This window comes from Miniopterus schreibersii, assembly GCF_964146895.1.
Source record: "Miniopterus schreibersii genome assembly, chromosome: 16".
Lineage (NCBI taxonomy): Eukaryota > Metazoa > Chordata > Mammalia > Chiroptera > Miniopteridae > Miniopterus > Miniopterus schreibersii.
Genome location: NC_138116.1, coordinates 8,986,535 through 9,222,898, shown reverse-complemented (window position 1 = coordinate 9,222,898; position 236,364 = coordinate 8,986,535). Strand labels below are relative to the sequence as shown.

The window sequence follows — 236,364 nt, the reverse complement described above, 5'->3', positions numbered from 1 at the left end:
CAGCTCAGCTCTGCCACCTACTATATGATTTGGGGCATATTGCTGAGTCTCAGGTTTGTCGTCTGTGTAATGAAGATAACAGACACATCCATTCTCTGCCACTACTTTTCTGTGTGGTCTTCTAGACTGTAAGCTCTATGAGCGCAAAGCCCCTTCTGACGGTCCTCTGCTAAATCCCTGGAGGCTCTGGTGCGTTAAAGATAGCCACTTCGTCTTGACCATTCCTCCCATCCAGAGGCATAATTTATTTCTCCACCCCTTAGAATTCGGGGCTGGCCTTGCATGGTAGCCAGCCTCCAAGAAGGTCCCCGCGGTCCTTGCTTTCTGGTCCTTCATGCCCTGTCATAGTCTCCTTCACTTTGAATGAAGGCTGGTCTGTGTAACAAAAAGATATGGTGGAGGTGACAAAGTCTGACTTCTGGGACCAGCTCATAAAGGGCACTGAGGCTTCTGCCTGGATCACTTGGATCACTCACTCTGGGGGAAGGCAGCCACTGTGCCATGAGGACACTCAAGCAGCCTGTGAAGAGGCCCATGTACAGAAAAACTGAGTCTTCCTGCCAACAGCAATCATCAATTTGCCTACTAGATAAGTGAGCCACCTTGGCAATGGATCCTCTAGTCCCAGTCAGGCCTTCAGATGAGTAGAGCTCTTGCTAACATTTTGACAGCACCTCATGAGATATCCCAGGACAGAACCACCCAGCAAAACTGCTCTATAATTTCTGACTAATCCACAGAAACCAAGAGATAAATATACATCATCGTTTTAAACTCCTAAGTTTGGGGATTATTTGTTATGAAGCAGTAGGTAACTAATACACTCAATGACTGGCTTTGACCAATACAATGCAACAGAAGTGGCATTCTGGGACTTTTGAGCCCAGACCTTTGGAGGATTGACAGCTTTCACTTGTTGGCTCTTGGAAATCAGTCACCACGCTTTGAGAAGCCCAAGCCACATGGAGAAGCCATATAGAAGAGAACCGAGGCATGCCAGGTGAAATGGCCAGGCAATCTCCCAGCCAACAGTCAACATCAACTGCCAGCTCATGAGTGAGCATTGGGAGGTTCTAGCTGAGTCTTGCCCCGGATGACCACAGCCCCAGTTATCACCATATGGAGTGGAAAGAACCATACAGCTGAGCTCAGTCAACCCACAGGAATGTGAACAATAATAAAATAACTACTGTTCTAAGCCTCTGAGTTTGGGGCCCATGTGGTGTGCAGCAATATTTAACCAAAACGCTGGCCCAGCACCTGGCACATAGTTGGCTCTTTAACAGTGTCTGGTGACTAAACAGATGACCTCTGCAAAACCAGAGGCTGGGCCATTCCATCTCACATCCTGCAAGCCTCCATCTCTATTGTTTTACGGCCGCTTGCCTGGCCGCCTGCCGCATGGCCTCACCTTACCCTGGTAGGAAGACTACGTCTGTGGTGTCTCTGTTCCTCACCCCAGGCCAGTTCCTTCTTCTTTCTTTCTGTGGCATGTACCCACTCTAGGCACCTGGGCCCCACGAAGCCCTGGTGATTTCGATCATGGGGCTGGGCCACTTGGCAAGAGATGAGCAGGGGCCCTCCATCTCATAGGCAGCACCTGCTCAGTTTAGCCAGAGGAAATTGGAAACACTCCCAACAGGTCCTTGGGACACACAGGCAAAGAGCAGAACAAATGCGAACTACATTTCCCGTCTACCTTCCTCGAGGCCATGCCCGAGAGTTGCCTCTTGGCTAGAAAATGACTGGCCTTTTTCACAGTATCCAGGGCCCTGGGCGAGTTTCCTAAAGTAGAGACAAAGTCTCTGGTTCACAGGCTCCCTTGTTTGCCACAGAGGTGCCATGATTTTATTAACGTGGCAGCTCAGGGTGGTAGATCTCTATCACTCCCATAAAATAAATTTTCAAAGGGCTGGAGAGGTCACGTAGCTAGCCTGAGGTCACAAAGCAAACCCTGCTTCCTGGTAGAATTAGAGTCGCCTTGTCCCTCCCATTTTCCAGTCACCCACCCCCATGCTCTTGCATCCACCCGTCACTCCTGTTACTCTGACAAGCCATGGTGTGACCCATTAAGCAATTATTCAGAAGAGCTATGGGCCCTTCTGACTATTAGTCATCCCCAAATAATTATCATCATTGTAGTTAGTAAGGCCTCTTTCATTAAGCTATGAAGGTCTGTCCCAGACTGTAGAAAAGCACCCAGTTTCTGGAGGCCGGGGTGGGGGCACCATGGATGATGTTCTCCATCTACGCAGCCAGGACATACTGATCAAACACCAACCGTATTCCAGATGCTCTGCGAGGTGACAGACGCATGTGAGCAAAAGCCAGGTCCTGCCTTCAAGGAGCAGGAGGTCTAGCGCCGAAGCCTTTCCTCCTCTCTGCGCAAGTTAGACTGGTGAACTTCACGTGCCCGGACTCGGCCCACGGTGTGGTTTTCACACATCTCAGGGCATCGGACGAAGCGCAGTGCCCTCCCCGGTGCTCCTGCCTTGCCCAGCCGCCTGTGCTCTCCCCTGGATGCCTGACAATCATCTCAGGTTCAGATCCTTCTGAGTTCATGGGCTCTGCCACCCCATCTTAGCGGCACCACTGCCCACCCATCTAACAATGAGCTATTGTCTTTTTAAAATATGTTTCTATGGATTTTTATAGAGAGAGGAAGGGAGAGGGAGAAGGAAGGAAGAGATAGAAACATCCATGAAACTGGTCACCTCCTGCATGCCCCCTACTGGAGGCCGAGCCCAAAAATCTGGGCATGTGCCCTGACCAGGAATCACACCAGTGACCTCTTGGTGCACAGGATGACACTCAACCAACTGAGCCACACCGGCTGGGCACAGTGAGTTCTTCTTGATTTCGTTCTTTCCTGGCCACATCTGATCCACGAGCAGGTCCTGGTTTGGGCACATCCCAACTCTATCTCAAGCCTGTCTGCTTCTCTCCGTCTCCACAGCCACCATCAGCTTTCATCTGGATTCTCTGCTTTTAATCTCACTCAGTGCTTCCACTTTAAGTTGATAATCACAGACCTCAAATGGGCATTCAACCCTGGCCAGCAAGCTTCTATTTCCTGAACAAATTCACTTTCCTACTCTCTGAGACAACCGATGGCTCTCTCTCTTCAGATACCCAACACCTCCCTCCCCACTCCGCTGCTGACCTCATCTCACCCTTCCCTGGAAAGGCAGGCCCAGCCAGCCTGAACTCCCCCAATTTCTGAGCACCGAGCACCGAGCACCGAGTCTACCTGTGGCATTCGCATCAGTTTCTACCGATGCCTTTCTAATGGTGTCTGGGCAACAGAGAAAACTTAGGTGCCAAAGTAAAATGCCTGAGAAGAAGATTTGCCCCTGCCCTGCAGGGATCTCGTCTGTGGGTGGAGGGCCAGGGAGGAGGTGCTCCCTGTGGGCAGCAAGCCGTGGGAGTGATGGGCTTGTGACAGCCCGGGGCCCAGCTGGCACGGCTCAGGCTCCCATGCAGCTACGATTGTATCTCAGTGACCTTTTCAAGAGCTTGGCTCTGAACTCATGCATCTGCTATAGTTCTGGTTAATGTTTACGCTGCCGGAGTGCCCAGGGAACAGCCTGACCCTCCTTGCCTATCCGCCCTGTCTGCAGGTCAATCAGTAGCGAACCCCAGCCCTTTCCCTCAAGCGCCATGTCCTTCCTCCCAGGCCTCTGCACCACCACCATACTCTTCCTCCAGGAAAGATGAAATTGAGCTTGTCACCCTCGTGAGCCATTCCCTTTGGCCCTGGGTTGTGACTCAGAGCGGCCTGGGTCCCTCTGGTCGTGTGCATCTTTTTGTGACACTTGTCAAAAGAGGGATTCAAGTAATTACTAGCATCTCTGTCCTTGAGCCATGAGCTCCAGGAGAACAGGGCTTGGATGGCGTCTCTCCCACTTCTGCAAGGCCAGGCCCATCAGAGACCCTCAACAGACGCTCGTTGCTGAAGGCGTGACGTCCACTAAGTGAGAGCAAAGGGCCCTCCTGGGCCTGTTGAACTTGGGGAAACACCCCTCAGCTCTTCCCTTCACCTGGGCCCTTAGGGACACGTGTTCTCTGCAGCTAGAGGCTGGAGAAGTCCTGTCTGCCTCCAGCTTTGTCCACCGTAAGGAAAGACAGAAAAAGTTCCTGCAAGCTGAGTTGAGACATTTTAGGCTAGAAACTGCTAGAATGAGCCAGAGTTCTTGTATGAAAAAGACATCATTTCTTTGTATGCCTCAGAAGCTTCAAACTGACAAGACCTATCAAGGAAACTGAGCAGCACCACGACAAAAATGAGGCGAAAACCCTCTCGTCTGAATCCTTAGGATGGAGTCTCCAAGGCCTGGGAAAAGTACAAAATCTGTCCCACATATGGTCAGAGGAGGGCGGTGGCTCCAATGTCTTTACATCCAACATTCACTGAACCTAATGGAACCCCACAGTAGTGTTATTTGTTTAAGAGAGTGAACTCTGTCTTAAAAGATTTTATTTCCTAAGTCACGTGGGATATATAAGGATAGGGAGAAATTCCTGTTTCTGTGGCCAAGCCAGGAAAGAAAGAGGGGCGGGGTGTGCTAAAGTTTGCTTTCCCTTCAGGACCCTGGGAGACTGAGAAACCAAGACCTACAGGGCGGGGTACCATGCTGTTTGCAGTCTTTTATCAGCCCCGTCTTTTGGATTTGTCCCGCAGGGGACCAGCTGCACTGATGCTGTGTGACAGGCCCAAGCCTGGCTGCTGACGCTGGCAGAGTTGGCCAGGCGAGGTGTGTGTGTTCTGCGGAAGGAATGCAGAAGGGTGGACAGAAAGTACCAGCCACAGGCAGGAGGGAGGGAGGGGGGGAGGGAAGGAGGGAGGGAGGGGGGAGGGGGGGAGGGAGGGAGGGAGGGAGGGAGGGAGGGAGGGAGGGAGGGAGGGAGGGAGGGAGGGAGGGAGGGAGAGGGGGGAGTAAAACCACAAAGAGGTGACCTCCCCCCAGGAGACAGTCTCCAGTGCTCAATGCTAACCTGCATCCATAAAACACAAAACATTTTGCTTTTAAAATTTAAAATGATAGACGAGTTTCCCTACTCCCCATTTCTAGAACTGGACAGTTCCAGAAACTTAACAAAGCGTGTACCAAAGGGCGGCTGGGAAGTGTGTGTGTGTGAAATTGTCGTAAGAGCATTGATTATAATTCAGAAGGGGATCCTAAAAAGTTTAAAAGAATGAGGACCAGATCTCTAAGACTCTTTCCAGTTCTATAATCCCTATTAAAAAATAAATAAAAGTTTTAGTAAAACAAAATTGACTCATATATTATGGTTTCAGGGAGACCTTAATTCTTGTTTGATGGCAAGAGTTGAGCAAAACTGTTCTAGAAAGCTACCCTTTTTCCCCCCTGCCTTTTGCACTAATTAGGCAGAATAGGAATTATAGGGCTGGCTTCTCTTGTAGATTTTAATATTCTCATAGCTATATTTTAAACTTTGTATCATAGAAAATTTTAAACATATTCAAAAGCAGAGAGAAATACATAACTGACACATGTGTACCCATAACCCAGCTTTATCAATGATCAATACAGGCTAATTTTTTTTACCTGCTTCTCCCCCAACAGGATTACTTTAAAGTAAATTCTAAATAATATTATTTCATTTGTAAATACTTTGCTCTGTATCTCTAGGAAAGATTCTTTAAAAAGACATAGCTACAATTAGCACGATTAGAAAATGAACAATAACTCCTAAATATCATAAAATATCCAGCCAGAGTTCAAGTTTTTCTGAAGTTTTTGTTTCATATCTGGTGCTGTGTATTTATCAAGAGCCTTAAAAATGTTTAGACTTGATAACTTAGCTTCCAGAAATATTTCCTGAATCCAGAAAAAGCTTTCTATATAAAGATGTTTTCTGCAGCTTTATTTATAACAATGCAATTAGGCAATAAATTAAATGGACTCATGAGGTGAGTGGTTAAGTAAGTTACAGTAAAACCCAACAAAATAGCGCTGTGATTAGAGAAGGCAGTGATGTTAGAAGACTCACTGCACCACTTCCTATGAAGACTTTTTGAAGCATCATTTTACCCACAGATAAAATATGAGTAATAATTGTATCCACCTAATGGGGTAGGCACTACCATTGTGAGGGCTGAGCAAAAATGCACATAAAACACTCAGCAAAGTGCTTGTCTGGCTCCAACTGAGCCCTTAATATATGGTCCCTGCACACAATGTGCCGCAATAAATGTGTTTATGAAGAACATGTAGTAAAACAGAAAATTATTATAATATCAAGTTTAAACACTACTAAACAATTATACTACATATAAGCACAACCATGCCAAGAAAAATTGTCCAGAGTTGATATATCAAAATAATAGTTTATCATTGAGTGATGATCTTCCCCAAAAATCTGCTTTTGAAAATGCAAAGCAATGCTAGCTCATTGCAGGAAAATTGGAAAGTGCAGAATAGGAAAAAAAATGTAAGCTTTGATCAATTAAAAAGAAGGAGATCTTATGATTTTCTTTTTAAAGTCCACACTACCTACCGCCCGCAACTATTGGCCGCCAAGCACTTTATTGCCACCTTGTGGTCAAACTAAGCAACTACTCTTAGACAAAAATCCAGGGAGGAATTAAACAGACGATGGGATCTCCCCATAAGTAGCATCAATGTCACCCTGGATCTTCTACCATGGGACCTCCAACCCAAGGCTCATCTCAGTCCGTGGACCCTGGGGGTACCCAGGGGACCTCATGTAATTGTCCGTAGGGGAGAAACATGGTTCAAGGATGTCATATGACTAGCCCGTTATGCATCCTGCCTGAACCTGGCTCTCCCATCTCCGAGCTAGTCTATGTTCAGCCCGAGACTTTCTGGAAACTTGTCTCCATCGTGCCCACCTTTCCTCGAGGAGCCCGCCTGCCTCAGTGTTTGCCACCAGTGCAGAGGAAACCCATTGACATGCCCACCAGAAACCCACTGGATAGAGGGGGGTGCCCTGGAGGAGCCTGCACCTGGGTTTTCAGTAACTGCACCCACATCGGGTCCTCCCGGGTCACCCCTGTCCTGCAGGGACTAACCCAGCTCTGCCAAGCCCCAGCTTCCTTTCAGGAGAGGGGAGGGAGCAGACCCACGGTTCCTGAAGACTGGCGCCTGGATCCGCTGCAGTGGAATCATTGGGGGAGTTTTGACGTTATGAGTTTCGTTGCTTCTGCCCAAAAATCCTGATGCAAGGGGTCAGGGTCCCTGCTGGAATTGCCAGTCTCTGTCTTCTAACTGGGGAGTCTGGGAAACTTCCTCCTGAGCGCAGCTTTGTTTCAAGGACATCCAAAAGTGACACATATGACATCGTGCGTAAGAGCAGGGCCCTGGAGGCAGACAGCAGATTTCCTCCTGGCTCTGCCCCTTAACCTGGCTCAGGCGGACTTTCTTCCTCTGCGAGATGAAGATGATAATGTTCGTGCAGGTTAAATTACTTATTATAATTATTTATTTTTACTTACATGTAATTATAGTTATTTTATATACGCAAAGCCCAACGTCCTTAAAACAGTGCCTGACACATAAGAGATGTTGTTGGTAGTGATTATTTTAACTGTTATTATTACCATTATATACAGATGGGTGACTTTAAATAACAATATTTTTTTAAAGATACGATTCTTAAATCTTTAAAAAGAACCTAGGGGGTATAGTTAAAATACAGGGTTCAAACCATCCCCTTACTTACCCTCCCAAGGTGAGCCCAGGCGGAACACTCAGGAAGGACAAGTTGCACCATCTACAGAAGTGACGGTCCCTGGGGAAGGATGCGTCGTGGGGGTTCCAGGGCATTTAGGAACAGGCAAGGACACTATGGTGACAAGGGTCATGTCTCAAAGCCCTGTGGCCAGCACCCGATGATACAGAACAGGGTTTCCTGAAGTGGGCACTGACACAGGCACTTGCAAAGCTCCTGGTAGTCCAGGGGCCAACATTGGTCACTAAGGTCGGTGGACCACACCACTGTTTTGACCCCACCCGTGATGAGTCAGCTGACATGGGTGCCCAGTGCTCTGGCTGTTCTGTTTCTTGAGCTTAAATCAATTAACTGTAAGTGAATTTCCTGGACTGCAGCCCTGTGCCGGTGGGGACTTCATCTCTCTCACCACTGTCTACTCAGCCCCCAGAATAACGGCTGCCAAACAGAATGTGCCAGCCATAAATATGTGTTGAATGAATGAATGAGAAATAAAACTGGCCTCCTGAATTATTTATCCAGGTCTTGAGGGCTTGGTTAGTGAGCCTGAAAGAAGTCAGCTGGCAAAGAAGTTTCCAGAAATGTAAGGCCTGAACTAAAGCACTGCCTGGAAGGATGTCCTGCTGATGAGTAAGACCCCCTCCCACCTTACATCTCTCTGCCTGGAGCACCAGGGCTCATGGGGGGGACAGACACAGTGCTGGGGGTGGTCAGAGATGGCCAGTTGCCGTCTGCCTCCATCCCCTCCAGGTCTGCTGGCTGAGTTTAAATACTTCTCTGGTACATCCAAGAAGGTTCACAGGTTGCCAGCAAGGATCAGGCCGAAGAGTGGCTTCCTCTGAAGCTCCATCACAGAGAAAGAAATGACATCTCAGAGACATGGATGAATGGCTGGTAGGAGGCGTGCAGGAGGCAGCTGATCGATGTTTTGCTTTCACATAGATGTTTCTCTCTCTCCCCCTCTCCCTTCCTCTCTCTCTAAAAATGAAGTTTTAAAAAATCTTAAAATCGACTGGGGTGGCGCTTGCAGGACTCTGAATATAAACCACTGAGTTGCATACTTTAAAAGGATGAACTCTATGGCATGTGAATTATATCTCAATCAAGCTGTTATTAAATATATATTATATCCATACATATATTTATGGCCATTACTCAGCCTGTGCCACTGGGGAGACGAAGATGGATGTTGCGTTGGCTATCTCCCCAATTTAAAATAGAATAATAGGAGATGAGCTTGGCTGGAAAGGGGAGTAAGCATGTAGCAGGGCTATAAATGAGACCTTGGCTTTGAGCTGTCAGATGCAAGGTGCTGATTAGGGCCGGTTATCTGTGTCCCTGCAAGGGGCCAGCCTGATCTCAATCTGTTTACTAAAGAGCAAGTGTGATGCTGTGGAGCTAGGAAGAAAGAAGATTCCTCCTCCGATGCTAGAAAGATACAATTAAAAGCACAAAGGACACATTCCTGGCGTTAGAGGCATTCACCAGTCTTTTCCCACAGGCATGCACAGAGGAGGTGGTTTGAGGAATTCTATGAATTATTTTAGAAACGCAAAGGAGGGGCCCCCTCTGGTGGCGTGGGCACTGCGGGTGGGGAGAGAACACAGCTGCAATTCAGTATGACTCTGGGGGGCGGGGAGCCCGGGGTGGATTCACGGCCTGGTGGCCCACAACCAGGACACGTTTTGGGGGCTCACACAGCCATAGAAATTCTCTTCATCAGTTGCCACAAGAATGTAAGCCCTACGAAGGAAGGGATTTTTTTGTTTTACTCATTTACTGCACCCCTAAGGCTGGTGTGCAATAATTTTTTCTGCATGCGTCAAATAAATGAATATTTAAATATTAAATTTGATTTCCACGTCTGACCAAGACAGAACAACAGGCACCGGCCCAAAACAACTTAAAACCCAGACAAAATATATGAAACGGTGGTTGTCGAGACATTGGACATCAGACAGCAATCCCTGAGAGCTGAGGAACCGATGAGGTGAGCCCTGCACTTGTCCCAGCTCGTGTCCCTGGACAGTTTGCAGGCTGTGGCCTGGGCAGGAGAAATCCAGACGGAGCCTGGCGAGGCTCCTGGAATTGAGGAGAAAGAGCTGGGCGGCCAGAGGGTCCCCGCTCAGGTCACCAGCTGAGTATAGATGAGCCCAGCATGTGAGGAAGCCGCCAGGAGCCAGGGGAAGAACCACCTGGAAGGAGCAGAAGGAACAGCCTTTGGAGCGCAGGCAGGACCGGGAATGGTCCGTGTTCCTGCAAGTCAGAGTAGAAAACGTAATCCAGGGGCGCTGGGGTTTCCCTCCGCAGCGGGGTCCTGCCTGACAGTTTAATAGGATGAAAACTATTCAATAGGACGAAACTGTTGCCAAGCAGCTTAACCCCGTCACAGAACAAAGTTCAAAAATATTTATAGAAATACGAAACTATCCAGCACCCAGCGAGGTGGAATTCACAACGTCTACATCACATCCAGGAGAGAAACCACATAGTAATTTGAACTGGAAAAGTTTAATAGACAGAATTATTAACTGAGGGGAAAACCCAAAGCTGGGACTCAAACTTCACTGAACATTCTCTCAACTCCCATGCCCAGGGCCTTGAAGAAAAGCTGGCAGACAAGGACATGCATTTGGCCACCGCGGTGTGCTGAAACGTGGCCCCCAAAGCCATCCACGTCCTAACCTCTGGAACCCGTGAATGTGATTCAATTATGGATCTTGAGATGGGGAGATGATCCTGGTTTATCTGGGGGGGCCCCACGTGCAATCGCAAGTGTCCTTATAAGAGAGAAGCAGAGGGAGATTTGACACACAGAGAAGGTGATATGATGACAGAGCAGAGAGAGGTTTGGAGATGCTGGCCCTGGAGTGAGGCGGCCACAAGCCAAGGGGTGGCGGTGGCCTCCAGAAGCTGCAAGACGTAAGGAGCAGGTTCTCCCCTAGTGCCTCTGGGGGGATCGTGGCCCCCACACCGCCTTGCCTTCAGCCTCATGATGTTGATTTTGGACTTCTGGTCTCCAGAACTGAGAGAGAGAAAAATGTGTGTTGCTTTAAGGCACACAGTTTGTGCTAATTCGTTCAGTAGCCCTAGGAAACTGAGGCAGCCACCTAGTCATAATTACTTGTGATCCTCAGTACAACCAAGCGGCCTGCCCCCACCCTGGGTAACAGGTTGACAGGTAGGTTCAAGGGGGCTTTCTGGAGCCTCTGCCTCAATCCAAAGCTGGCCCCTGGGAATGGGAAGGCAGCCCAGCCAAGAAAGTGGATGGAGCCTGGCTCTGGAGCCAGGGGGTCTGCGTTCAGATCCTGCTCTGCCCTCCTCACCCAGTGATCCCAGCCTTGGTTTTCCTGCCTGTAAAATGCCCAAACTGGGGTGAGGGAGAAGTTTCCCTCTCGCTTCCAGTGCTCTTAAGCTTAAAGGAATTGCCAGCCTTCTCACAAGGCTCTGCTGCCATTTATTACCTTTGGGCTGGGGCAGGGGCCTCTCCGTAGCTCTGGTTCTACACTGGCAGCCACCCTGCTCCGAGCTTAGTAACAGGAGCAGCTCACCTTCACCAAGCGCCTACTGTGTGCCGGGCACTGTGCTAAGCATTCCATTGGCACCCTTCCAGAGACAGGTGGAAATGGGATAGTGAAGTTTGTGCTCTGGAACCAGAAAAACCTGAGCTGGAATCTCAGATGGGCCACAATTAGCCGTGTGACCTCGAGGCAAATGGCTTCCTAAGCCCCCTACTCATCAGCAGGCTCACCTACTAAGGCCTGCTACCCTGAGCCACCTTCCTAGGAGGTTGAGAGGATCAGATTTATGCAAAATGCCTGGCACCTACGGTTTGTTTGTCATAATGGGTGGCGGACCCATGGTGACACACATTCCTGAGGGGCTGCTGAAGCCTCTCAGCATGAAAACATCTAAGAGCAACCGCATCTACTCAAAAGGCAGAGTGGCCGGGGCAGGGCGGGGGGACTGCAGACTCTTCCCTCAAAGACAGCAGGCTCGGGCACGCACACGCACGCACACACACACACACATGCACACACACACACACACACACACACACAGCAATTTTCAAGTGAGAGCTGAGCAACTAATTTTCCCACCTAAAGTGTATTCTTCCTTATTTTGTTATTATAGGCTGGGCCAAAGACATAATAGAAACTCTTCGAGTCTGGCAAAGAAAAACAACATGAAACTCGATTTGAAACTGGAAGTGATTATTGTGTCTACAATCCTAAAAAAATAAATCAATCAAGGAGTAGCTTTTAGAGCTGGTCTTAAATCATGTGGAAGGGGCTGTGTTAGATCCGTCATTGTTTTCCCCCTTCAAATGCTGCTCTGCCTGGATTTTGCCCTGGTTAAAAGTCCCGCCAACCCCCAGAGCCACTGGTTCTAGACCCACGGGCACCCTCACTGTCCCCCTCCTCACCTCATCGAGTCACCCAGTCCAGCAACATCTTTAAAACAACAACAGAAATAAAGTGGGTGGGTGGGGGGTGCTGGTGGTCCATCTGTGGTTAAAGAAATTTGGGACATGCTCCCTCTGCTGCCCCATCTTGGAGAATCCCTGGCATATTACTATAATAAAGGCTTTGATGCCATTTAAAAACATGGAACCCTTAGTTCTAGAGTTTTCCAAAGACATTCTGCCATGGAACCCCTTTGTTCCATCATAGTCTGAAGGAGAATTGGTGTTCCTTGGTACACAGTTTGGGAACCACTGACCTTCCGGCTCCAGTTCAGGTCCTCAGCCTAGTGCACAGGCCTCTGAGCTGGGCCGGCCGGCCTGCATCTCCAGTTTCGCCTCCTCTTGTGCCTTATGTCAACCTTCTGCTCCAGTCACACTCACTGCTCACGTTCCCTCATGCATGTGAGGGTGTTCACGCCTCCAAGCCTCTGCCTGAGCCGTTTCCTCAGCCTGAAGTGCTGCTCCCTCCTTCCCTGCTACAGATGCTGCAAGGACTGGCTGAAATGCCTCCTGCTCCAGAGCCGGTTCCCAAGGCTTCTAAGCAGAGCTAATTGCTCCCTCCATTGCACCAGCCCTGTACTTGCACTTACCTGTAGTACAGCACGTCTCTCTACGTATACTGGCAAATATTTATTTCACATGCCATCTCCAGCTGTAGGCTGTGAATTTCTCAAAGGACAGACTATGCTTCCTTTATTTCATAACAGGTGCTTGCCAGCTAAACTTTCTCTTGTCTTCTCGTCTATTTTCTTATTACATTTTTCTCATTATACAAGTAATTCATACCCATTTTGAGATACATATATATATAAAATACCCATAATCCTAGAGGGATCCGGTGAATGATTCTCAAACTGATGTTAGCATAAGAATAACCTGTGTGAGCTTGTTAAAAAGAGAGGTGCTCACCTAAGTGCCCATCGATAATCTATTGAATAAAGAAGATGTGATACATTTATACAATGGAATATTACTCAGCCATAAAAAAGAAATAGATGGACCTAAGTGTATTATGCTAAGTGAAATAAATCAGATGAGAAAGACAAATACCATACGATTTTACTTATATGTAGAATCTAAAAAGATGAAATAAACAAACAAACAAAACAGAAACAGACTCATAGACAAGAGAACAAACTGGTGGCTGTCAGATGGGAGGGGGGCTGGGGGGGCTCAGAGAAAAAGGTGAAGGGATTGAGAAGTAGAGATTGGTGGTTACAAAATAGTCACAGGGTTGTAAAGTACAGCAGAGGGAATATAGTCAATAACATTGTACTAACTATGTACAGGGCCAGGTTAATATTGTCTAACCACTACGCTATACACCTGAAACTAATATAATATTGTAATTAAAACATTTTTTTTAAATAGAGATGCTCAAACCACAGCTACGCCACCCAGCTTCTGCCCCAGTTTGTGTGTGCATGTGTTTAATAAACTCCCAGTTGATTCTAAAACACACCTGTCATTAAGAGTCACTGCTTGGGTGATTCCCATATTTTTGTACCATAAAGAAGCCTAAATCTCTATCTATGGGTCCATTCCTTGCCTTAGGCTAGATTCCTAGGGCTGAAATTACTGAGCCAAAGGGCAGGCCGGTTTTGAAGGCTTTGGGACCGTTCTCAGCAAGACTTTGCCCCTCCTCTCTCCCAGCAGCCCAGGAGGGTGCTTGTCTAATCGCACCCCACAATTACGGCCACTTTGGACAAGAACAGTTGCTATTAAATGTGAAAGAAAAATTGCCTCGCTGGGTGGTTTTCTAAGAGGGACATTTAGCAAGCTTTTGAAGTATAATTACTGTGTCAGCAAGCCGAGGAACGCACAGCTTCATTATTTTCTTTCGGCGCATGGTGGGTAATTTTGCCAAAGCTGTGAGCACCCATCACTTCATCTGTTCTCCTGGGCTCTGCTGCTTGTGTGTTTTCCTAGACGAGCCTGCCTCACCCCCCTCTCTCTCTCTTTCTCCCTCCTTTGAGTTTCTTGCTCCCCAGAAGCTCAGCTAATGGGCAGGTCCCTCACCTGAGATGCTCCCACCCGCTGTGCAGGCAGGGGGTCGACAGCCCACCACCCAGAATATTGCCCAAAGCTCAATATTCTCAGTTGTCATATTTCACATTTTCTCCCTTTCTGCCTCCATCTGACTCTGGCAAGCAAGAGCAGTGACACGGTTTCGATGAGGGTTTTCTGATATCACGCTCTAGGTTTCTATGTTGTTTGAGTTTTCCCCACAACAAATGTGCATTGGGTCTGTAATTTAAAATAATACAAAATGAGGAAATAAAGTACAGGGGAAATGCAGAAATGGAGCCCAGGATAGAGCCAGGGCCCAAGAGCTGGGGCACCATTGCTCTGGCTTCCCATCGGCTCATAGGTGTGATCTTCAGTCTCTCAAGGAAAACAAGCCAGAGGAACAAGACCTTTGTGGGGGAGGCTTCGAGGGGGCACAGCTCTCAGGGCTCCTTTGTAGTTTCTTGCCACTTAAAGATGATACCCTCCCTTTTTTTTATTGTGAACTTTTTCAAGCCTGCAGAAAAGTTACAAGAAATAATACAGTAAACACTTGTATATCCTTCACCTAGATTCCCTAGTTGTTAACATTTTGTCCATTTGCTTTCTCTCTCTAAGTTTTGCTGAATTATTTGAAATTTAGATACGAACATCGTCTCCTTTATTCGTAACACTGAGAACGAGGACCTCATCCGTAACCACACTCGGGAAATTTAACATTACTATTCTCCTTGTATCTAATATCATCCCATATTCAAACCTTCCCACTGGCCCAATAGTGTCCTTCATCAGCTTGTTGTTTTTTTTTAAGTCTTGAATCCAACTCAGGATCACATGTTGCATTTAGTTGTCCAGCCTCTTCGGTCTCTTTTAACCTAGAGCAGTTCCCTTAGCCCATTTGGATCTTTCCAGACGTGGAGATACTTGGAAAGTCCAAGCCAATTGCAGGCTTAAAACCGCAATAACTTTAGCCGAAGCCGGTTTGGTTTAGTGGCCAGTGCACCCAGCTGAGGACTGAAGGGTCCCGGGTTCAATTCTGGCGAAGGGCACGTACCCTGGTTGGGTCGCATGCCGGAGGCAACGAGTGGATGTGAGACACATCGATGTTTCTCTCTCTCCCCCCTCCACTCTCTCTGAAAGCAATGGAAAGAATATCCTCAAGTGAGGATCGAAAAAACAACAAAAAACTGCAGTTACGTTAAATATCATACTTGAATTCTACGCTGTATCCTGGCCGTGTGTGAATTTTCTTCAGGCCACTAGGTGGCGCTCTCGGCAGGCCTTGGGCCTCCAAAGCCCTTGTGAGGGGCCAAAGGCAGGCAGGCAAACCCGGGTGTCTCCCCCAGACAAGGCCAGTTGGCAACGCGCAGCATGTGGGACATGCCTGCATATTTATAAAGATGCTGTCCTTTTGAGCGTGACTTGTCACATATCACTCTTAACCATACTGCTCTATGGATTCCGGGTCAGAGGGTTCTGAATCAGTGGGCCTGGGGTGGGTCCTAAGATTCTGAATTTCTAATAAGCAGCCAGGCGATGGGTGATTGAGATGCTGCTGGTCTGCGGACCACACTCTGAGGAGCAGGGTATTAGATCAAGCCCATGAAGAACCACATATATTTACAATTAGGCAACTTTTATTTTTACATTATAATAATCAGCAATGACTCTTCTACTGCCTCCCCCCCCCTTCTTCCTTCCACCAGCCCTTTGGCCTCTTTGCTCTCTGTACCTTAGGGCTTTTTCTATAGCTGCTCCCTCTGCCTGGAAAGCTCTTTCCCCAGATAGCCTTCTGCTTGGCCGACTCCCTGGACTCCCTCAAGCCGCTGCTCAAATCTTTTTTGAGGCTCGCCCAGACCATCCTACTAGACACTGACACCTGCCCCAGCCCTGCTTCCTTTCAGTCTGCTTGTCTTTCCCACGGTCTCACCGCCTTCTCACATACCATATTATCTATTTATTATGTTTATTGTCACTTCCATCTCTCTCTGCTAGAATCTAAGTTTCACGAGAGTAGGGATTTTTGTCTGTTTTCTTCACCAATATATCCCAAACACCTATAACAGTGTCTGGCACACACTAGGTGCACCAGAAAATATTTGTGTAGTTCAATGGGACCTTCAAGATAACAGAGCCCGATCCCATCATTTGGTTGATGAAAAAATGAGCTCCAGGTCTTTGGGCAACAAATCCAAGGTCACACCGACCCTAGGGATATTCTTCTAAATGAATATAATCAAAAGTAGGACTTGTTTCTATCAGTTAACTCTTAAGCTACAATGATAATTTTTATTATTCGCACTAGGCCTTTTCCAAAAAAGATCTGAAGGAGCCGACAAGATTAAAGGTCATGTAACATGGAGCCGTTGGGAATCAAAATGGAAGAGATACCATCTAAAGGAAGCGGGAGTCCACGTAACGGGCACTCGACAGCAGTAATTACTCCGATGGGTGCAGAATTTGGCTCCGAAGTCTTTGGCAGCTGAGTTCGGCAGGAAGCACGTGGGACTGCAGAGCGCTCCGTCCGCCCCAGGAAAGCCCGAGCACCCGGCGCAGTCACGTCCAGGAGCCTTCGGTGCAGGACAGCTCTGCGGGACATCCGCCGCACCCCAAATGGGGCGATGTTTGCAAAAATCCCAGTCACGGCTGAAGAATGCGATCCTTCTAACCGCAAAGGCTGAGTACAACGTTAAAGCGCGCAGCTCCGTGGCTCGGTGAATCCTGCGCCGATGCTCTCACTGAAAATAGCGATGAAAACCAGGGAGTCTAGAAGAGCCCCTAGTTCAGCGCACCTAGGAGTGTCTTTCCCCAATGCCTGATGCCTCAAAGTGTCCCCTACCACTGAACAGGGACAAGGGCTCTGTTTTCTAGGGGTGAATTTTCAAAACCTACCTCGTTTTTCTTAACAAAGCCTCTGAATATCCTCTGAGTGAATACTAGTCAATATACTTGAATAAATGATAGTAACTTTTTTTCTTATAGACCCTTTGTCTTTTTTTAAAATATGTTTTTATGGATTTTAGAGAGAGTGAGGGAGGGGGGAGAGAGAGAGAGAAACATCAATGTGAGAGAAACATCGATCGGCTGCCTCCTGCACTCACCCCGACCAGGGATCGAACCTGCAACCTGGGCATGTGCCCTGACCGGGCACCAAACCGGCAACCTTTCGGTGCACAGGACGATGTCACACCGTCCAGGGCTCTTTTTCGTCTTCTTTTTTAATTTAAAGAGTTGCCAAGGCATATTTTTGCCTGATGCACTTAAATTTATTTTGTGGTAAAATATACATAATAAAAAATTTACCATCTTAACCATTTATTCATAATGTACAACCATCACAACCATCCATCTCCGCGACTCTCTTCATCCTGCGACACCGAAACATGAAAGAGTAATTCCAACCCTCCCCTTTCGGGCCCTGGCGGCCACCCTTCTGTGCCCGCCTCCGAGTCCCTCACATAACTGGCATCGTATACCAATTGTCTTTCTGTGACGGGCTTATTTCACTTAACCTAATGTCCTCGAGGCCCATCCCTGCTGTAGCACGTGTCAGCTTTTCCTCCCTTTTTAAGGCTGAGCAATATTTCACTGCACGTAGGTGGCACATTTTGTCTATTTACTCACCTGATGATGGACACTTGGGCGGCTTCCACCCTTTGGCTCTTGTGACTAATACTGCCAGGAGTGAGAGCGTCCAGGTACCTGATGGAGACTCAGCAGTCATTGCATTTGAGTATATACCCCCAAATGGAATTTCCTGACCACATGGTAATTCTATTTTTAATCTTTTTAAATAAATTTTTAAAAAATTGACTTAAGAGAGAGAGAGGAAGGGAGAAAGAGAGAAACACTGATTTGTTGTTGCACTTATCGATGCATTCACTGGTTGATTCTTGTATGTGCCCCGACCAGGGATCGAACCCCAAACCTTGGCGTATCAGGACAACACCCTAACCAACTGAGCTACCTGGCCAGGGCTATTTTTAATTTTTTGAAGAACCACCATGCTGCTTCCAGAGCGGCCCTACATTCTGCATTCCCACCAACAGTGCACAAGGGTCCCAATCTCTCCATGTCCTCGCCAACATTTGTAATTATTTTCTGGGCTTTTTTTGTTGTTGATGTTTTTGGTAGCAGCCTTCCTAATTGGTGCGATCTCACTGCGGTTCTGATTTGCATTTCCCTAATGATGAGTGGTGTTGAGTATCTTTTCGTGCGCTTACCGGCCATTTGTATAACTTCTTTGGAAATGTCTATTCGAGTCCCTGGCTTATTTCTGAATCAAGTTGTTTGTTTTGCTGTTGTTGAGCTTTAGGGGCTTTCTATATGTTCGGAATATGAATCCCTTATCGGATATAGGATTTATAAATATTTTCATATCTCGCTCAAGGCATTTTTTTTCTGTCTTGTGCACTTTTAAATAGAAATCGCTATGTCTGTGTCTGCAACTGAGGGCCCCTTGCACTCCACCTATCACAGATGCATCACATCCATGGAAGGTTCTTTTTCCAGGAGCCCAGAGAGAGCTCATAACAGATTGTATCTCAGTGAATGGTCTTGCCCCAGGAGCCCCGGGGAAGGACCTGCCTCACATCTAAATAATCAAAAGGCCCTTCCTAAATAATCAAAACCTCAAGTGGCAAATTTGCACATGCCAAAGGCTCTGCTGCAATGGTCGTGGCCCAAAGCTTCAGGCTTCAGGGTAGAAAGAAGGGCCTGGCCTTCGCCACCTTGCTCTTCTTACTAACCCTGCCGGAGGAGCAGCCTGGAAACTGAGCTCATCTGGGCTCAGGGACACACACTTTTAACTAGTGGCTGGTGGTGTGACAGAGCTTTTAGATTCTGCTTCAGGGTCATCCTTGCCTTGGAAGGCACTGAAATCCGCTCTATTTTCTTTTTCTAGGACCCAGTTCCAGGTTCCTTCAAAGTCCCAACAATGGGAGTTTTCCTCTGTGCTGCAAATTCTGGCCCTAACAACCCAAGCCCCGAGGAGGGGAGAGGTGGGTGTACCAGAAACTCATGCAATAGTTTCTGGCACTCACCGGACCCTCCTGTGCCAAGAGGTTCCAGGAAAACTAGCACATCCCAGGATCAGAGGAAGTAGGGCAGCAACGGGGGACTTTTTCCTAATGAGTTCAATAAACTCTTAGGACAATAACCCACCAAGGGTCAAATATAGATAGGAAACAACTTCGCAGGCTTTTAGAGGCTTTTTTTTTTCTAAGGAGAGAGAAAAACAGAAAATATTCCATTATTGGCTCTCAAAATGAATCGCTGGAAATATAAAACTCATCTATAAATATAGGAAGTATATAAATTTCAATTCTATATGATGGCCAGTTAACTGGGGGTGAGAGGGGTCAGGGGAAAGGTCAAGTGGAGCAGAAAAAAGAGAGGAGGGAGGAAGCAGGGACAGGATGAGCGATGAGAGGAGGGAGGACTTTGAAGGACATTAGAGAGAAACACAAGAATATTTTCAGAAGAAGAGACACAAAACACAAGGGAGCAAAGTACAGTGAGAGATGGAGAATTCTCGAAAGGTTGTTATTTGAAGGTGAATCACTGTTGCCACACCTCTCTACTCACCTGAGCATTTTAGAGATGTGGCAAGTCAGAGCTGCAGGGACATGAGCTCATCTTGTCCAATGCCTTCTGTGCTGGGTTGAATAGTCCTCCCCTCCCCCCCAAGTCTACCTGGAAATGCCGTCCACAGTTAGACACCAGCAGGGCAAGGACAATGGGCCAGGTACTGAAGGTCACCAGGGTGGAAAGCCCTGGGTGCCTAAGCAACAGACAGTTGTAGAGTGTGACCTCCTTATAATTGGAGTCTTATAATAGGAGTCTCTTATAATTGGAGTCTTGGCGCTGAATTCTTTCCTAGCCAGAATTCAAGTACTGAGGTTGCTACACCCAGGTCTGGCCCCGGGGTGGCCCTTCCTCCCCTAGCATATCTGATGTGGTTTGGATCCCCTGACTTTTTCTCCCTAGAGATAACATCTAGACCCCAGTTGTATTCAGCTCCAGGCTCAGAAAAGCAGCCAAACCAGACAAGTGACACCACGGCTGACCTCAGGACTGGCCGCATTGGATAATGACCCCCGGACGGCGCTGGCCAATCAATCAGTGGAGACCCTGATCTGAAAGGACATACCTGGAAAACTGCTGAATATTCTATTAAGATCGTCCCCTGGGACCTCCCCTAAAATCTCCACCTTTAAACCCTCAGGACCAAGACCCAGAGAGCTCTCCCTTCTGGGAGCACAGTGAGCCTTTCCTCCCCCTCCCCCCTCCCCCTCCCCCCCTCCTTCCACTTCCCCCCCTCGCCTTCCCTTTCCCCCAAGGTGCATCACCATTACCTCCCTCACTCCCAAGATCCAAGGGCCCTTCCTTTACCTCTATAACTTGTTTCCTAAGCCCATTTCTTCTAGGAATTACTTCTCCTACCTCTGTGATTTTACAAATAAATGTTCTCTTATAACTGGAGTCTTGGCTCTGAATTCTTTCCTAGCCAGAATTCAAGTACTGAGGTTGCTGCACCCAGGTCTGGTCTGACCCCACCAGCCTAACACCTGGGACTGTCCCCGCCGCCTGCAACAATTAGACCCCAACTTCTCCATCACTTTGCTTGGTTCCCCAAAGTCTGTGTTAGGAGCCCTTTCCCTCTCTCCCCATTTGCTTTGAATTTCTCCATCACAGCATTTGTCCCCCTGTTGCAATTGGCTCTCAGCTAACCTGTATCTACCGTATTGTTTGTCCCAGGAGAGGAGATGCCGCGTGACTTTATAATCTTATTACCAACAATGTCCAGAAAACAGCACGAGGGATACAAACTTGTTAGGCGAAATAATTCCCAGTACTTACCGGTACCCACACCACCTTACGTAGCAAGCTGACCCTGGTGGGGTGGGCCTGTATCACCTGAAGGGAATAGTCTTGCATAGGTAAGTGGGCCCCTTAAGTTGCTTCTGCTTTGGGTTTAATAGCTCTTAACAAGCTTGAGCCATGTGGCTCCAAGTCACCTGTGTTAACTCAGACCACTTGGCTGTAGACAACAAGCCCCATCCCTTCTTGGAGATTTATCATCTCGCTGCTGCCCAAGATGTTGCTTCTGTCTACAAATTCTCTTAATAAACTCAATGCAATGCTAGAGTTTCCAGCTTCTTTCTTCAATCTTTGGGCCCCAGGAAATTTTCCCAGCAAAGCTTGTTGAGTAAATAAATGAATAACTGCTGGTTTAATGCAGGGTTTCTCAACCTTGGCACTACTGGCGTTTTGGACTTGGTAATTTTTGTCACTGGGGACTGTCCTGTGCAGTGTAAGATATTTAGCAGCATTCCTGGCTTTTCTACCCACCAGATGCCAATAGCGACCCCATTCAGGTGCGACAACTAAAAATCTCTTTAGAAACTGAGAGGCAAAATCCCCATGGTAGAAAAATCAGGTTCAATGAATGGATGTTGACCTTGGAGTCAAACTGCCCATCTTGAGTCTAGGTCAGGGAGTGAGGGTTCAGTTAATCAGTCAATGCTCACGGAGCGCTCAATATAGGCTCATGAAATGGGTCGTTGACCTCTTGTGGCTCCTCAGGCGAGGGGGAAAATTCCACTGTGCCTTTGCTTTGGAGCGTTTCAAGCGCTTTAATGACTTGATACAACGTGGGTACACAAGAGGGAGCTCTAACTAACAAGTTCAACCACGGAGAAAAATGGCCTCGCGTGGAGTTGGCCAGGGGACACTTGTTCAGCGATGAGCTCAGACTTGGATGCTTGGTTATACCGTCCGGTTAGGACAGCTGAACCGGGATCCTGGATTTAGAGAAATCTTTAGTCATTACATCTACCATGAAAGATCCCTGCGTGTGTGGTTTCCTTAGAGATAGAGACAGGGAATAAATAATTAAAAATCCACTTATGCCCCGTAAATAAGTCATAAGCAGTAAGAAGAGAGTCTTCCCAGCTTCCACGTCAATGGCCCTGCTCTGATGAAGTGACCCAGGGGCTCTGGCGAGGTTGTTAGAAATCATCTAATCCTTTGCCTCCAGCCTGAGTCTTTAGCCCTGAAAACTGGGAAGTTGTATAACATTTTTGTGACACAACTTTGTGTGTGTATGTGTGCGTCTATAGCTTTCATCGTATTTTCAAAGGCATCTAAACCCTATAAATGTTAAGAGCCATTAGTTTAATCTCATTTTAGAGCTAAAGCAGCTGAAGTTCTAAAGTTCAAGCTTCTGCAGCTGGAAACTGGCAGAGCCAGGATGCACTGGATCTCCCCCTGACTTCAGGCCCAGTGGTGGGATGCTCTGATGGGGGACCCCGCCTGTGGGGCAGTCAGGTCTAGTCTGAGGCCACTGGGGAGCGTGGATCCCAAGGCCTAGAGGGGTGGGTGGGTGCTTTACCAGTAGGGTTGCCAGATAAAATATAGGATCCTAGTTAAATGCAAATTTCAGATAAATGAATACTTTTATAGTATAAGTATGTACCAAATATTACCCGGGACATACTTATACTCAATTATTCATCTATTTGACATTCAAATTTAACTGGGAAACCTGGGTTTTGGGAGGTTCTGTCGTTTCTTTTGTTCAATCTGACAACCCTATCTGCCCAGGACAGCCTAGGAGTCTTCATTTGGGCGGCAAACATGGAAGCGCCAATCAGTGGATATTAATGACTGGTGTTTGAGACTCGGGCCATCTCTGGCCCTGGTGTCAGTGGAGGGCACAGAGGCCCTCGGCCCGTGTTGACTCTGTCTGCTGATGAGACCTGCTTTGTTCTGTCTGTGACTTCAACGGGCCTGAGGAGTCCTTGAGCACTACCGATAACCTACATGCATGTGGCCTCTCAGAAGATGACATTTCACAGGTCTTTGAAGAGTAAAGATCAAATTTATTGAATACAACACCCCGCCAGGGTGCCTGCAGCTGTGTCTCTGAGGCGGATGAAGGGAGTGGTCTTGGTGAGGTGTGCCCACTAGTGAACTTCCACTGGGAAGGGCTGCAGCCCCTCACCCACCCACTCAAGACAACATCACAGACATCGTAAGACCTCAGGAGACCATTTCTTTAGCAAGGAATAAATAAAAAAAATTAGTAAGAAAAATACGCATTTCATTTTTCTATTAAAAATACTATTTGCTGTAGGCAACCATCTTCCTGTTGTTCAGCCTTCAGCATGGAGGAGATAAAAGAGTATAGAGAAACAGCTTAAGAACATCTGTGCCGTCCAAGTTCATTTTCTATTTTGTGCATTGCCCGAATGAACCCTGTCTTCAAGTTGACATATCAATGGGGTTGCTTCCAAGCAGCTTTGTTTTCCCATTTGTGTGGGGGGTAAGGTTGTGGAGGGGACAGGGTGCAGCTGTCTGGTGAGTGCTATGCACTCAAGGAACAAGGACTACCCAGAACTACAGGCCTTTGAAGGACCAAAGACAAAGAAAAAAACTAGCCCCTAAGCCAGGCCATTTGCTAGAAGTGATCGACTACAAAAAAAAAAAAAAAAAAAAATCAAACCAAAAAAAAAACAACAGGTTTCTGTGTATAAAGGTACTTGGAGAAGTTCTTTATCTCTGTACAAGACAAAAATATTCAAGTTTCAAAATATCCCAATGGCCTGCTGACTCTGAGCTTCCTTCTGCTCCTTTCCACGCCCACAGGCGCTCCGACTTGGGAGGGGGCTGGGAGGGAATGAACTGGCCCCTCTCTCTCTCTCTTTACACACAACACAGATGCAGCCAGACGGCTTTAAAAACTGGTGGCTTGGCCTGAGGGCTTGCTGTGTTCAGTGGGAGCAGGGCAGGTTCAGAAGTAAGTGCACAGAGCTCTCAGAATCGGGAATCGACTGCTCTTCTTGGAATGTGGATGTCCTCCCGGGGACGAGTGTCCGCTCTCACAGTCCTAAGTTCCATCAAGGGAGCTTTCCGTTTTCTGTAGTGACAAGAGACAAGACAAGGCAGGGTCACACCCTTCCAGCCTGAAGACTGGGCTGGGGGAAAGGCATGCGGACAGGAGACAGGGCTTCTCAAAGGAACTGCAAAGCAATGCTGTCATCCGCTGGCACGGGCCGCCCCGAGGGGCAGCTTCTGCCTTCACTCACTCCCCCCACTCCGCGCCCGCCCTGCGGGGCCTGCAGCCTCCACTCACCACATACATGCTGCACGTAGGACCACCAAGCACCTTCCTCAGGCACCCACTGTGTGCCCAGCACTACGTCCCGTGGGTGCTACACCTCCCCGCAGAGGAAGGTCCACAGAGACCTGGCTTCTTGCCCCAGCTCTGCCTCTGACATGAGACGGACCATCTCTGGGTCTGTTTTTGGATTTCACAAATGAAGGTCTGAACTCCAATGACCAAACTGAAAGGTTTTAAAATGATATGGTTCTGCCTTAAAAAGAAATGAAATTCTGATAGATTTCAACGTGGACCAACCTTGAAAATGTTACGCTAAGTGAAAGAAGCCAGACACAAAAGGAATAACTATTGTATGATTCCACCTATGTGAGGTATCTGGAGTATTCAAATTTAGAGAGACAGAGTAGAGCAGTGGTTGCCAGGGACTGGGGGGGAGGGGGTTAGTGTTGTTAAAGGGGCACAGAGTTTGAGTTTGGGGTGGTGAAAAAGTTCTGTGGGTGGATGGTGGTAATTGCACAACAATGCGAATGCACGTAATATCACTGAATTATACTTAAAAATGGTTCAAATAGGCCAGGTAGCCCAGTTGGTTACAGTGTTGTCCCAATATGCCAAGGTCGCGGGTTCCATCCCCTGTCAGGGCACATATGAGAATCAACCAACGATGCATAAATAAGTGGAACAATAGATCAATGTCTCTCTCTCTCTCTTTCTCCTCTCTCTCTCCCCCTCTTCTCACTCTAAAATCGATCAATAAACAAAATTTTTTAATGATTAAAATGGTAAATTTCATCTGTATGTTTTGTGACATTTAAAAAAAAAGGAATAAAGGTTTTATATGCCATCTTGTAGTGTTCTCTAACTGCTGCATATGGTATTTGTCACCTACCCCCCCCCCCCAGGGACTGGACCCACATCTTACCCAGGCAGTTCTCTATGCTGAGGGTGCAAGAACCTCCCCCCCCATTTTATATCCCAGAAATTATTGACAAACACCACCACCGTAAAATAGAAGTCCTAACAAACTGAGGGAGTTCAGAGGTGCAGCAGGATGCAGGTCTGAGGGGCTTTAGCTGGAAGCCCAAGGCTCTGCCTCCTCCCCTGCCAGGAGAGACCCTGGCGAGCGGGCCAAGAGAGCTGTGCTGGCCCCAGGCGGCTGGAGTCCCACCAGCCTTGGCAGCTGCCCTCGCCCCATTTCCTCCGCTGCACCGGAGGGGTGACCCTGGTGCCCAGCCTTCCTGCGGGGCCCAGACCGAGTCCCTCCCCACGCACCTCTGCTCTCCCCTCTCTGAAGGAAGCCAGTGCTTGGGGAGCTGCTGTCAGACCAGGCCCCGGACAGGAAGGGCTGGGCCACAGTCAACAGCGCCTTGGGATTTCTAAGTAAAGGTTAACACGCTCACACCCAAGGCCCAGGCTTGCTCACAGGCCAGCCGCCAGCCACTTGCGAAACCCCCCTGCTTTCTGGCCAAAGGTCATTTTGCTTCTAACGCCCCGGGCATCTCTACTCCAGCTTCTGGACCGTGTCCCTCGTGAGCACTTCCAATAAACCAAGTCTGTGCCAGGTGCTCGTTTAATTCTTGCCACAACTAGGTGTGGGGGTCTTAAAGTCTCAAATTTACAGATGAGGAAACCGAGGCCCTGAGAACCTAGGAAATCTGCCCAAAGTCACATGGCTGATAAATGACTAATAAGGGAAAGGTCAAGTTTAAGTGGGGTGTGTCTCTGATCCTAAGTACTATCTCCATTGTATAGATCAGGGAGCTTAGGCTTCAGGACGACAGGGCCACCCAACAGATGTCTGCAGAACTGGCACTGCCGCTGGTCTCTTGATCCCAGCTCCTGGGCAGTGCCCGCAGCCTGGCTGCCTGCTGGCTCCCAGGAGGGAAGGAGGTAGGCTGAAAATAGGAGCTGCCTTTTTTTTTTTCTTTTTTTTTTTCTTCAGTAAAAAGGCAAAGTTCTCTCCAAGATCCCGAGACCCATGCAGGTCCAGACCTGCGCCCCCCTTTCAGTTAAGGACGGGGTGTTCTCTTTCATGTTATCTGTCTGCCTCGGCCGCAAACACAATTTATAAACAAGGCAAAAATGGCAGAGGAAAATGAAGTCAGAATGCGCCATTGAAGCAAGTCAAACAATACTAAATTGGTATTTGGCTAAGTGGCTATCTCATTGTTAAGATATTTCCTCCAATATGTTTTCAGAAGCAACGGCCATTAAACAACTGGGAATGATCGCCAGGTTTGATTTCAGGAAGGAAACCCCCTCCCATTTCCCTGCTGGGCAATTCAATTAATTTTCTCCTGACCCTCACCCACCAGCTGATTATTAGGGAAACTATACCTGCGTCTTTTATAAACAAAATGCTTTCACTTAGAGATTCCAAATTCCTTCCCAACGCCTGGGAACCCCTGCTCTCCAGCCCGAAAGGCTTGAGTATTTTGGAGAGCAGGCCCAGCCATGGGTGGGCCCTCAGGGGATCCTGGGAGCAGGTTTCTGTACTCATGGGCCAGCTTCTGGGGAAAGAGAAAGTTCTATCTGTCCTGGGGCTCGGAGCCTTTGTCTAGAGAGACCATTTGGATGGAAGACAAAGTCAGTCAGTCGGTCCTGCAGGTCCAGCAGACTTGCCTTGGGTGGACACAGCTGTTTACTGCAGCGTCTCTTTATCTGGGTCCCACACTGCCCGTGGAACAACGGTCTCACTTTCCGTTCTTTCGAGGCCCTGACGGCTGGGACAGTGACATCCCTTCTTGGAGGGAGTCTCCTGTCATGGACTGGCCAGGGGGAGGGGGGCCTGGAGACCTAAATGCTAGTCCTGGCTCTGCTAGGGACTAGCTGGGTAACCCTGGTCAGGCTTTTCTGGCAACTCGGGCCTCAGTTTTCTCACCTATAAATTAGGCTCCCTGCCCTTCCCATGCAATAGTCTCTGATTTCCGAAGTCTGGGTGGGTTTAGGTTAGAAAAAGACATTCATTTCATTCCTTTTGTCCTTAAATTGATAGCTTTCCTCCACAATAGGGATGCCAGCGGTTTCCTGTCTGTCAAAGGCGTAATGAGTTCTCTGTTTTATAAGAATTCAGGCTCAGGCAAACAAAGGAAGCCGGGGGCCCACTGGAAGGGCGACCAGCAATCTTCCTGAAAGTTCTTCCCAGACCTTAAAGGAGCAGTTCAGTGGGGCAAATTCTTCATCTCTTAAGATGCAAGCTGCCTGGTAAGTTAACTCCTGCACTGCTGCGTGGCTCATAAAAGGGCTGGGAGTAGGAAGACAGGGAGAGATGGGTCTTTGCAAAATTTGAACTTGGATATCTGAACATTTCTTCTAAACTTTCTCACATGCCAAGTAGCAGTTTCTTAAATCCGGTTTCTTACAGAATGAAACCTAATGAGGCATTCAGTCCTTCACATGCAAGCCCTAACTTACCTTTCCCCATCCCTGGTCCCCAGCACTCTCTTCTCTAATTCTGAGCTGCTTAAAACTGCTCCATCCCTCACGCCTTTGCTCCTGCTGATCTTTCCACCCTGGACCCTGCTGTAAGCCAAGGCATTCTTCATGGCCCATCCGAGGGGCCCTTCCTTGGTAAAGAGGCCACTAACCAGGTGGGATGAAGCACCTCTCTTCTGTGTTTCCATAGTCCTTGGGGTAGCTATCAGCACCTTGCTTTCTCATCAGTGGTAACTGGTCTGAATCCCTCATTGGGCAAGGGCCTTGAGTGTCCCCTGCAGCAGAGGGCTGGTGTGTAGGGGTGACTGGCATAGGCCCCACTCCTCCAAGCATACCCCCTGGAACTGCCCTCTTCCCAAGCCTGAACCCTAGACTAGCAGGAAGTATGAACTTGGCTTGTTTGGAGCTAAGTGCCCTAGGTTCCCAGTTCCCTGGGAGGGGACTTCCAGGGTCTCCCTTCATATGTGGGCTGAGAGGTAATGATGGAAACAGTGGGAGAGAATATTTGACATCACAACTGGCCCAGTAAAGCTGGCTGGTCTAATGACCACATCTCATGGGCCCAGGGCTCCTGGTCTAAAACAGACGAGGCCAGTACAGGGTGTAATTAGTGGGAATGCAGAATCTGGGTAAGTCTGGAAATATTTCACTGTCCAGTGGACTATTTTTTTTAAAAAAGTATATAAAATGTGTACTTACAGAATATCTGTTTTCCATGAAATCTGTAAAACAAAGGGTAACAGGGAGGTGAGCAATGCCAAGAGAGCATGTTAGGGTCCTCCTATTTCAACATCTCAGGGGCTGAGCCCAGAAGGAAAAAGGGGGGATGGTGCAGAAGAGGGTGCCAGACCTGCAAGCTCACTGGGTGCCCAGGTTTATGGCTCCTTTGCCCAGACAGCTTCCCTGGGCCCTGTAGCTCCATGTGACAAGCATGTAATGTCCCTTGCAGCTCATTTGACATTTTTAAAAAATGTATGTTTTTACTGGTTTTTGAGAGAAAGGAAAGGAGAGAGAAAGAGAAACATTGGTCGGCTACCTCCTGCACACTCCCTACTGGGGACTGAGCCCAAAACTCAGGCATGTGCCCTGACTGGGAATTGAACTGGCGACCTCTCGGTGCATGCGAGGATGCTCAACCAACTGAGCCACACCAGCCAGGGCTCATTTGACATTTTAAACAGTTTTTTTTGTTTGTTTGTTTGTTTTTAATTAGTACCACCTGTTATTTTAGGGAGGAAAAACTTACAGAAAAGTAGAAAGTAAGTAGATAAAAAGTATCTCTGGTTCTACTCTTGAAACCCCACTGACACTTTCTATCTCTTCTGCTGTAAGTAGGCTTTCTTTCAGAGATATAATTATACAGTACCTGCCGTTTCATAGCCTATCTTTTTCGCATAATGTGATTTTATAAATGTTTCCTGGTACCTTCGGAAACATTACTGTTAGCAGCTGCATAATAACCATTCGATGGATGTGCAGTTATTTACTTAACCAGTTCCTGACTTTAACAGTTTAGGTTCTTTCCAAGTTTTTGCTGTTTTAAATAATGCTGCCAGTATCCTCTTCGGGAATAAAGCTGTTTCCATATTTCTTCCTAGTCTGTCTTTTCCCAGGAGTGGGATCAATGGAGCAGAAGCTATGAACACTGCTGACGCTCTTGGCATGCGTGGCCCAAGCGCTGTCTGAAGGGCAGGACCGCCACATGCCCTGAGCCTCCGGAGGCCACGCTGTCTTCTTGCCAGTGTATCTGGAATTAGCCGGCCTTGCCAGGCTTCAGTGACGAACGTAGCCCTAAGCAAATGCCAGGAAGATGACAGTGAGGGTGAGAAGGGCCAGTGGGAACAGGAGGGTGAGTGGTCCCTGCCTGCATTAGTTAGAGATGGTTTTCACTATTAGAGGCAAGAGAGGGGTCTGATTTGCCCCACTGGACAGGGCCAGGCCCCACTAATAGCAGAGTTTCTGAATGGGCAGTGGCCACACGTTGGGGCTGATTCCTATGGACATGGACATAGACATGAAGACGGAGAAGCCACGGGGACCTCTTGTTACCTGAGGAAGGCCCCGAGAGGAGATAGATTCAAATTGGGGGTGGTTGCCACTCTTTTTTTTTTCCCAGTTGATTTCAGAGAGAGGAAGGGAGAGGGAGAGAGAGAGAAACATCAATGATGAGAGAGAGTCATTGATCGGCTGCCTCCTGCATGCCCCCTACTGGGGATCGAGCCCACAACCCAGGCATGTGCCCTGACCGGGAATCGAACTTGACCTCCTGGTTCTTGTGCCGGTGCCTCAACCATTGAGCCACACCGGCTGGGCTGGTTGCCATTCTTTTTTTTAAATATATCTTTATTGATTTCAGAGAGAGGAAATGAGAGGGAGAGAGAGAGAGAAACATCAATGATGAGAGAGTCACTGATCGGCTGCAGCCCGCAACCTGGGCATGTGCCTGGACCGGGAATCGAACCCTGATCACCTGGATCCTAGGTCAATGCTCAACCGCTGAGCCACGGCCGGCTGGGCTGGTTGCCATTCTTGATGGTGGTGGAGTGATGGCAGGAAGGCCATAACCGCTCTCGAGTCCTCAGTCTTACTGGTGGAAGCTCTCCAAGGGGCCCAGGTTTTTACCAGCCGCCCAAGCTCAAACCTGGTCCCTTCTGAGTCTTGGGCAGTCTCAGGGCCCATCTGTCACAACCCTTCTATTTTTTTTCTAATTTAGAAATATCCTGTTTCCACAAGTTCACTTCCCCCTCGGACCCTGTCTTATCACAGCTCCATTGTGTGTCCCCTCTAGAAGGAACAGGGCCAGAAGTTCCTAAGGGGCCCCCTCTGTCCTGGCTGGGACAGGCGCAGGCGTCAACGGCCAAATGGATGAATCAGTCCAACGGTGGAGTTGAGTAAACTTCCACACATTGAGTGAGGACTGGGTAGCACCCCACCCCCACCCCCAATCTGCGAGGACCTGAAGAACCCCATGCTTCCTGCTCCCCCAAAGCCCCGAGGGCTCTGGAATGAGACAAAAGAGTGGGAATGCCTCAGTCTGTGTTTCTTAAAGCAACCTGAATATGAAATACTAAAACTGGAGACTGCTGATAAACACCAAGTTTACGTACACTTGTAGTTTTCTCTTTAGTAACAGAGGAACCACCCCAAAAATAGAATCTGGAGGGCAGTATGCTTTTTTTCTTTCATGGAGTATTTTTTTACCCTCTCAAGGTCCAAGCCTGGGTTGCTCTGGGTCCCACAGGGTGGGTGGGGACTGGGCCCCATGCTCCTCTCGCCCTCCCAGCAGGGACACCCGTTCTATTTTCTCGATAGCCAGCTGCTCCTGGTAAACTGGATTTCTCCCTCGTAAGAAACCTCTGGGAGTCTGAATTCAGGCAAAGCAAAAGCAAAAGGCAGAGGCTGAGCGAGCAGATACTCAGGTGGGAAGGTGGGCTCCGTCTGACCCAGGAGACTCAGGTTAGCATCTGGAGCGGGACTTGGCATCTTTTCCCAGGGCCTCAAGTTGTCAGGTGGGTTGTGCCCAGGACACCTCCCAAGGTGGGCATGAGCATCAAGAGGGGAAAAGCAGCTCTGCTGTTGAAAGATCACGGGAGGTGAATTCCTCTAAGCCGGGCTTTCTTCACATTGGCATTCTTGGCATCCTGGTCTGGATAAGTCTTAGTTTGCTTCAGCCTAATCAGAACCCATAATTAAAGCAGCTGTTGCTGACTGGGATTTGCAAATAATTGAAAAGGGAACAAGAACTTTGGGGGATTTCAAGTGCTAAGCTTGCAGATCTAAACCACAAGGAAATTATCAGCATTTTCCCCACTCCCCTGAGAAACGGACAGACGGACTGACGGACTGACGGGTGGACGGACAGACGGATGGTTACAGAGATGCAAAAGCTCTTAATCTGGTTTTTTTCTGGTGTAATTTTTCTAGTTCTGAGAACCCCCCTCTCCTTCCTTCCCTAACATGTAGCAACAAATGATCTAATAGTTGGAAAGGGGAGAAGCCCAAAGACCAAGAGGTTTCCTTGTCTTAGACTAAGAGTTCATTGTTAGGACAAGAAGATGTCATCTTCACTATATGTCAGCATAATGGCAGGCTCTGTCCAAAACAGCACATTTGCATGACCATGGCCACGGCTCAGCGGGAGACATGGAGTCAGAGATGTCTCTCTCCTCCCCAGTTGATTTGTTTAAATCCTCACTGAGGATATATTTATTGATTTTTAGAGAGAGAGAGAGTTAGAGAGAGTGAAAAATATTGAACAGTTGCCTCCCACGCGTGCCCTGACCGGGAATTGAACCTGCAACCTTTTTGGTGTACAAGTCGACCCTCTAAGCAACTGAGCCACCCAGCTGGGCCCCCCTCCTCTTCATTTGAAAGAACCCACCTGCCCACCACAGCCCTTCCTTATGCACCCAAGGGCCACACACACTCCCAAGGGACACTGAAGTGTTTATAGCAACTCTACATGGCTCAGGGGCATTATGTTGAGATTTAATGAGAAAACTAACATGGCAGGGACAAGTGAGTGGTGGGGGCCAAGTCGTATAACCTGATGGGGCAGAGCTGAGACCAAACCCCAGGTTTCCACCTCCTACAGAGGGTGTTCTCCATCAGGTTCACAGTACAAAGAACCTTCCAGGTGGAACTCCGGCTGATGTGAAAGCAGCAGAAACCCAATTAAGTTGGACCCTAGATCCCTAACTTAATTCAGATTTGAAGGGGAAACTCAGGCTTAAAAGCAAATACCTATGCGGTCTTGGAGTCAAGGGTGGTTAAAGGGTTAGGATTGGCTCCATGGGACCCAGGGAGTGACTCAGAGAAGTGACCGAGGACCTCCTCCTCACCAACATGTTCAGGGGGATGGGTGCTTCTGGACTGATTAAGGCAGAGACAAATGACTGTCACTTCCAAATACCGGGACATTGAGACTCCCTGAATGTTATTATTGGAAGGCAACTTAAGATCATTCTTTCAACCACCTCCTTTGACAGATAAAAAGGTTGAGCTTAGTCACCTTCACAGAGATGCAAAATAGCACGGTTGTTGTTGGGGCTAAGAAGAGCAGGGAGTTATTGTTTAGTGGGTACAGAGCTGCAGTTTGGGAAAATGAAAAGCTTCTGGACATGGATGGTGGCGATGGTTGTACAATATTGTGAATGAATTTAATGCCCTGAATGCACTTAAAAGTGGTTAAAATGGCAAGTGTGAGGTATACTAGATCACAGTTAAAAATAAACAAACAACAACAAAAGCTGAGCTTAGAGACTAAAGCCACGATTACAAAGACAGTGCCTCCCACAGCCTGCGAGACCCCCGCACTCCTCAGGCAGAGCCCACCCTCTCCACGCCCTCCCCGGAGGCCTGCCAGCCCTGGGTTGCTCCTTGGAGGCAGGCCTGCCCCAGGGCCCTTTTGCTTATCTGGAAGAGTTGTTTGCTTTTGTGTCACTAAGGGGAAAATGGGGCTTAAGAGCCAGAACTGTGCCCTGTGAGCCAGTTCCCAAAATAGCCAGCCCTGAAATGCTGCCCGTTGGAAGACTCCAGGGAACTGAGAAATTAAGGTGGGGAAGAATGAAAAATTAAGAAGGAAAGGTCAGACAAGACAGCTCTGCCCTCAGCCTGCTTGCTGGCCTGTCCAGAGATCCATCCTCCCAACAAGGCCTTTATTTTATTGTAGATCCTCCCATCCCCCCCCCCCCACACACACACAGGGTTATCTCTGCTGTCCACCCTGAGCCATCCCTCCAGGATTGCTGAGGAGTAGGAAAGACCCTACCCCTTCAAGCAGAGCAGAACTTAGAGTGACACAATCAGAAGGGAGCTCCCAGCATCGAGAAGATGGTTCTAAAAGTGTGGTCCCCAGGCCAGCAGCAGCAAGAAGCATGTGGGAATTGATTAGAAATGCAAATTCTCAGCCCCACTCTGGACCTACCGAATCAGAAATACAGGGGGTGGTGCAAAGCCACCTGTTTTAACAAACCTGGAGAACCCCTGACCTGCATCGGAGCCCGTGCCCCTCACTTCACAGGGAAGGCAACCGAGGTCCGGAGAGGTTCCGTGACTCACCCAGAGACACCCAGACCAGACCAGGCTGTTACCCTTAACTTCAGAGTCCTCTGTTTAAGCTGATGATAATGTGGAAACCACACAAACAAACAAAAGAGCTGGAAAATGTAGAAGCACGCAATCAGTTTGGCAACACAGAGAGGAAACGGGGAAGGCTCTGCAGCCAGGCTCCCTGAATTCGAGACCCTCTCCTCCACTTCTGGCCTTGGGACCAGGACCAGTTATTTATCCCCTGGGCCCATTTCCCCAACTGTAGAGCACGAGCAATAATAGAGCCTCCATCATTCCCAAGATGATTTTGAGAATTAGGTGAGCATCTGAGAGTAAGAGGTAAAGAGGGAAGAACCAAGGCCTCAGCCTCCTCTCCTTAGCAGCTGAGCAGGAAACGCCCAGAAACAGGAAGCCCCGCAGCTTCCAGTGCAGGAAGCTCCCAGGAGATGGGGGCACTCGCTGGCTTTCGCAGCAGCCCTGTGGTTTGGGCTACAAGACCCTCAACCCCTGGGCAGGAGCCAGCTGCTGGGCCAGAGACCAGATTACACGGGGACCCAGGCCCAGCTGACCCCTGATGGCTCAGATGGCACAGGGAGAGCATCCAGGCCTGGGAGTCGGGAGATGGCTTTAGTCTCGCCCTGGGCACTGAACTCTCAAGGACTCAGTTCCTCTTGTGTTTTTCTGGCTAAAACAGACTGAAGGCTCACGGTATGGTAGAGATAATACGTTGACTGCGCTTGGGGTAGGTAATTAGCAGCATCTCCCCTGGTCCTGTCTCATTCCTCTTTTCTCACTTAATCCCATCTCCATTTAACAGTGGAAGAAACTGAGTCTCAGAGAGGTTAGGCACCTCGGTCAAAGTCACGCAGCCGGTAAGTGGCAGTGCCAGGGCAGGGGCCTGGCGACTCCCAACAGCACAGGGCCCTCCACTGCCTTGAACCCCTCCCTGCACGCTGGGTTCCTACGGTGGCTGCGGTCCATTCCAGCCCGAGGCCAGAGGGAGCAGGTCCATTCCAACAGCCTGGCACTGAGGACTCCGGCATCTAGAGCCAGCCTGGGGACCCTGAGAGAACCCACTCGAACAGCTGCCTCAAAGAAGATTCAGGAAACGAGAATACACTTCCCCAAATACGCCACTTTGGCATACCGGCTATTTTGAGCTGGAGGCAGAGAATCAGCGGAAGCAGAAAGAAGCCGTCTGGGAGCTCCTCTTATCAGAGTAAAAGCAGAAACTTCAGAGATATAAGGACCACCGTAAATCCCCTGTCCCAGGGGAGCTTTATGGCCATGAAGACAAGGAAAAGCTGGTCCTGCGGTGGACGTCCACAAATAAACCTGACTCCCCATTAGTTCCCCCATATATATATACCTTCCCCCAGCTCTCCACCCTGGAACCCCTTTTTCTTTGTCTTGTCACTTCTCTATGAATTTATTATTCTTGCTTAACATGCTAAATGAGCCACAGATTCTAGCCACTCCACCGTGTCATTCATCACTGCTTGTTTTTCTCTTGTTAACCTGTCTCGTATCAGCAGGGCCCCTAACACCAACCCTTGGGAATCCACACTGGGGGTGGCCTTCGCCAGCTGGAAAGGGCCTCCAGGGGCAGCCTTAGGTGACTTCAGACCCCAAGGTCTTATCCCTGCAGCCTCTCCACCTACCAGCTTCCCTTCCCAGAAACCCAAGGCAGTGCCGCTCAGGGATCAGGAGCATAGAGTCTGGCTCTGGGGTGGGCCAGTTCTCAGGGACTTGCTTGCTGTGTGACCTTGGGCAAGTATTTTAACCTCTCTAGGCCTCAGTATCCTCATCTGTAAAATGGGATTTACTGTGAGGATTGAAAGAGATCATGTAACATAGACCACATAGCAACTGCAAAGGAACCATATCTGGCACCATGAGGGAAGCAGAAGAGACATTTCTGCACAGTTACCAACCAGGACTGACCTTGAGGCTCTTCAGGTAAGACAGTTACCTGACCTTTAGCTTTCATTACACTGGAAGAACAGAGAGAAGAACAGAGAGAAGGCCTATTTGTTTTCAAGTTTACATTTTGCTAGTTCTGAATATATTAAAAATGCAAAATCAGATACTTGAGCCAAAAAGTTCCCCAACAAATGTTTTGCAAAAATTATTCAGTAAGTGTTGAGTCCGACACGGGGCTGAGTTTCTGCTCTAGCCATGAAAATAGGATTTAGAAAAAAATTACTTAAGGAGTGATCCCGATTTCAGATGAAAAGTCGGCTCTTCAGGTAAGACAGTTACCCAATTCCTCAGAGGTTGACAGCATCAGAAACATCTGGGAACTTGTTAGAGTTCAGATTCTGGAGACTGATTCTGTGGGTAGGGCTGGGCCCAGGACCATGGCTTCTGGCACGTGGACCACATTTGCATTAGCCAGGTTTAATGGAATCTCCCAGCCCCTCTTAATGACTCCCTTTCAAAGAATCCACTTAAACAGAGGTCTGTTGTACAAAGCAAGCTATCTCTCTAATGACTGTTTCCCCCAGGATGTTTATGCCTTTTAGCTTGAGACTTATTTTCAGATCTTAAAAGTAATCTTTGCAGGCTTCATTTCTGCAGAATGGAACACAATAATTATACAAAAAATGAGGTTGTTGTATGTTCCATGTCTGCTAGACGCTGTGCTCATTCTGGGGGAAGCTCTTCTTGAGGAAGCAATGGGATGGGAGTGGAAGTGGGTCTAGGCAGAAATCAAAGGGGACGGGAGCAGATCGATGCTCCCCACCCCAAGGTCAGTGTGCTCCCAGGAAGGCTGAAGCTACTGACCGTCTAAGACTCTCGGGGGCCCCACTGCACCGGGGCCTGTGTGGGGAGCAGGTGAAGCTCACTGGTTGGCACCTGAGAACAGGCAGGGCTGCACTGCTTCTATCGGGGTCACAGGAGAGCACCCGGAGCTCTGCCCGGTCCTATGAGCACACAATGGTGCCAGGACACACTCCCGTCCAACTCGCCCCGCAGCTGGGTGCCCGTTTGCCTGGTGAGAGTCACTCTGTGTAAGAGGTGGCACCCCTTTTTGAACTCCTTTGCTCCCTCTTTTCCCGGCCCACTCCCAATACCTCGTGGAAAATTCTGGGGACAGTGTCCACCAGACTGGAGAGCCAGGGGCCCCGCACTCACCAGGCTTAGCTTTCCTGATTTCACTGTACACTGTGTCCGTGCCCTTCATTTTCAGAACTGGAAAAGTACCAGGCACAGGTTAATAGCTGCTTCTCGACACCAGGTTGGCCCACTGCTGAAGCAGGAAAATAGCTGAGGCTCCCCAGGCAAGGCTGCACCCCACTACCCCACCCCACGAGTGCCCTCCGCAGAAGCGCCTAGAGACCCCCTCACCACTAAGCCTGGGCCATTCCCCACCTTTAGAAGATCCTGGTCTAACCAGAGTCGCTCAGCCTGGAAGTATGAGGTCAACAGGTCACCATGGGGACCCTGGACCTGAGAGGCCTGCAGCCTCCAGTTTGGTGGCCTCATCCCTCTTTCCCTGTCACTGTGTCCCTGTGTCCAGCTGCTCCAACAGCCTGTCCCAAGAGGCTGGGCTATGGCTTCCCAATCGCCCAAGGTCTGGGCACCACCTGGGCATCATCTGTGAGTAAGGATTAGCTGGGACTGAGAACCCCTTACAGATCTAGACAGCTGGGCTGCGTGATTTCACACACTGCGCCCGGGACCCTGCAGCTGCTGTGGGAATTTGCCTGGGGTGGGCCCTGGCTTTGGTCTTTTTTAAGCGCTCCCCAGAGGATTCTTTTTTTTTTTTTTTTTTTTTAAATTTATGTTTATTGATTTCAGGGAGAGGAAGGGAGAAGGGGGGAGAGAGATAGAAACATCAATGATGAGAGAGTCATTAATCAGCTGCAGCCCGCAACCCGGGCATGTGCCCTGACCCGGAATCGAACCCCGATCTCCTGGGTCCTAGGTCGATGCTCAACCGCTGAGCCACGCCCAGCTGGGTCCCCAAAGGATTCTGATAGGCAGACTGGGTTGAGAGCCTCTGGTCTGGACTGTTTCGAAACAGCAGACAAGATGGGCCACCACGGGTGTGGATTCCACCCAGAGGAGACACAAGGGTTTGGGAGACAAAGAGCAGCCACTGGGTCATCTGTTTATGTATATGCACCAGTTGTGTACACACACATGTATACAAACTCCTAGTGCATCTACACTCATTGTACATACACATATAGTAACACACACAGTATGCACACAAAGACATGCACAGCTGTGTACACACTCACATACACACCCCCACAAACCCTCAGGAAACAGGATGCAACCCAGCTGCTTCCCTGGCTCCTCTCACCTGCTCAAAGGACCAGGCCTCATTGTAGAAAGGCTTCTGATCCATGTGGCCAGCATCCTCCCCCTGCGCACTGGGAAACAGCCCCCCACAGGGTAAGACACTTTCTGCTGCCAGTCAGTGCCATGTTTTCTTCCTCGGTGGCAGGTGGCCGGCACACACCCATGGACTCTAACTGCACCAAGATACCCTCAACTTACCATGCTCCAGAGACAGCTCCCTCTCTCACCCCTGATCCTGCACAAACTCCTCCACTGCCTGCATGGCCCTTTCTCTTTGCCCTATTCCTCCTAGTCCTCCAAGCCCCAGGACAAGCTTTGCTCCTGTATGTGGGTGCACCCTCACACACCAACACACTCCCTCACACATTCACCCCTTCCTGTGCCCTGGGCAGTCACATAGGCCTCTGGGCTCTCACAGCACTCTGGGGACACTTGCCCGTGACACACTGACAGTATTTGTCCCCACGACTATCTCCCCTGGTGGCCCTAGCACTCCTCCAGGGCAGCGCCTGAGGTCTTGTGCACCTCCCAATCCCAGGCCCTGTAAGGCTACTGGAGGCACCTGTAAAGGTTTGATGTGACAGTAAAGGCACCGGTCAATGTCCCTGTGCGTACCTCTATCTCAGACCCATGACCTTCAGGAAGGTCTGGGCACAATCAGCTGATTGCTGAGGTTTTTGGTTTTAGGATTAAAATCCCGGTCATCCATACACACTGAATGGTGGTGGTTCTGTGACAGGACCCAAATGCCAGAGACAGTGTGGGGATGGTTCAGATCCCCACAGCTGAACCTGGGGTTGCCAGGGCCTTGCAGAAGGCATCATGGCGGCTCCCCTGTGGCACTGAGCAGCAGCTAGAACTCAGTAGAGTGGCTGAGGTACCAGGCACCTCCCTGATGGGACACCTGCCTCTCCCTAAGAGACAGCAGAGATGCCCACACTAGTATCCCTCTGTGACACAGATTTGGGGAAGTAAAGGGAAGCTCCAGGGACCCTCATATCTGCAGGGATCCACCACATCCCCAGGGGACTCTCTGCTCAATGTCAGGCTTGGCAGGTCACTCGTTCAGTGTGATGCTAAAGCTATTATGTGTTGGGCACCACAGAAGAAGAAACAGTGAACTGCACCTGGCCCCAGCCTTCTATGGGGTGATGCATGGGTGTGCAAACAATGCTGCGGGATGCTGTGTGCCAGATGCACCGTGGGCAGAGTCCCTGCCAGCTCATCCTCTGACCCAGCCCCACGTGGAAGTGGAGGAGGGGCGGGGGAAGGAATGGAGCTGGGGGGTGGACGGCCAAGCTTGGGGCCCTGGACCCCCTTGTGAACTCCACTGCCCAGGCACATCAGGGGTGGCCAGGAGACCTCTCTGGTTACCTTGGGGACACTAACACCCTCTGGGCCTGAAGAGCTGCACAGCCGGGCAGCAGGGCGGCTGCTCTTCTTGGTGGCCCCGTGGCTTCCCTTGCCCTCCTGGTCCTGCCCAGGTCGGCGGTGGGTGGGAGCCTGCAGCCCATCACCACCCCTCCCCTCGCCGCTCCCCACAGCAGCTGCGGCTAATGACCAAACCAGCCAGCAGGCTGTTTGTCTCTGCTGTCGGAGAGATTTCCGGGTGGGGCTTTATTTTGGCTTGTTTTTCTCTGTTAACAGAGAAGATGGCTTCAACCTCATGGGGTTTTCCCAGCAATTAGCTTCAGAGCAAACATGCAGCACACCCGGGTCTACCAAGTTCCTTCCTGTCCCCCCTCCACCCGACTACAGACGGGGGAGGCCTTGAGGACTGGGTTGGCCGAGACCAAGTTCAGTTTACTTATCACTGGCCTCGCACCCACAAAGCCTCCCCCTAGCCTGGTAACACCCTCCTCCTGAGAACGCGAGGTGGGCTGCACCACAGGCCGGGCCCGCCCTCCCCCACTGCTCTCAGCGGCCACAGAGGCTGGGTCCAGAAACACAGCGTGAATCCTCGAGAAACTCCATTTCCACCCAAGTGACCCCCATTCTAGCTCTGCCGAGGCCCCCACAGCCCCCATAACACCTTTGTGCCAACTGGGAAAAGGTGACCACTTGGGTGGTGGCAACCCTGCAGGTGCAGAGCTGGGCAAGGCAGGCAAACCTGCCTCACCCTGTCCTAACGCTTCGTTTCCCTTCAACAACCCCCCCCCCCACCCCCCACCCCCGGCAATCAAGAAAAATGAAACCAGCCGCTACTAACATGAAACATCCCCGAAGGAACCTTTCTCCAAGGCCATAGCCCTGCTTCCTTCTTTCTCCTTCAGTGTCCTCACATCTAAAGCCTTCCAGGCATCAGGTAGAATCCTCTTAATTCCACTTCACCCTGTGCCCCCCTCAGCCCACCACCCCAGCAGCAGAGCAAGGGCAGGGCCTGGGCCTCTGGGGTAGCATCAGAGCCCGAGGGCACAGCCCAGGGCAATCACTGTCAGCCTGGGCACGCAGCGGGGTGCGGAGGGTCAAGAAGATGGGGGGGGGGTGTTTCTACCCACACTCGAAGTCCTTGGGCAGCCCTGCTCTCTTGTTAAAACCCCCTTTCTTCTACACCTGAGGTCCCCTGAAGAGGAAAAGCTGCTACCCACGGACCAAGCCCAGCATGTCCAGCGATGGAGGGGCTCCGGCTGGACCAGGGAAGGCAGCAGGGAGCCCCCTGTAGTCCCACCGGCCACAGCCCACCCAGACTCGGTTCTGGGCGCGAGACCCCTAGGCTGCCTCCTCTTGGGCATCTCGAATTTAACCCAATTGAACCGGTTGTCACCACGGGCACGTTCCTCCCAATCTCAGATGCCAAGACCACCCATGCAGTCATTTTCTCTCCCCTGTTCTGGGCGTGAAAGTTTCCATCCAGTGCTGTGTTCTGTCTCCAAAATATATCTGGAATCCATCCACTGCCAGCACTTTGGCTCGGCCCTCACCTCCTGTATCTACTGATAACATTCTTGCTCCCCCATCACGCCTGTCCTCTAACCAGCCACAAGGATTGCTTTTTAAAGAAGGAAGTTGGACCCTGCCACCTCCCTGCTTAAGTCCCCTGGGACTAGAATTTGAAAAGTGCCTTGGAGGCCCCCATGCCGTCCTCCCAGCTCCACCGGCCTCCTCTCCCTCTCGCTCTCTCTGCAGACACAGGAGTCTCCTTTCAGATCCTTAAGTGAGCCAAGCTCCGGGCCACCTCACACTGCCCTTCCCATTGCCTGGGTCCTTCCCTCTCTGGGTGGAGCCACCTTCCTTGTGCCCTTCAGGCTGCAGCTTAAATGCCACCCCTCAAGCAGGCCTCTGGGACCACCTAAGCCAGAATAGGCGTCACCTTTCACGCCTTCTCTCTGTACCCCGTTCTGCGCACTTGCTATAACCTGATGCGATTAATTCTTTGGTTCTTTGTTTGCTCGGCTCCCTCAGAGGCTCTACCTCTGGGGGAGATACCTTTGCAGCTGGCCCATCATGGGCCGTTAATTTATTAACTGAACAAGTGAATCATTTTACAATGAAATAAAGAAGAGAGCTTCAGGCCTGCCATGGCCCCCACCCTCCCGGGTGCAGATGGGCCACACCAACTCTAGGGGCGTTCTGATTGCAGGCTGTGGGCATGGTGCCCAGTTGTGCAGCTCACAGCCTAGGGGCTGTACGGGATGGTGCTACCTGGAAGGTTCTCCACCCACCCCTGCTGACATGGTACCGGGAACCTAAGCAAGGAAAGAAGGAAGGAACCCAAAACTCCTCCCAGATGGTGGAGCAAAAGGTGATAAGAGAAGGCCATCACCATGTGGCTTGGTCTGGAAACAGCCCCAAGCTTGCCTGGCTGAGTGGACACAGGCCAGCCTCAGCCTCGGCAGGAAGAGGGATGCATGGCAATAGCCCCTCGAGCTTCCCAGCAGCTGAGATGGATGTTCTAGCATTTGCTGTGGACCTGGCCCACTCCCAACCAACCTCCCCAGCACAGAACCAGAGCCAGGGCCCTCCAGGCCAGCCTGCCCCTGAGAGAACCATGCACATATAAACAAAACCTGAAACTAAAGCCAAAGCCACTATATACACAGGAAGGGGTTCTGTGCTTTCAAAAGCCTTTACCCAAGTGTCCCCTTAAATACCAAAGCCCTCACTACCTTCAAACATGTATTTCATTTACATGAACTCCGTCTGCAAGCAACTTTTTTTTTTTGTCTTTTGTGCTAATCCTCAGCAGAGGATATTTTTCCATTGCTTTTGATAGAGTGGAAGAGAGGGAGGAAGGGAGGGGAGGAGAGAGAGAAACATCCCTGTAAGACAGAACTATTAGTTGCCTCCCACACTCGACTAGAGCGGGAACCTGCAACCCAGGGATGTGCCCTTGACTGGGAATGGAACCCAAGACCCTTTGATCTGCAGGCCGATGCTCTAAGCACTGAGCCACACCAGCCAGGGCTGCAAGCAACTTTTTAAAGGAGGTTGCTGGGTTTGGGCAAGGGGGTGTACCTCTGGAAGAGAGCTCAAACACCCAGGAGTGAGGCTGGTCTCTAAAAGTCTCTCCAAAAAACATATTTCTTAGCACTTAGTAATTGCTCAATAAAACATACCCATCATTAGTAGTGTGGTAAATAATAACTAATAAAATTTTACACCTCAAAGCCAGGGCAGGGGTCATTGCTTCTGCCTTAGGCATGTTCAGCAGGTCTGTGTGCTGACCACCCCCCTTCCGAGCAACTGAGGGTGACTAGACACTTATCCCTGGGTCACCTTACCCCACCTTATTCTGCACATCTGCACCCAAAGAGAGAGAAAAGCATGAGGAATCGCTGAGCGGCAGGCGTTTACCTTTATGAGGTTCGAGTGAGTTCACTTCCACTTCTGTATACTCCACGTCCAAGGTCAGAGGGTCTGCTCAAAGGAAACACAGCACCCTGAGGTTAGACTGAATCCCCTTGGGGGGGGGGGCCTCAGACCACACTAGAGATTTCCAGTCAAATGATTAAAGGATTCTGTATTTTGAGGGGAAGACAGCACAGGTGTAACTCCATTCTAAGTGGGTGAGAAACCTCAGGCTGGGGAAGGCAGTTATATAACCCGGCACGCCTGGACTGTGGAGGGCCCCTCCTGCCTGGGTCCCTGGTGTTTCTGCAGTGGGCGGGTCAGGAAAGGACAGCAGCTACAGAAAACAGCCAGTATCAGGCACAGGGGTTCACTCTGGAAGCCCCCACAGCCACAGGCATAGAAAGCTGTCTCCCAGATGGAAAGGGTCTCCCGAAATGGGGAGCGAGAGGGCAACCTCAGCCTAGAGATGCTCCGAGAGGACGCAGAGAAATGTAAGTTAATGAAAGCGGTCAGGGGGGCACGGTGAAATCTAGCAAATTAGTCTGTCTTCAACTCAATATGACCTTGTTGTATTTTTGAAGCCCCAAAGAATTGGGGTTTCTCGCCGGCAACTAAACATGATTCTGTGTTCAAGGTGTTCACAGAACCCGCGTAGTTCCTGCGACTTTCCGTTGCAATACAGCAGCCCCCAGGGGAAAGGAATTTGGAAAACTGATTTAGCCCAACCCTCTGAGCTTTAGGCAGAAACAAGCAACCTACTGTTAACGGTCTTCAAAGCAAGCAGCAGTGCTATTTTACTTTATTTTTTTTATAGTGTGTTTTTCACTTCTATGAAATACTGAGTAGGTCCAAAATACTTGTAAGTTACGTATAAAACATAAACGATAACCCATCAATAGATAACTGCACGCCGTACCAGCACCCTTTTTAAGAAAAAGAACATTTCCGTCTCCTTTGAACTACCTGCGGTCCTTCTTCCCCACCCCAGCCCCCAACACCCATCTGCCAGCTTTACCGAGACAGAGCTGACAGATAACATACGAACGTTTAAGGTCCAATCTGATGATTTGCAGCGATGCCGTTTAAAAAACACACAGCACCTGCTCCTCTACTTTCCAAGAGAAAGGAGGTTCTCCTACCTTATCCAGGAGTCCTCTCTGACTCAGGAAGTTCCTTTCTGAGCCTAGCCCAGTTCTTTTCTACTGGAATTTGGGTCACTTTCCCATTAATGACACTGGGTAGTGTCTTTGGAGAAAGCAACCAGCCCTGTCCATTTTTCTTATCAGCTGCTCACAGGGTCGTTAGGAGAGGTGGGGAAACACCCACCCACTGGGGTATTAGTTTTTTTCCAAGGGGGCTTTTGTCATGTAAAGGTTTCTAATTTAAAAAAAAAACACAAAAAACTAAATTATATAATTACCTTTATTTTCTGTTACTGGTTTCATTGCATGGTTTCCAGTCTCTTCATTGTAACCTAGTATGAAAAATAACAATTAGGGTGGATGGTGATGGAAATTCTAGTTTTCGATCCATAACTTCTCTCTCCCCTCCCTCCTCGCCCCCACCATGGCAGGGTCTCCGGGCCCTGAATTCCCTCCTGGCCTCCCTGGGGCCCTCCCTGGCCCCACTGTGGTCTCTTCCTAACGTGGCGGGACGGCCACCATCCCTCAGGGGGCGCCCTTCTACCTGCGAGTGGTTCAAGATTCCGAATTGTTCATTTTGAGCAAGTTCATGAGAAATTAAACTGAACTGCGGAAGGGACAGACGGCTCTGTGACCCCGGCCGTGAAGGACACTAGGAAACTGACCTTCTCGGGCTGGACAACGGGACCCATGAGAACAGGTTTAAAAGGCGGTGGCTCTAGGCCTCAGTAGGCAAACAGGTGTGTACTCTTTTTTAATCGAGTTGTTCTCTGTTAAAAACGATTCTTCTGAATGTTGTAAATAATTACTGCTGCTGAAGGACACATGGCTGTCCATTATGATTCTGAACTGGCATTGTGATTCCTAACATGTATTTATAAACTGAAATACTCCATGGAGAGACAACGTAAGAACTGGACTATTTCTTGCATTTTGGAAATTTGGGGGGAAGTCCTACTTCAATGTGTCTATATCAGCATTTAATTTAAGGTGTCTCTGTATTTCTGTATAAATAATACTAATAGCTGACAGAATTCACCTTATGCCACAAAAAGGTATTTTCTCTACAGCACTGGGTTCCTTTTTGCTAAATATTCACCAGATTTTTCTGAATGTAGTTTCTTAAGTGATTTATTTGCTCTTTTCTCTTTATTAGAGCATTACTTTGGTTACTACAAATGTTTTATTTCCCTTTTTAAAGATTTATAATCCATTACTATAAGAATTGCTGAATTCTTAAAACATATCTCTCAAGTATGCCCTGTAAAAGGCATATCCTGAAAGTCTCTCATTTATATATTTATTTGTGTTCTTTTCTTGGCTTTTGTTTGTTTGTTTTTTGGTTTTTTTTTCTTTTTCTTTCTTTTTTTTTCTTTTTATTCTCTTTTTATGTTTTTTTTTTCTCTCTTTTTTACTTTTCTTCTGAAATTCTCTTCGTTTGTGGGGTACTGTGACTGAATTAGACAGGAGCACGGGCTTTCTGCTCCCAAAATTACTGATAAAGAAAGGAAGCTGCTCCGAACCTGGCCCAGGACAAAGCTTTCTGCGTGGTGTAGTCACAGTCCCCCCTGGAGCAATCTTCTCTTAGACCTCATGGGATTAAGAGCTCCTGGGACTGCCCGCCCCAGGACTGAGCTGACTCGAGCTTGCAATAGGCTCCTACCCAGGGAGTCCTATGTTGTTCCATTATATTTTAAAATGCCTCTACTAACAGAGAATTATTTCAGTTGTTTTCCTGTTGTGTCAAGTTCAAAAGGAAAATGTCTTGTGCTTGCAATAAATAATCTGAGAAGATGTTTTATCGATGCCTTAATCTGGTCTCTCCTACACAGGGAGGGTGATTGCACCTGGGCACTGCTCAAAGTCTTTGAAGGCGACCTGCGGTGGGTACCCACAGCACTATCATTAGTGCCCACCTTTCGTTCCTCCGGATGTCTAAGGTGGTGAAATGAGACTAAAACGTTCTGCCTTTCTCCTCATGTTTTTCTTTTGCTGACCAGCTCACCACCCAGTGGCTGATTAGATAATTCGCTCCGGCTCAAGGCGGGGCTACCCCAGGAACTTGAACCCCAGCACCTGCAGGGTCTGCTTCTAGGAGGGTAACCGAGTGGGTAGCGAGTTGGGAAAACCTCTTAGCAACTTCCCGAACCCAGGACTGTACCGTAAGGCCTGTTGGCTTCTGTGCTGGAGCCTGACATCTTCTCATTGTTGGAGGTCAGAAGTGGTGCTGCCGGCCTTAAAAATGAAATTTGAAAAGGGAAAAAATATACAACGTTTCTTGGGCTCTGATGTCAAACCAACAAAATAACCGAAGGAAGATCATGAGAAAACCAGAATGGGGTTTCCAAAGTGAGGCAAACTTGACTCTCTCATTTGGAAAACGAAAGTTTTCTTTCCGTGGTAAGATTACTTAACAAACACTTTTTGCTGTTAAAATAAGTGTCAGGGCCAAAGGGAGCGTGAACAACAGGAATCCTTTCCTAGGTGAACCCCAACCCCCTGAATTCCTCATTCCGGGCCGCAAAGCTATTGTTCTCATGCTTTTGTTCTCTTAAAAAAATTGCTTTTCTTTTGTCTGCATACTTTTTGATTTGGGGGTTCAAGAACAGTAAAAATAGTACAACCGCTTATTTTTTAGGCCAACTCTATTTTGCCAAGTAAGTTTTAAAAATTCTATCTACTACCATTGTAATTTCATAAGGAAAAAGGGATTTCACAAGTAACAGGGAAGGAAGGATATGACCTCAGAATAAAGCCATCTCTTCCCGTGAAAGGACAGCTGGCAATCTTCCACTGTGACAAGCACCCCCCCCAATATATTTACACCCTTATTATTCTGAGTTTCCCAAGAACCACCTCCCAAAAACATCCTCGTAGCCAGGCTCTCCCTACAGACAAGTCCGCCCAGGCCCACAGAGCAGCGCCTCTCTTCCGAGGACAGACACTCACCTGGACATCTCCACTGGCATCTGCTTGGCTTGAAAAGAGAAAGAGAAAAAACCAAAGTCAGGAAAAGGGGCCCATGTCCGTACCAGATAGGGACACTCATTTCAACCACATTTGGCTTTCTTAAAGATTGGCTACCCATAAAAAGTGAAAAGAACACCAATATATTTCTGCTTTAAAAAAAAGAAACGAAAAAAATTAACCAAGTAGGTCTTCTCTCGGTCTTATTCTGAGAGATTTCACATCATTTCACTCAGAAATACGACATTCTGTTCTGTTAGCCAGGAGCTGTTTTCTTGAGTGGGACGTGATAGAAGTGAAAACAATGATTAGCCAGATAAAAAGGCCACTTCTGATTCAAGAGCGTCCCAAGGAGTAAAGGCTAAATCAACCCCTGTGCTTTGAATCCCTCGCTGGCCTGAGAGCAAGTCTGACCTCTAACCTTGTCTGCTCTGCGATGACCCAGTTCCCTTAGGAAGGGGTTTGATCTGGAGCTTGTCTTCTCAGAGGGATTTCCTGTTCTAGAAAAAAACCAGGGCCCCTCCTTCTCTCTCTGCCCCTACCCATCCCGGGCAGCAGCACCAGGGCTCCCTCAGAACCTGCTTTATCCCACACAGATCTTGGTGGATTTACTGGTGCTGGGCCCTTTTCCTTGCGTCCAGGCTAACGGGCTGTGATTCAGGCATGTCAGCGTGGGGTCCCGGTTTCCCTTCCTTGTGTGGCCAACCTCAAGCCCAGGGTAGAAATCACAGCACAGCAGGCAAATTAACTGGGGGGGTGGGAGGGGCGGTATTCAGTGTATGTGGGGGTGTCTCCATAACACTCACACCCCTCTACCAACTGCAGGACTAAGGGTGGCCAAATTCACAGCAACGGCTTCTTCTGACCATACATAGATGGAATGTTCCCCCGAATTTATCTTTTCTGGGTTGCTCAACTCAGAAAGCAACCGTTTTCATTTTGGCCTAGCTAAATCCAGTGGCAGTAAAAGCTCCACACCCACCAAAGCCAAGATCTTTGGTTATCAAGGTGACACCCCAAGGAGAAAACAACTGTCGTCAGTTACATCTCCTGAGCTCCCACTGGGGCAGAGCAGAGCCTCCCCTAAAGCTGAAGCCCCTCACACCCATGGCCGCTTTCCTGGTGATGACCACCAGTCAGAATGCAATGAGGGAACTGTGCTCACCCTTGGCTTTCTTCCAAAAATAGCACTTGACCCCAAGTACCAAGATGGCAATTAACACTCCGACGACAGCCACTCCAATAAGTCCTTTCTTCCATGCGGCAAGAAAGACTGGAAATAAGAAAAATTAAAATAAAGAGCGTTTTTTTCTCTGCCAGCAAGAAAAAACCGTTAGCCTTAAGCAACAAATAAGACTGACTTTTATTTCCCGTAACCGCACCTTATACTGAGCATCTCCCTCTGAGGGATTCTGTGTTCGTAGCTGATGCAGAAACGGTTGTTCTTGCTACAGAATCAGCTCTGGTTTTAAAGAGGTAGAGGACTGATGTCGACTCCTCCTGGGTCTCTTCTCTAGGAGACCACCCTCTCTATTCACATAGGTGGGCTCCTCGAACCATCTCTGTTCTTCATGACTCAGTCCCCATGGCCATAGGTGGCTCATAGGTAGAAGTTTGACCCAAAATAGGCCATTTGCTATCTCTCCACCAAGAATTTGGAATTAAAACTGGGTGAAGTACTTCCAATTCTTTATAATAATTCCTCTTTTATGTATAATTTGAGTGGGTTTCTGTTGCTTTACAACCAAAGAGCCTGGAGGACACTGGTCTCTTAACCCTCAGAAATAAGCACTAACCCCCCATCCACTCCCTCTTACGAGCGGTGGGCCCTCTGGCCTCGCCCTTGGTGGCCACACCACACCTCGCTGTGGACACGGCGACTCACCTCTGACTGCCAATACGTTGCTTTGGGGGATGTTTTTGGCAGGGTTGGCTCTGTTGGCGGCCGTGCAGTAATACTGTCCCTCCTCTTCGACACTAGCCTGTGTCTTGTACCAAAAGGCCTGGGTGTCATTCGAGGTGATTTCGTGGAAGGGCTTCGCCTCCTTTTCTTTGTAAAACTTATAGGTGATTGGACCAGACGCTTCGTTCACGAAGCATCGAAGCACAAGTTCTTTCCCAGACTCCACTTTCTTCTTATTCAAGATAGAGAGCTTGACCTCAGCCACCGGAGCTGAAAAGCAGGAGAGGGATCAGCGCTGAGACAGGTGGGAGGTTGGGGCGGGGGCACGACACGCCACTGCCCACGGCGGCCTCCACCTACGCCGCGGCTCAGGCTTGGATTTGTCGGTCTTCGTATCCTGCATTCTTCGGTTCCTCCTGTAATTAGCCCAGGAGGGTAGCAACGGACACCTCCTGTCCCCATGTGCTGATTAAACACAAGATGCTAGAGACACCTGCCTTCATTTGCCACCTCAAGTATTGCTGACGGCCCAGCTTGACTATACCCATTAACTTATGTGCTCTGTGGAGGTCTATTCTGTGTGTGTGTGTGTGTGTGTGTGTGTGGTTTCTCTGCTTATAAAGATACATGGCATTTCCAGGTCTTATGAGCAAGTCACTTGACTCACGATCTTCCTGTTTTTCTGTTTTCCTTTCTGAGTGGTCTAAACCAATTGCTTTCACACCCTCATTTCCCACTTTCTTCTTACCCCTGAAATCTGACCTCCATCCCTCTGCTTCTGGAACTGGACCTTATCTCTGATTTTGAAGAAACTCCACCTGATCCCCTGACAGGCTTGTCCCTGAGTGCCCAGCAGATTAAGTCCAGTGCAGACCTTCCTCCCGTCGCCCCAGCCTTCCTTGGCCTCCCTACCGCTCTCAGCCATCACCCCGCCTTTCCTTATGAACTCAGCCCCCTGGGGCTCCTGTGATGTCTCCAGATCCAGGGGCTCTTCCCTCCTCATCTGCCACTCCCTCTATACTCACCGGGTTTTCTGCCCTGTGCCTCTTAAATAGGGACTTTCTGCAAAAGTCAGTCCTGTTTTCCCTCTCCACTCTCCTCTTCGGAGATTTCACCTACACCATCGCTTCTCTTCTTGCATTTGACACGTAAACACACAACACTGGGTGCCTAAATACCTAGCTCTGCTCCAGACTGTTCCCTGAATTCCGAGTCTTGATTTTCACTTGGGCATTTCTAGCTGGAGGCCTGCCAGCCTCTCCTTCCCAGCAGATCCAAGCAGAACTTATCTTCCCCCTGTGTCCCCTTTCCCTGGTTCCTGGTTGAAACCACCAAAATTTTGGCCCTAAATTGTCTTTCCCTGTAGACCTTCCCATTAGTGTGACACTGGCACCTGACTCATGAATCACCCTCGTGAGTGCGGTGGGTGGCCAGACCGTGGAGCTGCGGGTCCGAGTAAGGGAGCCCCAGGCCTGGGATGAGGTGTGGAGGTCAACCACAAGGGCAGACTCTTGACGGGTGCAGCCTGACAGGGCAGCCTCTTTCCTCGTGAAGCATGAAGGGACAGCGGCAGGCTGGGATCAGGAGCCACGCTGCCTTGCCTCGATTCCCAGGCCCGCTTGCCTACCAGTTGCCTGTCTTCAGTCTTATTTGCCTCATCACAAAGCAAGGATAAATATTATTATGGGTCTTCCATGGCTGTTGTAAGTACTAAAGGGAATAATTTACTGAAATACCTCACACAGGGGTGGACACGTGGGCAGGGCTCAGTAAATGTTATGGATCCAACTTAAACCAACAGTTTCACGTGGGCTCCCACATTGGCTCCTCAAGGTAGTGTGAGGTCTGAAGTCACCACTCCTCACTGACAGGCGCCGGGCTCATGTTCCCAGGCCCGTTCTCACCATGTCCGCCTCCCTTCTTCTGCCTCTTTACTCACACAGGGCAAATTCCCTGTCCCCAAGGCTGGCATTTGATGCCCTTCACAGTTGGGGTCAGTCGCTTTCCCAGTGTATAGTCAATCATTTTCCACTCCCAACCTTTGTTTCCAGCCACCCGATCTGACTAGTCCCTGGAGATTCTGCTCATGTATTTGACAAGGCTGTTAGGATGCCTCTAGCCCTCTCTGCCGATACACTGTCCAGCCCCAGCTCTTCACCCAGCTCTTCATGCCCTAAACTCCTATCACCATCAGTGCGGGGCTATTTCATGTGACAATTAATAATGTGCTGCCTAATAACGTTTTTCTAGGCTTATTTACACTGTTATTCAGATATTCATATATAACCAAATAGCTTCCCACTATTTTATCAGGCGATCTTGTGTTTCTTGTTATATTATTGAAAACATAAAGAATATGTCTTTTTTAATATGCCCTATAGCTTTAGGTGCTTAATATATATGGGTATTAATTCGAAAAGCATGGCTATTCTTAGACTGTATGTTAATAGCAGCAGGAATCTCTATCTAACTCAAGATATTCACACGGCACATGTAGATAAAAGTTATTAAGCCAGAAGAAAGGTGGGAAGAGAAGGGAGGCGTATGCATTTTATAGCAGGATGCAGGCTATCTCAGGGATGCAGGCAATGGCACTTTAAGGCCTCTGAGAGGCACAGATAGAGGCTCAAGGAAAAATATCCACCCAGGACAATGGGTATGAGAGTCCCAGGCGATTGTTAGCAAGTCCTCGTGAGACTACAGCCTGCAGCTCTAATTGCTGTGGGTTCTGCATGCGACAGTTTGCCTGATAAGAGTCAACAGTAGAGGAGAGCTTTGGTCAACGATTCTGAGATGGCTGGCAGTTCACCTAAAAAGGAACAAATGCTAAGAGAGCCCAAAAGCACAACTTCGAGCTTCCTGAAGTTGGGACACCTCTCTCTCATATTTTAACAGTTCACTTGAAAGGTTCTGAAAAGAGAGGGCACTGGTCACACTAGTAGCCCCCAGATATTTTCTGGCCCCATTGACCTGGGTCTTGGTCCTTCTTGGCTACATGCTATGTTTACAGATTTGGCATAAGTACCACCCATTTCCCTTGTCCACACCAACCCTGGGAAATCCCAAACCTTTGAAAATGTGAACTAAAGCCCCCACCCCACATGGTTAGTTTTTTTTAAATGCTCAACCAAGGATATGTTTAGAGAGAGGAAGGGAGAGAGAGAAGCATCGGTGTGAAAGAGAAACACCGATCAGTTGCCTCCCTGACCAGGAATCGAACCCAATACCTTTTGGTGTAAGGGACGACACTCCAACCAACTGAGCCACCCAGCCAGGGCCCCACCTAATTTCTTCCGATAGCACAGCAACTTACCTATCACCTTGACCGACAGAATCTCACTGGCCATTTCGAGATGGGAATGGCAATTATCCGCCAGGCACTGGTATTCTGTGTCTTCTGTGGGGTTATCTTTGAATACTGCGGGCTCATTTGAGTCTATGGTGTAACTCTCCAAAGTGTTACTTGCTTTTAAAAGGTGATAAGAAATAGGAAAGGTCCCATTTATGGATTGGCAGTGGATTTCGATGGTCTGTCCTTTTATCACCTCAGACGTGGAGTCATGGAAAATCCTGGGCTTGGAGAGCATTTCTAGAATGACAGAGAGAGAAACCATCTGAAGCAAAACACCCTGCCCAAGGGGTGCTTTCTCCAAACTCTGGGCTTTGCTTTCTCTGTCATCACTGTGATTTTAAATGCCTGCCTGTTCTATCTACCTTTACAAGTCTTTAAAATGGGCAGGTAGTGTGTGTGTGTTGAGGAGAAAGAGAGAGAATGCTATAAACAAAAGACATAAATTCAAGAAACACCTTACACCCCTCTAAATATATGTTTCTATTTTCATGTATCTCACATGTATATATACACACGTCCATATGGAATGAAATGACCTTCTCCCAAGAACCACCAGAAGAATCAGGGTGGGATGACCCACATTTGTCTTTTGCGTTATTTCCTTTTGAGTTAGGTGCCTAGAGGGTTGACAGTAGGCTAAAATCCTGGTTCATTTCAGACTAAGATCATGGCTGGAGAAACTTTGGCCACATGACTGAATAATGACAGTGACAGTGACAGCTTGACTGGAGTCCCACATTCATCTAGGATCCCTCTTCTCGAAGTGTGGTCCAGGGCCCGGCAGCACCAGCATCCTCAAAGCGCTAGTTAGGGATGGACCTGGGAACCCGGCCCCATCCTGACCTGCCTTCGAACCAGGCTTTGCACAATCATTCAAGTCTAAGAAGCGCAGCACTAGGCGACCCCAGTACCTACGCTCTGCCCACCAGAAGTCCTAGACCTTCTGGTCAGCCAGGATCTGAATGAAAAACTGGAGCTTCGCTCTGAAAGTTTAGTGTTGACGAAGCAGTGTCCCCTCCCTGAACTTGTGGGTAGGTGCCTGCTCCAGCCGCCCAGATCCTGCCAATCAGCGTGCAGCCACAATAAAGCCATGAATTTGATTTTTGCATTGCCTGTCTCCTGTACTCTAAGCAGAAATACCACTTGCTTCTGTTCCGCCTCTTGATTTCTCTCCCCTCTCTCTCCCTCGAGTTCTTACCCTGCCTGGGTCTGATCTGCCTTCAGACTGGAGGGGGTGGCAGCTGGTGAAACGTTCCCCGTCTCCCCTTCAACCTCAGACTCTGTGCCAGCAAGGACGTACTCACCACACACGGTTATCTGCACTGCGTTGCTAAATTTGAACACCTTGCCGATGCCTGCGACACAGGTGTATATCCCACTGTCCCATTTTGAGGCTTTCGTGGTGAAATTTTGAGCCTGAGACACATTCTCGTGTCCCTTCTTGATGGCGAAGTTGATTTCAGGTGCTCCTGGGACAGAGCACCACAGGCTCAGGCTGTCACCCTGGTCCAAATGTGTGGCGGAAGATTCCAGCTTCGGTTTGGAAAATAGCTCTGAGAAAACAGTGAGTGGGAATGGAGTGAGATGTTTCTGGGAACTGCTCTCAAACCCCCTTTACAGAGAGTCCCTTGGCCCAGCTGCTTTTGGCAGAACCAACTCCCAACTTCCTGCAGAAAGAGCGCTTTTCAAAGACCTGATAACCACGCAATTAAAGAATGGGCAGGTTTTCGGCCCTTGTTAATCCAATTTCTTTCACAGACGTGGATTAGGAAAGTTTTGCAACTTGTAAAAATTCACCTATTTATTCATTCGCTCACATGTTTTGTTCCACAAGTATTTATTTCAGGCTACTTCTGGGCTGGGCACCTCGCTTGGCATTGGGGAGACAACCGTGAACAAAGAAACAGTCCCTGACATCAAAGGGCTGATGTCTGGTGGGTGATTCAGACCCAGTGTTTGCAGCAGAGCCCATAGAGGGGCCACTGAACCTAGGCTTGGAGGGAGTCATCCAGGCAAAGAGGAAAAGGGTCATAGGCTGAGGGAACAGCATTTGGAAGGCCTGGCAGAAGGTTCAAGCTTCTGAAAGTTCAGTCGGCCTGGAACAAAGGGCGAGTAGAATAGGCCAAAGGAAGGCCTGCGGATCCTGACGGACCATGGGAACCACCTAAAGAAGTGTGGATTGTGTCCCTGTGGCCTTGGAGAGTGTGGGTGAGGGGAAGGGCATAGGTGTATGTTGTGGGGAGGTCTCTGGGAGAGAATGGATGGGCGATACCTCCTGAGGTCAAATCATAAGCTACAACGTTCTGTGCCACTTTAAGGAGTTATTAGTACCCTCATTTAGGTTGGATGGCAACAGTAGTAAAGACAGAAGTTGGCTTTTAAGAGGTTTTGTCATTGCTTTATTTAAATATTTCCTAAATACATCAGTATTTCATAGTTATAGTACATGTTTCTGTTTTCAGCTACAGGGAAAGTACTAATTAAGTCCTTAACCCCTGTGGAGACTCAGCTCCTTCATGTGAAGCAGTGCACCCTGACTTCGAGGTTATGTCCCCGATGCAGAGGGAAGGAGTCAGTGATTCTTGAGACCATCTGCATATTGAAAATGGGACTGAGCCCGGCCGGGCGTGGCTCAGCGGTTCAGAGTCGACCTAGGATCCAGGCGATCGGGGTTTGATTCCTGGTCAGAGCACACGCCTGGGTTGCGGGCTCGATCAATGACTCTCTCATCATTGATGTTTCTATCTCTCTCCCCCTCTCCTTTCCTCTCTCTGAAATCAATAAAACTATATTTAAAAAAAAATAAAAATAAAATAAAATAATAAAAAAAAGAAAAGAAAATGGGACTGAGTCCCAAAGTTCCTCTCAGGAAAGCTTCTTGGGCTAGAGGTTTGGGAATGCAGGCAGGAATCAGGAGATCCAGTTCTACCTTTGCCTCTAAATTTGCCTGCTGTACAGATTTGGGGGTACAAATCAACACTGTCATTGTCATCATCGATGTTACATTGTTATGGAAGTCATTTCCATCTTAATCAGTCCACAGTGTCCTCTATGGGGAATAAAATAAAACTTTGAGTAAAGTGGTGCCCAATAATTAATCTTTTTATTAAGGCAGGCGCCATCCTTCCTTCCATGTCGCAAGTGTGGACTCATCTGTTTTCAGAGCTCTAGATTAGGAGTGGGGAAGGCGAACCAAGGAAGCTGGCATCCTAACGTGCCCTACAGTCTCACTGGGCGGATACCCAAAAATGTGAAAAAATGACTTAGAAAAAAATCCGAAAGCAATGACTTTACCTTTAAAAATATTTAAACAAAAAAGTAAAAATAGAAGCCATGTCGCTGAGGCAGGTACAAGAAGGTTTACAATGAGGAAGGAAATGTTAGTCTGTTTGTAAAGGAGCTCATGTAAACAGACCGCCAAGACCATGACGTGGACTGACAGGAGCCAGTCTTTGATTCACTCATGAACTAATATTTATTGAGCTCCTACCACGTGCCAGGTGCTCTGCTAAGTATCGATGATTTAAGATTAATTGAGCCACAGACCTGGTCATTCAAGAGCTCATACCGAGTGGTGAGGACAGACGCTAAATCTTTGCAGTGACTGTTGATGCCAAGGTATGAGCAGAGTGCAATGGGACCTGAGGTGTGGCCGCGGGGCTCTGCCTGGGGAGCCTGGATTGAGATTTGGGACTCAGTCCTTAAGGACAGCAGAAGTTTTCAGTGGACAAGGGGAAAGGACAGGCTGAGTGGGGAGGGATATTTGGAAGACGGTGGGGTCAAGGTGAAGGATCATGACCGAGCAAGAGGAGTTTAAGGCCAGGAATAGTTACGCCAAACAGAGGCCATCTTAGGAGGGCTTCTCCTGCAGCTGAAGGATGAATTGGAAGAGAGATGCTCAGGGAGATCCCTGTGATAATCCTGGTGTGAGGGCCAGCGTTAGGGTGTGATTGTAGAGCCAAGAAGACAGGACAGAGGTGACAGACCTGGCGGCACTTGGTGATAGATTGGGCCTCAAAAGATATACAGTGGGGGTAGAAGAAACCCTTTTTCTATCCAAAGACAAATGACTAATTCAATGATTTTTATGTTCACAAAATTATTTTGAGCCTCCCGGCTTGATAGTAATAGGGGCGTGGAAAACCAGATGCATAAGTGGGCTTGGAAACATTTCCAAAGGCTTGGTTGAACTTGAACATGGGGGTGTTTGCCTGCCAGCCCTGATGTGGCTGGGTTAGCTCCACATGGAAAGCACGGAGCTCAGGCTCACAGGGCATGCAGGCCCAGGGCAGGCATGGAAGGGCAGACTGAGAACGACACTTTGCTTTCCTGGGCCAGGGAGACTGATCTACTGAATGACTTATATACCCCACATGACACAGGCATCTGGATGGGGGTGATCAGCTACAATAGCATCTTGTGGTCCAGTGATGCTGTATGCTTTCCTAAAGTAGCCTGGCCCGAGGCGTAAGGATGCTTGCCTAACTGGAGAAATGGTCCATACGTTCACCACTTGGTCCCTGAGGCTCTCACAGCAGTGTGCCCAACCCTTTGTTCATTCCTCATTGCTCTGCATTCTTAAGGCCCATTTATGTCTGTGAATTCTTCAAGGGCAAAGCTCGACCTTAGGCAACTCTCTATCCCCAATAGGTTGCCCAGCAAAACAGAAGGTGCTCAATATATGTTGAACCGAATACTTTTCTCTAATGAGATGAGACATGTCTTATCAGTGAAAAATATCACATGCCTCAAAATATTTGTCATGATCAACAATAAGCTCAATCGCTAGCACACACTATAGACCAGCAGGATCCAGCACATATGCCCATCAGCCAGTTGGGTAGCTGGCAGCCTGCCTATGGTACTGCGGGCTGCTGCTGTGACACTCAGTGCTGAACACACAGGAGGCTTTCAGTGAATGAGTGAATGAATGAACACCTTCACTTGGGAACCAAGAAGTGCTAACTCTCTTTGCCTTCTGAAACACTTTCATCCTATGTTCATTCGTTCATGCAACAAATAAGTACTGAATTCCTACTGTGTGCCAGGCACTGTTCTGGGTATTAACGATACATCACTGTATAAAATAGCTAATGTTCCTGCCCTAATCAGCTTACACTCTAGTGCCTGCAGACATACAGTAAACAGAAAGAAGTAGAAGACTTTTTTGTGTGTGGTAAGAGCTATAAAGAGAAGTAAAGCCAGGTAAGGGGGGGGAAGGAATCTAAGGGAACTTTTAAGTGCATGTGCTGAGAAGTCAAATAGGCCCAAGGGCAACTCTTGTTTTTCCACTTGGTAATCCTGTCATCGTTGGGTGCATTGCCCCCAACCTCTCAGCCTCAGTTTCCACATCCATAAAACTGGAATCATGATACGGATCTCATAGCATTGTTATGAGCATGAAATTAAAAAGTATGTAAACCGGTCACCGTGTTCAACAAAGGGGAATGGTTACCATTATTTTTGAGTCTGCTAATGCTTTCTCACTCCTGCCCTTGTCACAGGGCCCGCCTGGTGATCTAGCACAGGGCTTGGCACAGAGGAGAGGTAAATGTGCTATAATAATAGAAACACTAGCTAATGCTCACTGAGTGCTTGCTCTGTATGAGGCTCCTGAGGTCACTCATTCCCTGCAGCAGTCCTATCGCTGAGTTCTGTCATTACCCTCATCTCATAGAGTTGTGGCAAAGAGAAACTCTGGAAGTCCCCGGAGGTCACAGAAGTGGTGAGTGGCAAGGTTGGGACCTGATGCCAGAATCTGCAGCCTCAACCCCCACTGCTAACTGCTTAATGGTTCTGTATTGACTTTTCCCCCCTGAGGGCACCATCCCCCCCATCCGAGCGCATTCATTCAGACACTCATTCATTCATTCATTCATTCATTCATTCAGCAGGAGTGGAAGTATGGGTGTCACTGGCCATCCCGGGTTCCAGCACAGTCGCCTCTTGAGCCCGCCATAGGCCGACACCCTCCAGCAGCAGCCCTACCTGTTACGTTGACCACGATGCTGCTGACCTTGGATATCTGGCTGGTTTCCACTTTGCACGTGTAGTTGCCATTGTGCTCCGCCATGGCCATTACTGAGTAGGTGGCCTCGTTTCTCAGCTTGCTGTGCGCCACGATGGCCTTGTCCTTCTGGATTATGATTTCCGGAAAGGCCGGGGCGCTGTGCGTCACTTGAATGGTACACTTAATAGTCAGCTGATCTCCTTCAGTGATCACCCCGTCCGGGTCGATGTAGAACTTGGGATTGGAGAAGGATTCTACAAGAAGAGGACAAGCCGGTTGGGCTCAGGTTCAAACCTGGGTGAGGGAAAAAGGCGCTTCCTCCTTGCTCTGCTCTTTTTGTTACCAGCCACCTTTCCCCCTTATTAATTAAAAAAAAAAAAAAGTCAACCTGTCCTCTCAAAAAATTTCAACTAGGCGGCTCTGATGTGCCCTCCCTTCTCGCTCATTCTTGCATCTTCAACCTTCTTCTTAATTGCAATTCTCTAACTTTCTTGAGCTTCCCCAGGGCTAAACCATCTTCTCTAGATCTCATCGGCAGAGCCTTCTTCAAATGACCTCAGAATTAAGCACAGTCATTAGAAACAGACTGTTTTAATAAACTATGAGTCAGAGAGATACCAGGGTGTGGGGTCTGCAGGAGGTGGTGAGGGAAGCAGGGCTAGGCCTTCGCTCCTGCTAAAAAATAGTAGACCACAGACAGTACATACAGATAGTGACATTTAAAATGCCAAAAGTGAATGTAGAGTGATATATTTTCATATTCATTAGTTTTTTTAACTATAAAATCATTCAAATTCACAATAAAAAGCTATCACTTTGGCCCTGGCGGGGTAGCTCAGTTGGTTAGAGCGTCGCCCCCATACGCCAAGGTTGCGTATAGGAATCAACCAATGAACGCGTAAGTAAGCGGAACAACAAACTGATGTTTAGCCCTCTCTCTCTACAATCAATAAAGAAAAATTAACCAAAAAAGCTATCATTTAAATAAACAGTCTGAGCAAAGGTCAGAAAAGAGCGAACATCTTGTAGGACCCTCAGCAAGTGCCCTCTGGGGTAGCTTAATAATAACTGAAGGGTTTTTCTTACATCCAAACTAACTCCAGATGCACCAGAGACCTAAATGCAGGAAACACACACACATTTAAGCCACAGTAAGAGAAACAGTAAGAGGAAACATAGGTGCATTTTTTTCTTTGATCATCTTGGAGTGGGGAGGAACTTTGGGGGTGAATCACAAAACTGACTCTCAAAACCATAAGGAAGGAAGATGGATAAATCTGATTACCTAAGCATAAAAAGCTTCTGCATTGAAAAAAAATCATAAAATGAAAACAGTGACAAACCGGGGAAAATATCTGCACAGGACCTGACAAAGAGCTAATTCCTTTCACTTATAAAGGGCTCAAACAAATCAATAAGAAACAGTAAAAAATGGACAAAGTGCATATGAGCTGACAGTTTATGGGGGCAAATGTAATAGCCCAATCAACTGCAAACCTACTTTTGTCCCACCCTGATATATATATATGATTTATATAAATAAAACTGTGTCACCATCCAAAAGTTTGAAAACTATGGAGCTAAAGTGATTAAGACCAGTGCTGAGAACAGCAGTCCAGCCGGATGTGCCCAGCCCCTTTCTAATCCCTGGCTCTTCCTCCCCACACCAAACCAGCAAGCCAGAAAGGATGAAAAACAGAAGAGCAGGACTCTGACCCCTCACGGTGACCAGATCGCTCATGGTGGTTATAGAGGTCTCCACTTGTTTCCCAGAAAAGATGCTGGCTTGACATAGGAAATAGATCATACGGTCCTGCTCCTCGACTGTGAAGTCCAGCATCACAAAATTCTGGTGCTGAGAAGTTTTTTCTTTGTGTTGCTTGACAGCTCTTGTGTCCAGTTCAACTTTTTTGACTGTGAAATATACCGGGGCCTTTTCCTCTGGGACAGAGCAATTGACCATCACCACCCCGCCTTCTATCGCCTCCTTCTTGTCCAGTGTCACTCTGGGACGGGCCACTCCTTTGGGGAAAGAGAAAGTCCATGAGTATCAGTTCGACTGAACAGCGCAGGCTGAGTCTTTGTGGTTGACCCACCTAAGGGTCCTTTTCTTTTATTCCCAGGGCACCCGGCGCTACCTACTGGGTAAGTATTGAGCGTGCATGTGCCCAGCATTACGCCAGGGATTTTGAAGAAGACAAAATATATTGACGATGTGGTTGGTGCTTTCAACATTTATAATCCCATTGGGGAGACAAGTCTTCCCAAATGAAACAGTTCAAAACAGAACAGAACGAAGCAGCCAGTACTCATTAGTATTACTGTGATTGTTATATTTCATTGAGTGCTAGGTTGACTTTATACCCATGACCCCATGTAATTCTCACAATAAACCTCTTGGATGAGCATGAAAGATAAAATTATGCCCATTTTACAGATGAAGAAGGTGAAGCTCCGGGAGGTTCAAGGCTCATCCAAAAGCTCATAGTTGTCAAGCCCTAGAGTTAAGATTCGACCCCGGGTCTGTCTGACTCCAAAACCAAAAGTTGGGGTGGAGGGGTAGGAGAGAGGAGGGTGCATGGCCTCCCAGTTCAAAAAGCAAAACAGAATAACAGAGCATTTTCATGTCCTGCACTGGTTGTTTTTTTTCCTGACTTGCAGCCTTGGGAAATGTTTCTTGAGGGAATGAATGAATGAATGAATGAATGAATGAATGAAACCCTATATCTCTGAACCCAAATTTCCCACAATGATTTCTCTTCTGTTTCCCCATCCCTGTCCATTTCTATTTCCTCTTTTCATCTGTTTATTTCACATTTATTGATTGTGAAATGAGCCACATTATTTGTTTGAGATACAAAAAATAGGCCAAACACTACCTCTTTCCTCATGATCTCACAGTCCAGAGAAGCAGACACACATGTAAGAAATAGTTGCAACATCGAGGGAGAGTAAATGCCACTTACTGGGAACTCCTTGCGTGCTAGTACGAGGCTAAGTCCTTTATCTACAGATATCTTTTAACCCTCTCAAAATTCCCTGAACTGGGTATTATTATTATCTCCATTTCACTGATGAGAATTTTAAAGTTTAGAGACATTCAGGGACTTGCCCAGATTGGAATCCAGGCAGACTGACTACAGTATCCAATGTCAACACTTGGCCCGATGGCCTTTACACAAATACCACTGAATGTAGAGAGAGCGTGAGAGTTGCGAGCACCCTGGGGAGAACAGTTTTATTTGGGAAAGTGTCAGAGAAGAGGCCACTGAGTTGAGTCTTGGGGGAGAAATAGCAGTTCACGAGGAGATGAGATGAAGAAGGGAATTCCCGGGAGAGGGAACAGCATGTGCAAAGGCAAGATGGTGAGAAACAGCCTGTCATGTTGGGAGCATTTTCAGGTGAGGAAAATGCCAGACAGGTGAGTGAGAAAGGTGACGGGTGAGCAGGTGGACCCCCTGTCACTGCTCTCGCTGCTGCGTGTGGCAGCTCCGTCTGCTTGAGCTACGCTCGATCCCAGGGACTCACCTCTCACTGTCACGTAGTGCTCCGGTGTGGTTTTCACCTTGTTGTCCAGAATCACAGTGCATTTGTATATTCCCGCGTTGTAGACCCGGGCTTGAGGGATGAAATAACTCTCTGCGTTCTCCGTGGTGGAGACGTTGTGAAACAGCGTGTCGTCCTTATAGAAGAGCAGCTGGTACTGAGGCTTGACCTGGGAAGTGGTGCTGATGTCCACGACGCACTGAAGGGTCAGGTTCTCCCCGTTTTGCACCTCCAGCCCTGGCAGGACCACCATGTGGATGCGGTTGATGGTGAAAGCTAAATGACAAGGGAAGGAGGGAAGACACACCTGCTGTCTCAGGAACAGCATTGTCCTGGTGACCTTCACCACATTGGGTTGGGTTCATCCTAGGCAGCAGAGTGTCCAGGGGTCCCAAATGCCTACAGGGGCCAGGTGGGTAATGACTCTGGGGAGTGGGTCAAGCATGAGGCCGTTAGTACTAAGCTGCTCATTTTTCCCACCAAAACGACGTGGTGGTCTTCAGGGTGGGACAAACAAAGCATGTCCATAAGACCTAGGCAGCCCGTGAGCTGCCACACTGTGGCCCCTGGAGGGCGTGTAGGATTCAGGCAGACAAGTGTTCGAGTCCTGGCTCATCACTTACTGTGTGGCTTTGGGCGATTAACCTGTCTATGCTCTGCGCCTTCATCGGTACGAAGGGGTAATAATACTTACTTAGTGGGTTGTTGCAAGACTTACGGGCGAGGAACGGGAACACGCCCATACAGTGCCTGACATGCGGTAATTGCTTACTAAGGGACAGCTACCACTATGCTGAAGTCAGATGGTCACACCCTGGAAATTTCCTTCTCACCCTCAACTGACACAATAGCACAGCCCCAGCTGGCGTTTTCTATCGGATGAGCTTAGAGGCCTCGCCAGATGGCTAAGGACTTGAAACCATGTCCCAGGCAGCCACATGCAGTCCCCATCCCCATCTGCCATTGAGAAGCAAAGAGCGCAGGTTACCTTCCACTGATGAGGGAAATCTCCCTCAAGCACCCGGGGCAGCTACAATGCCCAGCTAGCTGCCCAATCTCTGCCAGAAACCAGGCACCGGATCGACTAGCCGAGTGCATCCTTTCTGGCCCTAATATCCAGCAACCATAGGCTAGCAACAGAATTCAGCTGACTAGAGAGCACATCTTGAGACTTATTTACAATGATGGGCTGATGGGAAGATGGACTGCTTGAAACTGGATGCTCTCTGGCTAGCAAATAAGCATTTTTGTCTGTTGGTTGGTTGGTCGTGGGCCACTGCTCTGAAAAATTTTTCAGGCTAGAAGCTTCTGGACCATGCTTATTGGTCAGGACTTTTGTCCGAGCTTCAGAGCAGACCAGGGCAGGTCTGTCTTTTGAGAATCCTCTTGATCCTGCTGTAGGTCCTTCTGCAGCCTACCTGGGTTCCTAGTTATGCTCCTTGATGCACCTCAAAGCACCTCAGCTCTACCTTGCCTGTGGTTTATTATCCAAGGCACATGGATTTGGGCTCAATCAGTGCTATAAAATAGTCACTGTCTAAACTCCTGTCCCCAAAACCAACCTCAAACACCTTGTGATCTGCATATGGCTAGAAAGAATGGACAATACTTGGAGAGCATGGGGGGAAATCTATCTAAAGTCCATGACCTTAAAATCAGGTAGCTCAGCCTCTTAAAACCTCCAAACTCCTACACGTCTTGGCCATAACTTCCACCTTTCCCATTCTAAGGAGGCTACCTGGGGTTGAGAGTTACTTTGTTAGCTTCCTGTGTCATCTACCTCCACAAATGTGAGTAAAACAATCATGAGATTTTAAAGTTTTATTTAAATTTTTGAGTGGCCCTGGCCGGGCATGGCTCAGCGGTTGAGCATTGACCTGGGATCCAGGCGATTGGGGTTCGATTCCCGGTCAGGGCACATGCCTGGGTTGCAGGCTCGATCAATGACTCTCTCTCATCATTGATGTTTCTATCTCTCTCTCTCCTTCTGCTTTCCTCTCTCTGAAATCAATATATATTTTAAATAAAAAAAATAAAAATAAATAAAATAAATTTTTGAGTGGATAGTGTAGTCAAATGTTTCAAAGCCCCCAAAGGTAGATACTATGATATTACCTAAGAAACCCCAAAGTGCCTACTGACAAATCATCTGAAACAACATAAATTTTAAAGGGTGGATGGGTATAAGATTAATACAAAAAAGTCAGGAGAACGGTGACTTCTGAAAGGAAGTAGGGATAAGATTGGGAGGAAGATACAGGTAGATATAGGTATGGGTAACATTCTAATGCTTGGGTTGAGACAAGCCTTCCGATCACTGTAACCCTGACCAACATTTTATCTGCAATTTCCTGGCAGACTTGGATTCAGAACCACCCAACTAAGCCACTCCTGGATTCCTGACCCCCCAAAATGATGTGAGATAAGGCACCCAGGGACCATAGTGACACATCTTCGAGCCTTAAAACCAAGGAGCCTGCTTTCCTGTACCTCCAGCTGCCAGTTAGCGGATGCTGATGTTCCCTGGGAAGATGAGACATTGTGACTCAGCCAGCTGCTTGGCCCCCAACCTGGAAATGACTCAGAAAGAAAGGTGGGGGGAGTAAGGAGAAGACACCCGCTATTGTCAGGAAAATCAGAGAGCCATGGAGCATGGAATCCCTGCTGAACTTCAGTGCTCAGCATAGAGCATGCTGGCCCATCCTCTCATAGGAGTCTCAAATATTTCCAAATTCATTTGGAGTCTCCTTCAAGGAGATATTTACCTGTGCCAGGTGGCGGGCCTACGAGGTGAATACAAAATTGTGCCTGCTGTCGTGGACCACTCAGGCTGGCGGGGACCCAGATAACTGGCTTCCAGTGATGCAAACACCAAGAGGAAGGGCTGCCCAGGAGAGGCCAAGGAAAGTCTGAAGGAAGTGACTCCTGAACTGAGCCTTGAACCAGGCCAAGAACAGGGGTGATCCAGGTAGGAGAACAGCATGTACCAGGGCACAGGGGCATGAGAAATCAATGTATCCGGGCACAAACAGTCACAGGAACCAGAGTATGGGGCCAGAGGGGCCAAGCGAGCCAGGTAGGAGGTGCCAGAACGAAGGGCCTTGCCCGCCATGCTGACAAGCTGGGCCCTGTCCTGGGAGTGTTTAGAAGGGTGACAGGGTGACACTGGAGCTTTAGAAAGTTCACTGTGGGCTGGAGGGAGAGGCCAGCTTGGACAGGGGTTCAGGTGAGAGCGGATGAGGCCTGAGCGAGGGCAGGTGCGGTGGGAATGAAGGGAAGGGATAGATTTTAGAAATATTTAGTGGACACAAAAAGACTTCTTTGGGAGGAGGGGAGGTAAGAGTTTCTGGAACTAGACAGTGGTGATGTTTGCACAACATCATGAATGTACTAAACGTCGTTGGTAATAAATTTTGTATTACATGCATTTTATTTAAAATTGTTTAAAGGATTACTTGATTGAATATGGGAGTTGAGGCAGACTCCAAGATGAGGTCCCTGGATTGGGTGCAGGTGTCGCCCACTGAAGTAGAGGATGGCAGGAAAAGATTAGGGTGAAGAAAAAAGTCAGGTGATGGCACAGTTCTGGGGGGAGCTGGGACGTGGCTGGGAGGCGATGTCACCCACTGGCCCCGTATATATGATGCTCAGGGGAGAGGCCAGGGCGCCGCTGGAACTGGGGGTATGTGGGGGTGGAGAGGGGGTCCAGCTCCAGAGAGGACAAGGCAGGGGGCCTGCAGAGACAAGGGGATGCAGGGGGCGGGCTGTGTGGGAGATGGAAGCGAGCACGCGGAGAGGGCCCGGAGGCCCAGGGCGGAGCTCGGAGCAGGGGCAGCCCAGGCCCGCAGCGCACCGCCCGCGGGGTCGGTGGCGGCACCGGCGCGGGCGCGGGGACCCCCGAGGGCGGGGAGCGCAGGCGGGGAGCGCAGCCGGCCTTCGGCGGGGGCTGTGCGTGATTTTCCTTTTTCCTAAAAAACTAAGAGCTGTCAGTCGTGTTTGCGGGGAGAGGCGAAGATACTAACGGGGACGGCAGCCGCCTAAAGGACAGGACGTGGGCCTGGGCGCGACTGGGGCGCGGGGATGGCGCGGGGGGATGGGGCGGGGCAGGCGGGCGGGGCGGCACCTCGGCTCGGCGGGAGGGGGCCGGGAGGACGGGTGCGGAGGCAGATAAGCCGCCGGGCGCGGGAGCCCAGGGAGTTCCCTCCAGACGGCGCTGTTTGGGGGGGGGGGCGGGGGGCGGGAGTTGACGGGACCGAGGCTGACCCAGCACCGCGCCCGGGGCGCAGGGAGCAGGGCGGTGTGGTCCGCAGAGGGACGGACGCCAGCAGAGCAAGGACATGCGCCAGGCACAGGAGGTCACCAGGGCGGAGAGCCCCGGGTGCCTAGCAAAAGGCAATTGTAGGATGGGACCTGGTCCCCAGGGAGGCCTTTCCTCCCCCAGCGGTTGGGACCCCTTGACCTCTCCTCCCTAGAGATAAACATTTAGACCTCAGGCCCAGAAAAGCAGCCAAACCAGACCAGCGGCCCCTGGCTGACCTCAGGACCAACTGTACTGGATAATGACCCCCTGCCCTGGCCCCCGGCCAATCAATCAGAGGAGACCACAACTCTGAAAGGACCTGGAAAACTCCAGAATATTCTAATGAGATCTTCCCCTGGGACCTCCCCTAAAATCTTCACCCTTAAAACCCTTAGGCCTGGGGACCCAGCATGCTCTCCCTTCCAGCTCTCCCTGCCCGGAGCATGCCCTCACCGTTCCCTTTCTCTTTCCCTTTCCCTTCCCCACCACCCACACAGATGCACTGACACCATTAGTGAGTTGGGGTGATTGGGATGATCATGGATATCTGCCCCCCCGGGTTGCCACGGGGATCAGAAGCCTGCTGGAGCACAGCAGTTGATCGGGAGGCCTGCAGACTGGCTTTGCTAGTAGCCACACTAGCCCTCCTTGTCCCGGAGCCCCTGCTCTGAACCCTGGCTCGACAGACCCGGATCATCCGAGTTCATCATCTCCAGAGAGCTGTACAACTGTCTACAGCCCCTCACCCCCATTCTTTGCAGACCAAAGTGATCACGGACGTAGGATCCTGCTCTGCGGGCTCTCCCTCCACTAAGACCCGGGACCCAGCCAAGCCCTCTCCTTCACGGGGCCCCAGCTGAAGCAAAACCACACCCGCTTATCTTAAAGATTCAAAATTAACTCCAAAGCGGATGATAAGCCAGACCTCAAGGATGAGCCCCCTCCCTGAACACAAGCACACAGTATCGCAGGTATAATAGCCTCATGAGTGGATGGGAAATGAAATCCAGTATGTTTTAGATCATTTAGGAGAAAAAAGTCATAACAACTTAAACTATTTTCTGTCTTCATGAATCTAACAAACCAATTACATTTCATGTGTGAATCAAAAAAAGGGAAGGGGGTAGAATATGAAAACGAGAAATTTATGGTAGAACAAGAAACAGATTATGCAGTCACTCAATTTGTTTGGTTTTTATCACCTCCCCAAACCTAACATACAGCAGTTCACTAGGATCCAGGAAATATCTGCTTCTTCTAGAACATGCTAATTAGAACTTGGCTTCGGAAAAGTGGATTCCCCCCCCCCCAAACCTTCTAAAAATGCCAGAAGGCAATTAACGTCTGCTCTCAATTGGAATATATTTTCTCAATAGTTATGGACATTAATTAACACAGGCAATTTGACACGAGTGTTAAGAACCTCGGAAAGACACTATGAACCTACGTAGAAACTTGACAACTTACAGTTTTCTTGACCCTCAAGGCTTGAACCTGGAAAAGACAGAAGAAATATGGTGACTTCCCTCGCTTCCACTCTCATGATGTGTAAGTGATGTAGAAAGAGAGTCAAACTCACAGAGCAGAAGTGCCAGCAGGGCTCCCAGCCACATCTTGCCCTCTTTAGTCAGCTCCAGCAGCATCTTGAAAGCAAGACTCAGGGCAGTTAGTGCTGCCTTTGGGCCATGCTCCTGGGGCAGAAGACGCTTCCCACGCACTGCAGATGAGAACCTGCCCTGTGAAAAGCAGAAAGACCACTCTGGTAATTTCTCCCAGAGCAGCAGAAAGACGGGCTGTGGTGCTGGTCAGGTAATGGTGGCCATTGCTGGAAACTGGGAACAATGCCTGGGCTGGCCTGATATCTCCTCAGGAAATGACTGGTCTTCCTGAGAGGCCACTGAACACAGCCGCTTTGTTTAGTATTTAGGGGGGAAAAAGGCATAAGGGGCGCTTTGCCTCAGCTTTCCTGACCCTCCTCTCTCGCCTGGCTATGGGGCCCCTTCTCACGGCAGGGTAAGAGGGTTCCTCCCTCTCCCCAACTTCCAGCCAAAGGGCCTCTCTCCTTGGACACTCAGCAAGGTCCCTCTGCTTTCCTTTGGCCTCCAAGGGGGTTCTTTCCACACAGCGTAAGTGCGGACCGCCTGCCTTTCCAGGCCAGGCCGCGGGACAGGGCTGACTTTTCTAGAAAATTTGCAGGTTCATCAGGGAAACCTCCGAATGGCTCCCCATTGCCCTCCAGAGAAAGTCAGTTTACAGTCCCCACCATCCAGCCCTGGCTTGCTTACCTCTCCAGCCCGGTCTCCCGTGGGCAAAAAGGAGTTCTACGGGAAGAAGCTTCGCAGGGTTATCTAATCATAAATTCCTATCTGAGCTGGACAGGTGAAGGTGGCTAGTCATGCTCAGGCACGTAACTTTTCGTTTTCACTCGATGTTAGAGAGTGAGTGGAAGGGGGGTGGGGGAGAGGGAAACAGCGATCTGTTGTTCCCCTTACTTATGCATCATTGACTGCTTCATCTCCGTGCCCAGGCCAGGGATCAAACCCACAGCCTTGGCGTATCCCGACGACCCTCTAACCAACTGAGCTACCTGGCCAGGGTCTGTAACTTTTTTAGTAAAAGGTCCATCTTTGCCTTAAGCAGGCCCTGTCCTTTTTTTTTTTTTTTTTTTTTGGTGCATCTAGGTTAACACGCCTTTGAGTATCTAGGTAACCACCCTCCAGAGAGCACATAATCTTGCTAACTCTCCTGTACCCAGCGCCACCTTGCTGTCCCCCACCTTCACAGAATCTTCCTCAGTTCCCCCCTTAGTTTCGAATGCATCACAGAAACTGCAAAGCTGTCATTTTCCAGAGCACTGGAGATCTCGCTTCCTGGCAGTTGTCCCCAGCTTTGGCTCAAATAAACACCTATAAAAATTCTCCACAGATTTGGACTTCTCTTTTTTTTAAGAGTTTATTTGCCCCAGATGCCGGGGAACAAGCTCCCACTCAAACGCTCCTGGACGCCTCTCACCACCGCCTTCCTTGACCCTGTAATCTTGCTGCTAGAATTTATAGTGCCCAGGACACACCCTGTGTCTGTGCCTTTGCCGGCGCTGTCCCCCTGCTTGGAGTACCCTTCCCCCCCTTTTTTTCTGGCTAATTCCTGCCCTTCATCATAAGTCGGCCTGCCCTGTTGTTTCTGAAATGCTACCCTCTCAGGCCGCCACACGCTGAAGCTAAGTCAGACTTGAACTGAGATGATAGGAACCAAAGGTTTCTCTGCTTCAGGCCAGTACCAAGAAGCGATGGCTTCCAGCTCAAGAACTGTGCTTTTAAGTTCTGATAAGAGCGGTTGAAGAGCAATGTGTGCATAAAGGATTTTTCCCATTGTTTCATTTTTGTTGTCTTGTTTTCTCCATTCCCCGCTGTAAACCATCTTCTTTGGCAACCTGCTGGAAATTATCCCCACCCATACACCAAATTTTCATTTGTCAGGAAAAAAAGGGTACACCATGAGTAATAAAATAAGTGTTGGCTTCAAAGGTAACTTGTACATACTGTAGAGTAAGCAGCTGCTGCTTCTCAAAGTGACATTCAAGCAATAGTGACAAGTGTCCTACCCCTTGACCCTAAGTTTAAAAGTAAACGTCTGAAAATTAGTCATTGTTTCATATCCAATGCTAATACTTTTAGAACACCGGGGAGGGGGGGGGGCTTTATTTCAAAAATAAGTGTTTAGTGTTTTAACAGAAACGCAGAAAAACTATATCCTACAATTTACATCACGCACCAGAATAAATTCCAGATGGACCAACCATCTGAAAGTGCAAATGAAACCATAAACACTCTAGAAGAAAGCGTGAGAGAATTCCTCCTAACCTTGGAACGGGAAAGGCTGGTTTCGCCGCAGGTGTATGTCTAACATTTTAAGAAACTGCCAATAATAAAATAACTATGACTTAAAATCCAGAAGTCATAAAACAAAAGATTGTTAAATTATACTCCATGAAAAGTCTGCTTTGCCAAAAAAAAAAAAAAAAATCAGTCAAGAGAAAAACTACAAGCTAGAAAACATATTTGCAGCTCGCATCATAAACAAAGAGCAAATCTCTCTAATATGTAAAAAGCGTTCAGAAATCAAGAAGAAAATGACCAAAAAAAAAGAGAGAAAGAGATAAAAGAAGAAAATCATCAACAATCCAATAGAAAAATGGGCAGAGGATATGAACAGACAGATAACAATAAAAAGTATCTGGAATTTGGAAAGGGGCAAAAAGGATCACAGTGTAAACCTTTCGTACCTTTTAAAGTATGTGACTACTGCCTTTTTTTGTATTATCTTTTAAAATTGTGACAAGAAATCGAAAGTCTTAACATCTTTATTGAGATATCATTGATATGCAGAAAACTGCACATATTTAAAAGGTACAATTAGAAAAGTGTTGACATGACAGCCATAATTAAGCAAGTGAACAGGGAGGGGGGTAATACGTGCCCCCTTCTTTAGTTCTTACAGCTGGACTAATAATAAAATAGCAAAATTGCCGCAAGACTAGGTTAACAGGGGGGATAGCAATTTAATACACGTGTGCAGGAGAGTCACAATATGACGCTCAGGTCATAAAATAAGGCTCAAAGAGATGATTGAATTAAGCAACTTTTTTATACTTTTCAGACAAACAACATTTCTGAGAAACTGACAGGGCAAAGAAAGTTAGCGCTCATTAGAAAGGAATCTAAGCAAGGTTTGGGCTTGGGTAATAAATTAGCAAAGGCCCTATAAGGCTTATTTACACAAGCTTTTCGCTCTGGATTTTATAACTATATCTTATGATAAGCTTGACTCAGCTCTCAGGAGCAGGGAGAGCACCTACGTTTATTTCCTTCGTTTAGCGAGCCAGAGTGCCTCGACTCCTGCTGCTTCTCATGTGATTTTAATTCAAAATAATCAATATGCCGTTGTGGGATATCTTGGGGCAGCCCTCCCAGGGCCCTGACTATATACATCACCCCCAAAGCTTCCCTGTGCCCCTCAGCACCCCCTCTCTCTCTGCACCCCTCTCCCTACACCCACCAGCCCCCGTGCAAACACTGACCTGCTTTCTGTCGCTGTGGGCTACTTTGCATTTCTAGAATTTTATATAAATGAAATAGAGTAGGTACCCTTTTTAAAAAAAGTCTTCATTCAATCAGCATGATCAGTGCTGTACTTTCTTTTTACTGCCGAGTGACTGCCGAGTAACACTCTGGTGCATGACGATGCCGCGGTTAGTTCATCCATTCGCCTACGAACAGCACTTCAGTTGTTTCGATTTCAAGCTAATACGACAGAGCAGCTGTGAGCAAGCCTCTGCGTGGACACGTGTTTTCACTTCTCCCGGGTAAGTACCTAGTGGAGTGCCTGGGTTATATGGCAGGTGTACGTTTAACATTTTAAGAAGCTGCCAAACTGTTTTCCAAACTGATTACACCATTTGACATTCCCACCAGCCATGGATGAGAGTTCCGGTTGCTTCATACGGTCACCAACACTTGGCAGGCCAATCTTTTTAATTTACACCAATCTAGTGGAGAGCGTAGCAATTTCTTATTGTGGTTTTAATTTGCATTTTCCTTATGACCAATAATATTGAGCACATTTTCATGTGCTTATTGGCCATCTAATGTGTCTTAAAATCTTTTGTCCAGCTCTGGCCGGTGTGGCTCAGTTGGTTGGGCGTCATCCCATGCACCAGGAGGTCACAAAGATTTCCCTCATGTTTTTACATTTAGTATATGATGCAAGGTATCAATCAGAGTTCTTTTTTTTTTTTTGCATATGGATGTCTAATTGTTTCATTTGTTGAATTGCACCGTCTGTTGAAAAGACTATCTTTTCTCCGGTAAATTGTCTTTGCACCTTTGTTGAGAACCAGTTGTCTGTATATACGTGGGTTTATTTTTGGAGTCTCGATTCTGTTCCATTGATCGATTTATCTTTACATAGTGCCACACTGTTTTGACTTCTGTAGCTTTATAATACATCTTGAAGTCAGATAGTTTTTGTCCTCAAACTATTTTCTTCCTTTTCAAAGTTATTTGGGGGCCTTTGCCCTTCTATATGAATTTTTAAATCAGCTTCTAAATTTCTACCCAAAAAAGCCTTCTGAGATTTTGATTGGAATTGCATTAAATCTATATAAATCAGTTTGAGGAGAACTGACATCTTAGCACACACCTGAGTATTCTGATCTATGAACATGACATATCTCTTCACTTGTTTAAGTCTACTTTCTCTCACTAATGTTTTATAGTTTTCAGTGTGCTTTTCATTATAAACCTTGGTGTCCTTGTTAGTTTTTAAACCATGGGAATGTATTATCTATTAAGAATCAAATTAAGAAATTGAATTTTAAAATACAACCTGTGCCCCAGAGGGTTGGAGATCATTTCAAATGGCTGTTGTACCTACCCCTCCCCAGCCCAGACAGTACCACAGGGTCACATGCTGAGGCCCCCAGAGCCAAGACAACAAGGATTTCTGGATCCTCACGGGAGCACCTCCCCTCCCCACTCTCCCTGGGTCTGTCTGTCTCCCTCTCACTGTCTCTCCTTGGGAACCACTCCTTCCCATTCTGATGGAAATCCCTTCCTCCTTTCATGCCTTGGCTGTGATATAAGAGCTAAGGCATGTGTTCTTCGTCGTTTATTTTATTCACTGAAAAGACAATCATGCTCCTTAGTCTTTATTTGTAAAGTATGACTGTCTTATTGAGAATTAAAAATGTACAAGTGGAATTTTTTCTATTTCACCTGTTTAAATATTGTAACTTGAGTGACTTTTTATATGTGTGTGACCTTTACCTATCTTCCCCCTTCCTTCCCCTTCCTTCCCCTTCCCTTAGTGGATTCCTAGATTGGGGGAGGGGGGGTCCCCACAACTCTTTTCGCTCCTTGGTAACTAATCCAGCCTCTGACTTACTCAGCGCCAGGGCGGTGGTGGCAGGTGGGTGTGCTCGCAGCAGGACGCGCTGGCCAGGCCACTTCCCCAGGAGCACGGCCCCTTCTCCCCGCCTCGGCCAAAGGGGACTGCGGGGGACCGAGTGGTGTGTACACGCGGGCTCCCGCCTTCAAATACCAGGAAGGTCGCAGAAACCCAACCCTCACCAGTCCCTGCTGTGTGAGAAAGAGGCCTGCTGGTGCAACCTCAGGAAGTGGGCTTTTCTGAGAAGCTGGGGTGGGGACAGGGGGGCACAGGCAGCCTTCTCGTAGAGCCACAGGCACCACCACCGCTGGCCTCCCATCTCCCGACTAAGGTGGTAGGAAATGAGCGGTCAGCCATCCCTCCCAGCCTGGGCCGCCCGCCCGTCTGTTTAATGGACGTGAAGATCAGAAGGGCGGGTTCCAGTCCCTTCTCCGCGCAGTTTAATAGCGTCAGTGTTTGGAGGTGCACTTTCCTCGCCTATAAAATGGGAATAATATACTAATTCTACCTATTTTAGTCTTGTTATGAAGACCAAAGCAGAGCTGCCGTCTGAAAGACATTTCGTCAGCAGAGTACAACAACAATATGAAAAGGGAAAAAACAAGAGTAATAGTAACAATAGTTGTAGGCTGGTGTGGGGCCCAGCCCTCCCCGTCTGAACTGCTGCTCTGGAAACTCTGGCTCAATGAGCTCCAGGGGAGGCCTGGAGCCCCGACTGCAGCGTCCACCTAGGTGCTGCTCTCTGGCTTCCTCCTCGGTCTAAGGTGGATAAGAGATCGGCCTCCAGGGAAGAGCCCTTATCCATCTTCTGGACAATTGATCTTATCCTCTGACTCGCCCTCCCAGCTTTGCATCATCTCAGATTTTATCAGAAGATCACCAGAGCCCCGCAGCCATGGCTCAGCGGTTGAGCATCAACCTATGATCAAGGAGATGGAGGTTTGATTTGGCTAAATTCCCAGCAGGGGACATGCAGGAGGCAGGCGATCAATGACTGTCATCATTGATGCTTTTCTCTCTCTCTCCCTCTCCCCCTCTCTCTCTGAAATCAATTAAAAACTTTTTTTTTTTAAAGAAGATCACCAGAGTCCTCATTCAAGTCATTAATAAAAAGATTCAACAGGAGAAAAAACGATAGGACCTATGGCGCTCTACCAGAGACTTGCCCCAAGTTGAACTCAATCAAAATTCTTTTAATATAAATGTCTAGCAAGTTACAAAGCCACTTGCTCTACTATCATTCACCCCACCCCTTCCATGAGAAAAGGATTCCTCATAAGGATAAAACCCAGAAGTACTGGCAAACCACACATCCACTAGATAGCGGCTACTCTTGATACTGTTGTAGGAGCAGTAATGATAGTAATCAAAACAATAATAATTAATAGAATTTTTTCCTAGCTCTCCCTTTTCTGTCCTTTCTATCCAAGATGAATAAACTTTACTAAAATAAAAGGAAACTCTAATTGGTTTATCATAAGTTCTTGGAGAGATTACCCTGCCAGGAACATCCCTTGGGGTAGTGGGGGGAGGGGTGTGGGGGAGGGAGGAGGGGGTACGGGAGAAGGGGGAGGAATGGTTGTGGTTTATCTAAAGATCAACAAAGTGAATTCTAGATACAAAAAGTGGCTCTGGCTTAAAGTACAGGCAGTTTCCAGCCTATCACCAGGTTCCGATTCAGAGTTTGTTTTTACACTGACTGTTGAGCCAAATGCTAAGTGTATTGAGCAACAATCTGGGAAACACTGCTGAGGTTCCCTAGTCGGCCCCCCTCAAACCATTTACCCGCAATGAGGTTGGCATTTACTGTGAGTGATGTGGAATCTAATGAACAAACTCAACTAATAAGCAAAACAGGGACAGACACAGATGGAGAGCAGGCTGGAGCTCTGGGGTGGGATGGGGGGTGGGGCGATTGAGCAAAAAAGAAAAAAAGGAAGAACTCATGGACGCGGCCAACGGTGCGGTGCTTGTTGGGGGTAGGGGTGGGTGGAGGTGAAGGAGGGCACAGAGGGGATATATGGTGATGGAAGAAGATTTGACTTTGGGTGGTGGGAACACAATGCAATATACAGATCATGTATCATAGAAATAAATGTACACTTGAAACTTATATGATACTATTAACCAATGTCACCCCAGTAAGTTTAATTTTTAAAAGTCCCTAAAAAAAAAAAGAAAGAAATTTACTGTGAGCAGCCTGAGCTCCAAGTCTCTTCAACGTCCAAGCTCCAAACCCCTTTACTCCCGGGGCAGGTCTGGGCAGTTTCCCTCCCCTGCAGCAGTGGGACTCGGTAGCTGCTTAGCTGCCTGTGTGCCGGGAGCACTTTAAGTTCAATGACTATAACTTAAAAGTATGTTTACTAGAGTCCAGTCCCCTTTTCCAGGGCACTTACCAACAGGAACAGTGTCCCCATCCCTCATGTCACCCCATCAGTGCCTGGAGAGTGACAGCCTCACCTGGTGGCCCAGGAAAACGTAAGCAGCCGTTTATCCAACTGGTTCCTTAAGCCTAAAGCTCTGGGCTTTAGGTACCTGTCCTTCCCCTAAGGTTTTAATATTAGGGATTGAGGAAAAGCAGCAGAAAACACGGAAGGTCAGAGACAGAGCGCTGGCCCATGGGATTTGCCCACTTCTGCTCATGGGCCCTGGGAAGTTACAAGAGAATAATACTTTAAAATACTTACAACATACCTCACCAGATTGGTTCTCAGTCTAGTGTGTGATTAGCTCCGTCCATGCCCAGCTGGCTTCCATGAGGCCAGGAGAAATGTGTGACCTTTCTTATCGCGATCAGCTCTCACTTTGGTTTGAAAAGGAAATCTGGCCGGAGGTGCTGGGAGGGAGCAGAGGCTGGGCCTGCGAGGGCACTTTCTTCTCTGCTCTCAGCCCTTCCCTGTTTCTGCTTTGGAAGGAAACGTAGGCTCCTGCCTAAGAGGCTTCTCCTTCCAGCTTTTTGGGCCAAACCGGTTGCTGCTATTCCTGGGCTGGGCCTCCAGGTGATAAAGGCACGAGGTGGGGGAGACCTTGTGCCCTGCTAGTATCTAGCCTGAACCCCAGAAAATGTCCTGAGCTGAAGAAAACAGGGGTGGGGATAGGGAATTCCACAGATCGCAGGGGCTTTTATACTCATCCTCTACAAAACTCCAACGGATTATTTATTAGGTATGTAAAAACTTTATGTGTGTCCAAGCATTCCCTACAATCTTCTGGTGAGTCATGGCTCACACTGTGTGCAGACCTTCAATAAAATCTTCTTCGAAAAACATTATGCAGAGAGAGGGCCCAGCCCCCTGTGGTTGGAGTATAGAGAAAGGTTGAGAATAGGGGGTCTCGGCCAGGCCTAACAAGGGCCGCCTGCCAGTGAAGGTCACGCCCAGGAGTGGTCAGGCCAGTAGTAAGGGCTAGGTGAGGCCTGGGGCATGAAGCAGGGGAGCCAGGAGGAGGGGTGCTCAGTGAGGGACTGAGATGGGGGCCTAGCAGCCAACAGACAGCGCTGATTACAGCAGAACTCTTACAGGCTTTGGTGGACGACATTGCAGCTACCTGGAGGACATCCAGGCAAAAAGCGGAGATGACCGAAAATCAGCAAGGATCTTCTAACAATAAGTCCAGACGAGTTAACCAGGTTTCAACTGTTGTGAGGGTTACTAAATTGTTAGAACAGTCAAATACCACAGATACAAGGTTTCTGGATTTCAGAAAGACATCTGGCCAAGTCTGTCCCGGGGCCTTCATGGAGAAGTGTTTGCTTGGGGTTCACTCAAAGGAGTCCTGTTGACACTTCTAGTTGAAAACACTCTGATTGAATCACTAATGACACAGCACTGAGAGGGGGTAGGGAGAGACCAAGTGACAGGAGGGGTAGTCAAAAAGATGTCTACATCTTTTTGAGGAAGCAGTGGGCCAAACGCTGATCTAGAACAGAGTCAGTTTCTGATTCTGGTTCCTCAAAGCTGACCTTTTAGATACAGGGTGAGGGACATGCTACTCAACAGTAGAATGTGTGGGAAAGACTGGTGAGTTTGAAAGGGATCTGTCTGGTTGCCATCAGAGTTGGCAGCATTAATGGAAATAAAGAGTTTGGAAGAGGGGAGAAGACAGTTCCACTGTTCTTTGTCATACATGCTTGGTTCTGGGGACCGAGAGGGTGTGGCACCCCAAAGCATGTGGACCAGTGATGAAAATGCTGAGGCAGGGGCCTTCGAACAACATCCTAAGAGGAGCACTGGAAGGAAGTGGGAATGTTAAGATCTGGGGGCATATCTGACAATTATCTTTAAGTAATTACACTGTTTTTATGTGAAAGAGGAATGGGGCAGTTTTTTCCTACTTTGGGGGAGAAATGAAAGGGAGGTGTATCTCAGTTAGAACTTGGCAACACAGCAGGTGATGGAAAGTTCTGAGAAGGTTTCTAAAGGCAGCCGAGGGACAGGAAGATGTTTCCAGAGGAAACATCTGTGGTGTCTCCTCTGAGCCAACGTTGGCAAGAGGCGAGTGGACATGCCAGTTCCTGGGGACACCAGCAGCCACGCGGGCCACTCCTCTCTCCAGGGGAAAACCGTGGCTCCCGAACGTCCCCTCTCCTTATTGATGAGGCTGCTATGGAAGCAAATCTTAGTCAAGACCAGCGCCATGAGTCAGAGAAGCATTCCTGCCGACGGCCAGGGTTGAAGACAAAAGGAAAGGAGAAGCGACAGCTGCCGGCAGTCATCACAGAAGTGGTTAGTGGCCCCAGCTGCTGGTGGGCCGGGATCACAGCTCTGCCTGATGCTGAGAAGGGCGGTGACCCTGTTCATGGAGCTCATGAACGGCCAGCCAGAGGGCATCTGTGTCCCCTTCGTGGAAACCTGAGCAGATCCACTGACCAACCAAACATCAAGCACCGCAGGGACCAAAACAGCCAAGAAGGAAAACACAACTCGGCCCAAGTGCTCACAGTCTTCATCCCTGGGGACTGGAGGGCAGGAGAATGCCACACGCCACAGACGGGACACAAAGAACCGAGGAAGAAAGGCGCCTGAGAGAGAGGGTGACAGAGCAGACAGGCTGGCTGCCTCCAGGAGGGACGGCGGGGACTTGATTTTGAGACCAGGAGCAACCAGGTAGAGGGTTGGCAGCGAGCTTTCCCCTGGGAAGTGTGATATAATTCGCCCCTCGCTGCCCCCTTCAAACAACCTTCCTCCAAGGACAGCGTTGTTCTCAGGGGGTTGCTGCCGAAATGTACGGGGCACTCAGCGTTCCCACGGAGGGTCTCGCTGCTGCCATGAGCCACATGTCTCCATGTTGGACAGGAGAGAAACAAGACCCTCAGAGAGGTTAGTACACTTGCCCAAGATCCCACAGCGAGTTTCCTTTTTTTATTTTTTTTTTATTTTAGAGAGAGGAAGGGAGATGGAGAGATAGAAACATCCATGATGAGAGAGTCATTGATCGGCTGCCTCCTGCACGCCCCCTGCTGGGCATCGAGCCCACAGCCCGGGCCTGTGCCCTGACCGGGAATCGAACCGCGATCTCCTGGTTCACGGGTCAGGGCTCAATAACTGAGCCACGCCGGCCGGGCCCACGGCAGGTTTCAGTGGTCAAGTCCATTGGAGCCCTGGCTGCCTGACTCTAGCGCCAAGTTTTTGCACAGTGCCTCTAGAAGAAAAATATTTTGAATGGCCCGCCATAGGAAAATCTTTGGCTCAGAATAAAGACTGAAGGGACCAATATCTGCAAAAGTTGAAGTACACAGAATATTAAGTATTTATTCACCAAGGTTACTCTAGGATGTAATCCTTCAATGTGTTCTATACAACTGTCTTAATGTTTCCTGTTTCTTTGTAGCTTCATTACCTGGTTAAACAAAATTAAAATAAATAGAAACATCCAGATAAAAAAGGCAGCCAAGCTGGGGCATGAGAATATGCGCAGGAAATGGTGCTTCTAGACAGATGTAAGATTCATGTGATTTAGGACCAAGCCAGGAACCTGCATAAACATTTCTAATATCGAGGATGTGAGAACACATGTAAGTCTCCAAATGGACTGCTCACAAACCTCCAGGATCTGCTTTAATTAGAGCTATTTTAAAAAATGGACCAGTTCCCCAGAGGAATAAAAAGTGTTATGTTCACACAAAAATCTGGACATGAGTGTTGAGAGCTGCTTTACTTGTAATTCCAGCTGTCCTGAAAAAGTGGAAGCAGCCCAGGCGTCCTTCAGTGGTGGAATGATTCGACACACTGTGGTGCATCCACACCATGGAATATTCTTCAGCAATAAAAGGAAACGAACAATAGATTTATCCCAACATCTTGGATGAATCTGCAGGGAAATATGCTGAGCAAAAAAAGCCAACCTCCGTCCTAAATATGATTCTATTTACAACACATTTTTGAAATAACAAAATTTTAGACATAGAGGACAGATTAGTGGTTTCCAGAGGTTGGGGATAGAAAAGGAAGTGGGTATGGCTATAAAATGACAAGGAGGGACCCCTGTGGTGCTGGAACTGTGTCTTGCCCAGTCGTGGGGACAATGAACCCATGCCGGTGACAAAGCTGTATAGAACTTTACACACAGACACAATGAAAACAAGCAAACTGGGGAGATTAAATAAGATCCATGGCTTGTATCAATGTCGATGTCCCAGTTGTGATATTATACTAGAGTTTCGCAAAATGTTACCATTGGGGCAAACTGGACAAGTGTACAAGGGGCCTCTCTGCATCATTTACTACAAATGCACGTGGGTCTGCTATTATCTCAGCCAAAATCTTCACTTTTAGAAAATGGACCAGACACCTGCCTGTCCCTGAAGGATTCAAGCTCTGGCCGGATGCTCCCTGATGCAGATGTTGTTGGGGGGTTACCGCATTAGGGGGCCCCTACAACTTTCAGCCCTCCAGTTCTCCTGAGGTCTTATGGGGAGTGAGACCCGTCAGGTGCTGAGGAGAAAGCCAAGCACCGCATGGAAGTCCTCCCTTTCTGCTGGTCCCATGAGCGCACAGGATCAGGGAGATCCGGAATGTCCTCCCCAAAGAGGCCCATTCTCTCCAACCAAGAGGGAGAGGGGAGCTGAGCTGCTCTGAAGGCACTTGGCCAGACCACCTCTGTCTCCAATGCCTTTTTCCTGAGGCCAGGGCTCCCTTGGGGTCCAGGGACCCAGGCTGCTCCTCTGACAAAAATACAACATAAACTTTCACACTGCAACCTCGAACCTGGGAGAACCCCAGGGTCACAAGGAGCAGACATGCTCCAAATAAAGGGACATCCTAGATGGAAAGTGAAGAGGAACATTTTGAGACCTAAGAAAGACAGGACACACCTTAGATGAAGGAGGTTAGGCGCGATTTTTTAACATTATTCTAGAGCCACAGGGAAATGCCAGGCTCCTATGTGGAATGCTTCCCTCCCAGATAATTTCATGATCGGTTGCACCCGGAAATTATTCTCAGATGGACCTCTGGAACAGTGAGCTGGGTGAGTGGGAAGTGTCCTTAGTCCCCTCTTCTTTCTGTAGCATGAGGCCAAGAGAAACATCCCTTAGGTCAATTTACAGAGAAGGTCCCTGAGGTTGGCGGTGACTTGCCCAGTCAGACAGTGAGGGGCCTGGGAACTTCTTTCATTGTCTCGGGGATCCCCACTCACCACTTGCCCTGTGTCCCTACATCTAGGACCTGGCGCAGCACATGTGATGTCATGCCCTATGCGCTCTGACGCAGGCGCTGGCCTCTAAGAAATGGCCTGAGTGCTGGGCCAAAGCCGGCAGCCTCAGCTTTCTCCTGGCCCCAGCTGATAACACCTGAAGCGCCTATGATGCGTAAGTGAGCGATGATGACCCGGCTGTGCCCTGTGCCCTGGATGCCAGTCTCCCCTCCCCTGGCATCTCCACTCCACCTGCAGCTCCCCTCCCCTGTAACCACACGCGCCCTCCATCTAAAAGCCTTACCCTCCAAGAAGAGATTTCTCTTGGGGTCTCCACAGGCGGGGAGACATACGCAGGGGAAGGGGGCCCTGCCCCGCCTGGGATCGCATCTGCCCTGCCCATATGGAAGGCTTTGGCCACAAAGCCAACACAGTATTACCTGCGACCAGCCTGTAAATCCATTTTAAAAATGTGGCCAGGGGAGCCGAGGGAAGGGGAAAGCGGGGCCCCAGTTCAGCCATTGTGCTCACACCGGCATTGTTCTAAGGCCCCCGGGCCCCCAGGGGATCAAATGAGATTGTTTTTCCCAAGCCCGGGCTCTTCAGGTGTGAGCCGCCGTCCTAGGACAACGGCGGTGACTGTGGCATTTCTGCAACAGGAAAGAGGAAGGAACTTCTCATCTGTGCAGCAGTGGCATCAACAATGTGCACCCCCAACCAGCCAGCCGTGGCGAGAGGAAGGGAGCCGGTTTCCATGGCGATCAATCGCCGGGAAGCCAGGAGGGAGCGTCAGCAGGAGGACTCTTCCCTCCGCTGCTTCCCCGCGAACACACTGCCCTCTCCAGAGCCCTGAGGCCCCTGGCGCCCCTCCAGCCTGAGCCTCCAGAACCACAGGTGGAGGCAGAGAGATCGCCCGGGTGGAGGTCAGCCCTGAAAATCCCCGACGGCCAGGGAAGGCGTTACACAGGGCACAGGGGCCTGGGCCACTCGGTGGGTGGGCGCAGCGCTGTCACACTGGGGTGGCCATGTGCTGACTTTAAAGCTCTTCCACGTCTGCCACCTACACTATTCCATTTCATTAACTTACACCATGCCTCACGCCATACTGCGTCCTACTATGAGCCCTACAGCATGGGTATTACCAGCCTTTTTATGGCAGAAGAACGGACCTGCTGAGAGAGAGTGATGGGCTAGAAACAACTCACCAAGTCGAGACAGTTGCCTCAAGCCACCCCTGAAGGTCTTTAGGGCTCTCATCTGAGACTCTCCCTTGCCAAGATCAGACTTTTTTCCCTAAGGAAAATGCCAGGATTTTTTATTTTTATTTTTTATGCTCTGAAATGTCATTTGTCCCAAGCCTTGTTGGTCGCTCTTCATTGTACCACGTTCTCATGCCTCTTACCTTTTTATATGCTGTTCCCTCTGCTTGGAACGCTGTTCCCTGACTCTTTGGTCAGTTAACTCCTCCTTCCCAGTGGCTCAGACATGGTGCTTTCTGGGCCTCCACAGAACTTACCATATCTGTGAGGCAGCACAGAGTAGTGGTAAGAAAAGGCTCCTCTAGGCCCAGACTAGCTGTGTGACCTCGGGGAGCTTACTTAACCTCCCTGAGCGTCCACTTTCTCATAGGCAAGATGGGGAGAATGATGGTATCTGCCTTCTAGCATTTGTGAGGATTAAGTGTTAATATACATAAAGCACTTAGAAAACTCTAGCACACAGTTAGTGCTCAATAAACATCAGCTGCTAAAGAATTAATTTTCTTTCATGCATAGCCTCAGATCGAGATGCTTTAGCCCTCAATGAGTGTTCAGCAATAAGTGTCAAATGAACTCTGAATTCATGTACAGCTGTTTTCAAGCTATTGTTAATGCAACAGACACAGTGTTAGGCACCTTGACACTTAGCTAAATGAAATATTTAGTTAAGTTACTCCAAGGCTGGGCCCAGGTAGCCAAAGACGAGCATTTTGCCAGTGTAGCACGCAGGGTTCTTGAATGCGCCCTTCTAATTTCCTGAGAGCCCCTACCAACTTCCTGCCCTGCCTGCCCTGGCTGCACCTTGAAAGGGTCCCCACTCTCATGGCCAGACAGACCAAAAGGCTCTCAGCCTTACCCATGCTTTCCCATGCAGCTTACAAACATTAAGGTATTAAAATATTCCACATACCTGCAGCTCAAAAGTTACTCGATGGCAGAAAATAAACTACACCACCTTGGGCAGCCAGTCTCCTCTGTGCTTTTGCTTGGGAAAGTGAAACCGAACTCTTCATGTAAATACTTTAATTTTAAACTAAGTTGTGTAACAGCTGAGTTGCTCCACTTAAAAATACAGCCTTCCTCAACTCTATAGACAGAATGCAGACCCATGATTGCCTAGGACTTGAGAAAGCAGCGGTTGACTGCAGATGGGCAAAAGGGAACTTTTGGGGTGATGGGAATGTTCTAAAGCCGGATTGTGGTGATCATATATATTTATAAAATATAGGGTTCTATATATTTATAAAATATAGAGTTCTCAAATTTAGCAAATAAAAACAGGACATCCAGTTAAATTTGAATTTCAGATAAGCAACAAATAATATTTTTAGTGTAAGTATGTCCTAGATATTGCATGGGACACACTTATACTTAAAAGGTATGTGTTGTTTATATGAAATTCAAATTTAAGTAGGCATCCTGTATTTCATCTAGCAATCCCAACTAAAAGTTGCTAAAGCGTACACTTAGAATGGGCAAATTTTATGGTATGTAAATTATACTTGGCATTAAATTTTAGCACAGTGCCTACAATCGCTTTGTTGATGAAGAGAAGCACAGCTTTCCCTCCTGCATACCCTCTTCACTCCCTCCCCACCCTCACCTCTGGTAAAATACAACTATAAAAACCACCTACCAGCCCAGGAACCCATAGAAGTCATCAGTGTAGGAAATGGAAACAGCCACCATAGCTTTGTTTCCCTGGGGCTTGGAGCCTGTAGAGGAAAGACCCCAAGGTCAGAAACACACAGTTTCTGATTGCTGGGTGCCCCAAACCCTAAAATCATCCCCACCCACACCCTCACTAACTGCTTCCCAGCGATTCAACTCTCATCAGCTGGGTGGCCACTGAATGCCCTGCACAGGCTGGGCAGGGGGCTGCAAAAATGAGTTTGTCATTTCCCTGCTCTTAAGTAAGTATTATCTTTTTTTCAATGGATTTTTTTTTCCCCCCCAGAGAGAGGAAGGGAGAGGAAGAGAGAGAGAGAGAAACATCAATGACGAGAGTCATTGATCGGCTGCCTCCTGCACGCCCCCTACTGGGCAGGAATCAAACCTCGACCTCCTGGATCATAGGCCGATGCTCAGCCGCTGGGCCACTCTGGCTGGATGACTAAGTACCATCTTAAGAATTGCAAGCCCAGTACACATGCACCGGCCAACATGCACACTAATAGCATTAAACACAGAAAAATTACTCTTCTCTCCCTGCTATGGAAAAGAAAACTTTTCACCTAGTCCAAAAAAATAAACTTTCCTATATCTGTAGGGTTTGCCCAGCATTGCATTTCCCAATCAAGAAGAGAATGGCAGTTACCTTTTTAGAATTAGCATATTTGCACACGTGCATAGCAAATGCAGTTGCCTCTTGAACAACACGGTTTGAACTGCAAGGGCCCACATATACGTGGAGTTTTTTCAATAAATACACTTGGCCCTACGTATCCCTGGGTTTCACAGCCGCAGATTCAACCACCTGCGGAACGGAAACTGTATTTTCACATTCCCAACCGCAGATTCCCAACTGTGGGTGGAAAATACTGTTTTCGATCCGTGGTTGGTTGAATCCCTGAATGCAAAATGCCTACTGTAGAGTCAAAAGTTATATATGGATTTCCTACTGTGCAGGGGTCAGTGGCCTTAATTCCCGAGTTGTTCACAGGTAAACTGTACACACAACGCCACATGCTGGTAGGTCTGGCTCTAAGCAATCCAGGTACCAAATTCAGACCAATTGTCAAAATTATGATAATCTGTTCTTTAAATTCACCACCTGAGGTCTGCAAACTGACTCTTTTCTTGAATGAAAGGGCCTCATAAACATTTCACTCTGTGCTCTTAACTTCGGTGGTACCATTTTGATACCAGAGGATTTCACAAAAACTGCCCGCAAACCATACACCTAAGAACCCGTTGCTCAGCTCACCAACTCCATGAACAGGGCAATTCGGGGACTTCAGGCAGGGAAGAGAAGCACTTCTGAGTGCTTGAGCATCCTCACGGCCAGCCCAAAGGTAAAGCCGGACCAACGGTGCCCACCTGGGACTTCTCAATGTGCGTGATGAACAGGTCAGTGGGATTCCAAGTGGCTGCCTATGGATTGGAAGGCCCATGTTGGATAAAATGCCAATAATAGTAACGTGCATTTATTGTAGAGTAATAAGTGATTTCTATGCACTATGACTCAGTCTCATGAGGTCCGTAAAGCTGCAGGAACTCGCCCACAGCACGACGGCTGGTCAGGGGCCGACCCCAGGGCCCTTGCTCTTACCACCCAGCTCAAGTTCCTCTCACTTTGGGCTGAAGTTATATCAACCTAGCCAGGTTGTCCCTTTGTCTATTAGGAACTTTAATTAACCAAATATATACATACAAAATAGAAGAACCGTTAACTACTTAGTAAATGCCATTTTGGATGAAAATCTTCCCAATAACGAGATTTATGATATAAAAATAATGGAGAAGACGGTGAAAATGTGGGAATCCCAGCCCACTGAGGATTATGAAAAATTCTGAAGTAGCAGACAGCACTTTGCGCTTCTGATAATCAGGATATGAGTGGTGATTTTTTACAGGACTGAGAAAGAGTAACTTGTTCCCAGGTGCCACTGTTTGCATGCATTTGACAGTATTTTTTATTTTATTTTATTTTATTTTTGACAGTATTTTTTAATCTAATGACTAAATTCCTTCAATAAGCACTTCAATGCATTTACCCCCATTGACTTGAAATAGGGTATTTCTGAAGGGAGCTTTAACTTTTTTTCTCAAGTGACTTAAAGGAAGAGCAAGCAAAAACACCAAGTTCTTACAGGCAGAAACAATGGGCTGGTCCCTTCCTTCCCAGGGCCCTTTGAAAGTACAGAAATTTGACAACAGCGCCATCTAATGGAATATGAGAAGGTTAAACCAAAAAAATCCTTTTTTTCTCTCAAATTTGTTTTAGCAGCAGCAGCTTCTCCTAAACACTTCTTTATCAGCTTTGGACATCCCCACTGTTTACTTCACTTTTAGGTTATTATTTATAGCATAAATATACAATTGATATTTAAAAAGTATATAAAATACATAATATAAAAATAGTATATGAAAATATTTAAAACTTCCCCATTTATTTTTCCAGACATATATACATATACAAATAAATTAATGAACAAATACATAAACACATATATGTGTGTGTGTGTGTGTGTATACTTTACAAATAAATGGGCTATATGTTATATTTTCTGCAATGTGCTCTTTGCCCATCATGAATATATTTCCATTTAAATACAAAGAGAGCTGCCTCATTTTTTTAAAAAATGGCTCCAAATATCTCATCATGTGTAGAATTTATTTTTAGGGTAATAAAAATATTCTAAAATTAGATTGTGTTGATGGTTACTAAAAACCATTGAACTGTATACTTTAAATTTTATGGTATGTGAATTATATCTCAATAAAGCTGTTTAACAAAAGCAGATATATCAAAAAATGTCCCAGTGTAAGGTCTCCCATAATTTAAATAACTGGATCCCAATTGATGGGCACTTTGCAGTTTTTCATGATTATAAGCCAAACCCCATGGCTACCCTATGCCTATCTTTGCACCCTTTAGAAATAGAGGGAAGGTTCTAGGTCTGCACAACCCAGCTCTGGATGTGAATGCAGGAATTCTGGTGTTAGCTGGTGTGGTAGAAGCCTCTTCAAATTTCTTCCAAGAATACAAAGGTTGTAACATGTGCTAAAGTAAATTTTCTGTTGCAGATAGGCCTGTGTTCCCATCAGTGACCATGGGTAGGGGAGGAGAGAGGTGGTTTAGTTTTCTGAAGACAATCTACCATAGCTGGGTGTGGCTAGGCACCCTGATTAGTATCCCAGGTCTGTCTCTACCAGCTGGAGATTAGGTCTGTTCCTGAATGGTTTTTCCATCTGTGAAACAGAACAACTCACAGCGTTATTATGCGGCTGGAGTGAGCTGATGGGCTGACCCCTAGCTAGAAGGTGCTCAATAAGTGCTAGATCCTTCCCTTTAATCCTTAAAAAACTCTAACTGAGGGTGCAGCAAACTCAGAGAGGCAGGAAAGACCCTGCTGAATCCATTCACATGGTGTAGTTCCTGAGTTGTGACCCCCAAAACTGGGAAGTCACCGGCCCAGTCCAGGCATGGACACCAAAGATCACTGGTCATAACTGCAGGAGAGCAAGTCCCCAGGAGAATTAGGAGCGGGATGAGGCCAGAGCTGGCCTGTGGACTGACCCCGTCTTCCCAGAATCCTCAGCAGCCCCCTCCCTGATTGAGGGCAGGGGGTCAGTTGACATCACTCTGGGGCCCAGCGGTGGAACCCCCTCCTGGGCAGCAGCCCAGGCCATCCTGGATACAGGAGAACCAGAGGTCAAGGGGAAATTACCGGAGCCCCTGTCAGCCCCAGCCCCTATGAGGAATCACAAAGCTACCATCTTATCTAGACATCAGGATGATTTATGTTAACTAATCACATTGGCAAAGACTTCAGTTCCAAATGAACTCACATTCTAAGGATCTGGCTGGATTTGAAGACTGGGGCAGGGGTGAGTGGGGGGCACTATTCAACCGAGCACAGAATCTGTGGGTACAAACAAGAAATGAGCTGAACGGTGAATTGCAGGAACATCTTCTGTGATAGTGCCCAGATCAGAACAGCCCAGGATGTCCCTTTACACTGCATAAGAAACAATACAGAATAAAGCCAAGGATTTCTGTTTCTGGAATGAAAAACAATTTGATTATTGTAACAAAAATCTGAACAGCACTCAGTGTTGTGAATTAATGAGGCTCAGAAGTTGTCATGTGAAAAGCTGAGAATCCTAAATATTTTTCATCAGGATGGTAATCACATTTTAGCAAAGCTCATTGCTCTAGTAAATTCTATAATCTTGGTGAACAAAATAATGAGAATAACTCCAATCTGTTTTACACGTGTATTTGCAATCATAAAAAACCTGGAAATTTTCAATTCAAAACTGTATCTGTGAAGCAAGTGAGAATATCCAGAAAATGTTATCAGGATTTTGTCCACAACCTAATGTATAGTTATGAATAATTAAGTATTTTTAGACATGAAATTAATAGAATTTCAAAAAAGAATTTAAAAGCATGGGAGTATCATTGCGACCTCAATTAATAACCCTGCTTGGTATAAAACATAACTACCCAAATAAGAAAACAAATTTTGGAAAATGTATAGATTAACGCAATAAAACTTTCATAGCTTTTCCCAAATCTTCAACTATTTCTATAACATGTATTTTGAAATTACTTAAAATGTAAAATTAAAGACTTTGAAAAGAGCTTGGGGTGGGTGGGAGGGTGGGTGGGGGGAGATTAACCAAAGAATTTACGTGGGTATATGCATAACCCATGGACACAGGCAATATGGGGTGGAGGCCTGGGGGGCGGGGTAGAAGAGGTCAATGGGGAAAAAGGGGACAGCTGGAATACTTTCAGCAATGAAGATAATTTTTAAAAAAAGAAAAGAGAAAAGAGCTTGTTGGTTTTTGTTCATCTCTTAAAGGTGAAGGAACATCTGAAAAACTACATCTAAACTTTACCGTCAGTGCTTGAGAGACGTGGGTTCAGCGGTGTTTCATGAACACCTTGCTGAATTTTGCGCGCAGCTGCACTGGAACAGGGGAGAGAGATCTAGAGGCCCAGCCAAGATTTCACAAACTGTTTCCAGACCCTTTGGTCTGGGGGTAGGAAAGTGCTGCGGGCCAGGCCCAGCTCCCCTCCTCCAGGAACAGAGCGGCTGCTCCTCCCTGGGACGTGGCCCCCAGGCCCATGACCAGTGACTGAATGACGAGGGGCGGGCGTGTGAAAACCCAGCCCCCTGGCCATGAGATGGAGCAAACCCCGTGGCACAGCTCACACCCAGCGGTCCCCATGAGCAGGCAATGGGCCAGCTTCAGCTGAACCCTTATCTCTGCTTAGTTCCTCCCCCTGTCCCGTCCTATGTGCCAGTCCCCTTCCCTTCACTTCAGTCACTCTCCCAACAAGTTGCATAGTTAAGAATCCTATCTCAGGCTCTGTCACTCAGGATCCTGTCCTCAGACCAGCGGTGCCCAGCACTCCATCTCTGCGGGGTGTCATTAAAGAGGTGAATCACGTCAATCATTTAAAGTATTTTCCTGATAAACTTTTTATTTAGCATCTTCCATCAAATAAACGTTAGAGAGAATGAAGCAGTAATATATGTCAAGGGTTGGGAACTGAGATTGTGAAACTGGGAGGCTCTTGGGCCTAAGGGAGAGCTTGTGGTGCTGCAGCTGCAGAGTTTGGAAACTTTGAAGTATTTTTTTAAAAATATATTTTTATGGTTTTGGTTTTCAGAAAGAGAGGAAGGGAGAGGGGGGGAGAGAGAGAAACATTGATTGGCTGCCTCCTGCAAGCCCCCTCCTGGGGATCGAGCCCCCAACTCAAGAATGCGCCCTGACTGGGAATTGAACCGGCAACCTTTCGGTGCACAAGCGGACGCTCAACCAACTGACCCACACTGGCCAGGGCAGAAACTCTGAAGTCTTGAATGTTTATTTTCATGGAAACAGTAAAATCTTTGGAAAATGAAACTTTTGGGGGAGCTTTTCCTTAAGGAGTGATATCCTAACAGAGATTTTAATACTTTTAGACTTACAAGATTAAGTTGGTGAATGAAAGAAGAGTGGAAAGCACTATATCAAAATGAAGAAATTATGGCATGCTGCCTGCAACAAAGCAAAATACAGTATCAATTCCATGAGAAAAGCTATAATATTTTTAATACAATAATTTTATATGAAAGTGCATTTGTTGCTTGAGGGTAAAAGTGAAAATAAATGAATTCTAAAGTCACTTAAATTTATTAAATCCTGATACTTTACCAGGTGGTATTTGTAAGGTTCTGTGGAAAGATAAATAAAACTAAACTAGTGGATTAAGTGATTTCTGTGATTTAGAAGTCTAAGGTAATAGAAATATTGGTTCAAGCAGCATTATAAGAGCTGAGACATGTCCAAGTTTTATCATTGTTATTGTCCATCAGGTGTTGAAGGTTTAACATGGTGAACAATATCATTGACATGAAGAGAAATTTTCTATTTATTGGAACTACACATTATCCAGAGGCCACCAATTTCAAGAAATTCACTGGAAAAGCTCAAGGCAGCTCCCATGACACATCATCCTAGACAGTGAGCCCTGTCTCAAAACAACCACACCAACCATTTCAAAACATCAACAGAATTTTGGAAAGCATGAAAATGATTCAATTAATGATTGGCAGGAGAATTTATATCGCTTATTAAGTAGTTTTGCAGTATACTTTAGGTTGTTTAGAGAGAAAGCAGGGGTGGTGATGGAATATATTTAAAATTTTTTGCCCTGGCCAGTGTGGTTTAGTTGGTTGAGCGTCACCCTGTGCACCAAAAAGTTGCCGGTTCAGTTCCTGGTCCACGCACATGCCCAGGTTGTCGGTTGGTGTTTCTCTCCCACATCAATGTTTCTCTCTCTCTCTCTCCCTTCCTCTCTCTAAAATCAATTTTTTAAAAAACACACATATTTAAAAACAATTTTTTTATCCATGCATTAAGTTACATATTATATAACTCTACTGGTTGTTAAATATTTTAAATAATGCCTCTGCATACCTCGTAGAGGTTTTGTAAGGATTAAATGGGATGGTCAGTGTAAAGCTCTTAGACAACAGGAAGGAATATAGTAACTTTACTGTCTGTATGTCTCTATTGTGACCAATCTTATCAATATGCTGAATGACTGTGGACCATGAGCACATGGATTTGGCAGGATTTGGGCCCCGAGGAATGTGCCAGGTCCATGGATGAGCTTTGTCTTTTTCCATTTCAGCTGTCACTTCTGACTTATTGTGTAACCTTTGACAAATTATGTTCCCTTTCCTGGGGCCTCATGGAAGGGCTCCTAGCAACGTTTACACACAACTGTAAGCGGCACTTCCTCTGGTTTCCTCTGCTATATTTCTGTCCTGGCCGAGGTCTGCGAGCTTCCTGCCCCAGCTGAAAAGTTCCACACACGCAAATGCCCCAGCCATGTCAGCTTTTCCGAAAGGCCCCCGTCTTCCCAGGCACCACGGCTCCAGGGGCCCAGCCCCGCCCTCTGGCCAGGCGAGGATGGATGAGATGCTGCTTGGTCACGTATCCAAAACAAAACCTCCAACTCCCTTAGCAGAAATTCTGGCACCCCCAAGGTCATCTTCCCAGAGATCAAACTTGTGGGGTTCTTTCCCTTCCTCTTCTTTAGTGAGAGAACTTGCCAACAAGATCACAGTATGAAAATCACTGTCAATCACTGAGTGCCGTCTGTTTTAGAAGAGTAGGCGCCTGAGAAGTAACTTTGACTTGTCAGAAGGGAATTGGGGCCTTTTACGAAGGAAGAGGATTTGCTTCCAGACAGCAGTGGGCAGCCAGGGAGGAAGTGGGGGGACAGCAGCAGGCCCTGGCTCTGCTAAGATCCCAGTGGTGGCTGGGTGTGGGACTGGGAGAGAATGTCCACCACAGTCTGGGACCTAGGGGGTCCGAGCAAGGAGCAACTGGGGTGAGTTGGATTCTCCTATAGGTTAGATACTGTCCTAGAAGAACCCGCACCTGGGCGGGGACCTGGCTTCCCCGCAGAGAGGGCGCCCGGCCACAGGAATGTGCGAGACCTGCAGGGCCAACCCTGGGCGGCAACAAGAATCAGTAACCCAAGTGGCCCAGTCACAGCTCCCTCCATTTGGGAAGCCCTTGAGCACTTCCCACACCCCACTTCCGAGTGGGGACACTCGAATATGTGGTTTTACCTGTGAACACTTCACAGAGCCAGGAGAATTCTGGATCAGGTAGAAGTGAACCACAGTACACTCCGGGATGTAATTTAGAGACTCGGAGACAGCTGGGGGCCTTGTTAAAATTCAGAGTCCCGGGTCTCATCCCCAGTAAGTCTCGAGTGGGGCCTAGGAATCTACATTTAACAAAATCAGGCATTTCTGATACCATGCTTGTGTGTGTCTGCTCTAGAGTCAATACTTGCTTCCCAAGACGGGAGCAAATTTCCATGAAGTTCCTTTTGATATAGACGGAACCCAGAGAGAGACGATCAGGTGGGTTTACACAAAAACAACACAATGGTCACATTTTTAACTCTCTCTTCCCTGCTGGTCAACCTCCCCTCCAGCCTGAGTTAGCACAACCCACCACCTCTCTCTCCTCAAGAAAAGTCATTGAGGAACACGGGTTGGTCAACCCCACCAGTCACATTACGCCAGTCACTTGGTCAGAAAGGAGGAAGCTCTCTAAAGCGACTCACCACCAGGATGCCACCAGCCCTCCTCTGGCCTCCTCTTCGATTTCCTTTGGGAGAATGTGGAGCCATATGAACAAACTGGGGCATCTAAGGCTTGCATCTCACAACCAAACTGTGATGTGGAAAAAGAGTGTTTTTGTGTTTCTTTTCTCTCTTTCGGCTCTAAAAGCAGAACTGGGCAGTGAGACAATGAAAAAAGCAAACAGTAAGTTTCATTTACTTCTCTCTTGTACTAAAACTGTCTTAGCAGAACCAGTGGATGCTCAGCTTTCAATGTCGTCATTCGTGAGTAAGTTTTTCTACGCTTTTAGATAAATACGCAGAGTAAAGTCTCTCCCGTTACCTGCTGCTTAAAATGAAATGATTTTTAGGGAGGGAATTGGAGCATCTTTCCTGAGACTCAGAGATAAAATATTGTTAACTTTTAGGTGTGATAATGGTAATTGTTATGTTTATAAGAGTCCTTATCTTTTTTTTTTTTTAATACTCACTCGAGGATATTTTTCCATTGCTTTTCAGAGATAGTGGAAGGGGGAGCGAGAGAGGGAAACTTCAATCCGAGAGGGACACATCAATTAGTTACCTCCCCCAAAAGCCCGACCAGCACCGGGAACCGAACCTGCCACCAAGGTACGTGCCCTTGACCAGAACTGAACCAGGGACCCTTCAGTCCGAGGGCCGATGCTCTAACTACTGAGCCAAACCAGCTAGGGAGAGTCTTTATCTTTTAGAGATACAAACTACCGATATCCTCCAGCCAGAGGTCACCAGGGATACGCACATAGTTGAACAAAGCTGGGTCTGGGGAGAAAATGTATAGCATGGAAATCATGGGTGTCTCAGGCAGAGGGTGTTAGAAAGGTCTTATGAGATCTGGGTCTGTGTTAGGCGATTTGGAGGAAGAGTCAAAGCAGCAGGCTCTGCTCTGGGTTGGATCCCATTAGAAAGTGGAAATAATATGATTGGGCATCTTAATAATTCTTACCTAAAAGGCCAAAACAGCAAAGCAAAAGCTGCGACTGATAAAGCAGCAGCAGTCACTCTTATTAGTCAGTTTAGGGGGATGTTTGGCCACTTGTGTGCTTTGGACAATGTTCGTGTCTTTATCTGTGTCCAGACATGATTAAGGAGTCGTCTTGTTTTTGTCTTGATCCAACGCAGTCAGAGTGGCCTTGTCTGGCATTGATATTCTAGCTGTGAACGACAGGTCAGTCCCTCGCCAGGCCAGCTCCCAGCTGCAGGGGCTGCTTTCCTCTGTCTCAATACTGAAACTTATGGACTAAATAACATGTGGTCTGAGGTTTGCTTTAAAGTAATGGAAAGGGGGGTGGGCAGATGACACAGGATGGACCAGGCGTTGATCATTGCTGGAGCTCCGTGAGTGGCCCATGGGGGATCACTATACTCTCTTCTCTACTATTACTTTGAAAGTTCTTATTTTCCAAAATAAGAAATTTAAAATAAATAATGGACTATCTAACAAGCTATCAGACATAACATTTGTTCACAGAACCTGGAACTTTAATATTTCTCAGTCAGCACAGCCAGTCTTTAGAGGGTCAACGTCAGGCTCTTACTGGCCGGAGAGAGAGCAGGCGCAAAAGAGCTCGCCATGGCCACCATCTGTCATTGGAGACGCTTCTGTAGGCCCTGAGGCTTCCTCACACACTGGTCAGCCAGGCGGTGTAGGCGAGAAACACCCTCTTAGGAAAGTTCAACAGTGTCTCTACCACCTTGATCCACAAAATGTGGCCAGACGTCAAGGGACATTAACAAGAACTTTCTCTTGTGTTATTTTGTTTTCCAGAATTCCCTTCTCCAACTTTGGACTCAAAAACAAATGTAGTCATGAAGGGTCAAAATGTATCTCTGATTTGTTCCAACCAGAACAAATCACTACAAATCAGCTATTCTTTGTTTCTGCATGACAAATTCATGAAAATGCAGCATAGCAAAGGGGAACCCGTGATTTTTAACCTAAGCATCTCAGAAGCCCATAATTTGGGGCCCTACCAATGCAAAGCCGAAGTTTCCAGATGTCCTAAATACAGTCATAAGTTCAACTTCACACTTGCAGGTAAGTAGAACACTCGTTCCTCGCGGTCCTGTGATTTGTAGGACCCTTTCCCATTCTACAGTGGTCTCTCTGTTCCCCTTGCAGGCACTCACTCTAGAGCCCTGGAAGTATGTCACTGAGATATTCTTAATAATTCCATTTCACTTTCTCTTCCAAAGATTTTTGGCTATTTCAGATAACAATAGGCTGATTGCCTAAGATAAAAAGTCTTCAAATTGTTGAAACCTTTTCTAGATGCTTTATTCTAGGATTCCCACCAGGTAGGCAAAAATGACTTTTTCTCTGAAGAATCAAGGCAGAAGTCTGAGAATTAGGGTTGGACCTTGTGGCAAGGGTCTCCAAAGCCCCAGGCTTGGCCCAACTCTTCCCTTTGCAGTGACCATGTACCAGGTGTCCCATCAGCCCATGTTCTTCCTGCCCAACCACATATTATTATTTCTATATTTTTCTCTGCCATCTTTCCACCCTAGGCCTCTCGCAATCTAGCAATAATGGGCTCCTCTATGCAGTGACCTTGATAATAAACTCCCGGGAGGGGGAGAGAGGGTTTCCAGGTAATACATGTACAGTGTACCTGGAGTCTTCTAAACATAGGTGCCCCGACCTACTGATCAAATCTTTGAGTGGTCCTTGGGCCTTTGCTCTCCTTTATGGTAGCCATTATTAGCCACATGTGGCTATTTAAATTCTAATTCAGGCCGGCCGGGTGTGACCCAGGCGATCGGGGTTCGATTCCCGGTCAGGGCACATGCCTGGGTTGCAGGCTCGATCCCCAGTCGGGGGCGTGCAGGAGGCAGCCGATCAATGACTCTCTCATCATTGATGTTTCTCTCTCTCTCTCCCTCTCCTTTCCTCTCTCTGAAATCAATAATTTTTTTTTTTTTTTAATTCTAATTCATTAAAATTAGACGGAACAAAAAATTCAGTTCCTCAGTCTCCGTCACATTTCAGGTGTTCAGTAGCCACCAGTGGCTGCCGTATTAGACAACATTTCCATCATTCCAGAAAGTTCTAGGGGGCGTCTCTGCTCGACGTCAGTGGTTCTTAGCTTTTCAGGTTATAACTGTTTTAACAATCTAATGATAGAGTGGTCATTGGCCTTTCCCACTGGCTGCAAGCTTCTTGACTTCTCAAGAAGGGTGTCCTTCAGCTTTGGGACCACATCGGGGAATAGAAGAGGGGTTCAATCCATGTTTGTGGACTGAGTGAGTGAACCCAGTCTGCCTGGCCCTGTAACATGCACTCTCATTTTTCTAGACCCAGTGATCACTCCCATGCTGAACGTTACTGTCATTAAAAACCAGACAAACAGTTATGTAACACTGCGTTGCATTTCATTCAACGGCTCTCTGCCCATCAATTACACTTTCTTTGAAAAAGACATCGCCCTGTCACCAGCTATTTCCAAGCATGTAAGGGAGCCTGCTGAGCTTAATGTAACGAAGAAGAATACTGGAGCAGGGGGAGAATATAGGTGTAAAGCTGAAAACAGACTGCCCAGCCTTGCAAAATATAGTCATCCCATCGCCATGCCGTCAACAGGTAAGGGCTACCTGAGCTCTTTCAACAGCGTCTGGATTTGCTTCCAGAAACTTCTGCCTGTTCACGTCCCACTTTGGCCCCCTGCTTTCAAGCGCCTTTCCTTTGGTAGGGTCCATACAAACTGTAATGGGATTGCTTTCTGCCATAAAAACAAAACAAGAAAACATAGAAAAGCCTAGACACTGTGGCAGGAAGGGACCGTGCAGTGGGACTTCCTGCCTTCACCCTGCTTCCTGCCTTGGCCTTCCACTGCCCAGGTTTTGAGCAATCCATTAGAATTTGCATCTCTCTTAGAGCTGCCAGGTCTCTTTTCTTTTGCTTTTCCGTTGACTTCTAACACCTACGTGGCTGTTTATTGCCCCACTGCTAACACTTGGTGAGCCTAGACTTTCAGTACCTCCCTTAGCTTGGGGCAAGAGGGGCCCTGTCCCTTCCCTGGGTTTTGGAGGGCACTGCATGGCCATGCACATTCCCTGTGCACAGAATATGCCCACCTGGACCCTACATCCCCACTTTCCTACCCAGCATCCTGGGTACCTGGGCCCAAATTCCCTGCCCAATCAGATGACCTGCACAAGCCTCTGTCTCAGTTTACCCTCCCAAGGGTGGCCACAGTGAGGATGCGAGTATTCCTGGACCCAACCAAAGGCAGCTGCTTGGGGGGGTGGGGGTGGCATTTGGACATGCAGGCTGGGTCCACATGCACGCAAGGCCCCTTAGGGTGCAGGTCAGAGCCTGGTGGGAAGGGGGTGAGGCCGGATCTGGGGTTGACTCTCCCCCATGCTGCCGTATTACAATGCAGAGCTCCAAGGGGTCTGAGAATTCTCCATTCAAACCTGGCCTTTCAGTTCCCTCTGAAGCTATATTGGTTGAGATAGGAGGATTGGACAAAAAGCTAGGTTAGCAAAGGCAAGAGGCACACCTGCGCATTGAACACTTCACCTGGCCTCATCCTCGAAAGAAGTCCTAACAAGTGAGACAGTCTGTGGGAGTCAGGCCCCAGAATCAGGCTTTTGCCCACAAATCACAGCCCTTCCATTTACTAGCTGTGTGGCCTTAAGAAAGTCACTTAACCTCTCTGAGCCTTACTCTACTCATTTGTAAAATGAAAGTGATACTAATAAGATAAATAAGGCAATGCATGTAAAGTGCTTAACGCAGCGCTTCGCATATAGTTAACACGCAATAAATGGTAGCTGTTTGGGTGACATAAATTATGCCAACATGACTAAGGGCTTTGTCCAATAACTGGCCAGGCCATTCTGAAGCTTCTGACCTAACACTGTGGCCACTGTTAAATGCTGTGCTCACCCCTTGTGTGACCCTGTGGGAGATGCACTTGGTCATGACTTTAAGAACTACAGTACAGGGACCAGGGTACAGAGGACATTGGTTGCCTCGGGAGACAGCCGTGATGGCCCTTTCCAGAACACTTCACAGTTCAGTGTCACTGGGCGAGAAAGCTGTGCGGTGACACTGAGTGCCATCTTCTTCCAGATGGAGACCGCTGTCCGTTATGCCTGCAGCTACTGCTCCCGGTGTTATTACTGGTGCTATTTGTAATAATACTTCTGGCGTCTTGGATACTGTGCAAGTACAAAGCAAGTAAGTTCTTCGGGAGTTTTTCCATTGTTTCCCATGGGTTTTGGATACAGACAGCAGGGAGAGGGTGAGGAGGACGGGAGAGGGCAATCAGAAATGATGTGAAGAAATAAAGAGAAGAAAAGCCTTTGAAAGGGGACAGTAAATGAAACGGACTTGCCGTTTCTTATTTAGATTGCTCGCGGGTGTGGGACCAGTGCAGTCCCACAGGGCCGGGCCTAAGAGCCCCGCACTCAGTTTAATGCTCTGCTGTGGTCGCTGCCTTGAAATTCTTAATACTATTTTTTTTTTTACTTTTTAAAATTACTTTTTTAAATTGTGGTAAAATATATATGACAATAAAATGTACCATCTTAGCCGCTATTAAGTATACAGCTCACTGGCAGCGAGTATTCTTGTTTTGTGCAGCCACCACCACCAGCCATCCACAGCACTGTACTAACTTGTAAAACCGAAACTGTCCCCCAACACCCACTTCCAGTCACTTCCCCCTCCTTTCAGCCCCGGGCCACCACCATGATTCTAGCCACTCTAGGGGTGACCTCATGTAAATGGAATCTGTCCTTTTGTAACTGGCTTATGTCACTTAGCTAATGTCCTCCAGGCTCATTTGTGTTGTGTTCTTGGCTTATTCCACCTTTGGGCCATAGCGAATAGTGTGCTATGAACACAGATATACTAATGTTAATAATTTTTTAACCAGAGGCCCCGCATTTTTACTTTGCCCTGAGCCCTGAGAATGATGGAGCAGGTCCTGACTGCCAGCTCCTTGAAGGCAAGAGCTTTGCCTGGTATTTTTCAGCGTCCCCACGGGGCATGCCCCTCGGAGGACGCTCAGTACGTGGTGACAAACAGGAGCAGCCTTCCTCTCTGCCCCACCCTACGTGCTTCCCGAGCCCCAGTGGCGGCTTTTCTTTATCTGTGTCTTATGGCCACCTCTAGTTAAGATTTCCAAGAGGCTTCTTCATTTGGCACACAGGTGTAGAGGATATCGAGATCTGCACAAAAGACACTTTGTGTCTCAGCACTGGCACCCGCCTGTGATCCTGCCTGAGCCTCAGCATTCTGGCCCATCGAACGGGGTCATGGGAGAAACGGTCACGGCTGGAGAGAGAACTATGTGATGAATGCTAGGTGCCTGTGACTCCTCCTGCCATCTCTGGAGAGTGAGAATTCAGAGACGTCAGGGATCCAGTTGACATGAAACTGGAAAACAGATGTCAAAATTTATATATCTCATACATTTTTTTAATCTTCACCCAAGAATATCATGTGTGTTTTTTTAAATTGATTTGAGAGAGGGAGACAGAGAAAGAAACATTGACCGGTTGCCTCCCATACTCTCCCGCACTGGGGATCGAACCCACAACCTTTTGGTGTATGGAACAACACTCCAACCAACCGAGACACCCGGCCAAGGCAGACATCTTATACACTTTTAAAACCTGACTTTCTTCCTATAAAAAGCCCAGGCTTTTGCAAAAGTGGAATTAATATTCCTGAGTACCGGCCACAGCTAAAGAGAACTCAGCTGGGAAACTTACTCCCTTTGCAGATATTACAAAGCTTTTGGCAAATTGTTCTCCTCAGCAAAGGAAAGAAAGTGTGTCTCTGGCCATCTCAAGCGGAATCTGATAGACAACGCATGTTACTTGCAGAGCTGGGAGAATAAATCAGGAGGGCTCCTGGCTTGGAGAAGCGGGTACTACAGACTCCCTGCTGAGTCCATGCTTTTCCTTCAATAGACAACAGGTTAGGCCACTGGAGCAGGTCATTCTTTGTTTCAGAACCTCGGGGAATTCTGCTCCTTGGCAGAGATGAGAGAAATATGACTGAATTGGCTTAATTTAATTAATTCTGCTCCATTTTATACAGGAAAAGCTGTAAGAGATAAGGCACGGAGAGACTATGGAAATACACCTATGGAAGCTGGAATATATGCAAATGTCTGTGAAAATCAAGCAGGTAAGAGAACTTTGTTGGGAATTTTGATTGGTTTGGTTGGTTGGTTTTAGGTTTTCATCTTATTTTTTTAAGGTCGTAGAGACACACGGGTACAATGTTTCCTTCCCACTCCTAATACCGTTCTACTTTCCAGGGACAACAACCAGTTTTTAAAACCTTCCACAGGTAGTCTGCGTATGCTGACATCTAAACTTGTGGCAGCAATGGCTGCATGTCTTACTCTACATCTTGATTTTTTTTCACTTAACAAAATATCTTGGAGATATTTTGTATTTGGAATGATCCTCACTGTGTCCCAAAGCCCTTTATGATCACCTCTTTTTTTAAAAAAAAATGTTTTTATTGATTTGAGAGAGGGAGAGAGAGAAGCATTGATGAGAGAGAAAAACATCAATCATATGCCTCCTGCACGCCCCTACTGGGGATCGAGCAGCAAGCCAGGCATGCACACTGACCGGGAATTGAACCAGTGACCTCTTGGTGCCTGGGGCGAGGTTCCACCAACAGAGCCACCCCAGCCGGCTATGATCATCTCTTAAAGTAGGCATCGTATGCATGGTAAATAGACCCACGACCTGGCGAACAAAAATAATCCCAGCCAAAGCTGACCAAGGGCCAGCCATGTTCCAGGCACAGCGCTAAGCAATTTAGCTGCCCTGTCCAACATAAGCAGCGCTAACTCCCAATTTATGTCGTTCCCATTTTACAGATAAGGAGTCTGTGCCAGGCTTGGAACCAAGACAGTGTGTTTCCACAGCCCAAGATGGTAAGCGCTCTCCGCGAAGTCCAGAAGCTGCACGCCATTGAGAGGCCAGCCAGCTAAGCCACTACCCTCAAGTGGTCAGAGTTTCCGTTTATAGGCCCAGTAACTCTGTTCCTTGTCTTTTGCCCAGAAACCACACAGTCTCAGGAGATACATTATGCCACCCCTGTGTTCCAGGGAGTGAAACCAAGAGATCACGGTGAGCTGCAGTTTGGGATAAGAGATGCTACTGAATGAGACAGTGGTCCCTGTGAGGCCACCTTACTCCAGGACTTTAGGAGCCCAAGAATCGGGTGCATGGGGCAACATGTACACCCAGGAGACCAAGAGTAACCAATACATGGCTCCTAACAAATCTATCAGGAGCTGGGTGGGTGGGGAGGAGGGGAGGATGGGACAGGGAGAGTATCATATAAAACATCCAGAGAGGAGAATGGAGGGGCACTTCCAAACCATTTTCAGGAATAAATTACTTGAAAAAAGATGAAGGGATTAAGTACATGAGGATGTCAAGTACAGCATAGGGAATATAGTCAATAATATTGTAATAGCTATGGATGGTGCCAGTTGGGTACTGGAACTGTCAGAGGAAACACTGTGTAAAGTATAGGATTGTCTAAGCACTGTGCTGTCCACCTGAAACTAATACAAAATAATATTGAATGTAAACTGTAATTGAAAAATTAAAAAGCAAACTTTTATTTTTAAGGAATAAATTACTTGATATAGTCCAGGAAAAAACAGTTAATACTTGGTTCTCTGTCAGTCCAACCAGCTACTAAAATAGAATTTTTTTTATTAGCTACTCTATGGATATATATTCTAAGTTTACTAAATTATTTCCTCTTTTATATTTCAGAAGCCTATAATGATGATAAAACTGTATATGTCTATTCTGAACTCAACATCTGACATTTAAAGATACAAACTACGCCTCAGGGTAAGATGACTTTTATAAAGCTGATTTACATGAAGAAAAGGCAAACCTGATAGACACTTTAATAGTCTCTCCTGGCTCCCTCAAGTGAATCACTGTTTTTCATGATGAAACACTGTTCCTTTGGCACATTCGGGTACTGCCAGTCCTGCCATCAAACAACAGCTTTGTCAGGTGGGAACCTGACTGGTGACAGTTTTTAAATGCTTCTGCTATTTTTAGGCATGGGCCTTTCTCCCCATTTCCACATCACTTGAAAAAGAGTAACTGTTAAACCACTGTGCTTTTCCTAAGTGCATCCTGAAAACACTATAATGGGCATCTTTCCAGTTTCCCTATCCCTGTGCCCACTGAAGGTTCAGAGGCAAAAACACAAAGCAAACACCACGCCTAAATTCTAAGAGAGAGAGCGGTGACCTTGAAAATGTGTCAGGGAAACAGCGCCTACAGTCACCACCAGAGGCAGGCAAGATTACTCAACAAGTGCACATTGATTATTCATTGCCATTTAAATTTGCTCAGATTCTGGGAGGCTGCAAAAATATTTCTGTTGATTTTCATGGACTTTCTCAGTCCTCGAGATGGAGCTAATGTCAAAGGCGTGCCTGCAGGTGCTGCATTCCTCTCTGTTTTGTGGAGACAACAGGCCCGAGCTGAGTTGGGGGAAAAGAGGGAAGGGGTTCATTTCCTAGGACTGTAGTAACAAATTATCATCAACTGGTGGATTAAAACAACAAAACTTATTTTCTCACAGTTCTGGAGGCCAGAAATCCAAAATCAAGGTGTCAGCAGGCCCACGCTCCCTATGGGAGAAGCCTTGCTTGCCTCTGCCTTTCTGGGGGTTCCCGGTGTTTCTTGGCTCGTGGCAGCATCACTCCAATATCTGCCTCTGTCTTCACGTGGCCCTCTCTTCCTCTGCTGTTCTCTTACAGGAAAACTGGTCACAGGATTTAGGAATCGCCCGGATAATCCAGGATGACCTCATCTCAAGATCCTGAACTTAATTTCATCTGCAAAGACCCTTTTTCCAAACAAGGTGACATTCACAGGTTCCAGGAGTTAGGACTTGTACATTTTTTGGGGGGGTCACTACAGGGAACAAATGAGAGAGAAATAACACCTATGCCATGGAGCTACTGTGAGAGTTAATTCAGGTGACAAATGTAAAGAGCTTCTCAGCATCTTCCCCTGGCTGAGATGCCCAGGCGGGGATGGCCCCCGCCTCCAGCTTCTGGGCTGCAGGTGGGCATTCCAAGCGGGCCCACTCAGAACACTCGAAAGCGCCAGGGCAGAAAATGAGTGATATGTGCTGTACACTTGAAGCACAAAACTTAACACAAAGTGAGTGAAGTCGCAGATGCAGCTGGAATCCAAGGTGAGGCCCAGAGGATGTGACACGGGACACAGAGGTGGCTGGTATGCATCTCTCAACATTTCCTTTATAACAACTACGACAACAGGAACTATCATGTGTTGGGCATGTACAGGCTCCAGGTACTGTGCAGTGCTTCGTGACACATCCGCACACGGTCCTTGCCACTGGCTCCTCACCCAGCTCCACCCCACCCCGCCACCTCCACGGCTTTTGGATTGCACCGTTTAGGCAGCGAGGAGGAAGATGAGGACCTACTGGGCTTTCACTTCAGTATCTACTTTTCCTCATGTCTAGAAGTTTCACTTTGGTTCTTTTTCAAATCCACTGATTCTTTAAACATTTTCTGTTGTGAAATAGAGCGCACATTATATGGAAATGCATAAAAGTATATATGTAGTTAAATAAATTATATCAAGTGAATACTCGTGATGAAATGTCACCAGCAGCCCAGAGACCCTCTGCAGGCCTCTTCCCAATCACAACCCCACCTCTCCAACTTAGGTACTCTTTTATGGAACATTCAGGCAGTTGTGAGTTTGGGGCTATTACAAATAATGGGGCTATGACTATTCTGATGCCAGGGCGAAGTCTCCTGGTTCCCAAGGGCACGCAATTATGTTGAACATGCGCAGGAATGGGTCGGGGTATGTTTATCTCCAATCTAAGTAGACAGGGCCACACAATTTTCCAAAGTGGTTCTACGCTGCCCGTTAAAGCATAATGTGCTCTGAGACCATGAATACAATCCTCCTGTGAAGGCTGAGGTCCCTAAGGCGAGGTAACTGAAAAATCACTTTTAAAAAATAAACTTTTTAGTTTCTTAGTTATATTAAAACTAAGTATTGAACCCCAAACTGCAAAAGTGAAATTGAAAATTTTAAGTAGACATGCGGTGGTAATGTTGGTCTGTCAATTCTGAGACGACTGTGATTACCATGAGATGAAGCACATGAGCTCGTGTGGCATGGCATTCTACCAGCCTCAGGATTCCTGAGAAGTGGGGTTCTTGCCATGAGAGAGACACAGGTGTATGTGAGAAGAGGTTAAGTAAAAGCCCTGTCTATAGTCCTAAAGGGGCACGAGGGGACTTTTTTTTCAGTGATGGAAACGTTCTATATTGTCATTGTGGTGATGGTTACACATTTGTTAAAACCTGCATTTGTACCTTTAAAATTGGTCAATTTATTGTATGTAAATTATATACTAATAAAGTTGATTAAAACACACACAGATCCTGCAATCCTGAATTCGAATAGAAAATATCAGTGTGAATTCATGATGAATTTTTTAATTTGTGGGGAAATACAAACACACACATGCGCGTACACACACTTCTTTATTTGCTAGCTCTAAACACTGAAAGGGCCTAGAAACAAAAACCACCTTCTAACAATGAGCATCCCTAGTACTGGAGTATGGTTTCCTTAGAGAAACTCTGAAATATATGATCTCTATATTAGATACTAGATACCAAACAAGCTATCAAAGACTACTAAAGTTGGGTCAAAAGGACTCGAAGCCAACTTGAAAAGTTTCCCATTGGCCAAAGGTAGGACTGTTTAGAATAAAAAAGATTAACTTTAAAGGGGATGAATCCAGCATTTATTCTAAACCTTTCCCATAGCTCTAAGCAAATAGTAAATGAGATGTTTTTCTTTATAGAAGTATCTTAGCCAACAAATGAAGACAGAATCAGAATATCACCACTTTGCCACCTCTAATGAACTGACCGATCTAGGTATTGATCAATGACTGCTAGTATCCCCCCAAAGAAACCACCAGACATTACTGGCTCCTGATGGGAGAACACAAAGACCTAAATAATATTGCCCCCAAACTTGAACTTAAAAGCTGATCAAACCTCTGAATTCAACTTCCAATCTAGAGGAACATGTTAAATAAACTACACCATGGGGATGTAATAAATAAAAACCAAACAGTGGAAAACCCCATAATTAACAACTCAATTTCTGAAAGAAAGAGAGAGAGAGAGAGAGAGAGAGAGGAGAATCTATAGGCGAAGAGAGCTAACAACCAATTTCAATAAATAAGTTAATATAAGACAACCAAATTAGAAAAGGCAAATATTTATTACACCAATATGAAAATCTATACATTCTTAGCTGATGATATATACTTGGTTAAAAAGTCTTTTACTTTGGATATATGCATCATTTCCTTCATTGTAGTGTCTCTACTTCTCAGATGTATTAATCCATTCTCCAAAGTAGCTTCAGTAATCAAAACTGTGAAGAGGATACTCATTTCATCATATCTAAGGAAAAAAGTAGTTAAACAAAACACATGCACACAAACATAAATTGTAAACTCACCGCATCATCAGCTTTCATTACTTAGAATCCAGGCCACTTTTAAGAGTCACAAAACTCAAAGGCAGGTCTTAAGAGCTAGACCAAAACCCACCGTTTTCAATTTTCTGAATTGCATTCAAAGTTAAATTTTCAGAAAGTTTCTCACTTATTGTAATAGCTGAAAAGTCATAAACAGAAAATAAAGTCTGAGAAATAAACACTGGTACCTCAACATACCACTTGGGGTGATATGGGTGAACCTCAGAATAACCTCAGCCTCTTGGGACTTAGATACAGTCCAAAAAAATTATTTTAGATGAAAATCTCTTATACTACTACTATACTATAGGTATACAAATCACATAAGTACAACATAACACAGAAAGTCATGCTTGATATGTAACTTTGTATGCTAACATAGCTTTTCAGCCAAACTCACCATGTCGTTCATGTTTCTTTGCTTTGTTGGGCTCTATCAGAATTATCTTATTTGTCTATTTACTTGTTTATTGTCTATTTTATCCCACTAGGCTATAAGCTGCATAAGGACAGGGAACTTTTCTGCCTTATTTATTGCCGTATCAAAGTACAGAAAACACACTAGGTGCTTGATAATTATTTGGATAAAATATCCTAAAACAATAAAGCCTTTACAACATCAAGAAGAACGGTAACTTGATAACGTCCACATGACTCAAAGGATATGATTTTAGAACCTGAGAGGACTGGGAAGTTTAAATACCATCCCTTCATTTTATATACGACTAAACAAGTAAGTTGCTTTATCCAGGGCAACATACGTTTCTTTAGACATCACCTGAACGGTGTATTTTAACAAGTTATTAGAGAACTAAGGAGCTTGACAACTTTTCACCCAAAAGATATGTATTCAACACAAAATGCTGAAGAAAATAACAAAATAAACCCAAGGAGGAACGAATAAATTCCTTTATTACAAAACAGAAGTTTTAAAACCAGAGACAGGGAGATCAATTAGGAGATTCCTTCAGTAATCCAGCCAGGAGAGACTGCTGACCTTAATTTGGGGAGTAGCAGTGCAGATGGAGCCACGAGAATGTGAAATATACTTAAGAGGCAGGCTGACAACATTTAGTGACAAACTAGATGTGGAGAGTAAGGAAAAGGAAGCAACGAAGGATGGCACCCAGGTTTCAGTCTTGGGCAACTTGGTGAACAGAGGGGCCGATCACTGAGGAGACTAGTTTTCTGTCCTCTGGGAGAGAATTATTTCCCACTCAGCCTCAGAATAAACCACAACACCAGCAAGGAGAAGGCACTCTACTCATGTTCCTTCAGTCCCAGCTCAACAAATGCATCCCATCTACATAATTCCAATCCTGATAAATCGGTCAACTCAGGTATACATACTTCATGACTTAAGTCTTGAAGTTGCACGTGGTATGTACTCAGGTATACCTGATGAAGACCGTTTCCTGCTGTAGCAGTTAACTGTGGGCACATGGTTCTGTAAAAGGGAAAGTTAGGCCTGGCCGGCGTGGCTCAATGGTTGAGCGTCTACCTAGGATCCAGGAGATCGGGGTTCAATTCCCGGTCAGGGGGCGTGCAGGAGGCAGCCGATCAATGACTCTCATCATTGATGTTTCTCTCTCTCTCCCTCTCCCTTCCCCTCTCTGAAATCAATAAAAATATATATTTTTTTTAAATGGGAAAGTTAGGAATACTTTCAAATTACATTATATAGACATACATTTAGAAGAGATTTCTGTTACTCATAAAATAAAGAAGCATCATCTAAAAAAAACCCAAAACTCCGGAAAACCACTGTTTTAGTGAAAAGGAAGACAATTCTTACTTTGAATAAAGTTGTTCCAATGAAGACTGTGCAGTTTCCAAATAACCAGGCCACACAGAAATCCCACTTTCTAGGAATTCATTAAACAGCCCTTGACAAATCTAGAAAAAAAATACAAAAACTTCAAACATGAAAGAAATAAAAGTAGCCAGAGTCATCACTCTATTTTTGTGAAACCACAAGTCACCCTTTTCAATCTTCAAAATGGGCTTAAGTTCCTTTAATTATGTGATAATATTGTTTATAATTTATATATTATATACTTAAAAACTGTATACTTTCTCTGAAAATGAAGAAAGCAAGCACTGCAAAGCTGAATACTAAATACAGATCTTCTCTGAGAGAAAATTTTATACCAAATATAAGAATTTTGACCATCACTATCATTCAAAACACAGACAAAACCAAAAGAGGCGGGGGGCGGGGGGCTGAGCCTGAGCTAGAGCCCTTTCTCAGACTTCAGCATCAAAATCACCTGGAAAGCTTGTCAAAAACACAATGCTCAGCCTCACTCCCACAGTTTCTGATCCAGCAGGTCTGCGGCAGGGACCAAGAATTTGAATTTCTACAAGTTCCCAGGGAAAAGCCACAGCAAAGTAAATAGGTGTTGAGGTATTTGATATTTGGGGATAGAAGAGAATATAGATATTAATAAACCTAAGAAATTAACAGGGAAAAATAAATTTAGGAATAGGTTTTAATAAGTTAGTGGTTGCCAGCAGAAAAGTTGTTCTTTGTAATGGAAGGTAGGAAAGGAGAAAAAACCCTCTAAGCACAATGAAGTGCTGACACGGGGAACCGAGAGCCCTCGCACCATGGCGGAGCACAAACAGGCGCAGCCAGTCTACAGAGCAATCCAGCTGACAGTGAAATTAAGGGTACACACTCTTTTTACCCAGAAACCCCACCCCAGTGCATACAACTAGCAAAAATTCTTGCACAGTCTAGAGAGTTACATGCATAAGGATTCTGTCATACTGCTGAGGCACCAAAGTTAAAAACAGAATAAGACAGACAATAAAGTACCCTTTTGGTAAATTAAAAACACCCAAGGCAGAAAATACTACTATATTCTTATAAACAAACAAAAGGCCAGCAACTGTAATGACAAAAATCTAGGGAATAGAATTATTTTTTGTCCTTCAAGCAAAAGAAACCTAGGAACTTGCTACCTATAAGTGTTGGGGAGCCTGCCACAACTCTTGAGAGGAAAAGTGGAAATTAAAATATTATCTTCCCTTTCCCTGAGCTTCCCAGACCCCACCTTCCCAGGCCCCTCCACAGGAACCCCAGCAGAAAGCTAGGTGCATCTTTCCAGGGTCCTCACTCAGGTCCCGGATGAGTCTGAGTCACCCGGACAGAAATGATGACTGTTGAAAGGGTCTCTGGAAAGAAACTGAAACCACCCTCCTGGCTTTTCTCAAGAGTATTTAGATCAGATAGATTAGAAAAAATCAAAATAAGATTCTTGATCTAGAATCTGTGCTTACAGCAGCAAGTATCAAAAGCATTAAGTTAAAAAGGGAAGGGGGCAAGAAATAATTCATTAGACATCTGTATAAATATTTTGATTACCAAAACTATGCATACTCATTTTAAAAAATGCAACTATGGGCATGATGTTAACAGCAAAATCCACTGAATTGTATTCATTTTCTTTAATATATATACTTCAAATTATAAACAATTAATTATAAGTATTTATCCACAGTTCATTATTTAGGTAAAAATTTTTTAAAAGCAAATAAAATAAAATTTTAAATGGAAAACTCATTCACTTGGAAAAATGGGTATAATTAAAATCATGACATTTAACCCACCTGTCTTAGTTCCACTGTTGGGCCTCTTCCCATATCCAAAGCAACCTTAATAGGGGCTAAACAAGGGTGAAGCTTAAGTACCTAAAGCAATCAAAAGGGGTGGGGTGGGGTGGGGTGGTGTGGGGAGAACAACATGTTATTTAAGTAAAACACAAGCACTAACAAACACGGAGCTTCTTAAACAGTAAAATATTCTGGGTGAAAATGGAAGCTGGCTGGGGTATTAAAAATCGTGTAATGATGTACTCAGCTGTCTAGATCCAGTTGCTCATGGATTTCTCCACTTAGATGTTCTGCAGAAATAAGTTCACTTGATACTCTCCCATTTTCTGACAATTCCATTTTCCATCGGTCAAAATGCTCCTTCCTGGCATCAATACCTTCCCCACCGAGCTGGGGCCATGTGGCTTACCATTTAGAAAGAGTGGCGGTGGGAAGAAATGGTCAGATTCAGGATATATTTTGAAGGGAGAGTCAAATAGGTTTTGTAGATGGTCTGGACATGGGTTTAAGCAAAAGGATCTGCCTTGTTTGTATGCTACAGACACCTTACAAACCCAACCCCCAGAGCAGTTCTATAATCTGACTTTCTCTGTGGCCGTATCAGGTTAGCTGAGCACTGCATAGTCAATCACCTAACCATGCAGAGCGGTGCTACAAACTCAGTTTCCAATTCCAGGTGGCACTCAGCATATTACAACCGGGAGAGCTCCCTTTCACAGTTGAGGGGAATATGACTATTCTAAACTCTAGCCACTTAAACTCCTCCTCCTCCATATGTTAAGCTAATACTTGCCTCCTAGTTCCCTAAGAAAATACAGCGTATGAGTAAGACTTCCGCAAAGGCTAACCAGTCCCGGTAGCCTGTTGATATCTATGCCATCTTTTCTTCCCTCCCCATTTCAAATCACTCCTTTCCAAACCCCTCCACCTGTACTCTTGATTCTGTACTGACTCCTCCTGTTTCTTCCAAAATCTTCTTTAGTCCTTTCTTTTCTTTCTTACAGCTTCAACCCTTTCTGTCTCTTGACTTTGAGCCCCCTCATCAAAAAACTATTCGTCCAAAAATAAGCCTTTCCCTTGACCTGGGCCCATACCTGGTTCCTGTGACCCAGTGACTGGCCCCTCGGGATCAAACCAGAGCAGAGGTCAATACCACAAGCTTTGCTACTCTGTCTTATTTACTCCTACGTAACATTCAGCTTCTGATGCAAATAGGAGCTCTCAGTGGGAGCACTCAGAGGCTAAAAATCAGAGATTGCTGTCTAGCTCCCCCGATGAAACAGAAACGCCTTGGGGATTAGTCAACAGGAATGTCTTGTTCTAGTCTGTGAGAACCTACCTATTATTACTGTGGCCACACTCTAAAAAACTGAAAAATACTTATATTACTTGCACTAAAAAATTTTATGTTTCAGCTTATGTTAGAAACCAAGCACACTAACATAAAAAAGGGGGGGGGGGCAATGTATTTTTAATTCTCCAAATCTGTCTCTGAAATATCAAAAGCACCTTTCTCTGAAGATTTTTCTTTCTTGTAAAGGAGCTCTCTGTTAGCTGGAAAGAATCGTAGAGGTAAGCCAGCATGCCGCGGTCTAGATCTCCACTTACAGACAAAACAGAAGGAACCACAGTTTTTCGTCCGTCTCGGCCCTTCACAGGAAAGTAGAACAAAAATAAAGTATCATTTAGCAGAACTACCTCTTAAGATTACATATTTTAGACTTATAAAATCAAGACTATAAACTGATCCATAAATCTAGAAGAAATGATCAAATTAATTTTTTGTAAATCACCATTTGGCAACCCTCATGGTAATAATTCATATGGGCAAGAATCATCAACGGATGCTGCAACTGGTAGGTCAAAATTTTGTGAGAGACAGTCTTCAAGTATCTGCCCACAAAAGACTTATTAATTACTCATTAATTAATAAGTACAAAATAGTTATCACTTTACATTGTAGAAATCCAGTAGCACCATCTTAACCAAGTGATAAAAGGTAACATCAACCAATAACAAATTTCTATCACATGTCTCCGGATACAATGAACTGGGAAGAGGGCAGCACCATTTCTGTGGCTGAGGAAACATGAAAGAAACTGAAACCAAGGGATATCCTACAAAGTAACTGGCCTGTACTCTTCAAAAACGTCAAGGTCATGAGAGACAAGGAAAGATGAAAGGAACTATTCATCTGAAGGAGACTAAGAATACCCGGCAACTACATGAAGTATGCGATCCTAGACTGGGTCCTGAACCTATACGGGCCCACTGGCATTTACGTCCGAAGGGTTCTGTGACTGGACGGTAACGGTGGATTACTGTTACTTTCCCCATTTGGATGGTTGCACTGCGCTTACGTAGGTGAGTGTCCTTCTACTCGGGAAATACATACTGAAGTATTAAGAGATCATGTGCACATGTCTGCAGCTTATTTTCAAATGGTCCAAAACTGATCACAGAGAATCTGGGTAAAGGATACATTAGGAGCTCAAGGGAAAACATACATGTAATTGAGCCACATTTCCAGGATACATGTGTAAAAGTTCCTGATCTCCTAGATTCCACAGGGTTTCTATTGGCTCCTTCCCCCAGGGGAAATTGTAGTAAAGTCTGTTTCCTTTTCGTCCCTCTTCATCTTGACAGTCACTGCTGCTGAAGTTAGATGGACTCACGGCAAACTGGAAAAGAAAGTTTATGTGTCTTATTAACATATTAAAATAAATGTTAAAAAGTAAGTTGCCTGAGGCTTTTTATGCAGCAACTGACTAAAAATGGTCAAGCCCAAATAAAAACTACAGAAAAAAATTGTTGATGACTATATATATATATATATATATATATATATCTCCTAATTAATAAGAGGAGAAGGTAACCAAGAACTAAATGAGATGAAGGAGAAAGTACCAGAGACTCACAATCTTACCCTTTTGTAAAGAACCTGATTATTTGTGATTATCCCACTTAATTTAGGTGGGTGTTCGGGGACTTTAAGAGTTGGAGAAAGATAAGACAATGGTGAACAAAGATGCTGACCTCAACTCTTTCCTCTTCGGCATGTACTAAAACTTGATTACAAATTATAGACCCATTTTACTAATACGGAGAGTTCACGGAGGTAGGGACCCAAAGTTAAAGCCGTAAGAGCGGACAAGGGTCAAACTCGCAGCAGCCAGGCATGCCAGGTGAGGGATTTGAACTTTACCTTGACTGTAAAAGCTTATCAACAAGGGCTTCTGAACAAGAGAGATATTAACAAACATCTTTACCAAAGTAGCCTTGTTACATGGAACAATGAAAATCATTCCAGTTTTCTATTTGTATTTGTTGATTTAGTATAGCTGTCTCTTATAAACATAACACAGGCTCCATAAAAAAAATGTTCCTTTATTATAGGGAAGTATTACCTCTGACACATTAAGACAATAGACTTATGAACTACTGAATTACTGTAGTACCTTTCTCCACCACTGGAGCCGATGACGTAACCAGAAATCAAGCCACTGGCTGGCAGTTCTTGGTGAAGTAAACCATACCAGTGACGCTTCTGTCTTCTCACCGATTCTTTGGATATCAGAAATATCAGTTAATTATTTGAAAATTATATAATCTATCTCAAAGTGAAAATGACTAGTTCGCGACTATTTAAATACAAGGCCATTTTTCTGTACCTTTTAACACCATCAGGTGTCTGCTTAGCATCAGAAGCAGGATGAAAACACACTCCAATCTGAGCAAGGCCATAAGGCAGCCTCTTGTTTACCAGATCCAGGCAATTAACATAGTGCTCCAAGGCACCTGTCAAAAGATCAATCATATAAATCTATTCTATAAACGCAAATCATTTTGGTCAATCCACAGACAAATTAATATAATAATGCTAACAGAACAGCACAAGTAGCATGGAGCTATTTATTATGGCAGATAGTAATTACCACTTAATTTTAGTTAGCTTCCCAACTTTTCAGTTTGAAGATTTGCAAATTTACAAGAAAGTTGAAGGATAGTACTATAAACACCTGTAAACCCTTCACTTAGATTTAACCAACTGTCAACGTTTTGCCCCATTTTTGTTCATCCCAAAAACATTTCAGCATTCATTGCCTAAAATTATTTTCTGTATACCATTATTATACCATAAAATTAATCATACCATAATTTCATCTAACATATGGTCAATATCCTTATTTTCTCCACGTATCACCCAAAATGTCATTTATTGCTGTTCTTTTTCTCGCTAAGGTTCAGACACTACATTTTAATCTCTTTTGATTCTAGACCATTTCTCCTGTCTCCTCCCTAACTTTGCTTTTGATGACATTGGCTTTTGAGTCCAAGCCATTCATAGATTATCTTACATTAGAGATTTGTCTGATTGCTTCCTTATGATTTAATTGGGGTTAATCATTTTTAGCAGAAATAAATACTACATAGTTGTATACTTGATGTGTATGTTTTATTGCATCCTACCAGGAGGAAATAATAGCAAATTATCCTGCTATTAATGAAACAAATTTGATTACCTGATTAAGGTAATCCATTCACTAACAATATCCTGCTCCCCAACAATCTTCAACCTATATTTTAGAATCTACTGATGATTTTTGCTTGAATCAATTTTTATACCCATGGGGATTGTACAATCATAACATGGTGGTTTTTCTAATCAATTTTTCCTTCTACATTTATTGCAGTTCATGTAAAAACATAAATTTTCTCTATCTCTTCTCTCCAACAGCCGCCTCAATTACTTACTTTTTGGTTAACACTATGGTTTAAATTTTTTTATTTTACTTAATGTGTTATGATCCATTACCATCAATATTTAATGTTCACTTTGTCCCAAATTTAGCCAGTGGGAGTCTCTTTCAAGCCAGTTTCTGTGTCCTCTTGACATGACCCCACCGTCTTCTTTGCTTTCTAGCACCATAAAATGTCCCAAACTCACCTTGTACTTTCCCTGCCCCAGACCTGGAATCAGCCATTTCTCCAAGTGCTGGTTTATTTTAGAAACCAAACGTTAGGTACTAGTGTACTCACTACTACTGTCATTGCTTCTAGGCCTTTTCAATGAAGTTAGGAAATACGTATTTTCAAAAATTACAAGTTCATACTGATATTGCCAATTCAACAGTACAAAGTTTATTCTTGTCTTCTTTTGTTTTTGCCTCTTTTCTATTAGAGAAAATCTGGCTTTTAAAAACAGTAATCTACCCATCTATTTGCTTTATTTTATAATAGAGATGAAACAGCCTCAGAATTATAATTCCAACATTCCTACTTAGAATAAACCTAAGTTCAAGATTTCTTTGTAGTTCTCTATGCTAGTCATATAAAAGATTATACCCCACTAAATGACAGCACTGGGTTCAGAAGTTCCTTGAGATTTCCACTTCTGATAACAGTAAACTAGCTTGTTGATAACAAAACAAAACAAAAACTGGTCAAGAAACAAAAAACCACCACCACCGCTTAGTGCTACTTTTCTAATTCTCAAGTAGTAGAGTTGAGCAGAGCTTCCTGTTATGCAACTGGGAAGTACACAAATTGTAGTTCCTGGCCCATCCAGGAGGAAGGGCCATGGTAAACACCCAGTCTTTCACTAGGGACTAGAAAGACTGAAGCCAAGTCTCCAATAAACTTAATCCTGGATGGTACTAAGAAGATATGCTCCCACTCTAGCTGCCTGCCAAGAGCAAAAGTAAATCCTTCCAGAAGGAAGAAAACACCACTCAAAGCCTCAATTTATCTCTACAATTTATTCACAAATTACCTAGAATATCAGGAGAACGTCCAAATGACCAAAAGCGCAAAGAAAAACAGGTACTAGAAACAGATACATCAGAGTTACTTGGATACAGACTTTAAAATGTGACTGTCAGAAAGTTATGACAAGATGAAGAAAATAACGTGTAATTATCACAGGACAGAAGAGGATGGGTAAAAATATGCGGAGACATAATGGCTGAGAATTTTTAAAAACTAATCATAAGTAGACACTACTACTGTAGTTAAGACATGGAATCAAGGAAGGAAGGGCACTGGGAACAGAAAGCAGTTGCAAACCGGGTAATTCTAATCTAAAAACACTAGATAACCAAAGGATTTGGCAAATAGATTTAAGTTTCCTACAGGCAAGAAAAAATCTGGCACAACATAGAGGCTTTGATGGACGGACATCTAAGACAGCTAGCTAAGTTTCATTTTCTAATAAGAAAGAAAAGATTGATTTGTTTTGGGACATGGTGGAATAAAGTAGTATAAATCAAAATTATCATATTCAAGTTTGCTTCAGTTTAACTTATATCCTGAAGGAAATCTTTAATTTACAGCGTAAGTACTAATTTTCAGAGAACCATGGACATTGGTCATTTTAAATTACTTTATAGTAGCACTTAATGAAAAATGGCAAGGACAGCGTTTTGCAGAGATGAGATGCTATGGCAGCAAGTTGGCCCTGTTAGGAACCGGAGTTGTGTCGTGTTGTTTTTCAGTCTCTGCAATCACGCTCTCGGACCTTAAAGGCAAGTGGCCCCTGTAAGTTCCTGTGTATTCACTCAAAAATCACTTATAAAGCTTAAGTAGTCCTATTTTGCGAACTCACAAGTCACCTACAGGGCTCTCGAAACAAGATTGTAGATCAGTTTTCAGTAAGAAGAATCGGGGAAGGTCATTTTCTTTCTGCTCTAGAAAAATAAGTTTTGATTTTGTGTAAAACTGAAGGGTGACTGTGGAAGTATTTACAAACACTTTAATAACGATAAAGAAATGATTTAAATACATGATTTAACTTAGGTCCTAATTCTAGGGCTGCTCAACTAACTCTAAAAAATAGGGGCGCCCCGTAAAACTGAGAGCGCTATCAGGTCCTCCGGTCAGATATTTTAAGGAACAGTAAGGATTGCAAGAACCAGTTTTCTCCAGCGTAGAAGCACTGTCAATATATCCGACTACTTCGAAAGGAGAACCATGTAACTTCCTTTCCACGTGAATAAAGGGCCGGCTGCAATTCGCGGAATCCAGCGAGCTTGCCTTTCCACCCCACCTCTTTTGAAGCATGAAATCATGAAGCATACCGTGAAGAAGGTTCTCCCGTAGCTTCCCAGAAGTTTTTAATAAGTTCTCAAGAAATGCTACTAGCTGTTCCTTACTCAGTTCTTTGTCTTGCAAGATTTCGCGTAGGGTTTCTGCAGAAACTAACCTGAAGGCACTGTCCCCGGGCAGCCAAGGGCCCGATTCGTGGTGCAGGGCGTCTACGGGAAAGACCTGCTCCCTGAACACCACCACGGACGACCACCATTCTGCCGCCAGGTTTTTCCGCAACTCTAAGCCCAAGGGGCCAAAGCCGGAGTGGCACCCGCTCAGGAGAGATTCTCGGCTAATCTGCCGCTTGGTGCCACTGAGGAAATGCCTCCTCTGACAGATCTCCACCAGCGCTTCGCTCCCCTCTGCAGACTCCGGGGCTTCTCCCGGCCCGTTCCCCCCGGGCAGCTCGGCGTGCGGCCTTAGGGGCCCTCCAAGGGGGCTACTCCCTGCCCGCCGCTCTGGCTGGCCCCCATCTACTCGGCCCCCAAAACCAGACAACAGGCGCCGGCAGACTTTCCGGCAGGCCCTGACGGCGGCACCCGAGGGCATCGCACGAGGGAGTTACAGAGCAGTTTCCTATTAGCTGGTGATCCCGATACACAGCCACAACCCTCCACAACCGCAGCAATCCGGAAACCAACTGCGCAACCGCGTCGGAAGTGAGCTTGCGTGCAGCTGGCCCCGCCCACGGAAGCACGTCACTGTTCCGGCTGCAGCCGCGAGGGCCCGCTCCTCCAGCCTGGGGCGCCGGCCATTGTTTTTAACTTGTCCACATCGGCACCGAAAAAGGTCGTTCCCATCTACTTTCACTGCCGTGCTGTAGCCACGGTTCCATCCCTATTTTCTTGGATATGACATACGAAAACACTTAGATGTTTTCCAAGTTACCTTCTCAATCTTAAGTGCTCGTGAAAATACACTTTGGTTCCCATTTTTAGTTTTAGTCCTTTGTGGTAGTTGAGACACCCAGGTCTCCGCTGCAACTCCACTAGGTAAATGCACCGCCAGGGTGCCTACCCCTCAAAGCAGTTCTCTCTCGGGTGAGTGGGGTTGTGTAACTGGGAAGAGGTAGGGTCCCTTTATTCTTAAGTGGCTCTCCAAGGGCAGTCCGCGACCAGTACCACCTGGGCCACCTGGGAAATATAACGTGCTGAGGGGCCCAGCAGTTTTAAACACGCCCTGCAGGTGAACGCGGAAATACAACCCCTAGGTGTGCACGAGTTCCTCTACCACAGGTTTAGGGTTTCATCAATACATGCAATAAAACTTAACCAGTTTAAAACAGATCTAGGACTGCCTAGCAGGCCTGCAAGCCCTTAAGAAAATTGCCCCTAGTGTAAAAGTGGTATAACCCAGATGAAATAGGTTGATTCCAAAACCCGATTTCCATTCTTCCAGCTTCCCCTAAAGTTTGGTTAGGGAAACCTTGAAAGATTAATTCGGGTGAAAGGAACAAGCTACTGGATTCCACAGGACTACCAGAAAGGGGCAGTTTACGGAGCTGGGTAATAGCTTAGCAATGGCGTTAACCGGTAATACAGGAACAGTTAAAAATGTCCATCATGTAGTGTTGTAGGTCAACCTTAACCATTCCATACAAGCAAGTGTTCAAGTTTATAAAAAGAGAAGCTAGAAAATTAAAATTATTGCTAGGAAGCAATTATATTAACTGCAAAGCTGGGCACTACTAATGTGCGTTTCCCACACTAAAGAAACGCACTAGAGAGGCCTATACGCAAATAAAAGAGAGAGAGAATGGGGAGGAAAAAAACATTTATTAGTTAAGACAACCACAGGCTGGACACAACACACATGCTAAAAAGTGGACTGTCTTTTAAAACTTACTTCAAAGGTAAATAGGTAAATGTTTGCCCACAGCCCCACAATCATTTCAATAAGTGTTTACAAATTTAAAGGCCCACGTTAGACATTAAACAGTAAAATATGTAATAAATACTCCAACCTACCCTGAAAGCTTTAGTCATAACGAATTTGACCTACCATGCTATTGAAAACTGTTCAGTTACTAGAGGTTGATCAGTTTTCAATGTATTAGTCCTAAAAATACCATTCCCCTCCCCCAAAGAAATTCTATTTTATATTTCAGAGATAAGGCATTAACACCAATTAAAGCCTGTTTAATAATCAGAATTTAAATCTCATGAAGACGTCTCTCCTTGCAAAAAGAACATATATACCAGAGACACTCTGGGTATTCAGACCTACTTCTAGCTATTATCGAAATAAAGTATTAGAAATATTGATGAGCTGAAGTTGAATCTAAAGCTACTTCCTGGATCTTTCTAGCAACAAACCCATTGTTGACCCTAACAAGACTTGTACTATAGTCACTGTGCTTTTGGTTGTTTTTTCCTCTTGATTAACCATTAATTTTAATGAGGATTTTTTTGTGTTCAAATATGAATAGACCTTAGTTTGAAGTGCTGTAGAATTCCCTGGATTATTGGAAAGACATTCAATGACTCTCAGTGTGACTGCAATTAAGAGCCCCCGGGAGCCTGTGAAGACTAGAATCTGTTTATAACCTGCACTAAAAACCCTGGAAAAAAAGAAGAAAAACTTAGCTCCTGCCAACCTTATCTTAAAAATGTGGTAAGTCTTAGCTTTGTTCAACATTCCAATAATTCAAAGTAGAGACAAAGTTATTTGGAGCTATTAAATGATAAATTTTGCAAAAGGAACAGTCATCCATGCTCTCACACTAACCAGTTTGCAGGTGGGGCTATACAGTTGATTATCTACTTTAGTATCTCATATTTCACCACTCTGCTAACAAATAGGCTTTTAAATGACTCACCTTATGTTGGGAGGTACTGACAGAAAGCCATTATGCAGTTTAGCCTAGAATTGTAAATTTTCCTAAATCTCATTTTAATTCTTGCAAAATTAATACATCACTCTAAGGGCCTTCTGATCGCCCCACTTCCCAAAACTAAGTTATGGAAAACTTTAGTTTTTGATAAAAAAAAAAAAAAAAAAAAGACCATATAAGCAGTTTTACATGACATTATATAGTAAAATAAAGTACAATTTCCACTTAATTCAGTCTTCAAATATTTTTTATTGGAAGGCCATGCATTGCCTTCATTCATTGTATTTCAAATCACTGTACATTTACTTTTGTGAAAACACTGCCTGCATTTTCTAGTACAAAAAAAACCTAAAAATTGTTTCAGGAATGTAGAGAAATATCCAACTTAAATAGCGAAAAAGTGCACCATAATTACTGCTGCACTGCAGTCATTTCTGCATTTCCCATGTTTCTTAAATAACTATCTTGTCTGATAACACACAATATAAAGAGCAATTATGAAAAACAGACATTTACATATACTTCTAAAGTCTTATTGAGAATATCCTGTTGGCATTGGATAACCAATCATAGGCGCAGCTGCAGTAGCAGGATATGCATATGCCTGTTGGTTCATACCATTGTGCATATTTGGAACATTACTTCCATATTGCTGAGTGCTATCATAACCATTCTGGTAAGTCCCTGTTGGATTACCAGTCCTAAAACTGGTCTGTAAACCAGCAGACACAAAATTACTCCCAAAGCTCCCATTGGTGTAATTTGTAGCACTGTAAACACCATTCTGGGTCTTTGCCCCAAAATCTCTCTTAAGCAGACTAGAGTAACCTCTGTCATAATTTTCCCTGTCTCTAAAGGTATTAAATCCACCCCTTTTGCCCGCAGAGTATCTGTCCCGACGGTCATCCTTCATGCCTCCTCTACCCCTGGAACGACCTGTCAAGAAAAAAAATAATTGCATGCTGATTATTTCTGTGACACAATTTCTAGAACAGAATAAATCAAGTAGCTCTTACTCACTATAGATGCGGAGTATTTCCTCAACTTAGTGTCACATAAGGTTTCACTCACCTGCCAATCCCATTTAAATGGGTTTGTAAACAATTATGTAACCCCAAAACCACCACCATTTCTTACTGAAGATTGGTCTTACCTGAACCTCTGTCTTCAACCAACTGAAGCAACTTGGGATTAATTGCTTGATTAGCTTCACGAAGCACAGAGATAAGGTCGCTCACTTGCTTTATATTATTAGGTGTAAAGAAAGTGTATGCTGTGCCTGTTTTGGTACTGCGAGCAGTTCTTCCAATTCGATGAATATAATCCTCTGAGGAGTTAGGGTAGTCATAATTGATGACAAATTTCACATCTTCCACATCTGTAAGGTGTTGCAGTGTGGCAAAATAGCAATGTACGGAGTTTTGCACACCACAACAGCCAGACCAAAAATAAAAAGTTAGACAATTGTATTCCCAAGAAGGTATGGGCTGCAAAAAATACAGTTAAAATGGTTATCCATTCCCTGTAGGAATACCATTTGAGGTTGGGGGGGGAAAAAAGCACACATCTTCTATGTGTCATTGCCCACCCAATGAAAGAACCTGTCAAAAGGATGTGTGTACCCTAACATTCCCAAATCAGCAAGTCCCTTCATAGGTCATCAAGTGACATCTGAATGCTTCTGTGCAGTAGGGCCACTTAAAGGTTCACAGCAACCTCTTCATGTGCTCATTTTGAGGACCTTTAAACAAAAATGTACATGGTCCTTTGCATTACACACTTATCAGTTCAAAATTCTGGCCACACTGCTTGTCTTGCCAAGACCTTACAACTGCAGCTGCAAGAAAAACATACCTGTCCCCCAAAAGTTGTTTTTATGCACTGTGTCTCGTCTAGGCAAGCGCTTCCAAGAAGCCAGGATTCACTTGAGAATGTGTCTCTCTCTGGCAGGTCTCGACATGACGACTACTGTGTAGGTGAGGGAGGAACTTTCAAAGCATTGCTTTCTTTTCCCACTAAGTGTGGGAAGTTGCTCCTGCTCTAGAGCTCATGTGCCAGTACTCACCAATTTGTAAAAGGCTTAGTACACCTTTTAAAAGCTGCTCTCTCCATTTCAAACTTGAACAAAAATTTCATTGAACATTGAAGTTTGGAAATATTTCTTCGACATTTCAGCAAACTCACTGAAACTCAAAGACTCACAGATCACAGTAAACAGTCTGAAACAATGCAGTACCATGGCAGTCATGCAAAGCATGGGACAGAAGAAATACCACGGCAGTGAACTGTGAGGATAACTTCCATTTTTTTCCCTCGGAGAGAACAGTTTATGCAGCAGAGGTTGGTATGCTCTGCCTTTTGAAGATTACTGGCACACTTTCAGCTTTTCACCTCTCTAATCGACTGGAAGCAGCCAGCCGATCACTAGTCCTCCATCCCCCTCGAGTCCTCCGATTGTCATGCCTAGGCCTTGCCACAAAGACAGCACCTTTATATGAAAAAAAAACTTAGAAAAAATGCAGGTTAAAGAAAGCAGTAAACTTTCTTTAAAAATTGTATGGAGATCTTCTGGAAAACCAAGTCATGAATTCGAGTTTGTACTAACCTAGCCCTCTGGAGGCCACATCTGTAGCAATCAGAATAGGAGCTTTTCCATGTTTGAATTCTGCAAAATAAGGCATATATATGACCATTAACCTGAGCAAAATTCTAGGTTTTGAGAGGGGGGCAGGAGATGGAATCTTCATCTGAAATACTTACCATTTAGAACCCAGTCACGCTCCTGTTGACTCTTGTCACCATGGATACCCATGGCAGGCCACCTAAATTAGATATATATTAGTAGACTCACATTTAAAACTTGATAGACTTTAGTTTAGCACCTAACCACTTTTTGAGTCACAGATCGCTCCAATTTCACTTGAAATGTTAGTTTTATCTGCTCTACCAGGTGATTCCCATCCACAAAACTCAAATCCATCCCTCCTGATTTAAGTTTTGTTCTTCCCCTAAACTCAGCTCTAACACATCTGCTCCAATGAAGGAAGCCCACATACCCGTCTCTCCTCATTTTTCTAGTAAGTTCATCACATCTTCTTTTGGTTTCAACAAAGACAATGGTTTTGTTCTCCTTCTCACTCATGATCTCTTCCATCAGACGAATAAGTCTTGAAAGAAAAAAAAAAATTCTAAGTTTTAAAAGTCCATGCACTTATGGTCAATGTACATGGCCACTAATCAAAAAAAAAGGAAACACCTGCTTACTAATCACTCAAGCTATTCCACCCACCCTTTGCCCTTAAACTACAGAACACCCAAGTTCCTTTTCCTACAGAAATGCTATACAGTGACAGCCAATTTTCAGAATGAGTAACAGGCTCATTTTAAATTAACATATGCAGATTACACCCAACTGAAAGATACTTTTAAGATAACCTATGAAACAGGGACTCAATTTACACAGCAGCTGTTGTTGAGCCAAAACACCACTTACTTTTCATCCTTTTCTACGTCATGACACACATCCACAATCTGAAGGATGTTGTGGTTTGCACTCAGTTCCAGTGCACCAATGTTTATATGAATATAGTCTTTCAGGAAATCTTCAGCAAGCTGTCTCACTTCTTTTGGCCAAGTCGCACTCCACATTAGGGTTTGTCTGTCAGGCTAAAGAATTTGGGATTAAAAAATAAACCACCCCAAAACCTTGTAGTATTCTAAGAATGAACTTAGAACGAAGTTTGAAGTAGTATCATATTTAAGGGCACTTACTCTTATCTGATCCACAATCTTCCTTATTTGGGGTTCGAAGCCCATATCAAGCATTCTATCTGCTTCATCAAGGACAAGGTAGGTGGTTCTTCTCAGGTTTGTTTTCCCACACTCTAAAAAGTCAATCAGTCTTCCAGGTGTTGCAATACAGATTTCCACACCTTCAATTAAACACATAAATGTAACTATAAAACATCTAGAGCTTCTTAGCAGCAATGAAAAAATAAATCTTTTTTTGTCACACACCTCTCTCCAAATCACGTATTTGTGGTCCCTTGGGAGCACCACCATAGATGCAAGTAGACTTCAATCGACATGCTCTACAGTATTCAGCAGCTACTTGCTGCACCTGTTGGGCCAGTTCCCGAGTTGGTGCCAGCACCAAGCACTAAGGAAAGAGGAACAGAAAGTTGAACAGCTTTTAGCACAGTCCTGCGGCCTAGGTTCTAAACTAATTTTTTATTATACCAGCAGATAACAATCTCCAGCTAAATTGGATAACATAACATCTCTACACAAAACCACCACAAATTGTATCCTTTGTTATACATTCTATAAACCTACTAAACTTCTGGCCAAAAACTGAGACAAAGAAAAATACATATACTTACAATAGGCCCATCACCTCTCTCTAGGAATGGCTGATGATTGATGTGGACAATGGCAGGCAGCAAATACTATTTAAGAGATAACAGACAACAAAAGTTGTATTAAAATACTTTTGGTTTGCCTTTGTTCCCAATACATTTCCTCTAAGCATCTTAAAAGTTCTCCCAAACTTACAGACAATGTTTTCCCAGATCCAGTCTGTGCTACTCCAACCATATCCAATCCACTTAGGGCAACTGGCCATCCCTGAGCTTGAATAGCAGTGGGTTCAGTAAAGTTCTGTCTTGCAATCACATCCATGATGTTTGCTATAATTAGCAATTTAGAAAAATTAGTAATGCCAAAAGAAGGCAATTTTCAAAAATAAAAGAGGGAGAAAACAAAACTAGCACTTACCAGGAAAGTTTGCTTCATAAAAATTCAGAACTGGCTTTGGGCAGTTGTGACCTCTAACTGTAATTTCCTTGCTTCTTCTGTATGTCTCCACCTCTTGCTACAAAACAAGTAATCTAGTTAAGTCTTATGACAACCTCCCCTAACTAAATATGCAACCAGTAAAAGTCCCTAAATTTATAATTGATTAGATACTTCAACATGGCCATTTTAAATCTGCATGCACAAATGAAAACTCCATTTGACACAAAAAAATACCTATTGTGTTATACTCAACCACCCTAAGTAGAAAAATTCAGCCTTGTGTTTCCAAAAGTGAGTAAAACCCCTTCCCCAACAAATCAGAAAGCATGAATTTCCCATAATTTGGTCATTTACAAGCCACTTCTGGTGAGATTTTTATTTACTGTAAGTCATTATTGAGTTAAGCTTGATGAAGCCACAAGACATTACTCACCGCTGTGCGCCTGGCCAAATCGGGGTGTTCTTGATAAAAATTCTTCTCAAATTTGGGCAGCTCATCAAGATTCCACTTCTTTTTAACTAGTTTCTCCCCAGGGTTTCCAAACTTCTTTCCTGATAGAGGCCCTGCCCTACTTCCTCCAAACCGAGGTGCACCAAACCTGAAAGAAAAAAAAATTTTTTAAAGCCCTCACGTTTTCAAACATCTACATAGGAGGAGTCTGCATACACAGTAACTCACCATTCCTTGGCACACCCTAATGATCAATAAAAGACTTTGTAGGCATAAGATATGACGCTGTCCTTAGTGACGATCATTTTCAAAACAATTAGCGCCCCAGGTTTCATTTCCCTTTTTCCTAAGTACACACTATTTGAAGCCAAATCAATAGCCTAGGATTTATCTGGTCGGAAACTGGCTTCCCAAAGGCCAAAAGCTCAGATTACACGGATAGACAACAGCTTGTGGCTACCCGTCTTTCCCACGAGCTCAGGAATTAAGTATCTGGGGGAGACAATACAAGAAGGGAGGAGCTTAACAGGGACGTTCTTTACCAGCTGTTTTCAAGCCAAGGAGCCTCGGTTTTAACGAATAACGGGGCAGCACAGGCAATGAGAGCAGAACAAGGACGGTGGTGGGCTCTGGGACGCTTATGAACGCCGATTGGGTAGGGGGATCCCGCGGAAGGGCTCCCAATCAAGGTAGCAAGATTATATAACTCAAGAAAAAAGAGAAGGAGGAGCTGGCGGCTACCGGGGGAGGAGTCCCGGCCCGGGCGGAGTCGGCCGGGCGGCGTTCCCGCTGGGGCGGCGCTTCCCCCTTTGTCTCGCATTTCTCTCTGCGCCACATTTTCTCGACGCTGCCATTTTGAGCTCCTCCGCCGGGCGGGGTAACAAAGGCGCCGCCATGTCCGACAGCGGCATTTTGTATCCGCGGCCCCTCCACATGGCCGATTCCCTCGGCGCCGGCCACCCTCCTGCCCCCGCCGCATCTATGGCTTTGGAAGAGGCCTTCTCCGCTCCCACAGAATTCCCGGGGCCCCAAAAACACCTCTCGAAAGGTAGCACCTAACAGCTGCGACTTCGCCCGCCTCGGAGCGTCGCGTTTCCCTCCCCTTGCAATACGTTCCTCCGAATTCTCCCCACAGCTGCTAAATCGCCGAGGTCCCGAAGCCCCCTCCCAAACGAGACGAGATTGACGGCCGTTAACAGAAAAACCTTTCAGTCAGTTTTGGGCAAATATCAAAATGGCGCAATCCTTCGACTACGGAGGACCAAAGACAGGTTGAAAAAATACGTTCCCGTCGCCATCCACCCCTCGTTACCTCATCCGGCCTCCCATCCCCCACCCGCCGGGCCTGACAGGGCAGTTCCCACACTCACCCTCGATCCCGGCCGCGGTCTCGGTCACTCGAATAGCCCGACATGGCGTCAATGGTTGCGGTTGGCGGGAAACGAAGTGGATAGAATCGGGAGCGACAAGTCGCTGGAGGTGGCTTCGGCGATAGCGAAGCCTTGCGGGGGCGGCAGCGGCGGAGGGACGGCGATGACAGGAACCCGAGCTGCTCGCCTAAAGACCGGTGGAAATGAATGAGGTGCCGGCCGCGTCCCGGCAGCCGGTTTTATAGGCTGGACCGCCTCCTCTACCGCAGAGAATGCTGGGAGCCGCTCTATGACCTAATCACCCCGCCCCTGCGCAGAGGCCGCAACGCCCGCCGACGTTCCGGAATCCGCCATGTTCTCGCCCCTCCCCCCGCGGTCCCTCCCTCAGATTCGCCCGTTATTTTGCCCCTTTCATGGCTGGGCCCACCCACTACAGCGATGCCTCTGCCTGCGCCCTCTTGACTTCACCTTTTTCTCGTCTTTCCACACCTCGAGGAAGCCACCCCACCCTTTTTCAGCTCCAGACCAGGCGATAAAATGGCCAACACAAGCCTACCCACTTAGAGTTGTTTACGTCTCCAAAGAGCCTTCACGCCCAGAACCAAATGGGGCAAGAAGGCGGAGCCCGAATTGCCACGTGACTGCCCCGCCCACTGGGTGACAGGGCCGCACTATTTCTTCAGCTGGGGTCCGCGGAGGAATACAAAACGGAAAGCTCACCGGAAGTGCCGCGCTAATGCCTTGCTAATGCCTTGCTAATGCCTTGCTAATGCCTTGCTAATGCCGCGGGGAGACTGACCCCTCCTGTTGAGTGACCCTCCTGCCAAATCCGCCCACCTGAGAATCCCTTAGCGCGATCTTGCCGGAGGAGAATAGTATCTGAAGGCTCCAAACCGCCGCCTCTGCTCGTGCTGCGAAAGGAAGTGCTGTGGCGACCAATCAGCAGCGAGAAGCCGTTTTACCGTTCCTCCCTCTTTCACCCCTCCTTCCCTGTGCTCTGCTTTCGTTCCCCCGCCTCTCCGCTCCGTGTCAGCGCCGTGCGGCCCTTCCGGGACACCGTCCCCCGCGCCCCCAGCTCGAAGCCCGGCGGCGACCTGCCTCCGCGACATGGCGGGCTCAGAGGCTGGTGAGTCTCGGCCTGGAGCCCCGGTGTGTGTGGACTAAAGCCTTTCAAGCCCCCGGACGCCCCTGCCCCCGCCCGTTTTTTCTTCAGACCTCCGGCCAGCCTCTACTAAGTCTGGCTCGTGACATCGCGTCGGAGTGGGCTGGTTCTCTGGGTCGGGTCGCAGCCCAGCCCTCTGTCCGACCGGAGGCCGTCGCGTGCGGTTTTGGGACGGGGGAGAGAGGGCCCTGTGGCGAGGGCCGTAGTACAGCCGCATCCTGGCTGCAAAAAAGGGGAGTCGGAAAGTTTCTTCCCCGGACTTGTATTTCTGTGGGGGCCCTAGCCGCTGTCAAGGCGCTCTCTGCGCTTGCATTGTGGGGACTGAGGTACATGCATCTACCTGGACTGTGGAGGAGTGCCACTCTTAAGATCTGTTGATGCCCCTGCCAAAGTAGAATGGTTGCGGATTTTTCTCCTCGGTGACCTCTGGAGTTACCGCCTTTGTCTAGCACCGCTTTTGAAAAGCGAATTGATGTCGTTGTCTAGGACGCGTTCATCCTTTCCTGCGGGACCGCGTTCAAACCAGTTGTCATGGTTTGGTCGTCTGTGAGAAACGGGCGAGGGGGCGAGGGAGATAGTGTGCCTTGAAGAAACAATCACACACATATCTAGACTATATTAAAGGTAATTGAACAGAGAATAAAAGAACTTTCCCTTTAACCACCAATCACTTCAGGGGAACATGTTTCAAGTTTTCTAAGCAACCTTTGGTCGAGAAACCCTTGAAATAACTGCTAATTTCAACAATATCTGGGCGAGGAGTACACAGAAAACTTAAACAGTGTTGGTAATGTGCTAATTCTGGATTTAGGGACTTTTTGTGTGTACTTTCCATATTTTCTTTCATATAATCAGATATTTTTAAAAATGCATTAGTGTTGGTGTCATTACTCCAGTTCTTAACAGCCTAAGTTAATCACCACCTACAAGATAATAGAGTAAAAACATGACTAATGCTATTGGGAATTTGAAGCAACATCCATTAATTAGTTTCTGGGAGCCTCAATATCATTAACCATCTTGTTTGGGACATCCATTTACTTGTAAGTATGTTCTAAATAAAAACACCTAAGTATGTCTTGTAAAATAAGAACTACAGTAAATAACTTAAGGGTTTAGGTTGCAACAGTGAAAATTGGTTTTGCATCATGTTTTTGATTGCACTGAAATTACAGCAGCCTGGAAGACATTCCAAGAAATTAGTATATCTTTTAAAATATCATGCCTAGGAGGGTCTTTGAAATTCTTTCGTAATCAAATTCCTTGTCTTGTACAGAGTTCAATGTCTGTTTTGTGAGGGTTGGTGTTTGTTTGTTTTAATGTGTGTATGACTTTTTCTAGTGCTATGTAAAGCTAAACTTTTCCCTTTCTCAACAGAGTGGGTAACCATTGCCAATAACCTTCTCCTGAAATGTCACATACACCTGAGGATACATGAACTAGAAGATTGTGATGCTAATGTCTTTGTTGCTCTTTATCAATCCATTTTGGGAGAAAAGGTACCAGGTAAGAGTACTAAAAAGTGGGAGTAATAATGTTTGTATCTTCAGCCAGAAGTTCCTAGTGCCTTTAGTTATAGCCTATGGTATTTGTAAACTCTTGAGTTTCCTGTTGGTGTACATCTTATTTCTCAGTTATGCATTCATTTTCTTAATGAATACCTTATGAGACCAAGCCATGATAGCAGCCTTGGTCAAGTCAGTTTGACTGGTCTTGGTCATCACTGTTCAGTCTAATCATGCTAAGTACCTTGTGAAAGTCACACCTTTTCTGTAAACGTACTTTCAAAGGTTCTAAAATTGAGTGGAACTTAGACACTTGTTGGGTCCTCTTACTTAAACAATATTAAGATTTGGTGTTTGTACTGTGTTCCTGGACATTCAATAAGCCTCCTTTCACACCTGTTACAGGGTTTCTCTCTCATGGAAAGCAGCCCGTGATTATTGGTTCAAGTGCCACCTCTGCACTGCTTTCCCTTTTTCTTGCATCATCCTTGAATCTAAGGGGCTCTTTATCTTCCTTTAGCATGGTGCTTAATGTGGAGCATGTTCCTATATTTATTCAGCCATATTCAACTGATAAGTATTCAACCAATAAAGATTCTCCAGTTTCTATTAACTTCATCTGTACTCTTAAAAACCTGTTCTGAATAGGTCCAGAGACATGGAAGCATGGAACAGACTGATGAATCTCAGAGGGAAGGGGAGGTGGGAAGAGATTAACCAAAGCACTTATATGCATATATGCATAACCATGGACACAGACAATAGTGTGGTGAAGGCCTGGGGTGGGGCAGGAGCTTGGTGGAGGGGAGTAATGGGAGGAAAATGGGGGACATCTGTAATACTCTCGACAATAAAGATAAATTTTAAAAAATAATAAAATAAATAAATAAAAACCTGTTCTATTTGGGCAGAGGCCTAATCAGAGACAGAGAGATGAAAATTTAGACCCTTATAGATGCAAAATTATGTAGCTTTTTTTTTTTTTTTTTTCACAGACCTCATAGCTAGTCCCAGGAGTCTAGAGGATGAAGTTCACAATGTACAAGCAGTAATTGATTCTCTGGCCTTGGATTACCTGCAGGTCAGCTTGTCTCACATAACAGGTTGGTATATACTTAACCATCAGGTAATTTTGCATTTTACTAACATAACTTGTTTAGAACCGTAGACACTGTTTAGCCAAATGAGTAAGCTTATGAAATAGACCAAACAGCAAGATTGAACCAAGACAGTTGATAGGTATAGTTAAGGCAGCCACCCTTGAAAGCTTTTCTAGGAGAGTCAGACATTGAGTTTACAATGGATCTGGGTCAGAGCCCTAGCTGGTAGTTTGAAGTGTGATTTTTTTTCTCTCTGTTATTTTGTTATTTTAAAGATACCATGCTGCTTGTTTGTAGTAGCTAAAAATTAAAAACACTTAAATGTCCACTAATGGTGACAGGTTAAATAAATTATGGTAGCTCCATAGAAGGAACTAGTCTGCAGCTATAAAAGATAATTATGATGCTCTTTATGTACAGTGTTCCATGTTAGTGAAACAATCTCCAGTATATATTATGTGAGAACAATGTGGTGTAGTTACAATGATAATGTGCAGAGTATGCTACTATTTGTAAATACAAAGGTAGGGACAGTATATACGCAGTTGTTTTCATGCAGAAGGATTCTCTAGAAGCATATACAAGAAACCTATAATACTTTTTGCCTCCAATAAGAGGAACTTAAGGACAAGGGAGGAATGAGACTTTCCATTGTATGCCTTTTGTACTTTTTTAAATTTTGAATCATGAGTATATTACCTATTCAAAATAAACAAACAAACTGTAAATTGTTTTTAAACCTTTTTCTTAAATAGAGTAAATTATTTCCTGCTAATGAACGGAGGGAATCTTGGAGATGTGAAACTGTACTTAATCACTAAGAGAATGTTTATACTGTTAATCTATTCTTTGACAGTAGTAAGTAGTAAGGAGGTAAATGTTAATCAGGATAGGTCATTTCCATCTCTTAATGTGATATTGACAAGAACAAGTTTTTGCAAAAATACTCTGTCTTAAGTTTTTCAGTTCTAGGTGAGTAAATGTGGTAATTTAGTTTGGAGATAATTCATTTTGGGGGATACTCCTGGGGTTTTTCTGTTCTTTTGCAATTTAGAAATGCATTATCACTGGAGTAGGGCAATTTCTGGTATTTGTGCTTTTAAAACACACCATAGCAAGGTTGTGTCTGCTTACAGAACTTTTTATTGCAGAGCTTCCCCTGATAACTCACACCCACCCCATGAAAAGCTGCAAAACTGCTTACCTCCTCCAGTAGACTGCAAAGCAGCTTTGTACTCCTTGTGTTTTGTTTAAATCCGTTTTTTTTACACCATGAATCACTGCATTCTGGCAGGCAGTCTTAGTTGCTGGGTTGTCAGAATATACTCCCCATCCTGGAAACTGAAGTCCTGAGTATGCCCTTGGGGTATACTTGTGTATCTTGTTAAGCCAGAAAAACATAAAGCTTAAAAACAAGATTTCTCTTTAGTTGTTTTAAACAAAACAAAAAATCTGTTAAACATTTGACTAGTAGTATTCCAAAACATTAAATTTCTGGTTTAGGTTTGTTTTGCATCATGAATAAAGTTATAAATGGCTAGATTCTCTCAAATATCAAATTCCTACTCTGCTTCTTCCATACTGGTTTGAACTCATGAGAATGCCAGGCATGATCTCCCAACTGAAGAATTAACTTTGTCCATAACTGGTGTTGATTGGAGTCTATTTTATGGGATGTTTAACATGTCAAGTTTACCTGCTTTTACAAACCCATTTCTTGTCAACATTTCAACTTAACATTTAAAAATCTATTATGGGCTAGGTGGTGTGCTAGGTACTATTTAAAGATTAACTTCTGGAATGTGGTGGGAGATGTAGCTGGAGAGGTTGGGTATGAGGTGAAATTAAAAAGGGTTTTATATGTTGGGACCCATTGACAGTTTTTTTGTAATTGATTTTAAACAGAGGAAGGAAGAGAGAGAGAAACATCAACCGGTTGCCTCCCTCATGTGCCCTGACAGAGGATCAAACCTCCAACCTGAGTATGTGCCCTGTTGGGAAATTGAACCCACCACCTTTTGGTGTATAGGACGATGCTCCAACCAACTGAGCCACACCGGCCAGGATCCACTGACAGTTTTTAATTTAAAAAAAATTAAAAAATGGTATGATCTATACAAAGTGAAGAGGAAATAACAAATTTGAAAAAATTAGGAAATCTGATGAAAGTATTTCAACAGGTTTTTTTGTTTTCTTTTTATATTTCTTTTTTGCTATTATCTTCAAAACAAACCACCATCTAGAAGTAGGATTCCGCAATCTGAAACAGTGTTCTCTCCTGGCATTTTTTTTCACCAGCCAAGTAAAGTTCTGCTTAGTTGTTTTATACTTTGGTATAAATTTTATCAAAGGATGTTTTCGTAAGTCCATTTATTTTGCTTCTTGTTAAAGGAAGGAATATGCCAATAAATTATCAAACACCATATTCAAGACTACCCCCTTTACTTCCTCAGATAAAATCAGGCATCAGGAAATTGATGTTTTTAATACAGTTGATACTTGAACAACATGGGGGTTAGGAGTGCCAACCCTTGCGCAGTCAAAAATTCATGTATAATGTAAATTAGCCCTCCACATACATGGACGCCCAACAATGGATAGAAAATACTGTTTTTGAACTGTGGTTGGTTGAATTCTCATGTGCAAAACTTGGGGATACAGAGAGCCAACTGTATATTTATTGGGGGGGAAATTTGCATAAGTGGATCTATGCAGTTCAAACCTGTGTTGTTCAGGGTCAGCTGTATTACACTGATTCTCCTGGGTTGATTTATAATCCTTGTATCTTGAACAATATTTTCAGTGGTATATCCATTTCTAAATGATGAAGCTTTTGATTTCTTGGTTAAATTTTTTAATAGCTCTGTATTCTGTGTCCAGGAGAAAATATAATGAAAGGAGATAAAGAATCTATTAAGAATCTCCTAGAAATTTTTGATGGGTTGCTGGAGTATCTTACAGAACACATCAGTGAAACATCTCATGAGAAAAGTAAGTTTAAGAATAGAAACTTGGTTTAGTTTTTTTCTGTGATGTCCCGTTTTGCCTTTTATATTTGTGTCTATTTTTCTTCATAGGAATTAAAATCACTAATACAGTATACCTAATAAATATAATTGTAAATTAAATTTCAATTCTTATTGTTCCAAGTGGTTGAAAACTTCTAGACTGTCATCATATCCTTTGTCAACTTGGATGTTGCTTATAAATTACTTAAAAGTTAATCTATAATAGCTGAGTTCTGGCTTAAATTGCTTATTATCACATGAAATCCCTTAATGCAAAATTTCCTATGTCAAAACTGCCATTGTTGTTACAAATTTAGATGTTGCTGAGGTGTCAGGAGGAAGAATTGGTGCATTTTTGTCTTCAACCCGCACTTTGGTTTGTGATAGCCTAAATATTTTTAATTTTACTCTGAGTAACCCAGTTCCCTAAATTGTAACAATTCATTGTGTGAAATTATTTTATGTTTTTTAATGATAATTATAAAGCTCAGTGTCGCCATATTGTTTCCCAAAAGGGTTATGGTTATTTAAACTAGATCAGCAGTATATAAGAACTATGTATTATCTCGGCTCAATAAATCCCATTTCTAGGGGTTTATCCTAGGAAAATTATACAAAAGAAAGTTAGGTGCTTAAAGATCTTTCTTGAAATGTTATTTATCATTACAAGAAAAACCAAAATCCTGTATGTCTTAACAATTTGAAATTTGTTATAAACAATGCTGTATGTCATGGTTGGAATAATATATTACCCATTTAAGAATGGGTTTACTATTGTAAAGTTACTCACAAAAAGTTTCCAGCAGTAATAGCAGTGAACATAAATTCTAATATAAATGAAGACAAAAAATTTGGGTTGGCTCATCATTCCTAATACACTGTTGATGGTGAGACCTATGCTGTGATTATAACATTTGAAGTTAATCTTAAACTCTTCAGTTAGAGATAGTTTTCTGCCTTTTATCCCTGTTCCTAAAAATATTTAAAAGCATATATAGATAAGGCCTGGAAGGAGAGATTGAAAGGCATGCCACACTGGATATTTCTTTTTTTTATTTCAAAAACTTTTGAATGTTTTGAGTGTTGAGTGTTTTTTTGAGTGTTTAATATATGTTAAATACTAGCCTAGCTACTCTGGGAGGATTCAGAGCTGCATATCATATTTATTGCTCTCAAAGAAACCTATACACAAGTCAGAGAGATAGCCATAAATACATACAATAAAACCATTATTGGAGAATTGGGGGAGACTGAATGATGTGAAACTCGCCTAATTCGAGACTACCAGTGGGTATTTTGATACTCTGGGGCTTCTTAGTCAATTTAGCAGCAAGATTAAGAGGCCAAAACTACCTCTAAGTAAAGAGAGTGTTGTGGAAAATTATGATGATAGCAGCAGTTTTTACAATGTAGTGCTTGACTGTAGGTTGAGGAGGGATGATAGTGACCTGGCCAAGGGTAGGGCAGTGGGGATGGAGAGAGGGCAGAACTTAGTCTGTCCTTTCTGAATCTGGTAGTAAGTAAATGCTGAGGGAGGGATCTTCCCAGGGGAGGTCAGTAGTATGTGGAGAGCTTAGTGCTGCTAGGAGGGAGTTGCTCAGGGAGGGCCTCCCTATGTAGTAGTACCTTAGTTGGACTGGGTTTTCTAAAGTCTGATTGTTACCTTTGCAGGTCTAAGTTTATATAGCAGTATTGCCTATAGCTGGTCAGAGTCTTCAAAACACCAATTAATAATGAGAAGTAAATCTTTATTATCACCAGTCACATCAGGTGTGCAGAGCAGCTTCTTCCTGGTACCTGAGCTAGCATTTCACTTACCACTGAAGAAAATGGGACTTGAAGGCAGACCGTAGGCTCAGTGCCACTCACTGTATGACTGAAGCTCTCTAAGCCTTGGTTTTTTCTCATCTGAAATTCTTTTACAGTTGTAAAGAAGGTTAAGTAAGTAGATAAGCATAAATAGTTTAACACCAAGCCAGCTCAGAATAAATGCACGACGATTGTTACCTGATGTTATTAAAATGTTGTTTGGTAAATCCAGAAGGGTAGATCTGAAATCACTTCCCTGGTGAGTTAGTGCCTCTGGTGACAGTATATTCATCAGATATGTGGGGGTAGAAAAAAGATTGGTAGTCCTAAGGAAAATATTATCCAAGGCTTGATGTGGTCTGACTCTTAGTTAGAGCTTAAAGTAGGCTGACACAGTCATGTTTTCTGAAGCCACACCCTAGTCATCTTGCCTCAGGCATCCCTTAAGATAGTGAGGTATAAAGAATAACAAGTAAACCTATCACCCAGCTTAAATAAGAAAACATTGCTAATTCAACTGTAGACCCTCCTTTTAAAGCAACACTTGTATTGTTTCTTTGTTACCCAAGTAACATCATTACAGGTGACGATTTGGTTCTTTCAAATTTCACTTTTGCAAGAGCCCAGTTTACCAGGAAGAGTTGAGGGTGCCGTACTGTTCTTCCCCTCACCCAACCCCGGTATAGAAATAGGAGCATATTAACTTGGGGCTTCTTGTGTGTGCTTTTTTGGTCTTGTTTTTGTCTGTTCTAAACAGGTGAAACTGGACAGGGTTTTAAAGAATACCATGGAGAAGAACCTTTGGAAGCATCAGAAAGCACTAAAGAATCCAAATCATCATGGAAAAGAGTTTCTTTTGAGAGGTACCACTCAGTGTCTATGAATTTAGTCAAAACAAGTTATGCTTTTTCCTTCTCCTAACAATTAAAATTGCACACAATAGACCAGGGTGGCAGCAAAAACACAAACAAAAAAACAAAACAAAGCTAATGTGAAAATGTGACCAACTTCTACACCTCCCTGACGGAGTTTAAGAGCCCTGAGCTGGGGGCAGTATTGAATTCTCTTCACCGCCCACTGTTTTCTTAATTCCTTTTTTTATCCTCACCCCAGGATACCTTTCCCATTGTTTTCAGAGAGAGAGACATCGATTAGGGCTGCCTCCCGCACTCCCCACCGGGGCTGGGGTGGAGCCTGCCACCGGGCACGTGCCTTTGGCTGGAATCCAACCTGGGACCCTTCAGTCCAAGGGCCGACACACTAACCACTGAGCCAAACCGGCCAGGGCACCGCCTACTTATTTTTTAATTTTTCCATTCATCTTCAAAGTAGTTTACGTTCCTTGCAAAAAACTTGGGAAGAAGAGAAAAAAGAAGGGGGTAGGATCTACCATTTAAAACTAAATAACTGCTTTAACATTTTGTTGTACTTTAGCCTTTCTTACTGTGTTTTTTTTTAAATTTAGTCATACTGTTTACATAATTTTGTTTCCTGCATTTTAAAACTAGCACATCAAGTCTTTCTCCAAGTTGTTGAACTCTTTATGAAAATTTTTAATCTCTCTGATAACATATTCTTATGGGTGCATCATAATTTACTAAACCACTTTTCTAAAGTAGAGGTGGTTGTTCCTGTGCTTTTATATTATTTTTTTAATGTGACCTGTACCTTTGTTTATTCTTTCTTCCCCTTGCCTCCCAATATCTTTAAGTTGCATTCAGAGTCAAAGAGTATGAATGTTACAGGGCTGTTAAAAGTTGTTAACAAAAGGCTGTGATTGTTTATATACCCAACCAGCAGGATGAAAATGCTGGGTTACTGAACTCTCCTGTACCAATATCATTGACCAATATCAGAGTTTTAAAATTTGTGCTACTTTCATAGACAGAATATACTGTTACAGGTTTGATTGTACTTCTGCTAACTAGATGTTGAACATTACAGTATTCCTTTTTTAAAATATCTAATTCTTAGATAAGCAGTAAGAAGTGATAAATGGTAGAAGGGAGTGTCTTTGTCTTTCTGTGCATAGCAATGAGCAGTCTGAATACTCACAGGCAGGCTGCTTGAAGCAGCTCTTGGGCTTCTCATGGGAAGGGCCTCTGTGGTCAGGCTGGGCCCTGAGTGAGGGAACTCTTTCAGGTGTTCCTGGTCATCTGAGGCTTTGGGTCCCTCTTGGGATGGAGATGAAGCAGAATCCACTGGTGAAATAATTAGACTTGGAGACACAGCACACACCTTTTCTCTAAGAAGTAATGGTGAGTAGTTAAACTTTAAATGTCAGTTACTGTTATTCAACATACAACTATGAAAATATAGTTATACTTAGGAGTGTTTAAAGTTGAGAATAGAGAGAGCCTTTACTGGACTTAAGAATTCAAATTCCAGAATACCACCATTACCCACTAAATATGAACAGTTATTTGAAATCAGTGAAGTGAGAATTATAGGCACATGGGCTACTAGGTGGATACAAGTTTGCCCTATAATACGTGGGACTTGATGCCATGGGAAGAGAATTCTAGATGCAGCTTAACAATCTAGTAATACTCCAGCCATCAGGTTTGTACATCCAGTGGCAGTTTTTCTCCCAGACTTAAGGCTACATTTCTAACAATCTGCTCATACACAGTAATCTTGTGTGTAAGGCCCATTTTGAGCCTTTCTCCTTTCCCTCCAACCATCCCACTCCCTGTTCTGCCCACTTGGTTGCCATCCTCTTCTCTGCCATTATAGTGTTTCTCCTGCATGGATGCTCTTCCTTTCTATTCCTGGTAAACTCACCTGAGGCTCTGTAACCCTTAGTGTAGCCTTCACCTTATTTTGGTAATACCATTTTCACTTTGCACGTTAACTTTTAGTTTGTCTATTATATTAACTGTGAGTTCCAGGGACAGTAGCCACATCACACTCATTCAGCAAAGAAGGACATTTCATAATGATAAAGGGATCAGTTCAACAAGGGGCTATAACCCTTGTTAACATTTACACACCCAACATAGGAGCGTCTAAATATATAAAGCAAATATTGACAGACATAAAGGGAGAGATCAACAGTAATACAGTAATAGTAGGGCACTTTTAACACCACATTGACATCAATGAATAGATCAGCTAGACAGAAAATTAATAAGGAAACAGTGGCCTTAAATGACACACTAGAACAGATGGATTTAATTGATATTTTTAGAACATTTCAGCCAAAAATAGCAGAATATACATTCTTTTTAAGTACACATGGAACATTTCCTAGGATAGACCACATGTTAAGCCACAAAACAAATCTCAGAGCTATACTACGCAGTCAGCATTTCTACAGTTCTAACGTTTATTTTTCTAAAGCAAACTAATGAAACATTGTGTAAAACTTAGCTTTCAAGTTGTATAAATGATCTTGCTATCTGATAGCCATTAAAAGTAATTGTTATTTTCAGCAATCCCACCAACATAGTCCTATGATGATGTCATTCCTGAGATTTTTATCCTCTGGGTACAAAATTCTTGGATTTAGTATGACATTCACAGTAAGAAAAGTTTACCTTTAATATTTTCTTTCCTAGGTACCCAGGGTCCTAACAAAATGCAATCTGAACAGGCCTCAACTGTACCATGTCTTAAATCACATGAAGAAGTATTGAACCCTCCTTCTAGTTTTTTGTCCAAGAGTAGGACATCCTTTGTTGAAGACCGTGAGTAGTAATGTTCTTAGTTCTTGGACAGTTGCTGTGAGTTGGAGACAATAATTCGTTCCTGAGACAATTGCTGTTGCTGTTAGCCCTTTTACTTTTGTTGCTCTACACTTTATGCAGGTTTTTTTGGTTTTACATGATCTTATTTGTAATGTTTGCTATTAATTATGAGCTCATTTCTTTTTAAGATGGTCTTTGGGCACATGTTTTCCATCCACTATTTTATTACCTAAATCCTCTCAAGACTTTAAGACAATAGGAGTCTCTGATATATTCGTTTATCAGGTGGTGGTCTTCAAGTTATTAGTGAATGATAAAATATAGTAACTTGAAAATTATTGCTGCTTATTGTTATCTCTGGGATGTTCATATGGTTAGTATTACATAAAACCGTTGTTAATGGCTACCTTTATAACATGTGAACGAACCGTAATTTACATAGCTATTTTTCAAGCCATTTAGTGTTTTTAGTAGGTTTTTCATTGCTTTTAAATAACTCTTCAGGAAACTTTTATGATAATATTAAAATTACATTCTTCCTAATTAGATCCCTACTTGTTTACTGAAGATAGTCCCTGATTTGTATTTTGTGTGCTTTTTTTAAAAAATCAAGTTAAAATATGTTTCTAAGTGGTATTGTAAATAAGTTTATATAGATATGTGTATATATAAGATGACTCTTTTATTGTAGTTTCATCTTAATGTCCACTTAAATTTACCCGACTAGCAGAAATTCCTCCTGTGGATATGATTCCAAGCGCTAGGAAGTTAGGGGAGCCTATCCGATCGGCTGTTCCTTTACATCCACCCTACCAGCCTTCAGAGCCCCGAGCACCCTGCCCCATAGGAAGAGAATACTTGCGTTCAAGTCACTGCTCCCCTGCCATGGATTCTACTGGAGAGAGCACGACATTTTCTGTGGTACGTGCAAAAGCTTACTTTCAGTTGGTTAGATCTATAGATTTAAAGAAGTCTCTGCTAGAATAGTAGTCAAGGATATTACACTAATCAGAGCACTGTACTTCTTAAACTTGACTTGTGCATACACCTAATGTCCTTTCTTTAGGAATAGATAAAAAGGGAAATAATAAGAGCCAGCACATACTGAGTGTTTATTTTGTTCCGGGCACAGTTCTAGGTACTTTACAGATATTGAGGAACTTATTCTTCTCAACACAGCTCTGGGAGCAGGTACTATTTTTGTTTCCCATGGGTAAGCTGATAGAGGTTTAGTATCTTGTCTCAGGTCATAAAACAATTGTAGAGTAAGGATTTGAACTCAGGCATTCTAGCTTCAAAACCCACATTGTATGTCCCTAATTAAATAAAATGTTTAAAAGTATAAAAAAATGTGAAAAATAATGTTTTATCCATAGTCCTATCATCCAGCATGAACTACTGTTAATATCTTGGCCTATTTGCTTCCACTCTTCTATTCTTTAAAAAATAAATCCTTTTATACAGTTAACCTGTCCCTATCTTCCTAGAAATAAGAACAGGCAGGTATATGCAAAGAGTAAATTTATAAATAATGATACGTTCTCATTTTAAAAAGTCAAACAGTGCAGAAAAAGTACAGAGACAAAAGGAGCATCATTAGCATTAGGTGATCATCATTCTAAACATTCTGTGCATCTATTCAGACAGGAGGGTGGATGGAAAAAAAGGGAGAAAAAAGAAATCATAGGACAGTGGTTACAGTTGGGAGAGGCTTGAGGGAGTGGGGCAGGGGGTGGTGAAAGGGCTTATGAGTTGCTGGTAATATTTTATTTCTTAACCTGAGTGGCAGTTAAGTGGGAGTGTCCATTTTGAAATAATTGTTGAGCAGGATGCTTCAATATAAAAGTTTTTAAAATATTTTTAAAGTTTTTAAATAATATAGTTATTTACTAAAGAATATTAAATTTAACTTTAATAGAAGAAAAAGGTACTGAAGTGAAACTGAAGACATTGTTGAACATCAAATGTTTCTTCACCACAAGAAATACTTTTCATAAGATTCCCTCTAAGATTAAGAAATAAATTGTTGCCCAGCCGGGCGTGGCTCAGCAGTTGAGCATCAACCTAGGATCCAGGAGATTGTGGTTCGATTCCTGGTCAGGGCACGTGCCGGGGTTGCGGGCTCGATCCCCAGTCGGGGGCATGCAGGAAACAGCCGATCCATGACTCACTCATCATTGATGTTTCTCTTCCCCCCCCCCCCCCCCCCCGAAATCAATAAAGATATATTTTAAAAAAGGAAAATAAATTGTTAAAAATGTTAGGAGTTCCTATTCCTATTTTGGGAGGTTTCATCTTTAACTGTTTCCATTTTGGGCAGTTTATATTGACTTCTTGATATGAAAGACAGTGACTTTAATACTTTACACTTGTGGTTTGATTTTTCATTGTCTAGGTACAGCCATAGTCCCTGGGTTTTCATATTTACAAACATCTCACCTGCCCTTATAGTTGAATGGCATCCTGAGCCACACTTTCTCTCTGAGTTTACAGGCATTGCCCCATTCTTTTGGTATTGGGGATCAATAGAGTATTTTGACAAATTCTGTATTTTATTAAAAAAAGCAAAACATGAAAAATAAAGGGACCTCGCTTTGTGCAACAGTTCCTCCCCTTCCTCCACACCCAAATGTTATTTTTATGTGTCTTTGTAGTTTTTCAAATCATCTCTTTTGTTTTTAATAGGACCCAGATAATAGAGTTTTCTTAACTTCCAAGTTCCCTAAAGATAGCAAACAGGAAACAAGTCCAGCTCAAGTTCAAGGCCCTAGGACAAGGAAGCTTCCCAAAGGAAAAAGGTAACATTACTTCATTGTTTACAGTCTGTTTGGTAAAGGGATTTGAAGTTAGGAGTATACTTTCCAATCTTAGCTGTGAAAACCAGTATGAAATATTCGTTAAAGCACATATTACAGTTATTTTAAACTAAGTAATATACACTTGGCTACCTAAATGTCACATGGTCACTTTTATTACAGATATGAAAACAGAGCTGCAGTCTCATCCTGGGATTCACCTTTCTCCCAGAGGTCGAAAAACAGGTTAACAGAACAAGACTTACATGCAGTATCAGAGAAACTCTCTCAACGGCTCTCTGAATTAGATCAGGCAAGTCTTGTTTTTATCTACATTGATATTGCCATCGTTGGCGAGCATTTAAATGATCTTATAATTGAAAGTGAAAGCTAAGCTAAGAAACTGGGAAAATTACTTGTGTTTTAGTTGCCATGAAAATGTTCCTTAAGTCAGGTAGGATGATAGGATGAAAAATGATCTCCTATCTTCGTGATATAACCAAATTTGGTACAGATTTATCCAAATTTTTATTGAATTCTGATGAAAACTAATCATGTAGCATAAGAGATTACATTAAACCATTTCTCTTTTATACAGCTATAATATAGTTTCCCTTTGTCACTAAAGACAGAGTTATTATAAAATTAGATGGATCTCTGATTCTCAAAATACAATATTATAGTTTGGGGTATCATTGAATAAATATATTGAATCCTTTTTGAATTACTCTAAAGTTTATTAAAACTGAATAGTCCATAGCACTGATATATACTCTTTAGAAACTAAACATGCATAAGCATCTGAAAATCTGTTATTAGTGCCTAATTATCAGGGGAAGCTTTCTAAAGGTTATGTCTGTCCTCTCCTTGCAACTTGCATTCTGCTGAAATTAATGAAAAGATGTTGAATTTTATTGATAGATGTTAAAAAGTGCCCTGGGTGATCGAATTAAAGAAAAGACTCACCACGAAGAAGATGCTGGACATGAAGAGGTGGAGAGTGGAAATTATGAGACACTGTCTCAGCACAGTGACAGCGTCATGGAGTGTGGGCCGAAGAAGCGAAGACCAGGTACCCGTTCCAGAGAGGCCAGGATGAGGTCAGGCTAGGGAACCATTTATGCACTCCCATGGGTTTGTAATGACCGGCTTTCCCATTTTTAATATTTCAGAAATATAGGATCAAAAATAATATCAAATACCTGTATCTTCATGATCTAGAAGTAGCAGATGTTAACAATTATATTTACTTTACACCTTTGTGTTGAAGTAAGAGTTGAAATATCTCATCTGTCGTTTCCACAGTCCATTCTTTTTCCTTCCATCAAAGAAACTACTCTCTCAAAATTAGCATCTTTTTTTCTTATTCCTGTTTATTTTTCCTTTCCAGTTTTATTGATATATAATCAACATATATTATTGTATTCATTTAAGGTGTACAACATGATTTGATATATGTATATACTGCAAAATGATTACCACAGTAAGTTTAGTTAACATATAACTTTTAAGATCTAATCTCTTAGCAATATTCAAATACGCAATACAGTAATTTTAACTATAGTCGCCATGAGGTACATTACGTCCCCAGAACTTATAACTGGAGGTGTGTACCTTTTGTACTTTCCACCTTCACACATTCGCCCACCCCCAACCCCTTCCTCTGTCATCCATCAATCTGTTCTCTGTATCTATGAGTTTGGTTTTTTAGGTTCTACATATGAGTGAGATAATACAGCATTTATCTTTTTCTGTCTGACATATTTCATTCAGCATAATGCCCTCAGTGCCCACCCGTGTTGTCACAATTGGCAGGATTTCCTTCTTTATGGTGAAATAAATATTGCATTCCATATGTATGCATTCTTTATCCATTTATCTGTCATTGGACACTTAGGTTGTTTCCATGTCTTGACTGTTGGAAATACTACTACTATGAATATGGGGGTGCAGATATCTTTTACATTACTATATGTTGGAAAGTAGCACACACAAATCAGCCCCCAGCACTCTGGCTCCAGTTCCTCAGCACTTGCACTGCCTTGAGTGGTCTTATTTAGATGACAGTGTTTCATCACTTTGAATTTGGTTTCTGGAGAAGTGTCATTTTTCTTCTGTTACCTGTTTCCTTGGTTGTTCATGGTGCTTGATGGCATATTTAAAGTAGTGAACACTTTTCTTTAGATAGTCTTGATCTTAACAATTCAGCAGGTTGATAAGTCTTTCTTTTGTTTTCCAGTAGATGGTGCTATAGCGCAAGTTTTTGTTTTCTCTTACCTGCGCAACTTTGTGCCTCTGGGGTTGCGGGTGTCACTGTGGTCATAAGAGTCTCCACCTGGGTGACTGCATGCGTGTCCCTGCTGTGTCTGAGTCACCTGAGTCTCCAGGCATCGCCATCATGGTGGGGAGATGTGACATGTGGGGGTAGGCTGGGTTTGCGGAGCCTGCCTCACTGCCACTTAGTTTCCTGTGGCTGCTGGCACCACTGCTGTAGCCAAGAGGCTGTAGCCATGTCTCTGCTGCTGCTACACGGTTCTGCTGCAGTCGGGAGGGAGCCGGATTCTCAGGTGCAGACACTGCTTCTACCCCTTACCCTCTGCCAGGTGGAATGTGTGGGCTGCACCCCTACTATGTCACCGCCACCACTATTGGGTTAGCTGGAGCCATGGGCTTAGCTACAGCAGTAGGGGAACTGCATCTGCGGGCAACATCCCTGTCCTGCCTCCACCTGGCCTCCCCTACACATTCTAATACACCCACCTTCAGATGTACCAATGTGTGGCTCTCTCAGGCGTGGTAATGTGCTCAACAGAGGAACCTTTGTTGGGTTATAGATGTCTGATTAGTTGTAAATTTAAGGGTAGATACACAGGGGTCTTCCCATTCCGCTGTGATGCAGACTTCACTCCCATAGTGCCATCTTGAACAGGAACCCTCTATCCCTGTTTTTATAATTTAACAGTCTGTGTGTTACCTGTTTAAATACGCTATTTTATGTTTTTTAAAATAATTTACAGATACTGTATATATTATTCAGAAACTTGCTTTTTTTTTTGGTTAACGTTATTTTGGAAATCTATGTTGATACTTATATGTCCAGTTCATTCATTTTAACTATTATATAACTAAGGTCATACAGTTGCCCCATTTGTGTTTGTGTATATATTTCTCATCATTTCCCCATTGTAGGTCATGTAGGTTGTTTCCATCACTACAATTCTGCCATGAACCACAAATGAACAGGTTTCTCTAGGATCTACATCTATTAGAATCACTGGATCTTGCGGTTCACACTGTTGCGCCATTACCAGATTCCCCTCCAAAGTGATTGCACCAGTTTATAGTCATCTCAGCAGCACATGACAGTTTCTGGTTTGCCACTTTTCTGCAGATACTTCCTACTATTGGTTCAAATTCAAGTAATTACTGTCTTCCACCAACGAGAATTCTGCATGTTTTCCATTCCCTTTTCTCTACTTTAGCCAACCTTTTTTCTCTACAAACAGTATTTCTCATCTAAAACTTCCTGAACTTTTTCAGGTGTTTTTTTTACTCCAAGGATGTTTGTCCTTCTCAATTATTTCATCTCTCTTTCTTTACACTTGGCTCAAGTAATCTCTAGGACCCCTAGTAACCTTCATGTTCTCTTACTATATACATACATATGGCATTCAGTTCTGAAAACATAAGTTAAAGTATTACACTTTAATTAGATGTTCAGTTTCTAAAGAAGAATACATTATGGCTATAGTAAAATGTCCTAAAAACAGCATTTTAAATAGATTGTACAATTCAGTTTTTCGTAGTATCTCAGCATTCTAAATAAATTAAGAAGATTTGAATTAAGAGAGTGAAAGCGCCCTAGCTGGTTTTGTTCAGGGGTTGGAGCGTCGGCCCGCAGAGTGAAGGGTCTCGGGTTCGATGCTAGTCAAGGACATGTATCTTGGTTGCAGGAGGCAACCAATCCGTATGTGTGTCTCACATCGATGTTTCTTTCGGTCTCTCTTTCTCTCTTCTCCCCCCTCCCTTCCACTCTCTAAAAAAAAACAATGGAAAAATATCCTCGGGTGAGGATTAAATAAATAAAATAAAAATAAAAATAGAGACCCAGGGGAGTTTGGATTTATTTAGAAAGGTAGCAAACTAATCTCCTTGACCTTAGAACCATATTGAATTATCCCACTTTTCCAAAAAGACATGGAGTCTCCCTCTTCACCATTAGATGTCCAGGCACAGCTATAAACAATGGAACATAAAAGGTTTGTGGAGAGGACTGGTTTGCTAGCTCTCTTGGGCAGTGTGGGATTAGGGGGGCCAGATGGCTAAGTAGGAAATAGTTAGGACTGCTTAGAAAAGGCTCAACTGTGCTAACTTTTGCTTATAAGCATGCTGCTCTATAAGGGTAAGATTTGAGTAAGTAAAAGGATAGCAGACATAAGACTGTAATGGTTTAACATTTTCTTTCTTCCTCTACCACCAAGAGCACTTAATATTGGCTTTTGTGTACAGCAGGCGTTCCACATTTTGCTCCATTCTCAACCCAGTTGAATACAGACCTAAGTACTCCTTTGTGACAGTGCACATTTATGTGCATTTATCCATTTACTTGGTATGACTAAACATCAAATACAAATTAGTCATAGGAGACAGCACATTTAGAGTACACTAGCACATTCACAGTCACTCCATTTGGATTTGGTGAAAATCAACTATTTGGTCTCCAACTTAACATTTCTGGTTGTCAGACACTAATGGCGTATGTCTCTTCTATGTTGTGTAGGACTTGCTGTGCATAGAAAGCCACCCAACAGATCTCATTCGCTCTCTCCATCTCCAGCTAACAAAAACAAACAGTTCCACATGGAAAGAAAAAGGCAGCGAAAGCCTAAAGAAACAGATATCCGCCGATCCGAAGCAAAGGTACATTCCATCTCTTGACTGCCATTGGGCAACAGGCAGTACCATTTACCCTCAGGCAGATGCTGCATTGAACATGCTGTTGATTAAAGGCTAAAATGCATCATATTCTTGAGCTGAGTAGATAGAAAATTATGTTACATAGATTTCATGTCCCCAGTTTGGGAGCATAAAATCTGTATTCACAAAATTTTAAGAAGACTGACCTTGTCGGATACAGCCCAGTATTGGAGGGAATTAAGAAAGAGTAGGTCAGTAAGGGTTGGTATTTTCAGAGAGAGCTTTAAAGATGGATAGAATCTAAGGCAGATTAAGTGTAACAGGCCATTTGAGTTACAGATAGGATGAAAGTGCCCAAGACAAGAGTGAGCGGAGGTGGTTAGGATTCAACAAGGAAAATGTGTGATTACCAAGGGACAGTTTCAGCTTTGGAATGGGGATTTTGAAATGTAATAAATTTAGAACACTTAAGTTGTTTGCTGTAGTATGTTTTATAATTCAGGTGTCTTACAGTAGCATGTAACTTCCACTCACGGGAGTATCAAAGTAATTATAAGAACTATGGGAACAAAACCACATTATGTACAGTTTCATTTTCTGTCCCAAGTATTCAGTTAAATAATGTATATTTGTTATACAGAGCCTGAAAGGAACTCTGTTAAAAGTGGATACAATGGCAGGATCTTGACAGAACTTTTTCCTTCATTTCTGCTTGTATATGTTTTTATAACTGAATATGATAACGCCCTTTCCTGTGTAGGCACTAACTGAGGCGTTTGAAAGGGAACTGAGAAGAAATAAAGTTCAAGAGAACATTGGACCCCCAAGAACAAATGACGAGGAGGAAACAGTGGGTAAAAGTGTCTAACGTAATGAATGCCATTTGGTCAGATCAGGGGAAAGCACAGAGACGACCTGGTTAAAGGAGAAAGAATCAGCAGGGCTTTAATCATCAGCTCCTTAGAGAAAGACAGGGTTTCACTGCATGATGTGGATTTTTCTCTTATTTGCAGAGTAGCCAGGTCACTAAAGCGTAGCAAGACACGGTACCAAAGAAGCTAGCATTGTTCTTTCCTGCCCAAAACTTCCCTCCGTGTTTAAGAGGTTCTATGGCTTAGTTCACCAAAGGTTTAATAGATAGTCTAGGCTGACAAGTTAAAGGGAGGTAAGAAAACACAGGAAATCTCAGTAGTTATATACCTGGTGGGAAGAAACCCAAAGCGTCAGTTTCCACTGCCTTTCGAAAGGATGGTTACAGAAACTAAAAGCATGGGGAAAATGCTTATGCTACAGTGTTCATAAACAGGATATAAAATAAAATATGGTTACAACTAAACATCGTTTGGGAACTTTGAAGACTTTTTCCATGTAGATTTAAAAAAACAAGTACTTGAAAACATTAGTAGTTATATTTAGGGTATGGGACTATGGCAGCTGTGAAGTCTGAAAAATAGTCCTTTTTCAAATTCCAAAGGATGCCAGAAGTCAAAAGATTCTTTTTACTCAGACATCTACAGTAAGGTGGTTTGAGTGGGGGTTAGTTAGCTATTTTTGTCAATATGTAATATTTAAGGTGATGTATAAAAGTTATTAGACTTCTTATTTCTATTCTGTTTTATATCTGCTTTGAAGGAAAAAATACACAGAGAAGCTGGTCATAAAGGAACTCCAAAACGTTGTCAACCTTGGGAGATTTACTCTAGAAACACCGTAACTCCAAGTCCAAGAGGTGGCTTGCCAAAGCCAAATAAAGTATTTCCAAGTAAGAACCACAAAATTGTACTTTATGGAAACTGGCAGCCTTTAAAAGTGTGTGCTACATTCCAAGGACACGCACTGAAAACTGACATCTACCAGTTAGTTGGAGAAAGTTCCCCTTTTTCACTGCCATTTGCTAGATTTCTGTAAAAAGATAAAACTCTTAAATAAGGCATTTTTTAAAAACTCCTTAATAATATCTTAGGGAGGCCTATATCTTGGCACCGAAATAGTAGTAAGACCGCTACCTGCTGCTCCAGCTTTAGCTTTACTCTGCTCACTCATGTTGGCTGTCTTTGTTTCTGGGAAGTTGGTAGAACCAGAGGGATGCGCCAAAGCAAGCAGATGGCCTGTCCAGCTCCTGTTATGATGACAGTTGGTGCCAGTGAGTGTTAAGAGTCCCGTTACAAGGAAAGTGAGGTCATGTGGAATGCCAGGGTGCAGTTTCAGAGACGGCTGGCCTAACTACATCCCATCAGACAGAACCTTTACCTCCCAGTAGGGCTAAGGAGTCTGTCTGACCACACACAGAGCATCCACCCAAGGCACCGAGTCAGCTGAGCAGTTAGGATGGACTTCACAAGACCAGCTTGTCATCAGTCAGAACCGTTGAGCTTATTTTCACTCGTACTAGTAGTTGGCTTCCTCTGATCAAAGAAGGGATGCAAAAGTAATAACATACTCTTAGAATTGTTCTTTTCAGGATCAGAACCACATCACTTAAGTAAGCTTTGATCTATCAGGAAGGTGGAACAAGAGTTCTTATTAAAAGCTGTCAGCAAGTCCCTCACATCAAGAGCATCTTTCTTTGTTTTTTTTACTTTGCAGTGAAAGTAAATGAAGAGAGTCTCCTGCCTCTGATGCTTGAGCAGTTTCCATTTCTCTATGTTTCTGGCCAAACACTAAGCAAAATGTGGAAACAGCAAATTGCACAGGTTGAAAGGCTTAAAAAAGATGCATGTAGAGAAGATCGGTCAAAGAAAAAACTCCAGGAAGAAGTAAGCTATCAATTTTAAGTGTAGGACTAAAAACCAAGAGGGAAAGAGCTTAGCGAACAGCATTATTAACCACCTCCCTGTTGTCCCCCTCCAAGATAGAAGAAGCCCTAAGAAGACATGACCTGCTTACTGCACTCGTCAGGAAAGAATATGAGCATAACAAGAGGCTGGTATGTCAAGAGCAAGTTGGGTGTTATAATTTTGAATTTATAACTCAAATTACTTGTATTTGTACCAGCTGTGCAATAGTCCCATAGACTGTTACCTCGAGCACTTGCCTATGGAAGCATCTAGGGCTGGAACCAAAACTGTTGAGTGGGGAAGGTGCTAGGTGATGGAGACATTTTCTATGAAATGAAAAACCTGAGGCTTTGAGATGTTAACTTGCCCTGGGGGCCACCATCATCAGTAAGGAACCAGGTTGAGATTTTAATCTGGGTCTGTTTCTACCTTCATAGCCCCCTCAAGGGACTACGTTGTAACTAGTGCTTTAGTCCGCTCCCATCTTTCTCAGGTCCCAAGTAGAGAGCTGGGGTAGTTTATCGGCCTCCATTATCATTTGGATAGAGAATCATACATAGCACGTTACCCTCTGTTGAGTATAATGAAGGGGAAGGACAGAGGTCAGAGACACTATGCCAGAGGAAGAGATTTCAAAACCCTTGGTTGAATGTAGAGATAAACAATAACTATAATCCCAAACAATTGCAAAGGGGAAGCCATCCCAGGAACGGTGTGTGGTCCTTTGGCACGGGGGCACGGAAACAAGTATCTGAACACCTAGGTGAAGGGTTTCTGTACATGGCTTCATTTCATCCTCACTACTTTTGTAAGATGATATTGTCTAATTTCCTTAGTTTTGACTAAATACTCTTGGTAACTCAAATTTTGCATGAAAGTCAGAACGCTATTTTCTTATTCCTCCTAAGCTGGCATTTGAGTGTGGCTTAGGTGACACCCTAATGGAACAGGGAGATGAGATCCTCGGTCCCACCAGAGCACTGCTGCCCTCTGCCGCAGTGGGGGCTCGTTGGGGTGGCTCTCGGGACTGAGGTGATAAACCTCCCAAAGGCTTGAGGACATCGGGGGGCTAACAGTCTTTCACACTCTGGCCCAGGCAGTAGGCCACTGGTCCTCCATATCTGGCTTACTGCTTGGACATTGTGGTGGGGAGTGGGGCAGATGAGAATGCTGGAGTCTGTCTTCCTCTTACCCTTACCTCTTCCCTTTCCTTTTCTTAGCAAGACTTCAAGGACCGCATTCATAGGCAGAAGTTAACACAATCAAAAATAAAAGAAAATCGGCAGCAGATTGTTCGTGCCCGAAAATATTATGATGAGTATAGAGTTCAGTTGCGTGCAAAGATGATGAGAGTGAGGACCCGAGAAGAAATGGTAAGTGTGGCTTTTCCAGCTAACCCTGTTAAGAAGGTGAATTTTGTCTATTACCTTTCAGGAACACCACCTTTGTTTGTAACTCTTGTCCCAGTTTGATTCCAAAATTCAAATACAAGTCCTAAAATGTTGGCTCTGAGAGGTCAGACTTGGCCATACCTCATGTTATTACCCCAGTAGTACACCCTAGTCTATTCTCAGTCTCCACTGCCCTCATCCGAATTCCCTCTGCCCTCCTGCACGCAGGTACTTCTCCCATACAGTGCTTTAGGGGCTTGGGAGCATGTTATCAGAGACAGGAACGTAAGATGTGATTCGATGACCTAGGCTTCCACATAAAATCAGAAAAATACATGGGACAGATGTGCCCTGAGACATTTCCACGAAGTATTTGCTGTCTCATCCTAATCAAGTTGAAATGCTTAATATTTTGGAATTCTAAACTGGCAATAAATTTCATCCCTAGAGTAAAACATTAAGGTAATTATAGTTAACTGGGCTGAATACTCTAAAGTGGGTCATACTGTTATCCTCATTTCTAGAGGATACTACTAAGACTTTGAGAGGTTAAGTGACTTGACTAAGGTAATATGGCTGGCTAGTGCATACATGGCTCTAAGAACCAGTTCTTTGATCAAGAAGTCTTACTAATCAATGGAGGACAAGTGGGCATATCCAAATCCTTTGAACAGTTTGTTTTCCTGTGGCATTAAATGGTAACCACATCAATGTCAGTTATGCACAAGTATAGATACAGCATTTGTTTCTGCTCTGTGGTTCTTGCCATATATACGTGGCTACTTTAGATATCTTTCCTGAAAGCAATAAAGAATCTCTGGGCTGCAGGAAAAGATGCTGAAACACCATTCATTAGTCATTAGGGAAATACAGATCAAATCCACAGAGAGAGAGCACTCACACCCACTAAGATGGCTGAAATAAAGAACACAAGCGTTGACAAGGATATGGAGAACTTGGAACCCTCACACAGTGCTGGTGGGGCTGTAAAATGGTGCAACCACTTTGGAACAGTCTAAGAGTTCCTGAAAAGGTTACACATAGAGCTACCGGCCCCGGACGGTTTGGCTCAGTGGTTAGAGTGCTAGCCCGTGGACTGAAGGGTCCCGTTCGATTCCAGCCAAAGGGCATGTACCTCGTTTGTAGGCTCGATCCCTGGGCCCTGGTCGGGGCTCATGCAGGAGGCAACCAATCGATGTGTCTCTCTCACATCGATGTTTTGCTCTCTCTCTCCTCTCTCCCTTCCACACTCTGAAAAGCAAATATCAAGTGAGGATTAAAAAAAAAAAAAAAAGAGCTACCGCATGACTCAGCAGTTTCACTCATAGATATATATCCACACAAATAATTTACACACACGTGTTTGCAGAAGCACTATTTATAATAGCAAAAAAGAGGAAGCAGTCTAAATGCCATCAACTGATGAGTGGATAAACAAAACACGCTGTCCATACAGTAGAATAAACTACAATACAGATGAATCTTGAAGAGATGCTCAGTGAGAGAAGCCAGATGTAAGAGGTCACATAGTATATGATTCCATTTATATGAAATGTCCGAAGTAGACAAATCTGTAGACATAGAAAGTATACTAGTGGTTACCTGGGGAGGGCAGAATGGCGAGTGGCTGCTGTTGGGTGTGGGGTTTCTTTTTGGAGTGATGAAATTAGTGGTAATGGTTGCACAACTCTGAATATACTAAAACCTACAGAATTGTACATCTTCAAAGGGTGAACTTTATGGTATGTGACCTATGTCTCAATAAATGTTATATTTTAAAAATCTTTGTGAAATACAATGAGTATATACCTCCAGTTGGGTAAAATTATTATATTCCTCCATGAAAGTTCAGCATAACTTAATTTTTCTGACTAAATAACTGACAGCTATTTAAGAAACTGTTTGAAGAAGGTTTACAAATTCAAAAGCAAAGGTTACGAGACCTAAGAAACTATGCCAAAGAAAAGCGAGATGAACAAAAGAGACAGCACCAGAATGAACTGGATTCAATGGAGAACTACTATAAAGACCAGGTGAGCTCACTGCCGCTTCTTTACATTCTCGTGCTTGATACTGACCATCCTGTCAGAAGTCAGCTCAGTCTGGACAGTAACTGCTGGACAGTAAATTAATTCAGAACTTGTCACTGTACAGGTTAGACTAACCTCATTTTCAAGATTGAAGTTTAAGATAAGCTAAGCTAGTGCTTGACTAATGTACAGTTTCTATATTGCCCTATTTCTAGTAAAGATTTTAAGCGTCTGAACATTAAATATAGGAATTGTTATATTTAGACTACAAATAAAAGATTTGGGTTTTTTTCTTCCCTGTAAACAGTTTTCATTGCTGGCAGAAGCCATATCACAGGAACATCAAGAACTCAAAGCCAGAGAAAAATCCCAGGCCCAGGTAATGATTCACAGGATAGAAATCATTTATTTACTTAAAAAAAAAAAATTTTTTTAATTGATTTCAGAGAGAGGAAGAGAGAGGGAGAGAGAAACATCAATGATGAAAGAATCACTGATCGGCTACCTCCTGCACGCCCCCTACTGGGGATTGAGCCCGAAATCCTGGCATGTGTCCTGACTGGGAATCAAACCGTGACCTCCTGGTTCATAGTTGCTGCTCAACCACTGAACCACACCAGCTGGGCTATTTACATTTTTAAGAAATGAAAAAACAATTATATTATACTTTAAGGGGACTGGAGAGAATACCAGTAAGGTCCATCTGTGGTCCAAAACATTTGTCCCCTGGTTCTAACTTCACCTAGTCAGGCCTTTGTATATTAAATTATTAAAACTATTGCAGGAACTTGATGAGCCGGAAGTTAGAGAGGGAATAAAATAGATGAGAGTGGCCTGGATATACGCTGTGAGTAGCAGGATGACATGAATTATCTTTCAGACGTTATACAAGGTGAAGAGGGAGCTGAGATCTAAGATGGAGAAGGAAATTCAGCAGCTGCAGCGCATGATCACCCAGAACGACGACGACGCTTTCTTCCGGGAGCTGGAAGCCGAGCGCTTCAAATCCCGGCTTCACCTGGCTTCCTTCCAGTACAGGAAAAACCCCTTCCCCTGAGGCCACCTCCCTCCCTCGCGTTTCTGCAGGACTTGACCAGGGCAGACTTAGAATTGAGCCAGTAAACTAAACCAGAAGAATCATTTCTGAATGTCTTGTCTACATATTCATTCCAATACTTTTTATGAAATAACATTTTAAATAAAAATTGTTTCCTTAAAGTTTACTGCTTTTGAATTTATGACCTAAAACCTTAAAGGCACACATCTTTAATTAGTCCTTTGTACTAAAGCAATCAATAAGCCTTGGTTGAGCAGCCAGCTCCTGAAGCCTAGTCTTGTGGGAACAGTGCTTGAGGACCAAAAAAATCTAATTCAAAGAAGGGGTAGAAATGTGAGCTTGTCATCAGATCAGAGGTGGGACGTAGGAGTAAACCTTGAAGATGGGTTCAGGTGCGTGTAGTTTCACATGGTGCCTAGATGAGAGTGTATGCGTATGGCTTCTAGCGGTTGGTAGAGGCCGGGGCTGTAAGGCCCAGTGTGTGCCTCAAAAGAAAACTAGTGATTGCGGGTGGGAAGGAGGCATAATGGACTTGAAGTGAGCAAGAGTACACCAACCCTATTTCTAGTGTGGCGGAACATGAGAAAAAACAAAACCCACTTCGGGTGGCGTCTTCCATGGAGAAGAGGGCTTCAGAGCTGGAGGAAGGCTTCAGAGAACTTGAGGATATGGGGACTTTTGCTGATCAAAACCACAGAGTGACAGAGGACACCAGGAAAGGAGTGGAAGGAGAAGAGAGGTTCCCATTAGGGCAAGTAGAGGGTAGCATGGCAGTGAGCATATGAACGATGACAAATGGAACAGAACAGAGCACCCACACATATGGTCAGTTTAGACAAGTGAGCCAAGAATATGGGGAAAGGACAGCGTCTGTAAATGTTGGGCACACTGGACCAGTGGACCTTACAACACACACAAAATTAACTAAAAATGGCTTAAAGACTTGAACATAAGACCTGGAACCATAAAACTCCTAAAAGAAAACACAGGTGGTGGGCTCCTTGACAGTGTGCTCTTGCCAATGATTTTTTAGATGGGACACCAAAAGCAAAAATCCACAATTGGAACTGTATCAAACTAAAAAAGCTGCACAACAAAGGAAACCAACAAAATGAAAAGGCAACCTCCAGAATGGGAGAAAAAGTTTGCAGATCAGATATCTGAAAAGAGGCTGATATCCAAAATAAAAGAGAACTCACACAACTCAATAGCAAAAAGTCAATTCAACTAAAAAACGGGCAGAACTGAACATACATTTTTCCAAAGAAGACACACAGATGACCGAAGGTACATGAAAAGATGCTCAGCATCACTAATCATCTGAAAAACAGCCAATCAAAACCACAGTGAGGTGTCCCCTCACAAGTATTGGAAGGGCTGTTATCAAAGACAAGAAGTGCGAGCTGAGGATGCGAGAAAAGGGAGCCCTTCCTTGTGCACTGTTGGTGGCAATGTAAACTGGTGCAGCCACCATGGAAAACATTCCTCAAAATGTCAAAAACAGAACTACCCAGCAATTCCACTCTGGGTATTTATCCAAAGAAACCGAAAACACTAACTGGAAAAGATACCTGCACACACCCCGCCCATGCTCACTGCTCGATTATTTACAATACTCGAGATATGGAAACCAGTGCCCATCAGCAGATGACTGAATGAAGAAATGTGGTGTGTATGTACACAACAGAATATTATTCAGCCATAAGAAAGGAAATCTTGCCATTTGTGACAAGATGGACCTTGAGGACATTATGCTAAGTGAAATAAGCCAGAGAAAGACAACACAGGATCTCACGTGTATGTGGAATCTAAAAACAAAAACTGAGCTCACAGATACAGAGAACTGATTGGTGGTTGCCAGAAGGGGCTGGGGAGGTTAGTGAAACAGATGAAGGGGGTCAAAAGGTACCAACTTCCAATTATGGGATGTGATGCACAGAATGGAGACTACTGTTGGCAATACTGTAGCATAAAAGTTCCCTTCACAAGAAAAAATTGTAACTATGACGACGGACGTTAACTAGACTTATTGTGATCATTTCAGAATATATACAAATATATATGAATCATTATGTTGTATACCTGAAACATATATGTCAAGTATACTTTAATTAAAAGAAATAAATACCTTTTTGGTCTCGACGGTTCTCTACCACCCAGCCACGCCAGTGTTGTCTTTGGGGGAAGTGAGTGGTCTGCAAGGTTGAATCTGATGTGCTCTCTCTCCATCTCCACTCCCAGTTCCTGGGCTGAAAGTGAGACTTCAAGAACGCTTGAGTGGGGGGGAAACATCTTGGAAGGGTCCCTTGCCACCCCACGTGCTGCTGCAACAGCTGCCTCTCCACTTCTTTTACTTATAAAGCACTCACTGTAAGGGAGACTCTCTGTAAGGTTTACAGCGGCTAGAGACAATGATAACCTATGTAACTCCCAGCCCAAATATCCACAGAGGTACGCTACTCCAGAGTTGAGCACATTACCTTGGAAATGCAGCCAACTGTATGAACACGAACACAAAGGAAGAATCTACCAGTCCTGGAGATCAGTGTCCCTAGGACCTGAAGTGTCATGGGGCAGGAGGCAGGGAAACAAAACCGATTGTTTTAAAAACTAAGTCAGGACTTGAGGCCTTGCTGGAGTGAGGCATTTAATCCTGTGCTCCCATCATGACTTCTTTGCCATACACAAACAGTTCTGAGTATCTAAGTTTGAACTTCAGCTTCTAACAACCATCCTAAGCTAGTACAGAGCCTGACACATAGTAGGAGCACAGTAGATATTTGTTGAATGAACAAAGAACAAGTCACATTTAGGGCAGATACCTTTTAATATAATGTAACTTTAACATGTAGTTTGTCTAGTTAGCTAAGGATGTTAATGTAGGACTGTAACCCTCGTTCCGTGTAATTTACCTCTATCCTGTTACTAGGCTCTTGTTCTACTGTGTATTTCCTACTTTAAGCAGTTAGGACAAATAAATGCAGTGGGTGCCAAGGTTAACCTCCTTTATAATGAAAGGACAAACCTTTCAGGTCACCACAAAGGAAAACATCACATACTAGTCAAATCAAAATTTTGGGCAATTTATAGATGATACTAAAATCCTTCATGTACTAAAACGTGACAAATTTGATAAGCAGGAAACGTGGCAATGTGAGACAAAGCAAAAAAGGAACTTCAAAAGGGTAAAACAGACAGCACGCCCACCCTGGGAACTCACGCCCCTGCACAGCACTGCACTTCCCGACCTCCCTCTGTGGAGGCAACACTGGACGGCAAACGCTGTCTCCATTCTTTCTTCCCCCCGTGCATTTAGCGGGACTTGCATCCACTACCATTTATAGCGCCGTGAATCATGACACTTAATTGAAGTCATGGCTCTTTTTCATCTTGAGGATTCTACTGCCCAACACCAGGGCAGGAAATGAGGTGCCTACTGTAGCTAGAGCCCTAGCAGACATTGTGGCAGCACTGTACTGGCCTCGGAAATCCACCTCTACATGACCCCGAGAGCCACTGCCAACCATCAATTTGCCACGGCAGGAGAAATGCCACATGGCACCTCCCCTGCTTCACCTGGAGACAGAAAGGAGGTCCTGAGCTCTCCGAGGCTCCAGCTCTCCAAAGTGGCAGAGGCATCAACTAAGGGGGGCGTATGAATCTCCCGAAACCTCTCCTTTTATGGCTCACATGCTGTCGCCCTTCAAAGAGCCAACTGAGTTTTTTCAAAACCATTATAAACTCAATATTCTTTAAAAACTTTGATGCTGTGACAGTGCAAACAGCATTCATTTTATTGCTCAATGTCGGCATGGGCACATACATAGTTAATTTTTAAAAACCATTTATACAGATGTTATTGATAAAAGCTCATGTAACAACTGAGTAAAAATACAAAGAATATCAAAGCTAAAACACTCTGTAATAAATACAAATACAATGAAAATGATAAAACTTTGTTTTTAAAGTCAGTTTGAAAGAAGGAAGAATATTACATTAAGTGAACTAATTACATCTAGAAACAAAACAACTCAGCATTTGGTACAATCATATCCTAACAGGAGGAGGTTAAGTACCACAAATGGCACCCACCGGTGGGTGCTGCAGCTCACAATGAGAAGCAGAAGGAGCTGCTCTATCAAACTGAAAAGATGGGACAACCTCTAACCCCCATCGATGCAATCAGTTCAATGCACCAGAAGTTCAAAGCAGACTTAGTGTTGTAAAATAAAGCAAATTACATTGTATTTCAAAGAAAGGAAACTTGTGCTCTGGACTGTAAATACAAGGAAAAAACATGACGATAAAAATAAAACCCATTCGGGGCAACAAACTATGTGCAAAACAAAATGTACACTATACACAGCACTATTTAAAAACTCTTTACACCAAGAAATAAGACCCTCTGAAATAAAACTCACCTCTGCACTGCATATGAGCTCTACAAAGTAACCACTGTTCATAATTAAGTATTCATGATGGAAAGGCAATGTATGAATACGCAACATCATATATCTGAAATAACACAACTAGAGGAAGGATTAGGAAAAAACCCAGTTAAGAGGGACGTGTGGAAATAAATATTCACATTAAACATGAGGTGCAAGTCCAAGGGTCAATAACACATTGGGGGTTTTGTTTGCTTAGCACCTATTTGGAAATAGGTAAAATACTTTTGAAGATGAAATCTAAATCATGTTTTTATAAATTATGTTGGCGATACCACAGACTGTTAGGGTAATTTCTTTCTCTTAAAGCTCTATGAAGTCATTTTTACAAAGTTTAAAAAGGCACTCGGAAAGCGATGGTATTTGCCTGCTCGATACTGTACATTAGGACAGTGGCACTTCATTGGCACTGCCTCCGTCAGCTATGATTTCCCTAGAGTGTTCGTGTACTTACTTTTTACTGAGTCTCAGAGTAGGCACAATTACACTGCACTAGCGCTGTAATACGAGAGAGGGGCCTGCGACCTGTAAGGTACCCTTGTGAAAGCTGAAAACTACCAGTTATCAAACGGTAAGAAACCTTTCTGTCCATTTCCAGATGTTCTCCGGTACTAAGAAGGCGGTAGGAAAGCACAAAGGGGGTAGAAAGGTCGGCAGAAGCGGTCAGGACTGCAACTAGCTTGCATGTAGCAGTCAAATTTGGATGAATGAAATAAATTTAAATTCTTAGAAACTAGACAAGTAGTTCTCAACTTTGTTTTTTAAGCAGATTTCTACTTCTTTCGCTCCCGGCCCTCACCCCATGAAAGCTCACTTGGCATTCCAACATAAGAGAGGAAAGCGGGAGCTGCCCTGGGCACGGGGGTGGGGAGTGAGAAGCCCCTGCTGACACCAGCCAGTCCTTTCCTCCCCCTCACTCCGTCCCTTCTCTCCTAAACCGTTACTTCTGAGGAACCCCTTGGCTCCAAGAACACAGACTGAAGACCAATCCATCCAATGAAAGAACACACAGGCCTATTACTCACTTATAATTAAGCCACAAAATTTAAACAAAGCTATATCATCAAAATTTGCTATTGTTGATTTCACATCAACGTTAAAAAAAAAAAATAGTGCAGATTTCTGATGGCTGAATTTAAAAACCTACCCGTGATTTAGGATTTTTCCAATCCCTCACTCCAGAATTTTGGTTGCCTTCTGGATCATGCAACATGCCACACACCTTGAAAGCTAAATCTGGATTATTTCAAAATCAGATGCTGATCTTCAACACCAAGGGAACTGGGATTCCCTTATTTTCAAAATTCACTCTTCCTTTTTAAAGAAATTTATACCATTGAGTTAGAATTGCTGTTTCTTAGTAATCACATCCCCTGCCCCACCCCCTCCCCTTCATTTTGTTAAAAGCAGGGTGTTTAAAGTTTGCTAAATAATATTTAGAGCAAATTTTTTCCTTTTTCATAATTTTAGCTGATTAAAATATCATGAGCAGCTAAACAAAGATTTAGGATGGTTTACTTGATAGAGACTTACACCGTAATTAAAATATAATATAAACTAAGTGTCCTGGTCAGAGGAGACTTTGGTTTACAAGAAATAGTATATATATCAAAGGTAAGCTAACCCAGCAAAGGAGTTAAAATCCCACCTCATCCACAGGATCTGAGAAGCTATAAAAATGCAGATTTCCATTGAGGATGAAAAGCACACCCAAAACACCTGGTCACATTGATTCAAGATAGAAAATTAGGATTTTTTTTTAAGTCTCTTAAAAACAGGGAGCCCCTGAAAGCATCGTATTGTAGCAAATAAGCTACCAAGTTTAGACTAAATGGTTGCATTAGGAATCTGACAACCAAAAGCTGTATTCCAGGAAATTTGTGCTTGAAAAATATAAAAAAAGACTCCCTTAGGCTAGGCTGAAACATATGATGCTTTTAAAATATGCTTTGCTATAGAAAACTGTAATTAAATGTGTAAATGGCTTTTTAAAAGATAATGATTCTGTGAGCCAATCGTTTACAAAGGCAGAGCAATTCAAAATAATTTTATTTCATTTTTTTACAAAGAGCAAGTACAGGAGCTGTTCAAAATCATGTATTTGACCAAAATGAAATGTGACTTGTACCGCCTGCTGAAGCTGTCTTGGTGTCTGAGACGTGAAACCTGTGACGCGATGTGAATAGGTTACCTCTTATAAAAATAGTAGTCTTTAAGTGAGAATACTGCCTAACTCTGGAAATGTAGGAAAAGTCAGCATTCTTTAGGTTCAAGGTATTAATTTTAAATAGCAGCTGAATGCGGCCTCATGGCAAAGCATAAAGACCTCTTTTTTTCCCTTGAAAAGGAATTTCAAAATTGTCCTTTCCCCTCACAGTGTCCTAAAATTTAAAAAAGGGGGCGGGGGCATTTTCCTGTATTTCAGCATTCCTTGAAACTCTGCTGAAAGGAGGCTGTCGGGTATAAATAGAGTCCTGGGTAAATCCTTGACGTGTGTCATTCCACAGCAAATCCACATGTTTCTTCGATGGCTGTTAGCAGCTTTTCATATAACTTTTCATAGCTTTCATAGGGCGGAATGTCTATTCGATTGAAGCTGTAAATAAGCACATCAGGTTTTACACGGTTCATTCAAAACAAGCCAGCCAGCCTCGCAAGTGCCCACTCACACAGCCGCAACGCGCCGTGCCACACAGAATTACAGGAGCAAGGTTGTACTTCTCTACAGCAGAGGGGACCACTCCGGGTGTTCCTGCCAACTTCAGAATAATCTTAACTTGCCTATCATTCCTTTTAAAGGTCCACTTAGTAGTAAGAACAATAAATGAAAAGCTGCCTGTTTGAAACTAGCACCTGCACACACGGAGTAAGAGGAAACGCTACAAGAACAACTCACCACGTGTGGGCTTTGGGCAGGTTGTTGGTGCAGGCGTCAATCTGGTGGATGGTGAAAAGCCGTGGGCCTGCAGCACCTGCCAAGGAAGAAGATGTGGGTCAGGTCCCTGCAGGTGCCTGTATCAGTCTCTAAAGCCTCAGAGTGAAGCCGGTACGGAAACCACAAGGGCTAGGGATAGAGGAACACTGGTGACTCCACATGAGCTGCCAAAAAAATTCTTTTCCCAGGAAAAGAATCTGGGTTGGAAAGCTGGAATTGACCTTGGATAAGGCTGGATTCCTTAATACGCTAGCATTTCAAATTTGAAAAAAGTTCAGGATTTAAATCCTTTGACAACTTCGTTTTTTAGATAGGAAATCAATGTCCCAAAAGCCTGAGAAGAAAAGTAAATGGGCAAATCCCAGATTAAATATACACACATTCAGAAAGATGACGGCCTAAATACAAATTTAGGTTTCATGATTCAAGCTTGGCTGAGAGCAAAAGATCAGCAGTCTAGAGAATAAATTTCAGTTAACATAAGACAGTCCATACAAATAAACACAACTTCACTTTATGCGTAGTCTGATCATGACCCCACGTAGGGACTCTCAGCACAACTCCCAGTACGCTTTCCCCAGGGACTCTGGACACTGCTGTGCGCAGCACTGGAGGATCACGCGCTCATCTTGCTTCGTGCATCCTCAGTCACCACCAGCAGCAGCAACTTGGAAAATGAAGAGCTTCAGAGCTAAAGGAAGCAACTGCCACCCAGTGAAGCGCCACAGTCACTAGCAGTATTGCCACTCATCCAAAAAGTACACAGCTATTCCACAGAAAACAAGCCTTTAAAAGGGAACATGGCTGTAAGCAGGCTGATGCCATGCAGAAAGTAACATGCGCTGACCAAACAAATGGCTTCCACAACTCATGCTGCCTCTTTCTGTTACAAGGATGAAACAGGAGAGGGAGGCATCCCACGTGGGTGGACGTTTTGCCAGGCTGGATGTGGAGACGGAGGTGGACAGACTGCCCCTAAGGGAATGTGCAGAACGGACAAGCGCGGTGAGCCGGAGGCAGAGCACCCCCGCCCGCGGTCTCCGCATGCGGCACTCACTACAATCAGAGAAGCCCAGCAGAACAGGCTCTTGGGGGGAAGGAAGAAAAGAAAGGAAGGAGGAGGGGGTCACGGTGTGAGCGTGACAGGTCAGAAACAGGGTGAAAGAGAATCTGTTTATAAGCACGTGGTTGTAAACCAACTAGATACCCCAAGTGCCGACGCCCTCGCCCAGTCATCTGCTGCCACGTGCTGGCCCTCTGGTTTGGTACCTTGTAAAGCTTTGAAGCCCTGCAGAGGCACTCTAGACGATCCCGTCACAAACTGCAGTAACCGTGCTCGCCGCTCTTCATCAAAAAACTCCACAGCTTTCCAGAACCACTTGACCACATTGCTGTCCGGCGTGCAGTGTTTTAACCGGGTGTTTACCTTCCAGTCGTTAACATCTATCTTCCCAAGGCCACAAATAATGAGCTGTTAAAATATTGCACAAAGCATAAGCCAATGGAAACCCAAGTTAAGCCAAAAATTCCTCAAAATAGAACTTTAGATTTGCAGTGTTGGCTCTCATAGGGTGGTTCTTAAATTAATTGAGGGCACACATCAGGATCACCTTGAAAGTTTTTCAGAATATAAACACCAGGTTTTAATTCTGTGGGTCTGGGGTGATACTAAGAAGCTGTATTTTAAAAAGCTCCATGTACCTATTCACTTTCAGGTTCCCACCCAGAGTGTGAACCACCCATGAGGGAACAACGAGATGAAAGTTCTATAATTTCACAGAATTCTAGATATTTTTAATGGGCAGAAACTAGAGTAACATACAATTTATATGTGCCTTCCTTAAGACCTGCATCATAGTATTGTACTTTCAACCCTTGGTAGCTTGGGGGTTCTGAGCAATTCAGTTCACCTCCTTTGCCAGCAGTTTGCTCTATAACCCAGTATAACATTAAATAAAATACATATATTTTTGTAAAGAGTTTCGTTCCATTAGCAGCAGAAACTGTATAATAAACCCTAACCTTATTGAATAAAATCTCCAACAGGGTTTCTATAGGGTTCTGAAGAGATTAGTGAACCATGGCCACAATGAGAGGGAAGTGGGTATCCAAACAGGATTATAGAAGTATTCATAACACAAAAGGTAACTCCTAAAATCTTTTCCTCAGAGAGGTGGTAATTATAAGGCCGGATTCCTCGTTCACTGCGAGCACTGAGGAAAAAGCCAGTCCTGTTTTCCTCCTTCCCTAGACTACTTCCTTCTGACCATCTCACTGCCGAGTGGTTCAGTCACAAAAATGAATGAGGGCGGCGCTGAGCCAAACCAATCTTCTGGACGTGTTTGCTAACAGTCTGTTAACAGATTTAGTTAAAAAGGACACTGAAGTTAATTAATAAAATCGTGTAGACTGAGTATTTATGCTCTCCCTAGCCACTAGCTAAATTTGGGACAATCGGACAGAATAAAACCTCACTGACTTTTTTCACAACGTTGCTCAGTGGAAATTCAGATGTATTTGTTAAAGGTCTTAATTAAAAAACCAGACCTAAGGTGCTTTAAGGACCAGCTGTAAAAGAAAACAAAAAGAAGTTAACTGTTTATTACAGCTATGTTAATAATGTTTCTAAAGAGACTCAGGATGTTTAGATACAGTTTATCTTAAGTGTTTTAATTATTTCTCCTATGACCTTGTTTACCAAATGCCTTTTTGCAAAGCTTAGTGTAAATCAATTGAGCCTAGGCTTTCATTCCGAGTAAATTTCAATAGAAAACAACATTGGAAGAAAGTGCACATAAGACATGAAATCTGTTGAAAACAAGAAATAATAATATGGAAAAATAAATGTTTGCAATATAAGGGAGATAGCTCACTTGTAGAAATTCCAAAGCAGGACAGACTCCCCATGAGTACGAATGCTCACAGCATCGCACCATGAAACTGAAAGGTACTGACCTCTAACTCCTTCTCATCGAATGTCTTCAGCAGATGCTGTGGAATTACTTCGTTAAATCCTTTCTGCAGAGCCAGGAATTGCGCTTCGATGCCTCGTAAAAACCTCCAGTTCACGTAGAGCCTAGAAACATTGGGCAGGGATTTCATATGATCAAATATGTTTGGATCTGGTAATTATGATGAATCTCTACTTCGGCAATATTAAAAAGTGGTAACCTTCCACTAACAAGAGCCGCATCAATAAAGCAACTCTTCAGCTCAGAGGAGCTCCTAGTACACTCGAAGTTGCTGGAGCTTAGGTGCTTTCAGTTTAGGTGCTTGAAGCCAAAATCAGGTTGACTTCTTTCTAAACTTCTAACAGGCATGCCAACAGGCACAAAAGAGCCCATTCAACCAAAAATCACCATTCTTCTGGATCCACTTGAAAATATGGTCTGAATGTTGGGTGTTTTGTTTATATCTTGGGGGCAGTATACCCAAAATGAAAAGAAGTAGTAAAAGCCAATAGTAAGCACTTTTTAGTTAAATATTCATTGTTCCCTGGAGGCTTTAAAAATCCTGGAAGATATAATTTACCAACAAAAAGTACACTACATCCAATGTGTAGCTCTCTTCGTGCTTATGACCAGTAATTTATAAGTGAACTGCCTGGTTTTTTAATCTACCCAGGAAAACCTCTCCATCTCCCACATCTCAGAACTATTCATCTTCCAAGTGTGTCAACATCTCCTTTTCCAAACTTGGAGAAATAGTTCTCTACTTCAAGAATAAGTTACTTAACATTATATCCTTTGGGGGAACCTCATTTTTGTGTGTTTGGTTAAGGGGACACTCAAACTGCTCATCTGTAAAAGGCTTTCTTTGTCATTTTTTAAATCTCAGAACTGTACTTGGTGAGGGACCATCACTAAGTGCTGTGAACATGACTGAATCCTGGCGAGTGGTGCCAGGGACAGAGTAGTCCCCACCAGGTCTCGCAAGTCACACACGACTGAAATTCAGGAAATTCCCATCCATTCCTTTATTTTTTAATTAGGAACATAATAGGTGCTTGTTAGATTTTTAAAAATAAATAAAACCCTAGATGTGGAGACAGAACAAACCTGAAAGTCCATTTCCCTCGCTACCCCCAGGGCCACCCCCCCTCACCCCCTCATCCTAGACACACTCTATTTGGGATCGAGCCTTTCTGAACATCTTCCATGTAATTATAAAACAACGCAGGCTTTGTCCCTACATAATTCTTCTAAGACTTGCTTTTTAAACTCGACAGCTTACAGAGTCTCTCTTTCTTTTAAAAACCTACATAATATTCTGCGGAATATATGCAGTTAACCATTCCCCTCTAAAAACACTGAGTTTTTCACTTTTTACAAGTAATATTTAACTGAACGTCCTAATTCATAATTATTTAAGTAAATGAGTTTGCACAGCACAGAGTCCTAAAACTGGAGCTGCTAGTTAAAGGCATGTACATTTTTATTTTGGAAGTTATCATCAAACTGCTTCCAAAAAAGCTAAATCAGTGTTCACGCCCCTCAACAGTCTGTGAGCTTAATGGGCCTCATGTGTAAAGTAGGAAAATTTTAGCCAGAAAGACTTGGGGACATAATCAGTATAAAATAGTACAGATGCATGTTTTTGTGTACATATGGTGACGCTCACTCTCCTAAATTTGATTACCACAGTTTTATGTTTAGGAGAACTTTAGCTACCATAAGCCAAATGATCTACCCACTACTTTTAAATGCCTCAGTCAACAGGTGATTCTGTAAAACCTGGAGAACATTTTCTTGTATCCATCCCTTAAGCTCACAATGAGCTTCTTTATAAGCAGGGTAAGTGACGGTCAGCAGCACAGATCACATGCACAGCCAGTGAGGGAGCCGCGCTGCACATGCCCATGCGCCACATTTCCTGGTATCTGGGCCTGTACCACACTGAACCTGGGCTGGCATGTGTCTCATTTTAACCAAAACAACACAGCACAGAGGTGACTCACGTTGGCCGGTTCTAGGCTTAGGCCTTTAAAAGATCCGACAACTTTTCTTGTGCTCTGGGAAACCAGCCACCCCACTCCTTCTACCTTGGTGGGGAGAGAAAGGCCTGAGGGATACGAGAGGCTTCTTGATTCCACGTAGGGATAACCAAGGAACCCTGCCAACAGTGAGAACGAGGTCCCAGATGGTGACCCAGTGGCCGCTCAGGCCAGCCCCAGCCCTCTGAGCCACCCTACTAAGTCATTAGCATGTGAGTGAAGAGGCTATCTTGCCCTTTCCACCCGCACTGACACCGCACACAGGTGCCATGTGCTATCCTGTTGTTTACACAAACTCTTGACCCACAGTTGTTGTTTTTAAGCCGCTGAATTCTGCAGAAGCCTTTTTTGTAGCCATAAGTAACATGACCTAAATACGTAAATGTTTTTCCCTTGCTATTCCAGAACATTCAAACAATTCTCAGTCTTGTATACCTGACATATTCCTTTTTATTTTCTTCAGTAACAGGGATGCTCTTGCCATTTGGTTTAAGTTCATGCTGAATAATTTCCCCATATGCATTATGTTCAACGCAGAAGGTATGGTCCAAAACACCTGTAATATCATTCTCACTGAAAGGAAAGAGGAAAGATGCTTAATGGAAAATCTAAAATACAGACCCTACAGATGTATTAATTGGTGAGACAAATAAAAATAAAGTTTTATGACATGACAAATATAAAATCAGATTCCTTTGACTATTCCTACACTACCAAACCTTCCAGTTCTTGGGCAGAAAAGTCCAAGAGCTTTAACCCCATAAACACAGGAAGTGTTTCACTTCCTGAGTATGGAGAAAGAGCGCTGGCTGAAGCTGGGCTTGACACAGGGAAACTTCAGTTTATTTTTGACTTGCAGGTAAGAGGCACTACTTGAGTCTGGGTATCCCAAGTAACCAAACACCCGAGTAACCCCAGCGAAAAAGCTACTCATGTGTTAGGCAAAATAAGTATGGCCGATGTATCTTCATAAACTAATGCCCTACTAATATATCCCACAAAACAGAATTGGTTCTGACAGATGCCCTTTTTACAGACGGTTTCAACAATCACCGCTTCCGCAGGAATCTGCTATTCTAACACAGGACTGGAATCAAACTTGCATCACGTCAAGAAAAGCATTTATATATAGTATTTTTAAAAATAGAATACACTAGATTTTTTTTCCTTTTTAAAGTAGTAACATTCACTAACTTTTAGGAATTTGAAATATACCGGAAAGCAGTAGAAAGAGGGAACATCTAATGTGGTCCTATCACTCAAATAGTCACTCTTAATATTTTCTGCGTGTTTTTTAAATTTTAAAGAAGTACATCCATTGAGACAGGATCTTTTTTAAAAGCTCAGGTTCTAACTATAATGAACAAGACTCAATACATACAGTATCCACACTAAACTGTTATGAAGATCTGGATCAACTAACTCCATGTCATCCAAAGTAATTGACTTCCCCAGCAACTGTTTATAGAACGGCAATGTGAAACCACCATCAATATAATGTCCATGAAACACAGCCATTCCCATTATTCGTCCAACAAAGTGGAAATATGATAAGTGTTCCTGTAATTGAAAAGAGTTTATACAAATACTCAAGTTAGACACTATCCAGGCAATTTTTAATAAAAATTAAATATTTAAGCAACATTAATCTTTTTATAATAAGTATCAACTTATACTCTAATTTATAACTATTTAGATGGAATAGGCTATCATATCAAAGCTCAGTAATCATAGGGAGAGTTTCTATTGGGCATGCTCAATATTCTCCACGTTGTTATAAAGCGTTACACCAGAGCCAATGCCTCTCTCAAAGGTACAGTCACTTTGTAAAATTCATCTTTGGAAATTAAGTCCAGACAACGGTCCCACTGCAGCTTCATTAAACCACTCACAGATCCTGTTCTCTTCCTCGCATATCCTGCTGAGCCCTTTACTAGCCTGGCTCTGTCATGGAAAAAAGCTTTCAGTCCTAAACCTCCTATTTCCCTGACCTAACCAGAAACTGAAATTCAAAACCTCACAGATTTAGGGCACAGATTTCATGTCTAACTTGGACTGGAGTCCTGACTGTGCCAGTTACTAGCTATGCATACTTGGGCAAATTAACCCCTATAGGACTAATTTTCCACATCTGGAAAAATAAGGGTAATAATAGTATCTAAAAAGGATCTCTGTGAGGAGTATGATGAAGCTATGGCACTGGACCTGGCACAGGGTAAAAGCTCAACGAACGTGAACTGTTGTTACTACAACTTGAGTGGCAGTAATGGGGCCCCAAGCAGAACCTTTACCTAAAAATCTTCCTTTATAAAGCATTCCCTGCAATGAATCTAACATTCCTGCCATGTTTCGATATGTTTGATCTTTCCTGATAAATTGTTTTGTTATTCGGATATTTGATTTTACACTTCTTTTACTTCTCTATTTAATAAGTAATCTTTAAACCTCCCTCTTACCTTAAAGACAAGCTTTTGTTTCTTTGTAGAAAGTAATACCTGTTCACTATCCATAATCTAATACCCAGAAATAACTAACGTCAATATTGTAATAGAGCCTTTCGATGTTTACACATGTACATATTTACCAAAATTGTATCATACTATTTTGTATCATTCGTCACAAACACCATCTTGACATGTCATTAACTTTTACCCCACAATGTCACTTTAGTGGCTATTTTAGGGGCTATCCATATGCCCTTGTATGGAAAGACAATAGAAATAATATAGAATCAACTTATTAGTAACAGCTGCCAACTTCTGCTGAGTGCTTAATGATATATAATAGGGTTAATAATGTATAGCACTATGCTAAATTCTTAATGTGCAGGGTCTCATTGATTTGTTACAACCCTCCTCTGAGGTACAAACTATATTTATTATTATTAGCAATGATAAAATTGAGGCCCAAGTCAATGAATGTGCCCCAGGTCACAAAGCTATTAAGTAATAGGACCTGGATATATTCTCATTCTAACTCCAGGATCTATGTTTTGTAACGGTTAATGTCATTCTGCTTCACGTCACAATTTAATCAACCCCCTGCTTAGGGACAATGATACTGTTTTCAATGGGGCTTCTATAAACAATGACACAGTCAGCATCCCTGGGCCCAAACTGCTGAACACATCCATAATTGTTTACTTTAGAAATTTTTCTAAGAGGAATTGCTAGGTCTAAGGCTGTGAGTGGGACAAGGAGAGTAGTCCTATGTCATAAACTACATTGACATTAAAGATGAAGAGTGCTGCAGGTCACAAGTTAATTCATATCACTGGAGCAGCAGCCATACCGGGTTAACTGCAGAATCAGGATTGATCTGCAGCGTATAGATGTCATCTCGTGAATACTGGAAGAGGCCATAGTACGGATTCAACATTTCATGCGACAAGAGATATAACCACTCCCTAGAAAACAAGGTATCACAAGGGAGCCTTTCGTTAAAGAATATATTTTTACTAAAATATGCTATTAATCATTTTAGCAAAGAATTTATTAAAGAAAAGAAAATAAAGCACTAACTAGTTATAGAAGATCCCACTGGGAAAACCGACCGTGCTCAAAAGGCAAATGGGAACTCCTGCTTTATTACTATGCGATCACTTCTCACTCATGCGGAGCAACTGTGACATATTAGCAGCAGAGTATAAAGGTATTACCCAGAAGCACCAACTAATTACATGATGCATCCCAGAAGTCTGCTCCTTTTAATTGTTAAATAAATTTGTAATCTGTGTTAAATATCAAATAAAGGGAAGGGTATGGTTCAAAATATCCATGTGATCCACACGGCTCCTGTCGTGGCAGACCTGCACTAGGTAACACAGATGCAGATGATATGATACCACAGTAATTTACTCTCGCTTCTGGACAGGGTGTGCTTTGTTGTTGGTACTGTTTTACAAGGAAATTTCATTATTCATTTCATCATCTTTTTTTGTGTAAGCCCTAAATACAGCATGGTAAAAGTATAAGTTGTCACCTGAAACTAAGAAGTGGTAGAGCACATAGCAAAACATAAAACACATTCTTGCCCTCGCCTGTACCTTCTGGTGTGTTCCTTACTTCTTGGTTTCACGTGTACATCAATATTTTTAAAACCACGTAATAAATAGTACTATCACCTTAAATTTATTAAACCCTTCACATTTTTCAAAGCTTGGAAGGTAACATTCACCTTGGGGAAACTGAAGTACAATCACTAGTCTAGGACTTAAAGAGATGCAGTTCTAGTCTCAATTCTTGTCACTCCTCAGCTAGAAAAGGTATTTATATATATTCTACTATTATGGATTAAATGTATTACCTTGGGTAATACATTTTAAGGAAATACAGTGAAATAATTTTGAACAAAAAGTTAAAGAAAAATGTTTTTCAGTTCTATAATGTGACGGAGTCTAGCTCAAATCACCACCATTCATGTAATACTCGAAAAGCTCTAGAAAAGCTCTAGAGATTAAAAACAAAAGTGAGGCGTCCATCTAAGCAACCTTCCCAGCACACACGACACTCACCTGACGTGTCTTATATGCTTTTTATATACTGAACTCTCCAATACTCTTCTGGTAAAAGTACTATCCTAACCTCATCATGAATGTATCGATTAGGATACCCTCCCTATTGCAAACATTAGGGAATATTATACTAGAAAATAAATATCAATGAGAAGGTTACACCACAGAGAGTATCTTAAATTTGTATATATAAGGATCCATATGTCATTTCCTGATGAGCAAGTCTTTACCTGGCAACCCCTCCATAGTCAAGGCCCTCTTCTCCACGAAATTTTATCATTAATCGCTTCCAGAGATCTTTTGGTCTCATTTTCATAACCTGTCGATAGGACTCCTGAAAAAAATTTTTAATATACTATAATTGCTAGGTGCTTTTAACCAGTCATTTATGCTCTCTCTCCCATTCTACCTACAAAACATGTTTATAAATAAGGTGAAATTCAACAATCAAATCAAAGGATAAACTCTAAATGTTTGAAACCTCTTGGAACTTCTAAAAACAAAATGAAGATAGCTTAATACTACTGAAACCAATCCACTTGGTAATATTATATTAAAGGCCTACTAAGTGCAAAACTCCATATTTAAGTTCTATGAACCACACCAAGAATTTCACTCATATTAAAAACAGATGTGACAGAAGTACAAAAATTTTTAGTTGGTTGACCTACATCTAGGTCACAGGCACCAGTAGAAAGTAAGAAATGAAAGTTCCAAATGAATATAAGTAATCATCAGTGTTCTCTTCATGAAATCGACAATATTATATTTTTTAAAATACAAATGATGGATACAAACAAGGCCAGGACTGTTCTGAGAGAAAAAAGTTCATCTTTGGGAAAAAGATGACCAAGTCCCACACCTCCTGCCAGGAAGCCTCTAAGGAAGAGAAGCCCGTGCCCTGGAGCTCTGCCGCTGACTATGGAAGAACTTTGAAGCTGATAGTGGGGCTATAAAATCCAAAGATAAAAGACCCACTAGGAAGGGCGGCTTTCAGTAACTTACGGAAGTAAACAAAATGATCTCTGAGTGAGGAGCCCCTCACCTTTGGAAGGATGAGAAAGTAAGAGACGGTGATGCTCGTGGTCTTTAAAGCTCCTTGACAATGAATATTCGCAATGCAGGGACCACGCAGAGCCAACTGGACACCTAACACTCTTTGTCCCACTAAATGTCCACCTTACACACTAAATCTCTCCAATGGTACTGCCTTTAGCGCTCACAGTTTAAAAAGAATTTAATAAAAACACTCCCATTCTAGAGTCACAAAAAGTGTTCCTGGAAAACAGCAAAACACTGAAATTTAATTTTTCTCAATTTTAAAATAAGACTTGTAAGTTTACCTCAAAAATCTCCTCCCTGGAAACCTCGATGCGGCAATGGCCAGCCTGAGGCTGTTGCTGGGAAAGTTCTTGCCGCAAAATTTTTAGTTTCTGCACCAGGTCTCGCTTGTACCGCGGGACTGTCAGGCACTCGGTGTCGTCAGGGCACAACGACACCACCTGCTGTTGCTGCTGGTCTTTCAGCTGGTTCTGCCGACTAGATGTAAACAAAATACTCTTAGAATATTTAAATGAAAAAGATTACAGTTGTACATTTAAAGTAGCATCCACTATAAAACACGTCTAGCTATATCATTTCCATGCCTCATTCACTGTGTTTTTGGTTTGTCATTTTTGACAATAAACTAGCTCCAGAGGTTATTTCTCAGAATCCATATGAATTTATGGAATTAGAAAATGGAGTTTTACCCATAAAGCTTTAAACAGCTGCTGAGAACAAATTTCTCAGATACCGTTTCCCTTTTCTTGTTTACCATCACCCGTTTTAAAATTCAGGTATGTGCCAAGCGCTGTGCCTGTTATCTAGAGTCTGTCCGTCTGGAAGAGACAAACAGCAGGAACTGGCCGCTTGGCAGGGACCCTCCTCCTATACACGCTAGTCTAGACCACAGGAATGTGGAAGGACACATGGCAGTTACTGGCACCGAGAAGTAGCACTTTACTAACAAGTCTACGTGCTTAACAGAGTGACTACTTTTCTTCTTATTGTGGTAAAATATACAGTGTAAAATTTAGCATTTTAACCACTTTTAAGTATATAGTCAGTGGCAGAAAGTACACTCACATTGTTGTGCTAAAGTGACTTTTAACTGCACATATATGGTTTACCACAAATACATGAAAATAATCTCCCAGGTACAGCAGAAATATAATAATTTTTAAAAAGCAAGTTACCTAGAGATATTTTTATTCTCCTAACTAAAGTATTATAAGTTGCATCTAAGAATTTTTTAAAGAATCTGATGATATAATGAACTAATTTCAGTAAGTTGTCAAGAAATAAAAAGTCAGATAATTTGCTACTGTAGACATCAATAGCAGACAATGAGCGATTCCACTGGAGTTTAATTTTGCACACAACAGCCAAGAGCACAATCTCCTATCCTAGACGTAAAGGGCAATGGTACCTGTGACAAAATAAACAGAAATGACTTTCAGTTCCCTGACAAATCCCTAAACTTTTTTATAGACAGTGGGTCTTCTGTTCTAGACCAAACTTTATACCTAAAATATATAACTATCCAGAGGAAAATGTATCTTTGATGAAAATTACAAATCACTATTTAGTACTCTCACGAGCATTATAATAAAGGTGTTTTTTACACACACACACACACACACACACACACACACACACAATCAAAACAGAAGATATTTAAAAGCACTCCCTAAACAATTGTATTGACCTTAAAAAATAAATAAACTTAGATATATCTTACAGCAGATGCAAAAACTTAACTCCAAATGGTCAGAGACCTCAATGTAAAGCCCAAAGCCATAAAACTTCTGAAACACAGGGAGAAACTGTTATGACTTATTAGGCAAAGGTTTCTTAGCTATGATACCAAAAGAATAATCCATAAAAAATGGATAGTTAATACTTCATCAAATCTCAAAGAAAATTTTTCTTTGAAAAACAGCTCTTCAAAAGACACTATTAAAAAAGTGAAAAGACAAGTCACAGGCTAGGAGAAATCTTTCCAAAGCACACACCTGGAATGGGTACTTGCACCGCAAATATGTAAAGAAACCTCTCAAAACTCAAAAGTTAAAAAAAAAACCTCAATTTTTTTTAAAAAAGGGGGCAAAAAATTTCACCAAAGATACAGATGGCAAAAAGCATAGAAAAAGATGCTCAACATCATTAGTCATGAAAGAAATGCAATTTAAACTATAATGAGAAACCACTACACACCTATTAGAACGTCTCAAGTTAGTAAGATACCAGGCGTTATGTTAGCAAGGGTGTGGAGTAGCCACAACTCTCACACTGCTGGCAGCTGTAGCCTCTGTAATGAGCTGATCATAGTAAATAAAGAATTCCCCTGGTTCTGTAAGCCATTCTAACAAATTACTGAACCCAAGGAGCAGGTCATGGGAACTCCCCAATTTATAGCCAGTTGGTAAAAACAGGGATTTGCAGTTGGCATCTGAAGTAGGGACAGTTTTGAGGGACTGAGCCCTTAACCTGTGGGGTCTGACACTATCTGCAGGTATTGTCAGAACTGATTTCAATTGCTGTACGCCCAGTTGGTGTTTGGAGACTTGGAGAATTGGTAGGTATGACCCCTTTGGTGTCATAGTTCTGTGGGTAGAAACAGATCATAGAAGGCCATGTGAAGACAAAGACTGGAATGATGTGTCTACAAGTCAAGGAACAGTAAGGTTTCCTGAAAGCACCCAAAAGCTAGGTGAGAGACAAAGGACAGATTCTCCTTCAGAGCCTCCAAAAGGAATCAAGCCTCGCTGACAACTCGAGTCTGGCCCTCTGGCCTCCAGAGCTGACAGAGAATGAACTACTGTGGCCTGTGGCCCGGCGGCCCTAGGAAACGAACACAGGTGGAAGCCCCACAGGAGGGGGGGTGTGGGGGAAGTACAGAGAGGCACAGGAAAACTTTTGAGATGATGGATATGTTCATTACCTTCACTGTGGTGATGGTTTCACGGGTGTTTAATATGTCAGAACTTAAACTGTATACTTTAAATATGCATAGTTTATCGTATGTCAATTACATTTCAATAAAGCCCATTAAAAAATCCAAGGTACATTGAGCCCATTCACAAAGACTTGTATGGAAGACTAAGTCCTGCAAATGGGAAAGAAGACTTAGAGCTAACAAACAAAGCTAACAGCAACAAAATGTCCTGGGCTGGATTCAGCTGTCCTGGAGCTATTGCTGATGCCCTCGGCGGGAATGTACTGTCTCCACACACCCCGGGAAGCGGCCTGTCTCTCTCGGTGTGCCAGGGCGCACCTCGGATTCATCCCCTTCTCCCAGCTTTAACGACAGGCTACTACTGAAGCACAGTAGGTTTAAATACTCATACATCAAAGTGAAACTCGTCATACTCTTCCACATAAAATTTTGTTCAACAAAAGTAACTTATAATTGAAGACAGCAGACAGTCTATCACATTTACTAAAACAAGCAGCATCAGTCTTCTCTTGTTCAGACCCACATTTTCACACATATTGTTTCAAAAACTTACTTTAAAACTAAATGCAAGTTAGCAGAGAGCCGAGGATCTGTGAATTGTGTTGTTCTGTTGTTATGGTCAACAAAATAAACTCTGCCTGTTGCTGTATTACGGATCTCCCATCCAGGAGGCAATGGACCAAGCTCTTCACAATTGATGTTGCTAAGATCCCTGCAAAAACAAATATAAAATAAAAAATACCTCATTGCTGGGCCTGCTGAGCCAAGCAAGTGTAAATGACACAGAACAATTCCATGAAGTCTGAGAAAATGTATTGTTTCAGAAACTTGAGATGCTCAGCTGGAATCTTTAATTCCCAAAGGTTTAACAAACTTGCATATTCAAAAGCCAATCCATAAATGGCTCAGAAACTTATCACATAGCCTACATTTTTAGAAAGTTTGTTCCTGGGCTTTAATGTGACACAGATTTTAAATTAATATAAAAGCAATCACAAAACTTGCCAACATAAACTGTACTTCAATCCTTATCTGACAAAATATTGTTTTACAAATGTCAGTGGTATAAGAAATTAAATGTTTCTAAAATTTCCCTTCAATTCTTTCTTTCATTACTACACTGTAAAATTTGTGTAAATAAGTGTTCATTCCTTTAATTTTAAGCTCTCTGACAAAGCAAAACTGGAAATATTAAAATTATGATTCTGAAAAGAATCCCAGTGCACATTTTAAAGGGCAACTTCTCCACTTTGAATTGTGAAAGCTGTAAAGCTAGTGAATGAAGAACCTGTTTAGGACATGTCAGGAAGAACACTCTAAGGCTGCTGCTACAATTAAAAAGGCAGAAAGACTTTTAATGGACCAAAGACCATAATTACTGTATCACACATTCTTAAAATACTATTACATAGACAAAGACTTACAGGACCTTAAAGAATGAAATAAAAGCAGCATGTCTAATGTAAACTTAAACTATAACAGATAATCATAATGAAAAATCTCTTCAAAATCATGTTTAAAAGTTAAACGAGAAAAACACTGTGCCTAACACAATCTCCTCTTGGTCATACTGAAGCCCAGCGATGAGCACATAGAGGTGCCCACAGATTTGTTGAAACAGTAATTCTGGCTTCTGCGTACAGGTTCCATGAGACTCTTCTGCTATAGAACTACAGCTTGAAAAGAACACACTGTTTGAGACACTGCTAGTCTGAAAAGAGACAAGGGAAATTTTTTAAAAAATCTTTCTCAAATTTAAAAGAAAAAAGTGGATTGAGCGGGAGCTGGGACCCAAGTGACAGTTAGGCACAGGGGTAAGGGGTAGGTAGGACTGCTCATGGGTAGCTGTTCATTGGAAAACAGCCTCAGGGCAGCAGCAAGGATGGAACAGGAAACCCGAAACTTCCTCAAGCTGAGAACCAAAAAGGAAAAACGAAGTGATTCCAGGAAAACTTCCTAAATTCCTACTTTATGTCCACAGAACTCAAACCAATTAAGATCAAACAAACTCACAAAGATCACCAAACACTTCAGAAAGGAAAGTCAGTGCAAACAATCAACCACAGAATTAGAGCCCCAAGTACTGTCAGAGATCAGGGAGAACAGCTATGACGTGCACCCTTAAAAAAAATAAGGAAACACAAAGGCAAACTATCAATGAGAGATTATTAAGAATGAACAAATAGATATTTAAAGTGGAACTTTTAGAAATGAAAAGCATATACTAAAATCAAAGAATAATTCTTTTGATATAAGCAGAATTTGATTTTATATCATTTTATTTAGAACTTTATAATTCTACAGTCATACAGGGGAGAGCTCTAAAAAACTGATTAAAAGAGCAGAAAACTGGAAACAATCTTTATTTCTACTTGGAAAATGATTGAAGGAAAACAGAATGTTACACAGCCATAAAAAGGAATACAGATCTGTATTTCAAGACTAAGACTACACAATCATGGTGCAATGGCATTAGTCACTGTTTTAAAGAGATATGCAAAACTTGATGAAATAGAACTTCTCAGATAATCTAAGTTCACTGGATATCTTTAAATAAAGTATCTGAATTACACTATTTTATAAATGTCTTTGAATAGTGATGAAATTTTAATAGAATCTAAATATTTATAGTCTGCTTTGATAAAAGATCCTCCATACAAATGGCAAGTTTACTAAAGGAAACTCCAAAAACAAAAGATATGATGATATAAAGATATGATTTTTAAGATAACAATTTGGAACACAGAGACTAAAGAGAAGAAAAATAATCCAGAGCATAATTTCATAAAGCCATTATTCAGTACTCAACATGAAATGTTAAACCTTTACAGAAACCACGTATTCATTAATGAAAACCTGACATGTTCCTTAGGAATAAGAACATATTACCAACAGTGCTGCCAAAACCTCTCTCTAGTTCATCTTCTGATGCCAGCTTACATACTGTTCTTTCAACAGATAACTCAAGATCTACTTTCTCACTATTGTAAAACATTTATTTTTTAAAAATCACTTTTTCTGCACATTTCCTTCGAATGATTTTAAATTATTTTATTAAAAAGCTCATCGCTGCCTGGCCTGTGTGGCTCAGCAGTTGAGCATCGACCCAGGAACCAAGAGGTCACCAGTTCGATTCCCGGTTAGGGCACATGCCCTGGTTGCAGGCTTGATCCCCAGTGGAGGGCATGTAGGAGGCAGTCGATCAATGATGTTTCTCTTTCGCTGATGTTTCTATCTCTCTATATCCCCTCCCTTCCTCTCTCTCTAAAAACGTCAATTTTAAAAAAAACACCATATTAAAAAGCTCATCAATGACCTTCAATTGGACAAACAGAATTCCTAACACTTCTTTTCATAACTTACATAATAAAAGTCTTGTTGCTAAAAGTTAGGCCCATAGATTTTTGTCAGTGAGCCTATTAATAAAACAAAAATTTCCTCCCCATTACTTTTTTAAAACAGCTTATATTACACCAAGACACAGAAATGGCAATCTTGATGCAAAGTTAGTGATAGCACATTTCTTTGGTTGCCACCCTCGAAAGATTCTAATTAAGCTCTATGACAAAGTAAAAGCTTTTTATTATTTTGCTTTATTTATAAATAAAGAGAAAGTATCAAAGCAATCCAAGATCAGCTAGTCACATCTGGTTTTGATTCAAATACATGAATCTTGACAAGTAGAGCTCTGAGTATAAGCTTAGGCAAAAAAAGACCTCAAGTAAATGCACTTAACAATACTGGGTAGTTCAAATGCATGAGCTTTGGCATTTAATAAAAATTTAATTTAATTAGGTTACTTCTTTTCTATATTAAAATGAAACTTTATTAAGGGGCACATAAAAGAACACTGAAAACACTCATATAAGGTTAAAATAAAGAAACCTTTTTTTAAAAAGCGTAACCAGAAATAAAAATATCAATTTGCTAGCCTTTAAAAAAGGGTATGTATGTTTTTTGTAAGGTTTTGTATTTTTTTTCCCCAAGGTTAATTTTCAAACTCCTAAAAGACTCATGTTTTTGTGCAGATTTTTTTAAACGGAAGAGTGGGGAGGGATGGGGGGGCATTAGGGCACTGGGGTAGGATTAGAGAGAGGTAGGTAGGACTTTTTATTAAACGTCAAACTGAAATGAGTATTAGAAAGAGCCTAACTTTTACATAAGCTATTTTAGGAAGTTAAAGATTAAATAATCAAAGAAATCCTAGGTAAATGGATACTCGGTGGTAGGAAGAGTACTCAGAATGTGGTCTTACCTCGGCACTCTTGGATCATGCCAGGTGCTCACGCCAGTCTGCGTATGTAAAAAATACACCTGACCTTGCTGTGTTGTCCTCTGCTCTGTAAAATTAAGAAACACTGATAATAAAAACATATTCAGAACGTCCAAATATATTATATTAACAAGTAAATGATCCACATTACCAATCTATATTAGAAAAATTTTACTTTACAAATCATTTGTTCTGAACTCAGAATGCATTTTCTCCTGGAAACCACCTTATAAACAGTGGCAAGGGGCCACAGGCCAGCGATCTAAAGCAAACTAGACTTATAATGTGGCGCAAATACTAGCCACGTTGCAATGCAAAATAGAAAACAAGATAGTGACAGTACCAATAACTCAACAAAACAAAAGTGAAGAAACGATCCTTTACTGTCTTGAATGCGGAGCCTGCGGGGAACAAGAGCAGGCTGGGAGGAGGCGGCTAGCCAACTCTGGGAAGACTGAGGGACTTTCAGGAACTTTAAAGGGTTTGCAGGACGGTAATTTTTTTTATTGTGCCTAATTTTTACCAAAACTTGTTTTGTTTTGTTTTCTTGAGACGTGTATTCTCAAGACTGCATTTGGACTTAAAGAGAAGCAAAAATGACAGAATACAGGGGAGGCACTCTAGTCAGCACCAGGCCAAGATGGGGAATAACTACGCTGGAGGGGGGGGGGCTAAAGAGCAGTGGGCCTGCCCTTGGGAAGCCAGGTGGGGGGTCTGGGAAAGGTTCCTTCCCGGGTGGTTTTCAGTCTTTATTTATGCATGTTTTTAAGCAACAGAACTACTTGTCTTTAAACAAAATCTAAAGAAAAATTCCAACATATAAAATGATAACACTACTGCTAAAATTTATTAGTATAAATTTGTTTATAAACCTATAATTAAGTCAATGAATTTAAACTTTTTAAAATTATAAACATAAAAATGTTTAAAACTGGTTATAGATAACAGCTGCAATAATTTCAGCCTCGGTACCCACTTTACTCCTCTGTTTTGAAGTAAAAAATTTTTACTCCCTATCATACAAATATTATAAAAGTATAACCACCTTCACTCCGAATAGCTTGCCTTATAATCTCAATTAAAGAGAAACGTCAGGAAATACTTTATTCTGAGGTCTGAACATTAATAATAGCAGCTACAATATAATGCTTTCTACACCAGTCACTGTCAGGCGCCTCACATGAAATTACCATTTATTTCTTGCAACAAACCTACATGGTTGGTACTATTATTTTCCCCTTTTTATAGGGGATAAAATCAAAGTTCAGAGAGGTTAAATAATGTGCCCACTATCACACAACTAATATATAGCAAAGCCAGGAAAGAAACTGTCTGCCTGTCTCCCAAGCCCAAGCTGTGCTGTAAGTTCACCTGTGCAGCATAGCACAATGGACAAGTTTGGGCTTTAAAAATTAAGTAAAGATTTAAACTATGTTAAAAAATAAAATTAAAATCTTGCATCTGCAGAAGAGTTTTAAAAATATTCTACAGTAAAAATAAAATACAAGTTTAAAAAATATTCTACAGGAAAAAATACAAGTTAGATCAGGCAATTCCCAATATTGGTCACTAGGTGTCACCAGCAGCCCAGGATAATTTATGGGCAGGCTGTTGAGAGGAAAGGATAGCTGAGTTCATACTATCTACGAGAGTGCTCACAAATCGTGATTTAGAAAGTTCTGTATTCATCTAGAAGATTCATGTCATCTTCCACATGAAACACTACAATTTAGGAAATTATATAAGATTATAATAATTTTATATAAACGGAAATGACTAAATCATTTACAATAATAACTCAGATAACCCAAAATTATAGACAATACAAATATATAAATACTATCGGAAATATGCTTTTAAAATTATTTCTAAAAATGTACTTCTAGAAAATTACATTTCAGGTCTGACTTCAGATTTCCATGATCAATAACAATACCATCTTACCTTTAATACAGTGCCTATTTACAAAGAAGTCTCACATTGTTTCATTTGCTCCTCACAATACTTTTGTGATAAAGAAAGGTATCATTCACTTTATTTCATTATAAAAGAGCAAAAAGGCTGAGGTTAAATGACTAGTCCAAGGTCATACTGTTGGCTAGATAGTCTTCTACCACTTCAAAGACTTTTCAAAGTTGGGAGGTTTTACATTTACTTTTATTTTCATGCAGAATTCCTAAACCCAGATTAATAATTTCTTTAAAAGTTGATTTTCCGGCTTTCTTAGCAAGCTGAAAGCAGTAAACCACACTTTATTTTTCCTCTGCTAGTTGTCATACCATAGCCTTCTGGTAGGTCTGGAGGAGTATGTAAATGTGTCCTGCTCATGTAATTTCTATGTCGCTGTGACCTGACTCTCCTCTCTGCCAGTCTGGGGTCTGAAGATTGTCCACATGTTGCACCATTTGTTCCACTAACTGGAGTGTTCTCATCAACAAAGCAGCTAAGAGGTCTGCCAGGACTAGAATATTCAGATGCCGGTCTATTGAAAAGTAACAGGGAGAAAAAGTTACTCAGTTAAGATATCAAAAGTAGAGCTCTCTAAACAATGCATGTACCGCAGTAACAACCACTTAGAGGGAAATGGAATGACTAATACAAATATAATGATTTCAAAAACTCTGAATAAAAGCCTGAAGCCTCTAAGCACCAATGAAACTCAAGTGATCAGCAGAATGTCAATTAATGTCTTTAAATCATTCAGTACTGATTTTAATTACATTTTATATGAAGTCCACATGCATTTGTAGGTGTGAGGGCCAGCTCACACAGCACCACTTGACGCAGCTGCAGCCCACCTCTCAGACCTGGTTTCCCACTGCTCTCCCCCTGCTTCTGACACACTCACGTTCTCCCTGTTCCTTGAACTTGCACAGGTTCTGGACAGTAGCTTTTCCTTCCACCTAAAATACTTTTTTCTCCTACTCTTTCTAGGCCAGGCTCTTTTTACCCCCATCATTCAAATCATAGCTTTAGCTTAAATGTGGCCTCCCTCTAAGAGGTCCTTCCTGACATTCGAATCTAAAGCAGTCAGGCAGGCACTTGATAGCACATCACCCCCCTTCCTCGGCACAGCAATTATTTCTGACATTCTAACTTGCATCCGTGTCTTTGGCTGTCTTCCAGCACTAGAATACTTATGGAAGATCAGAGTGCTCAGTTTGTTTCCCAAAACACATATCCCCACACCCAGAATAGTGCTTGGCATAGATGTAAGAGCAGCTCAATGAACACTGAATGAATAAAGGAAAGAGGACAGTTCGTCTCTTCAAAGAGCGTCCAGTCTATTGCAGGTCATCCAAAATACCATGATAATCAGGAGTTAATTTTCAAACTAACATTTACAACACAATCAACTTTAGACATGTGGAAATTAAAGCCAATTTTATCAGTTAAATGAATTAGAAGGAAATGGACTTCACTAAAACACTGACATAAGTACACATCCATTTACAGATACAATAAAAATGGGCTATCTGACATCAATAAAAACCTTGGCAATTTAATACTGGAAATGCAGCTCTCATGCATTTTTTAAAATGGCAGCATAGCTAAGCTTTTCCCAAGAATCACAACAGAGAAAACTTTGTGATCCAACAAGTTAAGCAATTAATCCCTAGTAAATAAAAGTATGTATAGCAAATAAGCAGCATTTGATAGGTTCTAAGTCTGGTGCCAGCCAGTCCCGCTCAGAAAAAAAGGGCGTGGGGGCAAAACAAACACAGTACAGGTAGCAATAAACTTTGTTCTTACTTTTTTTTTCTTTTTTATTGAACTTTGTTCTTACTTTTTAAAAAAATGAAAAAATATCCAGCCACTTATCTTATTCACTTTGTTACTCATAAAGCACTTCCTTGGAGTTTCCAAAAATTATCTTGCATCCCTATGTCTTTACACATTAAGCTCCATGAAGGTCTCTCCACCCTATTTAGTGTCACAGACCAACTGCTGAGCACAGTGCCTGACACACAGCCACTGGTGCACTGAACGATGACTGTGAGCACTATTACCCGGAACACTTCTCACCACCTTCCCCTTACCTGGCTAAACCCTAACATTCTTCAGGATTTAATTCAGAGATCCCGCTCCTTCAGAGTTTTCCTCGGCGTGTTCTGCCATCCCCTTGCCCCCCACTCTAAGTCAGGTGCCCCGCCACATGGTCTCAGAGCATCTGGTTCTTATCCTGATCACAGACCCTGCTGGACGCAATATAACATAATCATCCCCCTACGCAACCGAATAAATGCAGATCCTGTATATGTATTTTGTTACAGCCATTCAATAATGGACTCAAAGAAAAAATTTAGGAGTCCAAAAAATAAGATGACTTCTCAATTTATTCATTTAACTCATTTAATAAATATTTATTGAGTATCTTCACAGGCCCTGCAGCTATAATAACAGAATGACCTGCTAAACAATCCTTATTGAAAATGACCTTTTAAAAATAATAATGGCACTTGCTATAAGATCTACTGATCTAGAGCAGTATAAACCAAGACGGGAAATCTGATTAAACAGATAAACAGAAACGAACGATTTCAGGAAGGTGAAGAGCACAGACCACAGGAAGATACTTGTAGTATGTTCTTACCGTGTTGGGCGTTCCCACTGCGTAGTTCTTGTTATGTGGTTTAGGTACTGGATTCTTCCAGAGGCAGTTCTCCTTTCTTCCCAGCTTAAGTAAAAATATTGAGGAATAAGGTATGACTAGGAAGTTGGATACAAAATGTTTGCAGTGTAATAACCAAGTCAGAAAGAGATTTGTATGAATCAAGAACCACAAACTGAAAGATCAATCCACAGACTAAAGGAATTTTTTCAACTTATTTTTAAAATGTACACTTATCTTCTGGAATTCTAAAGCTCCTAAAATATTTACACTGAGGTGTGATTAATATTTTCCATCAGCCAAACTCTAAGAATTTTCCAATAATGTCAATAATACTCAATTAAATTACATGTATGCTCCATAAATATTACTATGTAATTATAATTACTATTACACAGATTCTCTATCCCATCCCTCTAAACAGGGCAATGTCTCAGATTCAGTACTTATACACCCAGTTTTGAGTAATTTAATCAAACAAAAAAATATTTTTCTTCTGAATATATAATAGTTACAGGAGAGTTCTTTTTGTCAAGAAATCTGACTTGCCTCCTAGTCAAAACTCTTAAAAACCAAATTTAACATCTAATTCATGGCTTATTTTATAAATTTATAACAAGATCCCTTACTAATTTTCCAAGTACAAGGAAAACCTAGATTCTAGAATTGATCATCAAATTTTTAAAGTTACGTATACAATAAGCACCAACTTCTTTTTTATTATTTTAAGGATGTTACCTACATAGTTCTCTAATAATCTCAGCTTACCCATCTGGTAAATCGTTATCAAACAAGCGACTGCAGTCCACAACTTGTCCTCCTGTGCCTATCCGGTCTCTGGACTGAAGACTTACTATTAAACAACAAAAACATTACTGAGAGTCATAGATGAGAAAGAACTGTCACAATTTAAAATACGTATCTTTAAAAGACATCTGGCTTAGGTTATTTCAATATTTTAGAATGAACTCTTTAGTTTCTACTAAATTCTGTAATTTCTTTTTCCATGAGATTTTTTCCCTTTAGTAGTGATATTAGAATTTTAAGGCTTCCTACACTTTATCATGTTCATGGAGAAGAGTCTAATTACATGTTTCCATCATAGTGGGCAATGCAAGGCTACTATTGCACTTAAGATGAGGCATAACACATGAAAAGCTTTATTCATGTACAGAAGAATTAATCTCAGTTTAATACCTCACTCATCTTTTAAAAAAATACACTAGATGCCGGCATAGGGCAATACTTGAATTCCATGAGTTAAAACAGTACGTCATCAGCCAGGGTGGTATAAAACTACACTGTATAAACTTGGCAGCGAGAAATGTGAACTCTAAACCAGGCTATAGCGGCTAGTTTAGCACTGTGACCTTGAAGAAAATCAGGCTATAGTCCCAATCTGAATGAGGAGGAAGTTTGGCTAAATAATATGCCTCAAGTCCTTGCTGCTCTATTATTCTCTATTTGTATTTTTGGCAACTCTCTCAAAAGACAGAAGGGGTACAGGAAAACTTGACTACAGCCCCACTTCTTAAAGAACACTAAATAAAGTATGACATCTTAAGACCCTTCATTCCAGGAAGGGTCTCAAAATTCTGAAATTTTCCAGCTCTGTAAAAATTGTGAAAAATCAGAAAGTTCAACACATTGTTCCATTTATAGGAGACAACACTATAATACACCTTCTCAGTGAATGTAAATAAAATATTAGTGTTAAAACTGTACTAGAAAACTTTATTAGTTTTTATCAGAAAGGCTAAGAAGTGAAATGCTTACTGCAATACAATCACAGCAGAAACAAGGCATTTCTCACTAGCTTTGTTCAGAATAATAATAAAGATCAAAGCTAAAGGATTTCATGAGCTTCAATGTTTCATCTCCAGAATGCTGTCTTACAAAAGACCTAAGCAATTTTTAGATGGGATTCTGCTTTTAAATAGCCTAATTCTAGCAATATATAAAATGAGTCATAAAAAAACTATGTTGTTAATCAGAGCACTGCTCATAATACTAGAACATCAGAAACAACCTAAATGTTCAACAATAGGACTGGTTAAATTAATTATTTGCCCACCACAAACTACCAAACAAAATTTTAAAATGCTACAGAAATGTATCCATGTGCCCTGACTGGGAGTAGAACCTGAGACCTTCCAGTGCACAGGACAATGCTCCAACCAACTGAGCCACATCCACCAGGGCTATACTTTGATTTAAAAGATATTTAGAGTTTAGGTCAGCTTGAATGAAGCCAAAATTCACGTAACTTTAAGTTCCACACTTACCTACTATCTGTCCTCTAACTGTATCATTGTCATTTGGCCCAAGTTTGCAGAGATCCAACCTCTGATCTATTTCAAATCAACAACAAAAAGCAATTAAAAAAGAGGCTGGTATCAGAGATTCTAACATCTATTGAGCAATAGTAAATTTCCACAATCCGCTGGAAATCAGGCCTATCATTTAAAAAAGTAATCATGTTTTAATGACAAATGGTTTAAATTTTCTGACTGTATGTATAATTAATATAAATGTCTCAACAAAAGTTTTGATAAATTCATATTTCAAAAACCATGAGACACTGGTGTGATACTGCCAACATGCAGTTCCTTTCCAAAGATTTCAGACGACTTCAGTCTGTGTCTTGGCTCCCACTTAAATACTTGTTGTTCTTGAGCAATTTATCCCTGAGTCTTGATTTTCTCGTGCATAGCAGCAGTACCTACTTCATATTTTCTAAGGATTAAATCAGATAATTATGAAAAGTTCTCAGCAAAGTACCTGGCACATACATGTTTAATAAATGTTAGTTGCCGTTTGTTTTTTTTCTCTAACCATTTCAAAGATCCCCACCACCACACACAGTAAGAATTAATAAGCAGCCAAGTAAAAACTAGAAGATAAGGGTTTGAGCCAGTTCTGCTACCAGCTCATTTAGGGGCAACTCATTCTTTCATGCCTCATCTACCATGTTTACCTTTCTGTAACTTTTAATTTTTTCAATTTTATATATCATTTTTATTCACTAATAATTCCCCTTTAACTGCCACCTTAAATACTCCAATCACCTAAATAAAACTCACTTTATCTCACAAATCCACCAAAACCAGAGAAGGATGCTAAGAAATAAAAAACACATCTATACCCTGACACCTCTCTTTTTATTCTCTGGGTAGCAATCACTCCTGAACCCTTACGTATTCACTGAAAACCTAGCACCAGCTCTGATTCAGTTCCAGGATTCACATATCTAAAATGTTTCATTGTGGTTTTTTTAAGTCAATCAAATATATTTAGACCAGGAATTTTTACCAGTGTTTCAAACATACACAGGAAGTTAAGTTTTTAGACCCCTCACTCCTCCCCAAAACATGTATATATGTGTACATGTTTATGTATATATGTAAATTTTTTAAAGTACTGGTATCTACTCACAACCAGTGTCTTTGAGGCGATTGATGGCATTGGAAAGAAGACGGACACAACCAAGAAATCCAGCACCTTGTTTTTTATGGATCTTCTTGTGATTCCATACACTGATCGTAACTGAATCAGACTTTCCAATATACCTAAAAACACAAAATGACTGCATGAGTAACTTGGCAATTACAAGTAGTTAGTATAAAATTTTTCTTTTGCTTTTGTAGTCTAGAGTCACAAATGTTTCAGAGTATGGATAGGTAATGTAAAACATGTTTTGAGTTCAATCAATTCACAGGATTGAATTTAATTTTTTTTTAAAAACTTAAGAGTAAAATCAAAAAAGAACTGGTTTTTTAATTGATTTTTAGAGAGAAGGGAAAGAGAGAGAGAGAAAAGAACAATGATCAGTTGCCTTCTGTATAAGTCCTGACTGGGGATTGAACCTGAGACCTGGGTATGCGCCCTGACTGAGAATCGAAAGGGACGACATTCCAACCAACTGAGCCACACTTGCCAGGGCTAAAAAGAATTTTTAATATATCCTTTATCACATCTGCCACTCTCAGGCTGAGTAACAATTTTTGTTAGTGAAAAAAACTAATTTGGTAGCTGGATTTAAACAACACCTTGGGAGTGTATAGTTCTTTCTTTCCAAGAACAAAAATCTTACAGGAGCTTTTACCAGTCACATTTTAAATACATTTCAATGATACGAACTACAACTTCAGATTGTACTCCGTTCATTTTCAAGGGGCATTGTCAAGGCTGACAGACCAAAAATCTGACATACCTGTTATGTTTTAAAATGCTGCAGAACAAAAGCTGACTGTAACGCTTTTCCCCTGCTTCTTTCCTGTATGCAGGCCTTGAGCGAGCAGGACTCTTGCAGATTTCACTTCACTGCCTGCAGACAAGCAGAGCAGGGAAAAGCGTTACTACACTTGTCTGTGCATATACCTGCAAGTATGTGAAAGCTCCACCACAGCCAATTGTTCACATGGTGTCATCCCATGCAGAAATATAATAAGATAACATCATTCTATCAGCAGAACCCTAACTATATTTTAATCTACGAGGTCAAATTTTTGGTCCAACAACCTTGACCTTAATGTGTAATTCAATAAAGCAGCAAATTCAGAAAAATTCACCTAGTATGTTAAAAAACCTAAACCATTAAGTGAGGACTAAAACTTTTACATGAGGAACATGGAAGCCACACTTGTGCTCCTGGATCCAGCTATATTTAAAGCATAACACCCCCCACCCCAGGACTTTTAATTATGCAAGCTACTACATCCCCTTTTTTAAATTATGCCAATTTGAATTTCATGTCTGTTGCCTGCAAATAAAAAATCTGAACTAAAATATCATTCAGAATGAATGTACTAATTTTCAAATAGACTAACAGACCTAACATGGCAGGTATCTACTACAGAAGATGTCGAAATTCTAGAACCAGAATCATGCATTAAAATAGCTAAACACCCCAAACTAAACATTTTTTAAATGGGGAGCTGATTTACAGGTATGCTAAATATTGATTCCCTCAGGTCTTAGAGCAGCCCACCATGGCTAAAGTATTCTGTCTGGAGGCTAGATGTCAAGACCCATGGAGATCTTGAGACTATACATTGCAAATAGGGAAGCCTCTGCCAGTCTGTATCCCTGAGTGACTGACAGTGACTCACCTCCCTGCCAAATGGACTTTACAAACAAAATACACTTCTATTGTATTAAGCAATGAAAATGTGGTGTTGCCTATTATATCAGTTAGCCTGCTCTAACCAATACAGGGGACAAATCATAAAGGGCCATGTCAGCCATGGTATGAACTATGGCTCTTACTCCAAGCAAGACAGAAAGGGGATCTGGAACAGAGAGTAACAAGCTTTGAGATATGTTCTAACAGGATCACTCCAGTTGCGATGTTGAGAAAGACTATAGCAGCAAGGCTAGAAAAGCAAGGAGCCTAAGGTAGGGGTGAGCAAACCATAGCCTGCGAGCCAAAGCCAGAAGAACACAGCATATAGTAGGATTTCTCTTTTTTCCCCCAAGGATAAAAAAAATCTTTAGGTTTTAAGGCCATATTAAAAATATTTAGAATATCGTCTTCTCTCCATTCGCAGTACCACTTTTTCAACAAAGTCATCGTTTTCTACTTGCTGGATTCCCCTATAGTAGTGGACATAGTCCCCTTGTCATTCTTGCCCCCTCTAAGCTCTTCTCCATATTATAGCCGACATGTTCATTCTCGGATATATACCTGATGAAAGCATTTCCCCACCAAGCACCCTTTCACTGTTCCCACTGCTTTCAGGAGTGTTCAGAGATACGAATAAGCTTTCAAGGACCTTCAGGAGCCGGCTTCTGCCTGCCTCTCGGGGCTTGTCCTTCCCACGCACCCCTTGGTGTATGTGAGCTCACCGGTGCCGTCTCTCTAAGCTGTTTTCAGAGCCATGTGCTCCTTCACCGCTGGGTCCTCACACAGAATGCTTTTGTTCAGGGCCTGCCCTCCTTTTCCCTTTTCAAGTTAACTCCTAATTAAGTTCTGAGCCTAAATGCCACCTTTTTAGGAAGCTTTCCCCAACTCCTAAATCCATGTGAAGAAGTTCTGTGTATTTCCACAGCACCCTATTCTCCCCCATATTGTCATCACACTGTTTATCGTCTCCTATTCACTTGTCTTTATACACCACCTGGCTGTGAGGTTGGAGGACTATGTCTTGTTGACTGTTGTAGCTGGGTCTCTGGCTGAATTTAAATCTGATTGAAGCTAAAAAGAAATGGCTTAAAACAATCAGATTAAGAACTCTAAAGCTTGGTCAAGCTGCATAGAGAGTAGCTTAGTATAGCTGTGCTTTCAAAATCCCCAAAGGTCAAATCAACTAATACAAATTTTGTGACCTAAAATAACGTATTTACTAAAACCATCTAACATTTGAGAATTACACGCCAGGTACTAGTCTAAGCACTTTACATGTATTATCTCACTTAATCTTCCTATCAGTCCTCTAATGGCATTACTGTCTATTTCTACGATTAAAGTAAAATTTAAAGGAAAGAAACACTCCATAAAGAAGCAAAAAAAAATGCCTATAAGTACACCCCAATTACAATGTCTGGTTTTATACTTTTAATTGGCCAAAAATGAATTAATACCTTCATTTAATTACTAGAAGTGGGGGGAGGGAACAGCTCCATACTGTGTATACATTTTGTTCTTCACAGGGTCATTCTGAAGGGTATCTCATCTTCCAAAACCAGCTATAAATTAACCGAAATACCTTCTCAGTAGGTTTTGTATCCCTCTGTCAAGACCAAATTATACCACAGATCAAACTCTGATCTTTTTCAGTGATTCTTTTCAAAGACTGTATCAAATTACACTGATGCTATGTTTCATTTCAGTTAATCATTTAAACCTACAGGTCATAATGCTGATTCCACTTTGGATCGAGTGTATTCTTCACAGTATCTGTAGAATGGCATTGTCCAGATCCATCAACTACAACCTTAGCAAATGGGTCCGGAAGTCCTGTGAAAAAAGGGGAAGAGTTTTTAATTAAAAAATATTTGGCACGCAAGGTAGAAGAATTAATTATATAAAGATGATTATTTGCTACAAAGATTACCTCATTCTTTATAAAAGTTTAACATTTAGCTATAAAAGTGGTCCATTTAAAAAATTAACATTTAAGATTAAAGTTAATTCTACATTACATACCAGAATACATTTATCTCAAAACCTTCTCAGCTTTAAACTACGGAAGTCTAGAGGTTACCTCAAATGTGGAAGTTTTTGCCCGGCCGGGCGTGGCCCAGCAGTTGAGCGTCAACCTAGGATTCAGGCGATCGGGCTCGATCCCCAATCGGGGGCATGCAGGAGGCAGCCAATCAATGACTCTCTCATCACTGATGTTTCTCTCTCTCTCCCCCTCCTTTCCTCTCTCTGAAATCAATAAAGATATATTTGGGGGGGGGAAATGTGAAAGTTTTTATAGGCCTTTACCTTTGACCTCAGAAAGGAGAATGCTTAAAACACTCCTGGCTCTTGGAGCTTTTCCAAGGTCTCCTTTAGTAGCTTATTTAAAGAAAGAGCTTACTAAAGCTTTTCATACAGGAACGTGGGCTACAATAAATTAAGTTAGCCAAGAAGTTTTACTAAATAACTTCCATGAGTGTGAGAAATTAAAACAAAAAAATCTAATACCCTGCCTTAAAAGAGCTTAGTATCTAACTGGGGAAATAAGAATGCCATACACATACACACATGAACCTAAGAATAAATCAGTGTTTGACTGTACTGATCTGTAATACTCTGAATGCTATATATATATATAAAATCTCTTAATCCTCACAATAACCCTAAGAAGTAAATAATACTATTATCTCTATTTTATTTACGAGGAAACTGAATCACAAAGGGTAATTAGTCCAAGGTCACAGTAGTAAGTGGCAGAGCCAGGGTCTAAAGTTTAGATTCTAAGCCCAAGCACACACAGTCTGGTTCCTGAGTTCATGCTTTAACCACTACACTGTATTATACCTCTCTTTTACTATGCCATTCAGCAGCTTGTACAAGCTCAGGAAAGAGAACAGTTTGAGTCTGAACAGTAAAACAAGGGTTTTTTTCTTTCTTCTTGAGGAGATGGCTCTCATCTGGCTTTAAAGAATAAGTAGGAAAGCACCAAGAAGAGTGTGACAGTATTTGAAGGGCTTACAGGAGCCTAACCAAAGGGTTGGTGCTAAGGTGTGAAAATAAATGGGTTGGAGAGATAAGACTGATCCTGAGAGAGGCTTAGAAGGCAGAGAATCCAAACTTTGGGTTCCTGAGCACGGCTGCAGATATGGTTTCATGTTTTTCTATTAGTGGTGTTCAGGATGGACTGAGGGAAGAAAATACCAGAGGTACAAAGGCCATCTGTGAATCTGCTGTAAGCTTCACACAGCAGCATAAAGAACAGTAGGATGAGCAGACCCTGAACGAGGGAAGTCACACAGAAAGGAAAAGGAAGTGACAGTGAAGAAAGCTGCTCTCAAAGATATAATATGAATTTATAAGAAACTAATGTCAAAACTGACACTACATTTTTCGGCCCAAACAACACTTAAAATAGTGGCCCTTTTGACCAAAAACTGATAGGAGAATGTAGAACTAAATAAAACATTAAAAAGACTAAAAAGACCATTTAGATGTGAGACATATTGGGACAGTATAGATCTCCTATGGACAGCTGAAAATGCCATAACAAAATGTTGTAAGTGTTGATAACTGGAGAAACTTTGCACCTTGACATCTATGCTGATTTCTTTTTAAAGTCAAAATACTAACATGCCAATATTCAAGGCCAGACAGAAATCACCTAGCCAGTTCCAATTCTATGATTCTGTGATCTGCAACTTCAAAAAAAATAAGACCAAATCTAAGAGTGTTAAGTACTTAAGAAGAAACTTGGTAAATTAGGGTATCAACCAATTTACTGTATTGTTCTTGAAGTTTACTGCTATTCATATAATTTCCATAATACCTAACAATTTGTAAATGTGTTTAATGGAAGAATACTTGTCCCTCTACCTTCACTAACATAGGTCTACCTTGTTCTTTTGATTCTACAATATAAGCAAATAAACATATAAATGTATGATTGTAAGCAAAAACAAAAAAGTCACATTGCTAGCTTTCTCTATGGATGTTGTTCAACTAGTTAAAGAATTAAGGATTAAGAAAAAAAACTTTTTCTACACAAAAACACTAGGTGTGGCATCTGTATAACCCAAAGACACAGAGGGCACTGAGGTGATGGCCTGAGGGAAGGGGGTGAGCTGGGTGGAGGTGGGCAAAGGTGGGGAGAGGAGTGGGGACATCTATAATAGTGTCAAAAATAAAAATAAAGTTAAAAAAAATATGAGTACCACCTTCCTATGTCTCTCTTCTGTTAACACAAAATACAGCTCTCTACCCTAACCAAAAAATACCTAAGTTTCAACTTACCTGATTATATTATTCTTCAAAAATTTAACTTGAGAGCCAAGTTACTCTAATGTGGGCAAAAACTATCAAGTATGCTGAAGTTAGTGAGACCTCTAGTGGTAAATATAAAGTGGATAAAGGATTTTCTGTGTTTTTAAAAATTTCTCAATTCTCCCCATCATTACTGAATCATATAAAATAGCTAAAGCTCAAGAATTTTCTTACTACACAAATGCACTTAATGAGCTGAAAATAATAATGAAATAAAAATTTCAACTTAAAAGTAAGTTACTTACTAGGGAAAAGAAAGCTTTGTTTTTGATTGGGGGAGGAAAATAAACATTCAGCTAACCAATCTTGGTTCTGAGCAACTTCAATATGGCCCCTATACAACATCCTAAGAGAGTATGTTACACACAAATCCTTTATTTTAATGTTGCATGAAAGAAAAAAAATAATTTGATACTAATGACAATATTCTTTTAAAAACATCATAATGGATAAATGGATAAAGTTAATGGTCAAATCTAGATGTATATTCATTGTAAAATTCTTTAAATGTTCCTATATGTTTGAAAATTTTGCTGCAAAAATTTGGGAGGAAGAAGGAAGTACCTATTTTAAAAAGCCAATAAGCTTATAAACAGTTCTAAAAGAAATGACTGAGGAAAACGTTTTCAACAAGGGTAGATACCCTAAAATAAATAGTATTATCTCAAATTACAAATTACTCTACAAAAGACCACGCATGGCAGTACATTTTATTCCTATAAAATGAATAGTTAAAACAGAAATATATATATATATATATTTCATCAGCTTATAGTCCTGCTCCATATTAAAATTTACTTTTCTCATTCAACATGATTTAAACTGAGTAACAAGCAAAAACTTAAGTATATTTCAGTATCAATGATAATTACATCTTATCAATAAACACAAATTCTCACTCAAACTTAAGAGATTTAGGAACTATTATTTCTTTGTCTGAAATTAATGTGAGCAACTCTCAACTTATGAAGAGAGGAAAAATAAAGGTAAATCCACCACAGCAGGAGAACCTTCACCAGTGTGACCTGAGAGGGCCGCTCCCGGCCAAGTCCCTTCTGAAGACCTTGGGACGGGCTTTCCTGTTTCCCATTCCAGGGCCATCGAGTGTTTCTTCCACTCTGGGTTTTAAAGATAATCACACAGTTTCCCTTAACTTTTTTATCCCTAAAGCAAGCTCGCAGCTCTTAAGAATTTTTATCAATTTTTACTGCTTACACCAATAAAATGGGAGAGTTTCCTTCTTTTTCTTTTCTTTTCTTTTTCACATACAACCTAAGGACAGATAAAGATCATCTGAGTGATAACCATCACCTCTCGGAGGTTTCCAAAGGACTAAAGAAAGATCTGTCTAGATTTCCTAGGAAAACTGAGACACAGCTATTTGGGTATTTTACTGAAGAAGCTGTGTCTTGGGACCCGGAGGAAGGAAAAGAATTTGGGGAGGAAGGCCAGGAGACAAAACTGAAGGTTTTATCTTTAAAACCAGAGCAGATGGCTTGGACGGTACAGAAGCAGTTGTAAGAGTGTGCAGTCCTCACTTCCCATCCTTTGCTCCTGTCACCTGCCTATCTGATCCTATTTGCCACTTTGCCGTCCTACTAGGATAAATCCTACCTCAGATCAGTCTTAAGAAGGGTACACAGTGGTTATTAGGTTATTAGGGACAGGGGTGAGGTGGGTACTTTAGCATCAGCCTGTGAAAACAGTATTAATTGGTGGCAGCCCAGCGAAAGACCACTGGGTACAAAAATTGGGGTAGAGGGTACATGGTACATCAGCTGGTTATATCTTTCTTCTTAACTATGTCCTAAAGCACAGATACCATAAAACTTTTTAATTATATAGTTTTATAAGATGTTATTTTATAAACTTTAATTCAGGTTCTACTCTAGGAAGACTTGGAAGTAATAAAATTTCAAGTGGAATGAATTAAGTATGATTTTAAAATCTATCAAGAGCCTATTATTTATTTTAACCAAACCCTTGAGCATTATCTAATGTCATATTAAATTAGCACTTGCAGGTAGTTTTTGCTCACTAGTAGGACCTGAATTTAAAAAGCTAATCTTTATGTCTAACTTCAAATACTTTACATATAAAATTTTGTTGGCTTAAGAGGTTTTTTTCTGCCCAGCCAGGCATGGCTCAGTGGCTGAGCATTGACTTAGGATCCAGGAGATCGAGGTTCGATTCCCAGTCAGGGCACATGCCTGGGTTGCGGGCTACAGCCAATCAATGACTCTCTCATCACTGATGTTTCTCTCTCTCTTTTCCTCTCTCTGAAATCAATAAAGACATATTTTTTTTAAAAAAGCTTTTTTACTAAAAATTTTATCATTTTTTACTCAATAAATTAAAGCTATTAACATTCCTCCTCCACAAAACTTAATCCTAAATAAAGCCACAAAAAAAGTTTCATAACAGATTGGCAAAGAGACTGCAAACATGGGAACCAAATGTCCAACGGAGTGTGAGACTAAAGAGCATCCACAATCAAATGTGGCAGACTTTTCTTTCCTACAGTCTGGAAATTCCAAACAAGCTGAATGACCTCTCTGCTTTCCAAGGAATCCTGAATGCATGGGTACAATGTCCTGTAAAGCGTTAGGAAAAAAGTGTTTACAAAATAATCTCAAACATTTTCTAGAAATCTAGTAGCATGACACTTTCAATATACATTACACACATCTGCATATACACACCAGCGCGCACGCACACATACACACTTCACACAAATATGTGGGAGGGGTGGGCAAAGGGAAGGGGGTTAAGGCTTAAAAGCACAAAATCCTCTTTTAAAAAAAGCAATGCAAAAGGCTCTGAACCAAAGCATTCATAAAACAACACTGAGTATATTTCTGAATAGAGAAACCCCTAAACCAGACAATTCTGAAAATGCTGTCCAAAAAATTCACACACAACATACAAGATTTAAAGTTATTTACTTACGGAAAAAATCCTTTTTCACCAAGTTTTTTGCACAGAGTACTGTAAAGGAAACAAAAAATACATGGGAAAAATTAAAATAAAATGGTAAGACTGCATTTTTAAACACTGAAAACACCACTGAATAAACACTGACTACAGCAAGCTATGAAATATGATCACAAATGTCCATTAAAGTCTAGCAAAAGACAGCTGAACTAGTGGCTGCAACCTTAGCAACGATCACCAGTAACAGCTGAGGACAAGTAAGTTTATAAATCTGCTATTCTAATAAGGACCCAATCCCTATCTTCCAACAAGATCTGTACTCAGGGTAGCTTGGGGGCAAGAAGAAAATAGTTCTAAGAAGGAAATATGTAAATTCAGGTTTATGTATGTTTTAGGGATAAAACAATTTTATACTGAAGAGAATCATAAATAAGATAAAGCTTTCTTGATACAGATTTTTTTAAACAGCGTTCTATTATTTACTCTGCATCTAAATGCCACAGAAACTTTACAGGAGAGATAAATTAATTACCTTCTAAATCAGCTCAACGACAAGACAGATCTATATCTTCCAAAAATTAAAAGTTAATACCCTGAACTAAATATCCCAAATCTACATTCTCTGGATTACCTTGCATTAAATTGTACTTATGTGGTGATGGATGCACAACCTTGTGAATGTATTAAAACCACTGAATTGCAGCCCTGGCCTGGCAGCTCAGACATTTGGAGCATCGTCCCATATACCAAAAGGTTTCAGGTTCAATTCCCAGTCAGGGCACATACCTAGGTCGTGGGTTGGATCCCCAGTTGGGGCATATACAGGATGCAACTGATCAATATTTCTCTCTCTCTCTCTAAAAATCAATTTTTTTAAAAAACATTGAATTGCACTGTAAAGGGGTGAATTTTATAGGGTGTGAATTATATTTCAATTAAAATATTACTGCTTATACAGAGCCATAAACTTCATTTCTTTAATTCAAGCTCAATACAAGTGCAGGAAGAACATCAATTTCCATGTATTTATAGTTTAATTTATAAAATATCTATAAAAGTAATGTTTGATTAATTCTACCCACTTCTACTCACAATTTAAATGTTCTGTTCAATTAGTTACAATTACTGGAAGTTTGGTGTGTAAAAATTCATTTAACATTATAAACTTTGGGAATATGTCTAAATATAACTAATCACTTTTAAAGCTCAAAAGTCATTTTGAAGACAGATGTCATTAGTAAATGAATAATATTATCAAGTAGGCACAAGATACTGATTTATTATTCAAAATCTCTTAGAAATAGTTTTGCTTTTCAAGTCATAAAACCTCAATCATGAAAACGAAGGCCATAACTAAGAGTGCCAAGTCACCGACCTGATTTAGAAGCACTCCGGCCTAAACTTCCATCATCATCATATAAACTGAAGAAGAGTACTCAGGATCCATATACACACAATACATATACACACACACATGAATTAGTCTTCAGTATTAGAAGTGGTCCTAGTTCAAAAAATGAGAGGATTTCACATCCTACTTCGGCGAAACAGAAAACATATGCAAATTCTCCCAGCATCTTGTCGCTAAACATGCAAGTTTACAGTTTGGCACTCATTCTTTTTCCGCCCTCCCACTTACCATGCCCACTCTGCTCTCTGCCTGCCGCTACCCGTCGGCCTGTGCTGTGGGTCTCATGCCCAATGCACCGCTTTCACAGGGGCCTGTCTCCCTCTCCTCTACTGAACAGCCTCATCTGCACTTAAACGTACTCAAGCCTCACCCATGCCTCCTACCTCCAGCCACCATCCAACCTCTCCTCCTCCATAAGGAAACTACTTGAAAGAACTGTCTACTTGGTGACTCCCCTTCTTTGCCTCCCATTGTATATGGCTTCCTCTCTCACCACTGTCCCTACACTGCTTCTCCAAAGCCCTGGGAACCTAATAACTAAATCCATCCAATGGACACTTCATTCTTTATCACATCTGACCCCTGAGGGGCATTTGCCTCTACTGACTACACCCTCTTCTGGAACCTCTCTCTTCTTTTGGTTTCTGTTTAACCCCACATCCACCTGGTTTTACACCAGGCATGAAACTCATTCTGTCTTTCTTGCCAGATCTTTTCTCCTATGCTCCACCCATGAAAGTTGAGGTTCTTCATGGTTTTGCCTAGGCCCTCTTCTTTTACTCTATAACCTGAGGAACCCAGATGTCCATCTTTGTAAACCATAGAATTATTTGTAAACTGTTATATGTATGTGTAAGAACTCACATTTTTTCTGGGAGAAAGTTCAGTTTAATAGATTGACAAGGATCTTCCCTCTCAAAATATACATCTGGAGAGCCATTTTTCCATACACTCTCTCTGGTCTCTACCATTTTGATGACACCTAAATCTAAAAACCCAACCCTTTGCTCTCACCTGAATTCCAGGTCCACACAAGCAAACTAAATATAACCTCCCAAAATAAAATCCCCATCTTCTCTCTCCCCCAAATTCCTCCAATCTACTTTCTTTCAATAAATAGCCCTTCTTGCCACTCCACTGCCTCAGACAGAAACCTCCATAGTAGCCTCCACTACTCCTCCCTCTCCCCACTTCCCGGCAATTACCAGTTCTAATCAATATCCTTCATCTGGCTATTTCTATTATCAGTGCCACCACCCTAGCCCAGGCACCATCAACTACTGTCTAGATCATTACAACAGCCTCCCAATCAGTCCCCTGCCTCAAGCCTCAATCTCCTCCAATCAGTTCTCCACACTGGACCCAAAGTGATCTTTCTAAAAATATGATTAATCCTTCCATCCATTTACCCTCCTTCTAGTAACATTCCAAAGGTCCTGAAAGCATTCCTTAAAACTATCCTTCCACCTGTGCTCGGTATCTCATACCCAACCTACCACTTTCTCAGGGAACATGTCCCTGTCTCCTCTACTGACCTCTATCCTTAAAACACTCCCAAAGTCTTCAGGCCCAAACTTCACATTGGTTTACAACGCCCTTCTGGCCCTGGCTCATGCTTACCCATACCTCTGACCTCATTTTTCATCACCATCTCTCCCCTCCAAGCCCCCAAGTTCAAGATCCAGTCATACTTTCACTTTCTTAAAGTATGCCATCTTTTACCCACAACCTTCAGGGGCCTGAAACATTTTTCTCAGGCTTCACCTTCTCATCTTTTAGGCCTTAAAAGGGAAGGAAGCCTTTGAGAACATGTTTCTCTCAACTCTCCACCCACTTCTATTTTCACAGGAGACCATTCTCATCACAGGCATTCATCACTTCATCACACTTTATAATAATTGTGTAAGTTTAGAATGTTGCTTATAACTACGGAGGTGGGAAACCCCATACAGCAAAAATCACATCTGCCCCATTTCTTTATATCTCCAGCACCAAGCACACATTGAGTCAGGCATTTGATGGGCACTCAATAAATATTTGTTGAATGAATGAAACACTCTTCAAAATAGTCTAAAATAATTTTATTGAAAGGGGGACTTTTATTCTATATGATGGATAAATTACCAATTCTCAAGTAATCATGATTTTGACTTATGGAATCTTATTTTTATTGTTTCCCTTTATTTAAAACATACTCAGGTCACATTTGACAAATTTTCTTTCAAAAATCACAAATAAGATGTTGCTAATATATGAGTAACTTTCAAAGGGCAATTGAAAAATCAAAAGAACAAAGAACTTTAAAATCAGTTTTAAAGTTTATGAAGAGAAACTGAATTTTAGTAACCCAGAGACTAGGAAAGATAATATCAGGGTCCTACAAGAAGTTCACTTACAGGTTAACTTAAAACATAAAGAAATACCAGGATTGGTCAGATTGCTAACCTTAACACTAGAGATCAAGAGCTCCAGCCAGTTTTTGCTTAAATTATTTTGTACCTGAAAGAAAAAAACTCTCATTTATAAATTTTAAAAGGCAGATTCTCAAACATAATATGAGATGTGGTAATTTATTTGCACAAATAAATTATTTTCACACCTTGGAGGCTTTACTACACTATTCTTTTTCTTGAGAATGTACTCTGGGTACTAGAACACCACACAGTCCATTGCTCTTTCTATCCTCAGTACCAATTATAAGCACTCAGGAAATGCTCAGTGAGTTAAAGAATTTCAATAGGACAAACTATCTGTCACCATAACAAATTCTCAACCAAGGAGGTATATATCAGAATCTCCTGGGGAATGTATGTATTATAATTACATATTATAATATAATTTCATATTTGTAACATAATTTTATATTTATAATTGTATATATTTGTATTTGTAAATTTACCATTTTTTGTAATAGAAACTATAGGAAGTTGAACCAAGACTGGAAATCATGGAGCTAAGGAGGGGTAGCAGTGTGGATGAACTTTCATTTTAGTTTTCTAAATGATTATTACAGGGGAGAGGAAAAAATAATTTTGAGAAACACTGGACTAAGCTACTGGAAGGGACTGGCAGGAGAGAAAACTTGTAAGGTGGATGGGGCCAGAACAAAGGCTAGGGAGTGTAGAATTTCTCCTAGACAGTTATCAATATTTCAATAACTTTAATGTTTAGTAAGCTTTCTACCAAAGTAACATATACAGAAAGGTGCAAAAATCCTAAGTATATAATTCAATAAATTTTCACTAATTTTTGTACTAAAACAAAACATTAAACTGGAATCTAGATATTTATTTAGCAATCATGTGTCAATTTGATTAATGCTAACTACAAAATGTGGCATTACACCAGCACAACGCCATTACTCCAGAATCCATTAGAAACCATGTCTCACATGGCCTGTAGATTTGCACTAGATTAACCTTACTAGACTGCTTTGATCATGTACCTTTCTCAAATTCCTTCAAAGCATTTTTCATTCTTAAGTTTACATTCCCAAAACCTAGCCTGTTCTAGCTATTCTATTCACCCCTTCTGCAGATAGATGGTTTGAAATAGGTACAGATCATAAAAATAAGCTACGGTAGGCCTTGTTTGTATACTGGTAACTCCTATTTCACACAGATGCAGATATGACCATCTCAAGATGCTTAATGAGAAGGAAGCACTTTCTACATCATTCATGCTTTCATTCACCATTTCCTGAGCACCCAGTTTGTGCCAAGTGCTATGATAGGTTCTGCAGATACAAAAATAAATAAGACATAGTCCTTTGCCCTCAGAGCCTACATGTCAAATATAACTCAAATATTGTTGTTTTCTCAAGAAATGTTTTCAAATTTTGCAAAAATCCCCTTTTAGTAACTTTTATTTGAGGCAGTAACTGGAGGAAACCATTTGCAGAAGTGCAGATGTAATAAATATTACCATTTCACTTAAGTCAATAATTCTTTTCTGGATGGAAAGGAGTTACTACATGCAAAACACTATGTAATAATATCAGAGTATAAATCCCAGCTGTAGAAATAGAATGCTATTGCTGTTCTTACTGAGCTGTACTCATAATGAATGGCTGTCTATGCTTCATCTGAATAAAACTCCCAACTGCTCAGTGTCTTCTTGCCAAAAATTCCCCTTCCTCCTCCAGATTGGAGCTGCATTCCAATTACACTGCTGATTGGAATGAGACTGCTTGAAAGAAAGGGAAAAAAACACTCAGACATCCCGTCTTCCTTCGCCCCACAAAAACAGATTTTATAATACTGTTCCTGCAACTCAAAAGTTGTACAGACTATTTTTGAACAGAGTAGATTTCTCTGGGCTCTCTTTGAACTTATATTATCATTGTAAAATAAAACTGAAGTTCAGGATAACATTCCTATACAAATTCCAACAAGATGGCCTAGTGTTTTAAAAATGTCTACTAATATGCATCCTTCCTGATCCTGGCACATGACGGCAATTTACATCTTTCTGCTCCAAGAAACGACCTCTACCTCAACTCTTAAATGTGAAATGAAAATGAAACAAATTCTACAGAAAATATGTACACAACATAATTTTTATATGTATGTGTTTGTTATTGTTACTTGAAACAGGAGCGTTACACAAAGATTCACATTCAAGAGATTTATTATAAGATGTTGCAATGAGCAAAAATATCAGATACAACCCTATGTGCACAATAATCAAATGGTTAAGGATGACAAAGAGCATGTTGAAATATTACACAGCCATTAAAATTATGCAAGTATGTTTACTGACAAAAAAATATTTTCTTAATATGATATTAAGAGTAAAAGTCCAGCCCTGCTAGCGTGGCTCAGCGGTTGAGCATCAACCGATGATCCAGGAGATCACGGTTCGATTCCCAGTCAGGGCACATGCCCAGGTTGCAGGCTTGATCCCCAGTGGGAAGGGAGCATGCAGGAGGCAGCCGAGCGATGACTCTCTCATCATTGATGTTTCTATCTCTCTCCCTCTCCCTTCCTCTCTCTGAAGTCAATAAAGATATATATATATTTTTTTTAAAGAGTAAAAGTCCATTTACAAATAGTACGTTTAATACAATGTAATTTTAGTAAGAAATATAAAAAGATTGGATAACATTTATTGAATATTTACTATGTGCAAGTGTACACCAACCACTCTGTGAAGTCAAAAGTATTACTTACATTTTATTTATTAATTTTTGTATTACCTACATTTTAGAAATAAAGAAACTGAAGTCCAGGCATAAAAGACTTGCCAAAGATTACCCTGTAAATTCTAGAGTTTAGATTCCAAGTCAAATTAATCTAATTACAGAACCCAAACTCTTAACCATCATATACAGAATGAAACATAGTCTCTCAGGTCAGCTCTTCCTTTTCAAAGGAACTTAAATGCTGGTTAAAGCAATTATTGGTGATACAGGTTCACAACATGGCTAATAGGAACCTAGGGTGCAGAAGAGCCTTCAACAGATAAGAAGCAATTTTCCTCTTTCAATACATATAATAGTTTACCTCTACAATCATATTAGACCTGCTTTTAACTAAGTATCTTGCTACAGTGCCATTTAATCAAGGAATTTTAGGCAATTCATTTCATGCATGTTGCAAAACAAACTGGGCCTCTCAGTTAAACTTAATGTACTTAGTACGTGGCAGGTAATTAATTTAATTAGTGTATAAGATGATGCATTAGATGATACAGGTTCTACCACAATGAGGTAAATATTCTTACTAAAACAACAAACAATATCAGTATTTAAATATTTCACCAAAGGAAAAACTAGTTCTCAAGATAACCAATTAAAAATGGCCTTTCTAGCTCACTCATATCAAACATATGAAGATTTTAGTCAAAAAGTTTCCCAACAAGTGTAGTTTTTTAACTGAATAAAACTGAAACAAGGTTAGGGTGTACAAATAAGCTTTTTAAAAGTTAAGTGCAAGTTTATTAACTTTTTCAACACAAAAGCAATGATCCACTTTGATATAATAAATAAATGCAGATATTATTTCTAGCCACAACTGTACATTTTAACCTTATACTGATCAGAGGTAAGCTTGGATTCCCCAGACTGTGGGAGATAAAATGTAAGCTTGAAATAACTGTAAAGTATGCAGTCTAGGTACCTGGCACATAGCAGGCACAGTGTTGAAGCTATTACTGCAAGAAACTATGGAAGTATTTCAGCTTTGTATCTTAAATCAATATTTCCAACTTGATGATGAAAACAAATAAAAGTACTTTCCTCCATTCATAAGGGTGGTAAATTCACTATGATTTAAGGACCTCCTATGCTGTTTGCAGACTGAACACTATCCTGGCTAGCGCTACTGGAGACTGAGCCACCCCCTCCTCTCCACTGGACACCTTCATTCAAACAGACCCACTTCCTTACTGATAACTGCTCAAGAAATTGATATTAGTATATCTAAATTTAGCCACACAATAACTTTCTTCATCGGAAAACCAAGAGAAAGAAACCTTATTATACAATTCAAGTCCATAGTTGCAAAGAAGCCAGAACACTACATATAGGCAAAAAGATGTACCTCTCTCTGGCCACTCCCAAGTTTCTCTCTACCTTCTTTTTCTATAGCCACTCACAAAAGACAGCATAGTAAAGTGCTAAGCTATAAGCACTATATAAAGTTAAACACTTAAGAGTCAGATGCCTGGGTTTTGCTGTAACTTAACTTGTGACCCTGAAAAACTACTTAATATCTTTTCATCTCAGATATCTCACCTGTAAAAATGAGGATACTATGAGACAGACGCCTCATAGTGGAGGTTTAAAGATTAAATAGATTGAAACACATAAAACACTTGGAATAGTACCTGGTATACAGCAAGTGCTCAATAAATATCAGCTATTATTATTCCTTCTACTCTAAAATTTATAATAAAATTAACCCACTAGGTTGCAAGCATCTTAAAGAGCAAGATACCTGGTGAGAAGCCTGTTTTCACTTGGGCTGCCATACCACAGAGGGGGCTTAACATTTTATCTCCCACAGTCTGGGGAGTCCAAGATCAGGGTGCCAGCAGATTCAATCAATGTCCGGTGAGGGCCCTCTCCCAGTGCTGCAGACAGCTACCTTCTTGCTGTATCCTCACATGGCCAAGAGAAGGATCACCTCTCTTAAGTCTCATAAAGGACACAAGTCCCAATATAAGAGCTCCACCCGAATGACCTAACTACCGCCCAAAAGTCCCACCTTCAAATACCATCAGATTGGGGGTTGGGGTTTAGTATCTAGTAAGCTTTCAGTAAACATTGGTGAGTCTAAATCTGTGTTTAGCCTCACTCCTCCCCTGAGCTGCAAGCCCACATTTCAACTGACTACCACATGCCCACTCTGAAACCTCACCAGCACTTCAAGTTACACTTATTCCAACCGACTTAATCGGCCCCCTAATGATCTAGCTCTCCCTTTTGTCCGCCCTGCTCTGCGAAGTGCACCACACACTCCCACTTTCCAGAAAGCAGCCGTCTTTCTTATCTCTCCCTCTCCCTGGCCACCCTACAGCTAAAGCAGTTGCCAGATTATATCAAGTATCACATCTCTCTCTGTCTATTTCCATTTCCAGTGTTCACATTTAAATAATATATCTATTTATAATGTGCCAAAATAACTTCCACAGAGTTTCTTGCTTGATCCTTAAAAGTTCGTAAGTTATGTTTTAATATCTTAAGGAAACTACAGCTTAGACCCACAGGGAGTCCCAACCCGTCCCCAAGTAGAGGAGCATTTTGAATCCAGGCTCTATACTGTTTCCATAGATTACTCACTCAAAAGGCTATCAACGACCCAGCCTTCTCTCATTAACCTCCAGACTGAAAATCTCAACCTCTTTGTTCCCACTAAAAAGCCCAGGACTTTTCTGCCTTTGCCTTTATTCAAAATATTCCTCCCACCTCAAGTTCTCTTATTCTAACCACTGATCCTCAAAATCTTATCCATTTATCAAATTTCAATTCCATGTGAAACCTTCTCTGATTCTCCTTTCTCACAATCTGATTGTGATCTCGCCCTTCCTATGAACTTCCAACATTTTGACTCGTTTTATATGTCCCTTCTCACCTGCTTGTAACCAAGTTACTCACATGATGTCTTATCCTTCCTTCTATGGCCCAATAAGCTCTAAATTTCTTAGAGACAAAGTAGTGACTTTTTAGCTCTCCTACAGTTTATTATGTATCTTACATATAATATGCACTCAACTACTTGCTGAATCAAGACAACCCTCAGGAAACCACTGCCAAGGAGGGTGTCTGCTCATAAGGATGAGCAGACTAAAAGGTGGATATGAAGCCAGGCTCACTCCCACTTCTCTCGACCTCGCCAGTCCTTCTCTTCAAAGCGGGGCTGCTTCCTCACCACCTGTCAGCAATCTGCTTACCCCAGGGCCCAGCTACCTACTGGCGCCCTTTCCCAACACCAAACATCTCAAGGAGCCTTCTCTCTAACGCACAATAAAAAGGTATATTGTCATACAATGTTCTCCAATTATATTAACCCTATTTCTACAACAATGTAAACAAGGATAACTCCTTGGTCTTCTGCATCCTTTCAACCTCTAAAAAACTGTAGTCACTCAAATACTTGATGATCTGCTCTAATAGAGCAAAGTGGCTGCCAAAGACACTTCGTTTCCCAAACAGGCTCCATTGTAAACACAGGCCACTCACTAGTACAAATAGGAAAAAAGACAACTATAAAAAGTTATAATTTATAGTAAAAAATACTTCTTTATAACTTCATACTTTCGAAGTATTTCCTGGGTTGGTAGGGAATTATTACATTTAACAAACTTTTACTTTATAATAATTTTAGATTTACAGAAAAATTAAAGATAGTATAGTGTTTTCATACACCCCACACCCATTTATCCCATTATTAGTATCTTACATTAGTATGGTACATTTGTTACAGTTTAATGAACTAATATTGACACTATATTAACTAACGTTCATATTTTATTCAGATTTCCTTAGTTTTCACATCTTTTATCTGTTCCAAGATCCCATTGAGGACACCATATTACATTTAGTCATCATGTTTCCTTAGGCTCTTCTTAGCTATGACAGTTTCTCAGATTTTTTATTGTTTCTCAGACTTGTTATTAATGACCTTGACAGTTTTTAGGAATACTGGCCAAGTGTTTTGTAGAATGCCCTCAATTAAATGTGTCTGATTTTTCATGATTATTCTAGGTTTATGGGTTGTTGGAGGAAACCCACAAAGGTAACAGTATCATTCTCACAATGTCATATTAAGGGTACATACTATCGACATGACTTACCACTGTTGATATTAACCTTGACTTGACTCAAGCTGTGTTTTTAAGGCTTCCCCATTATAAAGTCACTCTTTACCCTCCTTTCCATACCGTACTCTTTGGGTGGAAGTCACTATGTGCAGCCCACACTGAAGAACCAGGGAATCATCCCCCCCACCCTTAATATTGGAATGTCTACATAAATTATGTGGAATTCTGCATGGGAGATTTGTTTGCCCTCTGCCATTTATCTATGTTTTTTAATCGTCTATTTATATCAGTATAGATTAATAAATATTTATTTTATACTTTGGGTTATAATCCAATACTACTTTATTTTATTGCTCAAATTGTTCTAACTTTGGTATTGGGAGCTGTTACAGTTGGTTCCCGGGTTCCTGTGACATGCCCACATCACTGGGGAGGAAGGAGGAACACTTCCATACTTTATGACTCTAGAAAATGCTCTAGGCTTATCTTGTATGTTCCTTTGCCCAGCCCCAGAATCAATCATTTCTCCAAGAAGACCTGGGAATTACCAAATTTAAACATCCATAAAGACCCACAGTTTTCAAATATAAACATTTAAGCCAATTAATTAACCCTTCAGTTCCTAAGGTATTCCCCAACTACAACATTAAACTCCATGAGGCCAAGAACTTAATTTTGATCTCCACTGCATCCCCAGAGCCTTAAAAAACCATGCACAGAGTACACAATTCAATAACTGCTATAGATACTGAAGTCTCAGAAATTCTCAAGCCTCTGTAAGAGGGCTCAGGATTGAGTCTCAGCATAACTCGCCATTCCAAGGGAATCTGCCTAGATTTGTCATGTTTAGACTCCTGTTCTAACATCGCTATGTCTAATTCACTGCATTGTTTTACAGTAAACAAAAGGCTTCCTTTTTCCACTGCTCCTCCCTCTTACTCCACTGCAAGCCAAAACTGTGTTAAGTATTCCCCCGAAAAAATTTCCAGTGCAAGGGACTCATGCATCACATTTCCTAGGTTTTTTCTATAATGGCATATTGCCATTTACATCATCCTGTCCAAGCTCTATTCAGATGATCGTTTTAACTTGCTATGTGGAGTTTAAATGAAAGGCAGAATGCCAAATTCTTATCAACACTGGCAGAAGAAGCACTGCTGACAATGAAAGTGCCAAAAATCTACTGATACCTGTTTATACATAATGCCCCCTCAAACACCCAGCTAGTATGCATGTAAAATAAAGCACCTGAAACCTACCGATGTCTTTTTATAAATCTGTAATATGTAGAAAGGAAAAAGCATAAGCTAAACAGAGACTGTCTTGTGTGTACAGGGTCTGATTACAATTTGAAGGCATGTTTCTACAGCCTATCCAAATACATGCAAAAATAAGCCAAGATTATAATGGGATGGTTCTACTAAACTTTTATCTACAATATAATTAAAACATTCACTAAATAATTTGGGATTTCCATGCCCCTGAGTGATCTTAAGCTGAATCTAATTTAAAGGACTCAGAAGCAGATGACTCCAAGAAACACACAACTTGCCCCAAAACCGCAGATCAAGCTTATGACTACATATACTAACAGATGCTGCACAAGTTTTGGAACAAAACATAGAATTACATGTTCTTAAAAAAAAAAAAAAAAAAAAAAGACTGTTATAGTACTTTTCTGGTAATTTAACTCAAATATGAAGTGATATTGTTTTCTCTTAGTATAATGAAACTGAGCTTAACTAGGTTTAATTTCTTCTACACTTCAAACGTATGTTTTCAGGTTAGCCTGTGCATTGGCAGCTAACTACACACCATCCTCTCAAGACAGGCACATATGTATATACTCAAGACACATGCACAGACCACTTCTGGTCAGTCCACTCCTACCTAATCTGACCAACAAGTCCATATGTCACCAGCCTATCATCATCACTCAGGGACTTGCTTTCCTAATCTAAACCAGAGGTATCTCGAGGTCTTCCGGCTACTTCATTTCTCCTTCCCAAAAAGTTGTCCCCCTGAGCCTACCTAGACTCTGCTAGATCAGGTTCCTTGCTTGGCAATAAAACTTCATTCAATGCTCCATTTTTGTTCTCTACTAGTCTTTGTTTTTCCCTTTAGTAACTGTTTCTAGGGTTCCCCACTATTAAATTGTTATTCATCTTTCCCTCTCCCCTTCAAGTTTAACAGCATCACCAATCCACAGTCATCAAGGAAGCCTAGAAATTTATCCGTCATCCATACACTTTCCATAGCAAATTTTCTAAAACAGAGCTCAGACTACATCATTTACTTGCTTAAAATCCTTCAATGGCTTGTCAAAACACCTAGCAAACACAGTGCTTTATAATTTGGTCCCCCAGCCTAATCTCCTCATATGCTCACAAGTACCCTTTGTCCACTATACTCCTTCAACACGGTATGCCTTCTTCACTATTCAGCTTACATACCTGGCAAAATCCTACTAATCCTTAAAAATGGAGCATAACCACCACTTCCCAGCAAAAAGATCCTTAACACCTACTTAGACCTCCACCAACCTGGCCAAGTTCACTTTTCCTTCTTAGTCTTCTCCTGGTACTGTGTTTATCTGTATCATATTAAAATATCACACTGTAAGCTGCCTTAAAAACAAAGGTAGTATCTTCTTAAACCACTTCTCCTACCACAATGCCTGACACACAGCAAGTACTCAATAAATAATTCTTTACTGAATGAATGATACTTGGCATGTTAGACTGTCACTACTTTAATGGTATGATCTGTTTCTCTTCCTCCCCCCCCCCCAGCTTTATTGAGACATAATTGACATATAACATTGTATAAGTTTAAGGTGTACAATGTGATAATCTGATACACATATATATTGCAAAATAATTACCACAATAAGGTTAGTTAACTGAGGTCCATTTCTTAAGGGGGAATAAAACCGTTGGTACGTAGATGCTATCTTCTAGGCATTATCTTTTATATAAACTGTCCTTTCAGTCTCACAAAAATCATATGAGGTGCATATAATTTTAATGATGAGGAAATTGAGACTCAAGAGTCTCAAAACTACCAAGTGGAATAGAAAGATTTAAAATTCAAAATGTTCTCAGTTCAAGATCCATACTCTTTTAATTACATTTTGCAGTTTATAGGTAAAATCTAGAGACAAAATAGCTCCCCTCATGTACTGTGGCAACTTCATCTCTACCCAAAATATCACTATAAATTGTAAAGAATATTTAAGAACACTTAAAGCAAATTAGAGCAATTATCACTGCACTAGAATTAAAAGGAAAACCAGGCCAAGGTAAACCACAAGTTTCTAAAAGAGATGAAATTTGTAAAGGAATGAACTGATGGGCTGGGAAAGAATCTTAGAGGCTGGGATTGATGTCCTAGGGCAGAATCTTGAAGAAGACTTTTTAGTAACACTGCAGTAGAAAGAAAGGCTAGAGAGTGAAGAAAGGCTAGAGGTAAGTGAATTTTAAGAAAAGAGGCTGAGATAAATCACCTTAATAGAATTTTAAGAACATAGCGAAAGGAAACAGAAAGCAAACAGAAAGAAGTAGGAGCACAGAGGCCAGGAAAAACAATCTAACAAACAGGTAAACTAACTATCCAGAACCAAAGAAAGTCTACTCAGAAACCTCCTACAGGAAGAGCCTAGAACACCCACCAAGGAAGGCTGCCTTGACACACGAGTTTTGGCCTAAGTCTATAGGAAATGAATTTGATGAGGTGACTGCAAGAAAAATACTCATCCAGAAACCTAGGCTACTGGTAGAGAAAATAAAGGCTTAGGCCCAGGAGAAGATATAGAGAAAACTTATGAGAATAACGCTTAAGTGTAGTCAGGTTTAGAAGAATGACCAGGGAAGTCACAAAAGGTATCTGGAAAGAGCTATTTGATATCTGAAACAAGTATCAAACCGAGAGACATGAAATTACTTTGTATTTCAACTATATGTAGTTTGAACACAGAAATGCTCCCATAATATGAAGATTAGCTGTAAACCAGACCTCAGTGAACAGGGTGGTTTTACAAAAGAAGACAATGAATGACAAGGAAAGACCAGCCACTTGAGGTGACTGGAGGAAATGAATAATCATCTGCTTTTGCCCTTAGGCAGTGAAATATAAAATTAATGCAGATTAAGTGGGCAGCAAAAATCTTAGAAGTTTTTGTTTGTTTTATAAGAGGCTTCCAAAGTCTTCACACCTCCATCAAGTAGAAAACCACTTCACTTGAAGAGATTATCGGTCAACTGGGAATTTCTAAAATACATGATGAGCCCACTCAAATTGAATGCCACAAAAGGTGCTACTCTGCAAGTGAGCAGAGAGCTAATCTGCCAAAACACAAGAAATTAGTTCCTGCCACCACACCCAAACTGGTGCAACAGGTTGGTGTCAGCAGTAAGGCAGAACTATCTGTTAATACAGTTTGACCTAAAAATTTCTAAAGGCTCTAAGACAACCATGATAGGAGAGGAAACAAATGATGGTCCATCCTCAGTTGAAACAAGTTTAGCCCAAACAGGTTCTTTAAACTATTCTTAGAAAACTATAAAATCACCCCCGTTTGCCTCTCGTTTGCTGAACTGATAAAGATAAGAACAAGCTGCTTCACAAGCTCCTTCAAAGATCCAGGGAAGAGTTTTCCTTGGATGACTGGGGACTATGTTAAACATCCCAAGGCCCTACTTTCACCAGCACTAACTAGCTCTAGGGTGTCCTTAAAAAGCAACTACTAGTCAAATGAAGTACATACTGAGGTCAAGAAAGGTAAGACAGAAAAGTCTCCACTCATTTTATCAATTAGGGAACCAGTATCCTCACCAAAAGCAGTTTTAGAGGAGTACTGAACAAACACTGAATTAGTACTTAAATGAAAGGTGAAAAAAGGGCTAAAGGAGGACTTTTTAATATGAAAGGCACATGTGGATATTTAAATTCTGAAAGAAGTGGACAAAGGTACTTGGGGCAAAGTTCCAGATCTCAAAGGAAAACTGACTAGCCCTGACTGATGTGGAAGGCACCGTGACAGGTCCTCTTTGAAAACCCACCCAAGCTCCTATGACCTGCTCTGTATGACACCAAATGCACTTAACCAATGGGGGGGGGGGATAACAAGATCCCAAATTCTACTTTTGAACTCATTTTAAAACACTCTTTATTGGGTGTAAAAAGTATTTACACAATAATAACCGATATTCATTGAGTGTTTACCACTTCCCAGGCACTTTCTATGGGTAGCTCATTAAATTCTCCAGATTAATAATATTACTTCCATTCTACAAAAGGAAAATAGTCAGAGACGAGAGCCGCCGCCCAGCGCCAGCCCTTTACCATCACACGCTGCCTCTCGCTGTTAACCGCCCACCGGTTCCAGTGTCCTCTAAGCCTCTCTCTTTAAAAGGGGGGAAAGGCAACGCTTTCAATCTACACAAGTTTTGACTTGATTAAGTTCTGGCACATTAACCACAATTTTCTCCATTAGCTTAGAAGTCTGAAGGCAGAACGGCCAAAGTATCCTGTGTAATCCACACCACATGGTTAATAACGCACCAGGCCCCAACACACTCCTAACATCAGTCCTCCCAGGGAATTTGCCAGTTAAACGAAATGAATCTCCAACTGACTTAACATTCAGTCAGCTGTCAAAAGAGACATGTGCAGAGAAAAACCAAACTTCTCTTAATCCAAAACACTCGCTCAGCCTATTTGACCTAAAACCTGGTTCTAAAGGAAGTTACAAATGCTTCTGTCTCTCCCTCCCCACCCCTTTTTTTTAAGCTGGAGGGAAAACTGAAACAAAAAGGAACTGCTTAGGGGGGAAAACTGTTCAAAGGCCTCCAGATCTAAACAATTTAGGAAGACAGGATAACACCGAGTTTAGAAATGAGAGTAAAACACATCTGTTTTCAAACTCTAGCTCCCCCACACTTACTAGCTTTGAGCCCCTGGACAAATTACTTAACCTCTCTAAGATCAGTGTTTGCTGGTAATATCTGGACTCACCTACTTCATAGGATTACTTTGAGAATTACATGGAATGATTTAAAGAATTTCCTAAAACTTGGCAAACTGAGGTACTTGGTATTTACTATTAAAATACCTAATGACAGATTCCTCTGTATCCGGGGTACTGGGAGTTGATCTGGATCCCTTAAATCAGAGCAAGGGATGACGAACTTGAGAGAAAGAGAGTACAGAACAGAAACAGAGGCAAGAAACTCCCTTCCCGTTGATTCCCCCACATCCACCCAAGTGTCATTCCATCCCAGGTGAAATGTCTGTATTAGCTGGGTAAAAATAATAATAAATGTATTATTATTAATAAGCTAATAATAAAAATAATAAAATAGTCATCTCTATAAATGTCTTAGCGTATATTTACAATACAACTTAGAACGAACCAGTAAGTGTGTCGTACTCACTACATTGCAGCTTAACTTCCAGGACTTAACCACCTTCACTGACATGCTGTTCACAAAATATGAATTATTTCACAACAACAACTAATTAGAGGCATCATGGGAATCAGTAAAATTATGGTCCCTGTAAATCTGAAGCTTTAATAATATGCTTAAAACACTAAGCAACTCTCAACACTGCATATTATTTAAACTCACTTAAGAACAAAGACAACTACAAAAAGAGTACCCAAAAAAGGCTATGAAGCCCGGCCAGGCGTGGCTCAGCGGTTAAGCATCGACCTAGGGTCCAGGTGATCGGGGTTCGATTCCCGGTCAGGGCACATGCCCGGGTTGTGGGCTCGATCCCCAGTCGGGGGCATGCAGGAGGCAGCTGATCAATGACTCATCACTGATGTTTCTATCTCTCTCTCTCCCTCTCTCTTCCTCTCTCTGAAATCAATAAAAATATATCTAAAAAAAAAAAAGGCTATGAAGAATTTTATACTCTCCATACAAACATACTATAAAAACAGGAAATGCAAATAAAACACTTCGACTGATGAAAACTGTCCCTCCCAAAAAACACACTGGGGGGGGGGACACGACACACCATAACAAACACTCTAAGCTGAATTAAATATTCTCAAACAAAAACTTGGAGATGCACATAAAACTAAGAAAAGAAAGGAGGAGAAGAGAGAAGGAGAGGAGGGGGAGGGTGAGAAGGAAAAAGACCACTGATCAACCTCAGGGAAGATGCTGAGGGAAGATAAAACCACTGCAGAAATGGAAAATAAATTACAAGACACCCATGGGAGAACAGAATCAAATGCAAATCTAATAAAGGGTCACTGAAGAAAGGCAGGAGGACAGCCAAGAGAATGACAGTGAGATAAAGGAAAAGTCGAAAGGGTCAGAGAGAAAGGCTGAAACAGAAGGGAGGCAAAGAAGGTCAATATACATATAACTGGGAGTCCCCAGGGAGAAAAATAAAATAATGAAAGCTTTTTAGAACTAACATTTCAAACTATAATCCAAGAAAACTTCCCAGAAATAAGAGAAAACAAATCTACATATTCAAAGGGCCCATGATATACATGGGAAAACTGACTCAAAACAGTCAACCCTGAGACATATCCTTGTGTGACTAGACTTTAAAGACAAAAAAAAATCCCCAGGGCTTCCAGGCATGATCAAATTAACGTAAGAAAACAGGCTGATATGAAAGTTCTCAAGAACAACATACACAGCGAGGCAACTGTGGAGAAGCATTTTCAAGAAATTCAAGGAAAGCCCTGGCCGGTGTGGCTCAGTGGGTTGGAGTGTCATCCATGTGCCAAAAGATGGTGGGGTCAATTCCAGTCAGGGCACACACCCTCGTTCGGTGTTCGATCTCCAGCAAGGCAAGCATATTAACATGTTTTCTATAGTTAAATCACCCTTGCAATCTTGGGGGAAAATTTGCAATCTTGGACAAAATTCAAGATGAAATTTTTGTTATTTTTTAATTATTTTATATTTTGAGAGATTAAACATTACTACAATCAGTTTACTAATCATTTATTTAGGACAGAATTTTCACTAGCATACCTTTCACAGAAAAATATGCTCAAAATTGTGGAAGAGACACAAGCTCTTCTATATGCTTTGAATCTATTGTTCAAGCAGCATAATTATGCACTTATTAAAACATCAGTAAAGAGGAGCTTCAGTCCAAAGTGATAGAAGATTTCACTTTCCTTTTCCTGTTTTTTCACAGAAAATAAATAGGTTTTCTAGGTTTTCATTTCTCGGAAAAATGTATCAATTCTAAATGAAACCAACTCTGAGAAAAAAAGAACTTTAAAAAAAGTTATACAGATAGAAACTACTGGCCTTTAAAAATTGAGTCATTTCAATATCATCTGATACAATCCAGCTATTTAAATTTTGTCCTTATAATTTAAAATTAGGAACAAAAGTTCCTTTTGCAACTTTATACTTGAAAAAATGATTTCAAGTATGCAACTAGAAATGATTCCTGTATGCAACTTTATATTTGAAAGAACGATTTTTGAATGTCCATGTTATAAGTAACAGCAAGAAAATGAAATAAAACTATAATCAGTTAAGATTTATCAAACTTTCCTTAAAAATTTAAGACTAGCATAATAATTATAATGTCAATTCTACAAAATGCCAGATTTGATCTTTATGCAATATTAAATTTTAATCTCATCACATTTAATCATTTAAAAAATTCTATATGGCAAAAGTTACCATGAACAAAGTTAAAAGAAATGACAGAAACAAAACAGAGTATAACAAAGGGTTAATATCCAGAACCTATAAAGAATGTCTACAAATCAGAAAAAATTCAGGCAGACTAGAAAACGGTTAAAACAATATAAACACAGGACTTCAGAGAAGTAGAAATAGCAAATAAAAATTTGCTATTACCACACTAAGAATCAAAGAAATTAAATATATATTTTTTAAAATCCTTAGCAGAGGATATGTTTATTGAGCTTTAGAGAGAGGAAGAAAGGGAGGGGGAGAAGGGGAGAAGTAGTCAAAAATAGGAAAGCTCAATTAGCAGAACAAATGTTTATCAAGCACGAGTATATGAAAGCACTGTGTGTGGAAAATAAACACCTTACTATGTTATATAGTCTAGCAAGGCAGTTAAGACAAGCACAGCAGAAAGCATTAAGTGACAAGTGCCTTAAGTACACGCAAAGAGTTCTGAGATTTCAGAGGAAAGAACTCAAACCAGCTTCTAAATTATTTGAAGAAGCTTTAAAGAAGCTTTAAAGAAGGAGGCACAATGTTAACTGAACTCTAAGGATGTGAATAATTTTTAACTAGAGACTAGAAAAAGGAGAACCCAGGAGGAAGAAACAGACAAAATTAACAAATGGAAAGGGCTAGATACATGAGAGGATAAAAGGAACATTCCAAATTCGCTAGAATCCAGGTTAAATAAAGGGGGAAAGGTAAGACTTAAAAGGTAGACTGGACTAATTTTTGGAATGCCTTGAATGTCAGGCTAAGAAGTCTGGATCTTATCCTGTCAACAACAGGGAGATACGAAAGGTTTCTGAGGAGAAAGACATGATCAAAGCGAAGCTCTAGGTAAGATTAATCTGATATTGATGTCCAGAATGGGCTGCTGGACAAAGTGCTTAGAGCAGAGAAACCATCTGTTTGTTAACTACGGCAACAATCTCAGTCTGATGTAACAAGGACTGAATTATGGTATTGGAATGAGTAAGGATGGAAAAGGAAAGGATGGGTCAAGAGAGATTTCAAAGGAGAAAAAGTAGAATTTGACCATCAGGGCTGAAAGGAATGGGAAATTAATTTTAAATTCAAAATCCTTCCCCTGTATGGAAATGTTTATTAACTCCTGACTACCTGCTGCATAAAATCCAGACTCCTTAGCCTGTCATTCAAGTCACTGTACAATCTGACCAGGTGTTGCTTTTCTTCCCCTCCCTACCCTACTCCATACACGTAACTTGGCATTTTATAGCCTATGGTTTTGCTCATACATCTCTCTCCACCCGGAGTTTAGATCAGCTTGAGTCTATGAATTGGGCTTATGCCACTGGAATTACCTGGACTGTGAGTGAGACAGAAGAGGTTCCCAAAAGAAAAAGTAGGGTGAGTTACCAACAGAAGGGGGCAAAACCACCAGCATCCTCTACTTCAGTCGTTGGCAAATTACTAAGTAGGTGAAACTCAACATTACATCTGGAGGAGCCACATTAAGAAAAGGCAGCACATGAAAATTAATCTTTTCACTGTAGTCTTCTGTACAAGCTAAATTTGCCATGTATATACATTTTAGCTTATTCTATTTTTTAACTTTTTAAAATCATACACTCAAGATAAAAACACTGGGTAACAATTTGTTTAAGTCACCTCAAATCAATCAGAACATCAGAACAAGGCCCAAGTCTTGTTCTTCAGAGTTCAAGCCAAAAAACATTACCCCACGGTAACTCGGATCTTTCCCTCCCTCACTGTGCAGCAAAGTTAAAAAACTTTTAAATAGAGAAAGAAAGAAAACAATAACAAAGAAATTCCTTGACTGCATATCAATATAAACCTATTTTTAAACTTAGGGGGGAAAGTACCATAATTTCCCCATTAACGTACATTTCTGGGCCGAGGACTATTAAACAAAGAAAATGTTTAAACATAATCTAAAGTGTAATGTAATCTCTGGGTAATGATTTACTTTTCTAGTACTTTACAGTAATTTTTAAAATTTCTAAAATGTATCTATCTGTCCCATGTATTCAATCCAACTTCCTATGCTACTTAAGACTTCAATGCTAACATGCATTCACACTGGCATTCAAACTGCAAGAGTGCGAGATCCTGAAGCAGCCATGAAGATATTACTGTATTTATTAAAGTCTTTTCTGTAAACTGTCCAATTTTTCCCAGAAAAGATAAAAGACATAATTGGCTGCTAGTGTTCCTGAACCTGAGCAGTGCAAGGGGGCTGAAAATCTATTTACGATATTGCCAGTCCCCTCATTTTCAGGTGAGCACTTCTCCTACCTTCCACAGTGAAGGGTCCCCTGGATGTAGAACCAGTTTGGTTAACTTTCTCCACAAAATAAGCCTCCCTTTTTGTGAGGGTTGAGGAAGGACAGTCGCCAGGCTGCCTGGTATGAAGTACATACAGAAGTTTTCAGCCTCATATATCACCGGCACCCAATTAGCCAATTTTTTTTTTTTTTAAATGAAGCTGCTCTGTGGATAATGGGTTATACAGGGCTAAAGAAAAACAATTCAGACCCAATGATGGAGCACTAAAATTCTCTGATTCTGAAGCCTGAATTATATTTTTTCATTATAAAAATAATTCCAGAGAATTAAAGAATTAAATTCATAAATTTGCATAAATTGTTTTATTCAAATAGTATGTCTTCTTTCTTTTTACCAGTCTCCTTCTGTTTCCATTGATATCTTTATTCTTTTTTTTTTTTTAATTAAGACTTTTTAAATTGATTTTTAAAGAGAGAAGAAGAGGGAGAGAGAAACATCAATGTGAGAGTGGAACATTGATCAGCTGCCTCCTCATGCCCACCCCCCGCCAGGGATCAAGCTGAAACCCTGAACCAGGAACCAAACCAGCAGCCTTCTGGTGCACAGGACAGCACCCAACCAACTGAGACACCCCGGCCAGGGAGAGTATCTTTAATCTTTACCAAAATAATTTATGGATTTTATACTTCAATGACAAACTATCATAACTTTTCAAGAAGCTATTGAAAATGCTTATGCTACTTGTTATGTACTCTGTAAAAAAAACTCCTGGAAACTTCAAAGGCAGAACATACCATAACTAAATTATAAAAGCTGGAAAATGGTATCTATTAGATTAGGATACCAAAGAGTATGTAGTCCGACCCAAAAAACAAAAGGCAGCAGCAGCTACCACTGCTGCCACCTATGAAATTTTTAAATAGCTGCAAATTCTTTGACACTTTTTCCATTAAGAGATGGGATCTATGCTCTTGCCACTTGAATCTAAAACTTGAAACTAACTAACTCGCTTGTAACCAATAAAATGTGGCAAGTCAGAAAAAGAGATGCAGCTTTCACCTTGCTCACTGGAGAATTCCTGCTGGTGCCCTGGGCCAGTCACAATTAGCAGCGTAACTGCCCTGGAGCTTCCATAAACTAGGCCAATGCTGACAGACCTCCTGAAGAGATATAAATGCCCAGCCAGCCTCAGCTATTCCAGCTCCAACCACCATCTGAATAAAACAGAGAAGAGACCCTGAGCCAAAACCATCCAGCAGAGCTCTTCCCAAACTCCTAACCCACAGAAACCATGAGACTATAAAAATTGTTTGTTTTAGGCCTGTAAGTTTTGGAGTAATTTTTTATGCAACAACTCTAAGAAGCCTATATAGCAAACATATGATAATTAGTTCAATTAATTGGGGGAAAAGAGGGAATTTCCATCAATAAGGGTGGTTATCAATAGAGGTGAATTTTCCACAGAGACCAGCTTTCACATATTTAAGAGATTTGAAAAAGCACATTCTTCCTGAAGTCAACATTTTGATCTTATGGCTTCTACAGATTCTTTCCCTGCATCATGATTTTTCTACAGCAAAAGAGAGTGCATAAATATACTAACTAGGCCACCAAGCTGCCAACTCAGAGTCCTGCATTATAATCCTTCTAAATGTAGTAACCTATTATGGCCTAAATTAATCCCTGATCTCTCTTCAATCAAAATGAGTGAGCCAGTTATTGCAGAAACATCCATACTGCAAACAAAGCAAATATTATTAGATTTACTCTTCTGAACTAAGAATCACCACACATTACCACTAAGTAGGACAGACCTTTTAAATTATGTATCTCATCCATCTTTTTATACTTTTATTCACTTAATTAACAAATATCTAATGAGTACTGTGGTTATACAAATATAAGTAAGAGATAGTTTATAGCTCTAAAGGAGTTCATGGTGCTATGGAGAAAACATTAATACAAGCAATGAATTTCCAGTCAATATGATAAATGATACAATGAAGTATGTAGGAGTATAACTAGGGTGTGCTGAATGTTCTCTACCTGCTCCTCCAGAACCATTCTCCTTTCTTTATCCAGTGCTTAGTGTCCTAGGAGGCTGACCTTTATGAACCACATAAACTGGAGTCCCTTGCCCTCTGACTTCAAAGTGGATTCAGTAAATCAGAAACAACAGCGAGGGTCTCTCTGTGTTCCCATACTAGGTGCCTTTGCCCTTGCTGGCCCAAAGATGGTGCAACTTATTATCTCTGCTAGTCCCTAGGTGCTGAACCATTCCTCGTTGGATTCCCTTAACCCTGCCCATTCACTGTAAGTAGTCCCTCAGGACATTCCCTTTCACCTATTGTGCAAATGTTAACTGTTTCCTATCTGAACCCCAACCGATGGAGAGGGGTACCTAACTCAGACTGGAAAAGCCTGGGAAGACTTCTAAAAGGAGATAATGCTTCAGCTCTGTCTTACTAGCTGAGTAGATCTGGCAGGAACACAAAGGAAGGAAGGAAAGTAATAGAGTCAAAGGAAACAACACTGTCAAAAACATGGAGACGAGGGAATGTGAAAAACATAAGAAAAGGTGAGTTCAGGGCTGTGTAACAGGACTATGATGAGAACACAGGCGTAACGGGAAACAATGCTAGAATCAAATCATAAAGAGCTTTTAGATGAAGGTATTTAATAAGCCTGGTTTCTATAATAAATAAATTCAGCCCGGCCAGGCGTGGCTCAGCGGTTGAGCGTCGACCTAGGATCCAGGCGATCGGGGTTCGATTCCCGGTCAGGGCACATGCCCGGGTTGTGGGCTGCAGCCGATCAATGACTCTCAAATCATTGATGTTTCTATCTCCCTCTCTCCCTCTCCTTTCCTCTCTCTGAAATCAATAAAGATATATATATATTTTTTAAATTATAATAAATAAATTCAAAGAAAAAGGGGGGATTGACTTGAGACACACCCATCAAATAGACCTTTTCTGCATTCTGATTAGAACAAACCAATTATTCAAAAATGGGGAGGGGACGAGGAAGAAAAGAATTTAAACTGCATCTCTTCATGAAATGGATAAGGTTTTCTTATTTTCAATTAGTTCATGTATCTATGAGTGAATATTGTTTATTGTAAATATTCTATTCCTAGTCTATTCCTATTTTTCATTATTATAAATATGTGTTAAGAAATCTTATTCACATAAATAAGCGTATGAGTTTTATTATAGTAATGCCAAATTATTTTAATTCTTTAATTTATATGCAAAGAAATCACAATAATCAATTGTGATTTTTTAAATTTTCTGGAAAGTATGGCATTTATTTGACTTCTCTATTTTTTTATAGAAATTACTTTTAATGATCAGTTAACAACTTGATCAGGTCCTTCAATTTTGTTGAAAACTAAGGATTGGAAACCACGTAACTTGTAAAAAGATGTTCATCAGTCATCGGAGTCACTGCCTTCCCAACAACCTCACCAATATTTGATTTGTCTCTTTGGAGCCTCTCACCACAGGGCATGTACTATTTGGGACAGCCAAGAGATGTACCTTTCCTTTATAAGGTGGAAGGAAGAAATAAGAGACTGATCAATTTTAGAATCTGGAAACTGAGCTCCCTTAAAAATATCCACGGGCTTCATCCTTTTTATTTCACCCTCACTGCGTGTACCACTAACTTTAGCAGTGACAGTTTGGTTACTTCATCCATCAAGTCTTGTCCCTGTCTGTAGACAATGCAAGTTCCCTGAAAGAAAGATCAGGGTCCAAACCTCTTCTTGAAATCCCAGAACCTATACTTTGGTGTTAGGTGCATGTAAGACTCTCAACAAACGTTCCCTAAAGGAATATGCAAATATTCCATCCCCACACTCAAGTCCTCTTTCTACTCAGAGAAAACAGATTTAAGAGTTAACCAAACTGGAGAGCAGAAGAAATTTCATCACTAATTCCATTTTAAACTAACAAAAATATTGGTGTCCTACCTACCTAAAATAAGAAAAATTCAAAACAACTAGGAAGTAGACAACTAAACTACATAAGGATTCATATTTTATTACAAAGGACTATGGTACAACTAACCTTATTTTGATGAAACTGAAATAGTTGTATCAATTTTTCCATTAAAAATCTATTACTATTCTCTTCATAAGATTCAAGAAAAAAATTTCATCAGATAAAACGTTCTCATTTCACTTTCATTGATTCAGAATACCTATAAAGTTGGGGTCTGAAGAGTAATTAAATTAGATAATAAAAACACTTTAACACTGTAGAGCTCTGGAAAAAAATTAATTATCCTCCTAACGTTGACAGATTATATACGTGAATTTTCTTAGCTGACACTGCAAAAACAGATCTTTTGGCAGTGAATATCAGATTGACCTTTACTTTGTAAAGAAGTAAATTTTTACCTGGATGGAGTTGCTCAGTGGTTGAGCGTCGCCCCATGAACTAGAAGGTCATGGTTAGATTCCCCATCAGGGCACACGTCAAGGTTGTGGGCTCAGTCCCCAATGGGGCTGTGCAGAAGGCAGACTCTCTCTCATCACTGATGTTTCCACCTCTCTCTCCCTCTCCTTTCCTCTCTCAGAAATCAATAAAAACATTTTTTAAAAATTACTAAGGTACAGTTGTCAGTGAATTCAACACTGACATCACAAAGAGAGATCCTATTATAAGTTTCAAATGAGGTCCTTAAGACCATGTAAGTTTTTTCCAACTTCGTAAATCATTCTTTAATTCACAAATATTTACTGAAGTATACTATGTACTGAGTACTGTTATACATGGGATTTTGAATGTATCAAATGCCATTTTATTTTTCTTAATTTAAAAATATTTTTTCCATCATTCTTCCTTTATAAAAATTCCAAAATTCAATTTTAAAAAACAACTCTTTTAACCTTATTAGATTCATATGATTCTGAATAATCTGACCAATCAATAAGTTTTCCTTTTCAGAAGAGAAAGTTATATTTAAAGCCTGATGACGTAAGTTCATATAAAAATAAAAACAGAACTAAATATTGTTTGCATTCTTATAACAAATAACATGTAGCACATAGCTTATATAAGGAAGTTTATCCTAAAGTATGTATTTGCATTAGAAGCCAGCATCACCTTTGGTGGTTCAATTCTCCAACTCCATTTATTTCAAGTGCGCACCTTCATTTAGACTGTTCCAGTTTCACAGGTCTTTACTCACTCTTGACATCTACCTGTGCAGATATAGCCCCATCTACTGGCAAGAGGTGAAACTACAGGCTATTTTTGAAAAGGCCAGCAAGCTACAGGGAAGTTTAGCAAGTCGAATATTTAAGACTTGGATCCAAACAGTTCCCCCACCTCCAAAATCCTGAGCCATTCAAACTGTTCTCCAAAGTTCTTCTACTTCTAACCAAAAATAAAGGTGGAGGGGTGAATACAGTTAATTTTCTAAATGTTTTCTATATTATTTAAAAATGAAACATAACACAGTAGCTAATTTAACTATATGAATTCTTTATGATACACTGGTACCCCAATGGTGTACAAGACATTTATACCTATCTTATAAGACATGATATCATTTAAATCAATACCTATATTAATGTTGTACTTGCTACTATAAAACACAGTATATAATTGGTTACAACTAACTTACTTAAAACACAGTCTTTGGTCAAAAATCACAAAATATATTAACATAATATTTTACAGCTTAAACAGTGTTTTTCATATACATTATATTTTGTTCAGCAGAATCCTAAAATAAATAACTGCCATTTAAAGAATGCATTTATAATTAAAAGCAGAGGCACCAAGAAAATAAGTGATTTGCTTGATGGCACAAAGCTCATCAGTAGCATAAATAGTATCTGAACCCAAATTTTCTGCCTCCAAGTTCTATATTCTGTCTACAACATCCCAACTGCCTCCCACAAAATTACCACGTATATCTTTCACAGTAAGATATGTAGGTAAGATCTACATTATGATGTTTGCTTTGTGACAGTTCCCAGGAATGCACTGTGGTCAAATAAAAGCCTGCTTGGATTTTAATAAAATTGTTTCTTCTTTTCTTTTGTCTTAAAGAAAAAAATATACATGATCATAAATATAAAATAATACAAACTTAAAAAACAATCCAATTCATACTTAATAAATCAATTATTTCCTTTCTTTTCTATTGTTACATTTTAGAGATGTTTATTCTTATTATTCTTTTCATGCCACCTTTTCCAAATATGGATTGAGGAGAGCTGATAGCAGGTAAATAGGCAAACCTTGTTAAGTCATGTTTATTGCAAATGACTTTCAAAATGTCTGACATTTTGAAAAGAGAGATTCCAATCTAGTTTACTCTGATTTCTTGTATCTCCATTCATGATACTATATAATAAAAACAATGGCTGACACATGTCAAGAAACTGACAAATATTTGTTGGCTAAGTAAATGAAATAAAGCTCTAAAACATTACAAGATCCTAAATCATTACAGGATCCTAAATGCAAAAGATGCGATTATGCTTATTAACTTATTCTTATCAAAATGTTTATGAAAAGCTTTTATATCAATGTCTGAAATCAGACTTATGTGAAAGCTACCGAAATCAAAAAGTATAGATTACAAATGATAAACTTATAAATGGTAGAACTACAGATAAAAGAAATAGAAGAGAGTCCAGAAATAGAACTACATGTATATTGTGTATATTGCCAATTGATTTTTCAGCCAAGGTGCCAAGACAATTCAATCAAGGAAATAAAAGTATTTTAACAAACAGTACTAGGAAAATCAGGTATCCGTATGGGTGGCAGAAAAAAAACAACCTTGACTCTTACTTCTCACACCATATTAAAAAATTAACCTCAGCCCTAGCCTGTTTGGCTCAGTGGTTAGAGCATCGGCCCCAAGACTGAAGGTCTCAGGTTTGATTCAGGTCAAGGGCACATACTTCAGTTGCAGGTTTGACCCCCGGCCATGGTTGGGGCACATGCGGGAGGCAACCAATCCACGTGTCTCTCTCACAGCGATGTTTCTCTCTCTCTCTCTCTTTCTCTCTCTCTCTCTCTCCCCCCTCCCCACTCTCTCTGAAAAGCTATGAAAAAAATACCCTCAGTGAGGATTAAAAAAATCATTAATTTTAGAAGGGTCATAGATCTAAATGTAAGAGCTAATCTTATAAATAATGCAAAAGAAAATACAGAAGAAAATCTTTAGAACTGAGAATTAGGAAAAGATTTCTTAAATATGACTAAAAAAAAAAAAAAACAAAGAAAAAAATAAAGAACAGGGCTTAGTCAAAATTCAAAACTTCTGCTCTTTGAGATACTACTGGGGGAGGGGGGAGTCACAATACAGGGAACAGTACTTGCAAAACACATATCTGATAAAGGACTGGTATCCAGAATACAAAAAGAATTGTCAAATCTCAACAATAAGAACACAACCCAATTTTAAAACTATGAGCAAAAAATTTGAACAGATATTAACCAAAGATACATGGATAACAATTAAGTCCATGAAAAGATGCCTAAAACTGTAGGTCAATATGGGAATTACAATTAAAGCTACACCGAAATATCTCTACACACCAATTAGAATGGCTATAATCAAAGACTGACGATGGCAAGTGTTGACTAGGACTGGGAGCAACTGGAACTCTCATACACTGCTGGTAAAAATGCAAAACAGTACATCTTTGAAAAATAGTTTAGCAATTTATTAACGTTAAATACATACTTACCATACGACCCAACATTCCTAATCATGAGAAATAAAAACATGTTCACAAAGAGAGGTGTACTCAAATGGTCATAGCAACTTTATTCATAATGGCCAAAGCCTGGAAACAACAAATGTCTGTGGATATATCTGAATGAATAAACAAAATGGGATCTATGTGTACAATGCCATATTTCTCAGGAATAAATAGGAACAATTGATATACAACATGAACGGCTCTCAAAACACTGTGCTAAGTGAAAGAAGCCTGATTCCATTTATATAAAATTCTAGAGAAGGCAAAACTATAGTGACAGAAAGAAAACTAGTGGTTGCCAAGGACTGGGGATGGGAGGAGACCGGCTATGAAGGGGCACAAGGAAATTTTGGGGAAAGAAAGAAATGCCCTCTGTGCAATCATCTATGTAGTAGTTCCTACCTAAAATGAATCATCAAGATTTATTTTAAAACTGAAGTTTTATGTCTGCTGTCAATTTTTAGTAAGAAATCAAACCAAACTGCCAAACTTAAAATACATGTTGATACTTAATGCCTTGTTAAATGCAGTTTTCTTTTTTAAAAAAGCAGTGAATGCTTTCAGAAGTTACTCTAAAACAAATTAACATAAAATTCCTCTTTGTATATTAATTATACATTAGTGGGAAAACCCAAAAGAAAGAAAAATGTTAACAGTCAACTGCAAAAAATGTCTAATACTGATACCCAGAAAACTAGCATCGAGCAAAAGACTAACGGACTTAGTGTTCAGCAAAATTCCTCTAATCAAGCAAAAATATGTATGACGGCATTCCTAAATATAAGCAATAACTAAGATTAGAAAATACGATGAAAATGCTACAAATATAAATTAGCTGGAATTACGTTAAAACACAGGAAGAACATTATTAAACAATCCTGAGCAATACAGGCAAAAGCTTAAATAAATGTAAAAAAACATAAAATGCTCCTAGGTGAGAAAACTAAATACTGTACTTAAATACCTCCTTCTCCCAAAGTAATGCAATCCTAATTACAACCCCAATGAAATTTCTTTTTAAATTAAACAAGTTTAATACTCATGTGAAAAAAACAAATATATAATATAGAAAAAAATTTCTGGCACGAAGAAAATATTAAAATAAATTATAAAACTACTATAATGAAAATAGCATGGCACAGAACAAGAGATAATATGATTCTACTATAACTAATTTAACATAACTAAAAAGATGTATCACTGTGGAAAGGAAGAACTGGTTAATAAACAATGATGAGATGACTAAATAGCCATTTGGGGGAAAGACCTTCCTAAACCATTTTTTTAAAATACTAAAATAAAATGTACTTAAACATTTACTAAGCCTCTTGAAGAAAAAGGCCTTCCTAAGTATAGAAATAATAGGAAAAACAAAAGAAAAGTTGGACAGATTTGACTCCTAAAAATAACAAATTTCTGCATGTCCAAAAATGGTCAAAATTAAAAGACAAATAACAGACTGGGGATAATGTTTGTAGCAAATATGACAAGAGACTAATATTTTAATTTTCAGGCAAATTAATAAGGAAAAACTAAAACCCTAGCAGATTAACTAGGACAAGGCCAAACAAGTCAACAGAGAGAAATATAATTAGTAAACAGAGAGGAAAATCTTCAGCTTCACAGATAAATGTTTAAAAACTATATGCCAAGCCCTGGCCGGGTGGCACAGTTGGTTGGAGCGCTGTCCATACACCATAAGGTTGCGGGTTCGATTCCTGCTCAGGGCACATACATAGGTTGCCGGCTCCATTCCTGTCTGCTCGTTCAGTAGGCAACAAATAGATGTTTCTCTTTCTCTCTCTCTCTCCTTCCCCTTCTCTTCCTCTCTCTTCCTCCCTTCCTCTCACTCCAGAAATCAATGAAAACATGTCCTCAAGTGAGGATTAAAAACAAACTAAAGGCAATGCTTGTAACAGAATAGTAAAAAGGAATATCTATTTATCCATTACTGCTCTGAAATAGGCACAATTCTTTCAGGAAGCAGTCTGCAAAAAAATGAATGCAGAACCTTAAAAACATCCATATCCATTAATAGCACTCTTTCTATATAAATATACTAAGAAAATAATCCTTAAAATCAAAGTTATCTACACCAAGATGTTTACAGCAATTATCTGTAATAACAAAATCTGGAAATAAATAAAAGTTAAAACAAGAAAACCACATGAACAATGGTTTTGTAGCATCCTCTTAACTGATTATCCTAAAAAAATCAGTCTCCACAGTTCCTATTCCAGGCCATCCTCCCTACTGCCCTAAGATTAATGTTTCTAAGCATCAAATATTTCAAAGCTTAAAATCCTTTCATGGTTTCCACTGCCTTAAAAAAAAAAAAAATTTAAACTTCTTGGCTAAATACAACAGGGTCCTAACTGGGTTAGTCCCCATCTATTGCCTCATGTCTTGCTACTCATACCCAATGCATCAGCCTTAAAGAACATATATGGAATTACATGGAACTACTTCTGTGTCTCCAGCATTGGTTCAATAAAATGCCCAAAAGTTCTTAATCCATGCAGAAACAAGGATTCTGCCTTCATGGAGTTTACAGATAGAAACAACAAATGCCCTTCAGTGAGTTACAGAGGAAAGGTCAACTCAGGCCAAGGGAAGTTTTAGGGATAAGGGTAATCTTGGACTTGAACCTTAAAAGATGGCAAGGATAGCAAGGGTAATTCCAAATAAATGGAAAGTATTCGTGTTTCCACACAAAATCTTACAAGTTTGTAACAGACTTTCTACATAGACAACTTAGGTTGTGACATGTACTTAATTAACCTCTTCCAAGTTTCTATTTCTTGGAGCTACTGTAAGAATTAAAGCTGTTAATAGTATCTGGCACTTAATAAGCATTCAATATATGTTATTCATATGGAAACATAACAATGCTGATTACAAGAGTATATTTCAAGGGGCCAGCATTCACAGAACAAAGAAACCAACGGTAAACAAAACGAGGGCAGAGAAAAATCAGTAAGAATAGGGTTAAACAACATATCACCAAATAGCCAGGGTCAAACAGTTCTCTCTACACACCATGACAATATCCTTATACTACACATTACAACAGTACAATAATTTATACTCATAATGATACTGAATCATAAATAAAATGCTAAGTTCTGTTAAGTATGGTCTATTGAAAGGAATAAGACAAATTACATCTTTAAAAGTCTTCAAAATCTTTAAATGACATCAAAAATGGCTAAAGTAAAAATCTTGTTACCTAAAGTATAGTCCTTCATTTATCTTGAAAATTGAGTTATTTGGGAAATACACTAAATTATATGCTAAATAAATGACATGTTAGTATGTTGTGACAGTTACAATTCAACCAAGAGAAAAAAAGTAGAATCCATGATCAAAACACACACACACACACACTTTACTCGCCAATGAACACCAAACTACATGAAGCACCTAGGCAGGTCCAACTGCCTGTCTAAAGGTTAGGCTAGACGAAATAACTTAGAAAAGGAAAGAGCTAAGCTAGATTGGCTTCCTCCTCAGAAACCAAGAGAAAAAAAAATGAATTGGGGACATTTAAATCACTAACACCCCTAGAATAAGTCACTATGGTATACAGGCACTTTCCTACTTAGAAGTCTATGAAATATAATCAAGTTGTAATGTTTAAAGCCTTGAATCAATAAAACATTCAGGAAAATATTAAGATACCAGCATATCTAAAATCAGATTTTTTAAGTTTTTACATTAGCAAGACAAGGTTAACCTCATTACTGCCAAGGGTTTTATAAATTAATAACATGAGGAGCAGCATAGAAAAGCATTTGAATTACCAAAAGGTCTGGAGAAGTAATCTGTTACTTCTCCGTATCTAAGAGTTTTAAATATCAGAAATTATATTAAACTATTTTTTCCATCCTTTGGTTCTCAAAAACAGTATCATCAAAAAATTACCCCCAAGTTTTTACTACAAGCAAATGCAAAAAATATGTAAGAAAAACCTATATCAGACACTCATAAGTACAACGTATACAAATTTTACATTTTATAATCAATTTGCTCTAGAAGTACTTGTTGAAATTGGTATCTTTACCACAGAGCCCATTTTAATGAACAAGTATTAATGTAGCATAAAGAACAACAAACGTAGCTTGATGGACCCCATCAGATTTTAACCACTAATGGCCGGAGGAATCTCAAATTTGGGATAAAAATAGCCCTACCATCTTAGTATCAACAAGTACCAAACAGTTCACTAGTTGATTGAGGTCTTCAGAATACGTGGAAAAGCCTAATATCTGTTGTGGGCAGAGATCTCATAGCTCAAATATTTCTTCTCCTTCAGTTTGTATGTATGTGAGTGAGTGTGTCACCACGCGAGAGTTGCTTATACCTTTCAGTAAAGGGGCACCTCCACATTAGGATATAACTGTGTAACTACAGTTCATAAAGCACCCTGATATCAAAGGCACTCTATAAATTTAAAATACTGGTATCATATTAACATACAGCAAAGAACAATAATTTTAAAGCACCTTACAGCCCCAATGTATTGTAAGCCATATACAAACTCACTGTGGGATCTGCCTTTTTTTTTTAGCGATTTTCCTCTATTATGGAATCCGGGTCTAAATGAACTGTTAAACACTTAGTCTAAAGGTATGCCAAACATTTCTTAAGGTCTTAACAAAGAATCAACTTTTTTTTTCAAAAAACAAAACGAGGCCTAGGTTAAATATTTTATTTGGCTTCTCAAGATGGACTGAAAAGTTGGGCACCAGCTCCAGACCAATTCCTGGACGCACATCAAACACAGCCCTGTCATTTATCCAGTCAGTCAAAACAATCTTTTCCATCTAACCCTTTAATGTTTATGTCCTAAAAAGCTGCTAATTGAATCCAGCTCTTGAGATCTATTTGTTAAAATATATACCATCTAATTTGTAAATGAACAAAAAAGAAAAAATATATGTTAACTTTCCTGGCAAAACAGAAGAAAATCCATCATATGTAACCAAAAGGGAAAGAGCAATGTTTTTAATATTTGAATATTTTTCTCTTAAAATATGACAGAGACAAATTCCCAATGGTTTTAAGAAACTGAGAATACCTTGACTGTTTTTACAATTAAAGGGACACGGTATATTTAAAATTCCTCAGGAAAATCTAAAAATACAAAAATCACTCTATAAATTTAGTCCAGTGTTTCTCTTCTCCCCCCCAAATAAGTAATATTTTCTCCTAACTTTACTCATGAATTTTTATAATGTATCATATGCAGTCAGGGAACCACAGATAAACACTTTAAGGTCTATTGAGTCACACAAAAAACCTCAGACTCATTTTATCTGCAGAAAATAAAAATCCCTGTTTCTCCCTCATTTTTTCATTATGTATATAGGCTAGAAGGGAATAAATAGCCAAAAGCCTATTTCTGATGCTCTTTGCACACCTGGAATCACAGGTTCTTTTCATAATCACTGACACAGGACTGACTCCGGTGAGGAACAGCAGTAGATAAACTCGAAAGCAACAAAGCTCCCTTATAAAGGTTTCCATTGATTCCTAAGAAAATAAGGAAACTGAATGGGGGAAACAGGGGAGACAGGCATTCCCCCAATCCAGCTTTTCCATTAAGAACCACTCAGTTAATGATTCTTTGCAATTTTCCCTAGGGAAAGTAAAACTGTCATGAAAGTAACATATTTTTTAAACTGCAGCCAACATAGGCTAAACTCTCAAATACCAAATTCACTGCAAGTTTGTATCTCGAAAGTTCAGCCAGTGGACTGGGATGTGACACACAAGCATTCAATTACAAAAATTAGTCCATATAAATCTCAAAGTCTAGTGTAGGCAAACATAATTACTGTTTACTCTTACACATCCACCCACCCACCCAAACACACACACACACACACACACACACGGAAAACCATCTTTCTCACCACACATCCGATTATCAACGTGGGTAATTTATTAATAGTAAACGGTTAAAACGCGGATAACTATGCTGATCTCAGTTACGCTTTTCAAACCAAAAATAATTTTTCCTTAAAATGGGGTAACACGACCATGTAGGAATACCAAAAATGGCACTGTAAGCAAAATGGACCTGTCATGTCAGAGATTCAATGCGCTTGGACTCACACACACTTTGGAAGGGAAGCCTTCTATCTAGCAATCCCTCCAGAGACATTCTTTTCCATTTAGAAAAGGGGAGAGGAGGAGGCTGAGGAGAGAGGAAACTTCGCTTGAAAGTCTGCATGAGCACACACTTAGAAATGTACCAAAAAAAAAAAAAAAAAAAAAAAGAAAGTAAGTGTGTTTGTAAAGCCGGTCTAGAGTTAAGATGTGAGACACAAGTTCTGCGGCCTACAAGGAACAACCCCAAACATGCTCACCCTGCAATCAAACACTTCCAAAACACAGAGCGTACGGCGGGCCGGGGCCGCCGGATCGGGCAGGCGCCGGAAAAGCCACCCTCAGCCGCCTTCCCTCCCAGCCACGAGCGTCTCAGGTGTGTGGCACCGGCTGCTGCGCCTGGCAGCAGACCGGGAAGGTTTTTGCACGCGGGCACAAGTGGGCGAACAAGTTAACAACCAGGGAGCACACGCGCGCACACACACACACACACACACACACCCTCCGTTAAGCGCTCCATCTTTAAGGAGTGTTTACTGCGCGCAGCCAGCCGCCGGGTTCAGTCCTCCCCGCACCCGAGCGCCTCATCCCCTCAACGACCCCACCTGGGCGGCAGCCCAGCGGCCGCTCCCCGAGGCCCCGGGAGGCAGCCGCGCTCCCCGGCCAGGGCTTTCCGACCTCAAGTCCGCCTGGAATTCCAACCCGGGGCCCCCTCCCCTCAACAAAAGACCCCCCGAGTCACCCTTGGCTTTTTCAAGTATTTCCAAACAAGGGCGAGTGCTTTTGCCACGACTCTCCCTGAACTAGGCCTTCCCACGGCCCCGACCCCCACCTCACCATTGATCGCGACCCTGGCCCTTGCCAAGGCCACAGGCACCCCCCGCCGGCTCGCCCGCCCCGCGGCTGCCCCGGCCGGGTCCCGCCGCCCGCCCGCCCCCTTCCCCCTCACCTGTCAGGCGCAGCTTGACGGGCCCGTTCCTCCGGCCCCCGGGGTTAGACATGTCCCCGGCGGCGGGGGCGGCGGGGCTGCAGCCGCGGCGCGGGGCCCGGGGCCGGCGGCCGGCGGGCGGGGCGGGGGCGACGGCGAGGCGCGGCGGAGTCACCACAGCGGCCGGGGCTGGGGCCCGAGCAGCCGGCGCCGCGGCCGCCACGGCCGGAGGGTCCCGGATGTGCCGAGCGTCGTCGCCATGAGCCGCGGAGGGAGCGGGACGCCGAGCTCCCCCCTCCTCCCACTTCTCCTTCCTCGGCCCGGGCCGCACAACAAAGCGGCAGCCGCGGCCGGCCGCGCCGCCTCCGCCCGCGCCCGCGCCCCCGCCGCCTCCACGCAGCCGCCTCCGCCTTCCCCTCCTCTCGGCTTGGCGGGGCCCCGGAGCCGACGGGGCTGGTCGGCTGAGGCGGGCGGTGCTCGGCGGCGCCGGAGCAGACTCGGGGATCGGCCGCTTCCTCCTCCACCCGCCCTCTTGTCTGAGCGAACTGGGTCCTGCGGCCGCCGCGGCCACTCGTCGGCTGCTGGGGGCGGGGAGGAGACGGGGGGCGGGCCGGAGGGGCGGTGCCGGCGGGGCGGGGCGGGGCATGGGCGGGGCGGGGGCGGGGCGGGCGCGCGCTGGCTGCCCCGGGCGCGGGGGCGCGAGGCCGGGCTCCGCCTGGGCGCCCGCGGGCCGCCGGGGTCCTGCGCCGAACTCGAGCGGGAAGCGCGCGCGCATAGGACGGAGCGGCGGCGCGGCGCTGCCCGGCGCCAGGGGGTTGGGGGCGAGCCCTCGGAAGGGGGCGCGTGTGTCCTTGCGACGCAGGCTGCGTGGATCAGTAGCCCCTGCGCGCGGGGCTCCCGAGAGGTGGGGCGAACAAAGTTAGAACCGCCGCCCCCTGGGACTGGAGCCCCGCTGAGGGAAGAGACACCTATTTCCCTTCCAGCAAATTCCCCGCGGGAGTGCTGCTCGTGGTCCCAGAGCGGCCACCTCCGTCCAGGGCTCACCTGGCGGGCGAGATCAGGTTCCCGGCCTGCTCGGGCTCTCTTTGCAGCTGTAGCGCGAGGATAGGAGAGGAACGCTGCAGGAAAGGGTGATGCACGAGATAAACCTTGGAGAGAAATGTGTGCAAAGCTTTCATGCGGTACCGTATGGCGTCATCTCAGGACAAAACAAAACAAAAATGAAATAATCAGTGTGCCTTACCCTTGACTCTAATTGCACGCGTAGAAACTGACTCCTGACACATACAGAAGATGTTCTTTGCAAAGTTGGGTTAATAGCAGAAGGGAGACTGAGCAAGTAGGCTGGTGATTATATTACACCAACCGCACGGGTTTTTGTGCAGCCATTTAAATGGCAATTGTGAAGATCGCAATAATATGGAAGAGTCTCCAAATTATCAAAGCGTAATAGCACAATAAAAAGTTGTATGTATGTATCCAAAAGTATCCAGCGCGCTGAACACTGAGGGTAACAGCGTGGGGGATTTTTGAGTGCTTTGTTGAAGGCTGGTGTAACAGTAATGCCATTTTAAATGTTTAATAGTCTAATACGTTTTAATCCTAAATCAGTGTCAGTCGTTATTTCGAATGTATCGATGATGTCACTTCATGCTCCAGATGAAGTTACTACCTCCAAGAGCATCTCAACAGTCTGAGTACAACCCCTGCAGCTAAAGTGATTCAAGTTATATAAAGTTCTAGAAGTCAGACTAGAAATTCATTCAACAAATGTTAAGTGACTACTATGTGCCAGTGAACAAGACCCTTTTTAAATGCTTCTTTTACTAAAAAAGCTCTGACGATACTATACTAATCAATGAGAAGAGTAGCTGCTACCACGCTTTAAGAGAGGGGATGGATAACAGCAGTGAACGTTAGCAAACTGATACATACAGACACTTTTGCCTTATTTTAATGGCAAACACTTGGTTCCCAATCACCCACTAACGTAATTTGTAGTTTGTTATTAGGTAAAAGTTAGGGGAGCAGGGGAGACTGCTTGTTGTGAAGGTCAAAGCAGTGCATTCGACTAGAAGAGACCCTGCAGAAAAATGTACACAGGCTTGATATGCAGGGAAGACTCTGTTTAGGCTTGTCGGTGTGTAAGTGTAAATCTTATTGTTTAAAACAAAAGATCCAGATAAGAATAATGCTTTAAAACCGCCCATACTGTTAAGGAGAGCTAAACTTTCATTTAATTCCATTTTAGTGTTAGATACGTAGCATTGGCTTCACCGTAACAATTTTAGTCATGTTTTTGAGAAATAAGGAGGAATAACAATTCTTAGGGAAGTCACCCTTTTCTTTCTTCCTAAAATAGAAATCCACTTCCAATGTAAATTGTACCTACACATGTCACTAATGGGTAAGGGAATTGCAGAAAATATGTCAAAGACTTTTTAGTTCCTTATTTCTTCTAATTTGTTCCTGGTTGAAATGTGCACCTTTATCAAACCATTGGTTTAGGCGTCTGTCTCAAGTATACAAACTCCACCTATTTCATGTCGATAAAATCTCTTTTCCATGGATGCCACTAAATAGAACCTTCCAGTGAAAATGCTGTAACAACTCATTAAATAGCATTTTTTGAGCAAAAGTTTTCGGCTTATCACATTTTAATCACTTAATGTTGCACTCTTTGTGATGTATCCTAAACCAGAGGTAAAAATCGATGCCAGGTTATAAGAACATTTAAAACCTTTTGTTTAAAACTTGTTTCTGTTTTCCAAGGCTAATGTTAAATCTGATGTGACTTTGCAAGCAAATGCTTACCATCTGTAGTTGGTATTTTTCTTCTGCTCCAGCCATTAATATCTTTTTTACATAAAAGAGTTGTCTCCAGTAATAAAAAATCTGTCTGAGGTAAGGTTATGTTAATAACGGTACTCCCGTGAAGCTATTTTTGTAGTATAAATTTCAAATTTAATACAGTTTATGCGCCATGGAAAAAGCAAACATCAGGCGCTCAGCAATTTCTACCCCTGCTGAAAATTCAACTTTCTTTAATGTTTAAAATATCATGATGAATTTAATATTTAGTTCTAACTTCCTCCAAATCAGCTTATAGCTGATGAAGCAGCCAAGCACAGCCCCCATGTACTTGCGGTTGTCAATCAGACCCTTCCTTCCCCATTTTCACTGATTTCCTGTCCCAGGTCCTCAAAGTAAGGTTCACTAAAAACCCTCATGGGCAGTCCTGTCCTGACATGGTTTAGGATTTAGATCACATTCCAGGCTATTTTCCATGACCCCTCCCCTGATTCCCTCCCTGTAGATCTGGTCCCCAGTGATGGAAGCTGAGGTTACATTCGAGACCTGTGTCTCTCCAGGTCTGGGCTCCCCTATGCCACTCTCCATGGCTCTTGCCTTCTCAGCCTCTACCTTGGTACACCAAGATGGTAGTCCTTACCCACACCCCCTTCTAACAGAATCTGCCCTCGCCTATTGCTCTAACATAGTGTTCTGGGCTCCATTCCCACAGATACGGATTCAACAGGTTGTGGTGGGGCCCACGAATTTGCATTTCTAATGCTGCTGGTGGGGAGAACCCACTTTGAGAACCACTGCCTCCCACCAGGGATGAACCTGGATGGCCCTGTTGTAGTGGTTGAGCTTGGCCTCAACTACCTGAGCCAGAGGTGGCTGACCGAGAGGCCAATCACATTTCCTCTCCTTGGAACATGAAATAAGGACACTGGGACACTGAGTTAGCGGTGGGCAACTGGATTGAAAGGTCACAGAATTAGCCCCTGAGGAAGCCATGTTAAGTTCAAGTGGATAAACAAAAGAGGAAATGAGTGTGTAGAAAGATACTAAAAAGCAGACAGAGAGAAGTGGAGATAAGAGGCTTTATAACCCCAAAGAGAGAGACAAAGAGAGAGACTGTCTGATGGATTTCCTGCCCCACTCCTGGCCCAGGTGTGCCGTCTTCCAGTTCATTTCCAAGGGGTCTCACTGTGCAGAAAAAACAACTAAGCACCCCCCCTTACTTAGCAAGTTTAAGTAGGTCCCTATCCCTTGCATTTTGTCTCCACGTGGGATAACTTTTTATCTTCAGGCCTGTTCTAAGCTCTTCCCCCAAAACCCTTAATCATCTGCCTTGCTTCTGCCTGTGTTCCTCCGCAGAACTGAGTCTCACCTCCAACTCAGCTGGTGCCTGGGGTCCTATCACCGAGGGACAGCACTTCTAGAATCTAGAGTGGTCTAATACATATGGCTATGGTGCTCGTGAAACATGGCTAGTGTTGTGCTGCAGGTACAAAATGAATATTAAATTTTGAAGACAGTAAGGGGAAAAAGAAAGCAAAATATCAATATTTTTTATATTGATGGCATTGAAGTGATAATATTTGGGTTATATTGGGTTAAATAAAATAGAGCATTAAAGTTAATTTTCCCATTTCTTTTTACTTTTTTAAATATGGCTACTGGAAATTTCAAAACTCCAGATGTGACTTACTTTATACTTTAATCGGACAGTGATGATCTAGAAGATGATGACCATCTCATCCCAGCCTTCTTAATGTTTGCCACCAGCTGGATTCCTGCCACTGGGCTCTGTGATCTGCCCAGCACCAGACTTTCCCTGCATCACTCTTTAAATCTTACCTTACCCACCCAGCTCTCCATCCAATTTCTACAGCTAACTCAGTTCAACAGCAACGATCTCACCCTAGTGAGAGTGGGAAGATAGCCTTCAAAAAGGTAATTTTAAGTTTTAAGCTGCATCCCCTGTACTAGTAAATGTGACCTTATTTGGAAATAGGGTGTTTGAAACTATAACCAAGTTAAGATGAGGACATTAGGGTGGGTCCTAACTCAGTGTGAGTAGTGTCCTTATGATAAGACGAAAATACCATATGAAGACAGAGACACACAGGAAGAATGTCCTGTAATGACAGAGACAGAGATTGGAGTGTGTAGCTGCAAGCCAAGGAATGCCAAGGATTGCTGGCCACTACCAGAAGCTGGGAAGAGACAAGGAAGGAATCTATCTACCCAGTGTCAGAAAAAGCATGATCTTGCCAACACCTTAATTTTAAACTTTTAGCCTTCAGAACTATGAGAATAAATTTAGGTTGTTTTCAGCCATCCTGTTTGTTATACTTTGTCACAGGAGCCCTAGGAAACTAATACAACCTCTAAGTCCCTTACGCACCCAATTATGTTACACACAATACAGGTAAAAAGGCACGCTGCATAGCTGATTTCATTATTTGTTGCATTTACAATACTGTGCTTCTTAAAAAATAGAAAATCCTGTAAATCTAGGCCATTTTTAGGCACCCATTTTCAAATGTCTTAAGTATGCAGACTGCCCTATTATATTGTGAATTCTGGGTTAAAAGAGAATATAATTTGAAGAGCTTGCATATTTTCCAAAGCCAATTTGGTGATTTAAGCATGGAAGTATTACAATTAAATGTTTGAAAAGTTATCTGTGGATGGTTTGCTGTAAGCTGATATCATGAAACAA

The 236,364-nt window shown here is 42.8% G+C and overlaps 6 protein-coding genes across 21 annotated transcripts; 2 read left to right on the top strand and 4 right to left on the bottom strand.

The window, feature by feature from the left end:
* Positions 1-23,052: 23,052 nt before the first annotated feature.
* On the bottom strand, positions 23,053-82,969 carry PECAM1 (platelet and endothelial cell adhesion molecule 1). 10 transcript variants are annotated; one of them, XM_081161791.1, is made up of 17 exons: positions 82,872-82,969; positions 67,705-67,861; positions 67,593-67,619; positions 61,808-62,101; positions 59,996-60,301; positions 58,258-58,533; positions 53,574-53,822; positions 52,231-52,506; positions 48,900-49,187; positions 48,180-48,287; positions 46,997-47,024; positions 46,209-46,282; positions 44,326-44,379; positions 42,909-42,971; positions 36,939-36,995; positions 28,449-28,471; positions 23,053-24,110 (listed from the first exon to the last, which is right to left on the bottom strand). In XM_081161791.1, exons 2-17 carry the CDS (start codon positions 67,766-67,768, stop codon positions 24,081-24,083), a joined length of 2,217 nt encoding a protein of 738 aa, XP_081017917.1. In that variant the 5' UTR covers positions 67,769-67,861; positions 82,872-82,969; the 3' UTR covers positions 23,053-24,080. The 10 variants fall into 10 exon arrangements, with proteins under 10 accessions (XP_081017917.1, XP_081017915.1, XP_081017918.1 ...); XM_081161789.1 differs by lacking the exon at positions 82,872-82,969 and adding an exon at positions 75,765-75,872; XM_081161792.1 differs by lacking the exon at positions 28,449-28,471.
* Positions 82,970-92,251: 9,282 nt separating this feature from the next.
* MILR1 (mast cell immunoglobulin like receptor 1) lies at positions 92,252-103,760 on the top strand. Its single transcript, XM_081161788.1, has 10 exons — positions 92,252-92,478; positions 92,793-92,903; positions 94,081-94,350; positions 95,608-95,892; positions 97,390-97,497; positions 99,370-99,459; positions 100,169-100,225; positions 100,353-100,421; positions 101,082-101,162; positions 102,092-103,760. The coding sequence occupies exons 1-9, from the start codon at positions 92,331-92,333 to the stop codon at positions 101,132-101,134; spliced, it is 1,191 nt and encodes a 396-aa protein (XP_081017914.1). The 5' UTR covers positions 92,252-92,330; the 3' UTR covers positions 101,135-101,162; positions 102,092-103,760.
* Positions 103,761-104,605: 845 nt separating this feature from the next.
* On the bottom strand, positions 104,606-116,231 carry POLG2 (DNA polymerase gamma 2, accessory subunit). The gene is made up of 8 exons (XM_081161787.1): positions 115,580-116,231; positions 112,175-112,301; positions 111,962-112,067; positions 111,011-111,184; positions 110,013-110,153; positions 108,501-108,581; positions 106,681-106,781; positions 104,606-104,809 (listed from the first exon to the last, which is right to left on the bottom strand). Exons 1-8 carry the CDS (start codon positions 116,136-116,138, stop codon positions 104,644-104,646), a joined length of 1,455 nt encoding a protein of 484 aa, XP_081017913.1. The 5' UTR covers positions 116,139-116,231; the 3' UTR covers positions 104,606-104,643.
* Positions 116,232-118,651: 2,420 nt separating this feature from the next.
* Positions 118,652-125,959, bottom strand: DDX5 (DEAD-box helicase 5). Of its 2 annotated transcripts, none has more exons than XM_081161786.1 (14): positions 125,878-125,959; positions 125,041-125,227; positions 123,653-123,818; positions 123,199-123,295; positions 122,977-123,110; positions 122,805-122,870; positions 122,440-122,581; positions 122,194-122,354; positions 121,916-122,088; positions 121,479-121,589; positions 121,183-121,244; positions 121,028-121,087; positions 119,576-119,800; positions 118,652-119,358 (listed from the first exon to the last, which is right to left on the bottom strand). In XM_081161786.1, the coding sequence occupies exons 2-14, from the start codon at positions 125,082-125,084 to the stop codon at positions 118,955-118,957; spliced, it is 1,845 nt and encodes a 614-aa protein (XP_081017912.1). In that variant the 5' UTR covers positions 125,085-125,227; positions 125,878-125,959; the 3' UTR covers positions 118,652-118,954. The 2 variants fall into 2 exon arrangements, with proteins under 2 accessions (XP_081017912.1, XP_081017911.1); XM_081161785.1 differs by lacking the exon at positions 125,878-125,959 and adding an exon at positions 125,509-125,652.
* A 5-nt stretch (positions 125,960-125,964) lies between these two features.
* On the top strand, positions 125,965-152,446 carry CEP95 (centrosomal protein 95). 5 transcript variants are annotated; one of them, XM_081161781.1, is made up of 20 exons: positions 125,965-126,166; positions 127,580-127,708; positions 128,703-128,810; positions 131,688-131,798; positions 134,382-134,487; positions 135,767-135,882; positions 137,185-137,313; positions 138,044-138,234; positions 139,999-140,111; positions 140,292-140,421; positions 141,030-141,180; positions 144,946-145,028; positions 145,786-145,875; positions 146,658-146,787; positions 147,612-147,781; positions 147,877-147,951; positions 149,023-149,175; positions 151,080-151,226; positions 151,531-151,602; positions 152,104-152,446. In XM_081161781.1, the coding sequence occupies exons 1-20, from the start codon at positions 126,148-126,150 to the stop codon at positions 152,278-152,280; spliced, it is 2,400 nt and encodes a 799-aa protein (XP_081017907.1). In that variant the 5' UTR covers positions 125,965-126,147; the 3' UTR covers positions 152,281-152,446. The 5 variants fall into 5 exon arrangements, with proteins under 5 accessions (XP_081017907.1, XP_081017906.1, XP_081017908.1 ...); XM_081161780.1 differs by having other exon boundaries at positions 144,889-145,028; XM_081161784.1 differs by having other exon boundaries at positions 126,119-126,166; positions 131,669-131,798; positions 144,889-145,028.
* A 3,582-nt stretch (positions 152,447-156,028) lies between these two features.
* Positions 156,029-231,421, bottom strand: SMURF2 (SMAD specific E3 ubiquitin protein ligase 2). Of its 2 annotated transcripts, XM_081116179.1 has the most exons (19): positions 230,868-231,421; positions 194,449-194,487; positions 188,904-189,012; positions 185,490-185,623; positions 184,340-184,405; positions 182,823-182,907; positions 182,037-182,120; positions 179,722-179,924; positions 177,425-177,509; positions 173,723-173,881; positions 170,513-170,708; positions 169,400-169,503; positions 167,948-168,062; positions 166,038-166,216; positions 165,092-165,229; positions 162,619-162,739; positions 160,933-161,134; positions 159,625-159,700; positions 156,029-159,324 (listed from the first exon to the last, which is right to left on the bottom strand). In XM_081116179.1, the coding sequence occupies exons 1-19, from the start codon at positions 230,917-230,919 to the stop codon at positions 159,225-159,227; spliced, it is 2,247 nt and encodes a 748-aa protein (XP_080972305.1). In that variant the 5' UTR covers positions 230,920-231,421; the 3' UTR covers positions 156,029-159,224. The 2 variants fall into 2 exon arrangements, with proteins under 2 accessions (XP_080972305.1, XP_080972306.1); XM_081116180.1 differs by lacking the exons at positions 194,449-194,487; positions 230,868-231,421 and adding an exon at positions 186,268-186,381 and having other exon boundaries at positions 188,904-188,989.
* Positions 231,422-236,364: the final 4,943 nt, after the last annotated feature.

Excerpts from the sequence above, each read along its gene's own strand:
- PECAM1 (XM_081161791.1), bottom strand. The coding sequence starts at position 67,768 with ATGCTGCTGGAGCTGACTAAAGAGGGCAAGATGTGGCTGGGAGCCCTG. Across the intron at positions 48,288-48,899 it reads CAACGTATTGGCAGTCAGAG|TCTTTCTTGCCGCATGGAAG; the intron begins GTGAGTCGCCGT and ends TCTTATTTCCAG. Across the intron at positions 42,972-44,325 it reads ACCAGTAACAGAAAATAAAG|ACCCTCTGACCTTGGACGTG; the intron begins GTAATTATATAA and ends TCCTTTGAGCAG.
- MILR1 (XM_081161788.1), top strand. The coding sequence starts at position 92,331 with ATGTGGAGCCATATGAACAAACTGGGGCATCTAAGGCTTGCATCTCAC. Across the intron at positions 95,893-97,389 it reads CATCGCCATGCCGTCAACAG|ATGGAGACCGCTGTCCGTTA; the intron begins GTAAGGGCTACC and ends ATCTTCTTCCAG. Across the intron at positions 100,226-100,352 it reads TGTTTCCACAGCCCAAGATG|AAACCACACAGTCTCAGGAG; the intron begins GTAAGCGCTCTC and ends TCTTTTGCCCAG.
- SMURF2 (XM_081116179.1), bottom strand. The coding sequence starts at position 230,919 with ATGTCTAACCCCGGGGGCCGGAGGAACGGGCCCGTCAAGCTGCGCCTG. Across the intron at positions 177,510-179,721 it reads AGACCTACCAGAAGGCTATG|AGCAGAGGACAACACAGCAA; the intron begins GTATGACAACTA and ends TTAATTTTACAG. Across the intron at positions 161,135-162,618 it reads TCGATGAGAAGGAGTTAGAG|CTCATTATTTGTGGCCTTGG; the intron begins GTCAGTACCTTT and ends ATATTTTAACAG.
- POLG2 (XM_081161787.1), bottom strand. The coding sequence starts at position 116,138 with ATGCCCTCGGGTGCCGCCGTCAGGGCCTGCCGGAAAGTCTGCCGGCGC. Across the intron at positions 110,154-111,010 it reads GAAATGTGGCTCAATTACAT|GGCCGAGACGGACGAAAAAC; the intron begins GTATGTTTTCCC and ends TTTCCTGTGAAG. Across the intron at positions 104,810-106,680 it reads TTGGAACAACTTTATTCAAA|ATATGATGAAATGAGTATCC; the intron begins GTAAGAATTGTC and ends TTTTTTCCTTAG.
- CEP95 (XM_081161780.1), top strand. Across the intron at positions 146,788-147,611 it reads GCCAAATAAAGTATTTCCAA|TGAAAGTAAATGAAGAGAGT; the intron begins GTAAGAACCACA and ends TTTACTTTGCAG. Across the intron at positions 151,603-152,103 it reads GAGAAAAATCCCAGGCCCAG|ACGTTATACAAGGTGAAGAG; the intron begins GTAATGATTCAC and ends ATTATCTTTCAG.
- DDX5 (XM_081161786.1), bottom strand. The coding sequence starts at position 125,084 with ATGTCGGGCTATTCGAGTGACCGAGACCGCGGCCGGGATCGAGG. Across the intron at positions 121,590-121,915 it reads GACGTAGAAAAGGATGAAAA|ACTTATTCGTCTGATGGAAG; the intron begins GTAAGTGGTGTT and ends TTTTCTTTCAAG. Across the intron at positions 119,359-119,575 it reads GGTTGAAGACAGAGGTTCAG|GTCGTTCCAGGGGTAGAGGA; the intron begins GTAAGACCAATC and ends TTTTCTTGACAG.